At 39.8% G+C, this 284,738-nt stretch overlaps 3 protein-coding genes, 2 long non-coding RNA genes and 1 other non-coding gene across 12 annotated transcripts; 1 reads left to right on the top strand and 5 right to left on the bottom strand.

Annotated features, from left to right (window-relative positions):
- Window positions 1-10,482: 10,482 nt before the first annotated feature.
- DCBLD1 (discoidin, CUB and LCCL domain containing 1) lies at window positions 10,483-73,910 on the bottom strand. The gene is made up of 15 exons (XM_023650974.2): window positions 73,643-73,910; window positions 53,474-53,686; window positions 38,469-38,603; window positions 36,826-36,877; window positions 33,119-33,191; window positions 26,580-26,713; window positions 21,136-21,176; window positions 19,914-20,129; window positions 19,294-19,418; window positions 18,536-18,683; window positions 18,328-18,435; window positions 16,184-16,268; window positions 15,901-15,950; window positions 14,917-15,036; window positions 10,483-12,509 (listed from the first exon to the last, which is right to left on the bottom strand). The coding sequence occupies exons 1-15, from the start codon at window positions 73,893-73,895 to the stop codon at window positions 11,977-11,979; spliced, it is 2,286 nt and encodes a 761-aa protein (XP_023506742.2). The 5' UTR covers window positions 73,896-73,910; the 3' UTR covers window positions 10,483-11,976.
- A 1,201-nt stretch (window positions 73,911-75,111) lies between these two features.
- Window positions 75,112-93,386, bottom strand: LOC138916054 (uncharacterized). Its single transcript, XR_011422692.1, has 3 exons — window positions 93,190-93,386; window positions 76,277-76,338; window positions 75,112-75,895 (listed from the first exon to the last, which is right to left on the bottom strand). It is a non-coding gene; the product is annotated as an uncharacterized lncRNA (long non-coding RNA).
- Window positions 93,387-114,269: 20,883 nt separating this feature from the next.
- On the top strand, window positions 114,270-219,817 carry ROS1 (ROS proto-oncogene 1, receptor tyrosine kinase). 4 transcript variants are annotated; one of them, XM_070223686.1, is made up of 45 exons: window positions 114,475-115,041; window positions 117,782-117,844; window positions 121,528-121,572; window positions 123,671-123,730; window positions 125,409-125,435; window positions 129,844-129,904; window positions 135,833-135,981; window positions 136,868-137,006; window positions 139,480-139,681; window positions 140,326-140,402; window positions 141,852-141,974; window positions 142,138-142,322; window positions 143,073-143,170; window positions 145,363-145,859; window positions 147,246-147,458; window positions 148,201-148,311; window positions 149,347-149,525; window positions 151,414-151,605; window positions 155,255-155,355; window positions 159,387-159,601; window positions 159,925-160,085; window positions 160,458-160,602; window positions 162,807-163,069; window positions 165,542-165,605; window positions 165,923-166,125; window positions 167,724-167,929; window positions 169,034-169,320; window positions 172,474-172,650; window positions 173,995-174,197; window positions 175,697-175,841; window positions 176,617-176,849; window positions 176,937-177,113; window positions 180,633-180,801; window positions 181,504-181,621; window positions 184,812-185,002; window positions 186,718-186,801; window positions 189,764-189,899; window positions 191,114-191,276; window positions 192,924-192,988; window positions 194,039-194,168; window positions 199,477-199,574; window positions 199,796-199,999; window positions 201,298-201,432; window positions 208,323-208,486; window positions 216,649-219,817. In XM_070223686.1, the coding sequence occupies exons 8-45, from the start codon at window positions 136,889-136,891 to the stop codon at window positions 216,957-216,959; spliced, it is 6,543 nt and encodes a 2,180-aa protein (XP_070079787.1). In that variant the 5' UTR covers window positions 114,475-115,041; window positions 117,782-117,844; window positions 121,528-121,572; window positions 123,671-123,730; window positions 125,409-125,435; window positions 129,844-129,904; window positions 135,833-135,981; window positions 136,868-136,888; the 3' UTR covers window positions 216,960-219,817. The 4 variants fall into 4 exon arrangements, with proteins under 4 accessions (XP_014590201.2, XP_070079786.1, XP_070079787.1 ...); XM_014734715.3 differs by lacking the exon at window positions 117,782-117,844 and having other exon boundaries at window positions 114,270-115,041; XM_023650973.2 differs by lacking the exon at window positions 117,782-117,844 and having other exon boundaries at window positions 114,492-115,041; window positions 129,844-129,880.
- On the bottom strand, window positions 214,060-232,789 carry LOC138915824 (uncharacterized). Its single transcript, XR_011422147.1, has 3 exons — window positions 232,675-232,789; window positions 230,087-230,168; window positions 214,060-214,669 (listed from the first exon to the last, which is right to left on the bottom strand). It is a non-coding gene; the product is annotated as an uncharacterized lncRNA (long non-coding RNA).
- A 2,384-nt stretch (window positions 232,790-235,173) lies between these two features.
- Window positions 235,174-244,142, bottom strand: VGLL2 (vestigial like family member 2). 4 transcript variants are annotated; one of them, XM_070223687.1, is made up of 6 exons: window positions 243,783-244,142; window positions 243,500-243,682; window positions 242,755-243,388; window positions 240,175-240,460; window positions 237,655-238,176; window positions 235,174-236,374 (listed from the first exon to the last, which is right to left on the bottom strand). In XM_070223687.1, exons 3-6 carry the CDS (start codon window positions 242,833-242,835, stop codon window positions 236,334-236,336), a joined length of 930 nt encoding a protein of 309 aa, XP_070079788.1. In that variant the 5' UTR covers window positions 242,836-243,388; window positions 243,500-243,682; window positions 243,783-244,142; the 3' UTR covers window positions 235,174-236,333. The 4 variants fall into 4 exon arrangements, with proteins under 4 accessions (XP_070079788.1, XP_023506739.1, XP_023506738.1 ...); XM_023650971.2 differs by having other exon boundaries at window positions 240,175-240,487; window positions 243,783-244,051; XM_023650970.2 differs by lacking the exons at window positions 243,500-243,682; window positions 243,783-244,142 and having other exon boundaries at window positions 235,174-236,519; window positions 240,175-240,487; window positions 242,755-243,048.
- A 16,972-nt stretch (window positions 244,143-261,114) lies between these two features.
- On the bottom strand, window positions 261,115-261,221 carry LOC111775510 (U6 spliceosomal RNA). The gene has a single exon (XR_002811217.1). It is a non-coding gene; the product is annotated as a U6 spliceosomal RNA (small nuclear RNA).
- Window positions 261,222-284,738: the final 23,517 nt, after the last annotated feature.

Genomic DNA, 284,738 nt, shown 5'->3' with positions numbered 1-284,738 from the left:
ATGGTGTGCAGAAAAGAGGTAACACAGCAGGCTTGAAACTGTTTCCCTCAGAAAGACCTGCTTAAAAGGTTCGCCTTTGACCAGTGTCCAGCAGTTTGGATTTGGGGAGTGTTCCCCCGATTTCCTAGCTGTAAGGGTGATTTACTGTGCCTGAAATGTGTGTAGAAACAAGAGGGTTTATGTTGATCATCTGCTTTCCTTCTGGGAATCTGGATTTTGGTACCTGCCAGGCAGAGTGTGCCTATGTGGCTGAGCCTGATGAACAGCATGGTGACTCCCCTGCCCAGGCTCAGGCAAGCCTCCCTGGGGGGCAGTACTTTGTTCGTGATACACATCAGTGCTGGAGCAAAGAAGCTCATCCTACGTGACTCCATTGGGGATGAATCCTGGAGTTTGTGTGTGGTTTCTCTGGACTTTGTTCGTGGGCCTTTTCCTGTTACTGATCTTGCTTGGTGTTCTTTCTCTGTAGTAAATCATAATTGTGAGTACAGCTCTGCTTAGTCCTGTGGGTCTTAGCAAATCATGCAAACTGGGGGTGGTCTTGGAGACCCCAGATACAGGTGGTAACTTGGGCAAATGTCCCCAGGGAGAGGAATTCTCTAGAAGTTCAGTGATTCAGGCATTTGATAAATATGGGGAGAACAATGTCTACAAGAACAGCAGAGTTGGCTGGTCACTACCAGGTTGAATTGATGACCTTTAGAAGGGTAATGAGAGACAGGGCTGTTATCAACTGGTAATGCCAAAATATGAGAGCCAGAGGACCTCCGGGGAGCTTAAAGGAGGCCTTTTCTCCTGCAATGGAAGGGTTGAAACAGCCGAGCTTCAGGCTGAACGTCTAATTGTTATGTCGCAGAGGTTCAGAGACGAATGTTCAGCCAAGTTTGGTCTGTTTTGTGAAAGTCAGGCCCCTGGTGGAGAAACCTAGAAGCCTGAAACATGCCATGGGGACTTTTGGATGGACGCCCCTGAGGATGTTGACTCCACAGTCCCTACGGCACCCTCTGGTCTTGCAGAAGTAGTCCACCCTTCCCTAATAAGTCACCTGTGCTATGCTAGAGATGCTGCAGAGGCTGCTACCCCACCCCCTCCCCCACCCCCTCAGACAATAACTGCCTCTATCTACCTGGGAAGGGAGGAGAGAGACTAGACACCAAAAATGTAAGAATTGCTAGCATGTACTGACAGGATCCAAGGGCGTGTTACTGGGATTGGACTTCCAGAGTGCTGATCAAGGACTAAACTCTCCAGTTAAAAGAAGGAATTTCAAAGTGGAAAAAATAATCCAGCAACAAGTTGTCTCTAAGGAACACACCTAAAACATAAGGACACAGGAAATATGAAAGTGAAAGGATAGAGATACAGTGGCCATACATTTTCCAAAGGCAAGCTGAGTTAGTTAAATTCATATCAGAAAACGGGCTTGAGGGAAAAAAAGCATTATCAGGGAGAGGGAAAGCTACTTAAATTCTTAAAGAATCAACTCACTGCAAAGTTAAAATAATTCTTATCTTGTATATACCAATTTAAAATAGCCTCAAAATATAGAAAGCAAAAATTAATAGAACCACAAGAAAATTATAAAAAGCAATCACAATAGTGGGAGGTGACAACAAAACTTTCAAAGAGGAAAGAAGAAAGATTTGAACAGACAAGATTGTTTTAAAGTACAAGTTAATAGGGTATTTGATTGTAAAAGACCTCTGGCTCATAAATAGGAAGACAGATGAATGGACTGCAAGAAGAGAAATTACATAGACAAAATGTAAAACAGACGCTAAAACTTGGATTCTATGCTTTGGGAAGGTAACATTTGCAATTTGCTAAAATGCCAGCAGGGGGCAGCAGGTTCCAAATGTGATATTCTACTTCCGCCTATTGTTAGAGCCGGAAGGCTTTATGAAGATTATCAAATAAAATACTCTTTATTATGAGGAAGAATAAACTGAGGACTAGAAAGTTATATCACTTGTCCAGGGTCATGCAGCTAGCCTCAGAGCCGGGACTCAATCCGTCTCTTGAGTCTACTTTAACAGGCCGCATTCAAAAAGGGAAAGGGGAAATAGAGATGAAATCGTCAGCTTTTCAGGCCCTCCCAATAATTATCTGTATTTCTCTTAAGTGGTGCAAGGTTTGCTGGACCCTAGGATGGATTCAGTTTTGATTTTTTAAAATGATGGTTGAGCTGGATCTGAATATCACTAGAAATAGTTTTCTTTGGTTGAGTGGCTGGCTGGTAGAATTCAGGAACTCCTGAAGTTACACAGTAGATTCCCGGATCCTTGAAACTACTGCATTCCCCCTCCCCCATGCACAAATGCCCAACTCCTGTGTGCGTAAGTCCCGTATTCTTTAGGAAGCAAGCTTGCAACAAGGATATTTGTGACATTTGGGGAGGTGTCATTCTCACTCGGTGCCTTTAATGTCATCCTCCCCACTGTTAAGGGTATTGTGAGCTCTACCAGGGGTTGTAACAAATGGCTTGTCGGCTTCTGAAAGCAAAAAAACAGTAGAACTAAGAAAAAAAAAATCAAAAACTGAATTTTTCAGGGGAAAAAGGCAATAAAATAGATAAACTGCAGGCTAAACTAATCATGAAAAAAGAGTAAAGGCAAACGTAAAAAATAAGAAATAAGGGAGAAATAGCCACAAAAGCAGAGGAATCTAAAAGAATAATAAAACACTATTTTGTTCAATTCTATATGAATAAATTTGAAAACTTTTCTAAGCGAATGTAACTTATCACAACAAGTTTTCAAATCTAAGCAGATTGCCATAGAAAAAATTGTCGGAGTGCTGCCCCCCTCAAATCACCACAATGTATGATTTGACAGGGCACTGCTACCAAACCCTTACAGAGCAGGTAGTTCCAACGCCCAGCAAGAGAAGAACCTAAAAAGTGAAGAACACTTCTAAATTGTTTTTGTCAAGCCACTGAAACCTGACAAAGACTGACATAAAGAAAGAAAACGAAAGGCCTGTCTCACAAAGGAATGTTAATGCAAAAATCCCAAATAAAATGTTATCAGTGCGAATTCTGCACCACTTTTAATGCACTCATACACCATAACCAAATATTTAATATTAGGACACCTAATGATGTAATTAATACATGGCTGGGTCTACAGAGGGGTCCTAGGGAAGAAAATAATTTGCTTCTAAGTCTGTAGATGCTGAAAACATTGGTCAAAAATTCAACATCCATTCTTGGCAAGGGAAAAGGAATAAACGTATGCTTTCTTTACATAATAACATATTCCTCAACATAATCTATCTCTGCCCCAAACTCAGCATCATGCTTAGCAGGGAGATACTAGAAGCATTTAATATGGCAGTGGAGATACTGCCAATGGAATTAAGTGTACATATAAATACTGTAAAAGAGGTTGCACCAGCACTATTTGCAGACATTATGATCACACTTCCAAAAACCCAAGAGAATCAACTAAAAACTACTAGGAAGAATAAGAAAATTTAGGAGCTGGCCCAGTGGCACAGTGGTTAAGTGCACACGTTCCGCTTCGGTGGCCCGGGGTTCGCTGGTTCGGATCCCGGGTGCAGACATGGCACTGCTTGGCAAGCCATGCTGTGGTAGACGTTCCACATATAAAGTTGAGGAAGATGGGCACGGATGTTAGCTCAGGGCCAGTCTTCCTCAGCAAAAAGAGGAGGATTGGCAGTGGATGTTAGCTCAGGGCTAATCTTCCTCAAAAAAAAAAAAAAAGAAAGAAAATTTAGTAAAGGAGCAGCATATAAACAGAAATTAAACAGGAAGAAAAAATATATATAATAGCTAATACCAACATGGTACTTACCATGGGTCACACACTGTTCTAAGGGTTTTACATGTATTAACCCTTGTAATCTTCACCACAACCCCATAAGGTATATACTATTATTATCTCCATTTAGAAATGAGGAAATGGAGTCAGAGAGAGGTAAAATAACACTTTCTTGGTCACACAATTGGAGCAGAATTTGAACCCAGGCAGTCTAGTCCCAGAATTCACATTTTTTCCACTAGGGCTATATTGGCTCTTGATATGTAAAAGGAGGGGGGGGAGGGTGGGACCATTTTCAATGACAACAACAATGAAAAACACTTAAGCACAAATTAAACAAAAAATGTGCAGTATTTATATAAAAACCATTTAAAATGCCCCGAAAGGATGCAAAAGAAGTCTTGAACAAATGGAACGGTTTACTATGTTTTGCGTACACGTATAACTGATAAAAATACAAATTACATGAGGAAAAGAATGAATGAGAGGTAAGGCATATGAAAATGTGAAGCATAGGAAGATCACGCTTGGAGGAAAGAGGATAGGTAATTAGAGGGGCTTGGGATATTAAGGGAGAATTCTTTACACGTGAGAACACGTTTATAGGCTGCGAGGAAGATAGCAGTTGAGAGGGAGAAGTTGAAGATGAGGAAAAAGGGGGTGATCAGAGCAAAATCTGAGATGATGGAGGAGGCAATGAGAATTGGGTCCCAGGAGAAGGTTCCCGACACCTGTCCCATGGACACAGGAGGGAAGGAGGAAAGGACTGGAGTGGACACAGCTTTTTATGGGAAGACGGATGAACAGGCAGTTGTAGGATCTGATTTTAATGACTTTTCTAGGTGAAGGAGGTGGCAAGATCTCAGGGTAAAGGGAGAGTGTGGAGAGTAGTGTTGCTTTGGAATAGTTGCTGAGGGGGATGGGAAACGAAGCCCATCAAGGATAAGGGAAAGGGTTGAGGAGAAATGGGCCCCAGGTAAATTGGAAGCTAAGAGTTTGTAAGAGCCCTGGTGTGAACAGTTATGCAATATCCTTCTGCTGCTGTGAAGGAGATACGGAGATGATATCCTGAAGGGGGCTTAAGCTGCTGGGGCCTCAAGGTTTGGGGTTCCTGGAAAGACAGTGCAGTGAACATGCTGAGACAAGACAGTTCAAGTGATGGATGGGGAAGGAAATGCAACTTAAAAAGTTTAACAACCAAAGGAAAATGATGGGATCTAGGCATTATTTTTTTTCTTTTTCTTTTTCTTGCTGAGGAAGATTCACCCAGAACTAACATCCTCTATTTTGTATTTGGGTCACCAGCACAGCATGGCTGATGAGTAGTGTAGGTCGGTGCCCAGGATCTGCACCCACGAAACTGGGCTGCTGAAGCAGAGCAGGCGAACTCAACCCCTAGGCCACTGGGCCAGCCCCCCCATTAAATATCTTAATGAAATCAGTGAATAAGTAGGATGAAAGGTGATGAATCAGAAGATTAGGAGGTTTTGAGCAGAGGCAGAACTATTAAGATTTCAGAGCTGGAGTTTTTGCTGATAAGAAGAGTGTGGACATGTGTGAAGGTGGTTTAAAATGGAGTGGAAGACAAAAAAACCATGCCAGTGACCATGTTGGACACTGAATTCTCCAACATGACTGTAGGGGAAGAACCGAGAAGACCTTGACCTAGTTGGACATCCTCAATGAATGGAGAAAGTGCCTTGGAAGATATTAGGTGCAACAGAGAAGACAAGATGGGAGAGTAAGGCGGCATGCGTATCATGAAGGGAGAGAGTTTTGAATGGAAGTGAAAGAGTGAGGATGGAAGGGGAAGTGGCATCAGGAGGAAGGTGTGCATTCCCTCCGCGCCACAGCCAGCACATTGGTGGAAGAGAAAAGGTAACCTCCACTTGAAAATGACTCTAAGGAAAATGGTGTTGGAGGACAGTTTAGACTTCAGGTTGGGCAGAAAGAAAAGCAGTTAATAGGGATTAATCACCTACTGTGTGCAAAACACTATGATAGAAATCAGACTTCACAACAGCCCTTTTATAATCATTTCCACGTTAGGGATTAAGAAGTGGGTTTAGAAACCACCAGTGTTAGAAGATAAGCTGAGGTATATTAAAAATTTTAAGTCTATTTGAGCATTCATGGATTCTAAGAGGGTAGCTCCAACCCGGAACGGTTAGGAGCGCCCCTCCAGAGGCACCAGGGGAAAGACGTAGACAAAGTGCGGAAGCAAATCATTTGATTGGCTGTAGCTCAAAGCCTAGTTGGCTGTTTGTGATTGGTTGTCCTTACCGTTTAGATTTCCTAACCTTGAGGCATTTACAAGTTTCGACTTTGGTTTGCTTCCGTAGGCCACCACCGCTTTAGAGCCACCTCAGTCTAGGGGCCTCCTTGTTTAATTAAACAGCAGTAATGTGCTTGAGATGGGTAGTTAAAAAGATGAAATCCCAGGTGAAACGAGTTCTATATGGTTCTAAAGCCTGTGCTATTTGCAATAGATACACCATCTCCTGCCTGTTGAGGAGACATCATCCCAGCAAGATGGCAGAACAGGTAAGATGAAAACCTGTCTCTAAATTCCTAGGAATGCTATGTAAAATAGAATCAGAATCCTTAAAAGGCCCAGCTCATCTCAAGAAACAAGGAGAAATACCATGGTGTCAGAATCAAAGAAGAAATTGAAAAACAGAAACACTGGAGCGTCCTGGGGTGGGGAGGGTTTCAGCCACTCAGATGCTGGGGATTCAACCTCCATGACGGGATAGGAGACAAGATTTGGGGTTAGGCATGGCAGGGAGTTGGAACAGAGAAAAGGTGAACCCCCCCCCCCCCCAAATCTTCCCAATAAGACAGTGAGACAACAAAGGAGGAATGGCCCCGGATGACAAGGAAGTCTCTTCTGAGAAATTAAGAGCCTGGGCCTGTGCCTCACTCAGGTTTGGGTTGAAATTTTCAGTACAGTCTAGGAACCACCATCCAAAAGTTAAAATGAAAACTGATGCCGGGCTGGCAAGATACCTGGTTTAGGGTTGCCAGATTTAGCAAATAAAAATACAGGACATAAATAATTTCTTAGTATAAATATGTCCCCAGTACTGCACAGAACATAAACTAAAAAATTATTTGCTGTTTATCTAAAATTCAAATTTAACTGAGTATCCTATATTTCATCTGGTAACCCTACCTGGTGTACCTGACAGATACAAATGCAAAACCACCGGGAACAGACATTATTATGAGACTTTCACAAGGAGGCAAAAGCCCCGCTAAGGAAGGTTTCAAAAATTTGAAACCAAACAGAGAAACATGCATCATGAACGAGGGTCAGTAGAAACAACAAACAGGACGGAGCCTCAAGAACTTGTGACCATTCATTCATGGAACAAATATTTATTGAATACTGATCTAAGTGCTGGGGCTATGCAAGGAACAAAACAGACAAAAATCCATTCCCTCAAGTGGGAGAGAGATAATTAGCAAGAAAATAACTAAAAAATGCACTCTGTATTAATGATAAATGTTAAGGAGGAAAGTAAAGCAGAAAAGGAGATAGAAAATGTGTTCAGGGAGAAATCTACAGGTTTTAGAACCGGAGAGGAAGGAAGACTTCATGGAGTTTACATCTGAGTGCAGACTTGGAGGTCAAAGAACAAACTGAGCAGATATCTGGCGAAGAGCTTTCCAGGAAGAGGGAACAGCAAGCGCAAAGTTTTCAGGATGGGTGTCCCTGGCATGTTATAGCCAGGAGGTCCACATGGCTGCAGTGGGGTGAACAAGGTGGGAAGAAGTAGAAGATGGGGTCAAAGAGGCAACAGCATGATGGGGGTGCAGATCACAGATCTGTCCTGTCCGATTCAGTAGCTATCAGCCACATGTGGCTATTTACATTTACTAAATTAAATTAAAATTCAATGAAATTAAAAATTTACGCCTCAGACACTCTAGCCACATTTCCAGTGCTCAGTAGCCACCTGTGGCTAGTGGCTACCACATCGAGAAGCTTGGAGAACATTTCCATCATTGCAAAAGTTCTACTGGACAGCATTGACAAATATAAATCATTGTCCAGACTTTGACTCTTACCCTAAATGAGATGAACATAACAGAACGATCAGAAAGAGAACATGAAATTAGTGTGTTGCAAATGATTAAAAGAAGGAACAAAGCCCAAGAAAATACCAAGACAGTGTAGAAAAGGGCAGATTTGAAAAAGAATCAACAGACCTTCGAGAAACTAAAAAAAAATTGAAATCAAAACCTCAGTGGCTAAATTAAACAGCAGATTAGATAGCAGAAGAGAGAATTAGTAAACTCGAACATAATATGTAATCTTAGACAGTGCTTCCTGTGGGCCAGACAGTGCTCTAAAACCTTCATTTAATCTTCACAACAGCCACAGGCAGGTGGACAGTATTGTTTTTCCCCAAGTAACAAGCAAGGGAACAGGCGCCGAGAGATTACAGCTTCGTGTCCAGACAATCTGAAGTCTGTGCACTCACCCACCACGCCATATGGTCTCCCAGGAGTTTACCCAGATGCAGCCCAGAAAGATAAAATGATGGGCAATAAGAGGGATCAAGAGATTGGGAGGGGTAGAATGAGAAGGTGCAGTAAGTGTCCAGTGAGTTCCAGAAGGGGTGAGTAAAGAGAACAGCAAAGAGGCAAGTAGTATTGGGAAAAATCATGGCTGAGAATTTTTCATAGTTGATAAAGATGAATCCTGAGATTCAAGAAGCGCAAGTCCCAAGTTATACGAATACAAATGAATTCACAACTGAACACATGGTAGTAAAATCGCAGAATACCAAAGGCAGCGTGAAAATCTTTAAAGCCTGTAGAATTTATTCCCAGAACAGGGAGAGGCTGGGAGAGAGACCATAGCGGAAGACCAGAGATCTGTAGCGGGGAGTGAACATAGGGGTTTGGGTGCAAGGAAAGCGCTGAGTGACTGGCTGGGCTGTGTTTGCAGCAGGGACCACCAGCAGGACTGGATTCAACCCTAGCTTCCCATTAGTGGGACTCAACTGCTCCCAGGTCCTGGTGGAGCCTAGGCATGCTCTCTTGAAACTCAGCTAAGTACAGGGGGAACATTGCTCTCAGAACCTTCATAACTATTTCGTGCCTGAATGAACACAAGAGAAGCATTTTGAGAATAGTGAGGCCAACCAGCGGCGACACTTGGACTGCTGAACTGATGTATCTATGAAAGGCTATTGTGAGTCTATAGTTGTGCCCCTAATAAATGTGATTTCATTTTCCACTAAGAATCCAAATCAAGTATAATAAACACAGAACAATCTCTTACCATACTTTCTAGATGTTTTCTAGGCTGATCATAAATATTGAATAAAAGTTTAAATAAGAGTAATAAAGTTCAGATCAAAGTTTCAGCTGCCTCTATGGACAGTGTAGTCTTGTCTGTCAGGGTAGATGTGTTCCAGCCACAATTATAAGTGACAGAACGCAATCTTTGCCTCCCAATAGGATTTGATAACATAGAAGAAACCAGACAATTAGAATTATCTCATTCTCGCCTTATCATATGCAAAACAGTGAAAAAGAAAGACCTAGTCTTTTCATGCTCTTATCCTCTAGTTGAGGCTTGGCAGTGGGCAGCATGTGTCAGACCTGTCCACTCACCCACTCTGGTCCACAGTGAGGCCATCTTAAGGAAGTGCTGTTCCAGAATAAAGTACTGTTTTCCCCTTTCTGTCATGATTAGGTCATGAGTTCAGAGAAGAGATGTGATGGATGAACACAGCTCCATTGTAAAGAAGGCTACCCTTAGGAGCTATACAGGTCTGTTCTTACGGACTCAGATTTTAATACTAAAATGCTACACACAGCCCACTAAGGGCCTGGATCAGAAAAAAGGCCTATTATAGAACAAACACTTTGATACATATTGTCCCAATTAATCCTTATCTGTAAACCTTGGAAGAAGGCACATTAACATCATTTTTACACATGAGGAAACTGAGGCTCAGGGTTATATAATGACAGACTGAGTATACAAATGGATCATAGCCAGACCATGAATAAAAAAAGATCTGTGACCCACAACCTACAGCAGTAAGCGCAGGAAACCAACCCCTTATCCACAGTCACCAGCCCGGAAAGCCGACCCGCTATAAGTCAGACTGGTAGAGAGTCAGACCACTATCTCTGGTAACAATCAAGGAAGCCAAACAATAATGCCTGCAACAATCGACCCCAAATTGCTACATTTGATTAATAACTGACAGCTTCCCTCATTTTTGTCCCTGCTCCCAACTTCGGACCAACCAGAGAAAGCCAAAAATAGACCCCCAACCAATTAAATAGGACACCCCACTTCTGGTTAATCCATCCAGCTCCTCCAAACAGCGCACACCGGAAGTCTTCCCTTTTTACACTGTAAAGCTCTCCCACTCCTCTGCTGCCTTTGGGTCTCTGCCAAAATGCAAGTGATGGTGGCTAACTCCCCTGCGGCAGGAAGTTCGGAATAGCCTTTGTTTGTTCTCATTTGGTTTGTCTTCATCTGTTTCCACAATAGCTGGCCGAAGATCCCTCCGCTATCGTGTGGCAGATCAGGATCTGGAACCAAGACCTATCCCACTCGGAGCCCCTGTTCTTTCCACTGTCCCACTTGCCCTTTGATGAAGACTGAGCCTCAAGCGCCTTCAATAGCCAGCCCAGCAAGCAGGGCACCAATGGGAGGCAGGGGCCCTTTGATTTGGCATAGTTTATTGTAATTAGTATGCATATAAAACCATGTAAACGCCACAAAGTAAACAGTTTACCCTCCCCAATAACCAACAGATAGTCTCCAGGACATTCCAGCACCCTTACTATTTTAACATTTATACGTTTCACAGAAAGCCATAATCATACAAACAGGATTACAATACATTTTTTAGGGAAAGGATTTTTTGGTCCACATTTTCTGTTAAAACACACACACACTTTCCTCTTTGGCAAAAGAGGTTAAACCCCCCACAGTGAACAGACAAAGCAAACTCAGATAAAAACCACTTCACATGAGGTACAGCTGAGGTCTGGGCTCATCGGGAAGGACAGACACAGACTCACGGGGAAAACTGTTTCTTACAAAATCAGTTCAGTTCCCAACCATCTCCGTAGAAAAGCTCCACGCAGATCTGGCCTGGGTCACTTTTGTAAGAACCCACTTCAAATCACTTTTCTGTTTCAGAGTATAATGTGCTATTTCTGAAGAAAGTCATGAAAAGCGTGGGCCTCTGACCTCAGCAATACGTTTAACCTGAGGTACAAAAGCCTCCGACACAGTAATTCAGGCTGTCATTGCCGGGCCACCTTCATTCAGTTTGTTGGGAGAGCAGTTTTGGTTGCTCTGAAGTCTCAGCCTTTGGCTTGGCAGACAGTTTGAAAAGGTGGACTTGCATGTGAAAGCCACACGGTGTCTACCAGGCCCCAGGTGAGAAAGAGGCAAAGTGTGAAGAGGCCAGCCCCTCAGGCCAGGGCAGTGAGGGCCGCCGGCAGGCCACAGCGACCTCCGGCTCTGTGCCAGCCCTGACAGCCCCCGCACACCCCCACCCAAAGTGGAGTCTAAGGAACAGGAAGCTGCCGAGGTGGTTGTGCTTGTTTGTTTTTTTAAAAACTATAATCATAATTGCTAACAACCACTCTGGTGTGCTTTTCATGCTTCAAGTAATTTCATTCCTTCCAGGAGAACGTTAACAACACTTTTAGTTCTAGTTATCAAAGGAAAGGAAATGAGCCACACAAACAAGATTAAGTTTAAACAGACCTGCTGCTAATACAGTATCAGATAAATTATATTTAAAAAGTGAGCATACTATTCTATATGTATTTGCAACAGCTGCATTCTCTCACTTAACCTCTGTGCAGAAGGAAAATCTGATAAAGCTAACTTAAGTTACTTTAATTCTTGTTAAATACAACTCTGTACAGATTGCACATTTTACACCAAAGCAGCTCAATATCACAGTTAGGGAAATGAAAATGCCATCTGAAAAACCAACAGACTCTTGCCCTAAGGGTCAGAACAAAACCAGCTGCACAACGTTGTAAACAGTAGGAGAGGTGGTCCCAAGGATTCCACCGCAGGATCCTAGTAAATTGCACGCACGCACGCACACACGCACACTTGAACCCATCTCCCTTCTTCCAGTGCCGCACAGCCCGACGCTCAGTACCACAGCAGGTTTCTTTCACATTGTGTTCACAAAAGAGCGGTCATGGCCGTCTGGTTGAGGGGTCGGAGGCAGTCTCTGGGGGTCGAGTAAGCATCACCGGTGGTGGGATGCAGCTGTGGCTTCTGATAGTTGGCATCAGCGCGGTCCGCGGTTACGCAGCTGCTGGCCTTGGGCTTATCGTAGCCCGGGTCCGCGGGCGCGGGGCTCTGTGGCATCTGGTAGCCCGCGCTCATGGCGCCGGCCCCGGCTGCCGGGGAGAAGCTGCCAGAAGACAGGGAATGTTTGTGCGCGGGCCTGAGCCCCGGGACGCGGTAGCCGCTCTGCGCCGAGAAGGTGTGCGCGCGGGCCAGGTGCCGCTCCACGATGGGCGTGGCGTACTCGGGCTCGGGGTTGGTCAAGGGCAGGGCGTACTCGTGGCGGCCGGCCGGGAGAGGGCGGTCATAGTGGCTGCCAGCCTCGGCGCTCGGCCCTGCCTCGCCCGCCTCAGTGTCCATCGGCCGGAAGGTGGAGCCCTTCCTCGTGACTGTCCCGGTGCCAATCATGAGAGGCTGCTGGTAATCTGCAATGGGAAGAGCAGACCAGACACATTTGTGCAGCGCACTGATACACCGACGAGCCAGGTGTTTGCAGAGGACGTGCTCTGCTGAACCAGCTCTCTACTAGGCACGATGAGAAAGACGGAGATGTCAAAGGCATAGATGCCACACGCAGGGGCTTAGACAACCATACTCCTGCTTTAGGAAGCCTCAGAGGGTCACAGGAACCCCGAGAGGCAGAGATGACGGTTAACCATCTCTAGGGGTATGAGGAAAAACACTTCATGGAGCTTTTAAACTGGCTCTTGAAATGCCAGATTTTGGAGGTGGAGGTAGTACTGTGAGAAAAGGGAAAAATGATTAAACAACCTATTAACCATGAAAATAATCAAAGTTTGATGTGGCCAGGGTATGAGGGACATGGAGTAGTTTAACAGGATATAAAGACCAAAATTGTAGGTTGAGACCAATGATAAGGATAACATTCACATTTATTGAGCCCTTATTCTGTGCCAGGCATTATTCTAAGATATTAAGATATCAACAAATTAAATCCTCAATAACAAAAAAAGTACTATGAGGTGGGGACTATTACTCTATTTTTACAAATGGAAAACGACTTGAGACAGATTAAGTAAATTTTCCAAGACCACAGAGCCAGCAGCCAATGGAGTCAGAATTCGAACATATGTCCCAGGTGTGTGCTGTTAACCATATTCTAGAGCATGGAGAGCACTGAGTGTTTTGCTAGGAAGTCTGGGTAATTCTGTAGAAACCTACTGAGGATTCTAAATAAGAGAGTGGCACAGTTAGAGGTAACTCTGGAGGCACACTGAAGAGGAAAGATCAAAAAATGAGAAGGAAAAAGCAAAGAGAAATGAAACACAAAACTCACAAACTAGGGGACTCATGGTAGCCTTGGAAAGGCCACACTTTGGAGACAGGAACCAGAGGAATTTATTACCAGTGATGTAGGCTATGAGGAAAGAGGGGAGCCAAGGACACTTCCCACATTTTAAGCCCAGAAGACTGGGATGCACATTTGCGAAGCTGCTTAGAAAATGAACGCAGGGCGCATATGTGGGGAGGGTTATGAACGATGAGTTAAGATTGTAGACCCCCTGAGGAACTGTGACACTTGCAGGTAGAGCCGTCCAGCAGGCGGAAATTACTGACTTATTGGGGACTGGGAGGGAAATCTGGGCGTGAACAGCAAAGCGGACAAATACTCAAGGAAGGGCTCCGCTGGAAGTTCTGGAGTGGAGTGGGGGAGACTGCCTGGGGGAGACTGCAAATGAGTGGGTGCAAGAGGGGAACCTGGGGCCTTGTCCATTTAAGAAGCCCAAGAATGACCATGCACTGAGGAGGGGGAACGAAAGGAAGAGGACAGAAAAGGGGTTCTTCCCTCTCCTCGCTTCACCCCCAAGGTAGAACTTGAACTGTCAGGGACAAGGAACAAGGGGATGATTTTGGTTGTAGGGATTCTCTCTTTGCCCCTGAAACGACTCAAGCAACTTCCACACTGGTACCTTTCAGATTTGGCATATGCACGCCTCGCCTGGGAACTTCTGGTTCGGCAGGCCTGGTGCATGGCCTGAAAGCCTGCATCTAGCAAGCTCTCCTATGATGCTGATGCTGCTGGTCCTCAGACCCCACTTTGAGTAGCGAGAAACTAGGGCAGTGCTACTCAAAGTGTGGTCCGCAGACATCTACATTTCGGAGAACTGTTTGTGACAGGTCTGCCAAGAGATAAGTACCCACCTTGAGAGCAAGTGTTCAGAAACTAACAGCAATTTGAGAGAGTAATTTTATGTCCATTGAATATATTTTAAAAAATCAGAGCTTTGTATTTTGTATGTCTTTTTAAAAATTTCATTATTATTACTACTTTATATTGTATTTTACAAAAGTATTTGTCCTCGGAATAGAAATTTAAAAAAACAAAAGCAAAAAACAGATCCTTCCCCATAGACAGCTTGGGAAACTCGACTTGCGACACTGGCTTGTCAGGGACACTGAGGCCATTGTAACACCAGACAGGTTCCTTCATCTCCTATCTCCTCTTCCTCAAGGGCGGGTGCTGTGCTTAATTCATCTTTCTAGTCCCTCTTGCCTAGTGCCTTAATCAAAACCTTGGTAACAAAAGTAGATAAATTAAGGTCTTCCAGATTTTAGTGGTACTTCAGTGCCATTGCTCTGGATGTCACATAGCCACTGCTGGTATAAGAGCCTTGGCTGACTGGGGCTTTTAAGAAATATCTGTGTGAGTTTGTAACTCTGTGCAGGGTGCAGAAAGAAAACTTCACCATTACTGATTTATTGGACCCCATCTAAACAAAAAGATTTTACTCTTATGTCTCTCCTGGTCTCCCTTCCCCCCTAAGCAAGTACCTCCCATCTAATAGCGCTGTCACGGAGTGTCACACTTACCTGCCATGTCACTTGTGATGAGATCTAACTTTTGAGTCATCTCCTTTTCATTATCATAGCTGATAGTAAACTCAGCTGACTGATGTCTGGCGAAGGGATATTTAATCTGCTTCCAGCAGTCTGGAATAAAGATAACATGAAGCAAACTAGTGTCTCAGAAGTGCAATGCACATACTCCATTATGTGTTCCTCCGTGAGCCATAGGGCAGGCTGCCCCTTTGCCGGCTGCCCGTGATAAATGCACAGCCACCACTCTTCAGGTGTGTGAGAGCACGCTGAGGTCATTATGACAACAGCAAACACTATCCCAGACAGGCTGTCCAGTGTGCCTTTAAATGTATTTGTGTACACATCAGGTCCCAGCTTGTCCCTATGTTAGCACGTCTGAGCATGGTTTTCCAGAATCTGCACTGACGTGGCATTCATGACCCAGAGGAGTCAACACAGCTGGCTGTTTAGACCCTGTGGAGGCGGAGTTCCAAGTGGTCCTTGAGGTTCTCAGGGCTCCCGCCCTGCTGCCCTCCCTCTGGACCACAGCTGACTTGTTGCTTGGGCATCCTGCATCCTAGGGATTCTCTGGAACCTGAACATGAGTCCTGCCTCGTCTTTCCCCCACTTTCCCAGAGTGGAAAACACAGCGGAGCCTGGAGATGCTGAGAGCTGGATGATGCTCACTTCACAGACGGGTTTTTATAACTTCTCCCTGGTGACAGGCAGTGTGGTGGCCTAAACCCCAGTGGCCAAAAAAATGAATGTTGATAAATGATGGAATGATGTTGAACAAAAGTAAACTGGCCATGAAGACTCTGAATTAAAATAGAGATAGGATTCAATATATTCCTTCCTTGTAGATTTGCTGACTTAAAGGCTAGAGATCTTATTCTTTTAATCATATAAGTGTGGGCCACAGACCTGTTTTTAATCAGCGGAACCTGTCCCTTCCTCAAAGACAGAATAAAACTGTAGATGGAGTTTTCAACCCACCTGTTTTCTGAGCCTTAGCTGATCCATAAGGACTTCCTTTCTTCTTCCTCCTATTGAGACAAAAAATCCTACTGAAAAGGTTTCTAAATGATAAGTACTGTTTATAAAATAATACTTGATACATTCTACCGCTACCCAACTTGTTTTTAAGACAGAAGGAAACATTTTATCTTGGAAGAAGTGATGCTGCTTTTGTATACATGAACATCTAAAGAGTCAACATTTTGGTCTTGTGATTGTTTACACCGTTAGAGAAGAAATTCAAAAACGTAAAGTCACATACTTTCTAAGGGCAGCAAAGAGTCCCATTCCAGCAACCAGCAGGGCAAGGAGCGCCAGCGGAAGAGCAACGGTTGTGACGTTTATTCCTAAGAAGGGGGAAACCAGTACATTACAGCAGAAGTGAACGGCAACCAGATTTCATGATCTGAAACCGAACATTGATTTGAAAGGTCATTGGCGGCTTAATATACGGGGAAAATAAATACATGCTAGGCCTGTACTGATATTGGAAAGCAAAAGGAGAGGACTCAAAATCCTGGCTAAATTTTAGGAAAATAAAGTTTACCTTTTTTTTTCCCCCCAAAAGCAGTTTCCAATTTTCCCTGGGGATTGACATTTACTCTGAGCTTTCTGCTTGGATCCCATTTACACACCAAAAGTTAGAATTGAGGGGGAAGGGGTAACGCTGGCCTCCCCACCAGGAGCTGTTCAGGCAGGGAAATGATTTAAGCTCAGCGTGAAGCTCTCGGCAGGGATGGTGGGCGGGCTGGGACCTGTACAATAACAGAGGCAGGAACCCCGGGCTCCGCATCACCAGAGCTTTAGAACTGTGGGCTGAAAGGCAGGGCAGCCTGCTGACCTCAGACAGCAGTTCCACTTTGCTGCATGAAACACCAGACTGTGTCTTCCTACAACGTTTTCCGCTTTTTTAAAAAAGGAGGGCACTTTATTTAACAGCCACTAGAGCAGGCCCCAAGCTTGTGGAAACTATGCAAACTAAAGGAGAAATGTTTATTCTTCACCCTTCTTTATCTGTGATCCCAGGGAAGAAAACAAAGGGATAACCAGGAGTAGAAATGTGTGGTTCATGAAAGGGCGAGTAAGGAACTTAGAAAGGAACAAAATTTACGTAAATAACAGCAGTGTTATTTATTAAGAGTGGAAATTTGGGAAAAATTTAACAACTTAAATATCCAACCATTAGGGAGTGGTTAACTAGATGATGGGATAGCCATACGAAAATATACTCTAAAGGGGCCGGCCCGTGGACAAGTGGTTAAGTTTGCACGCTCCCCTTTGGCGGCCCAGGGTTTCGCCAGTTTGGATCCTGGGCGCGGCACAGACATGGCACCACTTGTCAGGCCATGTGGAGGCGGCATCCCACATGCCACAACTAGAAGGACCCACAACTAAAAAACATACAACTATGTACTGGGGTGATTTGGGGAGAAAAAGCAAAAAAAGACAAAAAAAAAAGATTGGCAACAGTTGTTAGCTCAGGTGCAAATCTTGGAAAAAAAATCACATTAAAAAAAAGAAAAAAGAAAATATACTATACAGATAATAATTGTGCTTTTCAACTATTAATAACATTGAAAAATGCTCATAATACAATGTTAAGTGAAAAATACATGCTACAGAACAGAACATATAGTATGCTACCATTTTGTCTCAAAGCTGTAAATATAGTTGACTGGATATAGCGGAATATGGTGATCTCTAGATCTGTGGATGCTGATTTATGGCTGCTTTTTATTTTCTTATTTATATTTCTCTTATCTTTATAAAATTACAAATTTTATAAAATTAATATTCAAATTATTTTATATTCTGAAAAAATAAATGTACTTTTAATGTTCATTGCTTGAACAGATTGTACATTTATATGTTCAAAATTCAGAAAGTATAAGGTACAGAATGTAATATCTACATTCTTACTTCTGTTCCTTCTGCACAGGAAGCAAAATTATGTTTCTTGACATTCTTCCAGAGATACTGGAATGGACATATATATTCATTCTTTATTTCCCCCTTTTGACACATGTGGTAGAGTGCTACATAGATCCCATGCTTATTTTTTTAAGTTGTCAATATATCTCAGAGAGCTTTCTATATTACTAACACATTCTTTTTTATGGCCGCAGAGAGTGTTCCATGGTATGGATGTGCTATTATTTTATTTTTCCATAAAATATTTACCTAGTGTTTCAAGGGCACATAAGTTTGCTCCCAATCTTTTTCTGCTTACAATATTGCAGTGACTAGTGTGGACATACATCATTTTACACATGGACAGATACCTCTGGACCATCTGCTTCTGGATATGTATATGACAGAGAAAAAAAATTTTCTTGAAGCTACTGTGATATCAGATGGAAGACTAGTTACACTCCTTAGGAAACCACAAAAGAATAACTGCTCTACCTTTTGGTATTTCTTCAGAGGGGATGCCTTCTGTGATTGTCTCATCTTCTCCTTTAGTTGAACCAACAGTATCTGAACTTGTTTTGCGCCACACCATTGAATCATTACCTGAGAGAGACAAGATGTTGGAAGGGTCACAATAGTAACAGCAATTCGTGAAAGGAGAAGACCAGAATCCAATAACTCACTGACTCACTCTGAGTCCTACCTTGTGTAATCTGGCAACCAATGAGCTCCACTTTCAGGGCTATCCTCTGGTGCCACGTCTGGGGGACAACTCGCACATATCTGGCCACAATGGGAGGGATGAAATTGTTCCGCACTGGATCCCGAAAATTAGAGTTGCCCTGAAACACCTGTAGAAACAGGTAACTTTTACCTAAAGATTCTATTAGTTGGTTTTTAGGTCTATCAACCTACTCATACCTGGTTATATGAAACCAAAGCCAGGATTCAATGACTGTTGCATTTTTATAGACACTCTTTTTTTTGTTTTTAATTTTTTATTTTTTGAGGAAGATTAGCCCTGAGGTAACATCTGCTGCCAATCCTCCTCTTTTTGCTGAGGAAGACTGGCCCTGAGCTCACATCCGTGCCCATCTTCCTCTACTTTATATGTGGGACGCCTACCACAGCATGGCTTGCCAAGCGGTGCTTGGGTCCACACCCGGGATCTGAACTGGCGAACCCCAGGCTGCCAAAGCAGAACGTGCAGACTTAACCTCTGTGCCACCGGACCGGCCCCCAGATACTCTTGATATTGAAGATACAAGGCTTTGCAAACAAAGGCCAAGTTATCTAACTAGGGTGGTGCTGTGAATCTGTTTTCTGGAAACACAATATTTGAATATAATGTTTCAATATAATTGTTGAATATAAATGTTGAATATAATGAATACTGAATATAATGAAAATATCTGGAGGCCTGCTGTCCTACCCAGTTTGTTCCTGCAGAGTCTTTCTTACCTTCTCTCCGTTATTCACAATTCCCTTATAGGTCCTCCACTTGGAGTTGTTGTTTTTGAAGCTCATCACAAAACTCTTAACATAAAAGTTGAAATTTGACTGTGTGGATCCTGCGGTCCTAATCCCTTGTAAGAAAATATTATTTATAGGTCAGTTTAAAAGTATGTTTTATATATACCATGTATTTATAATTTCAAGTTTCTTTTCTTTTGATTTTCTTGTTTGAAATCTCAAATCACTTTACAGGCCAATTTTTCTTATTTCCATCAGAAAACCGATCACAGCTGAGTGTTTTCACCTCGACAATATGCCATAAGAAGCTTTCACCATTAAGGTATCGGCTGTGTAATCTATACATCCATATTTACAACTGCACACAGGTTTGTCCCACAGAGACAACATGACGATCTGTTACTTTTTGTTTTTTAAAGATTGGCACCTGAGCTAACAACTGTTGCCAATCTTCCTTTTTTTTTTCCCCTGCTTTTTTTCCCCAAATCCTGCCCCCCAAGTATATAGTTGTATATATTTTTTTTATTTGTGGGTCCTTCTAGTTGTGGCATGTGGGACGCTGCCTCAGCACGGCTTGATGAGTGGTGCCATGTCGGCCATGTCTGTACCTGTTATTTTCTTTTTCTCTCCCAAATCGATCTCCAGCCACTCTCGTTGTTTGTGGTTCTTGCTGCTGTCCGCCGAAGCCCATGACGGGCCTTGGTCCTGGAGTCGGGCTTGGCCAGGAGACCAATGAACTTGGCCTCCAGTCTCGTTAACCCACTGCCAAGAGGAAGAAGCTCTGATTTGCCTGTCAGGTTCCAAACTCAGGGATCTGGTGCAACCTGGAAAAAAAGGGCAGAAAAATATTTCAGATATGCACACAAAATGAAAGCCCCCCCGAAAAGTGTACCCCCTTCACCTAGAATTATTCAGTTGATTTACTTCCACTGCGATCTTGAATTAACTGTTTAATTACTAGTTTTTTAATGACCCAGACTTGCATTTGACTCGTTTCTACTACAGTGTCTCAAATTTGTTGCTTTCCTTTTTAATAGATCTCATCAAAGTCACATCCCCTATAAGTGACATCTCTTTGTCCCCACTATAGATTTTCCTTTCTAATCTTCTAAACTCACCCTGATTTGAACAAAGTGCAAGGTGTCTTAAAGGGTTAAAATGCTCAGGTTCTTCTCACTTGGTCAGAGTGGGGCTCTGTACCCTTGAAGAGCGGGTACGTCAGCTGACCTGAAAATCAGTAAATTGTACCCAACATCACCCTTAGGAGCTTAACTGTACCACGTCCAAGGCAATGTGGAGGTAGCAAATAAAGGCCACACTCCTCTTCCTGGGCAAAGAAGACACACCCATATTATTCTCCTTGAAATATTTGACTTTATGTGAGGGAGAATATTTACACAGAATATATTCCATGACAGAGGGGCTAAAAAGCCTTTATTTTATATACTAATTTTCAATTATTTAATTCAAGATAACCATCAAATCAAACTGCACTATTTAAAAGCTTTTTCTGTTAAAATCTAACATAAAGGAATTTGTCTTAAAATGAATGTCATTTCAAGTTTTCGTTCTTTTTGGCAAAAGTTTGAGAGCTTAGATTATAAAGAAAAATATTATGCTATTAAATTATAAACAAAAATATTTTCTGCTTAATGCTAATTGGGCTTATTGTCCTGTGTGTTTTTAAGTCACAGCATACTTGGTACTATGTGACCTGTGGAAAAAAGAGAAAAAAAATCCTTTAAACTATAACATCTGAGGGGTATGGAGGAATAAACTACTACCGAGGATTTTAAAAGATGAAACTCTTAAGGAAAGCGTGATCCTTACCATTGGAGGTAAACAGAAATCGCTTGTCTGACAGGGAACCACTGGAACAATAAACACAAACATGAGGAGGTGAGTGGGTTAACTGGACCTTAATGACTGATACAGCGGGATAGCACAGGGCTCAGGGCCTTTCCACGCCTCATGGGACCCTCCCAGCACCCTGGCAAGGCCGCTGCTACTACCTTCATCACTGGTATTTTATAGATCAAGAAACCCAGGTCCATAGAGGGTAAGCAACTTTCCTAAATTCAAGTGACAAATGGCCAGGAGTCTGAGACGTTGCTTTTGAATCAAAATCCTGTGCTGTTCCATCATGCCACACTGTACTGGGAAGGAATGTGCACATATACAGTCTCGAGAACAACCTTAAATCCCAGTTAATTAATACACGGTGATGGGGGCAGAAAGGATCACTGCCCTGAATACTCTGCTTCAGTGGTTACTATAAAGCGTCACAGTCGTTGTCAACAGTCAAGCACCATCGAGAGAAATGAAGAGGCCTGGCACTTGTAGAAGAAAGAGCATGTCATTTGCTAGCTGCCTTCTCTCCAGACTTCCCTATTCCTTCCCTGGGGGTCCTGCCCCTGGAGGCTGGCTCTAGGGACAGTCTTTCTCTCTCCAGTCACACTCCTACCTGCTCCAGCAACCGGCACCAAGCCATGAACCAGCTCCTGCTTCTGGATGACACAGGACAGCTGGAAAAAACTCATAGCTTCTCACTGACCTGGCCAGAACTGACCCTCAGTGCTGCAAGACTGTCTTCCTTCTCATTCGGCCTTGACCCTCAGATCTCTGGACCCTTGCTGTCCCACAGCTTATACTACTCTCAAGGGCAAACTTATCAAATTAGCCTTGTTCTGCAGTGGAGAAGAGTCCTATGGCCCGAGACCATATTTACCTTTTTGTAAGTCCCTCACCAACTCACTGGTGTAAAAATACTCAGAACAAATAGAAAATTTGGAATTCTCAAGATTTTTGGGCATAGTATTTACTATATTAGATACTAGAGGTAAACACACAAAATGGTAGATGTCACTGTTGGGTTCAATTTTTTTTACAGTCTGGGAGCACTGCTCGTTATTTTAAATGTTTGGCTCTGCATTACATATGGCAATAAGGCCAGGGTACCGAACTGTGAAATCCACAGAGAACCCAAAAATAGTCTTGACCAAAGGACGAGCCCCTTCCCATCAAAAAAATTTCTTTTAGAAGTAACAAGTAATCAACCTCTCTCCAGAATAGATTTTCTCTTTCATATTCTTTGTCTACCAGCAGACTGAGATGCCACAAGCCCCAGGACTCCACATAAAGGTTCTATTATAATCTCTGTGTTGAATACAATGCAGGCATCAACTATTTCTCACATGAGAAAACGCAGACCCACTTGGGTCATGGGGCTTGCCTCAGCGGAGCCAGGGTGAGGACCCAGCTCTCCTAAACTTTAAAGAAAGGTGCATATTGTTGCAACTCATACTTAAATTTTTATTAAGATTTATTTAGAGCCTCTCTTTTGGTTTTTCCATTTTCTCCAATGTTCCAGCACTAACTATTATACTTGAAATTTGGCTCAAATAAGCCCAAATAATACCACTGCCACCCTAAGGCCCTATATTGGCTCTCACAGCCATAAAACATTAAAATACTTATTTTGTTGTTGTTGCTGAAAAAGAGAAGTTATGAAGAAGAGGAGAACTTTGGAGCCTGAGAAGAAGACGCCAGGGAGGGCTCTGCTTCTAACAGCTCTCTGGCCTGGCTTTCCTCTGGCATCAGTTGGAATGTTTTTCCATTTCACTCTATTAAACTAATTGAATAGAACCACTTAGAGAATTCTATAGGTAAATGAGCCTCCTCTTTTAAAAATGAAAATGCCCTAGGGAGGTTGGAGTTCTGAGGCATTCACACATTAGGGAGATTGAACTCCATCAGCTTTACAGGAATCGCCTGGCTTCCCAGAGGGCTGTAGAAGTAGTCAAGAACAGTCTGATGTAAACAGAAAGGAAAGGCTTCCCTGCGGATGGTTGGAGCCATCGTCCTCGGTATGAGGTCAGCCCTCTTCCTGATTCCATTCTGGTCGCCTCAAATCAAGGAAGTGACCTGACCCGGGATGAATCCCAGAAGAACCCTCGGTATTTACTTTAGGGACTCGTCCTTCCTCAGCTGCAGTGCTTCCTTCTGTGTTTTTTCCTGAACGCCAAACAATCGTGCGTGGGAACAGAAGTTCAATGACCGCACGCACAGTGGTTCCCCAAGAGCAAAACAGCCCAGATAAAAACAACTGCTCCCTGAAGAGTTGGGAATCGAAATGAGTGGAAGAGACTGTGTTTGCACACAGTTTACTCTTCTCTGCTCGGTACAAATGTCAGGGCAAAACACAGCTAGAAGCAAGAAGGGACCTTTCTATCTCCTCCCACCAAAACAAAAATCAGACAAACTGTTCACAGAACTATAGGGAATGCGGAGCCAAGCTTTCCCTAATCCATGAATGGTTTAGATTTCTGTACTCTTATTTTTGCATCAAAGCTTAATTTCAAATTATATAAAGTGACTTCATGTGTATTAAGCCCAGTTGATGTGGCAGAAGTAATTGAGAGCATAATGTCTACTTTTACTCAATAGTTTTAATAATTTTTCTTCAAAAGTAAAATAAATTCAAGTAGTACAAGTTAAACTTTTTACTATCCTATTTTTCTACAAAGAAGCATTCAAACATATACAAACATAGGCAAGAGATTCCAAAAAACAGATTTAAAGCTAAAGGCCAATTCTTTGTTCCTATCTAGAGATAGCAGTCCCCAACAAATCTAGGCCACAGCCTAATATCTTCCTGAAATAGTGCCTAGTATCAATGGAACAAACCAGAAAAAACATAAAAAGAAATAGATCCTCAAAAATCAAGGTCAAGCTGACATTTAAAGCTTACTGTGTATAAGCAATATGATTTTAATGTTCCAAAGAGTTTGAGGCAAATATATAAGAGAAAAAATATATGTATATACATACGTGTGTGCATATATGTATCTATAATATATGTGTGCATATGTATATAAAATTTTATTTATATATAGCACATATGTGTGTACATACATGTGTGAGTATAGTATGTGTATAGTATATATACACACACACACATACTATACACACACAACATATATACACATATACATAAATTTTATTTATTTGAGTAAGGATTTAAGTTTCTAAAGGCATCCTGTTACTAAGCTTTTGGATGTTACACTTTGGCACAAATTTGGGACTAATCTGTCTTTGAATGTTGAGATAATACCAAAAGAACACTTTGGGATCTCTCATAGCTAAAAATCCTATCCGGAAGGGAAAGTAAATGGGAAGGTCATGGCAGGCAGAGAACACCAAAACGAGAAGTGAGCCTGCATGTCCGAGTGTGCAGCACGCGCCCTGTCCTTGGTGGATGACCGCTTTTTATAGGTTGCATACAGTATCGTGTGTGTTGCTTGTGAAAAGGTTGGACCGGAACTCCTCTTCAGTTACCCCAGCCTCACACCCCTCACACGCGGAATTGCCAGTGGGAGCTCTGCCTTGACTCTACTGGTGTCCCCCTAAGCCTTGTTCCTGCCTTCCATCAAAACCAAGGCTCGCCTCCTTCATGAAGGAGACCCCACCAACTTCTCCCCCGACTTCAGCCACCGTTCCCAAATCCTCTCTCCTATGAGCCTAGACCAACACCCCCAAGCCAGAGATCCCAAAGTTCACTTGTGAGTTCATAAACTGGTTCTTTGGAACTTAAAATTCATTTTCTTATAAAAACAACATTATAACTTGGGGTCAGAATCCTTATTTGACCCACAATATTGCTAAACTGAACTACAATACATTTAAATAAAAAGTAGAAGGGGAAGGAAAAAAATGATCATGGGGCTGGCCCCGTGGCATAGTGGTTAAGTTTGGCGTGTTCCGCTTTGGTGGCAGGGTTTGTGGGTTCGGATCCCCAGCATGAATCTATAGCACTTGTCAGCCACGCTGTGTCACCAACCCACATATAAAGTAGAAGAAGACTGGCACACATATTAGCTCAGGGCTAATCTTCCTCAAGAAAAAAAAATTATCTGGGCCAGTCCTGTGGCCGAGTGGTTAAGTTCATGCACCCCACTTCAGCAGCCCAGGGTTTCACGGGTTCAGATCCTGAGCACGGACATAGCACTGCTCATCAAGCCATGCTGAGGTGGCATTCCACATGCCACAACTAGAAGGACCCACAACTAAAAATATACCACTATGTACTAGGGGGCTTTGTGGAGAAAAAGGAAAAAATAAAATCTTTAAAAAAAAAGAAAAGAAAAAAAATTATTATATAACTTTCTCAAAATGACATTAGAATCGCTATATTTATATATTATTTATATTTATATATTGACTTGGGAACCTCTCCACCCCACATAACACAATTTTTTTTTACCAGATAAGATGGTCCACAGCCCACTGTGAGAATGGAACAGTAACATATGATCACATTCTGTCTGCTTGCAAGAGGGAACTAGGGTAAAATGGCAGGGGTAGGGGCATCTACACACAGACTAGTGAGAGGTAGAAGAAATGAAACGGCTACAGCCTCTGTCTTGTGCCGTATCCTTGGAACTAAGACTATGTGGCAATTTGTCCAAAAGAACAGAGTTGCAATAGCAGGAAGACATTTCGGGGCAGATAGAGAGGGAAAGAGCAAGAGATAAACAGAGTGGTTTGAGGAGCCCTTTTCCCTTACTAGGTGTCCACCCAAGGGGAGCATCCTTCTGAACCATTCTAAGCTGCCTGTTTATATGGTGGACATCTGGGCCACAAAGCGGGCCTACATTTAGTTCTAACAGTTCTAGTTTTCCACTCCAAAAGCTGAGGAAACATGAAAGCATTAAAAGCTGAGGTTGAAATGTTTAAAGCAATTGGCATGGTTTTTTCTTATGAAGCTGAAGGAGCAGAGGACACATACCAGAGAAATTAACAACAACCTTAACAAAAGCCAGGTTTTATTCACTTCCCAAACCATTATTCATCATTAAGAGATTTGTCTCTGGGGATCTTCTGGGGAGCTCCGTGGTCTGTCTGGGTTTATTTCAGTCCCCTAGCTCCTTCAGTATCTTCGGTAATATTGGAGACAACCAGTAATTTACTAAAACTGGAAAAACTAAATAAGTTTTATTCTCTCCCACTAAAGCACCTGAGAGTAGGAATACTCCTCTGCCCTGGGACTCCACATTTGCGCCATTTTAATTTACTCGTCAGCATAACCAGTGAGCTTTTTTATTGCTACATTTTTCTTCACATAGACACCATAAATGCTGCTCTAGGCACTCACGCATATTCTTCTCCACTGACAAACCCTTGGTATCACATCCTGCTGTCCTTTCAAAATTGTAAGCTGATTAATTATGCCTTCGGGGTTACCTTCCACTCAGAACAAAAGGAAAAGTACTTACTCCCTTGAGAGCACGCCATTGGCCAGGATTCCTTCATATCGACTCAGCCCTTTGCGCTGATGCACGCTGATCTGACCACCCAGTTCATCTGCAATTATTCCGGCATGGATGGCAGCTTTGCACAATAAAGAGGTCTGAAACACAGCAACATCATCAATCATAGCTTACTCAAGAACACATTTAAAATACAGTGGGAGTTTTCCATTTTGTTATAACTTGTGGTCAGGATCCCTATTTGACCCATGACATTGCTAAACTATGATTCATTTAAATAAGAAGCAGAAGGGGAGAGAAAAAAATTATTGTATAACTATCTCAAAATGACATCAGTGTCCATATTTATGCTGCCTAACTTGGGAACCTATCCACTAGGAAGGTAAGTAGGTAATTTACAGTAGTGGTGGCCCCCCAGTGAATAACACCTCCCATGGCCATGCCTGGTATAGTCACCTCCCACACTGACTCTGCACTGGGCCATGGAGCTTGCTTTGTTCTGCTGCAGATAACGTGCCTAGCCAACTGCCATACACATCAGTGAGCCCACCTCAGACCCTCCAGCCCCAGATGACCCACCACATGACTGCAGCCACAGGCGTGATTCCAGGCAAGGGGAGCTTAAGAACCGACCAACTGCTGACTACAAATTCATCAGCAAATAAAATGGCTGTTACTTTCGGTCACTCAGTTTTGGGGTGACTTGTTAAGCAGAAATAGATAACTGATCAGTTTCTTACATTTGGTTTCCCAGATACAAATCCTAAGGATCATTTGAGAAAGTGAATCTTTCATACCACAGCTTCAACATACAATTAATTTAGACATTTAACAAGACATCAAAAACAAAATGGTAATGTTTGCCACAGAACATGACATGGAACAGCAAACTTCATGAAGTTCTTAGAGCGATGATGAGCAACCCAGGGCCCACAGCCTACATCTCATTTCCTGAATCTCCTCTGAGACAGTCAAACAGCTGGCACCTTTCAGCCCTCCAAGGCTGCAGGTTGGTGTGACAAACCAAGCAGGAGCACCTGACTAGGTCTAATTAGCAAGTATCTCTGTGATTGGAATTGGCCCATTGGAGAGTGGGGCTGGAAAAAGGACTAGAACTTTCCCACGGGGTGCCCAGGCTCGGAGGTCTCCGTGAGCACAGTACACAGGTGGGAGGGTAATTAGGCAGCCAGCCCAGGACTGAGGGGCTGAGAAGCATCATTTTCTAAACAATGCCCCACTTCTCCATGACGGTTAATGCCAAAAAGAGAAAAGCAGCTCATGAAATTGTGTCTCAATAACTGGACTTGGGAGTTTGTCTTTGTGTTACTGACAATGTTATTTACCTTATTTTCAAAGGAAAATTCTCATAGATTTAAGCTACAATATTGGGACGACCAATGAAACAATCCATATTTTGTAATTAACGTTGCTGTAATAAAATTGAGAAGTTTCGTGATCTTCAATTTAGATTCACATTTCCCAAACTAGATTAGATTTGGCAAAGTGAGTGAGTTTTGCAATGACTACTATCATAGCCAAAAGAAGGGGGCGATTTCCTGACAGAGAAGAAATATGAGACTGCTGAAATACAGATGCAGATACTACCCGTCTTTATTTTGGGGGAAAAAGGAAGAAGAAAATTAGGGGCCAGCCTGGTGGCACAGTGGTTAAGTTTGAGCGTTCTGCTTCAGCGGCCTGGGGTTCCCTGGTTCGGATCCCAGGCACAGACCTACGCACCGCTTATCAAGCCATGCTGTGGGAGGGGTCCCACATGTAAAATAGAGGAAAATTGGCACGGAAGTTAGCTCAGGGCCAATCTTCCTCAGCAAAAAGGGGAGGAATGGTGGTGGATGTTAGCTCAAGGCTAATCTTCCTCAAAAAAAAAAAAAAAAAGGAAAAGAAAATTAGAACAGAAAAAGAATGTGCTCTTTAAACCAAACAGGCAGCTTGCATTTTTATTTTTTTTTTCCTGAACTTTCTTTTCTTAAAAAGCTTTCTCATCCCTGTTTTAGACTCTTGGGGTGCAAAATGGAGCAGCCAATTGTAATGGTAGAGTCCAGAATGTAAACTCAGCAATTTAGCTCATCATCCTGTCTCTGCCTCTACCTCCACTGGGTGTGCTTAAGTCATTTCATTGCTCTGGACCCGGCTTCCCAATTCATCTGTACAATGAAAAGTCTGAGCTGGATGATGTCTAGTCTCTTTTCTAACGAGTCTGTCACCCTGTGATTGTAAAGGGCAGTCTGTGTACCTATTACAGGGTCCATGCAGGCCTGCCTCTCTCTCTTAGCCCCAGGATGAAAAGCAAATTGGTCCAGTGGTCTGCTGGGCAGCTATTCCTATGGTCCTGGGATCATCTGTCTTCCTTGGAATTGGTCTGGGAATGGGATGGCCTTCATCCCGGGAGCCCTGCCCTGTGGAGAGCTCTCACTAGACTCGGCATGTTCCAGGGCTCCTTGTTACCAGAAGACAAGTTCACAGGTCAACAAGCAATGGGACCTACCAGCCAGCAAATATTCTCCTATCCCACAGAACACAGTATTGAGGAACTCAGTGGTATATACACTTTTTATGGAATTTATTTCATTGCAGCTCACATTTTTCCATAATATTAAGTGCAGGCCATAGGATACAACTCCAAGAGAATAACCACCAGATCTGGCTCCCATATTATTATGGTAAAATTGTCAGCCCTTCTAGGATTATTTCCTTAAAAAAAAAAATCACTTCGCCACCCACCAACTTAAGTACAATTGATGTTTACTTAAGTTGGGACTTTTTTGGTATCGGTTTACAAAATTTGCATTCATTGAACCCAATTAAAAAAAAAATCCCCTTTTGAACAGTGAATTTATACTTTGATTTTCTGGCTATTTTTGAAGTCTAAACTTCACTGAATGTAAATATAGGAAGGCCACATCACTGGCCTATGTTAATTAGTGAATTGCTTTAAACAAACTCAAACAAAATAATTTAAATGTAATTCTTCAGGAAAGGGAATGCAACAGACAGCTGAGGAGAATACCTGGATGGCTCACAAAATTACAGGTTGACGGCACTAAACATTTCTAAAGTTCACTAAGCCACAAAATGCAGCCACACAGATCAGCCTGAGGTAAGACCAAAACAACTTTCAAAGCAACTAGCAAATCATGCCAGAATTGGAGCATTTTTCTTAAATCTTTTTTAGGAAAAATCAACTTGCACTAAAAAGTATTGACATAGTGTTAAAAGGAAATTTTAATAAAAAAGAACAGCCGGGCATCGCTTAACGACAAGGATACATTCTGAGAAATGCATTGTTGGGGGTTTCGTCGTGGTGCGAAGATCACAGAGTGTACTTACACAAACCTAGATGGTAGTACCCACTGTACACCTAGACTATATGGTACTAATCTTATGGGACCCCTGTTGTATATGCCATCTGTCATTGACCAACAAGTCGTTATGCAACACATGACTGTAAATGTTTTAGAGTGCATTTAATAAGACCTGAATAAAGCACATGTTTAAAATGTTAGTGGAATGATGGTAAAATGTTGAATTATAAAACTATATTCTTCATTCTACCTAGGAATTGTTTCTATGTTGCTACAGTCTTTATAATTACCATATTGATAACATTTTCTTTACAAAAGTAATACATATCCATTACAGAAATGTTGGAAAATATGAAAAAAATAAAATCACTCATATCGCCATTACCCAGAATCCTTCACTGTTATAAGGTAATTCCCTCTGCCTTTTTGGGGTTGTGTACAATAGGCCTGGTTTCTCCCCTTGTCCTCCTAAGCTGGAGGCACACTATATGTACTGTCTTTTTTTTATCTTACAATACCTCTTCAACATTTTTTGGGAATGGAGAGTTACTGAAATGAGTTAATTAAGCGATATCTTTCACTTAAAAGCAGATGGTACAGGCAGCAGGCTTGGGAGAAGATGCCGAGAGAAAAACGGTGCCGGAGGTTTTTTATTTCTGGTTCCCAGGTGAGGCAGATCTTGAAGAGAGGCCCATCCCACTTACCTGGCATGGTAAGCATGCACAAATATGGATGCCTTAATACATCAGTCAAGCAGACGGAACCATGGACCCTTAGGAATTCAAAAAGATCTTTAAAGTTCTCCACTTCCTGACAAACCCTCCCTTTCTCCACCCCACAGCACCTTCCCACACATGCACAGGCCATCTCTGACAAATGGTTGTGACATCTGCACTGAACACTTCCAGTAACCAGGGGCTCACTGTTTGCAGAGACATCCTATCCCACTGTGCACTCTTCAGTAGTCCTTCAATGCAGCTAAAACTGGCCTCCCTACACCTTTCATCTGCTGATCCTACTTCTGCCTTTTGGAACAACAGAGAATGAACCCATTCCTTTTCTATTATTGCTCTCTAAGACAACATTATTTCTTCCCTGACAGAGAGCACCGTTCCTTCAACAGCTTCTCTAGTAACGTGTTTTACAGATCCTGTCATCCTGAGGTACAGGATATGCTTTGGTTTTGCAAAGACGCTTCCAGAAAAGACTTGCTAGACCTGAACATACTTCCAACCACGAAGGCACCATGGAGGACAGACTTTAAGATAAGCCTCCTGATATCTGCCTCCGGGTACTCCCCGCTGTGTAATCCCTTTGGGTGTGGGGAGGAGCTGTGGCTTTCTTCTAACCAACAGAATACACAGACGTGATGGGATGCCACTCCCATGATAACGTTATGCAAGACTGTAACGTTTCTTGCTAGGAGACTCCCTTGTTAGGCAACTCTTTCTTGCTAGCTTAGAAGAAGCAAGCAGTGACATGGAGAAGACCCACATGGAAAGGAGCTGAGGGCAGCCTCCCGCCAAAATCCAGGAAAAACTGAGGCCCTCAGTCCAGCAATCCATGACTAACTGACTGCTGCCAACATCATGTGAGCTTAGAAACAAATTCTTCCCCAATTGAGCCTCAGACGAGACAACACCCCAGCTGACACTTTGGACGCACCCTCGTGAGACCTTGAAGCAGAGAACTTAGCTAAGCCATGCCAAAACTCCCGAGGCTCAGAACATGAGACATAACACATGGTTGTTCTAAGCCTCTAAGTTTGTGGTAACATTGTCATGTAACAATACATATGTAACACACCCGCAATATCGACATGCACAAAAAAGGCACTAATCAGACTTCTTTGAAGAGATTGGTTTTCAAAATACAAAATTTCCCTCCAGATAAAAATCATTCTAAAAGCAAACGGTGTAAAACCAGTCCGTGAGTCAAAGAGGAAACCTGTTGGCCAGCACTTGCAGATGGTGTACTCAGATCTACGGCGCAGGAAACCATTTACCTGATACATTGAAACAGACAGCTCTGTCAAGAGGAGCCAAGATAAACAACTAAAGTAAGAAGAGACGATGCTATTTCTCTTCTTGTACATAATTCTTAAGTTTCTTGCATGGGACAGGAAAATAATAAAAAGTTTTTATTGCTGGGGGAGAAACTATACTTCAACTTTTTATTTCTCTTAGTTCATTTCCTAAAGTCATTTAGGGATAGCCTGTGCCAAGTATATTTTCAAACTGAGGGAGTATAAATCATTTTAAATTCAAACAATTTATAGGCCAAATGAATATCCTGTGTCAATCTTCTAAATAAAGACAATGCATGAAAAAGGAAACAGAGCAAAATAACAAAATCTGCTGCTTTCAGAATCAAGTTGCACTAAAAGCAAAAATTAAAGCCAAGTTTTTTTCTCCATGCTAAAGATGAATTATCAATCTCCTAGAACATGTAGGTTTTCCCCGTTAAGGAAGACACATGTCAATAACTCTTAGAAACTAAGTCCCATCACTACACAGATTTTCACTTTGCTAATAACTTAAGCCAATTCCCATAAACTGTAAACCCAACTATTTTAAGTAACAATGTAAACTTTAGAAAATCAGATATCAGATTTCCAGAATAGAAATCCGTAAATAGTAAGAAATGAAGGACTGTGTATCTGCAGACAGGGCATACACTTCAGAAAAATGACTTCTTGTGAATTTGTTTTTCTCCGCAAACAAGGTATATAACCCAGAGCGTCTTGTTAGGCTTAAGAAATTGAGGTGCAAGGAGGGAGGGGAATAACATATAAGAGTAGGGCAGATGGCTTCACTGGCCCCAGACACAATGTCACTATTCTGTGACGTGAATGCTCATGTCCTTGGCTATATTACATGAACCAATTAGAGCATTAAAATAAAAATATAAATTATAACAAAAAGGACGACCTCTTAAAAAAAAGGGATGGAATTATACTTAGGTGTTGAAAAGGATTTTGTTTACTGTTTCATTTACAGTCAGCTTAACTGGAAATGCTAAAAATAGGAATGAATGCATGAGTAATTTTGATTTTTATACTTATTATTTCATTTATTTATTCCCAGATAAGAGAGAATCGTGCATCTAGCTACAGAGTTTTTTATACCTTATTTGACTATACTTTGTAATGCATTTAGGCAGAGCCATAAGCACTTACTCTTTTTAATTTCCTTCCTGCCATAAAATTTACCTTCAATTACTTACATCTCTATATCCATCCACCACATTCCCAGAAATGTCTCCTGCTATGTCTCTACAACCAGCTGGGCAGAATTTGCTGGAAAAAGAAAATAAAGAATTTACATTTTATTAAATTACACTTCAATTAAAAAGTATTAAATTATACTTAAAATTATTTTCCCTCCTCCATAGAACATGAGGGAGGGAATAGCTTGCTTAACGACAAATCAGAAACTTCATTTGTGAAAATATAGATTAATCTAAAATGTAGTAATCTGAAGGCAAGTTTCACATAGTAATTATTTCTTTTATATAAGGATTCATTATAAACTCTATCAAACAATGAGCTAACGCACCTTAATTGATTCTAAGATGTCCAAGAAATATTTTTAAGAAAAAACGAAAGTTTCTAAACACTATATATAGCATTATCTTGTTTTATTAAAAGATATGTTTAAAATATATAAAATAACAACTTATGTTTTCTATGGATAAAAAGAAGGAAGAACAGCTCTGGATTTTCTCCAAGAATAGAATTTTGAGGAACTTTCACTTTCTGTCTTAACTGTAATATCTCGATTCACTCTATTAGTACTACCCAATAGGAATGTAATGGAAGCCACAAATGTAAATTTAAATGTTCTAGTAGCTATATTAAAACAGTAAAAAGAAACAGGAAAAACTAATATTAATAATATATTCTATTTAATCCAAAATATTCAAATTGTATTATTTCCATAAGTAATAAACAGAAAAAATTATCAATGAGATGTTTCCAGTCTTTTCCCTTTTGTACTCAGTCTTCAAAATCTGCAGTATATTTTATACTTACAGCACATCTCAATTTGGACTAGCCATATTTTAAGTACTTAATAGCCACACATGGCTAATAACAAACAGTGATGGTCTACCTTCATTATAAATTACTTTTGTAATCAGAAAAAAAGGTGTATATATATTTTCCAGTTTTACTGAGGTATAATCGACAAGTAAAATTGTAAGATATTGAAAGTGTTCATTGTGATGATTTGATATATGTTGCCCATCTAGTTAATTGACACATCCATTATCCTAAATATTTTTACATATCAAAATATGTATTTATATACACTTATACACTTATATAAATACATACACATATTTATATAAATTTATACATATTTTTTGGTGAGAAAATTTAACTTCTACTCTCTTAGCAAATTTCATTATAGTGCTATCAGCTATAGTCATTACGTTACACACTAGATCCTCAGACCTCATTCATCTTATAGCTGAAAGTTTGTACCCTTTTACCAACCTCTCCCTATTTCCCCTACCCCTCACCCTCTGGCAACTACTTTTCTACTTTCTGTTTCTGTGAGTTTGACTTTAAAAGGTGTATTTTAAAATTAGGATTCCATGTACTTAACAGTTATTCTTCAAGCAAACTTCCAGAATCATGTCATGGCAATATGGTATGGTTGAAGGAGCTTAGAGCAGAGTGACCCAGGCACTGGAACTATCTAGTTAGCTGTACGACCCTGAATATTGCATATAATCCCCCTTAAATTCAGTTTCCTCATCTGTAGTGCCTTAAAGCGTCAACATATCAATAGATTTTCAGGGACAGCTCTATGTCTATGAAAAACATGCAAAAGGAAAGTCAAACTATTCTAAGAACATTGACAACTTTGAAGAGGAATGCCACATGCCCTTCTCTCTATATATACCACATTGCAGTAATATTTACTTGGTTTGTTTAAAAAGAATTCACCAGCCCAAACTGAATCCGAAACAGCTGTTGCTTTTATTTCATTTCCTCTGTTTCCTCCTGCTAACTTAGCAAATTAGATGTGTAACACCATCTAATTATCAAAACTACCCAAATAAATGCTTCATAATTCTTTCCCATTGACATTCTGGAGGCCAGCATTGCAGCAACAATCAAGGAAACAAGAAATAAAAATAACCAGGAATCTACTACATATTTATAATTCCTTATCCTAACCCTTAGAGCCAGAAGTATGTCAGAATCTAGAATTTTTTGGATTTTAGAAAAGTAAAACAGTGCCAACAACATATATGATATAAGATCCCAATGAAGTCTGCACATATTAATCAAAAACATTAATATCTCTGAATCACATGAATAATCACATTAAGGCAAATACATGAAGACTAAATAGACTGGTTAATTTAGTCCAATTTTGCTGTCAAACGAATCTAAGGTCACATTAATCAGGTATTGCCACCAAATGAGTTACAAAAACCTTTTGACTTTTAAAGCTTTCTACATTTTGCAATCACAGATGAAGGACTGCAGACTGTGCTGGTCATCATACCTCATCTTTAACTAAACACTACAGACCGGCGGGGCTACAGCTTAGATGATCCGGCACCATAACATCGCCCTGTAGGCCTGAGTATGTTCCTTTCTTTAGGAGGATAGGAGTGACCATTGATGCCCAGAGGCCCTATGACCACTGGGAATATATATATGGCTAGAGAGATCTCGGAGAATGTCGGTACATGTCTACATTGGATGAATGGCAACTTTACAGAACAACATTTAATTATTGATCATTTTCGTTTTTTCTCTACTGAACTTAATAGTAGTTAACACTAGAGTTGATTCCACACATACAATAATCTCATTTATTAGAATGTCTGAGATGGTTAGGATCATGGACACTTGAACCTGATTCTGTGGGTATACTTGTTAAGTGTGTAGCCCTGGGCAAGTTACTTAATTGCTCTGTGCCTTTGTTTCAGGGTATAACAGAACCTACCTTGCAGGCACATTGGAACATTCACATGAGTCACTTCCATGCGAAGTCCAGAGAGCTGTACCTGGCCCTGAGAAAGCATTCTAGGGAGTGAGAGTTGTTAGTGTTGCTGCTGACAATGATCTCTAGACCAGTGGTTCCCAACTGGGGGTGAATTTTGCCCACCAGGAGGCATTTGGCAAAGTCTGGAGACATTTTTGGTTATCACAACTGGCACACAGTGGGCAGAGGCCAAGGATACTGCTGGACATCCAACAAAGCACAGAACAGCTCTTCGCAACAAAGAACAGCCAACCCCAAATCTCAGTAGTGCCAGGGTTGAGAAATCCTGCGGTAGACTCTTTGCCTTCACAGACGAGGAAACGTATATCAAAGAGATTAAGTAATTTTTCCAGTTAAAGTAAAGCCGGGATGAGAAATTTCATCTCTTACTCTCAGGAGGTTTCTCTTTTGTGGGAAAGACAAAATGAACCTCCTCCGAAAGTGAAAGAATTAGAAAAGTTGCTCCTAAATGCCGGCCCAGTGAAAAATGCACCCTAGACTCCTTTATGGCTCATTGGTACTGGAGTAGGCCACAGGGCTCAGCAAACTGTGGCTCATGGGCCAAATTCAGCCGGCTTGCTTATTGTTGTAAATAAAGTTTTATCAGAACACAGCCACGTTCATTTGTTTACATACAGTCTGGCTGCTTTTGCATTACAGCAGCAACAGAAACTGTATGAGTCAATGTCAAAGAGACTGCATGGCCGACAAAACCTAAAATATTTACTATCTGGCCCTTGACAGAAAAAGTTTGTTGACCTCTGCTGTATAAGAAACCATTTCAAATATTCCTCGTTAGTTACAACACAGACGATTTTTTAAAAAAATTGAGTACAAATAAGGTATTTTATCTGATTTAATGTCAAGGAAAACAAAATTTTCAGCAATATATGACTGCAGCATGGCTAGGACACCTATATTTACCTGTATTCTGTCTTCATGTAATGGTTAGCTCGTTCCAAACATGTTATTAAATCTGTCATAAATAAAGATAATTGCAATTAGCAAACTGAATGGAAGTCAGGACATTCATGCTTGAAAGACTTCTTTTTTTTTTAAAAAAAGACAATTTTTAAAAAGCATTTATTCATTATCTAGTATCTGAATTCTCCTGTTTAAACATAAATCAAAACTGAGAACATTGTCCCCAGGATTTAATCAGTTCCCTTCATTTCTCTTTTCTACCACCAATGATAATTTTCAGTGGTTATCCAGTGAATAATAACAGAATCTATTTCCAAGAGAAAAAGCAACACTGGTTAGTTACTATCCACTACATACCTACAAGGATCATGTGTATAACCTCCCTTGGCAGGAGGAAAACAATTTCAAAAGCCCAATGTGGTTCATAGAGAAGGCTGAAGAACATTTTAACTTAACAGTTTAACTAGTGGCATCTGGGTGACCACAGAACCAAGTGTTTACTGAGAACAAAAATAGCCTGTCAACTCTGATCAATGAGGACCAGGGAGTACACTCTTCTTTTTGGTGAGGAAGATTGGCCCTGAGCTAACATCTGTTGCCAATCTTCCTCTTTTTGCTTAAGGAAGACTGTCGCTGAGCCAACATCTGTGAAATTTCCCTCTGTTTTCTATGTGGGATGCTGCCACAGTATGGCTTGTTGAGTGGTGCATAGGTCCGTGCCTGGGATCCAAACTGGCAAACCCCAGGCCACCAAAGTGGAGCATGCAAACTTAACTACTATGCCACCAGGCCAGCCCCAAGGAGTACACTCTTTGAACTAAAACTCACCAATGGAGACACTAAGATACTATGGATTTTGATGCATTTAGGCCAACCTAGTACAGTTTCCAAAATATACCACACTTGCTGAAAAAATTCTTTCCTTCCTTAATCATTCAATAGTTCTCAGGGAGCAATATATGGTGAACACTGGCCATGCTGGGGCCTGGTGAGACCGGTCAGATCCAATTGGCTGAGAGGGAGATGAATGGTGCATCCCCTTCCCAGAGTATCTCTGCCAGACGGGACTAAGAGCAGAAACTTTGGGCACCTCTGTGCCCCTGGGCAGACATGGAGTGGGCTGCATGGTAATTACTCTGGAGCACAAGAGGCCTGGAGGCCATGCTTTCCTCTCTCATCAGTGTTCCTATTCCCCTTCTCTCCCACTCATGTGTCAGCTAGATGGTTAGGGCACTCTGATACTCACATGCTTCCTGTGCTGGTGCACTGGTGTGTATATATGGGGGTGGGGGTGGGGGGGGGTCACTCGTTAAAAGACTTGTCCTTTGAGTTAAGAAAAGGGAAGGGGGAGGGCTCCAGAGAATAGCCAGACCTTAGAAGGGTCAGGAGGGTAGCCCCAAAGATGTGCCATTCCAGGATTCTAGGAAAATGAGACTGACCCTCTCCCACATGAGTCAGCTGATCAATCTCATGTGTACTATAAAAGAATTCAGTTCAGACCTAACTACTAACAAAGACATTGCTCTCTTCCCTCACATCTTAATTCTGTATGTGAGGTCACGATTCTATCCAGAGATGGTGAGTAGCGAGAAATTCTACGACAGACAAAGGTTTACAGATTTATGTTGATCCGTCTCCTATACCTGGATGGTCGCTGCTGGCATAGGTCAGCAAAAAACCCCGCCCAGAAATGTGGGATCCACTCTCAAAGCGAACAGTTACTTCACTTGTGTTCAGCAACAGTTCCTTGGGAACAGTCATACTTCCACAATACGGACCTAGAAACAAAGCACACTTGTGGCACATGTTAAAATTTAGACCAGCGCAAAGAATCAGTATATGGCATTTTCTTCCTTAAAGGTCAAATTTACCAGACAACACTTAATGTAAGATTCTAATCTTTACTCAACTGAAATTTAGCTTAATACCAAGACTGATGCTTAGTGACTGAATGTGAATTCAATTCAATAGATAAGCCAAGGGGGGAAGTAGCTAACTCTAGATAAGCAATGGGTTGGAACTAGTTCATTGTGAACAACCCAAGAGATAGGTTTTGGTTTTTGTAAAAAGAAGACTAACAAACAGAGGTAAAAACCATTAGGCAGTAAAGAAAACATTATCACAAAGGTGATATTCTAGGGGCCTCCTAAATTTGCTTAAAGTACAGTCTAAATGTTTATGTCCCTCCAAAATTCACATGTTGGAATCCTAATGCCCGATGTGATGGTGGGGCCTTTGGGAGGTTATTAGGACATGAGAGAGGAGCCCTCCTGAATGAGATTAGTGCCTTTATAAAGGAGGTCCCAGAGAGCTTGCTTGCTCCTTCCTCCAGGCGAAGACACAGCGAGAAGGCTACGAAAGTGGGCTCTCACCAATGGCTACACCGAATCTGTCAGCGCCACGATCTTGGACTTCCTAGCCTCCAGACTGTGAGAAATAAATGTCTGTAGTTTATAAGCTATCCAGCCTGTGGTATTTTGTTATAACAGCCTGAACAGACTAAGACAGGTAGTCAGGAAAGTGTTATGAGTAATATTCTAGGGGCCTCCTACATTTGCTCAAAGAAACTCACAAATTCCATTTTTTCTGAGGTTCCAAACTTAAAAGACTGTCTAACGCACGGTAAAAATCTTATTCCCATGCAGCTTATTTATTTCTCTCTCTTACAGTAACTTCTGGTTAACCCATATAATTTATTTTGATTTGTACAATGAGGTTTATAAAAAAGCAGAATAATTTCTAAAGGCTTTTAGAATAGCATAGCATAAATTATGCAGTTAAGGGTATAGCATATTGTTTCTAGAATAAGTTGCTTGAAAAGCAATAGGAAGATCACTGAACTTTCAATAGACAAAATTAGATTTGGAGCTAAAAAAAAAAAGGCCTTCCGAAGACTACTCAAATCAAAATTTAGTTTGTAAATGGTCATGTACTCGAGACATAATAATTTCTATGAAAAAAAGGGTTAGCAAGCAAATTTTGAAGAGAGGTATTCTTCATCAACTTCTCCCCAAATAAAACAGTATGGAAAGAGTCAACAGCATCAACAATGACAACATCAGGTTAAGAGAGGAAGAAGGGAAGAAAAAGGCCACTCTAATTCAATGCCCATAAAACTGGGTTACATTAGCCAAAACCAACAGAGACCAAACTGCTGAATGACTCAGAGGATCATGAACCCAACTAATAAGCATTCCTCTCCCCACATAACGGACCGGATTTCCCTTTGGTCCTGTCTAGGTCTCACATTCTGAATATGTAATAGAATAAAAGAGAAATGCTGTGTGCCTACCCTCATGCCCCAAATCTCTGTTGTTCCCTATTACTAAGTTATGGCGAAACTCAAATAAACAAGATCACTTTCCTCTTTAGAAATACTCACCATATATAATTACTTACATGAGTTAATTCTTGCAAATTACATAGAATAGTATCTAGCATATAATGTGCTATATAAGTACTTATTAAATAAATAAATGAATCTATTAAAAAACAAACAAATAATGTATGCTTTCCTTTTAGACTGTGTTCCATGGGGTCAGGAACTTTTCTATCCATCACTTTATCTCCAGCAGCTTGTACAATATCTGGCATGTGGCAGCCTTCCAAATATTGTTTGAACTGAAATGAAGTTATATGTTCTTGTATTTGAAAAAGTCAGTTTTTAAAAGCTATCCCTGATTATAAAGATACATAAAAATATTCAACCCTGTCATTTAAAAATATCATGAAGTCAGGAAGAGAAGAATGGACAAGCAAGAAAGGAAAGAAAATAATTGGTGTAATGGATATACGGATTTTTATGATCTTTAATAGTGCTCACAAGCATGGTAGATAGGAAATTTATACTAAATCCATTTTTGTATACTAAAGTACAATAAGAACCACTTTTGCAAAATTAAAGTGAGTCAGATTACTATGCTTGACTTTTGCAACTTATTCTGTTTCTTTTACATGTTTGAAAGTGCTTTGTTCTTTGCACAGATAAGAAGTGAAGATACTTGCTTTGCAAACCCGAGAATAAACATGAAATAACTAGTTCCATGTTGCTATTAATAAATTAGAATGTTTTTCTACCCACATTTACCTCTATCAAGAGGAAATAACATAGATACTCCTCTCCAAATGGTCATGACAATACTAATCTCTCTTTAAATTTCTATAGCATTCCAGCTAGTTCTAACAAAAATGGTTGAGCTAAGCAAGTCTAAATCGACTATCAGTGAGAACTTGTTTGCAAGGTATTTTTTAAAAGATTTTATGGAACAGTTGAAAGGAAAAGTTGCAAAATTGTATATTTTTTATACAAATAGATAAGAGTGCACACCATCACACTGTTTTTCTGCAATACATATGATTTCCTAGACCCAAAACATGTAAATATAGTAAAACACTAATTTGGTTGCATCCTCCCAAAGTCATGATAGGCATGTAAATATTTCTGGGAAAAGTTCAAAGAAAGAAAACGTAAACACACACTCCTCTAATCCTCCTTACCCCACAGGTACCAAGCTCTCTTATATTCTTATTGATGTGCCGCAAAAATGTAACTAAACCCTGAAGGGGATAGAATATACCATCTCTATATAAATGCCAGCATTAAAAGTTATTTTGTTCATCATCGCACAACCATCACAATAACAAGAGGGAGCTTCAGTCGAGGGTGGGGGATGGAAGTTGAGGATTGGCTGCTGTACTGCCTGGGGCAAAACATCCAAAAAAAAAACGGCCTGTCTGAAGGTCTGACAGATAAAGATTCCTTTTCACAGACTGGAAGTTAATAACTGCATTCCTAGAGTTAAAAGGGAAAAGAGATGAAACAGAAAAAATGTGACTGGCAGTGAGAGGGAAAAATAATTAATGGGAAACCACTGAAGGATCCTACAAGTCTGTCTGTCCTAAGCAATGTTCTATTTACAGCCAGACTCCCTTGAGGATGATATCTTTTCCTAAGAAAGCATTTCTCCACCCACATCTACCCCAACAATAAATTTCACCGTTAGTACTCTCCATCCTGACTTTTCAAAAGGGTCCACACCTGTATTTAAACATTCACAGAGACAGTTTTGTTGGAAACCCAAATGGAAGCTTGCCGACTTCTAACTTGACCACGGTTATATTCTCCATCCTGGCCAGTGTCCCTGGATTGCTAAACCGGCCTCGATTTTCAGTCACCCTGGACCCTCAACCCTACTTAAGAGGGTCTGAAGAACTTGAGCAGACCTAAAAATAGGACTCACAGCTCTGCGTGGACGCAAACCTGTGGGTTGCTGTAGATACTCAGTAAGTTTTCTTGTTTAACCTGAGGAGGACTCAGAGGTCCAGAGGATTTGTGAGCTTGTTTTTTTTTTTTTTTTTTTTTAAGATTTTATTTTTTCCTTTTTCTCCCCAAAGCCCCCCGGTACATAGTTGTATATTCTTCGTTGTGGGTTCCTCTAGTTGTGGCATGTGGGACGCTGCCTCAGCGTGGTCTGATGAGTAGTGCCATGTCCGCGCCCAGGATTCGAACCGAGGAAACACTGGGCCGCCTGCAGCGGAGCGCGCGAACTTAACCACTCGGCCACGGGGCCAGCCCCTTGTGAGCTTGTTTTACAGAAGAAAGAGAATGCCTTCGGGGAGGTTGCAATCACGGGATGGCCAGCCCCCAGCCGCCCTCCCACTTCCCTTAGCTCCATAAACGCCCCTGCTTTCTTCTCTTGTTAAGGCAAATTTGAGAGAACCCATCCTCCTGCCTTCTCCTTTTGGCCAATTTGAATAAAACCTTTCTCCACGTCCAAGCACCTAGGGCTCAGTGATTGGTCTACTTTGCATTGGGCACACGAACTTGAGATTAAGAGGTTCAGTATCAGATGTGTGCTTCACAACCGGCAGTGCTGCGTGTTTCATAGCACTTGGACTTCCCATCCAACTCCTATCTTCCCTCACCTCTATCTTTGTCTGTGAGGCAGGTTCCATCTTACTTTGCAGTCGCAAATTCCCATCAGACTGAGGCACGGCAGAAAGGCTGTTCATCAAGTAGGCAGAAAAATCAGGAAAAATAAATATTTCTATCTTTTGTGTACATAATTGGTAGCCCTAGATTGTGGGAAAGGTTATCAGTGATACCAAATGGAATGGCATTGTGGCATTTGGCACCAGACACGAGGCCAAGCCCGAGTAGATAATGGACTGATTCCTTGGACCATCAGGAACTGCAGGAGCTGCCTTTTTTGAGTGACTCTCAACATATCCCCTGTTTGGGGCTACTGTCCCATGAGCAGCTGAGAGGGGAAACCGTTTATCTTTCTATGTTTGAATAAAAGAAAACTGTCCTACAAAGAAGAATGAATGGTCTGCCCAGAGCCAAGCCCGGAATCCTCTTAATTCTGTGGTAATCTGACAATTTGTGCAGCAATTTATAGTACTGCTCCATTCTCCATGGACTGTCTGCCTCAGTCTCTGGACTTACTATTATAAGGCAATGATAGTTTGGTTAATAACTGTTACAAGTCATTTCAGGCGGTTCTGTGCTTTTGATCTTGAAACTGACGAAACTAAATTATTGCTTCATCTGTGAAAGGGATGTATTTAGAAAATGATATGCATGCTGTTAAAAAAACAAAGAAACCCCTCCCCCTCCATAACCACACTCTCAGTGGTGAAAAACACTGCGATCAAATAAAAACCTAACTCCTGAGAGATTTGTCCTAAATCAAATTGAACAACAACAAAAGTCTCCTAAAAACCTTCATTAACCTTATGAACACCTTCATACACATTTAATTTTGCATGACAGATAAGAAGATGCTGGTGAGCCTCCGTGACCTTCCCTGGGAGTGCCACTGGCAGAGCCAGCTGCACAGCACACTACCAGCTGCCAGGAAAGTGGTACCCAGCGCGGCCAGCATCTGTGTTCAGAGACGTGCTGATGAAACAATCTCCAGAAATGCTGAAGCGGCAAACGCCATTCGACTTGTGTCCATTTCCATTTGTTTTTCCAGTGCAGTCAAATGGCAGGGTTTGTCCTTGCTTGCTAATTGCAATAGGGTCATTGTACAAAATTACAGAATTTTTCAGGGCCATTTTCTTTGAAAAGGAAGGAAATTAGCATAAAAAAGGGATATTCCTGGACTGGGCCATTAAAACCATAGTCACGTAAGAATGTAAGTGGTATCCCTGGAGAGTTTCGGTCTCTGGTTCCCAGACAAAAATCAGTGACAGATGATAAATGAACCAGGCGGATTCCTAGACAAAGGTGCGCCTTTCCTTGGGGCTATGGGACCAAGTCAAGAAGAAACCCACCTAGGCCATTACTTTTCACCCAACAAAAGATGGCAATTACTGACAGTAAATCAAAGTGTGTCTCCAGGGAAGTATTTAGGGAAAAGGAGGAGGCCAATAGCTTTTTCTCCTTGAAGCTTATGGTTATGTTAATGAGACACCTAGTGTGGAACATTCTGGCGGGTACAAATTTACAAGTCTAAGGTTCTTTCTAAATTCTATCTTGGCATAAAAGGCAAAACAAAACAAAAAGCAGTCCTCCTCAAGAATTTCCACAAAAGTAGCCCCAATCATAGAGGAGAATGTGCTTCTAGGTCTTTGAGGCCCAAAACAACCCTCCACAAACTGGAAATTTCTTTGAATGCTTTTGTTTTATTTTTAAAAGTCATAAGAATTTTGCATTCTCCATAATATTTTTGTGAGATATAAACCATTTGCAAAATAGATGCTGCCAATCTTACGTTTTTCCCTATGTGGGCTTTTTAAAAAAAATCAACAAACAAGGCTAATGATTAGATCTTACTGCAGTATTCCAGATGTGTATCATTCTAAAAAATTATCACAGAAATCTTGTTGCAATTATGAGCCAAAACACTTAGTATTATTTCCTATTTTTCCCATTCCTCTTGTTCCAAGTGTAGGGGAGGAAGACATTTCCTCTTCCCAAATGTGGGTCCATCTGGCCAGAGAACGAATTAAATTCACATGAGACAGAATAGCAAGAGAAAATTAAACAAAGCTTTATGAGGAACTATGGCCCAGGGCCTTTATTCCAGAAGGAAGAAAGGGCACCGAAGAAGTGGGGTGCACAGAGTGGTTATATACCCCCAAACAGTGTGTTTCACATGTGATTGAAATGTCCCTCCCACAATAGTCACAAGATTGCCCTGTCGGCACAGTGCTTGATGGACACAGCAGGTAGTGGTCTGCTGTCTCGATGGGCGTAGCAGGAGCCAAGTCGATTGTCTGGAGCTGGGCCGTCACAGGTGAGTGCAGCAATCAGTTCCTATCCTAAGGAAAGATGCTTAATCCTTAAGAAATGCCAACGTTGGGAGGGGGAGGGAAGTCAGTTACAGGAGGTTACCAGACTAGCACAATAAAATGCAGATTTAAGTCCTTGCCTTTGGTATTGATTAAGAGTTTCTAGAGAGAAGGTCATCTCCTTTCTTATTCCTGGTACAGAGAGGGAGGCACCTTTTACAGCTAGAGATTTACCTTACAAATGGAAATGTGTCCCAACAAGGGCAAGTTCCATTCCTCAGAGCCTTCTTCCCTGTCCCAGTTTATCGAAAGCAATCAGCCCCAAATAATCCCGATGCCAAAGAGACATATCCTGGGGTGGCCAATTCCAGGTCCCCACACAAGCGTAATACAAATATCAACAGTTGACTTCACATCGTTGTACTTCTACATCACTGACAATGGTTAAAAAAATATCGAGGGTGGAGGTGGAGGTACAGGAAATGGAAGCGAACAATTCTTGAACTTCCTGGTTTTCCTATTGTGCAAATCACTTAGCAGAACACCACTAATTTAACTGACTAGAATTAGATTCCTGTAGTAAACCAGGTTCTTTCTATCACTGACCACAATGCCTCCTTAAGCAGTTTGACTAATAAGCATTTTTTAAATTTCAAATTAGTACTAGTCCTCTGTACGTGAGTGATTTCTCAGAACTCCATTTTATTCTCAGGATACCCCTATGGGGAGGCCTGGAGAAGTTTCCATTTCTTCCAGCAAATGCAAACAAAAACTATAGCTCAGGTCTTCTTTATGCACAAGCCATGGGATCAGATGGCTTTTGTCACACAGAAATTGGGATGGCACGGTGCTTAAGAGCGGGGTCTCTGGAATGAAATGCCCAGACTTGGATCCCAGATCTAGTTAAGTGATCGTAAGCAAGTTACTTGAGCTCTTTGAGCTTTAGTTTCCTTATGTGTGAATGTTAATAATAGACCCTCTCTCCCAGGACCGTTGGGAGGGTTACATGAGTTAGTACCTCTCAAGTACTAAGCCCAGTATACAGCACATAGTTAAATGCTCAATCGCAGGCACCTTCTTTACTATTTCATGCTCTTTTCTATATAATAAGCAGAGTCCTAAAATTATACATGAATCAAGACTTTAAATGTTTAAATGAAGAGGGGATGTTCATAGGTAAAGGAATCTTACTGTGACTCTTCCTATGCTGTGAATAAAGACACTCTAGGGGCTGGCCTGGTGGCACAGGGGTTAAGTTCGCATGTTCCACTTGGGCAGCCCTGGGTTCGCCGGTTCGGATCCCGGGTGAGGACACGGCACCGCTTGGCAAGCCATGCTATGGTAGGCATCCCACATATAAAGTAGAGGAAGATGGGCACAGATGTTAGCTCAGGGTCAGTCTTCCTCAGCAAAAAGAGGAGGATCGGCGGCAGATGTTAGCTCAGGGCTAATCTTCCTCAAAAAAAAAAAAAAAAGGCACTCATTTTCTTTTGTAAAAACCCAGATTTTTTAATATATATTGTTCGCCAAAATCAAGCTATATGCAATCAGATTCATTAAACATTGATTGAGCATCTGCAGTTGTAAGACTATGCTAAGCAATGGGGGATACTAGAGGGGTGAATAAAATGCAGTTCCTTGCTCAAGCAACCTCATATCTGGTAGAGAAGCTAAAATAATTATCTCAGCATGAGATTGGTGTTCTACTGAAGGCTTAGAAAAACAACATGAACCCAAAAGAGGCAGTGACCAGGACTGCGGATATCAGAGAAGTTTCTAGGGTAGGTAGCATTGGATGCGGTTTGCCTTTACTCTGTGTATGTGTGTGTGTGTGTGTATGTGGGCAGAAAAGCAGGCGAAGGAAGAGAGAAACAGACACATGGAGATAAAACATCAACAAATGTACCAGGGCGATGCATTTAGGAAAAGGCATGGAGATGGTGAGACTCAGAGATGAAGTAGAAATGTGTGTGGGTAGAAACGAGTGAGCCCTGAATGCCGTGTTAACAAGGTTCTGGGGACAGTGGGGCATAGTTAACAATTTTGAAAATAAAGGAAAGAAAGAAATTATGAAAACGATATTTAACAAGATAACCTCAAGCGGCCTCGAGGAAATGGGAACTGGCAAAAGAAGAGGGGAAAAATCAGGAGGCTCTTTTAATACGAAATCGATGCAAAGAGGTGGACTGGCAATGGCAGTGAAAACAAATTAAAAAGACAAACTCAATATACTACGAGCTTGGAGAATATGTGTTCTCTGCTTGTCTCACAAGGATGGGTGGAAAACATCTGTACGTAGAGTCAGTTCTGGCTCATGGAACCCCTACCACGTGTGTGGAATGAGTCGGGCAAATGTAGGTCACGAGGAAAGCCTCAGGAGGGGTAGAGCAAGATGTGCTGCTGCAGCTCAGCCTCTGCGTGGTGGAAGAAGAGTGCTCAAAGCATTGAGACGGGACCAGTGTGTTCTCTGCTCTTAGACATCTTAGAGAAAGAATAAACTGTGTGCAAGACAACTGAAGAGGAGGGGAAGAAAGGGGAGGGGGAGGAGAGGAGAGAGAGGAGTGATGATGGCTAACATACAGTGAGTGCTTATTATGTACCTGACATCATTCTTTTAAGATATATATATATATATATATATGCCTCAATCATCCATATATGGTAGATACTCTTATTTTGCCCCTTTTAAAGATGAGGAAATGGAGATACAGAAAGATTAAGTAATTTGCTCAAGGTCAAGAAATTAAAAAAATAAGCACTAAGGCAGGAATTTGGAGCCAGGCAGTCTAATCACAGAGTCTACACTCTTAATCACACATGAAAAATCAAGGCAGAAACAAAAATGTTAATCTCAATCCATTTTGAAGACCAGCCTGGTTCTGCTAGTCCACAGTGACCCAAGTGGGTCAGTCTAGGCGATTCCATCAGAACAAGGTCCTCTGAGATCCTGAGGAGCCAGTACCTGGTTCCCACCAAGATTCCTCTAGCAGGTCTTGGGGGGAGTCCAGGGACAAGGCTAAACTCCACCCACTGGGGGAAGATCAACTTTCAGGGGAAAACTGGGACCCAGTCAATCTTCTTAAAATATCAGAAAAAGAGAAATGATAGTTCCTTTGGGGTCCCAGTGAGCAGTGGTGACTCTGAGTGCATTCAAATCTCTGGGTCCTTTGTGGTCAGCAAGACTGGAAATGGAACTTAACCAGGGGGCAAGTAAAGGTTACAAGTCACCAAAGAGTTTTCAAGTTGAGAATAATCATCTTCAGTATGAATTCACAGCCTTCCCTCTTCAGTGTCACAAATAAAACAATGTTAGATATTTCACATTTTAAATGTAAATATATTGGTGTGACACAATGCTTGAATCAGCACCTACTTTTCCCCCAAGTTTAAGATATTTTAATGTTTTATATAACTAATCTCTTATTATTTTACATCGGTACTAAAGCAGCAAACTGAATTGCACTCTAAAGCAATTTTAAATTTAAAGAAATGTTATTTAAATAGACTCCCTGTTGGAATCTTCAAATTCCAGGTTTAAAAGTGAATTTGTTCAACCCTAGAATAGCTTTGGCTTCCTTAGTCAAGTTTCCATGGTCTTACGTGCTCAAATACAAGATGAGCACATCTTATATTTTGCAAAATTGTCCAAAATTGTCCTCTGAAAAGAAGGCATCACCTTATATTTGCATCCTTTCAAAGTTTCATATAACATTGACCTCTTTGAATGACAAAGAACTATTTAGGGAACACACTCAAAATAAATGAATGTAGTTTTGAATGCAAAAAAGAGTCTACCTGACAAAGGCAGTGGAAAGCGGAGCCAAGAAACTTAATGTAGATTCAGTTCTTATTCCTGGAGGATATATGACTCACAATTTCTGATGCTGGAAAATGTGGTAAACAAGCCTTTTAAAGATCACTTGAAAAAGTAATAATCTATGTTTGCCAAAAATGCATAATCTGAATTTAATCATGAGGAAACATCAAATCAACCCAAATCAACAGATGTTCTACAAAATAACTGGTCAGTACTCTTCAAAACTATACAAGAGATGAAGAAAGACTAAGCCAGGATCCCAGATTAAATGTGTCTGAGGAGTCATGGCAACTCAGTATTTCCTGATCCTGGGTTGGATCCTAGACCAGAAAAGGGACATTAGCGTTTCTTTTGAAGGGAGTCTCAGCAACTTTGGTCTCGTAAACAAAACCCCAGAATTCCCTTAATTAGAGTGAAAATAATCTCTACTAAGCAAAGTATGACACTTCTTAAAGATTTTTTTGGCCAGGATATTGGCACACGTGATCTTGAAAGTCAGTACATATATTTTACATCCAAGAATTTTTATAAGTTTAAAGTGAAATTTGTGTTTAAAAATATCTTTAAAAACTTATTTTGTAATTAAAAGAAAACATATTTTCCAGAGTGACGATGATATACTTTACTTGATCAATTTGCTGCTTCCTGGAGATTTCAATGGTATTTTGAAAGGGAGAATCCACGTTCTAGCTCAGTCAGAGATATCTAAGTACCTTCTTCTAATTGATGCTTGAATCTGAAATATCAGCCATAATTAAATACACAACAAACAGAAGAATAATAACCCCATCTTGTCTGTATCAAGCCTTTTAACATCAATGAGATCAAATGCATGTTTTGCCTGATAACTGGGAAAGCAGGCATGGGTCACACTTGTTTACACGGCACATTTTGCTACCATGAATATGGATTAGAAAAGCCTCCAAAGCATGTGAACCAAACATTTACAACAAAATTGGCATGGGAGTGAACCATTAAAAATGACTGCATAATGATTAAAACTGGACAACTTCAGCATATTCACAATAGTTAATGCAACCACATTCTAAGTACATCCACTCTTGGCAGAGCTTACAAACACTAACGCCAGAAAACATTATTCTTTTTCAAAACATTAACTTCACATTCAAAAGTCTGATAGTGTGGGAGTCTTAAAATCTCTTAGCAATGGGTTTTATAGGAATTAATTGGTTAATGAAAAAATCAAGCTGGATAAACTAAAACTATTCAGCTGTTTCAGCCAGACATATACTCATTAGAGCCGTCACATACTAGAATTTCAGCAAGTATTCCAGAACATACATTCCCCTCTGCTGCACTTCAGCTGGGACTGCCTTGCACCATTGGCCCTGGCAATAGTGCTGTGGATCCCTGGGACCCTGTGCTGACACTAGGGCCCTCCCTCTGCACTCATGCCAGGTCCTGTGGCCACAATGGCTGCAGAGGAGCCCCCTACCCTTCCAGGGTGCTGGGCAACAGCCCCATAAGAATGCTGGCTCCCTGAGCTTGGAGGCAGGCAGACAAAGTACTTCCGCCTCCTCCTCCTCCCTCTTTGTGGATGCCTGCCCACCTCAGGGAGGTTCCAACTGACTGGGGACTATTTTAACGAAGTTGAAATATAATCTAGTTAGTGGTTTTGGTTTAAAGAAATCTACTTGTTTTTCATTAAGAAACATACGTTTATTAAAGAAAAAACAGAAAGTAGTGAGAAGACATAACAATCCCCACAGTTGAACTTTCTAAAGTTCTACTTCAACATTTTACTCTTCTTTTATCAACGGTTTTATTCTACTGTTACAACATAACTATATATTCATATTTTACCTAACTCTGTATCATAAGCAGCTTTCCATGTAAACAGTCTTTTAAACAAGTAGCTGTTTAATAGTCCAAGTAACTATAACATGTTTTACCTAACTGGTTCCTTGTCATTGAACTTGTCGATTGACTTCTAAAATCATTTATCCACTGAGCATCTGCAACATTCAAGTCACTGGATTAAATATTGTAAGTACACATGTCTGAATAAGTGGCTCCTCCCAGAACACTCTGAAACTTCAAAAGACACAAATGGACACATGCAACATATATGGTAGATGCATGTGTACGCTTGTCTATGTGGCCCTAAGCCATTTAATTCCTTTTGAATATGCTTATAGGGTCGAAATAGTCTAACTTCCTTTCCACGTATCCCTTTCATTGCTAGTTTCTGTTATCCTTGTCTGCTGGATTTGCCTTAACATGCCTGATTAGAAAATTTTTGAAGTAGCCACAAAAGGAAGAAATTCTGAGCATCATTAACTATTTTATCTTAAGAATATCCCCAACCAAAAATATTCACGACACCTGCCTTTTAGACAAAACTGCCGGATGATGCACTGTTGGGCTGGTTGACCTGGGAAGGGTGCTAATACACTGGTTTTCTTTGAGTGGTAGGACTGGGAGAGAGGAGCAGACATCTAGAAACACATGTCTCGAGGCACAAAGACATAGATATAAATTTTCCTTTCAGCCCTTAACTAGCTGCGTGATGGCCGGCACGTTACTTAAATCTCACTTTCCCTACTTGTAGACAGGAGTTGGTAATATTTACCTCGTAGGGTAGATGTAAGGATTCCAGAAAATCTGTATAAAGGCCAAGCATGTGCCTGGCATACAATAGCCACTGAATATGTTTATTTCCATAATAAGCATACTGTTTTTACAATATAAACATAACTGTGTATAAATAAAACTGAAGAGAAAAGTTAATTTACTAGGCTTTATTGCTACAAGGGAATTGTAATTCATTACTCATTTCCTAGTGAAGAGTCTAAATCTTGAAAATTTAAGAAGCTAGAAATGTGAAATACAGCATCCTGAGGCCAACCATGATCATCTTGTAGCCTAGCTCCTAACATGTAGTTAATCCCAAGATTTTCCTCCTTTTTGTATATTTGTGTACATATATCAAAGACGATGGAGTAAACCCCTGGGTGTGGGAAACCCACATCCCTTCTCTAATCCTGCTTCAGGACCACTTGCTTCTCCTTTCTAGCTCTCCCTCAGCCTCTGAGGTGAGAGAGCCCCAAAGCAACAGAAGCGATTACGCTGCTGCTCTGTCGGAAGGTGGAATTAACTGCTCATCTTCTAGGAAAGTAGATGTTTCCCCAGACAGACAGGTATGGAAAAGTCGTTTCTGGCCCTGCAGCACATTGCCTCACATTTTACACTAGAGCTCTGACACCCAATGTCCTCCTCCGAATCCAAATGGAATTTCCTGGCTAATGAGGGAGTCCCTGAAGTGTGCCTCCATAAGTTAATACACATTTGATTACAGAGCTAACTGAACAGCAAGTGTTCCCAGGGGCCTTAAGCATCCCTGGAATTCTCATTTTCCCATCTGAGTCAAACTAGAATTAAAAAGTTGCAACCAATTATATGAAATCAACCATCTTTACTCTGGAAGAGTAATTCAACCATCACTAATACAGAGATAATATTCCCAAGGATAAAAAATCTTCTATTTTTTTTTCCCCCAGGGGGGCCAGGTAAATTTAGATCTCTGAACAGTCTCAGGGCTAGTCTGGGCTTCCACACTGGGAGGAGGCACAGGAGTGAGGAGATAGCTCTGGGCGCAGAGATGAAGACAGCCTCGAAAGCTGGGTGTGTTTGAGAAATTGCCTATACAACTAACAGGTGGACAGGGTTTAGCCTAAAACCTCTACCATTTTTGGAGGTGTACGAACAGAGAATTTCAGAAAATCTCTAATCTCAAAAGAACCTGTATATAAGATTTTGTCTCTCTTTTCAAATTATCTAAATCCAAGCTGTTTCTTCAGGCTAAGGATCGTGGAGTCGTCACAATGATTTCAGACTCCAGAGAGCTGACAGCAGACCCCACTGCACAAAAAGCTTCATTTCAAAATGTTCTTCTGGAAACTATCCTTTGCACTTGCTGTTCCCTCCTCCAGAAAACTCTGACCCCAGACACATGTGCAAGGTCCATTCCTCACTTCATCCGGGTCTCTGCTCAAATGTCCCCTAATTAGAGAAGTCTTCCTGACCATCCCATTTGAAGTAGCACAAACACACTGAAAAGTGGGCTCTATGTCACCTTAGGGTGACTTATTTTTCTTCCTCACTACTTCTCATATTAGAGATGCGTTTGTTTGTTTATTTTCCACTCCCCCAGCCACGCTCTGCCAGCGTAAGCTCCATGAAAGCGGGAACCTTGCTTTTTCACTGCTATAATCCACCCCAGTTCTTCACAGAGTAGTGACCCCATGATCACTGTTCAAGAAATATTTGTCACACAAGTAAATGAACTGTAGATGTTTCAGTCAAATATCAAATGTTTCCAGTTCTCTTCCCAGCAAGATATAAACTCAAAGCCTCTGAGACACACACACAAGGCTAACTCTATCTCTTCAGGAGGCTTTGTTGCAGCTTAGGAAGCGAATGTGTCCATGTGAGCTACTCTGAGAGTTTACAGAAAGCAAGGTTCTCTTCTAACCTTCCCAGGCTATGATATCATTTAACACACCACTTGCCCTCTCTCCAGATCTCAAATTTTTTCATGCTCACAGAAACCTCGATCTCTTTCCTTACCGTACTGATGAGAAGAGCTGGTGAAGAGAAGGTAGTCAGAAGCACAGGTCTGGGATTCAATATCCAAATCCCCCAACCTCAGAATCAGTCTCTTCCCCTTTGGGACGCTGATAGTCTTCTCACAAACAGTGTGATTGGGGTAAGTCCCTGGATAATTCTTAGATGTCATTGTGCCACTGTCCTGATAGGTCACAAAGTGCCCACAGCCATCACCTGTTAAAGAAAAAAAGGATAAAAGAGGTAAGTGAAATGAATTCTGACTGAGGATTTAGAAGGCCCAGTATAATCTCCATCTTACGTATTTTATTCTTTCCTTGGAGGGAAACGCTTAAAAAAAAAATGAAGATGGAATTATTGAACAGTGTCTACTGTTTCACTTTATTTCATGTCTTGTTTCCCAGTTTAACCTTCTGAACATTGCTGATCAAAATGTTTCATAAAGTAGAATGGAAAGCCCTTAGCAAACATACCATTTAATTATATTATTTTTTCTAACCATTGATCCATCTACCCATCCACACTTGCAAAATAGGCCCTTTCCATTCACAGATTTGCCATTTGTGGTTTTGTTTATTAGCAAGCCAATGTCATGAAATAACATGCAATGGAGAAAATAATATTACTTCTAAGAGTTATTGTCCTGATTAAGTGAGATAATGTATGCAAAATGTTCCTGGTAGAATCTGAGGCTCATGCTGAGAGGACTTTGTTTAAGAGCATGTCATTCAGCTGGGGACTAACAATCATTCAACATTCACATCTCAGTTAGTGACAGTCACAGATTTGAAGGTTCATCATAGACTCAGGATACAGCATTAAAGAGTGTCAAGAATCTACTGTATTAAGCGCTTGCCACATACCAGACATGGTACTGTTGGAGACACATAAAAGCAGCAATGCTTGCTTCATAGAACTCAGAGTAAAACGGAAGATAGACACATGTTTGAATAACTATAATACTAGTGCTATGTGCCATATCAGGAGCTTAAACAAAGTGCTGAAGAAGCCAAGAAAGAATCTATTTCAGTGAATTATCAATACTTCACCAAAACAAGACATTTTCTTAAGACTTCTGAATAGGAAAATTCATCAATTGACCAACACGTTGCTCCAGTAGATTAGAGTCCAAGTTAACCACAGAAACATCTAAGGACATGCACAACTGGGTGGGCTGCAGGGTAAATGAGCATCCACCCCGTTCAGATCATCAAATGCCTGTGGTCAGTCTGACTTCACATAAACAAAGCAAGAATTTCTGGTCTTAGCTAGAGGGAGAGAAAGCAGAAATCAGTTGGAGAAGGAACTCTCTGAGGTAGTAAAAGAAGGCCTTCCCATCCCAAAGTCTTCCAAGCAGAAGCCCCAACTTGGGCACCCTGGGAACTGAAGCCCAGGGCAGCCAGCCTTCTTCCTCTCCCACCTATTCCAGAGCTAGAGGTGGATTCACCTGGGGCTTCCTTTATTCTTCTTCCTTCTTGCCCTGGGCTTGCAGCCCAAATGATAACAGAGACCTAGACAAAAAAAAAGAACTCCAGAATCTACCCGTCTCAGCAGACAAGGTCTAGGGAAAGGATCCACCCATTATCCAGAAACTTCCACAAGATTTCAGCAGCCCCGGCCCGGAGGTTGGATTGGAGGAGAGTTGACTTTAAGAAGCAATGAATGAGAGCAAACCAGGGGGAAATGCAGTTAGTTCAGATAAAACTACTATGAAACCTTGAGATCCAGGCAGAAGAAGTTGTGGAATTTATATGGCAGGCAACAGGGACCCATAGAAGTTTCTGAGAAGGGAGATAATGAAACAGGTAAAAGATGATTGAAAAAGATGATCAGCCTGGTTGGGTAATACTACAGGAGCCAGACTGCAGGGAGAATCTGGAACACAAGAGCAGTAGGAGGGCTAGGAATGGGGGAGCTGGAAAGGGAAGGACGGGAAAGAAAACCAGAGCGAAATTCACAAGAAAAAAATCAACAGACTCAGGGTTTGGCTAATTATAGTGGGTAAGGCAAGAGGAGGAAAAAAACTGAGATTCTGAGTCTGGAAATGATTGGAACACTGAGGCTAATATAGATAGAAAGAGAAGTCCAGACAGGGAGCAGGTTTGGGAGCCAAGGTTGGACGTTTGGTTGTAAGTTTTAGGTGACAGCTATATCCTTGGGCTCTCTGGCAGTACGGACACAATTGTTGAGAAGCAAATGAAAATTATACTAGAGTGAAGCATGTGGTGCAGAAACACATAGTGCACAGGGTTCTGATGTAAAATTTGAATTATTTGCCTGCTTTTAAAGGCTTTAATTTAAAAAATCCAGTTTTACAGTTTCTCTTGAAAACTGGCAGACATGGCAACCATACCTGCAGACATTCTCACAGGGCTAGTGATATGGTGGCTGCCCCTTTAAAGGAGACAAATGCCCTAGCTCCCCACCAGGTCCTTGCCACTCATTTCTAGGACCTGCCCCACCTTTGGAGGCATTGATTTTGAGGACTCTGATAGAGCAATCCTAGGGTACCTTGTGTACAAACAGTTACACATACAAATATACACATAACTAAGCCACCAAGATATTGCCTGTCAAATGTTTAAATGCTCCTTTTCTTAGTACTAAAAAAATTCTCCTTCAATAAGAAAAGAGAGAGTGAAAACTTTTTCCAGAAAACACAGCTAAATATAAAAGGAAGAGCAATTATACTTGAATCAACCTACACATGATTGTACTGTAAATTTTATTTCAGTGACATGTCACGGCAAAGGAAAATCCCAGGGTGTCACTTTTATTCAACCCTGTAATTATGCTTCTTTCCAATCACTTCTCCTCTGGAGCCCAAGAGGAAGCTCATTTCACCCAGCAATACTGGCAGAAGCGGAGCAGGTTTAAGTCTTCAACACTCCCATCACTACTTTGCGTGGGGGATCTGTGCCTCCTTAGAAAAACCCCCCTCTTCCATTAACTATCAGAATGAAACTCCATGAGTCTTTGTTCTGCCAAAGAACCTGAATGGAACTGCTGAGTCCTAATTTATGAAAAAGTGAACTGTCATCAGATGTCAGAATTCAACTCTTGCCTATGGAAGTCGACTATGTATGGAGTTTTCCGTAGCAAGCACTAACAGTTTATTCCATGGGTATTAACTACATTGGAATTTTCACCCTGTTGTTCTTCCGAAGTTTTGATGACTTCAAAGGACTAGATATAGTTAACAATTATGTATTATATACTTAAAAGTTGCTAAGAGAGTAGATCTTAAATGTTCTTATCACAAAAAAGGAATGGTAATTATGTGAGGTGATGGAGGTATGAGCTAACACTGTGGGGTTGGGGTGGGAATAATTTCACAATCTGTAAGCGTATCAAATTAACACATTGTTGACTTAAACTTGCATAATGTCATATATCAATTTTATCTCAACAAAGCTGGGGGGAAAAAAGGACTAGAAATATGCCAAAGGGGAAAGTGGAAAACTGCTAGGGAGACAAAATGCCTACGGTATCAAGTATTGAATAAGGCAGATGCATGCAACTGACAAGCAGAAGCATTATTCCCATGACCTAATCCTAACACTTGTGTAGTTTAACTCTCATAGCCTAACTCTAATTAAGAAGTCTATACAGAAAGTGCAATATGATGTACCCTTGAAATTACACAATGTTATAAGCCAATTAAAAAAAAAAAGAATCATTGACAAGGAAGAAGACAAAAGGTATTTAAAAATCTGTCAGTTCATGTTGCATATCTTGTGCATCAATGTCCATATCCTGGTTTCGATATTATACTACAGTTTTGCAAGATGTTATCATTGAGGGAAACTAGGTAAAGTGTACACAACACCTCTCTGTATTATTTCTTACAACTGCATGTGATCTACAGTTCTCTCAGAATAAAAAGCTTAATTAAAAAATTGAAAAAGAAAAGTCTGTCAATCTAGGTAAGTTTGGCTGGCAGGGGGTAAAAATGAGAGGGCTTTTATTTTCTATTTTGTACTTTTCTATACTATTTGGATTATTCCGTATGTTTCTTCTATTTTTAATTCAAGTATTTATACAAATTTGCAGTGAAAAGACCTATATAAAATGACAATGAATAAAGCAGGCCATTTTTATTCTAAAATCTCTTGGTACCAAGCCCATTATCCAAGTTTTTCACATTTGTCTAACGAGCGTGGGGTGTTGAGTCTGAGGGAGGCTCATGATATATGCCCAAGTTTACAGAGGAGAAAACAAAATGTATATGACTTGCCATAAGGCTACTGAACTGAGGGTAGATCCTAGACTACAATTCCCAGATGATCTAGCTATGATTTTGTCTCGCCTCTTTATTCTGATTTTGTAACACATGTGTATTTGTGTTTAATCCTGGAAAATCACCGGAACTGCTGCCCTATCAGACCTCCCTTTAGATACTTTCACAACATTCTTCTGTTAAAATGAACAGCTCCCATAAGATGTGACTGACTCCAGCAATGATTATAAATAGATGGAAAGCCATTGGGTAGAAGGCTGATGAAGAACTTTAAAATTGAAGTATGAGGTGTGTCACCATCTAAACTTGAAGATGGATCTCAGTGTGACTCCAAATGAGACAACCAGACATTACGTGTCTCCTGAGAGGATAAAATGTGCTCTATGCACCAACAACCATAAAGTACTCCTGCCCAAAAGCGAAATCCATGAGTCAATAATGACTCTGAATCTCATCAAGGCTTCAGCCTACAGCAAATGCAAGCGTAGAGCACAAGTTAACTGACATCACAGGGAGGCCATTAGCCGAATCCAGGGTGTGACATTCTAGGTGCAATTGACCCAGTTTCTTCGACAATGAATTGGATAAATAGGCATAAAAAAAGTATTCATTTTAGATTAAGGAAGCTGAAGAGCCACAACAACCAAGTGAATCTTGTTTGGATCCTGATTTTAAAAACCAACCTTACAAAACCACTTAAAAAAGATAATTGGGAATTAAGTAATACCAGGAAATTATTATTGATTTTATTAGGTATGATAATGGTATCGAGGTTGTGTAAGAAAACACCTTTCTCTTAGGAATGCCTACCGACATACCCAGAGCTGAAATGGCATACTGACACGAGGTCTGGGATTTGCCTTAAAATACTTCAGCAAAAAAGGGAGGGAGCAGGATAAATGAAAAAAGATGGGGAAAGTTGATGATTGCTGTAGCTGCAGGAGGAGGGGTCCCAGGATTTTTAAAAAATTAAAATGAAAAGAAATAAAGGTCAATCTTTAAGGGAGAAAAATACAATCTTCGTTTTACGATTAAGCTCCATGTGGTGTTGGGAGGACTGGTGAGCAGCAAGCCCCAGTGATGCAGCAGTGTGAGGTAGCCGCGACATGAAACTGCGGCCTGCCTAACATCAAAGTGTGTGTGTGTTGCGGGGGATCATGTGGAAAGAAGGAAGAAAGAGGAAGCTTCGCCATAGGGAATTTGTCTGCTCTTCAAAAATGGCTACCACACAATGTTTATCTTTTTCTTCCTTCGAACTGTAATTTAATTGCCAAAGCACACGATGACTAAACTATGTATCATTTCCTCCTCTCCAGAGACTGCAAGCTCCTTACTCTGTAGAATATTTGAAGGGCAGTTCCTCTGTGATGGGCCTAAATCCTGGGGTTTGCTCGGAGCCATCGCTGGTTTGTGAGACTAACCACCAACCTCTTCTAAACAATTTACAAAAGCAGTCCTGGATGGATGCAGTTTAGATTTGGGAAAAAGCTGCAAGCACTCATTAATATTTTATAACTCCCCAAGTGATCTCTACACAAAATTTAAGTATTTCAATTCTGAACATTTGGAAATAATCTAAATTAGAAAAGAATATTCAAACTATGGTATCTCCGAGCAATGCGATACTAAGGAAAAGTTAAGGCCATGTTTTAGAAGACTATTTAATTTTAAAACAAGATAGAGCACACACATAGATATGAAGGAAAAACTGTTTAAAGTGTTTATTTTTATGGTGTGGGATTACAAGTGATTTTCATTTTATTTATACATTTTCTAAATTTTCTACAATATGAATACATTATATATAAATCAGAAAAATAGTATAATTAAAAATATCAAATTCACCTAATGTTCTTTGCAACATTAAAGGCTACTTTCAGCATTAGCCTTAAGATATAGCCCGGAAGAACTCTCTGTAAACCAAAACACCCAAACTGTCATTAACAACTCACTCAGTGAACAACTAGGAACTTAGTATAATGCAGTTCCCATTGAAGGAGCTCACAGTCAAGGGGAGAGAGAGGTATGTTAAGGAGTAAGTGCTCAGAGTACAGTGTCAGAGATATGGGCTCTGTCAAAAACAGAGATATGGGCTCAGTGTCTGTTCTCCAAATGCGTGAAATGAATCAATATGCCTCTGTCTTTCACTCTTTAACGTCAGCTATTCCAGAAGTGGAGATATACAATGTATTTTCTAAATAAGCTTAAAACAAATCCTTAGATGCTTGTCTACACGAGTCAATCATTTATTTAGTGTACTCTAATTCCACCCACTAAGAAAGAAAAACAATAACTTCCTTAAAAGACTATTTCCCTTTGATAAGAAATCCTGTTCCACTAACAGAAAAGTGAAATTAAGATATACCTGATATGGATTAAGTTTTGCAATACTACAAAGCACGATTTAGACTTTAACAGAAAACTTTTAAATGAATTGCACTTGGAAAATCGTTTGGATGAAGTAAAATGAATACGGCAAAAATACCTTTAAGATAAATTCTTAACTAGTCCCTAAAATAAGACAGCAATCTTCAAACTTTTTTATTATGACCCATAGTTAGAATATAGATTTTTCATCACAACCTAAGAAAGCACACACGCATACACGTGCATAAATAACACAAAAGTCTAATGTTATAGTTCTTTTTATTATACATAACGCACTGTGAATTTCCTAGTCTACTTCATTCCATTTTTTAAATTAAAAGTATGCTGGTTGTGCCAAGTGAATTTATTTTATTGCCTACTAATGGGTCACAATCTGCAATTTGGGAAACAGTGCTCTAAAATATCACAAGAGTGGAACCATTTCTAGAAACACAGTTGTATTCTCGCTCTTCCTAACATTCAAGTTACAACAGGACTCACCCATGCACAATCATCCGTGTGTGGGTGTGAGAAAACTTCTTCCCATGTCTAAGATCAAGCGAGCCCTTGATGACTACAATCTCTTCAACCACAAAGGGGAGCTGGCAATTATTACAGAGCTCTTTGTCTGATGGTGAGGTGAACAGATTTCCCAAGGTATTACTAATTTCATTGTCAGCCATCCTCTCTCATGAACTGCCCTTCTCCAATGGTGCTTCACTTTTTTTGTGTGTGTAGAAAGGAATGAAAAAACAAGGGTAAGATGACCTTTTTACTCTATGTGAGAATAAAAAGAGGAAAACAGAAATTTTGATGATAAAACTTTAATTACTCAAAATCCCTAGATTTCCTGAAAGGAAAAGGGATAACCTCATGCTGAAAGAAGTCACAGCTATAGACTAGAAACACGTGACCAAGTTCTGCAAACCTGTCTAGAATCTCTTTAAACCTTGTTCTCACCACATATAAAATAGATGCTAATGATATGACTAATGATCTAATGAAGATGATATTTTTGCCTCAGCAGATGAAACACATTTGAAAGTAAAATAAAAGGAAACACAAGGGACTTTTTGTCAAACGTCTCTCTGTGTAAAGTCTCAACACAATGTTTCCTCTCAGCTAAAAGAATCACTTAAAATAAGCCAACTTATATGCATGAAAATGAAACATATCATTTCAAGAGGTCCTCTCCGAGACTCCCTACATAATGTGAGACTATTTCCATCAGTGTGCAAAGACATCAATAATTTTAATGTTAACATATTAAAAAGCATCACTTATGCCCAATGGAAAAAAAAATCCCAAAACCTAGTTTAATGCTATTCTTTAATGTGCTATAAGTAAAACCAGTGAAAAATCCACAGTTCTTGGTCACTCTCCAGGCTTGTGATTCCTAAGAAAAGATAAAAGATCACTGAAAGTGTTGTGGGTGTGGGAAAAGAGGGTTTGAACACCTATCGTTTTTCTAATTTAAAATTATTTCCATATACTTGGGAAGTGACAGAGCACAAAGGTTACAACACTGGGTTCCTGCCCAGTATTGGCTGTGTGGCCTTGGGTGAGTCCCTTTACCACTCCAGGCTTCAATTCATCATCTATATACAGAGACACAAGGATATTATTATATAGAGACCAGGATAGTGCCCTACTCATAGGGTTATCATGAGCATTAAATGAGATAATGCTACAAAAGTATAAGAGCATAGAGGCTAGCGTAGAATAAGAATTCAATATATTTTAATTACTACATTTTTATTTAAAAATATTACATATATAAAGTATCAAGAATAGTGCTTTGGACTGGCCCTGTGGCCGAGTGGTTAAGTTCACACACTCTGCTGCAGGCGGCCCAGTGTTTCATTGGTTCGAATCCTGGGCGTGGACATGGCACCGCTCATCAAACCATGCTGAGGCGGCGTCCCACGTGCCACGACTAGAGGGACCCACAACGAAGACTATGCGGCTATGTACTGGGGGCTTTGGGGAGAAAAAGGAAAAAAATAAAATCTTTAAAAAAAAAAAAGAATAGTGCTTTGAATTAGCTGACTTTGTCCAAATTCCATCACTCATTGGCTCTACGATTTAAGTTACCCATTTTGTGTGTATCAATTTTCCTCACCTTTCAAATGGTGAGGAAAATTTTGCGTGTATCAATTTTCCTCACCTTTAAAATGACCAACCATAACTGAGTGTGGTCAAGATGAATGAGGCTGTGTGTGGTAAGTGCTCTAAACTGCCAGAAAGCCTAAGTGGAATGCCTCCCTCAATATTTATTCAGGGCCTGCTAACTGCTAGGTCAGCATCTCCCAATGAGGGCACTGTGGATTCTTAAGTCCTTAGGAGGTTTACAAGGAATCAAGCCTTCATCTCCAAAAAAGACTTGCATGGTAAATGAGCTTACAGATTTCCAGCTTTTCTTCACCACAGGACATGGCAAAGCTCTTGCAGTGCACAGTGAACTCTAACAGGAGAGCAGTCTGTAACATTCCCAGGCAACTCTTCCTTCAATGAGGATTTCCTGGGAATAGCGTTCTGGGGGGCGCATTGACCACCTCCTGGGGTAGGCTCTCAGAAGTGGGACACAGAGAGGTCCCTTAACAGGGCTTCAGGGATCAAAGATCAGATGTGGAGAAGTGGATTTTGGCCTTTAGAGTTCTAAAAATGATACTGAAATTGTAATATGTGACTCTGATATTCAAAAGACTTTTCCCATGGTCATTGTTAAGTTACAAGTGCTTTGGGGGAATTTGCAACAAATTGGACACATTGTTTAAGTTTCTTAATTTTACAGATGAAAATGTAAACAAAAAAACTTGTTTGTACAGCAAAACAAGTCTAAGACAACCGTTTTATCTCTGTTAAATAGATGCTCAGGATAAGGAAGTTGGAGAAAAGTGGCTGCTGACCTTTACTAATAATATCAGGATGTTGATGTACTGTCCGAGCTCCACTGAAGTGGAGAAGAAGTGTGAGAAATCTTTCCTGTCTCTAGAACATGCTAAATTTCCTACCACGGTTCCATGTTAAATATGCATGTTGCCAATATCCAGATAAAGTGTAACTGGATACTGGTTTTTCTCTCTGGAGTCCAGAAATTCCAATATTACCAAGTACAGACAAAGTTCATTTGAGTTTTAGAAGGTAAAACTGTAAACACACACGTGTTTTCACTCATACACACACGTGTATTTTTACTTGCACAAATAAATTTTTCAAAAAATCACTAAGAACCAAAAAGCTATTGGAATAGGAAAAAAACATAAAACTCACTGTGAAAGGGCTCTTACTAATAACTAGTATTTACCAAGCATTTATTGTGAAAAGTAACAGATACAGAGTGTTCTAAGGAACTCTATATTATCTTATTTAATCTTCATGACAATCATATTTGATAGATATTATTAGATCCCTTTTTAAAAACTATGAAACATTTCACACACACACATACATACAGAGAGATGTATACAAAGAGGAATATCCTAAACATCCAAGAATATAGCCCATAGCTTATAAATGGGACATTTCCAATACAGCACAATCAAAGCCCACAATCCTCCTTCTTCATGTCCCTATTACTCCTGTTCTGTGTGAAGAAGTTGAGGCTCTGAGAAGCTGGGTACCTCAGCCCAGGTGGCTGAGCTGGCATTTGACCTTCACCTGTCTGACTTCAGAGACCGTGGAAGTCAATCACCGTGCTCTAAGGCTGCAATTGCTGATGTGACCCATCTTAGAGGTAAGGAAACTGAGGCAGAGCAATTTAAGATTTTGCCCAAGCTCATACTACTGCTGAGCAGCAAAACTGATATTAAAACCACATTACATTTATTTATTTATAGTCCTACTCCCTTTGTCGCAAAATTAACATGAGGAAAATAGCCATGTTTAATTCACGGTTTCTTATAAAACCTACGATTTGAGAAATTCCATCATTCTCTCTTTTTAATTATTCAAGTAAGTACTTTTCACTAGACTATTGAGGGACTAGTCTAAGGAGAGGTGACTCTTTTACCTCCAACAAAGGTTGTTCATTTGGCTCAGCACCAATGTGGCTCCTAAAAGATGCTCTGTAAACGGAAGTTTCAGTGAATTAAAAAGGCTGCTTCTCAAACTTCAGTGGGCACAGTAATCTTCTGGGGATCTTGTTAATATGCAGGGCCTGGCAATCCTGCATGTCCAAAACGCTCTTGGTAATGACTGCTGGCTGGTCCCTGTGAGATATACTCTGAGTCGCAAGAGACTTAAAGAGCCCTCATTATTAATAGGGATCTGCAGTGAATCTTTTTAAAACCGAAAAATTCTTGAGATATCAGTTTTGTATGGTTTTATTTTCATATCCACTCCTAAAATTGAAACATATCTATATTTTCAATTCTCTGGCACTTATATTCTCTCAAGATTTCATTTATAAGCCGACAACAGGCAATAAAAAATGTCAGGATCTATATTTAAGGCAGGGTGGTATTTCTGACAAGTGGACAAGAGTATCAATTTAGGAATTATTTGAGCATACAGTGGAAAATACACAAAGAAATAGGATGAGGTTTGTGAGAACATACGCGTATGCACCATAAATAAAGAAAAGGCAATCAATGTTTACTGACCAGAAAATAGCAAATCTCAGTTGGCAGAGAGATGGCATCTTCCCATACATCTACTGAGGTATAAAACATAAGAGCTGAGAGAGAAAAAAGAAACCTAATAAAACTCAAATCATGTTGCACAGTCCTGAAAATTGTCCTGCCTTTGCACATCCTGCATTCTGCACTGCTGAATTTACCATGATGCGATAAAAGCACATGGTCAGCTACTAACTGGGATTTGGAAAAGGCTTACTATTTCTGTAGCAACTGTGATCATCTCTAAGAGAAACCAAAGACTATTAATTTAAAACTTTATTGCATAAATAACCCCCTGCAATTGTGTTCCTCCAAGACTTCTTTTCTTTAACTTACTCTCTCCTGGACATGAGCTTCCCTTGAAGATGAAGAGCAGGAGAGCATCCTAAGGCATCTAGAATCGTAGGACACGTGCCTGCATCCCACTTTGGACACACAAAGTGAATGTGCCCGGGGCAAATGATTCAATCTCTCTGAATCTCAGTTCCTTCAACAGTGCTCAGAATTGTTGGGATTAAATTAGATGCAGAAAACACTTGATAAATCAAAATATATATGAGGATAGGGTTTTAAATTTTACTCACATAGAAAAATCTGACTGGACAAGCAACAATGATCAATGGATGCTTAAACACTGAGTGAAATGTTGATGGGGAAGAGTAGTTTGACTGAGTAAGAGACTATCACCCCACAGAGTATTTGTAGGTCATAAGGAGAAAGGCAACTTTAAAATGGAGGGATCAAATTGTCACTTCCTGAAGTCAGTGATCATTCTTAGCATCATTAAAAGTGGGGCAATAACAACAACAATAATAATATATGCATCTTGTGATACAATTGGCAGTACATGGCACCTTGGAGGTACCTTTAGCAAAAACACTTAGCCTGACTCTGATCAAGTTTTTAGGTCTAACTTCAGGTTTATACAGAAATACAGGGGACAGTGCCCCAAATAAAAGACACATCAGGCAGAAGCAGTCAATTCAGTTTAGGATGTGAGCTGTGTCACAGGACAACTGAACTGATTTCCTTGTAGGAAAATAAAACTTATACGGGCAGGGGTTGGGGTAGCTTAAAAGTGACTTAAGAGACATAACTAACCGTAAAGTGTGGACCCTATTCAAACAAAGCAATGGTAAAAAGACATGTTTAGGTTAACTGGGGCAATTTGAATATGACTTGATTATTAGATGATACTAATATATTACTTTTGATAATTTCAGGTGTGCTCATGGCATTTTGGTTATGAAGGAAAATGTTTAGAGATACAAGTGAAATATATAGGAGAGAAATGCCATGAAGTCTTTAATAGATTTTAAATACCTCAGGGGAAAAACAGTGTCTGTGAAGATCTTAATAATATAGCACAGCAACTGCAGCAAAGAGGATGAAAAGGAATAAGAAGAAAGAAGATGAAAAAAAAAGAATTTCCTACCCAAAAGGCAAGAGGGTCTCAAAGATTTTTAGACCCTTTTGAGCTGGCAGAGACAACAGGTACACAGCCATTTCTCTTTCTGTAGAGTTCAATTTTGGTCTCTTGGCAAAGTGAGGGCTTTCTAGAGGCGAAAAAGGGGCAAATCTTGGTCCATGTAATTCTCCAAATAAGCATCCTCCATTCTAAACTCCTCAGAGTGGGAGCAATTCAACAAACACATCTCATGTCCAGTGGTCCCCGCCATGTGGTCATACATGAGGCTATTAAGCCTCAAAAGTTTCCTCCTTTGGGCTGAAATCAACCACATTTCAATCTGAGGTGAACTCGCTTTATGAAAAGCAATAAAAAGGCTGAATTAAATCCACTCAGCCATTTAAAAATTGTGAGACCCATGGAGATGTTTATCTATTTTCCCTATAGAAAACTGTATGCACTGGTAATTCAAATTTAACTACACTTCATAACTTTTAATATCTGTTGGCCTTGTTCTTTGTCAGAAATAATAGTTTGTTTTCTCTACCTTTTTTCAAGAATAGAGTGCTCCATAAAAATCATTTACACACAACCTTTAGGCACATCCACTAAACACACTGCACCATGAAATGGAGCTATATAATACTGGTTTCCAAGGATTTTAATTTTGCAATGAAAGAAAAGAAAGTATCATTTTCTCTTCCAGTAAAATATAAATATGTTGGACATTGAATAAAAAAGTTACAACAGTGGTTGTAACTTGAGTTGGAAAATGCTGCATATAAAAACAAATACGGTTCTCAGTAAAGATAAACTCTAAATGGTCTAATCATGGACAAGGTTGACCCCTTTAAATACAAATTAAGACGCTCATCCAAGAAGGACCAAGAAATACTACAGCTTACCTCTCTGATGCTTAGTACATTTAAAGTTAAACGCAGATACTTTTCTCAAATAAAGTATGTATGGACAAGCAAATTACTTCTGATTTCATAAGCAAGGAAGAGTTACTGGAATCACATAGAAGACAAGAATCTTAACAAGACTCACAGCTGATCGGCCAAGAGAAAATCTCCACTTTCCTGTCGGATATTCCTCAGTAGCAAGAAATGACTTGAAAATGAGTTCTTGGTTTCCCTGAAGGCTAATTCTAAAAATAAGTAGAACTGTGGATTTTTTTTCCAAACAGTATGGTGAAAAGCTTTTAATAAAATATTAAGTTGGAAAAAAGCAAGATATAAAAGCATGTAGAGACTAGGCAGCAGAGTGAGTTTCCAGGTATTAGTTTTCTTGTACTTTATACCTTAGGCATATTTTATAGATATAATTTTGTCTACTTAATACTTACGAAAAACAAATGGTAGACAGTAGACCGTATATAAGTGTGTGTGCGTACATGTGTATTTGTTGTGGGGACATATATTTGTGTGTGTATGTGTGTGTGTGTGCACACCAAAAATGTGGTCCTTAGCGGTTCTCCGTGTAACATCTTCCTTGCAGGATTATGATATATTGGTACAATATTAGTTATCAATACCCTGCTTCATTCCTCAACTATTCTGCCTTGTAAGCATTAGGGAAGATCTTTGGGAAAGTAGTGGAGAAAGTAGTCAGGAAAGAAAGCCCCATCCTGAGAGAAATTTATTCCAGGTTAGCTTTATAAAAAGGGAGGGATTGGGTCACGTGGAACCACTTAGCTGTTGCCTAGTTTCAAGGTTATTCTTTGCAGCTTTTCCTACCAAAAAAATCCAGCTAACCTAAAATTACTATATGCAAGCATATACAAGACAAAGACATTTCTGCAGATATCAAGTATACTGTCTCACAGCATACAGCTCCCAAGGAGACAGTACATAAAAACTAGATTAATAGATTGATAGAAATGGCAATAAACAGTCAAGGCATGCATGACAATATGGCTTAACACAGTGCCAATGTCACAAATGCCTAAACGCTATTCCCAAATGACCTTTGAAGTGACATAGGCCCCTGATGTCCTCAATGTGTAAGCATCTAAGATCTTAGGGGACCCGTGACTCACTTGGTCCAAACTGCTACCCAACTCTCTCCTCTATTTTCAAGACTGCCAGCACTTAACTCATCGCGGCTTTCCTGGGGTTGCCTGTAAGGGAGTCTCCGAGATCCCCAACTCCTTTTCAGAGCTGAATTTAGTTGTTTCCTTGAATACACACACAGTGTTTCTCAAGACATCACAATAGTCATGTACGTAATTTCTGTCTAAAACAATTTAGTGAATATTACTCTTCACCTCATTCTCTCCAACTCAGCCACAGCATTCACACACTGACTCAGGAAACAGTTATCTGGAGCCTTATCAGCGGGCCCTATACCAGGTGCTGGTGGTGAATAAAAAGATTCTATTTCATCCTTGCTTTCATGGATCTTAGACTCACCCCTCATTTTTCTCCCTCCTTCCCCCCAGAGAAAACCTCTCCCCTTCAATTCCCACTGAAAGGCAAGTTTGGCAGTTGGTGCTGGATTCAGCATACTGAGGCTCATAGTTAGTTAGAATGAGTTCGTTAGAGTTTATTTCCACATGGGTTAGCAATCGCCATGTGGTTTTTTTCTCATCCATTCAGTCTCTCCCACTCCGCCACCCCGAAGGCAAACAACTATTTTTCATATACAGAGAATGAACATCTGGAAGATGACATCAACATGACTCTTCAGTTGCAAAAAGGCAAAATTACTCCATAGTCTAATGAAAAAAAGTCTGAAAGTCTGGCAATATTTTTCCTTTCACCCTCAAGGCCAGACTTTGAATATAACAGAATGTGTTCTTCTATTTTAAATTCGTGTTTTCAGACTTTTTATTTACAGACAACAGCTGGATTAGACATACAGCTTCATTACTTTGTCTCGTTCAGGTTTTGATTCTCAACTAGAGTCGGCGCTTAGTCTTTATAGGCGGGCAGGAACTATTGTCACTGCTTCTCACTCCATCCTCACTGAGCACCCATCCCCTACTGAGCAGCATCATGTGCTGGCCACTGTTCAAGGCACAAAGCTCCTCACAGACCTCACATTCTCATAGGGGAAGACAGATAAATTAAAGTGCAAATTATGTACTCAGTGAGAAGATGGTAAATGCTCTAGAGAAAACTGAAAGCAAGGAAGGGGAATGTGGATTTTTGGGGATGGTGAGAGGGTTACAAGTGGTTAGGGCAATTCTCCCGGAGGAAGCAACATCTGAACGAAGACTGAAGGAGGAGGAAGTCATGTGGTTATTTGGGGCATGATTGTTCCAGGCAGAGGAAACAGCACATGCAAAGGCTCTGAAGTAGAAGAGTGCCTGATAGCTTTGAGAAATAGCAAGAAAGCCAGCATGGCAGGGAGTATGGGCAAGCGTGGTAGAGAATGAGGTCCGAGACACAGTGGGGGAGGTGGAACAAAGGGGCCCCCATATTTGTCAAATTAATAGTAATAAACAGTAATGAATACTAAGATAGCTGGCATTTATTGGCTCTCACTATGTGCAAAGTGCAATTCCAGATAGCTTATGTGTATTATTTCCTTAAAAATGCAAAACAACCAGTTGCTCTAATATATAGAAGAGTTGACTTCATGCTTTAGGGGACACAGAGCAGTAAGTTCAAAACTAGAGGAAATAGTTCCCTCAACAAAGTTTTTTTCTTTTTTTCCTGTCTTAACATAACTAAACCCTTTCCTAAACACTGCAATTAATTTAATTTCCCAATGCATCTTAAAAATAAAAACAGGGGCCGGCCCAGTGGTGCAGCAGTTAAGTTCGCACGTTCTGCTTCTCAGCGGCCCAGAGTGCACCAGTTCGGATCCGGGGTGTGGACTTGGTACTGCATGGCAAAAGCCATGCTGTGGTAGGCATCCCATGTATAAAGTAGAGGAAGATGGGCATGGATGTTAACTCAGGGCCAGTCTTCCTCAGCAAAAAGAGGAGGATTGGCAGCAGTTAGCTCAGGGCTAATCTTCCTCAAAATAAATAAATAAATAAATAAATTAATTAATTAATTAAAAACATAATTCCTTATAAATGTCAGATGTCTTGCTTATTTCCAAGTTGTGGTTTTTAAATATGATTTTCAAGTCTGTTTCAGTACCACAAGGTTAAAGGGTTCAATTTTTGAAAAGTTAATAAATATGGTTTGGTACACTAATCAGAGTTCAAATCTTGCTTTAATAACATCCTTTGATTTGTTTAATGAATCCTTTAACATAACTTCCTCCTTTTCTGAACTATATAGTGTTTCAGATGTTACAAGCTCCATCTACTAGAGCCAAAAGATACGGTACACCTTGTTCTGCTGGCATGTTCCCTTCTTCCTACTGTACTTTCATTTCAAAGGCATCCTTTTATATAGAAATAAGCATGCCAAGGGAGCTGGGCTTGCTACACAAAATGAGTTAGTGGAAGCACCAGTAAAGGACTTCTGGAGACTCTTTATTACTCAGTTTCCACTAACTAGGAACTAATTTGAAAACATCTCCTAAACACAAAGAGTTTGTTCAGTTCAGTCCCCAAAAACACTTATTGAGCACCTTGCTCAGGTGCTGTGATGATAAAGACAAGCCCAGTTGCTGCCCTCGGGAACTTGTGGTCTACAGGGCTAACCGAATCCCAGACCTTTGAGATGATGGAAAGTCTGGGCAAATGCACATGCTGACGCAGAAGGTGCCAGAATAGACTTGTGTTTACTTTTTAAAAAGCCACTCACCCAAAACAGCAGGTAGCTGCTGTCCCATGTCTAACCAAATATAAAGGAGTGATAACTTAAAAATAGACCTTAGTAACAAATTAGAGTTGGGCAGAGTTTTAAAAGCAATTTTTGGGTATCCAATTCTCTGCTTAGAAGTTTCCTCAGGGATTAACTGCTTATTTTTATTCTTCACTAATATTTAAATCACAAGGAGGAAATCTTTAATATCCATTTCTGAGTATTTTCGTGAAGAGAGAATCAGGGCTATTTAGTTAGCAGAAATTCATCACATGAATTAAGGATATTTTATTTGACAAAACATAATCAAGGTAATGAGACCTGACTATGTCCAAGCCTATGGATACATACAAATTGAATCAATACTAATGATGAACTTACATGTGATATTATGTAAGCTCAAAAATCATGCGAAACCATCTGTGTAAATATCTAACTTTAGTTAAGTGGGTCCAGAGGAGGAGAGCATAAGAAGGAACAGAAAACAGCCCAAACTCTGCTCATTTAGGCCTAATGTCTGGTACCTGGCAGGCTATGAACACTAGGAGGGGTGGACTTTTTTTTAATAAATTGAGTAGAAACACCAGATAGGCAAGCAGTAGCCCTACAAAGGAACCAGCATAGCTTCATGGGGTCACCAGACTCAGACATAAAACGTTTGAATAATTTAATTGACTTGGCTTATAAATATTCAGATTTAATTATCATATTTATTTCCTGAAACATAATGCAACAAATGAAAAAGACTAATATTAAATTGCCTATGACACAGATGGTAGTGCTTTATCATAACCCTCACATTATAAAATGTTTCCACCATTTCAAAACTGATTTGAATCAGCATTACCTGGGGAAACCTTTTAAAAGTGCATATTCCCAGGCCCCACCCACTGGAAATTCTGATTCACTATATGAGACTGGGGCCTCATAAAACTTTCAGAGAGAGTGGTTCTGATCAGGCAGGTTGGGGAGCCAAGAAGCACCAGATGAAGCTGACTCCAAGAACAATGAAGGTAAAATGTAATAAATGGTGTCTTCTCAGCCAAAACAGACTGTTGTGACAAGGCTGCCCTCTTAGCATCTAAACATTGAGAGCACAAATATCACTTAGGACCACCATCCAACTACAGAGCCAGTAGAATATCTCAAGACCTAAAATAAGTGTGCACGCTTACATTTATGGAAATTTGAAGAATAAGGGACCAATGGCTAATTGGGAAAATCACAGATGTGAGAAACACTCAGAATTCATTGATTATGCCTCTTCGTTCAACAGGTGTCAGAACTGGAGTTCCTAGTATATTTTTTTTCCAGGAAACGTCCCAAATCGAAGTTTTACTTTTTTGTGTGACTGAATATCTACACTTTTATTGGTTCTTTTAACATCCTAAACATATAGGATGTTTCGTGGAAACTCAAATGATATCTTCTTCCAACAGTCAATTGCAATAAAGTTGCGAATGTGAAGCTCAGTCAGAATCTGAGCAACCACGCTGGTTCCCAGAGAACTGCTCTAGAGAGCACCCCGCTGACAGCCTGGCTGACCACACAACATGTCAAACCGCATTTGGAAAGATGCCAGACAGCTTTGGCCAGACTCGCACAGGACCACATTGCTGGCAACACTAAAGGTGCATCTTCAAACAGGGACTTGAGAAACATTTTTTAAATGCTTAAGACAAAAACAATATCCTACATATCTAATAAAAGCATACGTATTTATTAAAATTTTACAATATGCCTAGCATTCTGCTACAGTTGCCAAGACATACTTTGTCTAAACTTTGGTGTGTTTTTTTTTAAACAAATTGGTACATAAGCAAACTTAAGAACCACTACCAACATCTTGAGTATCAATGTTTCAGACTAGGAATGGATACACAGCTCAGTGAAAAAATGCCAGCATTTGGTTAGTTTTGATTCTTGTTTCATTAGAAAACACGGAGCGAGGGTGGATGTGGGGGAGCTGTCAAAATATTCTGGATAGATCTGCGGCCGCTGAATAATCTCAGTTGCATAGGGGCAGAAGCAGGGAAGGAGAGAAACAAGAACCGAAGAAACTCCGCAGAAAGCTGCCCCTTGCTTTCAATAAAGACCTAATTAACCAGGATTTCTAGGCTGGTAAAACAGTTTACTGCTTTAATCTAGTAGATATGCAGAGGTAAATTCGGTTGTGGCTTCATTAGGTCCAACTTGGAGCCAAGGGCCAGGTCCAGAGAAAGACCAGCCTGGTCAGGAGTCAACTCGCTAACACCCAAGAAGGAGCCGAGCCACATGATTCGAGCTTGGGGCTCAGGCAGCACGCTGGTCAGGTCGGCCCGCCGGCTCGCAAGGCCAAGCGGGGAAAGCTCTCCCAGCCATTCCGCGCAAGCCGCAAACGCACACGCTGGGATTCCAGCCGCGCGCAGGGAGAGGCGGCAGGGGGGCCGCCCGCGCAACCCTGGAGCAGCTTCCAAAGGGGGATCGGGAGACGCGCCCCCGCACACGCCCCTCCCCTAAGGCGCCCGGGGTCGTCAGCTCGCGACCCCTGGGCCATGTCACTGTTCTGGAGCCGGCGGAGTCAGGAAGTCTGGAAACTAAGTGAGTGTGGCTGCGGGGGCTGCGAAGAGAGAAAGTGGGGAAGCGCCAAGTTGATCCTCTCGTTTGCGGGGGAAGGAAGGAGTTTGGTCGGGGAGCGATCCGAAGGCAGTAACGGATTTTGTGCTCCAGCCGCCGCCGGCCAGACAGAGCAGGACTCCGCGGGGTGCAGGCGGCGACCCCGGCTTCCTCCCGCGCCCCGTCCCTCCAGGCCCGGCCCGCCCCGCCGCCCGCCCGCGCTCCACTCACCCGGCTCCGCCGCCTGCAGCCCGAGCGGGGCGGAGACCACCAGCAGCAGGGCCAGGAGGCCGTAGCTGGCAGCCCCCGCCAGCGGGCGTCCGCCGCAGGCGCCGGCCCCCATGGCCCCGCCGGGCGCCAGCCTGGCAGGCTCGGCCTCCCCTTGGCGGGCGCCGCGCCGCCGCTGCCCGAGCCCGGCCGCCTCCTCCGCGGCCGAGCGCGGCGCGGGGACTGGGCGCAGCCGCGGACCGGCCCCGAATCCCATTGGGGCGGCCCGGGGCCCAGCCCGGCGGGGGCGTCTCCCGCCCCGCCCCGCCTGTCCCGCGCGCCGGCCCCCAAAGGAGGAAGTCGCGCTCCCGGACGCCGCCGGCGGTCCGTTCTAGGTACCCGGCGCTAGCTGATTCACTCTCTCCTTTTCCTCCGCCCCCTCCTCCCGCGGTGCACGTGAACCTGGGACCCAGGACGACACCTGGCCGTGAGACCTGCCCCTAGCTGCGCTGTTCCCGGATCCTCCCCGGAGTGCCTGAGCGCGCGCTGGGCGCGCCAGAAAGGCTGCTCTCCTGTAGGGCTTGGCCGGCCCTGCAGAGGTGAGCATGCCCGTGCTAGCAGCACTGGGGGACTCGAAATATTGTGATGATCGGACGATGATGGTGACAATCCAGATCCAGTTCAAGTCCCTCCATTCATTCACAAGTTATGAAGTTCCAGCAGTGTGCCTGCCTGGCACAGTGTTAAACCCTGTGGCACTTGCAGACATTAAACATAATCAAGCAATATATAATACAAATTGCAATCGGTGACGTGAACAGTGCGCGTGGAGCACATTCGGGGAGATCTGGCAGGCGAGGAGACCGCGGGGGAGGAATCAGCCAGGAAAGGCCTCAATTTAAAAGTGGTGTCTAAGCTCAGCCTCGGGGAGTGAGTGGGACTTGGGAGAGCGGAAGGCGAGGGACAGGAGAACAGACACAATGTGTAAAGGAGCTGAGGGAGGAGAGGGCGGGGGTGGCTGGAGCACAGTGAACAGGTGGGTGCGTGGCCAGAGGTGGAAGCCCGAGCACGGTGCAGGGGCCGGAACGTGGAGGGCCGGGAAGGGCACGTAAAGTACGTTTGACTGGATCATCGGAGCGAGGAGCAGTCACGAAAGGTTCAGACGGTGGAGTGTCACGATCTGATTCTCTGGGGGTGTGGAGAAAGGCTTGGGGGAGGTCAGGTTGAAAGACAGAAAATTACAAGGCTATTACCGAGTAGCTGAATGGGGAAGTGGTAGTGGAAATGAACGAGGACACATTAAATATGTATTTTAAAGACTGTGGCATCTCCCGGCCGTGTGCCGTCCTCCGACGCCTTCTCCGCGCGCGGCTATACCCTTCACGCGCGCACCCGGCGCCCTGCAGGTCCTGGGTAGCGCGCAGCCACAGTTCACCTGCAGGTGCCTAGAGCGGGAGGTACTGCAGGCGGGGAGGGAACAACGCCCCCGTCCGGAGGTCCAATATTGGCCCGTCACGTGCTCTTTGGATACCCAGACTCTCCGTGCATACATGCATTCCTTTTTTTCCTCTGTATTTTTTTAACTAAAAAGAACACTGTTGAAATTTCAGATGAAATTGTCTTTGGGAACTTTGCTTTCTCAAAGGCAGCAGAGCTTAGAGGAAAGGACTAGAGCTTTAGAAATGAGGCTGATCCACGTCTGCATCTCGGAGCAGCCACTGACTGGGATTGATTCTCTCTGGGCCTCAGTTTCGCTGGGGAGTATAATATCTTACTTTCCCAGCTATCACAGAGACGAAGTCAAACATGTCTATGAAGTTCTAGCATGTAAGAGGTATTCGATAAACAGTAGGTTTATCATATTTGTATTGAAAGTAAATTCACACCCATGAAAATATTGAATATTCTCACACACAAAACATAAAAAGATACTTTGATATGTTGAATCACTGCCTAACTCCAGCTTTCCCTGTTTGTTCTTTCTCTTCGTTGTAAGAAGGCGAGTTTGTGCAGCTGGCCTCGGGCAGGTGTCATTCTGTGAGCCATGAATGAAGAAAGACAATGGGAACACTGTTGACCAGTGAGGAATCCACAGGGAGAGGCAGGTGGGCTCCTAGGGGTGACCTTTCCCGTCTCAGATAATACCTTGATGGGAATGGAGTCATCTGTTTCACACCAGATTCCCGAGCCAGATCAGAGGAGAGATTTAGGATCTGGTAACAAGGAGAAAACAAAAAGGCCAGCTGGATCCTCGTGCTTTCCTTATGCCATTCCTTTCTTCAAAAATAAAAGAAAATCTCTAGTTAAGAAAAGCATAGTGAAAGAAAAATATGAAAATACAACAGATTATCAATTATATTTTTGTATATAAGAAAATAAATAGACCTCACTGAATTTTTATACTTGAACCACATAGACTTTCATGTTAAGAATGTGTACCTGTTCTATTCTTCATAAGATTCCATTTTGATTTTTTTTAATAAGGCATATGGAATGTCAGAACTTAAAGTTCTGAGATTTTTATTTAAAAAATTATCATTGTTCGGATCCATCTGCAGATCTCATATACTAAGATTAAAGAACTGCTTATCATGTGAGTCATCTCTCTGGAAGGGTCTCTCTGAAGGCCACTTCACATGTAACCCCTCCCCCACTTACCATCCGGTCTTTCCGTATGTTGCATATTTTACTGCAGTTTATGCTTCTGTTTGCTAGCGCTTCTGTAAAAATAGAGAACAGCTGGTCAGGGCTGCCTTGGTTATATATAAGATATGTATTCTGCATTGCTTAGGTAAGATGGAATTTAAACAGAACTGCAAGCCTAGTGTTATTCTAAAGTAGTTAGAAGGCTTTAGCTTGTGGTTCAGTGTAACAACCTCATCAATTTTATCCTTAACATTGAGTAACCTTGATTGTGACTCTATGAAGAAGATCAAATAAGATATAAATTTGAAACCCTTCCAGGCCTCTACTTCCTCAGTGCTCTCCCTTTTCCAGTTCAATTTAATAAATACATTTTAAACATTTGCAATATGTGAAGCAATGTGATGGAGATACAATGAAAACATACAAGTACCCCTCTCTCCCCCACATTCATGATCTAATGATAGAAGTTTGAGAAAAGTCATTCTATAGGTTGATAAGTACAGTGATAGGAGAGGTTCAGGGTGTTATAGAAACACAGAAGAAGGGTGTATAACTGGATTTCAAAAGCCTGGAAGGGTGTGGGAGGGGAAAGGGAGAGGAAGATGGGAATTAGAAGGAAAATGATGTTTGTCAGATGAAGAAAAGAACTTGTGAGAAAGTTCAGAAATAGAGAGCACACGGTGTTTATAGGAATTGAGCCTAATTCATCAGGGCTGGACCAGTGAGCTTGAGATGGACAGGAGTCTGAGGTGGAATAAGAGGCCAGAGCAGGATCTCAGGGCTGTATGGGCAATCAAAGATAGGGAATGGGGAGGAACTTGCTCAGATTTGCATTTTAGGAAGACCCTCCTGGCTGCAGGGTGGGAAATAGATTGGAAAGAGAGGCAGGGAGACCAATTAGGAATTTGTGACAATACTCCAATCTAGAGATGATGGCACCTTGCCTCTTGTGCTCAAAGGACGGGTCCTTGGACCAGCAGCATCTGCAACACCTGGGAGATTAGTTGAAATGTAGACTCTGGTGCCCATGCCTGCCAGGACCTCTGGACCAGGATCAACATTTTAGTAAGATCCCCAGGTCAGGATAAAGCCATGGGTAGATCTGAGAGATGGTTAGAAGGTGGAAACACAAGACATAATTGAGTTTTAGGATGTAGGCAATGAGAGAGAAGAAAGATTAAATTTTCAACACAACAGCCAAAGTAATTTATATCACCCTGATTATTTCCTCATCTGTAACTCCCTATTGACTTTTCAAAAACTTTGGTTGCTGATGTTCATTAGGTAGCTGTGTCATCTAAGCTGCAGCAGGGATTCTTAGGTGCTGTAGCTCCCTGTGGCTAGATCTTACCTTCTGGTTCTCTCTTTTTTAAAAAAAAAAAAAAAAAAAAAAAGGTTGTTTTGGGGTTTTTAAAAAAGATTTTATTTTTCCTTTTTCTCCCCAAAGCCCTGCCCCCCATACACAGTTGTATATTTTAGTTGTATATTTTAGTTATGGGTCCTTCTAGTTGTGGCATGTGGGATGTCGCCTCAGCACGGCTTCATGAACAGTGCCATGTCCGCACTCAGGATGCGAACTGGCAAAACCCTGGGCCGCCAAAGCAGAGCGTGTGAACTTAACCACTCAGCCACAGGGCCGGCCCCCTGGTTCTCTCTTTTGTGGCCCCAAAAACTTGATTTTTGTCAATGTGTTTTAACACATTGACAAAATCTTTGGGATATGCTCCATGAATAACTTAATCACAGAAGTATATAAATCAGGATCAGTGCCAATGTACTAATTAACACAACTATAAAATGGTGAGGGGCATTCTCTTCAGCCTGAGAACACCCTTGGAAGCTAGAATCCATCCAAGGTTGTTAGATGGACATGAAAGAAAACAAAGGCTGATTATTTGAGTGGTTCTAATGTTTAAAGGCAACCAAGAAAGAGTGCGGGATCCTTCCTGCCCCTCACTCCTGTAGGTAAAAAAATGATTCTGACACTTATTCTAACAGTAAGGAAGACTAACTTGGGACTATTGCAATAAGGTCAAGACTATGGCAATAGGGGGCAGAGATCAGGCTTAATAATGAACTATAGCAAAGGCAGCTGGGGCTTTGCAGCCAAAGAGCAGAGTGAGGGGGAAAGAGATGGACAATTACCAAGAGGCAACATTAAGGATAAGGGGATTCTTGCTAAACCCACTTAACAGGATTCTTTCTGAAGACAGGTCAAGGCCTTATACATCAAAGGTGGAGGATGAGGAACTTGATCAGATATCAAGGGTGGGAAATTCTCTCCAAACTGACTTAGCAGGATTCTTGCCAGAGCCGGACTAAGCAGGCTGACGAGAGGGCCCCAGGATGAGGCCTAGTTGAAAAGGGAGTTCAAAAAAGCCTGACTTTAGTTTGGTCAAGGGAAGAGTCTTTGTCACTTCCATGTGGGTGTTTCTGCCACCAGCACTGAGCAGCTGGAGTGAGCACGCCAACCCCAGTAGCAGAGCTTAGCAGAGCGCTGTCAGTATTTGCCTCTGAAACTGGCCTTTCTCTAGTTTCCATTTCTTCTTCAGATGTGTTAATGTGATAATTAGGCTTCCCTCTGTCTAGGTTTCCTCTCATGTTCCCTCATCCTGTTTCCAATTCATTAGTTATTGATTTATGATGTAACTTTCAAGGGACAGCCCTATTTTCAAGTTCTTGTTGCCTGCAATACATTTCTGTAGTTTTAAAAAATAGTTTTTGAAGCACATTCATATACTTGACCTGAACTGGTTCTTAAGACTGTTCTAGGACAGCTGTTTCTTGATTGTGTCCCCAGGAAACATGTTTATTCCCACTGGGAGATTTATAGAGCACACAAAGCTATAAAGAAAAGAAACTTATTTATTGAACCTATTGTTTCCCAAATGTATTTAAATTTCATTTTTGTTTTCTATGTTGTAGGAGGGGAGAAGGTGGGTAACCGCATAGTTTTTATTTTTTTGTTTGTTTGTTTTTTCCAAATACCTTCAGTGGAGAGAGAAGAGATACAGTGGGGTGGCTTTACCCCCCCAGGCTTAAAAGAGCCCATGGCTGGCCAGTGGTTCATTTCCGTGCTCTCTAACTTCCCATGAGGTTGAGATGGAAGTGACGTGGACTGCTGTAGGAGAGGTCCACACTTTGCTGACATCACAGTTCCCACCTTCAGCCCAGAGACCTGGACCATTTGCCTGGGTGAGGAGGGGAGCTTGGAAGCTCCTTTCCACCCACCTGGCTGAGCCAGAGTCTGTGTACTCTGGGCAAATCCTCCTGGAATTACCATGTCTATAATAGCTGTCATTCAGAACCCCCAAGGTAAAGGAGAGCCCTCAGCCTCACTCATAACAGCCACAAACTATTGACCTGAGGGTTGGCATCAGACCAGGGAGCTGAGTCTCAGGCTCAGCTAATGGGCTCCAGTGCCTCCCCCTTTCTCCTCTGGCCTCTCCATCTGAGCCTAGAACCTAGGGAGGAAGAGCTGGAGAGGGAGCTTAGGGAGCAAGGGATTAACAGGGAGAGGACAGTAGGAAGCAGAGGGTACCTAGTGCAGAGAGAGAGCCCTAGGGTGCTGGGTTGCAGGGTCTCCCAATATTGAGAACAAAACTGACCTTTAGACCTTCAGAGTATAACTACTGCGATTAAAACTGATGTAGTGAGAGCTGGGGAAGCTGAGAGGAAGGGCTAGAAGTGAGCAGCCCCCAGCACAGCCCCACCCCTGCCCCCAACTCTTCTGATGTATGGGACATAGGGAGGCTCTGGATGAGGAGTCAAGGAGAATTGAGTCTAGTCCTGGCTCCACAAACTCTGTGACCTGGTCTGAGTCTCTCCCCCTCTTTGGGCCTTAGCCTACTCAGCTCCACAAGGAGGAGGCTGGACTGGACCACCTGCAATACTTCCTGCTTGGACATCCAGGATGCTGTCCTGATGCTAATGTGAGCCACTGGGGAAGTGGAGGTGATCCTTGGGAGCTCTGGAAAGCATTATTGGAAGCTTACAACATCAAATAAACAAACAAAAACTTTCAAGGAGAAGTGGCTTGCATCCTCTGGCCTCCCCATGTGACTCTCAGATATTCACCCCTGAGGGCTGGGGGTTTCAAAGAACAGGAATCTGGTGTAGATGAGGTGAGAGTAGAACATCCATGAAAACACGCATGAACCCCTCACGGCGCCTACAGTGAGGGAAATCATGAAGCTTGGGACACATGAGGGCTCTCCATTCAAAAGCCTGGGCCATTTCTCTCAGCTTTTGCTAAGAGATTAGGTCCTGATTTTTATCTTCTTCCCTTCTCCTTACATCCCTACATGTGATTTGACTTTACACTTTGAAGAAAACAGAGACCATCCTAGCCACCAGTCCATTTAAACAGCAGATACATTTCTTTTAAGCAAAAGGATAAACGTTACAGCAGGAAGACCTCAGCAGAAGTGTCTGGCTTTTCCTAAGATCCCTTCAGCCCTCTCTCTATACAGCGTTTGTAAATTCCATGCAAACTTACCAATTCTTATTCTGATAAACATCTTGAATATGGAAACTCAATTAAGTTTAAAATAAAAAAATCCTAAAGATGAGAGAGAAATGGGACTACTCCTATTAAAAACTATCATCCTGGGGCAGGCCGGTGGTGCAGTGGTTAAGTGTGCATGTCCCGCTTCGGCAGCCAGGTGTTCAGCAGTGCGGACATGGCACCTCTTGGCAAGCCATGCTGTGGCAGGCGTCCCATGTATAAAGTAGAGGAAGATGAGCACGGATGTTAGCTCAGGGCCAGTCTTCCTCAACAAAAAGAGGAGGATTGGCAGCAGATGTTAGCTCACAGCTAATCTTTCTCAAAAAAACAAAAAAGTATCATCCACTTTTCTTTTCTGAAGCCTTTTATCTCCTACCTTCACAAGTTTTATCTCAAGGAAATGTCCTCATTTAGTTAAATATGTGAAGGATTGAATTTCTGCTTGTTTGAGAGACAGGCTTTGCCTTTTCAAAGACGATGCTTTCCATTTTCTCTAAAAATCTTAATGTTTGTGTCATATTACTTAAAAGATCATGATTCCAGACCTCAAGGAGATGATCACAGGTTGGAAAAAGGAGATAAAAATCTTGAAATCGAGAAGTTGGCTAATCTTTCTGCGCAGAGGTTTCTGAGTAAACAGAAAAGCCTTTATGGGTTTGATTCAGACAGCTTTATTTAGACAACAGTTCCCTTAGTCGATGGAATTTGTATTTGAATAGAAAGCATAGAATTAGGAGACTGAGAGGCAGGTTATAATGAATCAGAAGACTTGATACTTTGTTAGCAGAGCTCCTGTTGGAAGCCAGGCTCTCTCCTCTTCCACCACCTCCCCGCTCCCCGCTCTGAGCAGCTCTTTGCTGCCTTCTCAAGCTTACCAAATGAGATCTTTAAGGATATGGGCTTGGCAGACTGTGGTTAAAATATGAGCTAAACAGTTTCTCTTCCACCCCCTTTCTACTCTCTCCCTCTTTGCAACTTTAAAGGGTGCTCCATGCTTCTATAAATCACGTTTTGCAAAGCTTTGCTCTCTTCTTGTAGCCTAGAGATGCCTTTGGGATGATAAATGGTCATATTTTAACAGAGATTTATTTTTATAAGACAGTGTCTTAGTTAGTGTGGGCTGCTGTAACAAGTACAGTAGACTGGGTGGTTTAAACAATAGAAATTTATTTCTCACAGTTCTGGAAGTTGGGAAGTCCAAGATCAAGGTGCTGACAGATTCAGTTCTTGGCGAGAATCCTCTTCCTCATTTGTAGATGGGTGGCTCCTTGCTATATCCTCATGTGACAGAGAGAGCGAGAGACTGTCTCTCTCATGTCTCTTCTTATAAGGACACTAATCTCATTCATTAGGGCTTCATCCTCATGATTTAATTACCTCCCAAAGACTCCACCTCCAAATTCCATCACGTTGGAGATTAGGGCTTCAACATACGAATTTTGGGGGTGGGACACAAACATTCAGGGCATAGCAGAGGGGCTACTGAAAAACAACAACATCAGTTCAGCTTTCCTGGGCCAATGTTTTCTGTCCCTCCTTGAAGGTGGGTCCAGTTGGCTTTATTCCCTAAGAAGTGGAAGACACTCAACTCTATTCTTCACTTAAAATGGGACTTGCAATTACGTACCATTCATCAGATTTAGATCTTGGTGACTCATCACATCTTTATACCCATATTCTTAAGTCTTCTCCCCTATTGACTATAACTGGGATTCAGAGCACCAGTTTAGGGTGTCTGGAGTCACTAAACCCTCCCTGGGAGGGCAAGCTGGTCCTGCTTTTCACTGGAAGGAGGCAAGTCCACCTGATTTCCAGCTGGAGACATAGAGGGCACCATCAAAGACAAAAAGGAACAATGTTGGGAATCACTGAGACCAAGCAAAAGGTCCAGACTAGGCCCGAAGTAGGATCAGGATAGGGGTCTCAGAGCCAAGTGAGCCAAACAGCTTTGTCCAAGGACAAAGTCTACTTGTGAGAGATGGCAAAGTTTCCATCATGCCTCTCATGTCTGTCTGACTGAGGTATGAAAAACAGCTTCACTGCTCAAAGAATACGAGTACGACAGTGGAAATGACAGGCTGAGGAACTGAAGGTTTTCTTGGGATCTCAGCAAATTACCCCTGCACAGTATGTTAGGTCAGTGGCTCACTTCTGCTAATACACAAGATTGAGCAGATTATTACCTTAGAGAAATTTGTTTCCTTACTACCTGCCTGGCTCTCATGACAGTGACATTTATTTTTCCCTTTTGCTTCTGCATGTTTGAATATCACAGAAATTCCATAAGCCTCTTAATTCACTCTGCAGAAAATCTGCTCTAGAAATGCACTATGTGCTGTGTTATCAAAATCTGTTATTTAGAAAGAAGCAATCGACCTTGTGATCTAGGAAGATAGATTGGACATATTTTTCTTTATTCCTCTCACTAAGTACAACAAAAACCCTGGAAATCATATATAATGCAAACATAAGAAGACTCTGGAAGAGGGAGAGAAGGCACACCACCTAGACACATTGGGACCCAAGGAACAACATGGTGGTGAGTTCCTTGGGTTTTCTTTTTGTCTAATATATCACAGATTGGAGCTGAAGAAGGCTGCAACCAAGAAACATCAATGGGAACAGACCAAAAAAAAAATAAGAAAAACAATGAAAGACTGTTCCCTGTAGTCAAAGGACCAGAAAAGTGGAAGCATAACAAGACAGAAGCTATTAGACAATCACCTTTCTACCCCTGCCTGGACCACAGATAAAACTGTGGCCTCATCCACACCCACACCGGCAAAGGCAGAATGGGGAGCCTAGTCTTTCACCTTCATGAAGCTGTAATGATGCATCCCAACACCCACTCTGGGGCGGTGTTAGAAGACAAAGTACAGAGCTTGGAATTTTGTCCCCACTGGCCATTAACAAGCTTTACTTTCTGCCCCTGCAGTGTCAGTGGAGACCACATGGGAAGTCAGAATTCCTATCCCTTCCCAGGAGTGATGAGGACGTGCCCCCCGCCACACATACCTTGGTTGTCATTGGAAGTTGAGTGGGGAACCTGGACTTCTGCCTCCACCTGGAAGTAATGAGGCAGCACACCACTCTTCCCCTGCTTGAGACGTGTCAGAGAAAGCCAGCCAACACAGAAAGTTTAAGTCAGATCCAGAGTCTCATAATATAACATGAAAACACCCAGGTTGCAACCAAAAATCACTCATGATACCAAGAACCAAGAAGATCTCAAATGGAATGAAAAAAACAATAAGTAGATGCCAATACCAAGATGATAGGGATTTTGGAATTACCAAAGAAAGATTTTTAAAGCAGCCATAATAAAAATGCTTCTAGGAGCAAATATGAACATGTTTGAAACAACAACTACTAAATAAAAAGCCTAAGCAATAAAATAAAACACAGTAAGGAGAAACAAATGCAAACTGTGGAACTGAAAATACAATAACAGAATTAAAAGTTCAGTGGATGGGCTGAATTTTAGCAGAAAGGAGGGGAAAGACAAAAGAATCAGGAACTGGAAGATAAAACAATAGAATTACCTTATATGAATAATAGAGAGAAAATAGACTGAAAAAACACAAATAGGGCCTCAGGGACCTGTGGGGCTATAAAAAAAGATCTAATAATATTGTCATTGGAGTCCCAGAAGGAGAGGAGAGAGAGACCAAGACTGAAAAAGTACTTGAAGAAATAATATCTTAAAACTTTCCAAATTTGTCAAAAGATAGAAACCTACAGATTCAGGAAAGTGAATGAATCCCCAACAGTATAAATCCAAAGGAATTCATGGAAAGACACATCATAATTAAACTTCTAAAAACTAAAGACAAAAAAACAAACCACAAACAGAAAAACAACAACTTGAAAACAGTCAGAGAAAATGATACCTGACCTATGAGGGAGAAAAAAAAAATAATAATTAGAATGACAGCAGATTTCTCATCAGAAATTATAGAGATCAGAAGGAAGTTGCACAATATTTTCAAGTCCTGAAAGAGGTCAGCTGGAATCCTATACCCAGAGAAAATGTCTTTCAAGAATGAAAAAGAGATTGCCACATTCTCAGAAGGAGGAAAAATAAGAGATTATGTCTCCAGCAGATGCACCTGAAAGAGTGGCTAAAGAAGTTCTCTAAACAGAAAGGAAACAATAAAAGAAGAAACCTTGGAACATCAGGAGGGAAGAAAGAATGCAGTAACCAAAAGTATGGGTAAATGCAATAGACTTTCCTTCTTATCTTGAGTGTTCTAAGTTATGTTTGGTGGTTGAAGCAAAAATTATAACACTGTGCGATGTGGTTAAAAAAGTGACTTGAGAGCTAAGAAAATTACCAGAGACAGAGAGGGACATTATATAATGATAAAAAGGTCAGTCCATCAAGAATATGTAGCAAGCCAGCCCTGATGGCCTAGTGGTTAAAGTTCGGTGCTCTCACCACTTTGGTGGCCTGGGTTCGTTTCCAGTTGCAGAACCAAAACCATGCGTCCATCAGTTTCCATGCTGTGGCAGCTCACATAGAAGAACTAGAAGGACTTACAACTAGGATATACAACCCTGCACTGGGGCTTTGGGGAGGAAAAAAAAAAAGAGGAATCTTGGCAACAGATGTTAGCTCAGGGTGAATCTTTCCCTGCAACAGAAAAAAAAAGCAAAAAAGAATACCTAGCAATTTTAATTGTGTACGTACCAACAACACATGTAAAATGTTTTAAGCAAAAACTAATAGAAGTGAAAGAAGAAATAGACAAATCCATAATTATAGTTGGAGACTTCAACACACCACTTTCAACAATTGATAGAACAACTATATAGAATATCAGAAATTATGTAGAAAAAGTCAACAACATCATCAATCAACAGGATCTGTGTGACATTGAATAACTCCACCCAACAACAGCAAAACACACATTCTTTTTTTTTTTTTTTGGTGAGGAAGATTCCCCCTGAGCTAACATCTGTTGCCAATCTTCCTCCTTTTTCACTTGAGGAAGATTATCCCTGAGCCAATGTCTGTGACAGTCTTCCTCTATTTTATGTGTGGGTCACTGCCTCAGCATGGCTGACAAGTGGGGTAGGTCCACACCTGGGATCTGAACCTGCTAACCCAGGCCATCAAAGTGGTGGGTGCCAAATAAACCACTATGCCATGGGGCTGGCCCCCACACATTCTTTTCAAGTGCCCACAAAACACATACCAGGTCAGACTATATCTTGGCTATAAAACAAACCTCAATCAATTTAAAATAATTGAAATCATACAGAGTGTGATCTCTGACAAACTAGAAATCAATAACAGAAACACTTTAAGAATTTAGAAAAGGAAATACAAACTAAGCCCAAAGCAAGAAGAAAGAAGAAAATAATAATGAGAACAGAAAATCAATGAAGTTAAAAATAGAAAAACCACAGATAAAACCAATGAAATAAAGTGCTGAATCTTTGAAAAGATCAACAGAATTGAGAGACTTCTAGCAAAACTGACAAAACAGAGAGAAGATACAAATTACCAATATTAGAAAGGAAAATAAGGATATCTCTGCAGACATCAAAAAGATCAGAAGGGAACACTGATACTACAAACAACTTTATGCATATAAATTTGACAACTTAGATGAGATAGACCACTTCTTTGAAAAACATGAACTACTACAATTCATTTAATATGAAAGAAGTAATTCGAATAGCCCTACAACTATTGAGAAAATTGAGTTCACAATTTAAAAATTTTCAAAAGAAGATCTGCAGGCCCAGATGCTTTCACTGGAGAATTCTACCAAACATTAAAAAAATGGATATCAATTATATACAACATTTTCAGAAAATATAAAAAGAGGGAACACTTTCTAATTCATTTATGAAACTAATTTTACCATGACATCAAAATAGACAGTAAACAAACAAAAAACAAAAAAAATACAGACCAGGGGCTGGCCCTGTGGCCAAGTGGTTGAGCTCCCACACTCCACTTTGGTGGCCCAGGGTCTCACTGGTTTGGATCCTGGGTGCGGACCTAGCACCACTCATCAGGCCATGCTGAGGCAGCATCCCACACAGCAGAACTAGAAGGACCTACAGCTAGAATGTATAACTACATACTGGGGGGATTTGGAGAGAATAAAGAAAAAGAGAGGAAGTTTGGCAACAGATGTTAGCTCAGGGCCAATCTTTTTAAAAAATACAGACCAATATTGCTTATGACTACATATTCAAAAATTCCTAACAAAATATTAGAAAATAGAATTCGGCAATATATAAAAAGAATTATATACCATTACCAAGTGGGGTTTGTGCCAGAGATGTGAGGTAGTTCAATATTTGAAAATCTATTGGTGTACTCCACCATATTAGCAGGCTGAAGAGAAAAACTTTCATACTCATTTCAACTGATGCAGGGGAAAGAATTTGACAAAATTCAGCAGTCACTCATGAAAAAAACTCAGAAAAATAGAAATAGAAAGGAAATTTATCAACTTCACAAAGAGCATCTACCAAAAAAACCTACAGCTAATGTCATACTTAATGTGAATGCCTGATGCTTTCCCACTAAGATCAGGAACCAGGTAAGGATGTCTGTTCTTACTGATCTTATTCAACATAGTACTGGAAGCTATAGTCAGTTCAATAAGGCCAAAAAAAGGAAATCAAGGGCATACAGATCAGAAAGGAAGAAATAAAACTATCCTTGTTTACAAATCACACGATTTTCTATGTAGAAAATCTCAAGGAATCTACCAAAAGTTTCCTAGAACATGTAGTAAGTGGGCTTAGCAATGTTGCAGGATATAATGCAAACATACCAAAATCAATCGTATTTCTATATACTAGTAGTAAATGTGGATGTTAAAATTAAAAATACAATACCATTTACAATCGCTCGAAAACTAAAATAGTTGGTGTAAATCTATCAAAACATGTACAAGACATGTATGCTGAAAACTACAAAATGCTGATGAACAAAATCAAAGATCTAAATAAGTGGAAAGTCATACTGTGTTCATGGATTAGAAGTCTCAACATAATAAAAATGTCAATTCTCCCCAAATTGATAAAGTTTAATGCAATTCATATCAAAATCCCAGCAAGATTTTTTATAGACATAGACAAGATTTTCTTAAAATTTATATGGAAAGACAAAAGAACTAGCATATCAATTTTGAAACAGATCAATCAAGTGGGAAGAATAGGTCTACCCATTATCAAGACTTAATGTATAGACACAGTAATCAAGATTTTATGGTACTGGAAGAGGGATAGACAGACACACAGATCAATGAACAGAACAGAGAACTCAGAAATAGACACAAACAAGCATGCCCAACTGATTTGTGAAAAAAGTGCAATTCAACAGAAGAAAGATAGCCTTTCCAAGAAATAGTGTGCTGGGGCAACTGAATAGCCACAGGCAAAAAAAACCCCCCACAAAAACCAAAAAAACCAAAGAAAGAACTGAACCCAAGTTTTATATCTCATACAAAAATTAACTGAAATGGATCGTGGTCTTAAATGTCAAACATAAAACTAAATTTTAGGAAAAAACTTAGAAAACCTTTGGAAACTAGGGCTAGGTAGAAAGTTTTTATACTTGGCACCAAAAGCACAATCAATAAAGGGAAAAATTGATAAGTTGAACTACATTAAAATTAAAAACTTTTGTTCTGCAAAAATAGCCAGTTAAGAGGATGAAGAAATGTTGAGGAGTGAGAGAAAATATTTTCAAACCACGTATCTGACAAAGGGCTAGGATCTAGGATGTATAAACAACTCTCAATATTCAACAACATAAAAACCAAACATTCCAATTAGAAAATGGGCAAAAGACATGAAAAGACGTACACCAAAGAGGATATTTGAATGGTAAATAATCATATGAGAAGATATTCAACATCATTAGCTATTAGGGAAATGCAAGTTAAAACTATGAATTATCAGTACACACCTATCAGAATAGCAAAAATAAAGATAGTAAGAACACCAAATATTGGTGAGGATGTGGAGAAACTGAATCACTCACACATTCCTGGTGACATTACAAAATGCTACAGCCACTCGGGAAAATCATGTGGAAGTTGCTTAAAATACTATACATGCAACCACTATATGACTTAACCATCACACTCCTGGGCATTTACCCTAGAGAAATTAAGACTTACGTTCACACAAAAATCCATACACAAATGTTTATATTAGCTTTATTCATAATAGCCAAAGACTGGAAACAACCCAGATGTCCTTCAGCGAGTGAACGGTTAAAGAAACAGGGCTGCGTCCATACCATGGAATACTGCCCAGCAAGAAAAGGGAACAGACTATTGATACATACAACAACTTGGATGAATTTCCAGATTCATTGCAGATTATTCTAAGTAAAAAAGCCAAGCCTAAGAGGTCACGTGTTATATGATTTCATTTATATAATATTCTTGAAATGACAAAATTATAGAAATGGAGAAATTGGTATACATACATACAGTCAACGTCAATATCCTGGTTGTGAAATTATACTATAGTTTTGCAAGACGTTCCCATTAGGGAAAACTGGGTAAAGAGTATACCAGATCTCTCTGTGTTATTCCTTAAACTGTGTGTGAATCTATAATTACCTCAAAATAAAAAGTTAAATTAGGGGCCAGCCCCATGGCCGAGTGGTTAAGTTCGCATGCTCCGTTTCAGCGACCCAGGGTTTTGCTGGTTCAGATCCTGGGCGCAGACCTAGTACTGCTCATCAAGCCATGCATAGTCGGTGTCCCACATAGCAGAGCCAGAAGGGCCTACAACTAAAATAGATGACTATGTACTGGGGGTCTTTGGGGAGAAGAAGAAGCAGAAAAAAAATGGGGATTGGCAACAGATGTCAGCTCAGGTGCCAATCTTTAAAAAAAAAAAAAGGAAAAACTTTAAATTAAAAAAAAAGCTATTGAGGATGCACACTGTGCTGAAAGTCCCACAATAAGTCAGGGCCACAGTGAAACATCTTGTGACTTCCATGTCAATCTACAGACTAAATCAGTTCAGGTGCTTGCCATCGAGATTTGAGTTTAGGCTTGTTTTAGGGTGAGCTTGAATTGTGAGTTTCTGAACAGGTCTAAACAGACCACTTTCTCTCTTCCCATTAATTAATCTACTGCCCAGAGTCATTTGGTTTATATTCACCATAGGATTGGGGGAAATTTTTCTTCAACTTATACTCTGTTAACAAGTCTATCTACCCACACCACCCAATACTAAAAGAAAACAACTTTTCTGTTGAAAGCAAAAAGGTACTATTTCTATGCAGATAAAATAGGTCATATGAATCTTTCCAACTTGATTGTGGGGGAAACAATACACGTGAGTAGCTGACCCTAAACTGTCATAAGAAGAAATATGGGCTCATTTTGGTGTCAGAGACAACAAAAGTACAACCACAAAGCAAAAACAATTTAGAAATTTGATTAAAAAAAATTAAGGATTTCTATTTTGCAAAGGACATACTGAACACAATTTGTAGATAGATGAAAGGCGGGGGGAAGATATTTATAACTCCTAAACAGACAAGGAACCAACATTTGGAATACATTTGTATCCACAAATGACTCAGAAAAATCCAGAAAATGTTACAGAAATGGGCAAAGGCTATGACATATTATTTATAGAAATCTAAATGCCTAATATGTATATAAAAAGCTGTCCAAAGTTGTTGGTAATCAGAGAAATGTGAAATTTAAATTCAATGAGATACCAGCTTACACTCAAAAGAATGGCAAAAATTGAAAGTTAGATGATATAAAATTTGGTGGGGATGTTGGGTAACAGGAACCCACCTGCACTGCAGGAGAGAATGTAGACTGGCACAGCCATTACGGACAGTGATTTGGCAGTGCTCAGTCAAATAAGGTACCCACAGCTCTGTGACCTGCCCAACACTATTATTGGACGTGTACAAGGATGGAGACAAATCAAGATGCCTATCATTTGGGAGAATGAGCAAATGAAATGTGGTGGTTGCACACCTCGGAGCACTATGCAACATTTAGAAGCAATGAACTTCTTTGAAGCAATGTGCATATAACAGCACAGACAGATCTTAAAAATATGGTTAGAGTAAGAAAAGTAAGACAGAATGAGACCTTGTGTATATAAGTTTATATGAAGTTCTAAAATACACACTCAAACAATAAGACTTTTTATAGAGTTGCATACAAACTCAAGAAAACATATCAGCCACATTAGTGTTGTTGCCTGTCGTGGGGAAGAGAACAGGGACAGTGTATAAATAAATAAGCAGAAAGGGGCTTTGTATAGTCTCTTGACATTGATGGTACTGTGCCTTGGGATGAGGAGGATTAGCTCAATCCTCTGCACCTGAGCTAATTAAACAAGGAAGCAGTGAAGTAATGGAAGGCCAGTTGTATACAAAATTGAAAGGTGAGATGATTTAATGTAAATATCAGCTAAGTGGAATTGGTAAATTAGGAAAGACGCGTTAGGCGTGCACAGCTCAGCTCTTTCCTTTTTTGTTGGGAAGCAGCCTTCCTCCTATAGGCCTGCTTAGGTCCAGAGCTATCTAGGATTATGTGGGCAAATCTTTCTAATTCTGAAGTTTAATCAGTAGTTCCAATTGGGTCTTACCTTTCCAACCAAGGTCTGTTGGTAATGGCTTCCATTTTTACTTAAATCATTTATAACTGGATCGGGGAGAGGAGTGCTATTTACTGGGAGCACTCTCAGACTGCAGCTGTCATAGACACCCACACAACCTGAACTTTGCTGTTTTTATTATTTGGCAACCAATTTTCCTACCCGGGATAATTCTCACCATTTGATCTTAACCACCTGGATCAAGGTTCAGCCTGGACTTGGCAAAAGGCAGTGTACTGGGTTGAGCAGTAAAGGTAAATGTTCTCACCACCTGAGAGGAGTGAAGCTGATATCAGAGCTTCATATCAGAGCCTGTTGACTCAGGTTTGTGTGTAAAATTAACTTTAAGGATTAAACAAGCCTGCTTATCTGGCTTCACTGACTAATTTCAATTTTTACAATTTTACCCAGGGTGTGGTATATTAGAAGGAAGAATGAAAAGGGTGCTGCAGGCATGCTGGGAACAAGGGACAGTGAAGGAGGGAGCAAGGGGGCCAAACAATATACAGAAACCTTAGTGATCAAGGAGGGCCTCGGGGAGCACGATAACTGATGGCCCCAAACCTCAGGACAAAGGTGATTTCTGCTCAATGTATTCTGTTCAATTAGGTGGGAAAATATCTGTAATAATTTTAATAGATTTCCGTTAAAAATAAAAAGACATTTGAGGGACTGTCCCAGTGGCATAGTGGTTAATTTCGTGCGCTTTGCTTTGGAGGCCTGGAGTTCATGGGTTCCGATCCTGGGCACAGAGCTACACACTGCTCATCAAGCCATGCTGTGGTGACATCCCATATACAAAATAGAGGAAGATTGGCACAGATGTTAGCTCAGGGACAATCTTCCTCACACACACACACACACACACACACACACAATAAATAAATAAATAAATAAATAAATAAATAAATAAAGTAGAAATAAATTTGACATGGTTAACTTCAGCTATTTGAAAAATTGACAGTGTGTCACACCTAATTCCCCAAGCTTGTGTGATAAATAAGTTAGGATTTGATATTACTATTTTAAGATAATTAGTACATGTACAAAATTGGCTTTTGTACTCTTAAAAATGTACACCTTCTTCTTCTCTGCAGTTACCTAAGTAAAAAACCCAAGTTCATTATTACGAGTTCCACGGTCTCTTCTAAAACCAGTTAAACATGTAAGTGCTTTAAACAAAGAAGAGTCTTCAATTTAAGCCATTATTTGGAATGCTCTGTTGCTTGCAGAATGTTGCGAATTTGCAATATGTGTAGTTGTATTATGCAACTGTAGACTTTGATCAGAAACACATAGTTAAACAGTAATCTGCAATAAATTTATATTACACATATACTTGGGTTTGCAAAATTTCTTTCTAACTTAGAATGGTAATCATGACTTTTAACCTTTAATTTCTTCAGATCCAGTTTGAGGAAACTGTTACTATGTTTGAAAACTTTGCTGACAATAATGTTTCTAATATGGTTAGACTCCCCTGTTCCAGTGTCTACCTTGACCTCTGTAGTCATATTTACTCAGATGCTTGAATCTATGTGCACTGAATTAGAAGTAATCGATATAAATATGAGTAGACATCTTTATAACACAGAGTAGAAATTTGCTGGGAATTATTTATCTATCACATACACTCTAGAAGCCAAACATAAACAAAATTTTCGATTACTTTTCTACTTAAAATGCAATGTGATTATTGTAAAAGGTAAAATCTGTCAGAAGTATAGGACAGAATTAAGGTTTTCTGTTTTCTTAACTCCTTTTCCTCACCACCCCCACCCCAGAAAACCATTGGTACCTTTTCATGTGAATTCCTCAAGAACTTCCAAAACTGAGCCTTGATTTTGCCACAGGAACACAGCTATATAATTATTATTTTATGACTATTTCAACCACCATATGGATAAAATTTTTAAACGCAGATAAAATTCAGTTTACGATATGTAAAGTTATGATGCAGACTTTGAGGAATCATTTTACAGTGTTGGACCTGACTCATTTGAAATTCCAGTCTTTAATACAAGAAGAGCTGGTTAGGCTTGTTTTTCTTGGTTCCCACAATCTTCTCCTGGCTCAATCAGCTTTGCCTCAAATTATTATACACTCAGTAAAAACTTGCATTTGCACTATCTATGTATTTTTACTTTCAATAATTCTGATAAATTACTTTTCTACTTCTTTGTTGGCAAAAAGTCAGCTAGTATAAGCACCTGTTGCTTGAACTTTGATGAAAGCAATAGCCGCCTCTGTCAAAGGAAGAAAAGCTTTTGGGATGGTTAGTATCAAGTTCTTTGGGTCCTGGATAGATACAAAAGCTTAACGATTTGTCATTTTACACTTTCTAGTATATTAAAGAGGTGGATAACTGATCTCTGTTGATTTGCAACCAAAATTCTTGGCATATCTAATGTGGTTGGGTCAGTATAACTAGGAGAGTAATCTCAAGTTTATATTTCCAATTATCAAGGCTTAATTAAAGTGAGAAAACATTTACTAAATAAATGAGTAAAGGTTCTTATTAAATAAATGGGTAAATAAGTGGCTCTAACAAAGATTTTGTAAGATTTTTCTCATCAATAGCTGAAAAGCCAGATGGTTCTAAGTCCATTCATTAATTTATTCACTCATTTGTTGTTTGGTTAGTGTATCCATCCATCTATCCATCTATCCATCTTTCTTCTCAAAAAGTACTTCTTTGAACACCTTCTCTGGAGGTGGCACTGTGAAATAAACAAAGAGAGAAAAAAAACCCCATAAAACATCAATGGCATCCCCAAGAAGCTAAACATCAACATACTAGTTGTCATTCTCAGAGAGAATTTTTTGAGTAGTGTTTCTTAAAAAACAAAAAAAAAGCCGTAAAACTGATTTATATAGGCCTGAAGAGAATTGCCTTAGAAATTAAAATTAGAGTTAAAAAGTTCTACTTCAAAGCCTCACCCTGGAAGATCTTGATTTAGAGGGTGAACTGTGAGTTCTTGATCAACTTGCTTTACTTTTCAATGCTGGATTCCTCATCTATAACAGAGAGATAATGAAACCTACCTCTCAAGCTTATCAGGACTGTTAAGTGAGATACTATACACGAGAGCCTTTGCAATTCCAAAGTGTTGTACACTTCTAAGGAATTAGTCGCTTTTAAGGTAGCTCGATGAAGTAAAAGCACATTCTCCAAGGCATAGAGCCTTTTTCTTAGTTTTTGCAAACACTGTTAATGGTTAGTGGCTTTCTGCTCCACGATAACCAGTTAATTTTTGCAAGTCAAGTTAAATCTGTATCTAAATATTCTTTCTAGTTGATTCAAGCGTGGGATAGGGAGAGGGCTGGAAGTGGGGAAGATGGGCGGAGGACAGAGGGAGCGCTGGAATGTGGGTGAGAAAACAGGAGTGGGCAGTAAGAGATGGTATGCGGAGTGGTAGCGCTACAGAGTTGGCCTTACCATGGATCATCGTGCGCTGGTGGTCCTTCTAGAACTCATCATCTCTGTCATCCTGAGAGCCCGTGGAAATTTTGAAAGCACACTTTAAAATCCTAGAATGTTAGTTCTAGACGAGAATGCACAGTTATCCATTTCAATCTTCCCACTGGGGAAGAGAACATAGTATCAGAGAGGTTAAGTGACTTGGTCAAAGTCACACAGCTGCTTAGCAGCAGGGACATATGATAATTTGACATAAGCTGACTTCACGTGGGGCCATTTAGAATTCTAAAATACAAATTGTTGAACTTTTATCTGTTCTTCTTCTTAAGTAACGTGTGCAACAGACGTGAGATTCATCCTTTGCCTGAATCACCCTGGTGTCAGGATCAGTGAGGGGCTGGGATAAGTGGGGCTCAAGCACATGCTACCAGGACACGTGTGACCTGCACTAATACATTGACCACAATTTCCGCTCCCAGAAAGACCCTCCTGCTATGAGAACTCTCTTATCTCTCTGTTGAATTACATCTCACATGCTATGATTTCACTTTTGATGTTACAATGTTTACTTTCATTTGCTTTAAATTAATGAATGTATTTGTTTACTTAACAGAGGAATACTCTGTAATTTTCACTTGACATTCTAATGTGTGCCTTGGTTGACCCTAGGTTTCCTAACAATGAGGACCTTCTTTGATTGGGTATAGATAAGACAGGTGATGGTGAGAGGGATATTTGGACCACAATGTGATCCCCTAGTCTCAACTCCAGACTGCTCAGAAAATCCCCAATTCAGTGCCATCATTTCTCTCAGTGCCCCGTAACGTATGTTCTACTCAAAGCCATCAAATGCCTCTATCATATTGCTTTTGGCCAACATTTTTTGCAACAGATTTTTAAAAAACGTATCTTCACTGCCTTAAAAATTATAAAAGTAATAGATTTACAAAAAATTCAAGCAACAGAAATGAATAGAGTAGAAAGAACCTTGAAATAGGGCAGGGTTAGGGAAGGAGAAGAGTCAGGGATATCTATAATAAAAAATAATGTGGGGGGCTGGCCCAGTGGCGCAGTGGTTAAGTGTGGACATTCTGCTTTGGTGGCCTGGGGTTGGCCGGTTCGGATCCTGGGTGTGGACATGGCACCGCTTGTCAAGCCATGCTGTGGTAGGCGTCCCACATATAAATTGGAGGAAGATGAGCACGGATGTTAGCTCAGGGCCAGTCTTCCTCAGCAAAAAGAGGAGGATTGGCAGCAGATGTTAGCTCAGGGCTAATCTTCCTCAAAAAAATAGAAAATAAAAATAACGTGGCCACTATCAAAAAAGCAAAAAATAACAAGTCTTGGTGAGAATGTGGAGAAACTGGGACCCTTGTGTACTGTTAACAGGAATGCAAAATGGTGCAGCCACTATGGAAAGCAGTATGGAGGGTCTTCAAAAAGTCACAAACAGAATTACCATATGATCCAGTAATCCCACTTCTGGTTTCAAAAGAATTGAAAACAGGATCCTGAAGAGAGATTTATGCACCCGTGTTCACTGCAGCATTATTCCCGACAGCTAAGAGGCGGAAGCAACCTAAATGTCCATTGACAGATGAAGAGATAAAGACAATGTGACATCATAGAGATGTTAGCTAACCCTACGGTGGAAGTCATATTGCAATATATAAATGTATCAAATCAGCATGTTGCAAACTTACACAATGTTCTATGTCAGTTATATCTCAATTTTAAAAATGTGGTATAGACACATAAAATGGAATATTATTCAGCCTTTGAAAAAAAAGAAAATTCTGTGATATGCTGTAAAATGGATGACCCTTGAGTACATTATGCTAAGTGAAATAAGCCAGTCACGAAAAGACAGATACTGCATTATTCCACTTAAATGAGGTGTCTAAACTGGTCAAGCACTTAGAATCAGAAAGTAGAATGGTGGTTGCCGGGGGTCGAGGGGAAGAGAAAATGGGAAGTTGTTTTATGGCATTTTGGTTTTCCAAGATCAAAAAATTCTAGAGATCTGTTATACAACAATGTGCGTATAGTTAACACTTAAAAATTGTTAAGATGGCAAATTTTATGTTATGTACTTTTTTATCACAATAAAAAATAAATAAAACCAAGAGACCTTAAAACAAACAAACCCCAGTGATTATATTCTGATGGAGGGCAAGTATTCTGTCTTAGTCGTTCTAGGGCTGGGGCCAGCGCTCTCCAGCTTTCTCCCTTGTGAGCTAGGGCCCGTGACCCTTGTCACTCTGCTGTGCTGCATCTTGGGGTAGGGATACGGCTGTTTCCCAGACAAGCCCCTGTCGTCTCTGGGTGAGGAGCCCCAGCAGCAGGAGACTGTGCTGCAGCAGAATTAGCCCGGGTCCAAACCACGCTCCGCACTGGGTAGGTCACTGAGTCTTCCAGCCTTGGTTTCCTCCTCTGCCCCTGTGGATAACATCCACTTTGCAGTGTTGTGAGGATTAGAAGCTAGCCTTGTTCATAAAGCACTCAATAAGTCATATAACTATTCTGATTGTCACCTTCGGGCAGCTCTGGTTTGACTTTCAAGGCCTCTGTTAGCGGTTCAGACTCTCAGTGGTCCCAACAGGCAACTCAAGGGGAAGTTTCTGGGGACAAAATTTAATGAACTCAGAAGGCTGACATTGCATTCCAGGGCAACCAAAAACAGGCTGTTTTTCTGAATGGGCCTTTGAAATCTGTTATAAAGGTGAGCAATCATCCCTAAGAGAAACATCAAAGACGGAGCTCTCAAAAGCATCATTCACATCAGAAGGGCGCTTGTGCAGCGCATTCTCTCCAACAGGAAGTTATTACATACACTTCAGGATCTATTGAGAAACTCTGTGAGTGGGAAGTCCCTGGCCTCTTGTAGAAGAGAGAGAAATTGTATTAACTACTCAGCGACCGATCACTTCACACATATCAGGCAATATGATTTAAAGAGCATGTTATTTAACCCAGACAATACATTAATTTTTTTGAGGAAAGCAGCTTTCACAGTCTGAAACACATATTTTATGCCTCAAAGATCCTCTGCAGTAAGTGGATTGCAGTCCTGGTGGGCATTGTTAATATTAAAAACAATGTTAAAAAACAAACAAAAATGACTCCACTCAATCTAATTGTGATTATTCGGTGGTTGTGTTGAGAAGAGTTGGAGAAACGGGCATTTAGTCTCAAAACAAAAGTTCATAGGCAGAGCAGGATAAGGATTTAAATGTATGCTATCTTATTCTCTCTTAGATTAGCTATTCACTGTCTCCACATCTGAATTTCAGCAATTCCATGATAATGCCTGAGTCAGCATGGGCAAACAAAAGACAAAGTAAGACTAGGACGGAAGACTCCTAGAAGAAAACAGATTTCAGCATGAGGAGCCCTTAGAGATCAGATTGCTCTTCATTCCGTGGACGTTGTGACATGACATAAAAAAGGAAGAGCCTGTGGATATGTCACTCGATTCATACTTAGTCTGTGTTTTTTCCTTCCCCCTTTGCTAATTTAGCCTTACGCAGCTGAATCTGTGGCGCTTCATTATTAGCTGGCCTGGTGAAATCTGAAATTGTAACACGGAAGCTGCTTTTCTTAGCAATTTCAGTGTTGTCTTTTTGTCATGTGCAAGAAAGTAGCCCATACGTCCCTTTACCCCTACCTTTAATGACGGGAACAAATAATAAAACAGTTTCCAAATCCCAAGTCTGTTGTTGTTTGCAGGAAAAAGTATATATTTTCTTCTCGATTCCTTTCTTAATGTGAATAGGACATATATGTAGTTTGTGAATATAGTCCATAAACACTGGGTTAATGCTAATGGAGCCAATGCAAATTAAAGGTAATTGTTTTCCTAGATAGATAACTGTTAAGAATATTCTAGAAGGAGATTTAGCACCCAAAGAGAGGTTGTACTAGAATTATGTTTTCTCACTTTAAGAATTTTAACACATTCATGTGTCCAGATTGGTATAAATCGTGTAAAAATAATTGTCGATGAAAATAATCCATAACAAATCTATAAATGAAAATTTGAGAGAGTTTATTTTGAGCTAAAATCTGAAGACCATGGCCCGGGGCCTTTCTTCCTGAAGGAAGAAAGGGCACCAAAGAAGTGGGGTGCACAGAGTGGTTATATACCCCCAAACAGGATGTTTCACATATGGTTGAAATGTCCCTTTTACAATAGTCTCCAGACTGCTCTGTCGGCACAGTGATTGATGGAAACAGCAGGTAGGTCTGCTGTCTCCGTGAACACAGCAGGGTGGCAGTTCTGTTGTCTCGAGCTGGGTGGTCACAGGTGAGCTGGGTGGTCAAAGGTGAGCACAGTAATCAGTTCCTAGCCTGAGGAAAGATTCTTATCCCTAAGGAAATGCCAATGTGGGGGGAAGTTGCACCTTTATCTCAACGGCCTTTGTTCTTGCCATAGGAAATGTTTTAAAGCAGATATACAATGCGTGCTCAACAGCCACAGTCAGGCCCTTTTGGAAAAACAAAGTCAGGCCGAATTAGGTTTACACCAAATGGCTTCCTCATATACTCCAATATATCCTATTGCTTGCCATTTTTATTTGTCATAATTTATTTCTAAAAATCAAGTATTGAAGCTATGAATGATTAACTTAAAAATAGAGAAGATTCGAGATTATCCTCGTAATATCCCTGTCACTCATCTGAATTTCTATATCCTTTGTTAAGTGGAGGGAAAGGGGTAAAGTTACATTCCATGAAATGTCATGGGCATGTATACCATCTGAAAACGTGCCCCGTTCTGTGTCTTTTGGTGGAAAAAAGGTGGAAAACATTGAATTTGTGATTTCTAAGGCTCCTAAGAGTCTATAATTCCATCAGAAGCAATAAAAAAAGGCTTGAACCAACAGCCTTTAATCAACTCTTTGATTACATTTGTATTTCTTGTCTTAAGCCTGTGGTTTGGAGACATCAATAGTTAACCAGATTTGGCTGTTTCCTACTGTAAAACAAAGCCATCGATCTCACAGGTGGTTTATTGGCCTTATCCATTTCCCTGTAAAACTACATAGTTCAAATGAAAGATAAGGTTTCATCAATAGAGCTTTTACTTTAATTCTGTTCGGGTTTGTGGGGTGTCACACTGCCACCCTGTGGACATGAGGCTTTTCAGCTTTTAGGGAGGTCATTTAATTATTAACTAGGATCCTGCCTAAAAAATATGCAGGACCATCAATTGTAGCAAATGTGCCAATCGAGCGGGGGTTTTTGATAATAGGGGAGGCTGTGCATGTGTGGGGGCAGAGGGTATATGGGAAATCTCTGTACCTTCCTCTTAATTTTGCTGTGAACCTAAAACTCTTCCAAAAAATAAATTTTTAAAAATTGTCACACACACACACAAAACGTAATAACTTTGAAATGAGTATATGTGAAATTTCTAGGCCTTGTTCATCATTGGTTCCTGCTAAAATGAAAGTATATAAAATGATAGTTACTGCTTAAGCCACTGTTTAAAAATATAACTATACCTTCACCAGAAACCACAAAACTTATCCCAGGAAGTGGGCTTTTCTAGAATTGCCTTCTGGGCCGAGTCCCAGTCTAGATGACCAACTGTTCTGGTTTGCCTGGAACTGAACATTTTCCCAGGACAAAGGCCTTTCAGTGCTAAAAATGAGGAAGTTCTGGGCAAGCCAGGAAAAGTTGACCGCCCTAAGGATGACACACGTAGTGCTGTCTCGCCCAGGGATTTTAGTGTTCTTCGTTTCTAGGAATTTGTTGCAGACTTACGGGAGATCACAGTAAGCTCTTTAGGGGAAAAGGAGAGTCTGATGAATTGCAAGTAAGTGAAGCCAATGTTATCAGCAGCATTATTCATAATAGTCCCACAATGGAAGCAGTCCAAAAGTCTGTCAGCTGTGGAGTGGATAAATCAAATGTGCTATATTCATAGGATGGAATATTATTCAGCAATAAAAAGGAATGAAGCACTGACACGTGCTACAATGTGGATAAACTTGAAGACATCATGCTAAGTGAAGGAAGCTAGGCACAAAAGGCCACATGTATGATTCCATTCATATGAAATGTCTAGAATAGGCAAATCCGTAAGACAGAAAGTATCTTATTGGTTGCCAGGGCTGGAGGGTGGGGGAATAGGGAATGGCTGCTAATGGGCAGGGGCTTCTATTTTGGCTGATGAAAATGTTCTCAGATTAGGTAGTGGTGATGACTGCACAACTTTGTGAATACACTAAAAGCCATTGAACAGCACATTTAACTGGGTGAGTTGTGTCATATGTGAACCATATTTCAATAAAGCTGTCTAAAAAAAAAATAAATAGATCCTGGGTGTCATGCTTCCACTGCAGCAGAGTGTCAGCAAAAACGACAATAAGTAGTATGGAAATAAACGAAAAAGAATTCATGTGTAAAAGTTGCCATGACTAACTCCTTTCGAATCTGTAAAGTGTGGAATCAATTAACTTGAAGAGGATTTAAGAGGGTTAGGAAGGCCCCAATTTCAGATGCAACCTTTGCTTGTTTAGATATTTGGAGATTTAGTGTCAGATACATCTGGGTCCGACTCCTGGCTCCATCACTTAACTGCTCAAGCCTCGATTTCTTCTGCTGAGAAATGGGTTTGATAACAGTGCTGGCTGAGTTGAGTTGTAAGGAGTACAGGAGTGCAGGTCTTGAGGGGTCTCGTTGGCCTCCTGAGACTGGATTCTCGTGGCTATGTTCACACTTCTTTTTCTATTGTTGTCACCCCAGGTACCGACCAAGTGCTGAGTCTGGGTGAAGGAGGGCCTCCCCTGCCAGGGCCCCTGGGGCTTTTGTCTTTTGGCTGTGGTCTCAGTATGTCAATGAGCTCCTTAGAGCTGCCATTCATTAGAAATTCAAATCAGCAGATTGTTGCTGGGAAAGCTTTCTGCCCCAGGACCTTGGGCAGCTCCTGAGGTTGGATGATGGACAGGCTGTGATATTCTCGAGAATCTTCTTCCTGAAGAACCTGCTCCTTTCTTCTTACGCTATTTGTTCCTCCTTCATCTTTGTTTTCTTCTGGCCAGCCACTAGGCATTATTTCATTTTATGATTCATACTGCTACCTTTTGCCTTATATTTAAGATGCACTCATTTCTCTAGTACTCCAAAACTTGGGCAATTAACAATGGTTTTAAGTTTTAGTAACAAGAAGTTTCGGTTGACTTCTTTCAGCTTGTCCCTCTTTTTCTAGTATCATCCAATCCCCTCTTCTTCACCTTGCTTCACTAGATGTGGGCTTCGTGAGGGAGGAAGCCAGTCCTCACAGGCACCAACTGCCACAGGCCTGGTACACAGGACGTGCTTGTTGAATGCTTGCTTGAGGTGAGCAAACCAGTTAATTAGTAGCAATGAGCCGTTGGGATAGGGGACAGAATTCGATGCAGTGTTTGTCATCTTCCCCTGTTACTGCCTCTCCCCATTCTCCTGAATGTCTTCTTCCCTCAATATTCCTCTCACTCAAAGTCTCTGAGGTGGTGAATCTGTGGGAGGAATACAACGGATTGTTTTTAAAGTGCCTTGGAAAGGCCTTAACTCAGATGCCTCAGACCTGGCATCACCGTACCACTAATTTTTTGTTGTGCTTGAATCACAAGAGTTCTGTGGAGTTGTAAATGTTTGGGGGGTGTGGACAAGGCGTTTCTGGAGAGGGTCTCCCGGGTGACAGAACCAGTTACAGTCTTAAGCAGTCAATCAATTTCAGGAGGGAAACTGAGGAAGGGTTCCTGGCCATCACTGTCCATCCTGATGCTCAGGGTGGGAGTGGGGGCGGCAGTGCCAAATCTAGATCTGGCCCTGGTTCCTCCTTCCGCAGGTCAGAAGGAAATCACGGAGAACTCGCCTGCAGGGGTCAGCCCCGTGGCCGAGTGGTTAAGTTGGCATGTTTTGCTTCAGTGGCCTGGGGTTCGCCAGTTCAGATCCTGGGCGCGGATGTACACACTGCTCATCAAGCCATGCTGAAGCAGCATCCCACATAGAGAAACTAGAATGACCTGCAACTAGGATATACAGCTATGTACTGGGGCTTTGGGGAGAAAAGGAAAAAAGAGGAAGATAGGGAACAGATGTTAGCTCAGGATCAATCATCCTCACCAAAAAGCCAGCCTCTTTCTGCAGGAAATGAAACTGTAAAAAAAAACAAACAAAAAAACTCACCTGCAAGGGCTCCAGGGAGCTCAAGAGATAACTGAGCTAAATCTCACAGGAGAATGAGGAAAATCCATCTGAATAGATAATCCACCTAAGATCGAAGCAGCCCAGGGAATCTGCTGAGCTTGTGCTTTAAATAGGACCCATTTTGGGAATTTGTTAATGTATTTAACTTTGAAAAATCCCAGTGAAACTCAATAAGGTAAAAAAAATCAGCATACCTTAAGGATAGTCTTTTAATAACAGTCAACACTAATAGCTGATGAAACACTTTAAGAAAGTCTAAAACCACAGTGAATGGTTTTTAAATGCATTTATTTAATAAATATTTGTTGAGCAGTTATTAGGTTGAATCATATGAAAACTGACATTTTTTAAGGTCAAGATGTTCAAATATCAGTCTTTTCACGTGGTTCAACGTATTAGCTAAAATAACTGTTTAGGGAATCAGCAGTGAAAACTTCTATTCTCAAGGGATTTATAATCTAGCGTGGATTGCAGCCTTTAGACAAATAATTAAAGAGTAATCAATCAATAAATAATTACAAGTGTGCCAACTATGAGCAAAAAGAGCCTGCAAGGAGCCAGGGGACCATGTAATGAAGAAACCAAACCTAGTCTGAGGGGTCAGTGAAGGCGCCCCTGGGGAAGTGATGTGAGAGATGAGTAGGATGAGTGAGATGGAGAAAGGCATGGGTCTTCCAGGCAGTGGGGATTGATGGGGGAAGGCCCACTGGGGAGGGGAGGAACCGGAACGTGTTCTGGTTGGTTGGAGGGTGATACAGGAGGAGAGCAGAGGGAGAGAAGCTGAACTGGTGGGCTGAGGACAGCTTTGTAAACCACATCAATTTTAGGGATTTTAGATCGCACTATTAAAATATAAACTGAGGCAAATTAAAAATTTTAAGAGTTTCTTTGAGCAAAAATCAATTTGAATGAGACAGCACCAAACCGGAAGAGGTTAGGAACACTCCCCCTAGACCAAAGCTAGGGGAAAGCCTTTCGTAGAGAAGAGGTGGAAGTAAAGAAAGAAAATTGCTTGATTGTTTATAACTTAAAGCCTAGTTGGCTGTTGTGATTGGTTATACTTAGATTTTGAATTCTTGACCTTGAGGCATTTACAGGCTCAGGTTTTGGTTTGCTTATGTAGGGCACCAAAGAATTAGAGCCACTTCAGTCTAATGGACTCCTTGTTAAATTAATTTAACAGTTCTAAGAGAAATGGGAAGGCACCAAAGTGTTTTAAGCAGGGGAGCAATGAATGTTTACACTGTGTATTGGTATAGAATTATTTTCACTAGACTCTCTTGTTTGTTGACATTTCCAAGTGCTGCAGTAAAGTCTGAACAGAATGAAGTGTCCAAAGTCTGAATTGGTGTCCAGCAACCCAAGTCTTGGGAGTTCAGAAGACTGTGCACCTGGCCCTCTAGACAGAACGTCCACTCCTGACAGGGGCAGCACTTGTCCTGGTGAACAGAGTGGCAGCTCTCTTGCCACAGCCCTCACAGCTGGGTTGCTTGAGATTCACTTACAGGCTCTCTTCTTCCTCTGGGAAACTGACTATTCAGTTTCCTCTAGGATGGAAGCAGAGATTCAGAATGGAGGTGGCATAGGGAAGACATCCTGGTTCTCTTATAACCCTTGAAATAAAGGACCTGAGTGGATCAGCTGTTGAGAAGTCCCCTCAAAACAGTTGGGGCAGGGTTTTGGAGTGAATGTTTCAGTGAAAATTCAGGGCAGATATAAAAGCAACTGAAAAGGCACCATAATGACTACAGTAGCTGATCTGCTTTGTGCTATCACACTACGCATCACACTGGAACACACAGCCATCTTGGCTACACACAGTGCACGTGGTTGGGTAAGACTAATATCTGGGGCAAATTTTACTGCTAATTAACATCCCTGTGCTCCTAAGGGTTAATGAGGACCCCATGCTTCCCATGTGGGTTGCATAAGCTACCAAAAAATCTATAAAGTTATTTTTCTGATTTTTTGACATTAACATTTTTCCAATATGATACCCATATTCATCACCCACAAACATTTTTGTGTCACCTGCAAGGTACTGAGCTTCATTTTTATCTGTTATCATTTTATATTCTTCTTGTTTTTATTATAATGTATCAATTTAGAAGCTCTTGACTAAGAATCAGAATATCAAATTGAAAACGTCTTGAACAACTCAAGTATAATCTCACTTGAAGTCTGGAAGTAGGTGGGCCTAGTGTTAATTCAACTTTTCACTGATTTTTTTTTATATTAAAATTTGTTATGGAGTAAAATCCTAAATCAGTATGAATTTTAAAGCCAAAATTGGAGACACAAAGAAAATTTGAGCTCATGAGCAGCTCAAAGCTTAAAACTCAAAGCCCAAGTCCAGAGATGGGCTGCATCCCCTCTTAACTCATTAATTCTTGTTTGCTGTCAGGATGCTCCCAGGGAGAAGAGCGAAAATCACAGGGCACAGTTATCTTGTGGACAAGGTGGTCTTCATGATTAGAATAGTGCAGTGAAGTCTAGTTATTTCACACATGTTAAAGGGACTTGGTTGGATCAACTTTTCACAATTCCAGAGATCAGGGAAGAACAGTCTGATTAGTCAAACATATTGACCAAATGACGTGTCTTTAGGTAAACAAGAAAACCCAAGTTCAATTTCATAAAGATAATTTTAGTTCCCAAGAAAAGCAAGCTTAGCAGACTGCCCAAACCCAATCAGTCTTTGATCTCTTCCTGGTAACTCCTTTAACTTGTAGACAGTATATTTCATATATTCTGAGAAATAGCTGGTGCAATGTAAATTTACTTAAGGAATGGTACTATTGCAACTCATACTAATACACTTAAAATATTGCCATTATCCTCAAGAGCTTTATTCAAATCCCCAAACTGAGAAATGATTAGTTATAACAGCAATTGGAATGCGATCTCCTGTAGTTCAGGGATTGTTTCTCTCCTGTGTTAGATTATTGTTTTTGTGGGGTGGGGTGGCATGGGTGGGGACTCCAAACTTGAAATTGATAGAGCTAAATAAAGTACATTTCTTCCCTGAAAGGAGCAGAACCATTCTAATTAGATATTCCAGTCCAAAAAAAAAAAAGAAAGAATGCTGATGACCCTCTGGAAACGTTACCTGACTAAAGGCAGGATAATGTCAATGTCAATGTTAAGGTTATGGACTTTAGAGTTGGGTAAATTTGGATTTCAGGCCCAATTCTGCTACCTCCTATATGTGCAAATCCAAGAAACTTCTTAAACCTCCTCAGGCCTCAATTTTCTCAACTGTAAAATGGATATGCTAACAATTATTTTACTAAATCTTAAGAGAATGAAACCAGATAACACACATAAACCATTTCTCAGTGGGTAGTACACAGACGGAGCCTGTTAAGTGTGGATTAAGGGAACGGACCTTATGTCTGTTTCACAACAGCTATGGTTCCATGTCAATCCCAAACTCATGGGAGAAGAAAACGACTAGAACCATTCTGAATTATATGTATATTTTGAAACAGGGAAATTAAATTTTAATATATAAATATAAAAATTCATATAGCATATCTTCAAAAATCCAATTGCAGAATCTCTTTTCCTTAATGACTGTCTTTTTAATGAGAGCCCTGCTTGAGGCCCCCAAAGCAGTTTTCCTCCCTCTTACCAGGCAGATAATGGGCACACAAGCTTCCTTGACGACGTCGCAGCTCTGCACCAAGCTCCACTCACCAGGCTGTCTGCCATGCATGACCCGATGCCTGTGGTTTGAACCTATCTGTCCAGTCTTCCAAGCTCAGTCTTTGAAGTGGCAAAGTAAATATTATATTGTCCTCTTGTAGAGGGGTTTTGCAATCATTTTGCATTCTAAAATTTCTCTTTTTGTATGGAAATATGCCGTTGGAAACTTTGTCTGAAATACGTGTTGCAATATTTGCAAATGCACATCAGGCGATTTAATAAAGAAGTACAGATCCTTGCTAAATCTGAAGTCATGGTTTCCTAATTCTCCATCCTCTCTGAACGTAAACAGTGCTTCTGTTATCACAAGAGCAATAAGAACTTCTCAAAGAAAGCACTTTGCTCCCAGCCATGGTCTTTACCGTCAGTGGTCCAAGTGCTCTCCTTGAAAGTATGTGAGAGAGGTTGAGAAACCTTTTTATTGAATAGAAATAGCTAAAGAAAACAATGTTTGTGCAAATGTTTTTAATCTGTGAGCAGACAACCCTGTTATATTAGCAAACACTAGTTGACGGTTCCAATTAAAATGACAATTTTATTTCTCTTTTAATAATAAACAAAATTACATAGAGTTTACATAACGTTATAATATCTAAATTAGCGACCTGCAGACTTACTCTTCTACTCCCGCAAAGCTGTCCTTTTCTCCCTTTAGAACTCATTACCGTTATATCAACTTAGTCCACATTTGGCTTGTGTCTGTTTTGTCTTCCTCCAACCCTTACCCACATGAAGACAGGGATTTTTATCTGCTTGGTTTGCTGTTGTGTTGTCAGTGCCTTGCATGATCTTTGACAAATGATAGACACTCAATAACCGTTGAATATTCATTCAACAAATCATGATGACTAATTTAACCTTTGACCTGAACAACCTGAACATCTAAAATGACAAAATTCTTAAACATGTGAAGACATTTATTAAGAACTTACCGTGGGGCAGATACTCAAACGTTGAGGTTGAATCTGTTATTATCTCCATTTCCAGATGAGGATATCGAGGCAGACAGAACTTGAGGCACTCCCAACCTCACTTGGCTCGTAAGTGGAACCAGGATCGGACATAGGCTAATATGGGATTCCGTGTTCTAACTACTGCACTATTTCCAGGAGACAGAAAAGCTGAGGGCTTTCGCGATAGGGACCTGTTGTGGAGGGTAAGAGAAATAAAATGTGTTGAAACCTCATACAACGTCTATAGCCTAATAAACTCACCAAACATGTTGAAAATCAAGAACCATTTCCTGATGTACCAAGAACCTCTCTTTACCACTGCAATAATTTTTGAAGCAAAGAAATCTGAAAGATTACCATTCTTCTCTTTCCTAGGTGAACTTTGATGTATTCTTGAGAAGAAATGTTGAAGTCTGAAGTCAGTATTCAAAGCTAATTGGTTTTGTGCTCAGATCAATTGGTCATAAATGGTAAACAGTCATAAATGATGTAATTAGTGAGTAGTAGGGTTTCCGTTTTTTATTCCTTTTTTGTTGGTTTCTTAGTTTCTGTAATAAGGCCAATGTTCAAATTTTTTCCCATGTCAATCACCACTTAATAATTACAACTATGATCACACATTTCTTAAAGTAGATGACTTCACCAAAAGGTGAAAGTCCTGGGGCTTGGTTCTGATGAGTCAAAGTCTCTGCCACCCTCAGCTGCTCCCTTCTCTCATCCAGGATCCCTGACTCAAGGAGCTCCATCAGCGCTTTCGCTGCCCTCCGCCCACCATCTGTACCGGAAAGTTGTTTCCTTTTCTCTGCCTGTATATTGCTGCCTGGAGTAAGGGTTTGAAACAGCAGCAGTTCTGGCCCAAGAGAACGGTGGTGGTGGTAGCGTGCAGGGGGTGATCTGCAAAATCATTGGTGACGCTGTGAGATACTGTGCCATTCCTGGACCTCAGTGCCTCAGGGGGTGGAGAAACTGTGTTAAGAACAAAGGTTGGGGGCACTCTTGAGGGAGGAGAACAGTGAAAACCCTGTTGTAGGCTCTGGCTCCTCTCTATCTGGAGGCTGCGAGAGGAGGAATAGGTTCAGGAGCCTGACTTTGCTTTGGAAAACCTCTTAACCTTATTACTAAGGGCCAGCTTTAGGTAAAACGTTTAGATGGTCATCCAATATCCTGTCTCAGTCCCTGGAAATAGGTTCCATAAAGACACAATGTCTTTTAGTCTACAATTAGACTTAAAAGGCTCAAAAATGCAAATATTTGGGAGAATTAACAAATAAAAAGCAATGCTTTTGTTATGAAGAGGAGTTAAGAAGGCACTGGGTGCCTGGAAGGAGTGGTGGTAGGCCATCTTAAATCTATAGACAGCAGGGTCAGGACAAACCGTGAGGGTGCCAGCATGTGGCACACAAGGGTCAGCCATGGCGGCTAGTGGATCTGCCTGGAGAAAGTGCAGCCAGCAGCCAGAGCGTGGGAACCAGGTGTCAAGGAGCAGATTATTCGTGAAGATACAAACTTGGAGATGTCTAGCAGAAGTTTATGGAACTCCAGACTCTATGCCAAAACTCAATACATGGAAGTGAGTCACAAGATTAAAGTGATTAACCCAGGAAAGTTGACGTGGCGGAGTCTTCATCTATGCAATGAGGGCACCTTAAATTCTGCCCAGTTGTAGGACTGACGGCCCAGCCTGGGGGCACGGGTGAGTCAGCTGTAGACGGGTTCACCCGAGAGAAGCTGCAGGCCACGGGCGCAGAGGGTCAGGGCAGCAGACAGGGAAGGTGCTGTGACGTGCATACGAAGAAACTTCTAAGGACCAATGGATGTAATACACTCTTATTGCAGTGTATGTCTCATAATATGTGAAACAGAAAAAAGTAGCAAGAAACAGATTTTCTTTTAAGAAAAAACACACCACTCACAGAAAAATACTTTGGTATGTTTCTATCCATTTTTCCTGTTTTATTTTACATAGTGAAGACCAGTCTCAGAATATATTTACAGTTTCATATACTTTCTATTCTTCATTGGGCTGATTTTTAATAACTATTAAATAACTTATACAAAGAAAGAGCAACCACTTAAAAACCAGCCTTAGAACTTTATGCTTCTGAAAAGGCTTCAGACGTGGAAGTAGCAGGGAAAAAGTTTCTGAACAAGAACAACAACAATAATAAAATAACAACAATAATAAAATCCCCTGAACATTCAACAGTAAATAAGTACTTGTGAAGAGCCAAAAAAGACCCCAAATTATGTCTTTCCTTTGTGACTTCATCTTTCTTTACACCAAGCAAAAGGCAAGCAGTGATTGATCCCGTTTCCATTGTCAAGCCCTGAGGAAGGAATGCAGAGAACAAGGATGTCAAATAACTCGCTTCTGCATTTCAACCACCAAGATCCTAGCCTAAAATAAAATCTTGATTTGATAATAAGGTAGCACAAATAAATTGCAGACCAGAAACTGAAATTTATTTGTGTTTTTTAGCTTCCATTCCTCTAGGCTGGGACCTTGACTTTCAAAACTCAAAAGCTGATTAGTTAACACCTTCTTTCTTTGCCCTCTGTGGCATCATCCCTTCTCTGAGGCTCGAAGATGAGATGCACTGGGTCCAAGGAAGTTGAATGGGGGACAATAGCACCCCAATTGATATCACCAAATATTCCACCAAAGAAATAATTATTGCCCTGGTGATGACCAGCGTCTCTGTGTTTTGGCCAATTTCAAGGCTCAGCTTATATGCTGTGGGAGACCATGATCAGGTTTTGTAGTGGGCCAGATAAAGTGGCAAGAGATGATGGCAGAGGTATGTGCTAGAGTAAGAATTTGCTTGCGCGGCAAATTCTTAGGCCTTGAATGTTGACATGGTCCCTCTCCAGCCTAATAATATAACGAGTCCTTGTTTGGGACTCCTTTTGATGACTGTAAAATTTCATTTCCCTGGAGTTACATGATGTTGATAGAGTGCAACTGAGTTCGAGGATGTACATTTTATTTTTTCAACAAATAGAATTTCAGGACTAAGATATATTTGATCATGTCAAATCTATTCTGTTGCTAACCAATTGTAAAGCTCATTCTAATGAGGCAAGATTAGAAAATGGGAACATTTTAACAATTTCTCCTTTCACCAGGCCGCCTCACTGATTCAATCTATGAACCAGGCCATTGTTCCAGAATGTGATCTCTTAATTGCAGAATTGATCCCATGGGGAAGTTGACTTATTGTAAAGGATTTTATAGGAGGTCAATCTTATTTGTTAGAATAAAAATTTAATATGTGTACCTAAAATTTTGTTAAAAGAATTTTGGAGGAACTTGTTTGGTCTGAATTCTTGTGATATATTTAGAGTATCCTATTATAACTTGAGATGAATTTGGAGACTTGTAAATCCTATACTTTCAAATCCTAACAATTCTTTTTTAATTTATTTTTTGACTCTGTAATATGTACACATAGTACAAAATTCAGACAGTACAGACAGGTAGTCAGTGAAGAATAAATCCTTCTTCTCCCTCGAGGAAACAACTGCAGTTGCCTGTAAACTTGACCCCCTCATCCATGGTGGCTTGCTATACAGGCAACCCTTGTTTGCAAGGTAGTGAGGGATGGTAAAAACGACTGTGCAAGCTGAAACCATGCGAAGTGACCTTAATAAGGAGCGGGAAAAATTGTGATTGTTCCTTGAGATCTTCTCCTCGTCCTACGATTTAATTCAGAGAGGCTGTCTTTTCTATGCCTTGGCAAATTGCTTACTCCTTTCTAAACTTGGATGAGGGTCCAATATTTTAGCTTTTGCACTTTCAATGTCATGAAATATCTCCAAGAGGTCCTTTATTATGAAGTTTTTTTGCCAGTGTCGCTTCCTCTGGGACATCTTCCTTTTCACCACAACCACTTTCCTCATTTATGTCAATAAATTTACCTTCACTAAGTTACCCTTGCTGCCTATCTAGAATCTGTTTAACAGTAGCAGTATCAACATTCTCCTAATCAGCTGTTTCTTCTATAACTCCATTCACATTTTTTTCCTATTGAGATGTAATTGACATATAACATTGTATCAGTTTTAGGCATACAGCACAATGATGTGATATATGTATATATTATGGAATGATTAACAATAAATTTAGTTAACATCCATCACCACACATAGTTACAAATTTTTTTCTCATGATGAGAAATGTTAAGATCTACTCTCTTTGCAACTTTCAAATATACAATGGAGTATGTTTACTATAGTCACCGTGCTGTACGTTACATCCCCAGGACTTATTTATCTTATAACTGTAAGTTTGTATCTTTTGACTACCTTCAGCCATATTCCCCACCCCCGACCCTCTGCCACTGGCAATCACCAATCTTCTCTGTATCTGTGAGTTTCGGTTGTTTTGTTTTAGATTCCGTGTATAAGTGAGATCATACACTATTTGTCTTTCTTTGTGTGACTTGTTTCACTCAGCATAATGTTCTCAAGGTCCATCCATGTTATGGCAAATAGCAAAATTTCCTTATTTTTTTATGCCTGAATAATATTCCATTGTCATGCTCCTCATTATGATGTTTTGGTCAATGATGGACGGCGTATATGACTACAGTCCCTCAGGATTAGTACCACATAGCCTACATGTGCAGTACCTAGGTTTACGTAGGCCATTTGTATATCTTAGTTGGAAAAATGTCTGTTTAGTTTCTCTGCCCATTTTTTAACTGGATTGTTTGTCTTTTTGCTACTGAGTTGTATGAGTTCTTTATATATTATGGATATTAACCATAGATAACTTTTTAGTTTGATGTAGTCCAACTAGTTATACTTTTGTTGCCTTTGCTTTTGGTGTCAAATCTACCACTTACATTTGATTCAAATTTCACTTCTAGTTTTATCACTTTTCATTTATTTCTGCATTTTTATCATTGTTGGCCAGTTCCCTCCCTCAATTATCCATTTTTCTAATGTGATTTTGTAAATGTCATGTGGATTTACCCCTGGGAGACAGCAAGGCAACACAACTACACACTTTGCTGTCTGTGTGAGACACAAATCACAGATGTGTGGAGAGTGACCAGTCACTGACAGCCTTTGAAAGGAGTGACGTGATTGGCTCTGATCTTAATATTCACATGTTACTTAGACCTAATTGGTGGATGGCAGAGATAGCAGAGAGGTGTGTACTTAGTGCAGTTACTCAAAGTCAATATATTGTGGTAAGTGAAATCTGAACTAGGTGGTTCGGGGCCTGGTATTATTTAACCAAACTGTGGTAATTGAAATTTCTGCATTTCAGAACCATGCAAGGAATGACTACTTATACAATGGCAGATTGTTCTTCAAAAGTGGTGCAAAACCTCTCCCATCCTCCATGTTCTTCTAGAATCTTGCCATTCCCACATCAAGAGGTGGGGTCTAATTCCCCTCTCCTTGAATCCGAACAGTTTTGTGACTATTTGGTAACCAATAAAATGCAACAAAAGTAACTGCATGATTTCTAAAGCTGAAGCATAAAAGACAACACAACTTAATGCCTGAGACTATCGTTCTATGAAGAAGGCCAAACAAGCCTGTGTGGAGAAATCATATGCAGAGGATATGTAAACTGATTGATCCAGTATTATATCATTGGACTTTTAGGCTGTTTCCAATCTTTTGCTGATATAAGTAATTCTGCAACAAATATCTTTGAACACTCCATTTTTCATGAGTGGGTAAATTCCAAAAACCAGAATAAACACAAAATCTTGAAATTGGAAGAATGATTCTTTTCTATATCCCATCAATAAAGTTAGATCAAGTGAGATAAAGGAATGTACTTAAGTTTTCAAGGAAATGCTAAGTGGTCCGTTTTGTTAGTGAAGTAAAAACTACAATATTATTTATGCTAATGAGGCAAAAGGCACTGGTAGCACAGTGAAGATAAATTTTGCTGGGATGAGAAAATTCTTTAGGCAAGGTAATTTATGCTATGACTTAAAAATGCATTTTGTGGAAAGATGGCCATATTTCTCTGAGCAAGAAATCAGATAGTTGTATATTCTTTAAGCTACATTCTTTAAAATGCAGAAAATGAACAAAGAGTGAGAGGATGGTGGGGAATTTTTTTTTTTGGAGGTCAATTCTGGAGTCAGTACCATTCATCTTTATGTTGTACACCAGTTTTGTCAACGTTTTCTAAAAGATGTTCAGCTCAAAACAAAACCTCATGCATGAGATTTCTCATTTCTCACAATGAGACCTTTATGCCATTAAGTAAAGGTTAAGTTACATTAGCATAATTTATTTAAGAAGACAAGGAAGTTTATTTGATACTTTAGATTGTCAAGAAAGAACACTAACACAGAAATATCTGGCCTTAAAGAGTTAACCCTCAGCAATTTACAAAGTAGCTATTCAGAATGATTTACTTCTGCACTTTGCAGATTTCAAACCCTTTGTTTTAGACTTCAGCTTAATTTAACTTTATCTTGATGCTAGGCTATTTGAAATTTGTACAGTATTTCCTTTTCCAGACAGCTACACTTGTACATATCTTAGGTCTATGATGGTTAGTTTCAGCCGTCACAATAGATCTGATAAGGCAGTATTTTAGTTAATATGTAGCAAAGTTCTGAAAGCACTCTAACAAACTTCCTTGTCTTTAACTCACCCTTAGAGTATTACTTTCAGCTTTGTTTGCTTTTTAATTTTAAAATATGTATTTGGTTTCAAGAGGTTCTGTTTGTACTCTCTGCTGCATCGTTTGGTTTAGGCGCTTCTATTTTTCCGATAATTCTTTTTTATAATAGTGCTCCTGTTTGCTAAGGTGTGGATGGTCAAAACCCAATTTCCTGCATTGCTGAACCAGGCTCAAAGGAGTGAACTGGTGGATGATCCACCGAAGTGTTCCGGTTTCAGACTGTGCACATGTCACACGCTTGCGGACATGCAATTTGCGTTTTCTACTTTGCTTAATTTCTATGTGAAGCACTCTTCTAAGACCTAACCTTTAGTCAGTGTGTGCCTCTCCTTATGGGAGTAAAAGGAAGCTAAGTTATGAAATAGCTGTCATGTGAATGTTACAAGCTATCCAGGATTCAAAGGTCTAAACCAAAAGATCTAAATATCATTTTAAAAGGCAAAGATGTTCTAACACGTCAAAGCAAAAACAAAAATCCACCAGCCATTCTTTCAACTGAAGAGATGAAACCCAAAGAATTCGTACAGCAAAATGGAGGAAATTAGAAGAATGATCATCTAAAAATCCGCCATTGGTGAAGTGATGAAGAACATTTACTGGCTTATTCTGAAACTCGTCAATTTTGCGACTCTTGGCTGCATATGGATTTCTGCGGTACAGTGTACGGTTTTAAACAGCTGCCTAAAGTCATGTGTAATGAACCTGGTAAGTTTTACTGGTCTAATATTTGTCTTTGCAAGAACTAGAACATGTAGAACTCCGCTTGTTCTAAATGATTGAATTGTCTTCTCTTTATGAGAAGTTTTCTCATGAGAAATAGCAGCAAGTTAAAAAAAGAGTCTTTTTCCAAAATGAGTTAGGAACATTTATAATTATGGAAGCAGAGCAGAGCTATTTTATTTTTTTAAGTTATCTGCTTATAGATAGTTTTGGGGGGGGCATGGGGTTTGGGTAAAGGAGGCTTAAGTGAAATCAATTTTGCACGCTTTAAGAAATATCAATTCAAACTCATTTATTATGAAATCATTCATATTTGTCTTGAACCATGAAATAGGTTTGGCCACAGGGCAAAGCCTGCTAGTTGCAGACAGCAGTGCTATTTATATTGTGGATAGATGATTGTATTGGGAGTTGCATGACCCAAGGAAGCAGAGGCAGGTGCCACATGAACAACATTTTATTTTAAATGCAAGAACTGTTTGTAAATTCCTTTATTTCTATGTGTGCATTTGTAATTTTTTCAGTAATGAGTTTTTTTCATATGGAAATTTATGTTTTCCTTCTCATTTCTGGATGTCATCTTTCCTATGCGTATTGTTTCATATCTTTTCAGTTATCGTGACTTAGTTGTGCTTAAAACAGTCTCTGAATCAACTTTGAAAACCAAATACATTCTAGCTAGGGAAAGACATACTCTTCTAAAGGCAAAGTAATAGTATGATAGCTTACGTGTGATACTACTTATAGTCATACTTTTTAAGATAATGAAAGTACCAAGTACAGTACTCAGTATTATGCTGACATATGGGAGACAGAAGTCTGTGGCAGATTAAAAAAGAAATTTACTTGTGATAAATTCTTTTAGTTCAATTTAAATTATGGTTTAAAACACTACTTAGGCTTACTGGGAATAGTAGCACTTTTTTTTTAACTTTTTATTGAGATTATGATCGTTTACAACCTTGTGAAATTTCAGTTGTGCACTATTGTTTGTCAGTCGTGTTGTAGGTGCACCACTTCACCCTTTGTGCCCACCCTCCACCCCGCCTTTCCCCTGTAAAAAGTTCGGTATTTTATATAAATCTTTGCTGGAGTCTTCATTGCCGTTAATGTAGAATTGTATGCTTTAGGTTTTTATAGTCATAATCCAAACTTAAAAATGGAAGAATGGGACTATTAAATGTTTTCTTTATTAAAAAATTTAAAAATGTTCTCTGATACAACAAGAACACATATTCATTGTAAAATATTTATAAGATAGAGAAGAATAAAGGGAAAAGTCCTTAATTCCACCACTGTTAAACTTTGATTGTATTTTTTCAGTGTTTTTCCCTCAAATATGTATATAATTTTACACACAGTTGTGCACCCAGCTTTTTCATTTAACATTATATTGTGAGTTTTCCCTATACCCTTAGGTATTTATGGAAACAGGATCTTTAATATATTCAGAATATAGCACCGTGATGTGTTTGCTGACTTCCCTACTATCAAAACTGATGCTATTTGTTTCCATTCTTGTAGTCTCCATTTTATTTTATTTTATTTTATTTTATTTTTAAGTTCAGTTCAGTTTCATCTTATCTTTCTGTGTGGGCTCCTTGAGTTCAGGGGTTGGCAGTAGGAGTAGACAGTTTCTTTGTTGAGTTGCCTTCCGTTCACCACCCACAGAGAAAGGCACAGCTGATGTGGAGATGACTGCAAGGGACACGGTCTACCAATCCGACTGGTGGCTGTAATAAATGTTCTCCATCTGGGCCTCCCACACGGGGCTGGAGGGACAAAAGCCAGGTGAATGAACAATGGACGTAGCCGTGGATCAAGGAAAAGGATATGTAAAGTCCTTGAGTTTATTATGAATTTTGTTTCTGTGCCATCCTTTTCAGCCTTGACATTGACTGTGAAGGTCATCTTTGATTGACTGGGTAGTTTTTGATATTGAGGCATCTTTGCTTTTTAAAAAGAAACACCAAAGAGTCTTGTACAAAGGAATGCTAGAATTGTTGTCCAAAAATGCACAAATCATAGGTCTACATGTGAGCATGGGTACTGTACATTAATTGATGGATCTGTACATATGCGTTGAGTGTAATAACTGACAATGTTTTTGAATTATATATGCCGTGTGCTACAGAGAACAAAAAATAATTAATGTTCTTCAGAACACTAGTGTTGTGAGATCTTTTATGAAAAAGAAATCAAAGAGATTCATGGTCAATAATTTATGGAAATGCTTTTTACCATACGCTCTTTTGGTAGCTCCACAGGGCACAATAGCATATTAATGGCTTTGTATAAGCACAATTTTCTGATATCTTTGACAACAAAACTCTTTTTTTGAGTAACAAATCCAAAGAACTGAGGAACTAGCATTGAGAAGTGCCCTGTGAGAAGGATCAGTTCAATTCAATAAAGGACTGTTAGAAACAACAGAGTTCAGAAAGTTGTCCTGTTAGAAAATATATACAAACATCAGTACCTTTCTTGTATATCAATATATAACTTTATAACAAGATAATGAAATAAAACCATGATCCAAAATTTCATAAAATATTCAGAAATTGCACAGTTTGTATTGGTGTAGGAATAGACAGACCAGTGATACAGAACACAGTCCAAAAATAAAACCATGTACATAAGGGAGTGTAGAACATGATAAAGATGACAATTCAAATCAAAGTGAGGCTATCCATTTACAATAAAAAATAACTCCTTCCTTTGGTAGGTGAATGGATAAATAAACTGCGGCACATCCAGACAATGGAATATTATTCAGAGCTAAAAAGAGGTGAGCAATCAAGCCATGAAAAGACATGGAGGAAACTTAAATGCATATTGCTAAGTGGAAGAAGCCAATCTGAAAAGGCTACAAATTGTATGATTCCAACTATATGACATTCTGGAAAAGGCAAAACTATGGAGACAATGGAAAAATCAGTGGTTGATGGGATGGGGTTTGGGGGGAAGATGAATAGGTAGAGCATAGAGGATTGTTAGACCAGTGGAAATACTCTATACCATCTTATAATGATGGATAGATGTCATTATACATTTATCCAAATCCATAGAATGTACACCACCAAGAGTAAGCTCTAAGGTAAACTATGGACTTTGGGTGATTATGATGTGTTGATGTACACTCATCCTTAGTAAAAAATGTACTATTCTGGTGTGTGATATTGATAATGGGGGAGGCTATGCATGTGTGGAGGCAGGGGGCATATAGGAAATCTCTTAATCTCAATTCTGTTGTAAACCTAAAACTGCTCTAAAAAAATTGTCTTTAAAAAAAGGATTAAAAAGGCCCAACTCCCTACGTCACCAACAGATTAAAATAAATTCTAGGAGGTGTTAAATAAAAAGGTGTGATTTAAATACAAACAAGCAAATAACAAAAAACAAAACAAGACTTCACCCCATAAAAATATTAGAATAAATTAGGAAAGAATATTTCTATAATGTTGGAGTGAGAATGCCGTAAGAAGCCTGATTTGAAAATCCTTGGTCCCTAAAAGAAATTATCAATGAATTTGACTGCTTAGAAACTTAATCTATATGACAAGAAACAGAATACAATAAAAAGCAAGCCAAAAAATGGAAAAAAGTATGACATATTATATACAAAATTTTACCAAACTTTATACATGAAAAGTATTCAAAATAAGTAAAAAGAAGAAATATAAATGGCTAAAAGCGTGTGATAGGTATTCAACCTCGCAGCAACCATAGAATGCACAGTAGAAATGAAGATCAATTTTTCTTCTATCAGACGGGCAAACATAGAGACATTTATAGTTGGCCAAGTTTGGGTAAGCCAGTGCTTTCACATACTGCTGGTTAGGATGTAAACTGACAGATTTCTAGAAAAAAAATGAGTTAATAAAAAACAAAATTAAAAGGAAAAGTATACCTTTAACCCCGCGCATCAAGAAATTTATCTGAAGAGATTATTGCATAACTCACTAAAGGTATGTCTGCAAAAGGCTGTTTATAGCAAGTTTGCACATAGTATTAATAATAGATTTTTAAGTGCCTGGCACTGTGCTCTAGTAATTAATACATTATTTAATTGAATCCTCGCAGACCCTTATAAACTAAATATTATCCTACTTATGTCTCAGATGAGAATACTAAGTTTAGACGGCATAGGTAACTTTTAAAATATCGCATAGGAGCAATTGTCCTATGTGGGATGTAAATGCAGATCATTCTGCTCTGTTTCATCTATTAGGGTAGGAAGTGAAGAATGAAATTAGTTCCTGCTGAGGTGGGCAGGATAGAGAAGCTTGCGCCAAGAAGTAGGTGTTGGGCTAAGAGAATTTAAGATCCGGGACTGGGATTGCGTGTTTTAAGCAGAGACTTTGAGCGGAAGGAGCTGTAGTAAATCAGTGAGGATCTGAAGTCCCAAGTGAACAACGTGGATTTGGTGCCGGTTACAGGAGGCAGCTGTGCTTTGGTTAAGACTTCAGGGTGTGGAGGCAAACCACCCCCTCCCACTCCCGTCAAATCCTGACTCTTGGGTAATTTACTAAACCTCCCTGTGACTCAGCTGTACAATGGAATTAACAAGCATACCTCCCTAAAAGGGCAGTTGAGATGTTGAATGAGATTTAGTGTAAAACACCTTGCAGAGTGCCTGGAACCTAGGCGTCACTCACCAAGGAGGAAGAGGTTGGAGAACCAGTGGAGATTAGGGGAGAGTGTTGACAAAATCTGCTTCATCAGAACCCTGGGAGATCCGACTCCTGAGGCTACCCTGCCTCAGACCACTTGATGGGCACTTCATTCAGCCTATTAAATGTAACCTTGAGAGCTGCCAACAGGATTCGATACTGTTAGAATATGACTTTATGGTCATCAAGAGACATCTCTGTTGACTTATTGCTTAAAATAGAACACAAAAGCTACTCAGCACTCACCCTTTTGCTTTTATGAGCCAACATAGATTTCCGAAGGGATAGGAAAAAATTCAATTTAAATTCACTATGCTACACTTGATTGTATATGATTGTGGTTCAATCATATAAAGGAAAATCAAAAGCTTCATTTTGGACAAAATCATGAAAACAAAGTGCTATGAAACACGTGGTTGCACAATTAATCTAAAAGATGTAGTTCTTACTCTCTAAGTAATGATCTAAAAACAAAAACATATCAAGTATCCTTCTCCTTTCTCTACAAATATAACTGATTAGGGAATGGAGTTTAGAAGAATCTTCATTCACACATCGAATGAGAGGAAAAAAGGTAACATATGTTCTCTGGTTCCTGTGTCTGATTATTTCTCAAGTAAAGCCCACAACGCTAAGTCACTGGATGAGGCTTCCAAGGGACAGGACTTCGAGAGCATTCCTAGGTAGTAGGCTATCTTGAATTCATGGATTTATTCCTTCAGTACAATTTATTGAACACCTATTATCCGTCAGACACTGTGCTGGGTGCTGGGGATAGAGTGAAGAGCAAAATGGACTGTGCTTACATGGAAGGGAGAGAGAATGCTCAATGAACTTAGCGATGAACGTCTTTTCTCTTCCCTCTGAAAACCATGGACTGTTCAGAAGCTCACAACAGATGGTTAAAACCCTTTGGATATTCTCCTGGTCCATATCTTGCTTGTAGTGCTGGGTCAGCCAAGGACAGATGGCATGTCCCTTGCTAGATTAATCAGCTCTGTAATTCAGTGGTTCCAATTCAGCAACTTTTAAGGGGAGGTTCTAAGCAGTACCAATTAGATTACTAGAAATATTCACTTAGTTTTCCTTTGCTCATAATTCTAAGTCAATCAGTGAGGCAGGTTGATGATTAGATCATATCCACGTGATGCTATTCGGGTACACATCTGATTATCATAAGCCCAGTATTGCCGTCCTTTGTAAGCCCTTCTGTATGTGAAGGACTCTATTCAAATAATGACCAGGGAAAGGATGAGCAACTTAGAGAGCTTTTTCCCTTAGTTTCCGTTTCTTTTCTTTCCCCCAGCACAAAAAAATTCTTAAAATTTGTGAAAATTGAGAAATAAACAGTAATCTGATATTTTACTATATGTAAAATTCTGAGTTTGTATTTTTTCTCTATTCCTCATAAGAATGCTTTAAAAAAAGAAAAATCTGAACACAATTCATCTCTAATCCAGGAGTCCTTTGACTTGATTAATTGACTAATGTCACAGGTTTATTTAATACTGTGTGAGGCTCTCTCCACTGTCCTTAAACACTTTTTATGGCCACACCCCCACTCCCACCTTTATCATTTCTGTAGAATTCTTAGGCATTCTATCTTATAATTGGCACTGGCATTATGTCTGATTTCAAAACTGACCTAATGACTTTAAAACATTTGGCTCCTTACTTTACAGTTAGAAAACACTGAGGAGGCGACAGTATTCCAGGAAGCTTTAAAATAAAAAGATGTGGCAGGTACACTGAACACAGGATCGATAGTTGGTGCTTATTACCTCCTTCTTTATTTCAGGGCAGGCAGCTTGACAGTGGCACACCACATAATCTGAGTGAACCGGTGAGTAATCGCTCCTGTTGTTAAGAACTTCACCAGTGTTTGCATTGATAAAAAAAGGGACAATGGTCAGGTTTTATTACAGTAAGGGTAATTCCTAAATATAATCTCATTTACTTGTCCCTGCTGAGGAAGGTCAATGGGAATTAGTGAGAAGTCTGAATCATAGATTATTCAAAAAGGAAGTCAGGCACAGTGTGTTGAAAGAGCGACAAGTCCATGATTTTGATTCTACAGAGCTGTGTGGCTTTGGGCACATTACTTAATCTTTCTGAGACTTAGTTTCATTATGTGTTATCTGAAAGGGTTGGATTAAGTTGTCTCCAATGTTTCTTCTAACAATTACATTAAGGTTTTATTACTTTTCTGCACCTGTATCCATTTATTCAACAAATGTTTAGTGACTCAAAGTATAAGTATGAAGCAGGCACTGTGCCAGGTAATAGAGACTTAAGAATGAATAAAGAAGGGTCTCTGTTTTAAAGGACTCTGAACTTTGTAGGAGAGACAGACACATACTTAAAACCACTGCCAGACAGTGAGGTGAGAGCCAGAATAGCCATGTGTGTGAGGGGCAAAGAGAATGCACAAGGGGAAAAGTACCTCACTTGCCTTCATGGCCTTTGAACTAAAACTAGAAAGAGAAAGAATTTTCTAGAAGGACTAAGAGAGGAAAGGGTCCACCAGTCAGTGGGAGCCCTTTGTGCCAAGACACAAGGTTTGGGGTAGCCCGACTTGTTCAGGAAAGGAAGAGTATTTCAGCTTGCATGGAAAACAGGATATGTGTGTGGAGGATGGGAAGGTGGGAAGGTGGAAGACGGGTTCGGCAAGTGAGGTGGGACCAGATCGTGGAGAGCTCTGTATATCATGTTGGTAATTTGGTTTAAATTACACACAGAGTTTTAGGTAAGAGAAGGGTGTAATTAGGTTTTGTTTTAAAAAGATCACTCCAACTGTAGAAACAAGAGAGGTCCCTCATGAGGCTGTTGGCAAGTAGTAGTGGGCACAGAAGAAAAGTAGAGGCAGTGAGTGAGTGAGGAACCCAGATGGATTACAGGTAACGAAGAAGTGAGTCAATAGGACCGGGTGATGGATTGTCCCCGGGAGGGGAGTGGGATGAGAGAAGGAGAAGATGCTGGCTCTTGGCTCGGGCAGTTCAGAAGGTTGAAGCATATTAATGGAAACACAAGAGAAAAAGCAAATTGAAGGGTAGAAATGGGGAATTTAATGTTTCTCATGCTGAATTTGAGGCACTTGTAGGGACTTACATGGAGATGTCTAACGAGCAATTGGAAATCTGAGTCTGGAGCTCAGGAAGGAGCATCAACTGAAGTTCAGATTTTGGGGTTCTTGACACCTAGAATGACTGAAGCTGAGGTAGTGGCTGAGCTCCCTCTTGGAGAACTTGAAGAGCCAGAAGGGAAAAAGCTGAGAATAGGAAACAAACACAAAAGGGGTGGGGAGAAGAAAAAAGAGACGGCAAAGGAGAAGGAACTGAGAGGAAGGAGGAGGGTGTACAGGTGTCGCCGCGCTCTGTGGAATCACGGGCACAGACAAATCAAGTGAGGGAAGGAGAAACGGTGGGATCTGCCTAAGAGCAGGCCACAGAGGCAGCTTTGGGAGAAGTTTCAGAGCAGCTGTGGAGTGAAAGCTGGCTAGTGGGCAGCAGATTTCTCAAACTGTCCACTTATTTAGGTTTTGATATGCTGCCTTCTGGTGGAGTCCCTGGCTTTGAGTTTTGCTTGTCTCATGAGGACACCCCACGGACCCATGATATGCTTGATGCCAGGCTGTCCGAGACTTTACCTGCTGTCAACCACCCAGCAGACAGTGTGCTCCTTGAAGGTCTGGCTGGGCCTCCCACCCCGGGCTGAGCTCCACTCAGCAACCCTGCCGCCCTGCAGGGAACCACGCCAGGCCCTGCTCTGTCTGTAGACACGACAGCTCTGCTGAGAAGCCCAAAGGTCCTGATCCTTTAGAGGCCACAAATTCCTTTGTAGATTTCTATTTCTAAAACATTTTTTGTTACTATATTGCACTTTCAAGTGACAAGAAAAGTCACCCTTCTTCAGTCACCATTGCCTCTTCTGGTCTCTTGCAGTGCATCCAAGGATGTCATTTTTGGAACTCTGTAGATCAGGAAAGCTGTGCTTTAAAATGTGTAAGTATTAGTTATATTTCTGTTTTGATACTGGTTCCCTCAAGAGAAGAGTTGTCTAAGAGGATTCCTTTTTGAATTTCCATTGGCTTTCAATTAGTTTGCTTGATTCGAAAGGAAAAGTATGATAGCCTGAGTAATATGGAGTAATGGAAAAAAAGTTGAGATCAACATTATTAATGCAACTGGAGACCGAGGGAGGTTAATGCAAACCACGGAACCCGGGGCTGCCCAGTTGCTCCAAACTGCAAAAGCCTTTCAGGAGAATGTTAGGTATTTGTTAAATTTCCTAGTCCTGTGCTTCTCAAATTTTAATATGCAATTATCTGGGGATCTTGTTAAAATGCAGATTGATTCAGTGGGTCTTGGGCAGGACCTGGGGTTCTGCACTTGTCCCAAGCTTCCAAGAGACATGAGGCCACACTCTGGACAGCAGGGCCCTACCTAGGTCATGTCCAAAGTTTCTCTAATCCAGAGGTCACAAACACCTAGGTTTACCCCACTTTATGTAGGAAATGCATCCCCCAATACTTTATTTTTCATTTTTGATTTATCCTGGCTTTGCCAGTTAATGTATGACTTAATTAAAGTACTTAACCCCTTGGCACTTTACTTTCCTCATCAATGAGTTAGGATAATAATCGAACCTCCCTCCTAAGGATAGTGCCTGATATATGGTAATTACTCTGATCTCATGGATAAGAATTTTGTAAATTAAACGTTGGTTGCTTGTTCAGGTTGTTCAAGTCAGAGGTGAAATCAGTAAGGATCGCGGTAACTTTGGGTCATATCATTTTCTATTAATGACAAATTATAGCACTGAGATTTAAATAAGGACATTAACCTATCCTTATAGATATAGTCCTCATAGCTTTTCTTGTATAGTATGTCCTCACAGATCTCTATTACAGGAGTTCCTTATGCCCACTCTCTTGTTTGTAGCTGTGCGCTTCATAGAATGGAAGTTACCAAAAGATGGATCAGGTGCTATCTGGGCTTTAGAACTATCATACACTCTAAAAACACTTTTACCTCTCCTTGGTAGCACATTTTACAAATTGCAGTTTAAATCATCATTTGTCTAGTTACGTGCTTGATATCTTCTGCTCTGACATGTCAGCTCATCTGGGCAGGATGCTCTCTGTCTTGTTCACACTGTGTCCCTTGCACTGAACACAATGAGGGGCACACAGCGGATGCTCAGACAAGACTTGCTGAGTGAATGAATGGGAAGGGACTTTTGTTGCCGGAAACAGTCCAGGAAGCAGAGTGGATGCTGGATTGCCCAGTCTGGACAGAGGAAGTGGCTGGCCTTTCCTAGCAAGAGCTACTGGTGGTTTTCATTTCAAGTTCTGTCTCCCCTGGGCGCCTGCCAACACTCCTTTATTGTCTCACCTGGTCCATCATGGGTTACCTCTTAGTTGACTGAGATTTTCTAGTAGACGTCGCGCTTCACCATTTTTCCAGTGAGGCAAACATAATTTTCACAGCTGTTCGTACAGCGGCTTTCCTGGGCAGGAGGCCCAGTGCTGGGCTCGCTTGCTTTTGTTGGTTTTACTGGTTGTTTGTCAATTGGTGGGACAGAAATTAACTTCGAAAAAATGTATAGGTAAGTGTCATTAAAATCATTTACAACTTTAAAGATTTTAAGTAATTTTCCTTTTCTTTTTTTTCTATGCAGAATGATACCTACGCTGCTGTTTGTGAGGTGAGTGTGCAGTCACTTACAAAACAGATGTCACCAAACCCCATGCCCTTATCTCTTGCGTTAAAAAAAGAGTGAAGGGACCTGAGTCATTTTCAGTGCACGGACACATTCTTCCTGGGAGTGCTATGACTCTGGGCATAAAAAGGACTGTATAATTACATTTTGACACAAATATTTGCTTTGTTTCATATATCTATGTGCACATAAATAATGTATATATAAGTGTATATAAGTGTGTGTATGTATACCCATGCACATGCACCTTCACATGTATACATATATGTGACTCTGATCTGGTTTGAAAGGTTCTTATTCCTGAAGCCTGGGCAGGAGAGGGTGAGGGGAGAAGGAAAGTGGCACATGTCAGGATACCATTCTCTCTGCTGATTTCATTTTCTTCCCCACAAAGCATGTGCTCTCTCATTAAATACAACGCATTAAAAGAAAACACTTTAGTTGCAATCTTCCTCCTTATTCAACAAACTCCTTTGACAACATTTGAAACACAGCTTTGTTTTTGTTTCCAGCCATGATAAAAGGGACTTTCATGCCCAGGTCTCTTTTCACTTCCCAGGGCCCCCACCGGAGTCTCCTCCTCCGGCATCTGATCTCCTCTCCTTCAGAAAGACCTTAGGATTTCCATCTTTTCCTATTCAATCTTCTTCAGCTAAACATACCTGTCCTGGATTCCACAGCCCTCAGAATTCATTTTAGGTTATTTGACAGTAAGTATTTATGATGAGGCTACATTATTTCTCAGTTTTAAATGTCCTTGAAACCGGAGAACAGAACTATCTTATCTTACCTGGGGAAGGAGTACAAATTATCATCCATTAGTAAAATGGAAAAATTTCCTTTTAATAGAGGATAAAAATAAAAACAAAAACAGTTAAATTGAAACATTTTCTCAATAGTCTGGGCTTACTTTATACCCTAGTGATTTTTCCTTGGGAGTGGATGGTGGTGGGGGTTGGCTAAGAAGAAATACAACCGAGGGGAGAAGCTGCCCCATATGTAAATAGACAAAGATCTTTCCTGATTGAGATTAAAAAGAAAAAACGACTGCCTGAGAATGCTTTTATGTGATTAAAGCAAAATTAGCCAAAAAATAGTCCCTAGGAGGATTGTGTCTAGAAAGCCAGAGTTTAAGTCTTTTAAGCACTGAAGCAACGCAGGATTGGCTTTCCAATGGGGTAGTTCCCTGTCATCATTATACTGCCCAGTTGTCTTATATAATGTAAGTCTTCTCTCTCAGTGTTGTAACGTACAATTATTCTCTTCCTTTCTATTTATACTTTACTATTTCACACTTTAAAATATTACACTTTAAATAACGTAGAACTGAACAGCAATACATGCTCTGTAGAGGCAGAGATAGATACATAGATATTTTTAACTCAGCTGCCCACACCTTTAGGAAATCAAACTCTTCAACTATTAAGGCTTCAACCCAGGAAGCTTGGAACTTTTGCACACGTTCCTTGGAAGAAATAGTCTTAGAAGTGATGGCTAAGCAAAATATAACTTAGAAAATGACGTTAGCAAGTGACAGAGGTTATCCCTGATAATTGATAACACAAATTAGATTATACCGTTCCTAAAAACCTTTTTATGGCTTCTTGCTGCCGTTTGAGAAAAACAACAAACTACCAATGTCTGATGGCTCCTTTGCCTCATCCTGCCCCCTCTCCCTTGTTCTCTGTGTGGTCATACCAGCCTTTCCCTCTTTGACTATACGAGGGACATTCCTGCCTCAAGGCTTTTGTCCTTGCCACATCTTTGCAAGCCCAGCTCTCTCTCACCGCTCAGGTCTCGTCTAAGTCCTGACAAGGACTTGTCTCAGTCCTGACTTAACTGAAGTCAGTCTTCTTCCTGCCTACGTATGTCTTATGCCTTTGGCTTGTTTTACTTTCTTCATAGCACTTTTCGTTATCTGAATGTATTTTATTTTTAAAATTTGTTACTCTGTGATTGTCTGTTGCCTTCTAAGGAATTGTAAATTCCATGCAGGCAGCAAACTTACCTGTGTTGCTCATGGCCAAGTCTTTAGAGCCTAAAACAGTGCTTGGCACATAAAAGGTATCCATAAATATTTTTTGAATGAATGAATGATTGTTTTAGGAGATGAAGCCACAATTCACATGGCGAGGCTGTACTAGGGACATCCCAGCGGGGTGCTGGGGTATGTCCTCCTTCTGTTAAGGAATAAGCAAAGGCACTGGCAATACATGTGCCAGTCCGGGAAACATGAGAGTGGAGCCAGAGGAACGATGATAAAGATGATCTTACTACTATGGGGAAAATGAGAATATAGATGGGAACAGAGATAGCAGGCTGGTGCAGCCCCTAGGAAGACTGAACTTGGCTTCCGCAGTGGGAATGGCAGCTCAGTAGCCTGGAATATGCTGCATAAATGCCCCATCCAGGGGCTTTGGGCCCAGATTCTGTGAATTCCTTAAATCCAACTACCTTTAGATTCTCTCCAGGCAGCTTGACCTTGAGAAACACTGGATAACTTCATTTGAAGTCCAATGTTAGGTTGAAAAGAGAGACAGACAGACAGACGGAGAGAAAGGGAAAACCTAATCAATGGCTTTGCCTCCACTTGAGATAACATTTAAACTCCTTAGAGTACAAATTTCCAGTTATAAGATTAACAAATTCTGGGGATCTAATGCACAGCATGGTGACTATAGCTGATAATACTGCATCATGTACTTGAGTGTTGCTAAAGGAGTTGATCTTAAATCTTCTCACCACAAAAAAGAAATGGTAATTGCGTGATGGGACGAAGCTGTGAGTGAGCTAATGCTGTAGGGGAAATCATTGTGCAGCATATAAATGTATCAAATCAATGTGTTGTACACCTTAAACTTACATGATATGTCAGCTATATCTCAATAAAGCTGAAAAAAAATACAACTTTCACAAAAGTAAACACAAAAAATATTTAAACTCCTGAATAGATCAGAATTTTATGATCAATTTTCCCATGAAAAAATTCAGGAAAAATAGCCCACGATTTCCCCGATAGTCAGGACTAACTATATTTCCAAATAAACATTATTCCATTTCTTTTCTTCTTCCTCAGTTTTCTTTCTTGAAAAAAAATCCCACGTTACATGATAATTTTGCTGCCCCTTGGTATATTTATTCTCTCCAGTTAATGAACGTGGTGAATGTCTTTTACTGAAACCTGCATAGAAGATGTGAAAAGTATACTAAGCCCTTAAGTTAAGTAATCCTAAGCGCAAACTGAGGTATTTAAATTAATCCTTAACTAAGCAAACCTGGGCTTATCAGGCGCCACTTCCTTCGAGCGCACAGATCAAACATTGGACGCTAGTGTCTGCCAGCCACAGCCCTTCCCCACCTGGGATGTTGAGGGCAGATGCATTGTGTCATGGTTTCCACTATTCTCGTGAGAAACAATAGCATGTTGTCTTAGATATTATACTTACAAACTGAATGAGAGCAGGAAGGTTGATCATGATTGTGTTGTAGTTTTACAATGTGTATCTTTTCTCCAAGTTTTTTTTTTGTAACTAATGTTAATGCATCTATTAAGAGTTACAGGAGATTTGTGTTAATCATCAAAATAGTGAGAGAAACTGTTAATCATCATTAAGTTTTTGTAGACATTAAAATTTAATGTTGGTATTAAGACATCCATTAAAATGATGTTACTATAAAGTTTATAGTCAGTTTTAAATTTTCCAAAGAAGGCATGGATATATGAAATAAACAGGCATCATTTTAGGCTGGAGTTTTAGGTTATTAGGTCACTAAACCTTTGCATAAGATGGTAAATGTAGGACTATGCTGTTGAGCTCAATGTTTTTTCAGACTAGGGGGTGTCACCCATTAGCGGGTCATGAAATCAGTTTAGTGAATAAAGAGTCACAATAAACAAAATGAAAGAGAATAGAATAGAATAGAATACATCAGAACATATCAGATTGCATCACAGATATAGGATTTCTTTTTGGGGTGAAAATGTTCTAAAGTTAGATTGTAGTGATGGTTGCACCATTCTGTGAGAATACTTAAAATCACTCAACTGTGTATTTTAAATGGGTGAATTTTATGGTATGTGAAATATCTCTCAATAAAACTGTAAAAAAAGGAAAAAAGTAAGCACCGTTTCAATAATCTTTTTTTTCAACATGTATGTGTATGCTAAGTTGTTTTTGTTAAACGTATTTTGGAAATTGGGAAGTGGTCAAGAAGTTTGACAGGTACTCTTCTAATCGTACTAGCAAATGGGAACGTTAAGTACTACAGATGAAATAATTGATATACAGGTATAGCTATATATCAGGCAGGCAGATTTCAAAATTTGGTTGAAGCTTATCAGCAAAAGCAGTAGAGAGGCTGCACTGACTGACGTGCTACCTGTCTTCCACAGCGAGAATCGTGTGAGGTCGGCTGCAGCAGCGCTGAAGGTGCGTACGAAGAGGAAGTGCTAGGTAAGCAGACACACGCAACTATTATTGAAACTAATCTGCACCACTCTAGGGACCTGTGCACATGTAAGGACAATGAGCCACCTCTTAAAATATCTAGACGTCTATATCTCTCTATGATTGATCTATCTGCCTGTCTATCTATCTATCTATCCGTCTATCATCTATTCATCTATCTCAGTAATTTCAAATGTGGAAGACGTTTTGATAGAGATTCAGCAAGACTCTTCTTTCAGAGCAAAATGGAAGAAATACAGCACATGACTGATGTTTAGAACTTGAAATTTTGCCTTCAATTCAGTAGATGCCTTCACTTTTGTGTTAATGAGAGACAAATGTGAATCCTGAGCCCACTCGATGTTAGGAAATGCCCCTGTGTTAAGGAACTGAAAGTATAAGAATATTTTATTCAATGCACCTTTCATTATTGAGCTAACAGTTATCCAATAGATTATTTACTATAGGTATGGCTCCCTAAAAGACTCTGGGAAATTTGCAGAATGTACAGAAGCTATACTTCTCAGCGTTAGAGTTTGAGTAAGCGAGGAACTTGGCTACCGATGTCTCCAGCTCCATCTGCCTGATTTCAGAGCAAGTTGGGTGTGTCTAAGTGGCTTAACCTAGTGTGTTCATTCTCTTGTGGTTTCTGAAGGACTAATGCTTTGATTAGTCATAGCCTGGATGTTAGCAATTATCTTCCAGAATTCCCCAGAGTCTCCTTCCACTGAGAGAGAGACAGTTCCATCCAGAGTGGGAAACGATTGGCTCTTCCGTAAGTTGCAGTCCTTGTTTCAATGGCTTGATCCTTACTCTCAGAGGCTGATGGAAATTGGCAGGAGGATCTTGCCTTGCCGTCTTGATTTGCCTCTGCCCTTTAGTGTCCCACAAAACACCCTCCTTGACATTTCTATGGAGAGGTAGTGATATTACATTTTTTTTCCTTTCGTGTAGTGGGAGTCAGCTGTGGATAAAATGTACATTCTTTGGTTTCAAAACTGCCTGAGGTGCCCAGAGTATCACATCTACCTTGAGGGTAGGCATGGGGGATTTTAAATATTCAAGGAAAACACAGGGGTGGTTGACATCTGCTTGATACCACTGGAACCAATAGCTGGAGGTAGTTTATGGATGGATTGCACCTCAATGGTTGCACTACGTTCCTTTCTATGATATCTTATCTTTGCAATGCTGGGTTTTTTGGTGATTGCTGTGGCAAAAAACAAGTACCATGAGAAACTCAGCGCGGAACAGGAAATGAGGATGGGGGTGCCATCCCCGTTCCCCAGCCAATATTGGAGAAGTTGTGCAGTGCCCACTAGACACACAAATCCCAATAGTGTGCAGTTATTTTTATTTAAGGATAAAATAAACATATTATCATTATTATTTTTATTAGGAAGCGTAGCCCAGAGCTAACATCCACCACCAATCCTCTTTTTACTGAGGACGATTGGCCCTAAGCTAACACCTGTGCCCATCTTCCTCAATTTTATATGTGGGACACCTGCCACAGCATGGCCTGATAAGTGGTGCATATGTCCGTGCCCGGAATCTGAACCCGCGAACCCTGGGCCACCGAAGTGGAGTGTGTGAACTTAACCACTACAGTGTTGGGCTGGTCCCAATAAATATATTATTTTATCTTTTATGTGTTTTTTCCCAAACTTCTACTAAGTTGTTAGGGCATGGCTACTTATTGTTATAATACATAATAAATGGAACTGTTAGGTAATTCTTTTGGTAAGGGAGTCATGAAAAAATTACTGAGACACTAAAGATGCCAGAGCTGAGAAAATTTGGGAAACTTCGATTTACATCCTTTTCTTATATTCTAAGATTATACTACCAACTTTATACAATTCTGTTACAATACATGTATAGTCAGTGCTTTATTTAAAATTTCCCATTGGTTCTGGATGGATGTCTATACACCACTAACAAGTGAGATGTACCAAGTCATTTGTGATTACATAAATAAAGACATTTGTGCTTACAGACCGTATCCTTAGTTTGGATAATGAATCTTTTTGTCTATACACCTGAGACCCTGTTTATCTCTAACACACCTCATACCTGGTCCATTTATCTGTGAGTCTGCTATATTATTCTATTTTGGATACTCTCCATGTCCCTTTTCCACAGGGTGGGGAATGATAATAGCTAATAATATATTGAAATAAAAATAGCTCTTATGTATTGGCCATTTATGAGTCAGTAATTTATAGGTAAGTAATTTAAGGTAACTAAATAATTTTAGGTAACTTATAGGTATTAGCTTTTTTGTGCACTCAGGTATAAATAATATTATTATCCCCATTTTATACATGAGAAAAATGAGGTACAAAGTGTAAATATTTGCTTGGGGCTACATAGCTAATGAGGGTTGTAACTTGAATTTTAACCCAGCTATCTGATTCCAGAGCCTTTTCTTACCCACTCTGCTAGGCACTGAACGTAGTATGTATCTCAGTTCAGCTTCTCTTCCTCATTTGGTTCACTCTTGTCTTGATATTTTAGAATAAACCTATTTTACCTCTGTTTTTCCATGTGCATCACCATGGCTTTGAAACGTATATCTACATTTAGCTATGAAATTTACATTTACTTGTACTTACATAACTCTGATCTCTTCTGCTCAGCTCTCAACTTACATCTTTTCTGATGCCTCCTGCTTCTTCTTCTTTACTCTGCTGACAACTCCATCATTGGACTCCTCTTCAAGGTATCCAACAGCATATTTCCAATGCCTGCCATTAAGCATCTCACATAATAAAAGAGGGGAAAAGTGGAACTGTGTTTTGCTTGTATAGTTATAATTAGCCAAAAATGAACCATAAATAGAAGAATTAGTAGAGAAGGGTTGTGCTAAGCCTCTCTGTGGTCTAGACCCTCAAATGACAATGGCTTAGTTTTTTTCTTGGTCACAGAGTGTTTTAGTAGTATGGACTTTAATTAGTCCAGATTCAGTATCTATAATGATCCAAATTGTGTCAATTTTTCTTTTAACCGAAAGAGTAAGGTTATGGGAATTTGTGTTTAACTATTTTAAGCTCCTTACAAAATTAACCATGTTTTCTCAATCACAGTAGTGGTTCTCTTTCTATAACAGAAAGCTTATCCACTAAGATCAGGAACAAGGCAAGGATGCCTGCTTTTGCCACTTCTATTCAGCTTAGTACTGGAAGTCCTAGCCAGAGCAATTAAGCAAGAAAAAGGCATCAGATTTGATGGCATCTATAAAAGGCATCCAAATTTGAAAGGAGTAAGAAAATTATCTTTGCAGATGATATGATCCTATATGTAGAAAACCCTAATGATATCACAAAAAACCTTGTTAGAACTAATAAACAAATTCAACCTAGTCGTGGGAAATGAAGTCAACACTCAAAAATCAGTTGCATTTTTATACACTAATGATGAACAATCTGAAAAGGAGATTTAAAAAATTCCATTTACAATAGCATTAAACAGAATAAAATACTTAGCATTTAACTTATCCAAGGAGGTGAAAGACTTTTAAAATGAAAACTCACAAAACATTTCTGAAACAAATTAAAGAAGACACAAATAAATGGAAAGATATCCCATATTCATGGATCGAAAGACTTAATATTGTTAAGATGTCAGTACTACCCAAAGTGATCTACAGATTTAAAGCAATCTCTATCAAAATTCCCAAGATGTTTTTTGCAGACATAGAAAGATCCATCTGAAAATTCATATGGAATCTTAAGGGACCCCCAAATCCTGAAAAGAAAAACAAACCCAGAGGACCCACACTTTCTGATTTCAAACTTAGTACAAAGCTCCAGTACTCAAAACAGTGTGGTATGGCATAAAGACAGATATATGGACCAATGGACTAGAATAGGGAGCCCAGAAATAAATCCCTACACATGTGGTCAAATGATTTTCAACAAGGGTGCTAAGACCATTCAATGGGGGAAAAAAACAGTATTTTCAACAAATGGTGCTGGGAAAATTGAATATCTACATGCAAAAGAATGAAGTTAGACCCTTACATACATCATATACAAAAATTAACTCAAAGTGAATCCATGGTCTGTATGTAAGATCTAAAACTATAAAACTCTTAGAAGAAAACATAGGGCCGAAGCTTCACAGCATTGAATTTGGCAGTAATTTCTTGCATATGACACCAAAGGCACAGGCAACAAAAGAAAAATAGACACATTGAACTTTATGAGACTAAAACAATTTTATGCATCTAAAGATACTATCAACAGAAGAAAAAGGCAATCAATAGAAAGGGAGAAAATATTTGCAAGTCACACATCTGATAAGGGATTAATATCCAGAATATATAGAGAACTCTGAAAACTCAACAATGAAGAAAACCAAACAATCCAAATCAAAAATGGGTTAAGGATTTGAATATACATTTCTCCAAAGAAGATATACAAATGGCCAATAAGCACATGCAAAGATGTTCAACATCACTAATCATTAGGGAAATGCAAATCAAAACTACAATGAAATTCCACCTCACACCAATTAAGATAGCAACCCTAAAAAAAAATAGAAAAGTAAAGTGTTGATGAGGATGTGTAGAAATTGGAACCCTGTGGATTGATGGTGGGAATGTGAAATGGTATAGCCACTGTGGAAAACAGTATGATGGTTCCTCAAAAAATTAAAGATAGATTACCATACGGTGCAGCAATTTCACTTTTGGGTACATACTAAAGAGAACTGAAAGCAAGGTCTTGAAGAGATATTTGTACACTCATGTTATGCACCCATATTGAATTCAGAATAGCTAAAACACGGAAGCAAACCAAGTGTACATTTATGGATGAATGGATAAGCAAAATGAGATATATACGTTCAATGGAATGTTATTCAGCCTTAAAAAGGAGGGAAATTCTGACATGTGCTACAACATTGATGAACATTAAGGACGTTTGCTAACTGAAATGAGCCAGTCACAAAAAGACAAAAGCTATTTGATTCCACTTATGTGAGGTATTTAGTGTAGTCAAAATTATAGGGATGGAAAATGGAATGGTGATTGCCAGGGGCTTCGGGGTGGGGGAGAGATGAGGAATTATTGTTTAATTAGTAGACTTTCAGTTTTGCAAGATGAAAAGAGTTCTGGAGATAGATGGTGGTGATGGTTGCACATTCTAAATGTACTCAATAGTACTGAGCTGTATGCTTAAAAATGGTTAAGCTAGTAAATTTTATATTGTGTATATCTTACCACAATAAAAAATTGAGGAAAAAAAGAAAGCTGAAGCATTAAATTAGTCACAATTTTGGAAAATAAAAAAAGTAAGGTAAAATAATTTATCCCAGTAGTACATACCATTCAGAATTCTAGCCCGTCATACAGAACCTGGGAAGTAGCATCAATGGGCATGTGCCGCTAATTGTAATGTTGCTAGTGTTTAGAACTCATGAAATATTTTGCAATACAAAACAGCTGACTTTAGAATTCTTTGGAGTACAATTACTCAAACAAAAAAAAATAATTGACAAGATGGGCAATAACAGCAGAATTATGGTGCAAAATTTCAAAAATGTCTCGAAATACTTGTCCTCAGGCAATGGAGGTTCTGCTGTGCCTCAGACATGCCCTTGGCACCCGTGTCCTCGCCGGTACAGAGGTGGTATTGCAGGAGAAAACTAGACTGTCTCAGAACACTCCATCTTGCTAGCCTATAAAAAAAGGACTATCTTAGCGATAACAGTGAGTTCTTTGGGGAGAAAACACTGCCAGACTGACTGACTGATTTAAAAACATAAACCAGTTGAATATGTGCATCAGTCATTGTTCAAGTATTGTTGGTATTGTGGCAAGATGGAGTGGTAGCAAGAGAATGCTAAGTGCACTAGATAAAACAGGCGCCTTCTCTCCTGCCTGGACAGACGGGGTGCATGGTGAATGAAATCTTGTTTTCTTCCCAGAAAACGCAGACTTCCCCACTGCACCCTTTGCTTCTTCCATTGGAAGCCATGGTGTGACATTACGATGGAAATCTGCCAACATCTCTGGGGTAAAATACATCATTCAGTGGAAATATGCACAACTTCCTGGAAGCTGGACTTACACAGAGGTATGAAAAGCTGCCCATGTACCTAAACACAGGCTTTTTTTCAAGTTCTTAAAAGTGCCAAGTTTCTACATATGATTATAGGTATAAAGACGTTCTAGAGAAGATTCAAGCGTAAAATGAATGGCTGGATTAGATGAACTTTAATCTCCGCTACTCTGTAACATGTTAATGCTCAACCTTTTATTTCTGATGGGAATATATTATTGGACATATGTATTATTCCTTCAGCACAGCATCACATAGCCAACTACTCATATTATTGGTCATTGTCTGCTCATCCCATTTATGTATGTATGTATGTATTTATTTATTTCTTTTAAAGATTGGCACCTCAGCTAACATCTTTTGCCAATCTTCTTTTTTTCTCTTTCTTCTTCTCCCGACTCCCCAGGACACAGCTGTGTATTCTAGTTGCAGGTCCTTCTGGCTCTGCTATGTGGGACGCTGCCTCGCCATGGCTTGATGAGTCACAGGGCCAGCCCAGCCCAGCCCAGCCCAGCCCATTTAAAATGATTCTAACTAGGCCAGGGAGGGCATCCAGGGCTGCCCTTTTAGGAAAGCATGAGCAAGTTCAGAGAAAAATAGTCCCAGGATACCAAGTATATTTTATAGACAAATTAAAGTGAAGCCTGAGGTAAATGCCAAATAATTGAATCCATAATTTTGCAATTTTGAAGCAGGAAAGCATTTCTGTGTGAGTTATGCAGACTGATGTTCTGGATGGCTCGGTTCTAAGCTCCAGCCTCCACTCCATCTGGTCTGGCAGGCCTTGGGTCACCCCATATCCGAAAGGCCATCCATCTTCTGCAAACTACTCCGTGCTCTTGAGTCACACTGTATGGTGGTGAGTCGACAAATGCTGACGCTTGATCTCTCGTTGATCCAGGCTGTGTCTGAACTCTCATACATGGTAGAGCCCCTCCATCCCTTCACTGAATATGTTTTTCGAGTGGTTTGGATCTTCACAGCCCAGCTGCAACTGTATTCACCCCCAAGCCCCACTTACAGGACTCATCCTTCCGGAGGTACGGCGTGCACACATTCCTTCGTTAGTTGATGCATTAAAGAAAAGTGCTGTGTGTTATGATAAAAGGAACATTTTGAGGGAGGTCTGGCCTTTAGGGTCTTGGAAATGGCGAGTGGAGGAGGGGAGAGTCAGGTCACAGTATTAAATAAGGTGGTCAGAATAAGCCTCAAGAAGCAGCTAAGTGTTATGGAAGGTTTTAAACCAGAGGAGTAATTGCTTCACATGCTCCTTAAAAAGATAATTTTGGCAACTATGCGTAGAATGGATTGAGGGAATGAGAGATTGGGAAGTAAAAGGGTAGAGAGACCAGCTGGAAGGTTATTATAACATTTTAACATCTTATCAGAGATGAGTACAAAGTACAGTACATGTATTGGAGCATTTTCTGATTTCTTCCTTTGGAGATGTGACATCCATACCAGGAAAAGGATTCAGGCCTAGAGCCTTTTAGGGAGGCAGACACTCAGGAAGAGTTTCTGGTGCTCCCAAACTTGGAGTTAGTTGAGGGGACCTGGGAGGACTTATTCCAAGCCAGATGTTAGCTGTCCCCACCTCTCAGTTCTGGAGATTCAGCTGTGTGCAGAGACCCTCAGATTGACATAGGCCTTGGACCTAGGTTGGTTGGGGCGTTTCCCCATTCTCTGAATAGTGCCCTCTTCTTGATTATCAGATTTAGGGTATGTGAGGTCACCTCTGCAGATTATTCCCTGGCCATCCTTACAACCTCGGGTCAGACACTGGCCTAGGGCCATGTTTGAAATGTTCCAGATCAGAGTAGAATACATGGATCCTTCTTTGTTCAAAGCAATGCCTCCTGTACTCCAACAGTGCTGGAACATTTTCCGTGCTGGAGAGATATCACGGTCTAAGGCCCATGGCTAGTCAAATCAAAGTAATGAGGAAGGTAGCTTTTGCTTTGCATTTCTGGGCGTTTCTCTTGGATGTACAAGCCCACATACCCTCCGGGTGTTCTAGACTCTGTACTGGGTGTCCATTCCATGGATGGTATCTCATGCTTCAATTCTTTCTCACTTTTCTAGTCACCTCAAACTTATAAAGTACGTTTTGTGTTCCATTGCCTCGTTGCTGTTCTCTTTTAGCTATGGGAAATACATATGATTTTAGATGGTATTATTGCCTTTTAATTGGGACCCTTACAAAGATAATTTCTTTACCATGTGGAATGGTTATTAGGCAAATACCTTGCCTAACCTGACCAGCCTTTCATGGAGGATTTTTGAGGGAGAGATTTGGACAATAACCACAGCTCGCCATGTAGGTGGCATCTAACTTGCTTGAAGTGGAGCAGATCCTGTCTGGGCATTGACCCTAATGAGTTAGGGTTTTTGAGATCCTGATTCGAATTCAGTAGAAGACGACTCCTACTTCCCTGTTCACCAAGGTGACTGAGTGCATGGAGCAGAGGAGTGATGCAATAATGTTTGTATTTGCCAAAGACTAGTCTGAGAGTTGGGAGGAATTGTATCAGACAAAGGCTGAGAGATCAATTAAGAGGCCTTTAAAAAACTCATCCGGTGTAAGAGTTGAACTGTAATTTCTTCCAAGTCTAACGAATCAGGGGTGATGCAGAGCATTTGCCAAAGTGTTCCCAGGGAGAGAAGTCTACTCAAGAGCAAAGTGACATCAAAGTATGTCTTTCTATGGAAATAGGACGTGAAAGAGTGAAGTTTCAGGGAATGGGAGGTATGAAAAGTAGGTGGAGACATGAGTGGTAGACAGGCTGTTCGATCATTTGTTTTCCTTTCTGTTCTTTGCCACTTAGGTAGCTCCTAAAGTCTATGAGTGAACGCTTAATTAATTGATACATGCTCCTGTAATGCTTTGCAAGAGAAGAGCTGCTAACACACAGGCACAGTTAACCTGGCTTCCAGGGGACCTTGGGAGCTGGGGGAAGGAAGGTATAGTCTGGGTCTGCAGAACTGATGCCAACACAGGTGAAGCAGATTGTTCTGATTCAGGCTTATCTGAACCCATATCTTTAGCTGGAACTGCTCAGGCCACAGCACTCTAGGGAGTGAAATGCCCCAGGACGTCCTCCTTTCAGCTCCTGTGAATCATTGACTCCAGCCTTGTTACCAATTCTCTTCTCCTTTCTAAGCTGGTTCCATCCCACGTTTCAACTCATTTAGGTCCCTAGAGATTTTTAACAACTTTTTTCTAGAACGTTTATCCTATTTGTATTCTTCCACGTTGAATTTTATTTCACAAATTAGAAGTGAGGAAAATAACATTCAAAAGAGTCCCTTAGAGAAGTAGCTAACTGGTGTTATTTAGGGATTAAGAATTGCAGCTGGTAGATATCTCACTGCCTTCTCCCTATCACTTACTTTGAATATTAATAAAAATATTTCAATTATGCTAAGTTTTCAAAGAACGAGACTTTTCTCCTATCCTATTTATATTTTCCCTTGTCACTTTTCCACTCATTATGTCTCCATTATCTCTTCCAGTTCCTGAAACTGCTCCTCTCATTAGAAATATTGAGAGCTCCAGTCCCGACACTGTGGAAGTCAGTTGGGCTCCACCTCAGTTCCCAGGTGGACCTATTTTGGGTTATAATTTAAGACTGATTAGCAAAAATAAAAAATTAGATTCAGGGACACAGAGAACCAGTTTCCAGTTTTACTCCACTCTGCCAAATACCACCTACAGGTAAGAGTTAAGTGGGGCAAAGATAACATAACCTGCATGGCCGCAGGCATGATAACTAAGAAATATGGCTAAAGAATAGTTTAAATGTATTTTGAGAAGTCCCATTGACTTTGTGCTGTGGGTTTGAAGTGATTGAGGTTTTCCTCAAGTTTTATGTTTATTAGATTACACCATCCTAAGTAAAAACATTCTCAAGTATTTCTTTTCCATTCAGAGGATCCTTATAAATATGGGCTAACAAAGACATCATAAACACCATGAATACCATTTCTTCATTTAAACATGAAAAAAGTAAGGAGGTGAAATTCTGTTAATGGTATTTTTTTTTAACCGTTAGGGGGATTATTTTATTATTGTTAGCTTTTCTAGCATTTACTAAGACCTCTTTAAATTAGGGTGGGAATAGGGGTCATGCAGATAGCAGAGTTCAGCTTTTGACCTCCATGACCCTGAACTCTTCTATGGGGAATACAAACAAGGATGTGATTGATGGTCGTTTTAGTGCTGAGCAGCGGCACCAAGTAACTAGATACGTGCAATGCCATATTGTCCTTTAAATAGAAACATTATTACTCCTTCTATTTTTATCTCATGTTCACACCATGCCATGTGAAACACATCTCTCCAAATTGTTTTTGGAATAGGTTTTTTATTACAGCAGTAAATGAAGTTGGTGAGGGGCCGGAAGCAGAAGCTAATATTACCACTTCATCCCCAGCAGGTACAGCCCAAGGATGCTCCTTCTGTTTCACGGGAGCTGAGGGGGTGGCAAGGGTGGGTTCGGATCATAGAGGTCCTGGGTCATCTGGTATTCCTCAAGAATCTACCTCTTCTGCCCAAATGAACATTGTCCTTTGGATACTTCGTAAGATTTCAATTATAAGTGAGTCCTAGTATTTGACAAATAGAAGTTAAGTTGTTACATTGAAAGTTTTCACGTTAGGATTTAGGAATTTAAAAATTAGAACAAAACAATTTAGTGACTTAAAAAATATAGCCTCAAGCAAATGCTTGGTTTCAGTTGAAATCACTAGTGATTATGACTCACATTTACACACTCAGGGGACCATATAACCTTTCTACCCTAACTCCCATTTTATATTATGCATCATCTTTTAATACATATCAGATATCTTTTTCTTCCAGTATCCTTAAGGTATTTAAATATATCTGGACTTAATAATTTACATTTTACCATTTTGAATATTCAATCTACCAAATTAACTTTTGTTATTATTCTGTAAGTACCATATTTTTGGCTTTGGCATTTTAATGACTGCCTTGAGAGACTGAGTACTTACTGCGTGATGCCTATGTGGGCAAAATAATAAATGAAAATGCTTTCTAAGAAGCACCAAAATATTTTGGGGAGACTAGTAAAAGAGTTTGAATAGTATCCAAAGATTCCGAATTTTCAGACTCTCCTTTCTATTTTCACTAGAACCCCATTTGCTGATTTCACTGCCCCTTACCCTCACAAGCCAGTGGGTATGGAATGTTATCTATCACGAGCCTTTAGTTTTTTTTGGCTGTTACTAGACTCTAGGAAAGGAGAGGTATTTTTGTTATGCAAGAAGCATCCAAAGGGCGAGTTAAATATAGATGAGGCTTAAGGTTTTTGTTACTGTGATTATTGCATAACATTTATTAATTGCCCTAAAAGTGTTCATGAGCACACACGGCCTCAATCCCCGATGGAACAGAACATTAGGCAGAGTTCTGCAGTCCTCAAATTTCCTCTAGGGGACTTTTCTCCTGCCTCAAAGGAAGAGATAATTGAAGATGAAACAGAGACTACCAATGTCTATCTGTATGTGTGTTTGTAACAACCCACTCTGGCCTGGGCTGGACCACCTCCACCAAGCAGTCAATTTCTCATAGCTGAGGATAATGAGCTGAGCTCCTATTGGGGCAAGGCTGTTGAGAACCGTGATACCCCATGCGATATTTTGAGGGCATTCAGGGGCACATATACATAAATCTTACTTGATTGACACTCTACTTCCTACCCCAATCATAGAATAGTGTGACGAAATGCCCCAGTGCCTTCAGAGAAAAGCTTGCCAGCCTCTTTCATGTGCTAGTCCCCTTGCTTTGAAGGGTGGTATGGATCTTTCTCGTGTCAATGTGCATATGGTGGGTCTATCTGTAAATTGTGCTGCTGTTTTAGTTCAAGAAGAGGAACAGTGGCTCTTTTTATCCAGAAAAACTTCTCTACGAAAGAGATCTTTGAAACACTTGGTAGATGAAGCACATTGCCTTCACTCAGGTGCTACGCACCATAACATTACAGGTCAGTATAATAGAAAAGAATGTTTCCTTAGTAAAAAGAAAGATCCAGATTGACTTCCATTTTAATCTCTTTGTTAAAAATTAAAGAAGTAAATTCTCTTTCCTGTAAGTTTTTTGTCTGGTTGTTATATGATAACACACATGTATTTGCATGGCTCTTCTAGGAATATCAGTTCATGTCCACGAGCAAGTTGTTTATTTCTCTGAAGGAACTCGCATATGGGTGAAGAAGGCCGCCAACATGTCTGATGTCTCCGACCTGAGAATTTTTTATGGAGGTTCAGGGTTAATTTCTTCCATCTCCATAGATTGGCTTTATCAGAGAATGTATTTCATCATGGGCGAACAGGTTAGTCTGAGAATTTAAAGTGAATAACTAGATACTGATACTCATATGCATATCTTGGCATATTTACAAGTAAACACAATTCTTTCTTTCATTCCATAAATACTTGCTGCATATTTACTATATTTTAGACACTAACAAGGAATCATAGACCTGGTCTATAGGTGATTCTAGACTATACGTAGTACTAGTCCTGACCTACCATTAAATCATCTTTATTTGAGGTTTTTCAGACCCATGAGTTTATACTAAGCTTAATTCACCTTGCGTAAGATATCGGTGGTGCCTGTATTATCACAAGATAAGACTGCCGGTCATGATCAAAGTCAGCTGCAGGCATTTGAAATTACATAATGACCAGGGGTCATTGGTAGGTCTCCGAGAATAAAATATTACTGAAATCTTTGAGAAGACAGTCTTAATCTGTTTCAAATTTCCTTCTCTGAAAGGGACAGGCTTATGGCAATCACTACGGCTGGAAACCCATAAGCGTGGATACAGCTTAAATATTTAAAATAGTCGAGTGCCTCCATATCCAGGAAAATAGTTACTTGTATTTCATTGATGATAATAAGATGTAAACTCATTAGGATATAAGAAATCAAACTGACTTCTAAGAGCTTTTTTATGTTTTTGCAAAGTGCTCAGTGAGTAGCACAATTAGAAGCCCAGAACAGATGCTCAAGAGACACTTGTTGGCCAAATTTAATATAGACAGACACTAATCCTACTGATGTATTTTTGATTCTCTAGGTATGTGTCTGTGATTTAGAGAACTGCTCAAACATTGAGGAAATTACTCCTCCCTCAATTATTGCACCTCAAAAAATTGTGGCTGATTCCTACAATGGGTAAGTGTTAGCTTTGTAAATATGAATTCTCTTCCATTGGCAAGAATCTTTGGGAAGCTTGCTTGCTAATGAAGCATTATAGCACCAGATGAGCCCGTCTATGTATCTTATTTCAAATTTAATTAAATCCAGGAAAAGTTTTCATTCTATGGAGCCAAGAGGAAATTCTTTCAAACCCGATCCAACTTTCTTTCAAAGTTGGTTTCAAACAGCTTCTCTAGTTAAGTAGTTTAGTATTTCACTGTGAAATATGGGTAGATGGGAAAGACCCCTTGTCTGGGACCTGGAGACCTGGGTTCTAGTCCTGGATTTGTCACTATGACAAATGACTCAGGGTCTCCTTGCCCCCTCAATGCTCCCTGTAAGAACCCCTCTAGCCTGCTTTCTCCTTTCATTGCACGCTTTCTTTTCCTGAACAATTCAGCAGCAGTTCATATCTCTGGTCTGATTCTCACAACTTTCAAGAGGCTGGTTTAGTGAGAACGCTGCCAGCAACCACCTAGGAATTGATGGTTGACAATAAGTAAAAATTTTCCATTACGAATCAGTATTTTTTCCCTTGCCACAAATGAAATGGACACATTTTAGCTCAGTTGTGCTGCTAATTGCACTAGGACCTGGAGCAAATAACTTCGTGTCCGTGACCTTTGTTTCGTCCATCTGTATTGGGAAGACAATAATACCCAATTGGGTTATTTTGAGGATGAAATGAGGTATTCTCTGTGAATATATTTTGTGATCTCCAAATGCACACAAAAGCAAAGGATGAAAACTAGAAAGTTATTTTGGAGTTATTATTTCTTATATATGACCAGATAATAACAGGTTAGTAAATAATAAGCAAGGCCAATGTTTGTGAGATTAAACTTTTTTCTTTTCTGTAGGAATAAAGTTGTTTTCGTTTTGAATGAAAAAAATACAGCCCATAACCTTTTATTTTTCACTAACTGATCTTCTTGAAAAAAGATTTCTCATTATTGATTTAAAATGAAGCTTTTCTATTCATATTCATTTATACTAGGTTTTTATTTTAATGTCTTAGGTTTGAATGAACAACTGAATTATAAAATACTTTTTAAAAAACCCTGTGATGTAGGGCAAGCCCTTTGGACTCTCTGGATCTTGTTTTCCCCATTTATAAAAGTCTAAGATCCTGTGAAATATAACTTTGTTGCTGGCAATGACATAAAATGACTCATTCTGAAGATAATGAACTCCACCCACTAAGTCGGTCACTCAAAGTGCATCTCAGTGAGGTCTTGGGTGGCTCTTTTTTCTGTGAGGATAAAATTGATTTGTGCTTAGATTTTGAAACGGGACTAGAAATGATAATAATAATTAATAGTTATCGAACACTTAACATATGCTTCTAAGTGCATTAATTCCAGTAATTCATTTAATCCTTGTTCAACCCTATAAAGTAGATACTTTCAGTATCCCGATTTTGTAGATAAGGAAATTGAAGCAAACACTGGGCTCCAAATTAGGTGCTTTTTCAAAATTCGTCCATTGGCTCCTTTCTCCTGATTGCTGGGTGGCCCTTCCCTGCTGTTTTGGTCACTTGTCAGGTATTTCTTCATGATTTGTAAAATGGCAGCCTTGTTGCCTCGCTCACTTGTAAATTCTACTTAAAAAAGCTTAGTCTACTACAAATGCAAAGTAGTTTTGCTAGGTAGTTATAGCAAAATAGTGACTATGAGGTTTAAAAACAGTAAATGTTTTAATGTTTTTGCTTTCTTCCGTTTTATCATTCACAATACAAGGGAAAATTTATTGACAGACTTAGAGTTAAGAATTTGCGTATTTTGGAGAAAAGTGTTTTATAATAAATAACGTGTTCAGCCATGTAATTTTTATGTGATATGCTCTCTTTTAAGAGTAGACTCCATTAGAAAGTCTTTAAAGAATCTTTCTGTTCTTAAACTTTGTGATTCCTTAAAAAGCCATGTATAATAATTAGGAGACTAAGCATTATAAATGAGGCTGAAATTTACCAATGTTCCAACGTCTAACTTAAATGAGTAGAGCATATCCTTAGGAAATATCTTTACCCTTTTGTACCTTGGGAAACCCCGTACTTACTGACTCTAGAGGTATGTGGTTCTTATTGCCCAACAGGATAAAGCAGTGGCTGAGGAGGTTACTCATCCACCCTTGCACTGAGTCACACAGGCTTCTTTTTTTCCTGTCAGGTATGTCTTTTATCTCCTGAGAGATGGCATTTATAGAGTAGATCTCCCTGTGCCATCTGGTCGCCACTCAGAAGCCATGCATATTGTGGAGAGTTGCACATTAAAGGACTTTGTAGTAAAGCCACACTCCAAGCGAATCATTTACTTCAATGACACCGCCAAAGGCTTCATGTCAACATTTCTGGATGGCTCTGCTTCCCATCTTGTCCTACCTCATGTCCCCTTTGCTGATGTGAAGAGCTTTGCTTGTGAAAACAATGACTTCCTTGTCACAGATGGCAAGGCCGTTTTCCAACAGGACCTTCTGTCTTTTAATGAGTTCATCGTGGGATGTGACCTGAGTCACATAGAAGAGTTTGGGTTCGGTAACTTGGTCATCTTTGGCTCCTACACTCAGCCGCACCCCCTGCCCGGCCGCCCGCAGCAGCTCTCAGTGCTCTTTGGCTCCCACCAGGCCCTGGTTCAGTGGAAACCTCCTGCCCTCGCCATAGGAGCCAGTGAGTGCCCTCTCCTCCCTGGTTACTGACTTCGCTGGAAGGAGGGGAAAGCTTGAACTACTTGATATTGCAACTTAATTTTGAAAGCCCATGTACGATTATTCAGTGATCACCCAGAAATGCTACTTAGCTCCAAAAAAACCCCACAAAACCCCAGAACCAACTGTTTATATCTTTGTTCTGCATTTATTGCTTTTACATTGGGAGGATCTCTATATTTCCCATGTCTATCCCAACAGAACGGTTTGAACATTTCTTGGGTGTCTACTAGGAGCCAGGCACTGTTATTCTAGTCTGAGTGAATATATTAGCCAGGGACATAGAGTGCTGGGGTTGAGATTTTGTGTCCATGGAGATATTGCATGAATTTGAGCAACTCCCTGAAACTCTGTGAACTTGTATGTCCATCTCTGGAGAGGCATTGTGTGTGGTGGGCAAGCAGGTGGGCTCTGGGGCCAGCCTGCCTGGATTCAAAGGCTAGTCTTGCCATTTATTAGCAGAGTGGCCCTAGGCAAGTTACTTAACCACTCTGTGCATCCATTCCCACCACTGGGCAATGGAAATATTAATTATATTTTTCTATGGGGTTGTCATACAGATTAAGTTAAGATGCATAAGTAGAGCACTGAGAACAGTATCCAGCACAGAGATAGGCAAACTTTTTCTCTAAAGGAAGGAGCAGATAGTAAACGTTTTCAGCTTTGTGGGCCGCGTGGTCTCTGTCACAGCTACTCAGCTCTGCTGTTGTAGTGTGTAAACAGTCATGGATAATACGTAAATGAGTAACTGGCTGTGTCCCAGTACAACTTCTTTTACAAAACAGGCGGTGGGCCAGATCTGGACTGTGGGCTGTAGTTTGCCAATCCCTGGTACCCTAGAGTGTTTAGCAAACATTGGCCATTTTATCCTTTAAGACTAAGTTAATTTACGCCTGTTTGCTCTATATCTCAAAGATGGCTGAAAATGAACAAGCAGGGTTTTTTTGGTATTGTTTGGGCTTCTAGGAGGAAGGTGCTATACAAACCCTGGGAATTATATTAGATTCATCACTAAGCATTTGTTTATTAGAAGTGTGGTTACACCTGGTGTTGTTATAGAGCATCCCTGACTGTTCCATGCAGCCGATTGTACAGCTTTGACTGAGGAACAGTGTCCTCTGATTTGTTGGGAAGGATGTCTCCTTCGATGGGGCAAAATGAGCGGCCTGGGAGGAATGTACACTGTCCTAGTCATATTGTCAGATTAACCCTGATTAGTGGGGTAACAGGTATTACTGCGCAATAACCCTCCCATTCAAGGTGAGGCTGTAGACAAATTTACTGATGATCCTGTGTGCCCTTGCTGACGTCATCCCCGTGAGTGATGTTCTTTAACTCTTCCGATTAGGCCCATCTGCCTGGCAGAACTGGACATATGAGGTGAAAGTATCAACCCAAGACTTTCCTGAAATCACTCATGTTTTCTCTAACGTAAGTGGGACCATGCTTAATGTACCCGAGCTGCAGAGTGCTACGAAATACAAGGTTTCTGTGAGAGCAAGTTCTCCCACGGGGCCAGGCCCTTGGTCAGAGCCCTCGGTGGGTACCACCCTGGTGCCAGGTGAGAAAACGTTCTTGATTTAGGGAGTGATTCTGACTAAAAGGTCTTACTTTCTATGTCCTTTGAAATTCCTCACCTCCAATGTAGTAGAGAAATTAGAATGAGGGTTCGTTGATCTCTTAAGTGTGTGTTTATTATCTGAGATTCGGAAAGCAAATAGAGCACTGTGTGATATTTAATTTATGTTTCTAACCTGCTATTTTAAACTTTCCAAGATATTTTTGAGGAAACAATTTAATTTTCTTCTTCTTCCTGGCTTGCTTCTTTCTCATGGTTTATTAAGACATAATAATAAGGAACTCTGAAGGTTGTGGTGAGAGAAGTTGAGGTGCCGTGAATTCCATCCCCTTGGCTGAAAGAAAACGGAAAGATAACTGTACAATTCATACTGCTGTTGTTTCACAGTTGCTTCTGGGTTATCTGAATGTGATCAGGGCAACCAATAGTCAAAGCAAAAAAAAAAAAAAAAATTCTGCCATGACCATGACATTGCTATAGAGGCAACATCACCACACATTTCTCTTCGCATTCGGTTTCAAATATTCGCATAAAAAATCAGAAAGTATATTTAACATGATAGATGATTCTATTAAGCAGATACAGTTACTCATATCCTTCCACAGTGTTTTTCAAAATGTTGATATTCTTTTACTTTACAAAGGAAATCTTAGGATATAAGGCATGTACCTAAAAAAGTGTGCTTTCTGTGATTTCTTTTTTCCATTTCTTCTTTCCAAAACAGCTTCAGAACCACCATTTATCATGGCTGTGAAAGAAGATGGGCTTTGGAGTAAACCATTAAATAGCTTTGGCCCAGGAGAATTCTTGTCCTCTGATATAGGAAATGTGTCAGGTAAACAGCAAGTCCTTTGTACACTTGGATAACAGGTTTCTACTCATAAGACTTCCTAAGCTGGTCAATAAATCAAAAAAAATTGAGCGTTTTAGTATTTGGTCAATAACGAAAGGAAAAAATATTGATTGAACTATACCATCAGCGATACAATTAAGAAAATGTCTGTTCTCAAGTAGGAAAGCTATTTATTATTTCACAAAATATGAGGTTATTTACTGATTTATGTCCATTTCAGGAAGGCTTTGATATACTTCTCATGTGTCTCAATCTATCAGTGTCTTCTCATAGTAACAGCTTATCTGTTCCACTAAGACAGCTATACGTAAGTAATTTATTATGAGTTTTCTATGAGACTGGAGAACAGAACAGCTGCATGAAGTTCTAAATAAAATGTAAGAAAGAATTTCATGACAGCAAGGATTATTAACTAACAAATGGGTAATTTTCCTAGAAGACGTTAGAATAGAGATAAGTCTTCTTTGTAGGATAGTATAATGGTGATCTTGTCTGAACATGGCATCTTCTGTAAGTATTTAATTATTTGATCTATTTACTTGGTCGTTGAAAATACAGCAGCGCTTCTGACCAACATAGGAGTTGGACTTAGGAAGTAGTGTGGTACTAGTGGAAGGAATGATGCGGTGGAGGTACCTTGCATCTGGGTTCTCCCTCTTTTCATCTGTCAGACCTTGGGCAGAATAATCTCACTGAGTCTCTTGTTCACGATGTCAGAAACGGGGATAATTCCTACTTTGAAGCTTTGTTTTAAGAGTTAAGTGAGATATGTAAAAGTGCCTGGAACGTTTGGCAAAGAAGAGATGCTCAATGAATAGTGGTTCCCCTCTCTAGTTCCAGGGGTTAAGATTTTGGGATAGCATTACTGAAATATTCCTGACAGGTTCCTGAAGTTCTAGCGAATATTATATTTGTATATGCCTTAAAATTATATTGAGGTGCGTGTGTGATTTGTTGACTCGCCGTGACTATGGCATCCATGAGAAAATAACTGCTACCAATTCACTTTGCTTTGAGACATGGATTGGTATAACAACAGCCTCTACTACAGCGACACGAAGGGTGACGTTTACGTGTGGCTACTGAATGGGACGGATATCTCAGAGAATTATCACATACCCAACATTGCAGGAGCAGGGGCCTTAGCTTTTGAGTGGCTGGGTCACTTTCTCTACTGGGCTGGAAAGACATATGTGGTAAGTTATAGCTTGGCATTCCGGATGTTCTAGAAAAATACCCACCCACTTCGGTGACTTGACTGTCATTTCCATGATTTTTTCATACTTGTGTACCACCTATGTTACTTTTTATTTACTATTTGTCTCTAAACCTACTCACTTTTTTATTGAAATACATTTATGTGTAAAGGAAATTTTATATCACTATTTGATATGCTCATTATATATTTTCAATAATATCTTAAAATAAATATATTAAATTCTTCACCAATGATGAGTCATTATCCTGGAGGAAAATGACACACTCCAAAGGCATGATTAAAAGAAACTAAGTGAAGGGATTACTTTCAAAGTTGTGGACAGGGCTAAGGAAAATGAGCAAAGGATGGTGAAGCACGCCCTGGGTCAGCAAGGGTGGGAAGATATTCCTACCTCCAGGCATAAAGGAGAAGGAGGAGAAGGACCTGGTCAGGGTTGTAGCTTTAGGGGAGCTGCTGACATGAAACTCTGCCACTGTCAAAATGTATAGTCTGGCCTAGAGTGATCTAGGGGAATAAGTACCCCACTCCCTCTTTCCTCCTGGCCTCCAATCTTCCACCAGGGCTTCCATTGGCCGAACCTCACTGGAAGCCAGAGAACAAGGGAGTCCATTTGATGCAATCCATAGAAGTCAGCCCTCCGGGGGCACAAAGTAGGGTGGAAAGTGGACCTGGAGGCAAAATGAAGACATCCTACGCATCTGTGTAGTGGTACACTTTGAAGAGAAAGATGGTTAATGATGAGAACCCTGGTCTGACAGGTCAAGAAATATGGTACTGAAATCATCTTCTAATCAGGAGGGCACTTGTTGTCCATTCATTTATTCATTCAATGATCATTTCTGTGTTACCAATGTGTTTAGAACGCTGAGAACAGACATAGTAGGGAACATAAAGTAAATAGTAGATGCGTCCCAGCTCTTTTAAAAAAAATCAGCTTTATTGAGATATAGTTCACATTCCATAAAATTCACCTTTTTGCTGTGTAAAATGCAGTGGTTTTTAGTATGTTCAGTGTTGTGTAACCATCACCACTTGCCCCTGCTCTTTTGATGTGATAAAAATGCGTCCATGAAATAATAGAAGCAGCACACGAAGCAATGCATTTAGAGGTAAAACAATATGGTATAGTCTGAATTCATAAGTGCCAATGACATGTAGGCAGAATGGCGTCGATGGGATTAATGAGAGAATGCTCCCTAAGATGGGTTAGTTTGAAAATAGTTTTGAAGGAGGAAGTGGAAAAGTGGATATAAAACTGGTTTCAAGTATTTGCTTTGTCTCTTAAAAAACCGTTTAACTCTAGGAAAAAATTACTTAACTTCTTTGAACCCAGTTCACTTGTGAAAAAATAGGGAATAGAAATCCTTTATAGGCTTAATGTGAGGGTTACAAGAGCTATTATTTTAAGGATTAAAAAAAGAGTACAGTGCCTGGCACATAACAGGTACTCAATAATGGCAGTAACTAATATTAGGGAAATATACTGATGGGGGCAAGGACAGGTGTCCTCAATGACCAGGATGTATACATCTTCTTTGGGAACCCAATCAAATTCACTATTACTCAGCAGTGTTTCTACTGTCTGGATGTGTGATTAGGAAGAGCAAGTATTTTAGCTGAAGATAAGTTTATCTCTCTTCTCTTTAGAGACATGAAAAGAGATAAGTTCCCTGAGGGCAGGTATCATGACTGTGTGCTGTGTTTCCAAGGCTTACTGCACTGCCCGGCAGATAGTGCCAATAAATATTTGCGGTTAAATGAATGAATGGGCGAATGCAGCAATTTACTAATTATTGCAATAAACTATTCAGGAATAATGATGTCATTAGAAAATCATTAACTGACTGTATGCTTATGTTTCACAGATACAAAGACAGTCTGTGTTGACAGGACACACAGACATCGTGACTCATGTGAAGCTGTTGGTGAATGACATGGTGGTGGATTCAGTTGGTGGATATCTCTATTGGACCACTCTATACTCAGTTGAGAGCACCAGGCTAAATGGGGAAAATCCCCTTGTACTACAGGCAAAGCCTTGGTTTTCTGGGAAAAAGGTAATAAAATAAAAGTAATATCTGGGGGCCGGCCCGGTGGCACAGCTGTTAAGTGCGCACGTTCTGCTTCGGTGGCAGAGGGTTTGCTGGTTCGGATCCCGGGTGTATTCATGGCACTGCTTGGCACCCCATGCTGTGGTAGTTGTCCCACATATAAAGTAGAGGAAGACGGGCACGGATCTTAGCTCAGGGCCGGCCTTCCTCAGCAAAAAGAGGGGGATGGGCAGCAGTTAGCTCAGGGCTAATCTTCCTAAAAAAAGTAATAATAAAATAAAAGTAATATCTGATCATTTAATAATACTAGATAGTGCTATTGTATAGTTATGATAATACTCTTCTGCTTATTATGAGTAGTTATGGCAGAATCTGAAAGGAAATACTGTTACAGCAAGATCTTAGTATAAACAGAATTTCTCTAAGTCTTATTTGACTGTCATAATTGATTAAGTTAAAGTAGAATATGAAGATTTTAATAATTTGCTTGAATGGGCCTACACTTAAAAGTATTTTAATTTCTGACTGATTTTATATTCTTCAGGAATTTTATTGGATGTTTTAGGGCTTCTTTTTGGGTGGGGATTAGGTATTTCATTATTTTCAATCAATTTTGGGTACTGACCACTCTAAAAACTGTGTGACCCCTAAGCAAATTATTTGGCTTCTCTGTGTCTGTTTCCTTATCTGAAAAACGGGATTATGAACAATTGTTCCACTTCTTAGGGCTGTTGTGAATATTAAATGAAGTAATTTGTGGGAAGTTCTGGGCACATGGTAACTACTCATTTGTTAAGCGCTTATTATTGTAATTCAATCCGAAAAACATACCTGATACAGGAACATTTATGAAACAAATGTTACTTCTTCAACTTCTAGAAATAATACCGATTTTTCTTGATCCTGTTCAGCTACCCTCTAACTATCCACCTAGATTTCTGAATTTTGTTTTTTCTGATCATAATGGTAATATATGTCTATTGTAGGAAATTTAGAAATTACAGAAAAGGATGAAGAAGAAAGAAATCATTCATACTATTTCTACCTAGGATATGCCTTAAGCTTTTCATCCTTTTTTTTCTGTCTTTAGAGATAAGATATACATAATGCAGATATACCAGATCATTTGTAAACAAACAAATTATTGAGTCACTTGATGGTGAATTCCATAGAATATATGGGTAATAATAATTTTTGCACATAGTGATTATGATGCAGATATTTAAAACAAATAGAAATTTACATACCGTATTCAGAAATTAATCATTCTTGTCAAGTAATGAAAATCCCTTAATTCTGTTTTGGAACCACTTGAGTCTGAATATAAAGAAAGTATATTTTTTATGTCTCAAATACAGATGCTAAGGGAAAGCATTTTCATTTTGATAAAAGCATATTAAAGATAATATTATCTCAAGAGTAACTTCCTCTCCATCCCTGGGGTCTTTTTCAGTAATCTCCCTACTGCCCTGATCTGGTAGTTTGAGATGTTTCCACTCAGGAAGGTTCTGGAGTGGCCCTTGGGACTTTTCTGTACATGACTGAAGTTATTGGATTTCTCAGCATATTTGGGGAAATAAACCTTTCCTTAAATTCCCACTCCAAATCCTCTTACAGACTGGCAAGTGCTGTTGCTGCTTGTGCAAATCTGTGTTCTGGTGCCAGGGTTTGATGTCTTATCCATCTGCCTGCATTAATGCTAGTGGGTGTTTTGGAGGTAACACATTTTGCACTGAGCAAAGCTCTCCATCTTGCTATCATTCCTGTATATGTCGCTCACAGATTTATCATGAAGTCATAAGATACTTTGCAATCATAAGGCATGATAAACTACAGGCAGCCAATACTTTATAGAAAGACATGGTATTTGTGTGATGAAAAGAGAGAATGAAGTGAGAGATTCATCTAAAATGAAAAGACATTTTTTGTAACATCTGATGGGTCGGGCGTATAGTATATAGTACATTTTATCACAGGATTAAACTTCAAGGTTTTAGTTTAGATCAAAGAGATTATTTCCAAAGTATGGGTGTTACTGGACGTAGCAATGGTTACCAAAGATTTATGGAACACCCTCTGACTCTCTTTAAATATGGGCCCAAATAACTGATGCAAAGGAATGGAATAATGACCTTACACCTGTAATTAACTTGTAGTTTGAATAGTTGTATTCCCACAAAGGGAGGTGCAGAATCTCCTTTTTTAGGAGATAAAATAGAGTTACTCTGGAATTTAGAAAACTCTAGTGCATCTCATTATAAATAACCAAACATCTCATTATAAATTAACCTCATTTCACTTTCACTGAAAAAATAATCAACACATTTCTTTTAACCTGAAGCAAGGACATATTCAACTCCCAAAAGGCTCGGAATTGCTAGAATAGTTTTTTCACCTTTTGGGAAAGGAGTAGCTTGAGTTTTCTTGAAGACAGAAGGCTGTGTGTATATGGCAATTGAAGGTTCTCGTAGTCATGTGGCCCAAGATTCTTTCTTTGTAGCAGGTCTTGGGTAACGTGTCAACAGGCACTTTTAGTTCTTGGATACCTTATGGTATTCTCTTGACACGTTTCACTGGCTCATCGCTTTTATACGCTGCTGTATCTTGTAAAGATGTAGTAATCAACTTTAATGCTATATGACAGCTCTCAGCCTTTAGGTCTGCTATAGATAGACTCCACTACCCTGTGGGCAGACTCCTGGCAATCTTAGCTTATTTGAAAAATACCTATAAAGCCAAAGAAAGCAAAAAAGACCTCTTGGACTGTAACTTCTATCTCATGCACTCTATTGCATAAGAGGAGCAGTCTTTCCTCAGTCCTCACCTAGACAACTAGACACCAAATTAAGATATGGATTGTAACAAGAAGACAAAAAAAGAGTTGTCATAGGTGGTTTTCAGATGTCAGCTGGAAATAGGACCTCATATGCAAATGGCTCTATCCAATTACAACACAGGGTTTTTATCCATATGGGTCCTATGTTTTTTTAAATGTATCAGGATGTTTTTGGTTGTAATTAACAGAAAATACAATTCAAAATGGTTTAGACCATTGGTTTTCAAACTTGGTGGCATACTGGAATTATCTGGGGAATTTAAAAACATACTGGGCACTGGGTTCCATCCCTGGAGATCATAATTTAATAGGATGCAACCTGTAAATCAAGATTTTTTTTAAAAAAACTCCACAGCAATGTGGAGCAATGTTTGAGGAAAAGTGATTTAAACAACAATTAAATTCATTGGCTTATGTGGCTGAAGAGTGCAAAGTTATGGCTAGCTTTAAGCAAGGCTTGGCACAGTGCCTCAAAGTTTCTGATTCCGGAGAACCTGGAATGTGGTTGATAATTTATATTTGTAACAAATTCCCAGGTGATGCTGATGCTCCTGGTCTGAGAATCATACTTTGAAAACCACTGGAGCCAAGTGTATAAAAGTGAATAACAGATAGTTCCTGTCTTATGGGCATTTTTGGGAAACCAGTGCTTATATTCAAATTATATAGGCATATTCACATAATTTTTATATTCAGTGAAAGGCAAAAATCACTGAGTTTATTATTCCAAAGAGAATGTTAAAAAGAAATCTATAGGTTATTCACTAAGGTATCCTTCAAACATGTATGATTCATTTTCTTACCTTATTTTCTATTTAGGTAATTGCTCTAACTTTAGACCTCAGTGATGGGCTCTTGTATTGGTTGGTTCAAGACAGTCAGTGTATTCACCTGTACACAGCTGTTCTTCGGGGGCAGAGGTAAGTAACGTCCCTCAAAGGCAATTGATTGAGAATAAGAGAATGACTTGCCCCTTGGTTATAAATGATAATGCATGAGAAGTCATTCTTTCAATGAACATTTACTAATTATCCACCGTGTTGCAGGCATTGTGCTTGTGGGGAAAGATAGATTTGTAAAAAACAAGTTACAGAAGACTATGGTAAATACTGTGATGGGTATAGAGAGCGCAGTGGACATGCTGAGGAGGATGCTCCTCAAGAGCCCAGGAAATGGATGGTTTTTCTGCTTCTTAACAAAGTCGAGTGTACATTATGGAGTTAAGACAGAAACCATCCTATATGTCACACCTGAAAACTGAAGAGGAAGGGACCATATGATTTTTCTTCTTGATCTATGTCCTCAAACTAAGCCCCCTGACCTTCTCTTGTTGGCATCTCCACATGTTCCATATTAGCATTGTCAGAGATTTTTTTCTAGTATTTTTTCCTATACTTCTTTTTACACTTTTGCTTTTTAAAATTAGGCATAATATATGTAATATGAAATGCTCAGATCTTCAGTGTTCCATTATAACAGTTTTGATAAATGCTTTTAAGACAGATATATCCATCATCACAGAAATTTCCCTGTACCCCTTCCCAATCAATTCCCTCTGCCCCCGAAATATGTGCTTTTCGTGTCTGGCTTCTTTTTCTTGGCATAATATCTTTTGAGATTCAGTCATGTTGTTATGTGTATTAGTTTTACCCTTTTATTGCTGAGTAGTATTCCATTGCATGAATATGCCATAGTTTACTTATCCATTCTCCTCTTGATGGATTGCTTCCCAAATTTAGTTGCTATGAATAAATTGTATAAATATTTGTATACAAGGCTTTTTGTAAACATATTCTTGGATAAATACCTAGGCATGGAATTACTGGGTGGCGGGGGAGATATATGTTTAACTTAAGTAATTTCATTTTTTCATATATTTTACTTTTACCTGTGCTAAAAATCCATTTTTGTTATTATTTTTAGTGTAAATAGGCAATAGTTTTTAACTTTACAGCAGTAATTACATATCTCAAATTAAAATATAGGACATAAAATTGTTCGAGAATAATATTTAGAGGGAGAATTTAGAAATCATTTTATCTCATTGATAAGGAAACTGAGACCAGAGATGTGCATAAATTTGCCTGATGTCACATAGTTAATTAGAGAGATGGTCAGGAAAAGGTTAAAATAAAACAGAAGGTCATGCTCTAGGGCAGAGATTTCTAATATTGGGTTCTTGGACGCCCAGGGAGTTCATAGAGGGCTTCAGGATGTGTTTGAGTGCTCTGAAATAGAAGATCCATGCTCTTCATCAGGCGTTCAAGAGTCTAATCTTACAAAGGCCAGGAACCCCTGCTCTGTGAAGACAATGCCAAGATTACTTTTAGACTTAAAAATGCTTTTTTGTTGGTTCATGGAAAAACTCTTAATCAGAGAAACTATGAAACAGTATACACATTTGTATATAAACATATAATGCATATAAATACATACACAACAAATTTGATTAATCAATTATTTTATATCAACTACGGCAAGCAGCTCTGGCTCGTTTCCCACCTATGAACCGTAGAAAATGAATCGTTCCTTTGCCTGGAAATACGTGTATTGGCAATCTGATTGCCAAAAGAATCTGTCTATGAGATAAAGACAATGTTCAAAATGAGTGTCCTGAAGGATCATGGTCCGTTCTCAGTGTCTGTACATCCCAGAGGGCTGGCTTGCTGGAGTTCTTTGAGAGCCCAGATCCTTAAGTGTCCAGAGGATCAATATCATTGGATTGAGTAGGTGGAGGAAGGGCATTTCTCCTTTAAAAGTACATTTCCTCATCTCAAGGTTAATAATGTTTCCTTGTATGCAGTGCAGCAGCTCTTGGCAAGGTTACACAAAGGACAGGCACTTTTTGGCTCCTAGTAAGTCTTGCCTGTTTATCACATCAGCAAAAAAAAAAAAAAAAAAAAAAAGAAAATCTGTGCATAGAGTCAGGGATTCCAGAGCCATCTTGCAAGCAGAAAATTTTTCCTAATATGTAATCAAAATTCATTCTCCTACGTTTTAAATTTCTTGCCTTTGGTCTAGATCAGCACTGTTCAATACAAATACAATGTGAGCCACGTATGTAGAGGCTTTCTCTGACCAGACTGCATTAGGTCTCCTTGTTAAGGGACCCACGATACCTTTCCTTTTTTTATTTTTTGCTGAGGAAGATTTGCCCTGAGCTAACATCCATGCCAATCTTCCTTTATTTTTTAGTACGTGGGCTTCCAGTACAGGGTGGCTGCTAACAGAGTAGGGTAGGTCTGAGCCCAGGAACTGAACCCCGGCCGCCGAAGTGGAGCATGCCGAACTTAACCACCAGGTCACTGGGGCTGGTCCTCAACCTGTCTTTTTATGTGCCATTCACAGTGTAGTTATTTGCTCATTACCTGCCTTTTCTGTTAGGCTGTGTATTGTATGAGGGCAGAGATTGTATTTGTCTTATTTACCACTATATTCCTAGTGGCTAACACAGAACTAGGCACATAACATTATTTGAGTGAATGAATGAATAAATGAATGAATCCTCAGTAGAGTAACCTCAGCTGACCTCCATACATATCTCATGTTTCATGGAAGGGTTTACGTTTTTATGATTTTTTTGCTGAGCTTTGTTTTAAATCCAGCTGTACCTGTTGCTGAGGACTGAAGGGTCTGAAGTACTCACTTCCTGAAAATGAGGAGGTTGTGCTGAACCCCAGAAGTCAAGATTTTCGGGGCAGCCCAGGAGATTTTCACAGGAGAGGAGTCTTCAGCTGGAAATGAGAGGCAATCTAGGCTAGTGGTAACTAAGAGATATCCAGTCTCACCCTGCAGGGAAATCTTCTGTCCTCGGAATTCTGAAACCAACAATCAGCCCTGTGAGCAAGACTGCCGTGAGCACACTCACAGGACGTAGGATGCGGCAGGTCTGTGGTTGGCCCAGAGGGCCAGCCTTCTCAGGCCAAGTGCCTCCTGCGTGCTTCTTTCCACCTGGAATTTGGTTTTATATCTCTCACAAGGTTACTGGAAACTTCTAATGAGAAGTGGGAACAACAAAGTGTATAATTAGACAAGTGGGTGAAAGTCCAAAAGACAAACCAGATGCTGTTTACACAATTGAATAGGTATGAATAAATAGCGTTTTACTAGAAAAAGGGCTATGGGAATAGTACTAGCGAACATGCTTCTTTATCACGTTGACAACTCCCAGCTATGGTCCTCTGAGACAGTTTCAGTTTTTGCAAGGAGGTATTGTAAAATTCTGAAGACCTGTATTTATTTTGACTTTAAATGTCATTCTTTATACTCTTCTAAAGAGGGGAATGTCAACGCTTTAAAAAGATTTAGAGACATCATTAAAAATCAAGTCAAACCACCACTCCAAAATTCTGAGAATCACTGAGATAGTTTTTATTGAGTACTAGGCAACTGGAGTAATTTTAGAAACAACCAAAAAGATTTTTAAAGTAAAAATCATTGTAAAATTCCCCATCATTGAGGAAAAACTCTAAAAGCAATTTAAACAATAGTCTGTTTACTTGAATTCCCTGGTTTGAAAAGGACCGTTTTGACTAAGCTGTAGAAGTTGCTAAGTACCATTGAAGCAGCAGATGGTTGCGAATAGTGTAAAATGAAGGACCAAACAGACTGAAATAATGGATGGTAAGTAAATAAGAAGACTAGCCAAGAATAGGAGGGAGGCAAAAATCACAGGTGTTTATTAAAATCTGTGTAACACTCTTGCCATTGCAATATCACATTAATAAGAAAAGCCCTAGAAAATTTTCTTTAGGTGTACTTTAGGAAAAATGTAAAAAATCCACTTGAAATGGAACTAAGAATAATGACAATTATTGTTGCAAAGTGTTTCTTCTTTGTTTTCATGTCCGCAAACACATCCACTCACAAACACACGTTCTATTCCGTGCCTCAATGTACCAGTCTTCCTCCACTCCAGACACAAGCACTAATTGGTGTCGTGTTTTAACAGTGTTGGGAATCCCATCATCACAGAATTTGCAGCCTGGAGTACTTCCGAAATTTCCCAGAATGCACTGATGTACTACAGTGGCCGACTCTTCTGGATCAATGGCTTTAGGATCATCACAGCTCAGGAAATAGGTCAGAGAACTAGTGTCTCTGTTTTGGAACCAGCCAAATTTAATCAGTTCACAATTATTCAGACATCCCTCAAGCCTCTGCCAGGTACAAGATTTTATTCCTGCTTATCCTCTCTCCTCTGTACTTTCTATTAAATAAATGTTCAGGTTGGGATTTTTTCTTAAGAATTATGTTTTAAGAGGAATAAGGCTTTAGCAGTTTCTGTTGGTTTGCTTGCAGTCAGTTTACTCTTAACCCAAATTTATAGCCTGAAACACTCAGAACAAGATGATTTTCAGGATCTATTAGAGGAAAGGAAAATTTTATTTTCATACTAATTATTAGAATTTCTATTGATTTTCCATGTTTCCTATCATGATTGATAATCCTAAATTCTTTCTCTCTCTTTTCTTTCTTTTATTCCATAGGGAACTTTTCCTTTACCCCTAGGGTTATCCCAGATTCTGTTCAAGAGTCTTCCTTTAGGATTGAAGGAAATGCTTCAAGTTTCCAAATCCTGTGGAACGCTCCCCCCGCAGTGGATTGGGGAGTAATTTTCTACAGTGTGGAATTTAGTGCTCCTTCTAAGGTATGGCGTTGGTTCTAGTAACTTCTTCTCAAACAGACTGTACCACCCGCATCATTCCTGCCCACACTGATTTCTACTTTCTTCACTTAGCCAAGCCCATCTCCCTTGTTATTCTTGTAGTGTTTGGTTATTAAGATTATTCCTGAGAATCTTTGTTTACAGCCAGAATCTGTGGTTAATGTTAACAACTGAAATGTTAGATCCACTTTAGCTGGTCTAAGTGGAATAACATGGAACTTACCAATATTAGCACTTTTAAAATGGCAAGGTTTGACTTTACATGAACCCAAGTTTGGAGATTTTAGTTAATTAGGAATAAAAGATTGTATGATTCTCTCCCTAAGAAAATAATGTTTTGTGCTTATATTTTAGTTCCTGGCTAGTGAACAGCAGCCTTTGCCTGTATTCACTGTGGAAGGGCTGGAGCCCTATGCCTTATTTAATCTTTCTGTCACTCCTTATACCTACTGGGGAAAGGGCCCCAAAACATCTCTATCACTTCAAGCACCTGAAACAGGTACAGGGGTTGAAATCTCTAAAAAAATTACAAGACAGAATCTTGCTTTCCGTGATCTAAATGGATAATTAATAATTTTAAAAAATAAGTTTCAGTTTTATAGATGTTTTTAGATTCAATACCCTTTCAATGACTTTTTGGAAATTAGAATGACACAATTAAAATAAATCTGCGTAATTTATTCCAAAAGGATATTTCAAAGATTTCTTAAAGACTGTTTCACTTGATTGTAATGGCAGATAAGAGGCAGAATCCCTGTTTCAGGGAATTTGTGAAATGCTCCATCAGGGAAAATGGGCATTTAAAAGCAGAGAGAGTTTTGTGAAAGGCAGGCTTCTCTAGAAATGTTCTCACATATGGTAACTTAGAATCTTCTGTAGGTGAATAACTGATGTCTAAATTCAATGTATTTCTTTGGAATATATTTTTTAAAGGATACTAACCATATCTTTACATGTGTATGTTACTTTAAAGTGTATAAAGCACATTTATATGTATCACTTCTTTATTAAACATTTATTACACACCTAGCATTGTGTCAGAAACATCATTTCATTTGATCCTCACACAGCTCTGAGATAGGCAGGACAGGTGTCATTATCTGAATTATGCAAATGAGAAATCAGAAGCCCAGTGGTTGCCCAACATAAAATAACTGGTAAGTGGCAGGGCTGGGGCTTCATCTGGACTTTTCACTATAGTTTTACCAAATCTCCATTCAGTCATTTTTGCAACGGTTGGCAAATGAGAGTATCATACTGCTTTAATTTATATAAACTTCCTAGCACAGGACCTGGCAGGCGGTAAGAGCTCAATAAACATAGACATCCATTCACCATTGCATTTTTTTTTACTGTTAAGATTCTTTCATCAATATTTATCCATAAGTCTCATAACAGGAACATAGTGGAGCCTGGGAAGGTTCTGGAGCAGTTAGCATTTGGATCCAGGTATGCTCTCTTTGAGATTGTCTTGGGATGTCAGCTTTGGTTGGATTCTTCTGTGGAAATGGACTTGACTGCATCCATCAGGGGATGAGCTGGGAATTAGGCTCACCAGCACTCTGCTGGATGTTGAGGGCAATAAGGAAGAATGATAAGATTTGCCCCTTGCCTTAAGGAAATTTACAACATAGTCAGGAAATTATTCAAACTGACAAATATTTATTAAGCACTTACTGTGTGCCAGTCCTATACTAGATCTGGGGGGATTTAACAAGGAATAAGAAAAAGTGCTTTCTCTGATGGAGCTCATAAAACAGTAGAGAGATAAATGCATATGCTGCTAATGATAATAGAAATAAGACAGTGAGAACTGAGTAGCAATGACATATAGTGAATAGACAAGACTATGAAATCTTCACCTGTATCAAGCTTCTCAGCATTCTTAGGAGAAGGTGATGCAAGAGACTAGTATGGCCAGGGAAGGCCTTTGGGGAGTGGAAACTTTAACTGGGCTTTGAGAGATAAGGCAAGAAGAGGCACCCTATGTGAGTACGTGTAAGAAGGCCTGGAGATTGGATAACTTCGATAATGATGTGAGTGTTGAACATTAAGAAGCAATGTGATTGGAGTGTGGGAGTGGGAACAGACCATGTGGAGGAATCCTAAGAAAGATGAGGGACATCTTGGATGGAATGACTTGGAAATCAGGCAGAGGAATTTCTTTTGATTAAGAAAGAGAGAAATTAATTAAAGAACTAAGAGGGACTAAATTGCTTGATTTGGCTCTAGAATAAATGGCAACTCCCAAACTGTACTCTTGGGGGTGCTTCTTCCCTCCTTGGGGGAGTTCAAAGTGAGAGGAGCTTCATCCCTGATATACTCTATTTTACACGCTGAACTGGCTAGAGGCTGGGCAGAGTTATTGCCTTCCTTCCTGGTGACTCAGTCAGGAGGAGAGTAAATACTGTATTTTACAAGGAGAACCAGCCACCTTCCACCTATACAGGGCACAGACAAGAAAGACGTGCCTAGGTGAGGGTAAGAGGGATTTGGGCTGGAGAAAAGGAAGATGTGCTCAAATGTCAGGATAGGTTCCTGAAGAAATCTATGGAATATTCTCTCCTGAAGATCTTTAAGAATATGATAGACATACCTCAACTGCCTGGAATCTTTATGACTAAGTTGCTCCAGACCCCCATCATGAGTGGTAAAAGTCAACCTTTTGTTCTTTTCTGCCCTATCTGTGTCTCTGCTTTTCAGTTCCATCAGCACCAGAGAATCCCAGAATATTTATATTGCCAAGTGGAAAATACCATGACAAGAATGAAGTTGTGGTAGAATTTAGGTGGAATAAGCCTAAGCATGAAAATGGTGCGTTAACAGGATTTGAAATTTTCTATCAAATATCCAACCAAAGTGATGAAAACAAAACATTTGAAGACTGGATTTCTGTCAATGTCACTCCTTCAGTGATGTCTTTTCAACTTGAGGCCATGAGTCCTGGGTACACTGTTGCCTTCCAGGTACGAGAGTGAAAACGAGGATACGGGTGTCTTTTTTTTTTTTTTTTTTGAGGAAGATTAGCCCTGAGCTAACTGCTGCCAATCCACCTCTTTTTGCTGAGGAAGACTGGCCCTGAGCTAACATTCATGCCCATCTTCCTCTACTTTCTATGTGGGACGCCTACCACAGCATGGCTTGCCAAGCGGTGCCATGTCTGCACCTGGGATCCGAACTGGCGAACCCCAGACCGCCAAAGAGGAATGCCCGCACTTAACCACTGTGCCACCGGGCCGACCCATAGAAGGGTCTTAATAGTGCAAATAGAAGGTTGATTAAAGAAGTTGGTTAAGAATTCTGCCACTCTGTCAATAGTTTGAGGTACAGTGTGATCTTAGAGGTCAAGTGGGCAGCAAAGGTATAGAGCGGAGAGGGGACAACTCGGGTAAAGGACACCTTGACAACTTTCTTACTTTCAGATTCAGAACAAATTATTATTTTTTGACTCGATCACTATAGGCCATGTACCATGGTAGGTTCTTTTATAGTCTTTATTTGATCTCATTTGATCCTCACACTGTCTATGAAGGAAAAGCCATGTCCCTGGGTGTATCAGTGAATAACTCAAGCTGCATGGCTAGGAAGCAGTGTGTTGTAGTCCAGCTTCTGGAGTCCTTTCTATCGTATCACATCACTGCTGTGAATCATCTAAATGCCCCGACTCAGAGCTACCAATGGAAGTAAAAACTGAGGGTCTGGGTAGCTGACATCGAACAGTTATCACCTAGCTTCTGATAGAGGAGAAAGTCAGAGAGAATAGGAATCAAGAAAAAAAAACTACTCCCACCTCATTTTGGCATTTTAAATTTAATATGAAATAGCTTTCCTTTTACGATAGACGGCTCAATAATTTTCATATCCTCATTAAATACCAGGTTGGTGACAATGTTGTACATATTTAGAGTTATTTTCCATTTCTTTTGAGGGAACACAATATTTTGGAGAGTGGTTTTAGAGGTCTGAGTTTCCTAGGATCTGTTTTCTTTTTGTTAAATTCTAATTTAATAATTATTTTAATAATATATTAGGTCTACATATACTAATCAAAATAGTTGTACATCAAAGTTAAAGATGATACACATTCCTATTTGTTAAGAATTATGTGAGTTCCAGTTAAATCCACGTTCTGGTTAAGTGTATCTGTCTATATGTATATATAGTTTCAAATCCCAGCTGCCACAGAACTGTGCAAAATGATATGCATGGATGTGCATGAGTTTTACTTAACATGGTCCTGTGCAAAAGAGAAGACTGCTTGATATATATATATGTAATATATATATACACACACACACACCATACACAGATAGTAATATATAGAATATAGTCAAATGTATTTACTACTAGAAGTACAATAGAAGTAATCCAATATTTTGTTGATTGAAAGAGCACTTAAGAATCTATCTTTCAAGACCATCATTATGGGTGTCAATTTTCTTTATAGATCATTGTACGTATACAAGGGTTGGAAATGGAAATGATTTATTACATAATAAAAGACATAATAAAAATTGTTTTTTAAAAAAACTTTGTCGGGGCGGGCTCCATGGCCGAGTGGTTAAGTTTGCGCGCTCCGCTGCGGTGGCCCAGGGTTGGGATCCTGGGCACGGACATGGCACTGCTCATCAGGCCACGTTGAGGCAGCGTCCCACATCCTACAACTGGAAGGAGTGCAACTAAGATATACAGCTATGTACGGGGGGGTTTGGGGAGATAAAGCAGAAAAAAAAAAAAGATTGGCAACAGTTGCTAGCCCAGGTGCCAATCTTTAAAAAAAAAAAAACAAAACTTTGTTGTTAGGATGCAGCATGGCACAGTGAGAAGAAAAGTATACAGACCTCAGAAGACTTGGTTCATATGTCAGTTTCTACATGTGTCTTGTAGATAAATTACTTACCTTAATTATCATCCTTGTCCAGTTTCTACTTTTAGTAGTTGTGAGCATCAAAAGAGCCAGTGCATGTAAAAGTGGTTTGAAACGTACAATTCATTTTCAAATATAAGGTTTAATCATTATTTTCTTTTCAGAAATCTTTTAAAAAAGCATGTAAATTTATGCGAAGCGTCTAGTTGTTGAACTCATGATTAAGTGAAAGTTTACCATAATTTGTATAGTTTTATTTCTGTTAATTATTGTATATAACTTAATTTTGGAAATAGCTGAAGAATTTTTTTAGAAATTAAAATTTTTTGCCATAGAGAAGTGTGCCATTTCTTTGTCTTTTCTAGACAGGAAGACTCACCAACATGAGTATGGGGCAATATTTTTCCTCTTAGTGAATTATTGCTATATACTTAGATGTAAATAACTATTTGAAACTATTAGTGGTATGTCTCAAGAGTGTGAAATGAAATAATAGTTTGTCTCAGAACTTAATTATTGCCACTGAGGACATTGTTGAATGCAACTTTTTGGTATTCTCTTCTTTCTTTAGGTTCGGGTCTTCACATCTAAAGGACCAGGACCATTTTCTGACATAGTAAAGTCCAAAACATCAGGTATCTGTTATCTAAAATCTGTACAAAGAACAATTAGTGTTTTAAAGTCATTTTTGATCCTTCATATTCTCAGGCATATGAATGCTGTCTCTGAGCTGAAGTTAAAGTCAAATAAAACAATCAATTTTTATCATCACCAAACATGCTTAAACAAAGCTAGGCTTAGAAAGCCTCAGCAGTTTTGATTGAGGCTGGTGTATCAGATGAACCCAAAGGAGACTCGTGGATTTCAAAAAGGCCTGATATTGAATCAAACGATTTTGGTAAGCTAAAGTTATTTTTCTCATACATATTATCTACTTATTTTTTGTTTTCAGAAATCAACCCATTTCCATACCTTATAATTCTTTTTGGAAACAAGATAGTTTTGTCAGATATGGATCAAAATCAAGATGTGTGGAAGTTTTCGGCAGAAAGAGACATCAGTGCCATGGGCTACACAGCTGATGATGCGATGGGGTATTATGCTCAAGGAGACTCGCTCTTCCTTCTAAACATGCACAATCTGTCCACCTCTGAGGTATTTCACTATGTAATTCTTTTGGAAGAGAGGAAGTAAAGTATTTGCATGTTATACCACCCTGTAATTAAAATGACTGGCCAGTGGTTGAGCCATTAAGATTAGAATGGTTGAAAAGGGTAGATGTGTGATTATTTAGTCACAAATGAATACAAATTAGATTTTGGGCAAATGTCATTCAGGATTAATTTAACAGTTCTTAGGTTTAGGGCATTGTGTTAGTTCCTGGAATATAGATTAAAAAAATCGCAGTCCTTGAACAAACTCAGCCCAGTATGAGTCTAACACTAGGGGGACAGTATTGCATAGTGATTAAGAGGGTGAGCTTTGGAATCTGTCAATCTAGAATTTAATTCTGGCTCCACTGCTTACTGTATTTGTGCCCATTGGCAAGTTATTTAACCTCTATGGTTACATAGTACTTTATCGTAGGATTCTTGTGAAGATTCAATGAGATAATCCACGTAGGGCACTTAGCACAATGCCTGGCATGTGGTAGGCATTCACTGAATGTTAGCTAGTAGAGAAGACAGACAGAAGAGAGGATAAATGCTATCTATGCTGAGGGCAGGATGTGGTGCGACACAGAGAATGGATGCTCAATCGGGTTGAGCGGTGGCGGTGGGGGTAGGGAAAAACATCTTGGGTACAAAGAAGATGAGCCAGGTGAAGGTGGGGGAAAGTTGAGGGAGTAGGAGGTGCAGAGGCAGACAAACAAGAGAGCCAAAGCGTGTTCAGGGAGCTATAAATAGAGGGAGCTTGGAAGGGAGATGGGAGCGAGGGTGGAGGAAAGGCAGGTGGCAAAACTGGAGAGGTAGGCAGGAGCCTGAATATAATGGGCCTCCTTCACTGTGTGAAGCAGTCGAAGGAGTTGAATGTCAGTCTTGAAGCCAACATCAAGCCATTAAAGAAATTTAATGGGTCATTAACACTATCAAGTTGTGTTTTAGAAAGACCTGTCTATTAGCAGTGTGAATGATGATTGAGAGAAGGTTAAGTCTGAAACAATTAAAAGACTATCACAGAAATCCAGACAGGAAATGTTGGGGCAGGGTGGGGGGTGGGGAATGAGAGGCAGTGAGGTGAAAAAAAGAGAGGATAAATTGGGAGATACTGAAAATGGGACTAATTTACTAAGGGTAGTAATGGGAGGAAGAAGTCAAGGATGAACCACATTTGTCAGGATTCCTCCTTGGGTGAGTGTTGGAAATTCATAAAAATAGAAAATGCAAGAGAGAAAGGGGTTTGGGGGGTAGGTTGATGAGTTCTGTTTTCTGGGATCACTCATATGGAGACGTCCAGTAGGCAGTTTGATATTTCAGTTAGTAACTCAATGAGGGATCCTCCTTGAAGATGCGGATTTGTAGCACTGATCTATGGGTTATAGTTGAAGCCATGGTAGTTGAAATTAACCAGGGAAAATACTCAATGTGAGAAGAGGACCAAAGTTACAGTGGCACACAATCCAGAGTTGTTAAGGTTTTGGATTACAAAAGACAACTGCAGTAAATAAGTAATATGAGTGATTACAGAAAATTCCTCAAACTTGAAAAAAATGACCACTATCTTCTTGGCTGTGTTTTCTACCTATTGTTAAGATTTTCCGAGATGCACTGGTTTTTGATATCACAATTATCACAATTGACTGGATTTCAAGGCATCTCTACTTTGTGCTGAAAGAATCACAAAATGGAATGCAAATATTTGATGTTGATCTTGAACACAAGGTGAAATATCCCAGGAAGCTGAAAATTTGCAAAGGAAATTCAACAATAATCTCTTTTTCTGTATATCCTTTTTTAAGGTATGTTAAGAGTGAGTATCTGTTTCTATTGTGATGAAATAGACATAGATATATTTAATGTGATATCTTTGCCTTATTAAAAGTCAATGATGGGAAAATAAGTGCTTAGAGTTCTTGACTCATTATATTAACTTATAGTAAGTAATTCTACATATAAATTATGAGCCCACAACCACAAATATGTAAACTTAATCCATACTGACAATTTCACTAACCTAAAATTAGATTAATTACCAGCAGGAAGCCAAAGCAGGTTTTTATATTAGTGAATTCAATAATATTCTCAGTTGGTAAGGACAAGAAGGGAATTGAGATAGTGGCAGATAATGAGAAGGATAGATGGCAGCATGTCTTGTATAGAAAAAGCTATTCTGGGCTCATTCATCTTTAACTAATGTCCTTATAAGATGAGTTTTAAGGCCTCCATTCAGCAACTGAATAGCAGTTTCTCAGGCTGGAAAGATATATTTTGTTTGTGCCATAAGCATATTTATAGTTTATTTTGAAACTAGATTGTTAACTAGTATTAAGAAGCAGAGGGCCAGGCCTGATGGCCTAGTGGTTAAAGATCAGTGTGCTCCACTTTGGCAGCCCAGGTTTGGTTCCCAGGCACAGAACCATACCATTTGTCTGTCAGTAGCCATGCTGTGCAGTGGCTCACATACAAGAACTAGAAGGACTTACAACCAGAATATATACTGGGACTTTGAGGATGGGAAAAAAAGAGGAAATTTGCAACAGATATTAGCTCACAGTGAATCTTTCCTAGAGAGGAGGGGAATGGAGATGGGTGTTGATGGAAATTATGCAAATATATTTCATATTTACAGCCATTAATAAGCCATTTGATACAGCACCTAAGGTGATTATAGTCCAAGGCTTTAGTTGTAAACACATTTATTGAGAAATCATTGGAAAATGCTACAAACACGACTTTGTGTGACATCCTGCATCTCAAAACAGGGTTATTGGACACTAGGACATGTTCTCTCCAAATGCTGCATTTGCCTCTCCAATCATTAGGAATGATTGATCTTCATTAGAAACTAATATTTGCAATGATATGTTTTACTCAAGTTGGAGAGTCTCTTCTTCCCCCTATAGTCGCCTGTATTGGACAGAAGTTTCTGATTTTGGCTCTCAGATGTTCTACTACAGTATTATCAACCAGACCTTCCACCGCATTCTGCAACCCGTAGCCACAAACCATCCAGATGAGAGGGGCCAATGTTCTTGCAATGTGACTGAATTTGAATTAAGTGGAGCAATGACTATTGATACCTCTGACCTAAAGAATCCACAGATATATTTTGTCAAAGGGCAAGAGATCTGGGCCATGGATCTGGAAGGATGTCAGTGTTGGCAAGTTATCGTGATGCCTGCTCTGCTGGGTAAGACACCCATGTGTGTATGTACATCTTCATTAGTAATGGCAGCTCTTCCTGTCCCATTAAAAAGGGCTTACATTCCACATTTGCTCAGAAGAATACATGCTTGGTATTTGCTTTGGACCACACCAAATGTTCTTATAGAATTCAAGTCAAGTTGTTTCCAGGCAAATTGTATCTAGGCATGCATGTAATTTTCTGGATCTGTGGGGTTTTTTTTGGTGGTTCTTGTTATTTTAAAATTAACAGTAGAGCTACAATTGATTGAGCTTAACTATATATTCTAAGCGTGCTACTAAATGCCGTATCTCATTTAATTGTCAAAACACCTTGATGAAGTAGAAAATAGTAACCTCATTTTACAGATGAAGAAACTGAGGCTGAGAGAGGTAAGGTAACTTGTTCAAAAAGCCACAATTAGTTAGTAGAGGAACTGGGGTTTGAAACTGGGCCTAATTAGAGCATCCACAATCTTTCTATGATCCCATTGACTCCACATTCAGTGTGAGCAGGTCAGTACTTGACAGGTCTAGCTGTTGAAATTCACATGCTTGTAGAAGAGGAAATATTCGAAAGTCTAAAGTGATTTGGAAGTCTTCTAATTAGGAGTAATTGTAGCAGAAAAAAATACTCTCTAAATACCCCCATAGATTCTCAAGAGTCTACTTCTCACTGTCCACTATAGTAATCGCTAGTCACACGTGGTGATTTAAGTCTAAATTAATTAAAATTAAGTAAAATTAAAAATTTAATTCCACAGTCACAATAGTCACATGCCAAGTGCTCAAAAACCCTAAGTGGCTAATGATTACTGTACTGGGCAGCATTGATATAAAACATTTCCATCATCAAAAGTGCTATTGGGCATTGCTGGTTTATATAGTGAAGTTTTGAAATTGCAAATATGTGTGTGTGTGTTATAACTCCATACATGGTTTTGTTGAAATGTCACCCAGAGCCTTTTAGAAACAAAGCCAATATACTTTCAATGGGCTTAAGAGTAGAGATAACGTTTTGAACTTCTCTTATCATGAAAATTACGTGTTTCTGTTGAATCCATGACAAAGACTCTTTCCTTAATAAATTTTAGTTAGGCTCCTCTGAGCCGTTTTCTCAACCAGGCCTCGACCTTGGCCTTCTGTGTCCATCCTTGCTGAGTCCAGTTTTAGCAAGAATCCTGCTAACTCAGTTTAGAGAGAATCCCCCACCCTTGGTATCTGATCAAGCTCCTTGTCTCCCACCCTTGATGTTGTCTGCCTTTAGCAAAAATCCTATTAGGCCAGTTTCACAAGAATCTCCCTACTGCTGAGATCTCCTCTTAGTAGTTTTCTATTCACTAACCTCCTCACACTGCTTGTTGGCTGTAAATACCCAGCTGTGTTTGTTGTGTTTGGAGTTGAGCACATCTCTCTCTTCCATTGTAACAGTCTTGAGCAAAGTCTTCCCTACCATTTAAACAAGCGTCAGAAAATTTTTCTTGAACATTTAGAAGAATTTTCTTGAACATTTATTAACAATGAAGAATTTAAAGAATTTCTTTAATTCTTCTTGCGTCTGATACACAAGAATTATCTAATGGGTCATTATCTTATGGGTCCATATAGAACTGGTCAGTCTTTCATGAATCCATGATTGAAATCCATAATCCTAAAATTAGAATGACTTTATAGATCATTTAGCTGACATGATACTGGAAGAAATTCCCTCTATGAAAACAGCCTTGCTTGAACATCTGTTTATAAAAAATTTACCACTTTATAAGGAAGTCTGTTTAATTTTTTTGGACAATCCTATTTTTTAAAAATATTTGCTTTTTTTTTTTTTGAGATTGGCACCTGAGCTAACATCTGTTGCCAATCTTTTCTTCTTCTTCTTCTTCTTCTTCTTCCCAAAGACCCCCAGTACATAGTTGTGTATTCCAGCTCTAGGTCCCTCTAGCTGTGGCATGTGAGACGCCATCTCAGCATGGCCTGATGAGTGGTGCCATGTCTACGCCCAGGATCCGAACTGGTGAAACCCTGGGCCACCAAAGCGGAGCCCACGAACTTGGCCACGGGGCAGGCCCCTGGACAATCCTAAATGTTAGATTTTTTTCTTATATTTAGCCAAAGTTTTTCCCCCATTCCTCCCACTTATTGGTCTGATTTCTGACCTCTAAATTTACAAAGAATAAATCAATCACTTTCCACATGATACCACACAACTATGTCGAGACAGCTGTCATAGTCCGTTCTAAGCAGTCCCTTTAAAGGAAAAATTCAAGTATCTGTAACTACTCCTCAGGTGATGTGGCTTCTAGATCTTTCTTTGCCAGAGTCACCCTCCTGTCGTTTCACTCCATCTGCTTAATAGCCTCTTAAATGTCGCCCCCATAATGACTCACCGTATTCTCAGGTGTTCTGGTCAGTGCAGTGGGCCTCTGACTTCCTCGGTCTTCTTTTCCTGCAGCTAAAAGAGGCATCAAGTCTTTGTCTGCCTGCCTTGAGAAATTTATACTCTTTTTCATGTTAACTATTATTAAGCCAGATTTCTTTCGTTTGTTCATTTCTAGAGTTGATCTTAAACTTGAATTTAGGATGTTACATTTGTGCCTAGTAAATTTCAATCCATTCCCTGACTGTTGTGATATTTTTGAATTTTAAGTCTGTAATTGAACCTACTAGTGACAGAAAGAATCATGGTATTATCTTCAATTTTGATAAATATGTTTACTGTGCATTCACTACAAATCACCGATAAAAATATTGAGCAAGGCTCTGAGCCCTGTGCCCACCATCTGCTCCCTCCCTTCAGGTAGAATCCTTTGACATGGGGTCACACAGGTAAGTCGTAAATCCTAGCTCTGCCCTTTACAAACTGTGTGACCTTGAGGAGATTATTTAACTCTCCAAGCCTTAGTTTCTACTTCTACAAAATGAGGCTAATAGCCATGATATTTGCCTCATTGGCTTGATATGGAGCTAAAATGAGAACATATCTGTCAAATCCTTAGCCTAATGACATAAAATACAAGTGTTACTTTTTCATATTGAAATAATGGGAAGATTCAAAATTTAGCAGAAATGATACAGAAAAAGGATTTCATATGTTGTTTAGAACAGAAAACATAAGATACATATTTTGTTATGCTCTTTATTTTATGTTTTTAATCAATAGGACAAATGTTTGTTAGCTTAACTGTGGATGGAGAGTTTATATACTGGATTGCCACAGCGAAGGACAGTACGCAGATTTATCAAGCAAAGAAAAGCAATGGGGCCATCCTCTCCCGGGGGCAGGCCCTAAGGAGTAAGCATATCCTGGCTTACAGTTCAGTTCTGCAGCCTTTTCCAGGTAATAAAGTCACGTTGTTAATCAGTTTGTTCTCCCAGTTTAGGGTCAGAAAAGTCTCATAGTGTATGCTTCTCTGGCGCTGTCCTTCCGACTCCTTTGTTGTGCTCTCTGCATTGTTCCAAACTGTCAAGATTTGGTGCATAGTGCCGTTGCCGATTGCCCTCCATCAGAAGTTCTCTCTGTGTGTATCCACGGCTCAAGCTGTGGTAGGCAGCATTAGACATGGAAACTTTTGTCCTGTCAGTCTCTCTGCCTGTCCTCTTTCTCTTCCCAGTCTCATAAGTTCTCTTCTTTCTGTCTTTTTTCTCCTGTGACCATATTTTAAACCTCCCAGTGGTATCAAAAAGCATTGCATAAAACTTCAGGCCTTTTTCAAGGTAAGCTGGCCTATTTCTTGTATGTCAGCCATTTAATGTGAACGTTTGTGCTACCATTTTTATTAAGTTCCTGTCTTTTTAAAAAATGTGTCACTCATAAAGTTTTTTAGTGTTGTGCCCCTAACTCTGTTTTCCCCATAAGCTCTGTGGATTTTATTGAGCTTAAGGCAATGACTTTTAGGAATGCCTGTATCACTTCATGGCAGAACTGACAAGATATTTTCTACTGAGAGTCACAATAAAAAGAGTTTGGAATCTAAAACCCAATCAACCAAAACCAAAAACAGCATTACACAGCCTCATGGGTGACATTCAAACCTCAAGTTGTTTCCGAGTTTTTTCTCAAGCTCTCTCTGACACTAAGATGACAATGTCATTCTAAATTAAGTGTAATTCCCTCTTAGAGATAGAAATGAATGAAACAAACCCTCTTTGCTTAGATATATTCAATTACAAAAATATGTAAATCATACAATATGAAAAAATTGCAGAATTTTTAACTAAACTGAGTGCATATTTTGATAAAATAATTTATTTCCTACTTTGAGAAATTTAAGAGATTTAAAAAGTCCATATCTGTTTGAAAGTAAACACACACACACATCCTAAAAGTAGCATGAGTTTCCATAATTGAAATTCATTTAAAAATGTAATTGATATAATGCTCTCATTACTTTCTTCAAATTAAAAAAAGGGCCAACTTATTTTGCTTCTGTCTAGGTACATTAAGGGTGCTTTAGCTCCATCTGCTGGAAGTTCTAAGCAATTACCAGTTACCTTGCTCCCTTTTTCTGAGGCTGAAGAGTGTTTGCAACAGTTCAATGTATCTTATCTTCAATATATCTTCAATATATACTTATAAGTTAAATGAAAATAAAGATGATATTACCCTCGATGTCAAATAAATATGCTGTTCCTCTCATACATATATGTGTATATATTTAATCTTTTTTTCTTATTATTTTAGATAGAGCATTTCTGTCTCTAGCTTCTGATATTGCAGAGCCAACTATACTTAACGCCACTAATACCAGCCTCACAATCAGATTACCGCCCGCCAGGACAAACCTCACAGAGTATGCCATCACCAGCCCTACTCCAACATACCTGGTTTATTACAAAGAGGTGAATGGCAGGGAAAACAGCTCGGAACTGAAATATAGAATGCTGGTAAGATTGGAGCTGGTGATCTTTGTCTTTTCATAAGATGCTCTCTTTTGATATAAAATTCTCAGTCACAGTAAAATATTATCGATATTATGTTCTGAAATGTGCTATTATGCAACTTTTTACAGCTGACTCATCAAAACGTATTGTGTTCTAGTCTTTTTTGTCTAGGAGTAAGTTAAGCCTCAAGGAAGTATATTAACTCCAACCAGTTGGCAGATGGCCATGGTGACAGTTTCCTGAAAGAACTGAGTTTGTTACCCTCCCTAATTATCTATTTATCCCTAGAAAGTGATAGAGACTTGTTTTTGTGAACTTTCTAGCAGGTTACAGATTGAAATGTGAGAAATGAATTGGACAAAAAGAGCATTACTTTACACATCTTCTCCAAAGCATATATCTAATGTAAAAGGTGTATATTATATTTTTGTCTTTTATTTTATGTATGTTGTGAGATGTGCTGTTATACGGGAACTATGTCTGTTTTTATTCATCATTGTATTCCCAGCACCTAGCGTAGCTCTGGGCATTGTAGAGACATTCACTAGATATTTCTTGAATGAATGAATGAATTGGCACAATTCATTCCATCATTGGTGCTGGTGTTTCGGTTGCCATCCTTGTGATGGAATCATATGTATCCAATATTTTGCTTTGTGCCTATTATTTAATCAATTCGAAAGGTGAAATTGACCATCATCTATTGGACATTAAACACTTTATACAGAAAGTAGACCTGATTTTTGTTACTTCTCTTATTTTGTCTGTTTTTACCTTCCTTTACACATTTCTAAGAGGAATTGTTTGAGAGACTGATTTGATCATTTGGATGACCAAGATTCGGCTTGTGGCATTGAACATTTCTGTTATTAGAGCTACTCTATCTTATTGTTTTCACACTAATTAATATGGGTCAAAGGCAGTGGTTCTCAACCTTGACTGCTCATGGAGCTTTTAAAATCTCTGGGCCCCTGCTTCACCCCAGACCAATGCAGTCAAAATCTCTGGGAGTGGAACCCAGGCATCAGTATTTTCCTAAAACTTCCCAGATGGTTGCAAAGTCCAACCAAAGTTGAGATCCATTGGTCCAAGGAAAGTCTTTTTACTTTCTTAAACTTTATTTCTAAGAATGATTAGATAATGTAACTTAATCTTTTATTGTATTCACTTGTGTGTCACATCCTTACAATCCCATCTTGCTGAATTTCTAACGCAATGCTAATGAAACAGTGTCCTGCTCGGGGAATTTAGCTTCCTACCTGAAATGAGGATGGCACAGAATTGACTGAAAACTGCCAATCATTTGGCATTTATTCTTGGAGATATTAAACAACTCAGGTCTGGGCAGGTTAGGACAGTGAACATTGTCACTCATGATCCATGATTAAAAAATATATTAACTTTTTTTAATTTCCTAATTATTTCTCCCTTTGATTGAATATTTTCTCCCTTTTTGTACAAAAACAAAGAATCAGATATTGATTTTTAAAAATTAATTACAGGAATTTCAGGAGAGTATAGCCCTTATTGAAGGTTTACAACCATTTTCAACGTATGTGATACAGATAGCTGTAAAGAATTATTATTCAGATCCCTTGGAACAATTACCTCGGGGAAAAGAGATTTTGGGAAAAACTAAAAGTGGAGGTGAGTTATGGACATGCTGTCCGTTTCTAGAGTGCCATTTTGTGATATATGTGATGTAAATGTCTATATATGTTTTTTTATCTGAATGCTAAGTAATCTTTATTATGTGAGCTTTTCTAAGCTTAATAAGAAAAACGTATTTGTTGAAAAGTACTTTGAAGACTTGATTTTTGCTCTAACACCAGAATAGGATGAGTAGTATTCCATCAAAATGAAAAGCAACAAGAAGGTGAAACATTAGAATCAATAGTTTGAACAAGAAACACATTCTTTGGTCTCACCACACAGTGTCACCCTCTTCCCATATATTCGTAGGTCTCTGTACATGTGGTGAGACAGGAAGATCAAGCCTTTTCTCTGCGTATTTTACTGAGGGCACGAGATTTAAAGTAATATAACATCATTGCCTTAAAGAAAATGCATCTAGAATCTAAAATTGTCTTCTAAGAGGTGGTGATTATTATGAGGTGATGCCATTTCTTTCAGATGCCTCTGATGACATTCAAAAAACTCACCCGAATTGGGTTATTCATCATCATAGGCCATATCCTTGAGCTGGAGTCAGAGAATGATTTAGTCATTGGGCAAAAATAAGCGAGAGCCTTTCAGGCAGCCTGCTAACTTCCCATTATATAAGAGGCTGGCTTTCCTTTGGAACATCTGTCATTCATTCTGCTCACATGATACGATTTTTCCTCAACCAAGACCCCACTACTTCTTTCCATCTTTCAGTGCTGTTGCAACATCCCTTATCATGCGTTGCTATTTATTTCAGTACCGGAGGCCGTTTGGCCCGTTAACACAACCGTGCGGTCAGACACCAGCCTCCTCGTATCCTGGGGAGAATCTCGCAAGCCGAATGGACCTAAAGAGTCAGTCCGCTATCAGCTGGCCATCTCACACCTGGGCCTAATTCCCAAGACTCCTCTAAGGCAAAGTGAATATGCAAACGGAAGGCTTGCTGTCCTTGTTACTAGCTTGTCTGGTGGAAAACTATATATGTTAAAGGTACAGTCAGTGTACTAGGCACTTTTATTGTCATTCTCAAGCACAAGGTTCTGAAAAGATTAAGCAATTGTTCTTTTTCACAAAAAGGTTCTGGCCTGCCATGCCGAGGAAATGTGGTGTGCCGAGAGTCATCTTGTCACTGTCGAAACGTTTGACACACCAGAGAAACCTTACGCTTTGGTTCCAGGGAACACTAGTTTGCAATTAGATTGGAAGGCTCCGTCTAACGTTAACCTCACCAGATTTTGGTTTGAACTCCAGAAGGTAGATCTCATCATATACTTTGATGCAAATCTTTGTTTTCTGGTATAAAATAAATCGGAAGGCCTTTTTCATATCTCTAGAGTATGTCTCTTGTATAAAGTGACAATACATTTGACAAGATTCTTTGATTTGGGTTTGGCACATAGAAGCTGTAAGCTCTCTAGACTAATTTCTGATGGAAAGAATTCCCAAAGAGGTTAATTTGCTCTTAAAAGGCTCAGTGTAAACGGGTATAAGTTATGGTTTACTGATTTCATAATATTTTACTTAGTTTAGACGTTATCAACATGGTTCTCTGGTTTAAAGTCCATAGCAATTTTGTGTTTTCTATGAAAAAAAATGAAAGAAATGAACAAATAAGAAAGCCAAAACCTTGTCTAGAAATGTTTTTTCAATCATTTAAGGGCTGTGTAGCAACAGGAGAGAAGTAAAATATAAAACTAATTTATTCAAAACTAATTTGATCTTGGCTTGTAAACTTTAAGTAGTTCCTCATCTAAAATCTTCTTGCTTTAACCAATATAAAAATATCCACTGAATTTTAAAGCATCAATTAATCTGCTTAAATCACTATTAGGGAAAGTCTACATTGATTTTTATATTGACACACTTAGAATGGATTGTTTTATAATTGCTACATTTCATTTTCACTATTACATATTTGTGTCTCCACATTTGTAAAGATTGCTTAATAAGGTTTTGTTCAGTGGTAACTGAAAAACAAATTAATATAGTTGTGGCCTCACTTTTCTTTAAAAATGGAATTGCTTCCCGGGATGGTTTAAAATTTTACTATATAAGGTATTTTTTATGATCCTGTACTTTTTAGATAAAAATTATGAAAAATATGAAACAGTGATAAAACCAAAGGCCACAGTTTCATCGGACTTTTTCCCTTGAGCATATTTATGATGATTTGTTGCCTTTTAAAAAAAATGGTCATCTCATAAAAATGCAGCTGAGTTGGAGAAATTGAAAGATCGTCTCTTTTTGGACATCTATTTAAGTAAGCTTAATGCAGTTCAGTTTAAATTCAAGGGGAGGGATGTAGAGTCCATTTCCTAGATCAAATAAATGAAATGGGGAAGGACCTTAGAAATGATGACTCTCTAACCTCTCATGTTACTGATGAGATGTCAGAGACCCAGACGGGCGCCATGATGAGTCAGATATCACCAGCTAGGCAGAGGAGGACCCTGGGGCTGATTCATCCCTACGGCAGTCCTACTTGGGTGCTATCCATGGAAGGAATATGAGTCATTAGTCACCCACCCCACTCCTCAAAGTCTGGGAGAAGAACAGCCGACAAGGACCACGTGGTTCAGTCCTTATGACTTTCATACAGTACTTTTTGTTTCAAAACTTCGTCCACACAGGTTTCAGATAGACCCCTTAGAAAATCATGAAGCTAAAAATGTAAGCTGCTGTAATTGCTGCATGTGTGACCATTGCTAAGTACTAATTGATGAGCACCGTAGAAGGCTGTGTTCGGAGGGGGTTCCTGAGTGACATCTAGTCAGAAAGTTCTACCTCCTTTGAGCAACTTGAACCTACCTCATGATGGTAGGACAGCTAGGAATAATCCTATTGATTCTCTGAGGGGAATCAATATTGAATTGAAACTCTGAAGGGTGAGTGGTGAGGGTGAATACGTGTCTAATTAATGTTTTTTTTTAGAAAGAAAAGATGGAGAAAAGGGTAAACTTCCAGTCTTCATCTTTTCTGTCAAAATTTCCTTAGATGAAAAATGAGGGAATTAGAGCACAAAGCTAAATTTCTATCGAGGTCTTAAATTCCACAGATTCTTTATCATAGCAGTGTATAGAAGAATATATTCAGTTTAAGATTGAGGAGAAACAAGTAATTTCACTTTGGTAAATTTTTTTTTTCATGGAAGTCCATTAAAATTGTATTTTTCTCAGCTGTCTGGGGAAATCCCTACAAGAACCAAACAAACATTTCTGAAGTTCCGGTCTCTGAGACATCATAGTCTGCACCGTTTCCCCCACACCCTCGCCCAAATAATTTGAAAATCCCTCTGTGGTAGCCTTCACCCCTGCGCTTGTTGGCCTCTGACAAATGGAAGGTCGACTCCCTTGTGATTGCCTAGGGTGGCCTGTGGCACCTCTCCAAGCTGGTGGTCTGCCCAGAATAGTTGTTGCTGTGGTAAGGCCAATGCAGTTTTCCAGCAGAACCCTTGGTCAAACATCTCCCTGACATTCCAAGGAGCTCTGATAATTTCTGGATGGTGTGGAATATTAGGTCATCCAGACTATCCACTTAAGGTAGTTACTATAGTAGATCATTCAGGACGCAGGACCAAAAAAGGCTAAAATTTTTGAGCCAACAGTCAATTTTTTTTTCTCTCTCTCTGTCTCTCTCGGAGGGTTCAGAGCAGATCTTATGGATCCAGTGCATCTGTTTCATTAGGCTTTATGTCTCAGTGGAATTGATACATTTATGAGTTTAGCAGGCAAGGTCTCTGGCACCAGCATTTGTTTTCTTTCACTCCCCTTTCTTTTTTATAACAAGGCGGTCCGCTTCCTGAAGGTGCTATAAAGAATCATTCCTAACTGAATAGAAAACTAATATAAAGTGTTCATGCAATGAAATGACATGACCTTGTGAGTGCTAAATGAAAAAGGAGATGTAAAGTAAGGTTTATTTATGGAAACTGACCTTCTTAGGAAACTCTACTGGGGAAAATACACTAAGAGCCCTTGACAAAATGCCACATCTTCTGTCTTTTCCTATTTATACATTGAAAAAAAATCACCATTTTCAAATACAGGTATTAAAGGTCCAAATATACAGATTTTTAAAAAATAAATCTCACAGAGAAAGAAGTTTAAGATGGCTGTAATTAGAGACCCAGTGTCTAAAGTGAAATGAAAGTGACATTTCCCGTATTTAACTTCTAACTTTGCTACTTAGTGGCTGAGAGAGGGTGGGCAAAAATTTCCTTCTTTTAGGGAACTAGGCTTTCTATATATAAAAGTAAGAAATGCTGGTTGGATGTCTGGAGAGAGTTTTGGGAGGAAAAACTGAATGTTTAAACTTTTAAGTCATTGTGGACTTCTTTAAAGAATCAAAATATGTAAAAATATTATTTTGAAATTAGCAAATCCATGGAATTGAAAGTATCATTGTTTCGATCAATCATTGTCCCTCAGCTGTGAATTTGCATTCTTAGCCATCCTGATTTAATGGCAGGGTCTATGATTAGAAATAACAAGTCACGCTCTGAGCCCTCCCCAAGGATATGTAGTGAGAGATGTATGTCCCACCTTGGACTTACCTTAAGAACTGTCATTCAAGTCAGTTACAGCTTATCAGAAAAAACAAAAAAGGTTGTTGGTAGTGAAGATACTGTTTGGGTTCAAATACTCGTAAAGAAACTCATTTTTTAACAGAAAGTAAACTTTATGTTTTCATTGCTTGCCATATGCTTGTGAATTTCTATGTATAAGAAAGTTTTCTTAAGGAAACAAAAATGTTAATTGAGGCTTCTTTTTCTAGTGGAAGTACAATGAATTTTACAATGTCAAAGCTTCATGTAGCCAAGGTCCTGCTTATGTCTGTAACATCACAGATCTACAACCTTATACTTCCTACAATGTCCGCGTAGTGGTGGTTTATAAGACAGGAGAAAACAGCATCTCACTTCCAGAAAGCTTTAAGACTAAAGGTCAGTACTAAGATACTCAACACTCAGAAAACACTACAAGTTTCTCAATTCCTTTATCATCACATTTCACCAACCCTAGAGGTGGAAATTTTGCTTAAAAGAATAAATTACTATTTCTAGAGCTTCAGTGAAGAAATTGAAAAGAGATAGGAGTCCTTACAGGCAGTAAGGAGAGAACACTGACCTGGTGTGGCAGGATCGTGAACTGAGCCAAATTATGTTGGCTTTTGATATTCTGATTTCCTGTCTAGCTGGGATATTTTGTAGTGAGAACTAAATGAAAAGTGTTACTGAGTGTTCCGCAAATATTTACTTACTGACTACTATATTCCGGTTGCTAAAAATAAAAAATCTAGAAAGTATATTAAATTAGTGTTCTAAAAGGTATACATAACTCCTTATAAGAATTCCTGTAACAATCAAGCGAAAATGCTCCAAAGCTTATAATAGTTTTCTTTATTTGCATCATTTATTTTGTGTCAAGCAAAGATATATTATTACTCCTCTCATTAATCCATCTAATCCATAGCTAATAAAAACCTCAGATGCTCATTTAAAAGTATGCACTCATATGAGAATATTTCTGAATATTTCTTTAATGTATTGGACTTTCTCCTTAGTAAATATATTCTATAGAAAGATGTTATGCAGAATATTTTATACTTCTAATATGTCAATCAGCATTTTCTTTTGTTTCCAAAGCTGGAGTCCCAAGTAAACCAGGCATTCCAAAATTATTAGATGGAAGTAAAAATTCAATACAGTGGGAAAAAGCTGATGATAATGGAAGTCGACTTATGTACTACATCCTTGAGGTCAGGTAGGTCTGTTCGTACAGGTGCTTTGTAAACTACAAAGGGCTAAACATTTAAGTTTAAGGTATTATTAGATCACAATTAAGAATATTTATGAATATGCATCTGTAAATAAACATGAAAGATCCTTAGTTTAAGGACCTTGCGTGCATGCTTACATTCCTTGCTCAAATTACTAGCGGTCAGCCTTGACACTCCAATTATAGGGCAGATCACATCATTCTTCTCAGAAATCTGCAACTACCTGTCAAAATTTTATGGAAATAATTCAATCATTAGAGCATGCAAGTAATATTTACTTAATATCTATTCTGTTCAAGAAACTGAGCTGATGTTTGATGTTAGATGATGATATACAAGTGAATTTCTGAGGATAATTTGTTTTAGTCAGATGAATAATGTCTGGTGAGAATTGAAAATGAGGTAGGTGTTTTTCAGAATGTAAAATCGGGTCAAAGTCTGAAACGGTCTGACGCGTAGAGGTCACACAGCATTCTCCAGCTCTTGAAGATTACCCTTTGTAGTGTGTTCCCAGGGCCTGAAAGTGTGCCTTCCATGGAAACCATGCAGCTGATGAAAATATGCAACCTCAGATGCGGCCAGCATGGGGAGCTCTGTGAATCATAACTGGCTGAGATGAACTGATTTCATGCCAACTTGAAGGGAGAATTCCAAATTCCACAGACACTCCCCTCACGGGACTATGAAGCCATCTTTTAAGACACTCCAAGGACAAAAGTCACTTCCATAATTATAGTCCTGGCAACTTGAGCTTTACGTCTATTTTTGCTTCGTCTTGCTCTGGCATTCCCATAACCTTAAAAAATTTTCTTGCTCATGCTAGAGAATTACGTTGGCCACATTTCTAACTGAAACTTTGAAATGTCTGTTCCTGTTTTTCATGCAGAGTGAAATACATTCTGATCTAGAGAATGGCCTTGGTAGTCTGTGACTGTCATGTTCACCAGCCAGGCCACACCACAGTTTTGCTAGGACCCTATTACGGAGTGCATAGCTCCATAAATACTTTGCATTTTCTTGCCTCAAGTCTGTAGCTTCAGGACAGGTACCACGCCATAATAGAATGAATTTCTGTGCCTTCAGTATCTCAAAGTAACCTCTTCAGTCAGGACACTCTAGTTAGTCCTGGTGTACTCGCTGATGGTGCAGAGGCAGTGGTTGTGCAAAGTGCATGAACTTGGAAGCTAAACAGACTGTCTAAGTTTCCTAGGGCTGCTATGACAAAGTACCATCAAATGGGTGGCTTAAACCAATAGACATTTATTCTTTCAGAGTTCTGGAGACTAAGAGTCTGAAATCAAGGTGTTGGCAGGACCATACTCCCTCTGAAGCTTCTAGGGAAGAATTCTTCTTTGCCTCTTCTTCGCTTCTGGTGATTGCTGGCCATCCTTGGCTTGTCGATGCATCACTCCACTCTCTGGTTCTGTTGTCACATGGTGTTCTCCCTTTGTGTGTCTGTGTTCCCCCGTGTGTGTCTGAGCCCAAATTTCTGTTTTCTTGAGAGGGCACCCTTCCTTGGATTTGAACCTACCCTACCTCAGTATTGACCTCATTTTAACTTGATTACATCTGAAAAGACCCTATTTCCAAACAAGGTTACATTCACTGGGGCTGGGTGGGTATGAATTTTGGGAGGACACTATTCAACCCAGCACACAGACCCTGTTTAAATCTTTGTTTTCTTCCTTTTGTTTTTTGAGGGAGATTAGCCCTAAGCTAACATCTGCCACCAATCCTCCTCTTTTTGCTGAGGAAGACTGGCCCTCGGCTAACATCCCTGCCCATAATCCTCTACTTTATATGTGGGACACCTGCCACAGCATGGCTTGACAAGTGGTGCATAGGTCCGCACCCAGGATCCGAACCAGCAAACCCTGGGCCACTGAAGCGGAACATGCAAACTTAACCGCTGTGCCACTGGGCTGGCCTCTGTTTTCTTCCTTTTCTGAACTTAAGTTTCCTCATCTGTAAAATGGGGTTATAATCTCTACCTGTATAGGTTGTTGCGAAGACTCTGTGAAATGAAATAACATATGAAAAGTACCAGTGTGTTGTGTTGTAAATAGAAGATGCTCAACCAATGTCAGAATTCTTCCTTCTCTTCCTCAAAGGCCAATAATTGTGAAGAACCATTTTATAAACTTTTAAGAGTTCCTTTTTTTTGGGATCACAGTTGTTTGGGTTGAACAATGAAATTCCCAATACCTAACATGAGACTTCACAAAATGTACAAAAACACTGTGTCATAAAGCTTTATTCAGGATGGTTCCTAGGATGGTCATTAGCTCCTGGTAACAGTTGTGACCAACTCTGCTGCCCTGATCCTCTTCACGTTCTTGCCCATTTCCTGTCCCCCAGAGGCTCAGCCTTCACTGTCCTTGTTGCTCTTTCAGGACGACCACTCATTAGTAGGAGCAGAACTTCCTTTACATATCCCTGAGCTTGCTGTGGGTGGGCACCAAGTCCTAAAACTGTTGCAGTCTGAAAAGGTTCAGACTTGAAAAGTTCATTGTCAGAACTGGAAGGCCTTGAGCTTACCTTCAGCAGGTGATTCTGGTAAAAACCATTCCAGTCACGTCTTTTGAACCCATCTCCTGTGCTCTTTCCACATTTCATATGAAGAATAACATGGACTGACTTTGAGGTAGAGTATAGGCCAATACAAAAGGAAGGAATGAACCTGGGAATTTCAGATATAACAATAACCTTGGTAGCCAAACTATTACACTGTCCTTACCAATTTTATGACCTGCGTTTTATTTTATCCAGATATGTATATGTAAGCTACAGATGGCATAGAGACTGAGAATTAAGAAAAATAGAAAATTTCCAGTTAAAAATTATGGAATGATTGTGTTCTGTATTTGGAACTGTGAAGCAATTTTACACATTCTGATAGTAGGAAAAGGCTCTTCAGCTTTCTCTTGGCCACTGATTATTCATTATTTTCCTCATGGGCTGAGTAGGTTGGCTCCATGCATTGCTGGGATGACTTTATAAGACGATGCTGTGTTCTGTAGCCAAACCATGTGAAAGGAATGAGATCAAGGGTAGAGTGTGCAATAGGAGACGCTCTGGAGTGCTGTCATTAAAATGATACATGAGCTTCTAGAAATAACACATATGTTGTCTCATATATTTTCTGTATTTAAAATTTTGCTCTTTCTTTTGCAGAAAGGGTACTTCAAATGATTCACAGAAGCAGAATTTAATGTGGACGATGGCATTTAATGGATCTTGCAGTAGCATTTGCACATGGAAGTCCAAAAACCTGAAAGGAACATTTCAGTTCCGAGTAGTAGCTGCAAATACTCTGGGATTTGGTGAATATAGTGGAATCAGTGAGAATATTCCATTAGCTGGAGGTATGGTACCATGTCTGTCTACGTACTAACTTATTATGCAGAGATTCAGGGGAAAAGATAAGTACATTGTTAACTTTAGGAGTAAATTGGGTGACTGTATAACTTATCATCTGAACTATCGAACTATTCATTTCATCTGCAGTGGTCTTCCTAAAACGTCAACATCATCATGTCATTTTTCTCCTCAGCAATAATCAGCTACTCCTTAATGCCTGCCACATCAAGGTCCGTGCTCCTAGATAGGCTTCCAAGGCTGTCCACAGTCTGGTCTTTATCCAACCTTATTATCCTGGCCTGGTACTCTCATCTTACACAAAACAGGCCTAAAACTATACTTTGTCTGTTCTCCAGTATCTCTATTTTCCACTGTGTATCCTGTTTTAGTTTATGATCCATCATATTTCTAATCACACGGGCTAGAAATCTCAGTACCATATTTGGTTTTTCCCTCTTCTTAGTCACCAAATTCTGTTGATTTACCATTTTGATTTCTGTCTGATGAGTTTCTGCTTTCCTATTTCCACTTTGGCTTTCCTAATTTAAGCTATCATTTCTTGCCTGTGCTCTTGGCTTAATCACACAGCTGACAGTTAATCTAGCTGAAGCACAAGCCGGATCACTTAACCTTGCTTTGAAATGCCCCAAATGGCTCTCCATTCACTACCTTCAGAATCAAGACCAACTTTTGTGTGGCATTTAGGATGTTCTGTGATTTGTCCTCCAATTGTGATTCATCTTTCCCGATATTTATTCCTATGCTGTAGCCATATCAGACTGACACAAAGCTTTTATGACATAAGTTTCAGCCTTAGTTTCCTTCACCCTAGAATGCAGGTTCCCACCACCTATCATTTGGCCCCTTAGCTGGGATTTCCTTTCCCTCACTTTCTGTCAATTGCAATTCTTCTCATCTTTCAAGGCCTATCTTAAATGAACCCGTCATGATGCTTAACTGATGCTTCTTAGGCAAATGAATTATTGCATTCTACACACACAGAGCCAATTATTCTATATAAAACTTACATCACTATTATTTGTATTGTAGTTAGTTATTTGGATGAAAGCTTGGCAAACTTCTTCTGAAAAGATCCAAATACTAAATATTTTAGACTTTGCAGGCTACATTTGATCTCTGTAGCATATTCTTCTTCTTTTAAAACTAATACTTTAAAAATGTAAAAATCATTCTTAGCTCATGGGCAGTACAAAGTCAGGCTGTACCAGTTTTAGCCCAAAGGCCCCAGTCTGCCAAGTTCTGGTCTGCATACTTGTCTTCTCTACTCAACTGAAACTACATGAGAGAAGGTACCATGCTTCCATGTTAATATTTCTCAGTTTAACGCCCATGGAATTAAATATGTATGAAAATGTTACAGAAGAAATAGTAATCCCAGTGATATAACATATGAAGACTGAGACTTCTTCGTCCCACATTCATTAAAAGATTATACATGTTTTCTCTGTCCCTCTAAACGGGAAGACTGGGTGGGTATATCCCAATGGTGTGTTGATAAACCAGCTCTTTGAAAAAAAACAACCTTGACTTTGATTTCCCATGATATAAATACTCTCACCATAGATTATTTCAAGGTACATAGTTTAACAACTGGCTTGCAAAAATCTGGTAGGAGCTAGCTCTGATGTATCAGGCATATCACTGGGACTATATAGCCGTATGCTGTGGGTTAATTTCTTTTTCTCATTTGTTTCATTAGATGGTTTTTGGATACCAGAAACAAGCTTTATACTTACGATTATAATTGGAATATTTCTGGTTTTTATAATCCCACTGACCTTTGGTAAGTAAAATAAGTTTTTAAAAATAGGTAATAAACTGTTTACTTGATCATACTAATTGATTTATCTTAGTTTACTTAATCTCCTGTATAAAACAAATTCATGAAATTCACATTGTTACCGTTCACTATACTTTCATAACCACTAACTTCTATAAATTGTTTTCTGGATCTAGGGAGAACAATTTTATGAAAAATACATCTGTATTTACACGTCATGGTGTACTTTAGATAAAGCTACTTGCCCAGCTTTAATATTCTTTAAAACAGTGTTTGTTTCTGATTGGCTATATAACATGTGTTTTGTGGCTACTAGTTTGAAATAAGTAAAAGAAAAATAACTCTGGGTGTAAAAACAGCATAGGATTAATGAGAGACCAGTGACAATCCTTGGACGGGATAGTTTGGGTCTCCAGGCAGACAGCCTGGTTTGGAATAAGCAGAGCCTCTTTTGCAGAAGATCCATTTCTGGCTTGTAAGACCCACTCCTGCTTTCAGACATCTGACCTGCTTATTTCAAATCCCTGCTCATTTATAAATGACCAAGAAAGCAGAAGAATTAGATTAGGTAGATAGAAAACTGGCTGTTTCCCACTATTCATTTTATACTAACGCGTTAATCCTATAAGTCTTTGGTTTTTTTTTTAGATTTACTTTAATGATCAGAAAATACAGTGACATCCCCAAAAGGGTTGGTCAAGTATTGGGCCTATAGGGTTATCATAGTGGTCATACATTCTGGTTCTTTCCTATCGTTTCAGCATAAACATTAATAGCACTCTTTTTTGGTCCCTAAGGCACCCTGGTTTGGATTATAAGATGTATGGTCACCCTATCATTATTAATGAGTCCCTGACATGCTGAAGCATTACAGGAAAGGCATGATACTTACCAGAAAAGAAGACTCAAGCACATATTCAGGAAATTGTGGCTTCTTTTTTTCATAAATAAGCGAAAGTTAGAAGGAAAATTTTAAGGAAAAGTTACAAACATGAGATTGAACTCTCTCAGGATAAAAAAAAGCCAGTATTTCACTGTGTTCTAAATCTTGTTCTTTCCCTACGCTGATCGGAGTCATAAGCTATTAGAGAGCACACTGAAAGTTGAATTGAGTTTTCTTTTCACAGATTCCACCCAGATACTATCTGGAACTCCTTCAGCTAACTTGGAAAGCTAAAAATTTCAGCTGACCCTGATGGGATTTTAACCTGTGGTTCCAGCGAGTCTAAGTATTGCACAGCTGATGTTTTGCCACTAAGCCAGCCCCTCCAGAATTACCCATAGGACTGCAGTATATTTGGCAGTTGGCATATAGGCTTGACTGCTTGTCTGCTTTCCTACTGGGAAGGAGTATTACTTGAAGAATACTTCATCTGACCTTTGCTAGCCTACTTGTATATCACCATTGTTTAAACCCGTAACTCTAGTGGATGAACATGAGATAATTTCAGACAACCTATTGTGCTTTCAAGACATCCTATGGATAGCTGACTTTCTCAGGACTTAAAGGTCTTTATTCCCTTTGGAACTCATGGATTTTTGAGTATAGCTAAGCTAATTCGGTTCTTTGCTTTTAGCAGCGGTGCATGTGGTTTTATTAGTAGGAGTGTGCGAATGCATGAGGAAAGATTGAGTTATTAAAATCGTGAAAAGTTGCAATTGTTTTAAAATTTGTATTGTGCTGAGGGCTCTCATCTATCATACTTAGTTGAAACAAGGCTTTAAAAATAAGCATTGACAGCCTTTGCTTTGGTGAGTGGTCATGTCTAATTTGTAACATTAGCCTTATGCTGGGAGCAGAGGAAAATATAAAACAGCAAAATACAATTGCTGACCTCGGGATCTTGCCATTAAAGGAGGGAGGTAAGACATACCTGTGTGTAAAGATAAGTCGTGAGGTATGTGTTAAACAACGGAAAAAGGTAATAGTATATGAAATGTACAAGACAGTAAATAGAAGTGCTAATGGACAACCACAATTGGTCTTATAAATTCAGAGATGAGAGATCAGCCGAGGTTGCAGAGGTCTCAGACAGTGTCACTTAGGATGTGGGCCCTTAAGCTGGACCTTTAAAAATGAAGAGGGTAGTGAGAGCTTTTCAGGTTTGAAAAATTACGCCAGCAAAGGTACTTAAGATCTTTCCTCGTGGGGTCCCACAGATGGAATTTGACTTGAGTAAACTAACCTGTTGGATACAGAAACTCCTGTGGAATAAAGTTGAAATTTTAATGATAATCTCACAAAGCATCCTTGCTGTTTTCAACTTCTGAGCCAATATTCTAGTATAGATGAGTGATCTTATTGACATAATTGTGTTTTAATCTTCAAAAAAATCACATCTTTATGATCATAAAAATAATTTTTGTTCCTTGTATGAAGAAGACAAATCTCTCATGATTCTCTAACTAGGGAGGACCACTGTAACATTTGGTGGGTTTCATTCTAATGATTTTTTGTGTGTGTTTGAGTATGTGTATACGAACAACAATGGATATACACTCTTACACTCTGCACTTTTTAATGAAAGTGTGCCCTTATACCGAAAGCATTCCTTAGGTCTACTGGGGAGTGTAACCTGGACATACATGGACTCACAAATGAATTTGTTTCACTAGTAATTATTACACACATTTGTTTTGGTTTACTTTGAATCTAGTTTATGGGGGATTTTGAGAAATAAGTTCTGATATAAGGGACTTCAACTTGTTTATAATAGTGATTAGAAATATGTTAAGTGACTGAGACGTGAGATGAAAAGTGAGGTGGTATAAGTTATATGTTTTTATATGGCTTTGTACCTGGATTAATTAGTTTTTTTATTACAGACATAGGTTTCAGTCAAGTTCTGTTATTCCACCAATAGTGTTCTTATATATATAAACTTTTTACGTGCATTGTTAACGTTTCCTAAAGGGAAAAGGAAGGAATGTTTTACTTTGTAAATTATGTCCTTTTTCTTTATAGTCTGGCATAGAAGATTGAAGAAGCTAAAAACTCCCAAGGAAGGGCTAACAGTTCTCATAAACGAAGACAAAGAATTGGCAGAGCTGCGAGGTCTGGCAGCTGGAGTGGGACTGGCTAATGCCTGCTATGCGATACAGTGCGTAACTGGGGCCATGATTATGGGGCACCTAGATGAAGAGTGGGCAACTACAAAGAGTGTGCCCGTGGATCCTGTGTGGCCCAGGATTGTTCTGGTTTATGCCCATTATTCTGGCATAATTATTAATAACACCCCCTCTACTCCCAAATGTGACCTGGGATGGAAGGCAATTATATGGTTATCCTATCCTGAGGAAAATAAGCAAAAATTAGTTGTTTTCCAGTATTTTATCATGTTATTCAAAAATAAATGAAACAGGGAGATAAATACTATGTTGAAGAGAGTAGATGGTAACATGATTGGGTCAACTGGAGGCAAATGGAAGAGAGGAATTCCAAGGGTCTTGCGCGTGTGCTGTTAAGTCAATCTTATTCTGTTTTCACAAGTTGTATGGTGATTGCCTACAAAAACTCTTTAAGACAGATGAGTTTTGAACTTCTGTAGTCATAATAATTAAAGAAAATATTTAAATATCTTTTTATACAAGACCCTATAATATGTAAAAAGGAATCACATTGTCATAGGCCTTGAAATTTATAATTCAAAATGTAAAAAGGAAGGATTTGAAGAAGAGAAGTGATCAAAATTAGCTGTTCAGAGGTGGCTTTTCCTTGAGAAATTACTTAGCACATCTGATTTCAAGATTCTCTTTTAAAAACTCAAAGCATTTTCAATGCAAATGCATTTTTTTACCTGTTAATGTTCCAAGTGAGAAGCTTGGCTTTCTAAAAGTTAACCTGATGGAGATGGAGTTGATTTTTGAGGTCATGGTAAATTTTGTTTTACATAAGAGATCAGGTGTGTGAACGCTTTTTAGCTCATAAACCCAGATGTATTTACTACTAGTTTGCAATAGCTTTTTACACAAATTGGTAACCTGAAGACACTGATAACTTTAACAAAACAAGTTACAGCAAAAAAATCTTGAGGCAATGCACACACAGGTATGTTTCTGTCAAAATGAAGCTGTCTAAAGCAAAGTGACATGGTCTGTCTGGGTTTTGGAATAGGGAAGGAATATTCTGGGTGATGGAATAGAGAAGAAATAGGAACGCAAAATTCCACATCACTGTATCACATAGAACGCATTACAGTGTTGCAAAGCCATGAGACTTGTCTTTCTCATATTCTTTCTGTCTCAAACACTAACACCAACACCAGCTTGTAAACCATACGCATTTTGGGAGACCAAAAGCATTGTTATTTTCCAGTACTCTTCCGACCCAAGAGGAGATTGAAAGTCTTCCCGCCTTCCCTCGGGAAAAACTGACTCTACGCCTCTTGTTGGGAAGTGGGGCCTTTGGAGAGGTGTATGAGGGGACCGCCGTGGACATCCTAGGAGCTGGAAGTGGAGAGACGAAAGTAGCAGTGAAGGTAATGTGGCTCTTTCCACTCCTCAACATGTTGTGTCAGCATATTTACATGGATTTACGTGGATCCAACTATAACAAAAGATGAGGGATCTTCATTTTAGAAGTAGTATAAGGTAGAAACCTACCCATGGCTATAGAAATCAGGTTTTCTTTTTCCATTTCCTACATAAATTCTGTAATTACTCATTACCGCTAAGGGTACTAATTAGCTAAGGCCTGGCCGACAGTTTTTCCCTTCAAACATACTATAAGAGAACTAGGGTTGTAAGGCACATCCTCAGGGAGCTAGGTGCTAGGGCAGATAGTAACTATTGTAGGCTTGCTGGCCATACGGTGTCAGCTGTAATTACACAGCTCCGCCATTGCAGTGAGAAACCAGGCATAGTCCATATGTAAACAAATGAGTGTCGTCGTCTTCCAGTAAAACTATACTTATGAAGACTGAAATTTGAATTTCATGTCATTTTCATGTGTTATGAATTATTCTTCTTTTCATTTTACTTTTTCCAACCATTTCAAAATGTAACATCAATTATACCTCAATAAAGCTGGAAAAAATAAAATAAAAATGTAACAACTATTTTCAGATTACAAGCTATACAGAGATAGGTGACAGGCTGGAATTAGTCTTCAGCTGTAGTTCGCTGACTCCTGTACTACACAATTGTTCATCAGGATGTATTTAATGTAGTTTTAGGGAAGCTAAAACTCTCCTATTTTTGTAAAGCTTTCTTTTGATAAAACGGTGATAAGTCTTTTATGTAATTGAGCAATATCCCAAGCACTCCTTGTTAGAAATTTATTACTCTGAGGGTGGGCTGTACAACCAGAAAAGTTGGCAAGTTTCTCTCCATTTCCAAATGATATCATTTAATAGTCCTTTAACTTACTCCTCAACTGGTTTAAACAAGTGTTTATTTTTCTCATATAGCAAGGTGACTGCTGGCTTTGGTGCAGTACTGTGTCAGGTCAGAACCCAGTATATCTGAAATTCTTTTGACTTTGTACTGTGTGTGCCTCATGGTCCCAAGATGGTTGCCAAAGAATCAGGCATCACATCTCCATTCAGGCCAGGAAGAGGGCGGTGGATGGTGTTAGATGTATATGTTCAGGAAAGTAAAAGTATTCCACAAGCTTCTCTCCCCCTCAGCAGTTTTTCCCTTACATCTCACTGACCAGAACTGAGTCACATGACCACCCCTATTTGCAAGGGAGGCTGAAGAACTGCAGAGCACGATTTTCATGATTAGCTTGGACCAATTGTCTGGGACCGGGCACCTTGCCTCTAAGAAAGAAATTAGGGTATTGTGAGCAAGGAAGCAGGGGGCAACAGATATCGAGTAGAAAACTGAAAATTAAGAAATTGGCCCAAATGCCAAATTTGGTCTCTTTTTAAAATTTCTCTATTTTGGAGGGGCTTTGTGTTAATATTACTACATCTTTTATCTATCAGGTTTTCCTACTCAAAGACTAGCAATAACACGGGCTAACTTTTACGTTTACAGAGCACACGCACGTGCACCACCCTTATCCATTTCCAGCTTTCAGAGCGGGTGTGACAAAACAAAACAAAGATTGTTTCCATTAACCCCTGGGCTCACAGAAAGGCCTGTGATACTGACTCCTGGCTTGTTTTTATGTTGCACAGACTTTGAAGAAGGGCTCCACAGACCAGGAAAAGATTGAATTCCTGAAGGAGGCACATCTGATGAGGTATCAGGGCAGCGCTGAAGTAATTTTCCCTTGATTTGAGTAGGAAGCTTTTACATCTGATTGGTGGGATTAAATCTTTTTTTTTTTAATTGAAGTATAATTGGCATACAATATCATATTAGTTTCAGGTGTGCATCATAGATTCGATATTTATGTACATTGTGAAATGATGACCTTGATGTAATGGATTTTTAACATTCAAAATGACTTGATGTAATAGGTCATGCCCAAAATAAACATGGCTGAAGTTTAAATGGAAATGGGTCTGTAGTGACAAGTATTGACTGGAAGCTAGTCTCCTGAGCCGGGGTGCAGGCAGTCCTCAGGCGAAAGGTCTTTCTTCCTTTTACCTTCAATAAGAAGCATGTTTTGCAAGTGAAGCTGTTCTGAAGCTGTTTAGCTGTAAACATGCTTACGTTTTTCTAAATGCGTGATAATGAGTCAAGTAGACCAAGTAAGGGAGTGTTCTCTGAAGTACAACGATGTCAGCGAAAATATCCCTTGTCTTGGTAAATTGTCTTCAAGGTTAGGGTCAGTTAACGGTCGTGAAAACTGCTCAAAGACAGCTTAAAGGGAGGATGTGAGGCAGTGGTCGATGGAGTCCCGAGCTGTGGGTTCTAATCATTAGATCAGGGCTTACTTGCTTTGACATCTTGGGAAAAGAGTTGTAGCCCAACCTGCGTGTCTGAATTGTTTCTCTAAAATGGAGAGAATAATATTTCATACTTGTGATGACCCAAAACATAATGTTTTCAAATATCTTTTGAAGGAGGCTGTTAGTTAAAATTGCTTTCTTTTCCAAAACATAAAATATTTGAAAACTCACCCTATTCTATCCATATGCGTTGGCCACTAGGGGTTGCCATGTTACCTCCGTAAGGCAAGTCCACAACCCAGCACTTAGAAAAAGAGGGTTTCATTTATTAGAGAAAAAAAAATCAGAGGTTTCAAAGGAAACTATAAATGAAGAATTGCTCTATTCCATAAAGATCATCAGCCAGGACTTCATTCGCTGTCATGTCATCTTGCCCATCTCTTTCCACCTTTTAGCAAGTTCAATCATCCCAACATTCTGAGACAGCTTGGAGTTTGTCTGCTGAACGAACCCCAGTACATTATCTTGGAACTGATGGAAGGAGGAGACCTTCTCACCTATTTGCGTAAAGCCCGGATGACGGCGGTAGGAAATGGGGTCCTTAGCATTGATTTTGTAACGCAAATACCCTATAATTTCCCATTAATTTTCTTTAAATTGAATAGTTGGCAGTTGTGGCTGATGGTAGAATCTCAGAAGACTTCTGTGGAAAGAATTGTTCTATTTCCTTCGTGTTGGATTAGGACAATTAGAACCCTGGGCTAATTTCTGGCATTTCCATGTTATTTGAGCCTGTTTTTAGTATTTAATGGGAAAATAGGTCCCTCACTGCCGGAATCATGTTTTCTAGGGAACAGAGGTTGTGTGGAGTTGGAAAAGGCACAGCTTTCTCTGTGTTTAATCTATATGCCTGTCTGTCCCAAACTGATATTTCCAGCCCTTATGTCTTTACTAAGTACTAGACTTACATGTCCCTATCCAGTTGGCTTATCTGTTTGGATTTTAATAGGCATCTCAAACTTATTTTGGCCAAAATAGAACTCTTGATTGATTTCATACATCCTCCTCTATTCCATTCATCTGATTCCTTGCTTTCTCTTTTCCTATACCCACACTAACAAGTCCTGTCAACTCTACAGTTCTGCCCACAAAATGCCGCCCCAGTCCGTCCTGCCTCCTCTCCCCAGTGCCTAGAGCGGTGCCTGGCACAGTGTGGACACCGGAAATACTCTGGGATGAGTGTGAAACGAGGGCCAGAGGTGACAGCACCTGCGAGAACTTACTTTCTATCTCAGATGAGAAACACATGAGACAAAACAAGGAACTAAAATCTAAATCTGTAGATTTAAAAAATTTGTTTTTTATTTCTATCGACGTACACTATTATATAACTAAAAAAATCGAAATTCCTAAATACTCTGCTTATACTGCTGCACATTGATTTTTTGATCTTAGGGGAAATCTGATGACCGCTTACTATGAAAGGCAAGAATTAACTCTCAGACTTATTCATGTACCAGCCCCAACCCCACCAGCTCTCCGCACAAAGAAACTTTCCTTCCCCCATCCTCTGACAGTTATCACAATTTTAGATAAATCAGTATTGCAGGTTTATATTACTATGGCTATTTAATTATTATTTGTAGCTAAGTTACTCAAATGCTATGATTGTGTATTCTTTGCGTGGGAAGGCTAGTCCAATAAATGCCTCTTTTTTGCCTCCTTTGCTTAGTTTTCTATATTCCTAAACTCTGATGGAATTGTAACACTTTTTCAATATGGTGAAATATATCAGATACTCCAGCACCTAATGATTTTTTTCTTGGATACTTCCCTCTTGGAGCCAATGCGGTGCGTCTCCTCCAGGCTGTCTACAGAGCTGTCGTCCTAGGGCTTTCCTTCACGTTCCCCTGGTAATTTCCACCTTGGACGTTTGTTTCCTTTACTCCATGACTTCTTTGCTCTATTTTAGAAAAGAGAAAGAATGCCTGTGAGGCAAAAATCTCCTTTTTTAAAAATTTCTCTTTTTGGGAAGATGTCCTTTATTCTTCCCTCACACTTCGTTGGTAACTTGGCTGGATTCTAGGTTGAAAATCACTTTTTCTCAAAAATAAATCGACTACGTCTTTGTTTCTAGCTTTTACAACTGCCTTTAGGAAGTCTCGCGCCATTCTGATTCCAGAACTCATGATCAGTGACCTACCTTTTGCCCCCCCCCTTTGGAAAACTTTAGGAACTTTTCCTTATCTGTGATACTTTTTACCCATCTGGATACTCAGCCTGGAATATCATCCCCTTCAATTCTGGGATTTTTTTTTCATATTTTTTATTTATAGTAAATAAAACTCTTTGTTCCTCTATTTCCTTGTTCTAGAAACCCTATTTGGATAATGTACCACTTTGTTTTATGTTTTTGTTCTATTAGCTATTTTCTCCTATTTTCCAATTCAGTGTATTTTTTTCTCTTCTTTTTTTTTTTTTTTGAGGAAGATTAGCCCTGAGATAACATCTGCCACCAATCCTCCTTTTTTTTTGCTGAGGAAGATTGGCCCTGAGCTAACATCCATTCCCATCTTCCTCTACTTTATATGTGGGATGCCTACCACAGCATAGCTTGACAAACAGTGCCACGTCCGCACCCAGGATCTGAACCAGTGAACTCTAGGCCACCAAAGTGGAATGTGAGAACTTAACCACTGTGCCACTGGGCCGGCCCCAACAACTCTGTGTATTTTTGCTCTCAATTCGAGAAGATTTCCTCAATTTTTTAATAGAATTTAAAATTTTAATTTTCCACAACTCGTTCTTATATTTTGACTGCCTCTTAAAATAGTATTCTGGTTTTTCCATACCTGCAAAATCTTATCTTTCCTAGGATACTAATTATAGTTTTTTTAAAGAGTTAATTTGCTTTCTTCACAATCCTGCTTTCCTTTTTCCTCTTTGTTCTGCGATTTATTTTTAATGTGAGAAAGTTTTCTCAAATGTCTGGTCACTTGTGGCTGGTTTTCATATTTAGTAGTGAGGACTGAGAAGCTGACTAGAGCCTATGTATCTGTGGCAGCTGCTTTTTGGCTGTCAGGTGGGACCCTGATGTTCCATCGAGGGACCCGTAATGACAACATCTGGATGTCTTCCCTGGAATATACCAGTTTCACCAGAGAGGAATCTGTGGGTCTCCCGCCTGAGCAATAAATGCCTGAGCCTCAGTTCAGGGAGTCAAGAAGGGGGAGGAGGGTGCAGCTCTCCAGGCTCAGGATGTGGATGTGCATTTAATTCCCTTCTCCGTTTTCAGCACCATGCTTTAGTATGACTAGTATCTTTGAACTTGGAGTTGCTCTGGTTCAGTTTGTGTGTGTATGTGTGTGCACAAGTGTGTGTTTTCCATAGAGGAAAACCTCCTGCTGTGGTGGCGGGATCCGGGATCTAGTTAGCCCTTAAAATAAACTTTTTAAAATTTTTATTTATTATTTATTTATTTTCTGAGGAAGATTGGCCTTGAACTAACATCTGTTGCCAATCTTCCTCTATTTTATGTGGGATGCCACCACAGCGTGGCTTGATGAGCAGTGCTAAGTCGGTGCCCAGGATTGGAACCTGTGAACCCTTGGCCACTGAAGTAGAGCACAAACTTAACCACCATGCCACCAGGCCAGCCCCTCACTGAGATTGTATTGTTGGGTTGAATGCATGAGGGTTGACTGCAACGAGGTCCATAAGCCTTAGTCTAGTCCTTCAGCTTTAGGAGCTCAATTTATGCATCCATAAAGTGGGATATTGAATCAAAAACTTTTTCAGGGTCCTTTTAGTTTTGATATTCTAAGATTGAATTAACATAGAAAAAGCAAAAAAAAAACAAAAAAAAACAAAACAACTCACCCAACCTATCAAAATAATACAAATACATAGCCAGATACAATTTAATTCATCAAATTTTTGCTGCATGTTCATTATTCAACAGTGAAGGATGTGGCTCTTGCTTTCAAAGGCCTTGCCACATGGGAGGGAGGTAAGTCACATATAAATAACTCATTTAAGGTAGAGACTAGGAAGGCCCATCAGAGTGGACTGGAGGATATGCTGCCGAAGCACGGAGGAGAGAGAGATGACGTCCAAGTGGGGAGACCTGGGAAGGCTTTGTGGAGGATGTCTTCTGTTTGGGACACAACCAAAGTGGGAGCTAGAACAGTCTCTGAAACTACACCCATGTGAGTTGTGAAAGGCTTTGACTGGGGACAGACCCAGATGGGAGGAGGTCTGTCTGGAGGGTTTGGCAAAAGATGACAGGTGGTAGCCCAGGGCAGCATCTGGAGTCAAAGAGGCCCAACATGGGGTGGTGAGGTGTCCCAATAGTTTGTCACAGGGGCTATCTGGAGCAAGTGATAGTTAGAGATCCAGGCAGGCAGGCAGGCAGCATTCTGGAAACCTGTCAGCAGGAAACCGGGCACTAGCCACCAGACTGAAGTTCAGCAGCAGGATTCTCTGCAAAGAGCGTCTTCACTAGTAGAGTAGGATTTTCCAAGAGCAAAGCAGGGTTCCAGTCACAGAGGAACTGGTGAGCCAGTCAGGAAACCCAGCTGAGATTCAGACACAGGCCAGGAGACAGGCGTCTAGTGGACCTGAATGGGGCTGTAGGGGATTGATTCTTGGGAGTAAGGTTGAGCCCAGTTATCAGATCTAGGTGTGATTGAGTGGGACCATGACAATGTTAAGTTCCAGAACATCAGGATTCTTCCAACTTTTGGGACATGAACTTGTCAAGGGAGGTGGAGGGAACAGCTCTTAAGAATACTCATCTATGAGGAATCGAGGAGTGTCAAGGTTGGCAATCATTTGAGATACTCAGTAAAGGACATGGATGGAAATCAAGAATAAGGAGGGCATTCCAGGAAACAATGATGGCAGGAATAAAGAAGAGAGGTTGAGAAACTCAGAGCAGGTGTAAGGAACTGCAGGTGGCCCAGTGTGGCTGAAGCACAAATTGCGAGAGAAGAAACCATGGGAAATAAATGGATGTAAAGAGAGGCTGGTGAAGCCTGGGACTGCCGTGGAGCCTGTGCTCAGGAATCTGGAATAGACTCTCCAGGCAGTGCGTCACAACGAAGTGAGCTAAGCTGGAGACATGGAAAGTTTGAGATGCGTCACATAGGGATGAGAAAGGTCTGGATCAGGGTAAATGCAGAAAAATGGCAAAAGGCAGATAGAATATGGTGATAGCCTCTGGGCAGCAACTTCAGATTTTCTCCATATGGTCCTGATAAAAACTTCAACTGGCTTTTTTCATGTAGAAATTATTGCAGCTGGTACAGGCTCAACTGTGTGTCTGTGCCGGCTTTCTCAGATGAGAGGAGTAATCTGTGACCTTGAAATAGAGTATTGCTAATGCTCTATTGATGTTATAGTGTGACATTGGGCCAATAATTAAACTAGTTAGCACTGATTAAATCATTATTACTACTTAGGAGAGCAAGCACTGCTTATTAAGTGCCTGTTATGTACCAGCCAGATTACATGTCTTATCTCAAATCTATGCAGTCAGTATTATTAATCCTACTTTATATATAAGAAAGTTGCTTAATGAATTAAACAACATGAGCAAGTTCATGAAATTAGTAAGTAGTAGAACTAGGTTTCAAATCTTGGTCTGTCTGCCCTGATGTACTGGGATCTTCCCAACAAAGATCCTATATTGCCTCTGCTTACTAAATGCAGTCTTATTTACCTATATTTGGGTAGAAAGCACATAAATTTTGATCTTTTCTTTTTTGTTTGAATTCTTTCATTTTATATATATATATATATATATATATATATATATATATAAATACACACACACACACACACACACACAGTGCAAAATTAGTGCCTGTAATTTTTCTTTCATTTCTTGCAGTTTCATGGTCCTTTACTCACCTTGGTTGACCTTGTAGACCTGTGTGTAGATATTTCAAAAGGCTGTGTCTACTTGGAGCAGATGCACTTCATTCACAGGTACAGTGATATTCAAGATACAAAGTTCTTATGGCTATGGGCACAGTAATCACCTGTAGTTTGGGTAAAACATATAAGATAATTAAACATTTTCATTCCTTCAAAATAGCAATAATTTCTGCAAAAAGTCTCTCTTGTCCACAGACCCACTAGTGTTATTAGTTGTCTGATCTCTGGAACTTTATTATTATTCTTCTTATTAAATATGACTTCTGCCATAGGGATCTGGCGGCCCGGAATTGTCTTGTCTCTGTGAAGGACTATAGCAATCCATCACGGATAGTGAAGATTGGGGACTTTGGACTCGCAAGGGACATCTATAAAAACGATTACTACCGGAAGAGAGGAGAAGGCCTGCTCCCTGTTCGGTGGATGGCTCCAGAAAGTTTAGTGGATGGAATCTTCACTACTCAGTCTGACGTATGGTGAGCTTAATAGGACGCGGAGAAACGTGGGCAGAACCATACAATGTCTGAGCCAGAAGGGATCTTGAAAGATCATCTTATCTGTTTTTTACCTGAGAAAACAGAAGACCAAAGAGGTTAAGTGATTTGCCTCAAGCTGAAGTGAAAGCTGGTGGCCAAAGTGGGACTGTTCCTGGGTCTCAGCAGTTTACACCCCTCCCTCCGATCAGTTTTCGTCCTTTATCTTACGAGTATATTGAAATAGATATTTACTTCAAGTAATTTTATTACTCTCCCAAAGTGTAAAGACCAGGATTAATAGGAATGGGTACCTATGAATTGATGTTCAAGTATGTGTCCAAATGCCTACTATTTGGGGATGTTTGATCGTCAATTTATAAGTAGACTTTAAATCATGGATCTCAAAAAGATTAGGACATTGGGGGCCAGCCTGGTGGTGCAGCAGCTAAGTTCATACATTCTGCTTTGGCGGCTTGGGATTCGCCAATTTGGATCCCGGGTGTGGACCTACGCACCACTTGTCAAGCCATGCTGTGGCAGGTGTCCCACATATAAACTAGAGGAAGATGGGCACAGGCACGGATGTGAGCTCAGGGCCAGTCTTCCTCAGCAAAAAGAGGAGGATTGGCAGCAGATGTTAGCTCAGGGCTAATCTTCCTCAAAAACAAAAAAAAAAGGATTAGGACATGGAGGAGGTTTAGATTTCTCTTTATTATTTGAATAGGATGTCTCATTTTTGCTTGTTGATCCCAAAGTTCTAATTAGAGCTGCTCAAAATGTAAAGATTTGTCCAATAACTTTTAAGCTGCACTGGCCCTAGGAAAAATTGGGGATGAGATAAAACTGGTCCTAAGTGCTGCCAGTTTTTATTCATGCCTTCCCTCTCCATGTTTACTAGCAGTTAAACTCGGGGGAAAAAAAGGTGAAATACTTTCTTTCTCACCCCTAGGTATGCCTGCATATTGAGGCTATAAAAGTCTAGGTCATGGAGCTCTGCAGTGCAGGATCAACCAGGGAGGAGGAGCAAAGTGTGTGTGTGTGTGTGTGTGTGTGTGTGTGTGTGTGTGTGTGTTCATGCCCCCACTAAGCTTTCCTATCACCTTTGAAGTGTTGCTAGTAGGCAGTTTCTTGTTCTATTTTTCTTGTGGTCAACTTGCTTTTGTGTCTCCCATTTCTTGCCAATAATGCCAATCACAAAGCAGACCCCTTTAGCCCCAGGAATGATTATGTTGGAGAAACTACTATATATCTTATGTTTGTAATAACTATAACTAAAGCAAACTCTTTAATATCCTTAGGTCTTTCGGGATTCTGATTTGGGAGATTTTAACTCTTGGTCATCAGCCTTATCCAGCTCACTCTAACCTTGATGTCTTACACTACGTGCAAACAGGAGGGAGACTGGAGCCGCCGAGAAACTGTCCTGATGATCTGTAAGTTAACATGTTAACCTAAGTACCCCCAAAACAAAAAACATGTGCACATGCAATCTTATGCCACATTGGTCCAGTATTTTAAAGTAAAAACTGGGATTTATATATTTGTATATATTCTACATAAATTGTAAATCAATTGTGGCACTTAATTTACTGAGTACATGATAGTTTCTTTTTATTTAGATGTACACATACTATTTCACCTTGGATACAAAATTTAGAAGAGTAAAATATATTTATACTCCTGGTTAAGTGAATTTTAATAAATAAGTAAAAGCTCCTTGTGTGTGTGTGTGTGTGTGTGTGTATACACACATATTCATTTTATTTTGGAAGATCTGATTTGGCTGATATCTTACTTTGCATATTAAAAGATTCTATTAAATAGGAATATGTTGCTTAAAAGTTGGACTGCCTTTGTTGATATAGCTGATATTGGGATATATTACATGTACTACCGAAGATTATACAGATTATCTATTTATGAACTTAACGCAAAGTGACTAAGTATTAGTGGCTCTATCTAATTGATCCTGGCCACTATTGAATTCTAATAAATTTGTGATGCTCAGAAGAGTAGGTGATTTTGATCTAATTGTGAAAGAAAAACAAGCCAAGTTATTTTGCTGAGTACTAACTTACCTTCTTGTTTTAACAACCTCAGCAGAAATATCAAGTCTTGAAACTTTTTCCAAGAGGTGTTTTACCCAAGAAGTTTCTAAAACAACATGTAATCAACAAGTATCCACTCCTCGGCTATGTGCATGATAACATGCTAAGGATTGTATGGAATACAGAGGTGTTTAACCCAGGGCCATGCTCTTCAGCATTTCAGAATATATTTTGGAAGAAAAGACACACACATGGAGCAGTTGGATAACAAGCCAACATGTAATAAAGTGCTAAACTATGTGGTACAGACAAGTGCAAAAGGAATTAGCAGTATGCGGATACACACCATGGTTGCACTGCCTTGACTATGCTGTGTTATTCAGACTGGAGCCAAAAGATGATTAAGCACTGGGCACCTTGGTTGGATGCTCTACTGGTGAATGTTTCTGTATTATTTAAATCTTCCAGCTAGAAGAAGATTTGAATCACTGCTTGTTTCTGATTTAGCTTTTACAGGCTCTAGGATATTTACACAGAGATCAGATATACACATACCTGAACAAGTTTGGTGACAGTGCCTTAAAATATGATTCATGATCCTTTTGAGGGAGTTGGAAAAAATTCTGTAAGTTAGGGGTAAGCAATTACAGAAAATTTGAAAATCTGTGATCTAGGGCTTCAGGAAAAAACTCCAGCATACCTAAGTATGAAATTCATTTTATTAAATAGTTAGCAAACTAATAACTGTTTTGCATCTCTTACACGTCTATCAAACACTCAGAAATTTTCCCCAGAATTTCGATTGCACAACATTGTTATTATTCTGTTTGAATTTTATCTGGTATATTTTCCCCGTAGGGGGTAATGTACCTCATCACAATTATGCAATTTTTTTGGATAGGCACTTTCATAATCAATCCCTGAATTATGCATTTTGATCAATGTGTTCATTTATTTTGTTTAGGGAGGGGGGTGGTGGGGAGTTAATTGCCCCATTGTGGAGCAGAAAAATGTAGGTGTGTTGAACTTTGCACTATCCAAGGTATCCAAAAATGCAACTAGAAGGATGAGAGGAAGGAGTGTTAGGAAAGTGCTAGAAATATATTCCTGACCATAAGTGGAGAAAGATAATATTCTGTTTAACTTTGTCTTGAATAATTATTCAGTTGGATACGTTTTTGCTCTAACTTTATAAAAATACAGTTTCTTTGAAACCAAAATTTTCCAATGGTGGTTTTGAAATTCGTTTGAACCTTAGTAATTCAAAACCAAACAATGCTCCAAGCCCTCCAAGTGCCGAGTGCTTTCAGAGCCCAGGAAGGGTTAACCATCCATTGCCAACCAGGAAAACAAGCTGTGCTAGGAAATGGAGCTCTCAGCGATGCCATTCAATCTGGCCATGGCCTTAAGTTGTCATGATAAAGATTAACTACTCTCCTTAAAGTACAGAGGGAACTGATTTTTATTTGAAGCAGTTCTCGGAGATCACAGGCCCAGCTTAGAGAGTTGAAAGTCTGCATTGAGCCGTGCTGCACCTTCTATTCACTGCTTAAATACTCAGCACCTGGATGCACCCTGGGTCAGGTGAGCCCACAGATGGCTACGCTGTGCTCAGCTATTAATGGAATGCAGGGGTTCAGAGCATTCCTGCCCTTCTTTCCATAGCCTGGGATGCATGGTGGAAAGCCCAGTTCTCAGTAGTCTCTTCAGCTTTTAGTTTGCACAACAGCCACCCCACTCTGGAGAAGAGGGGTCAAAAGGCAATCTCCTTCAAGTGAGAACTCTTCGGGATCCTCTGACACATGTATCACAGTGGCAACTGGAACTACTGGAGAGTCTCTCAAATGTAGGAGGCGGCAATGGGAGACGTGGAGATTCACCATCTTATTTTTACCTCTTAAAAAATATGTACACCTAGATGCTAATTGGATCTCTCAGGATTGGGTATACTGAGTAAGGAAGTTCTTAAAATCTGTATTTTACGTGCTTTGTTGAAAAACTATAGAAACTCTTCCCCTTCATACTGAAAGATGCCATGGAATTTTCATCTGTTTTAGTTGCTTAGTGAATTCAAGGACTTTACTCATAGAGACTAAAAATAAACATGGCTAATGAGTCTCATGCTATTTTGAAAAAAAAAATTGAGGCAAAGAGGAGTAAAGTGTTGGCACGGTGAATGGAATAACTCGAACCCAAACACTTAGCTAAATGAGATATTTCAAGTATAGTAAGTGTGTATCTGTTTAGAGCTAGAACAACCGGCTCAAGTAAATTTTTAAAAAAACGAAGGACTTATACGTTTATTTAGAGTAATATACTTGAATATTGGTGACTATAACTTAGTACAAGTATCTAATGAATGACACTGAATTGTGAGAAGTGCATATTTGTAAGTAAAGACTCCTATGCCAAACGTATAGTTGTTATTAGTTTATCTGGAAGATGTAAGAAATGCATTTTTAGGATTATTAAATTCTTAAAAGCCTCTTTATTTTATTCCATTGCCAGCTTAGTGCTGTTTAAGAGCACAAGTTGAACTCTTTACTTTTAAATGACTGTTGCTTTATAGAGCTCCTCTTTTCTTAATCTAGGGCAACTCAGTACTCATTTGTCCCTTGGTTGTTGGGAGAGAAAGGTTTTGTATGCTGCCAGGTCATGTGTTTTTGCTGTTAAAAAAAATGACTGGATTCAAAGTAAATTAAAGCCTCTATAGAGGACAAAACTAGGAATATTTGCTCAAATAAATTATGTGGATTAAACAAGAGGCCAAACTTTTGGAAGGTAGTATGAGTGGGTGAGGTACAGAGTGGCTGAGTGACAACTCTAAGGATGGCTTCTCTCCCCTCCCTCCCTCCTCCTCTCCTTCCTTCTTCCTTCTTTTTCTTTCCTTCTCTTCTTCTAAGTAATCTCTATTAAGTGTCTTGAAGTCCTTCATAGAATGAGGCTATAAACAGAGTAAATAAAAAATATAAATAGAGTAAATACAGTAAAATAAAATAAGTAAAAACTTCATAATTGAAATATGGCAACTCTTGAGAGATTCTCTCTCCTCTTTGGCAATGTCTTTGAACCACAACTTTATTTTCAGAAGGATATGCTTCTTGTGGAGAATTATACTTTCCTTTCTCCTCTTGTCTCTTAGAACAACCATTAGGTTACTCATCAAGATTCTACTTTAATTATTGGTTTAAATTCCATGATTGAGTATCAGTTATAAGATTTTATTTCAACTTCTAATTATCAGTCATTGAGATCTTTGTATAATCTCTATATCTAAATGCCACAGGTTATAAAGAAATACGTAAAAGATTAGGTTCTCTAATTTTTAAGAAATAGAGCCAAGTTTGGCACTCTATATCCAGAATACAAATTCCTTATAGTACATATGAAAAGTCATCAGATCAATATTAGTTTTCACCATAGTCCTCTGATATGGAATACTATGACTTGAGGGAATTGTTAGGAAATGAAAGAGACGGAAGTAGAGTTTGGATACCACATTATAATGGAACGCAGATTCCATTGTAATTCCTAAAATAGGTAGTAACTGTTTTAAATATAACACCTGTAATGATTTCTGGGTTATTGTCACCTAGCGATCGAATATATCCTGCTCTAGCTCCATGGCCATTACCTTAGTCCAAACCATCATTATCTCTCACCTAGTCTTCTTTAATAACTTCCTTGCTTCTGCAGCCCCTCTATAATCCATTCTCCACTTGTAGCAGCTAGAGTAATCCTTTGAAAATGTAGAGATCATGCCTGCTTAAAAACCTTCAACAGCTTTCCATTGCACTGTCATAAGATCCAACTCCTAGCCTGCTCTGTGCGACCTGCCTGATTTCGCTTCCTCCTCTGACCTCATCTCTCATGCTCTCCCACTCAGTGACTGTTCTTCAGCCACACTGCTTTCTTTCAGATTCTAAAATGTGCCAACCTCTTTCCAAATTTAGGAATTTACACATGCCTTTCCCCTCTTCTAGTTGCTCCCTGACTCCTGTCCCCACCCTATTCCCATGACTAACATCTTATTTTCTTACAAAGTTCTGTGGCTTAAATGTCACCTCTGCAGAGGCGCTTTCTGTGAGCAACTTACCAAAAATGTTTCTCCTCTATTAGATGTCACATTTTTTTTAGTACTTTTAAAAAAACTTAATTTGTAACTGTACGTTTATTGGTTGATATAGTAGAACTAAAATTTAAAATACTTCCCAATTTATCCTTATCAGTTTCTCTCTCCCTGTCCTCAATCTGCCTTATAGCTTCATAAAGTCAAAAAACAGAGCAGATACTTGACTTTTTTAGAAAATCAGTAGACTTGAAAACCGAGCCTGGAGGAGAAAGAGTTATCTAGAACCCTTTAGCTTCTTGTTAGTATATTAAATGCCAGGTTTGAGTAACTAGAACATACAATTCTATGTACAGATAATCTAATAAAAATTAGGAAGTGAGTAGAACCCTCACTCCTTCTAAACCCTGGAGAAGTGTTGAAAGAAGAGATCTTGACAGATAGAGGTAGGAGGGTGAAGATATTGGATATGTAGGTTCTGAAACCTCCTCTGTAGGCTGCGGTTAGATTCGATGTGGGCAACAGCAAGGGCATGGCGCAACTGCCTCCAGTTTCAGAGGATGGCAAGGAGATCATTGAGCAGGGACCCCCACATTGACTTGGAGACCCAGAATCACGAGGAAGGTCCAGACAGAGACTGCCTAGCTTGTGCTTCCAAGCCTCCTTCGTTTCCCAAAGGTATGAACATCTTATTGAAACTAGAGATTTGGCCAAGGAGCACCCTGTGGGCCTGCAACAGAAGCAGGAATGGATTCCCTGGGCCTTGTCAGCAGATATAGGACATGATGCCGTCTCAGAGAAGCCTGCAACTAGAGAGAGAAAAGGGAGGGTCATCAGCCCAGTGGGGAAGGGCCAAAAGAAAAGGTGAAGTGATTATAGACTAAAGATAGCAGCTGAAGCCTGCAGGATGGACCCGACCAGCCACTCTGGGACACTCTGAGACTAGCAAAGATCTGGATGGCACAGTGGGCTCCAAAGGATCCTTTGCTGTGCCACTATAAGTCACATAAGACTTCCACCCAACACGTATCCTGAAACCATCTTGCGAAAGAGGACAGAAGGAGTAGGACTCGCTGAAAAATAAGAGACTGAGTTGTAAGCCAGAAAAGACTGAGAAATACCTAAAAGGGATTGTTTAAAATATTGGCTTGGACTAGGTTTTAAACTGCATTGTACTAAATGAAGTTAATGCTAGGCGCGGACTCTGAGAAAGACCTAATTAGTTACAGATAATATAAAAGAGCTACATTTTTTTCCTACTCATGTGGGTTGTAATGTGATAAATTTTGTCACCCTCCTACATTTACTATATGTATCCTCTACAAGGACGGGGGCCACACTGTCACATCCTTAGCTCTTGATATACTGCTTGGTGTATAATAAGCACCCAACAAATCTTTGTTGAATGGATGAGTGGACACTAGTTAAGAATGCTGCACAGACAATTCTTAGACAACTGTTACAGAAAAAGATAATTTTTAATCAGCCAGCTATTAATGTATAGGGATCTGACATTAAATAACATGACAATGAAATAAAGAATAAAAGCGTTGGACTCAAATCTGGTTTCCACCTCTGGTTCTGCCACAAAATGTCTGTGTGGCTTGGAGTAAATCTTAGATTTTGTTTTAGATATCAACATATGAATATAAAGTCTTTTTAATCTCAGCTTCTTCAATAATTTTTTTTTCTGAGGAAGATTAGCCCTGAGCTAATGTCTGTGCCAACCTTCCTCCACTTTATATGTGGGTCACTGCCACAGCACGGCTGATGAGTGGTGTAGGTCTGTGCCTGAAGTCCAAACCCATGAACTTGAGCTGCTGAAGCAGAGCATGCCAAACTTAACCACTAAGCCAGGGGCTGGCCCCTCTTCAATAATTTTTATAATTGTTCATTCCCTTATTTGCTGAGTAAACATTTTCCAACCATCTATTTTATCCATCTACTTATTTGGATCAAAAACTATTATTAAAATGTCAGCTTTTCAAAAGAAACGTGTTGTCTAATAAAGGTAGTAATATTGCAAGCCGCTGTTAAATAAGAAACCAAAACTTTTGTTGCAATTTAGTTATATTAATTGTGGAAAACCAACAATAACTCAAATTCTTTTCCTGTTAAAATGGCCTTACCTGGGTTATCAGTAATGATTGCCTAATGTTTGATATCCAATCACCATTTACTTTCATGTCTTTACCCACATATCCAGGTGGAATTTAATGACCCAGTGCTGGGCGCAAGAACCTGATCAAAGACCTACTTTCCATAAGATTCAAGAACAGCTTCAGTTATTCAGAAATTTGTCCTTAAATAATATTTCTCACTGCAGAGAAGAAGCAAACCCTACTGGAGTCATAAATGAAGGCTTTGAAGGTGAGTTTGATTCTTCTTCAGAGTTTTCTGGTTTTCTCTCGAGTGTGAACTGAACAGGGTTATAATGGGATGTACACGGAAGATATTTTGTGGTGGGTAAGAAGAATAATATACAGACACCATCTTCGTAATAGTTGTTTATTGTGCTCCTCTTTGAAAATAATTTTGTATTGTGCACTAAATTAAAAGAGAATAGTGATATGGCCCCTGGATTTCTAATCTAAGATAGTAAGGAGGGGAATTAGCATTTAGGTTATATTTTGCTGAGGTCTGCTCTCCTCCTCCTTGACCCCTCACACCAGTTTGGACCTCAAGTGCAGAGTTGAGTTTACGATTACAGACTCTTAGGCTTATGGTACTTTATCATCATTGGACTGTGCAGGGCTTCTCTTTTATTTTGTTTGTTTATTCCCTCTATCTCCATATTCCTCTCCTTTTCTACTTCCTCCCTCCTCATGCCAGGCAACCATTCTAATGTCTTTAATGTGTATCTTTTTATTTGTGTATTTTCCTTCAAAATGTGTATTGTATGCATGAATGTGATTATGTTATGCAATGCTTCTTTTCTTTCTTTCTTTTTTTTTTATAACTTTATTTATTCTTTTCAAAGATTGGCACCTAGGCTAACAACTGTTGCCAATCTTCCTTTTTTTTTTTTTTAAAGATTGGCACCTGGGCTAACAACGGTTGCCAATCTTCCTTTTTTTTTTTTTTTCTACTTTATTTCCCAAACCTCCCCGGTACATAGTTGTATATCTTAGTTGCAGGTCCTTCTAGCCGTGGGATGTGGGACTCCGCCTCAACATGGCCTGACGATCGGTGCCATGTCCGGCCCAGGATCCAAACCCTGGGCCGCCGCAGCGGAGCGCGCAAACTTAACCACTCGGCCACGGAGCCGGCCCCTCTTTCTTTTTTTTATTAAGCATTATGTTTTTAAGAGCCATCCATGTGGCTATGTATATATCTAATCCGTTACTTCTAACTTCTGGGTAATTTTACTATGATTATTATAGTGGGTCATGCCTTGCTAAGGTCTAGAGTGATTGCACAACTCCAGTATTTAGTAAGACAATGATCGTCTGGAACAATTCTACTGTGACGGACAGACTAAGACTTTTAGTTCAATGAAGAGCATGAAACGGAATTAAAACATTGTATCCACTTAATTCCTTTCCAAAATCAGATTTGCAATACATTTGCCTAATTGGCTGCAGAAAAATGAATTTTAAAATGGTTCTCTCCAGCTGCTCTAGAACCTCCCATTATTAAAAGTTCACAGGGCCCTTTGTTTTTTTTCAAACGCAGACATTCTTGCTTAGAAATAAACCTGGTAAGATGGACCATGACTCAGAATCTCTCAGAAATTAGGCCTCTTGGTCTTTGCAGTGACTGATTATAAAATCCTGATGGCTGTCCTGGAGTCATCTCTCTACTGTAGCCCACGGAGAGACCATCATCTTGAGTGATGTAGCAACTCATAACAGGGAAAAATAAGCCCAAGGACAAATATCTGCTTGTCTTTTTGCTGTGTTTCTGACTATGTATTTTGAGTAACTTCAGATCCATGACATGAATGGAGATAAGACTCTGATCACGTGACTTCTTTACTATAAACAGCTAAGTGACAGATTGGAAAGGGCTGTGCTTGCCTTGAGCCTACATCATAATGCTCATCAGAATAAGCCTTGTCAAGAGTCTCATAGTGGCTCCAGCTGCCTTCTCATAACGGAACTGAGCTGATTCTAAGAGTGGCAATGGCCGAACGCTCAGGAATGATAGCTGCTACTACAACCCCATCCTTTTGGAGGTTCTATACATATATTTGCTTGTGGGAAGTTCTCACAGGCTAAAGAAAAACATACCTGTAAGCCATTCTAGATACTATAAAGTCCTCATTTTCTTAACATTTGCTTAATGTATTCCTCTCAATGAAATTTCGATAAAAATTTTAAAAAATTATTTCAACAGAGGCTTGTTGACTTTTGCGCAAAGCATAGTGTGAAGCACCTGAATGTAACATGTTCCACTGTGCTACTTTAAAGAAGAAGTAGTGACAAGGATATTTCTTTCCCTTTAGAAACTAGAGTCAGTTTCTTTAATTTTGCTTCTACTGGTGGTTTTGACAGTTGTCCTTGTCATAGGACTGTGTCTCTATCCATAGGAAAGATGGATGTCACCAGCTCACTACTGAATAATAGTATTTTGCTCAAGCCATTGGAATCTGCTCCTGCTTGGCTTGGTTCTTGTTTGCTGTAGCTTCACGTATGGAAACTTTAGAGCAACCAATGTGGGGTGGTTTGTCCATATGTAAAATGAAATCCTTTGTCCCTAAGGTAGATAAATGGCAGTAACTGGGTGGAGTTGAATGTGTAGATGCCTGAAAGGTAAGCGGAGCATGGCTTTTGCTTCCCTGGCATTCAAAGCATGTTTTTCTTACTAAATCACTGCTCTTATCTCTAGAAAGCAACACTTAACTGATAAGACTCTGATTTATTAAGATTTGTTTGTGAATATCATTTTGTAGAACTTATAAAATTAAATGCAGTCATTATCTTTTTAAAGGTTTAAAAAAGAATTTTTTTGTTATTTACATCAATCATAAAAGTTACTCCTGATTCCTTTCCTATTTTCCTCCTAAATTTTTCAGTAATTAATCTCAGTAATGATTCTTGCTATATCATTTTATAACTGTAAATAAAGATCTTTATTGTAAAAGTAATTTATGTTTATTGTTTAAAAGCATATAAAATTCTTTAGGCAGAGTGAAAGTCTCCGGCTTCCTCCTATCCTCACTCCCCAATGCTAGCCGTAGTTTGCAATTTGGTTATATACTTCCAGGTATTTTATATGTATATACAACCAATCACAGAAATATTCATTTGTGTATGTTTATATATGTACAGTCTGGATTCAGAATTAAAAGTTAGATAATCTAAAGGAATGAGTTGGATGTAGAGTCTCTGATCAGTTCTTCACCATTTTTTTTCCTTCTGTGGGAGTCCAGAGGAAAGATGCTGAATCCACACTGTGTGGCAGATGGGGAGTCAATAAAAGCCACTGGGAGGAGGTTAATCTTAAGCTGAGCTCTGCAGAGGTGAGGAAAAAAAGTATTTCAGGATAGAGGGAGCAGTATATAGAAAGGCAGAGAATAATAGAGAATGGGTTGTTCATAGAATTGAATGCAGTTTATCACACATGAGGGTAGAAAATGGTGAGTGATGAAATTGGAGGGAGAGTGGTCACACTAGTCAGGTAAGAAATGAAAATTAATGAAAGCTGGGTTAATGAATGGTAACATGTGTAGAGAGAAGGAAATGGAGTCCAGAGTTACCACAGAGGTAGGTGTTATAGGACTTGGCATCTAACTGGGTGGAGAAGAAAGAGGAGACAATGGTGAATCCCAGTGATCTGCGAAACTAGGTGAAAAGTGTTCTTCCCAAAGATGAGGAACATAGGAGGAGGAACAGCTTTGCATATGTTTTGTTTTGAGTTGGCTACGGAATAAGCGGAAAAGCCCAGTATTCAGTTGGAAGGTCTGTCCGGTAAATCTAGGTAGTTGAAGCGAAGGGAGTAGATAAGGTCATTCAATCAGAGTGTATAGAATAAGAAGAGAAGTGAAGAGTGGATGGGACCCAGAAAATGGCCAGTATATGAGAGACTGACAAAGAAAGATGGTGGGCACACAGGTGAAAAGCCAGAAAGAGGAGAGAAGGGTCATAAGAGAGTATCATCATGGAGATCCAAAGGAGAGAGGATCAGAAGGAGGGAGTGGTCAAATGCTGCAGAGGTAGAGTTCTATAGGGTTGCAAGGATTTTACAGGTGACTTGTAGTGTATTGTAAAATTCAACTCTTTGCTCATGGCACCTTTTCCTTCTGATGTGTACAGACATTTTATAAAAATCACAGAGGCTGCTATAATGGGTATTCGAGGGTCTGAGAGCTTAGCTTTACTTTAGTCTTTACCAGAAGTCTCCATGAACTCTTGAGGAAAATCTTTTTACCATGCTGCATTACCTAGTCCATCTATGAGGCTGAGATGAGTAACAAACAATGGTCACACTAAATATACAGAACGAAATCCTTTTTGCAAATGGCTTTTAATTGCAATATTAGCTAATTTTATTTTAACTCTTTTTTATGTGCCATTCATGAGGTTATGTGGGTTAACTCATTAAATTCTCACAACAGCTTTATGAAGTGAGTATTATTATATCACCATTTGACAGATGAAAAGACTGAGGCTTAGCAACTTGCCCACGGTCATACTGCTGAGATGGGCCTAGAGTATAACTCTATTCTAGAGCCTTTGCTCTCAGCCTTCGCAGAGACATGGTTGCAGTAAGGAAACTGTCCACACCCTCTCCCCACTTGTTACCAATAGTGTGCGGCACAGCTGGGTATAGTGAAAGAACTCATTACCTATGGCTTGCTAGAAAAGATACACCACTTTGTCCTGGTTGTTTCAAATTTATTTAGGGGTCATATTGTTGGCAGACTGAATTAAAATTCCAAATAATATTTAAAAAAATAGAGAAGCAGACATAAATATGCAGAAGACTGATGCAGGAAAAGTTTAACAGGGAATATACTCAAACCGATAATTTAGGCAGAAAGAAGCAATTCTGTGCCATGGCAGAAACAGAATTTTAGTTAAGGAGAAATTCGCATTCTGTTATTTACAATGAATGTAAATCCTGAAGATAAAGACTGGAAAAGCGATCCGGGAGTCACTAATCAAACTGGGTAATTGCCATGTGACCGAACAAAAGCAGCCGAGCAGAGAAAAGAAAGAATGAAGGCAGAGTTTGCATATTTGCCAAGGGTGGAAATGATGGAACGGTGCTTCAAGGCAAGCCTAAACTTAATTACCTTTTTAATCAAAGAGAATGTGTTTAATAATAGTTTGCTGCTTTGCAGACTGGTGGGCATATTTAGCAAAGCAGTAAGATGTCTGTCTTCATTGTTATTGTCGGAGACATATAAGAAAATAAGAAAGCCATTGGGAGGACTTTTGAGGGGGAAAAAAATAAAGGGCATTAGGATTACAGGGAGCAATAATACCATGCCTCTCCTATGGTCCTACTGACCTAATGGGGTGGAGAGAGGATAGAGAGAGAAGATTAGTAACATATCTGGGCATCTAGTAAAAATATCCCAGTGACTTCATCCAAACATTTGTGTAAACATCACCTCATCAGTCCCGGAGAGTTCTACAGGAAACAAATCTAAATGCTCCTCTGCTGTTCTAAACATAGCCAGTCAGCCGGCATATGTCTCGTCTGTAAATACCCTGTCTTACTTGGAAGTCTTTATTTTAATATTTTCCTCTTAAATCACTGGTTGCTGAGTGCATGCTGTCCTTACTCAGAATCTCTGCTTTAGTGACCTAAAGGTTTTCTATAAACATCCCCCCCCCGCCCCCCCGCCGTCTCTCACAAGTTTTTAATGCAATAAGAAGATGTACTAATTGCTAAATGCTTGCCAGGGTCAAGTTACTAAGTATTGCTCTAAGTACTGTGAACCAATGAAGTAGTAAGCTAATGATTTTTTTTGACATATGGCGCCAGAATTTGTAAAAAGAATTTATTTGCCTTATATAAAAGATCTTTTTAAAAAATAATTCAACAGCAAGCAAAAAATTAAAATCATGTTTCAGCAGAAAGTTTCCCAATATGGGTTGAAGGTATGGCAGTGAAGCAGCTGATAATATGAGTAGTTAGACCTATGTTGTAGATTTAAGTTTTTGTCAAAATTCTAAACTCCTTTAGTCTAACTTCTTTAAGCCTTTTAGGAATATCATCCTAATTTCCTCAGTAATCTGGGCCACTGGACTATTTAAAGTTAAATATCCTATTTCTTCCTATTACTTTTGACATCTTCTATTGCTATTATCATACATAGCAAATTGTTCTTATGGGTTTCTCAGTGGCTATGAGTACATATTGACAATAATCCTAACTGTTGGATCCTTCCATAAATATTCAGTGCTCAGGTACTAACCAAACTTAACATCTGATAAAGTTATTTCTGTGGGGGAGATATTTTAAAACACAGTCTGACTATTCTTGTGGTTTGAAATATGCTATAATGATGTTTGAACAATGAAGACAAACATGAGATGATGCCCAAGAGCCTGTGAGCCTGTAGCTTGGCCATCTTGTTCTTCAGCAGTGGGGGAGGGTCTGCAAAAGAAAGAAGCACACAGTAAGACAGAGAAGGGTCAGTAGTTCACGTGCTCTTATAATAAAATGAGCTTTGTTATTCAGGTTTGCAGCTTGGTAAATAGGTAGATGTGTTAAATTCCATAAGGAAAAAATAGGTACAATGGCGCTTCCCCTAGCCCTTTGAAATTATTTAATTTTCCCTGTATTTCAATTTAAATACATTCCAAATTCCAGCCTTGTTGTTCATCGGGGTAAGTATGGAAGGCTGGCAGCCACCCACACGTTTGGATGCTCTTATGCTTATGAAAAGAAAAGGAAGGACCCCTATCTATCGACTGAAATCTTTCTGATTTGCAAATGTGATACTTTATGAAAGAACAGTCATATTTCTGATCATAAACTTTTCATCCAGGTAGTAACAGCCAGGAATTGGAAAGCATGGATAAGAAATAAACCATTCCCTGAGCCAGCCGTGAAGGTCTAGTGGTTAAAGTTCGGCACTCTCACTGCTTCCGTAGCCTGGGTTTGCTTTCTGGTTGCGGAAACACACCAGCCGTCTGTCAGTAGCCATGCTGTGGCAGTGGCTTACATATAAGGACTAGGAGGACTTACAACTAGGATATACAACCATGCACATGTGTGTCCAGAGTCTGTGCTTCTCAAGGACTCCTGTAGGGCACAGTCCTCACCCATGTGGCTGCACCTCACGCAGCATGGCAGACTCGAGCCAGATAGTTTGGGTTCAAATTCTAGCTGTGTGACCTTGGGCAAATTATTTAACTCTCCTGTGCCTCAATTTCCTCCTCTGTTAAATGGAGGTAATACTAGCATCTACTTAATAGAAGAGGAATGAGTTTATATATATATATATATATAGCTTAGAACAATGCCTGGTACACAGTAAATATCCTATAAGTGTTAACAATAACAACTATTATTATTATTATTGTACTTCATGTCATTTTCCTTCTCCTTCAATGCTGCCATCTAAACTTGCCAGGCCTGTGTCCATTCCCTGTCAGCCTTTTGAGGTGATAAGCATGCTCATTTTAATTTATTTGCCAATTGGTGTTAATGATTTCATCTGCTACTTATCCCAGGGAGACAGCTGAGGAGGCCTGCCACGCTGGCTGCCTAGCTGTTCCTTAATCCACATGCAGCATACCCCTGCCTTGGACCCTTGGTCTCTCTCTTCTCTCTTCCTTGAATCTTTTTCCTAAGACATCCTCGCGGCCTACGATATCCAATTCTCTCCTTTAACTCAGGTCTCTACTCGAATTTTACCTCATTAGAGAGGCCTTTGCTGACATCGCATCTAAAATAGCAGCCCCCTTCCATCACCACCATTATTCTCTTCCCCTTTTGCTGCCAAATTTTCCTTGCTCGTGCTTGTCACCACCTGATATAGATTCAGTTGTCCACTAACTTATTATCTGTCTTTCCCCATTAGAACGTAAACCCCAAAGAGCAATAAATATGTTATATTCAGTGCTGTATCATCAGCACCTAGAACACAGCCTGACACATAGTAGGCATCCAATAAATATTATCTTACTAAATGGTCAAATTACTTAATCTAAAGGAATACATCTTTAAAGGTAGATATTTTAGCTGGCGTGGCAGGATAAAACAGTAAGCACTTTAGACGCAAAGGGCCATCCTAGGGCCACTTAATTCCTGTCACAAAGACCATGACCTGTTCCACCTGTTATGGCAGAATAAACCGCCTCTGTGCTCTCACCGTATTTCACATATTCCTTTATTACATATAGCACACATCACCTTCTATAGTGACATTTCTGCTCCCCCGCTAGACTGCAGTAGCCTCAAAGACAGGGAGCATGTCTTATTTATCTTTGTATTTCCTTAGTGGTCATCATAAATGTTTGCCAAACCAATGTATGTGGTTGGTGTTATTATAATTCTCATACAGCCTGTATGTTACAAATAAAGGAAATCAAATACATGCTGGAATAACTTTTATACTTTTTTCACAGATGAAGATGGAAATGTGATTTCCTTGACTTCAGATGACAATAGGTCAATTGCTTTAATGGAAACCAAGAACCAAGAAGGGTTAAACTATATGGTACTTGCTACAGAATGCAGCCAAGGTGAAGAAAATTCTGAGGGTCCTCTAGGCTCCAAGGAATCTGAATCTTGTGGTCTGAGGAAAGAAGAGAAGGAACCACATGCAGACAAAGATATCTGCCAAGAAAAACAAGTGGCTTACTGCCCTCCTGGCAAGCCTGAAGGCCTGAACTATGCCTGTCTCACTCACAGTGGATATGGAGATGGGTCTGATTAATAGCTCTGTTTGGGAAATGCAGAGTTGAGATAAACACTCCCATTAAGTAGTTACTGAAAGAAAACCCTAGTAGAATGATAGATGTGTGGTGGTCTGTGACTCCGAATTAACACTGGGACGTTCCTGAATTCTAATCTTGGTTCTGAGAGCCATTTGGTTTCAGTTGTGACAATCCTTTTACCAACTGTCTAACCTTCAGCAGAATTCTGAGGTGAACGTTTAAGCATTTGGAAAGCTTAGAAAGACTCATGAGTCTGGAAGGGAAGCTGTTCTCTTTCGCCCTTGAGGTCCCTTAAACCATTGCCCACACTTCAGTCTGGGCTGTAACAGAAACATCTTGGTCAGATGGCTAGAGACAAAGTAGGTATGTTCAGAGACCTGAAGGAGGAGGATGAGAAGTGTGCTCGGACTGAACTATAGATTGTCTCAAAAGGGACAGAGGAAATGAGAAAACTCTCTATTTATGGAAGGACTCAGCATCTATGACATGAGAGATCGTTTGGAGAGCTATTACTTCAATAAAATGTTATCTAAATGATAACTAAAATATTTTGTATTTTGGAGGCTCAGAACAGCGGCTTCAGCCATATTGAAAATAGGACCGTGAAGATCTCTATGTCCTAAAGTTTAGCAATTCCACTATGTCTGATTTTGTATAAAAATTGCTCTGTGACATGTGTGCTATTATGGAAATGAGCTAATATAAAGATCGTTTTTATTTGCCATATCTATTTTATATATAAAATACTTAGGATTACACTTAGCATCAAATTGTCCTTAAAATTAATTATAATAATTATACAGTGTCAATTCAAGCTATGTGAATTTCAGCAACTATATGAAATAATAAATACTTGAATGAGAACTGTTAAAAAAATTCTTCAGAGAAACGCTGACTTAAAGCCAGTCATTTTTGGTGCAGTTACCCATTTAAATCTGAAAGCCTCAACCACTCGAACAGCAACACTAGCGGAAGCATTCAGTGTGTTATCCAGTTGCAATATACAGAATGTTCACTACATATAAAGAATACTTTGATTACAACATTTGCTAAGAACTACTATGGAATAAGATCACGAATCTGTTTTCCCCTTGGATAATTTAATTCATTTTTAAACTTACCCACTACCTGAGAACCTGCACTGATGATTGGCTGAATGGTGAGGGACACAGAGAAATCAATGTGTTAGTTCTGTGATGAACAGGCCCCAAGGAAAGGTCCAGGGTTTGTGGCCACTCTGCTACATCTGTTATTTCCCTGAACAGGGCAGGATATTTTCTCTTTGATCTTTGACCTTCTAATGGGCATTTATCCCTCTTTTTGATAGCCCAGCATATGATGGGCCTTCCCGTGTCGGGGAATTCCTCTATCTTTATCTTCTGGGTGGGAGCTATGTTCTGTTTGCCTCCCCAAGATCTCTTGCAGATAAAGCCACCACCACTTAGACACACCCACCACAGGCTACTAACTGAGAGCTGAGGAAGCAAAGAAACAGGGACTACCTTAAGTCTTCTCTGGTGATGGTGGCAGCTGCAGTTGGTCTGGCTCCTGGCATCCAGTGTCCAGGGCCAGGAGAGTTGGCAGAGCAAGCTTGGAGCCTGGTGCCCCTGGCTGCAGGGGTAGCCAGATTGGACTGGTTCTGCTGTCTGCTTCTAGCCGGTGCTGCCAGCTCCATAGCCTCTGTGTCTCGTTCTCAAGCCCTCTCGGAGATTCTGTGAGTTACCTCTATATCCTTTTAATAAATGATTTTCTTTTAAATTAGTCAGAGTCAGTTTCTGTTGCTTGCAACCAGGACTTTTGCTCTGCCAGTGCCCAGGATCTTTGTTTTGGAATACCCGAAAGGATCAGAAGTGTATAGAAGAATTGGATTTTCAGTACAATGCATTTGCATTACAGTTTGGACAATAGAGAAATTTATAGAATGTCTGAGGGGAATAGTCCATAAAATATCACGTTTCAGCCAGAATATACGTACAAATCAGTAGTTTTAAAAACAATTAGTAGTGAATAATATTGGTAGAGATATTTAATGCAAAATAAAATAGTGGCTAAAATCTCATAGGTAAAATTTATTGTCAATAAAAGTAATTTGATGAAATACAAATGACTAGTAACATTGAGACCTGTGTAAGTTAATGCTGGAAAAAATAGATTTTATAATCAAGAGGGAAAAATTGACAGTGGCTAAAAATGACCCTTGTTAAAATGGTTTTCACTAAAAATTAACAGGATAATAAAATCTTATTCGTAAATTTTTTATCTGCAAAATATGACCTGCGAATATTAGACTTGGGAGAAATAATGGCTCCCAAAGGCAGAAGTTTTGGTAAAAACAAAGTGAAACAATGCAAAAGCCGATCAATAAATCTAACCTTCATTTTAAATTGTTCAAGAAAAAGAAATAATCCAGTAATACTATTAAATAGTATTAAGAAAAGCATTTAAGTTGAAAATGAAGAATATTGTTTATGATTTAGCATTGCCAATTGAACAAAGATTTACCTAGATAAAATTAATATGTTGATATAATTCTGATGAAAATGCTTTACTCAAAACATCCTTGAGAAAAGAGCCTGTCCTGGGCTCAGATGCTCTCTGTGTTCCTCGCCCATACGGGTTTTCCCTGGCCTGTTGCAATCTCCTCACCTATTCTCTGCTTATCCAAATCCCACTCATCCTTTAGGGTCAGCTCATAATATAACTTTTTGGAAAGGTTTGCCCTCAACTCCCTCCCTTCTCCCTTTTCCGAATTACTGTTGCCTTTCCTATCTTTACATCTCATTAGGTGGTAACCACATATGTTTCCATCCTATTTCTGTGTATTTTACCTACTTGAATAAATTGCAAGCTTTCTGAAGACATAGTGACGTCTTTTAACCTTTGTATCTTCTCTAAGCCAAAATAGGTATTCAAGTTTAATGGATTAATTGGCTGATTTTCTCATCATTCTTTTCCAACACATTTCACAAGTCTTCACTTGGAGCTCATAGAAAGGATGCCAGAAAATTGGTCTAATGCCAAGGGGGACTCAAGAGGATTCTTTGGATCCTGAGTTATCTCCCAAGACCTAGATAATTTATAGAAATTGGGGGACAGCTTTGAGGTTCATATCAGACTTAGATGAGGCCTGAAATTCTAGAAGCCCTTGAAATGATGGTGAACATATGTAAAGGAGGCAAAACTTTATTTTGTCATTATTAGTTTCTCCCCTGTCTCAAATCCACCTTTTATCCTCAGAATGGCCTTTATGGATGTGGAATCAATGTTAAGGTGCCCTTGGCTTTTCTTTGACCTTTTCTCCTTGGTAAAAAGAAGCCCATCCAATTTTGCTTTTTGCACTTGGTCAGGGCTATGGGTTGCCCAAATCAGATGATCTATCCTGATCCTTCTAAGCTTCTTCAAAGGCAGAAGAATCAAGGGACCAAAATATACCACCCAAACTCTATTGTAAATATTTTAGGATATTTCCTTCCAGCTTTTTTTTTGCTTTCTTTCCCGATGTGAGCTTATTTTCATGGCTGAAATAGTTCTTGTATCTCTCCTGTTTTTTTTTCACATAACGTTATTGCATGTGTTTTCTCTCTTATCATTAAAAATTCTTTGAAAATGTTTCTAATGGCTGTATAAAATCCCTTAGGATGGATATGCTGTAGTTTACTTCTCTCTTGTAGATCTATCCATTCATTCATCCACTCATTCTATAAATATTTATTGAGTGCTTACTAGGGGAGAAGGCAAAATAAATAAACAAACAAAAATATATATGACAATACATTAAAAGTATCATACACCGTGAACACGTGGGATTTATTCCAAGGATGTGAGAAAGGCTCAATATCTGCAAATCAGTGTGATACACCATATTAACAAAATGAAGAATAAAAATCATATGATCATCTCTGTAGATGCAGGAAAAGTATTTGATAAAATTCAACATCAATTTATGATAAAAACTCTCAACCAAGTGAGTATAGAGGGAATGTAACTCAACATAATAAAGTCCATATATGACAAGCCCTCAGCAAACATCATTCTCAATAATGAAAAGCTTGAAGCTTTTCCTCTAAGGTCAAGAACAAGACAAGAATGCCCACTCACACTATTTTTATTCAACATAGTATTAGAAGTCTCAGGCAGAGCAACTAGGCAAGAAAAAGAAATAAAAGTCATCCACATTGGAAAGAAAGAAATAAAACTGTCACTATTTGCAGATGAGATAACATTAGATATAGAAAAACCCTACATACTCCATCAAAAAATTGTTAGAACTAATAAATTCAGTAAAGTTGCAGGATACAAACTCAATAGACAAAAGTTGGTGGCATTTCTTTACACTAATAACGTACTATCAGAAAGAGAAATTAAGAAAACAGTCCCATGTGCAATTGCACCAAAAAGAATGAAATACCTTGGAGTAAATTTAACCAAGGAGGTAAAAGGCCTATATATTGAAAACTACAGACATTGATGAAAGAAATTGAAGAAGACACAAATAAATGGAAAGATATTCTGCACTCATGGATTGGAAGAATTAATATTGTTAAAACATCCATATTACCCAAAGGAATATGCAGATCAATGCAATCCCTTCAAAATCCCAATGATATTTTTCACAGAAATAGAACAAACAATCCTAAAGTTTGTATGGAACCGCAAAAGACCTTGAATAGCCAAAGCAATCTTGAGAAAGAAGAACAAAGCTAGAAGCATTAGGCTCCTGGATTTCAAACTACATTACAAAACTATAATAATTAAAACAGTATGGTATTGGCATAAAAACAGACACACAGATCAATGGAACAGAATAGAGAGCCCAGAAATAAACTCATACAGATATGGTCAATTAATTTCTGACAAAGAAGCCAAGAACATACAATGGGGAAAGGACAGACTCTTCAAATAAAAGGTGTTGGGGAAATTGGCCAGCCACATGTGAAAGAATGAAACTGGACCCCTATCTTAAACCACACACAAAAATTAACTCGAAGTGGATTAAAAACTTGAATGTAAGACCAGAAACCATAAAACTCTAGAAGAAAACATAGATGGTAATCTCCTTGACGTTGGTCTTAACGATGATTTTTTTGAATCTGACACCAGAAGCAAAAGCAAAAAAAGCAAAATAAATAAGTGGGACTACATCAAACTAAAGAACTCTGAAGAGCAAAAGAAACCATGAACAAAATAAAATAACCTACTGAATGGGGAGAAAGTATTTGCAAATCATATACCTGATAAGGGGCTAATATCCAAAATATATAAAGAACTCATTCAACTCAATAGCAAGAAAACATACAATCCAGTTGAAAAATAGGCAGAAGATATATAGACAGTTTTTGAAAAATGATATATGGATGGCCAACAGTACATGAAAAGATGCTCAACATCTCTAATCATTAGGAAAATGCAAATCAAAACCACAATGAGATATCGCCTCCTATCTGTTAGAATGGCTATTATCAAAAAGACCAGAACTAACAAGTGTTGGTCAGGATGTGAAGAAAGGAAGTCCTTGTGCACAGTTGGTGGGAATGTAAATTGGTGCATCCACTATGAAAAACAATATGGAGGTTCCTCAAAAAATTAAAAATAGAACTACTCTATGATCCAGCAATTCTATTTCTGAATATTTATCCAAAGAAAATGAAAACACTAATTTGAAAAGATAAATGCACCCCTATGTTCATTGCAGCATTATGTACAATAGCCAAGATATGGAAAAAACCTAAGTGTCCACTGATGGATGAATGGATAAAGAAATGATGGTGTATATACATATGTACAATGGAATATTATTCAGCCATAGAAAAGAACGAAGTCTTGCCATTTGTGACAACCGGATGGACCTCAAGGGCATTACACAAAATGAAATAAGTCAGACAGAGAGAGAAAAATACCATATGATCTCTCTATAAGAGAGATATATGTGGAATCTAAAAAAAACCCAAACAAGCCAAAAAACAAGCTGATTCATACAGAGAACAGATGGGTGGTTTGGTGGTTGCAAGAGATGGGGAGTGTGGGATGGGAGAAATGGGTAAAGTGGTTTTTTTGTTAGTTTAAATAAATTGAATAAAAGATTTTGAAAAAGTGTAATTTTTCAAAAGAAAAAAGAGAATGAGAGCAAAAAGGAAGAAAGTTTAGCAGTAAGGATTTTTTTTTTAAAGTAAGAGAAAAAAGAGAGTGTACACTTGAGGATAAAATAGAAAATGAATTTGATTTGAATTAATAGCATTGCACCATATTGAGGAGGACTCAAACAATGTAAATTAGAAATATGACACTGAATTTCAAAAGGACATTTCCTTGCAGATGTTATCGGCGGATATACAGTCTACTCTTACCTTTCCTCTGGAAGGCAAGGCAACAGATGAGGAATAGAGAGAAGGAAGCAGAAAATAACTGAGAGTGAAAAAGAAATCACAATGGGAGACCTATTATCATTGTCAATTATTATTCAACTCAATTACTTGATTTACTTTAAAAACTATCCTCTTATGTATTCTGTATATTCTCTTTGGAGTTTCTTATTGGTCAATATTCTGATGCACAGAACACATTCCACTCCAGACAATTTGAATAAAAGGATTTATTACAGCATGTCAGATGGCTTACAGAATTATTAAGATGATTGAATAAAAATCTGTAGCATGAGATTCCAGAATTTGTTCTCAAATCAGGCTGCCAAAGGAACTGCTTCTCCTGCCGTGATCAGGAAGCTTCAAATCAGGAGGCACCCCTTATCACATATGTAAATACACAAAAGCCTCAGTCTGAGCTGCTAAATTACCTACAGTTACTGGTTCTGGAACAACATCACTGTGCTCCCATCAGGAAACCTCGTGCAAAATCAGGAAGCTGCCACTATAGCTTCAGGTCCCAAATCATGCCGCCTTTTCTACTATCAAGAAGCCATTTGCTCTAAATCATCTTCGGAGATGGAGTTTGGCTCCAGAACTATGCCACATTGGCTATAATCCACATGGATTAAGTATATGCCAATATCCCATTTATTTCAGTTCTAATTTCAAGTCTCATGGGATTGCATCTGATGTAGAACCTGAATCAAACTTGGATCACCAACTGAAAGTGAATTGGAGAAATTTTTGTTTTAGCTTTCTGCTCTCCATAGGAAAGGGAAGTCACACTAGAAGAAAATTGGAATAGATATTCTGAGCCAAACTTCCATAACTGCATTAGACTTCACTCTTACTTCTCCATGTTTATCTTTGAAAATTTCAAACTTTTTTTTGTTATACGGAAAATGACATATTTGTCCATCTTTGAGCATAGTCCCAAAGTCTAGAACATTCCTACTGTAAATAGTGCTTAATAAATATCTATTCAATAAAAAATACGCATATGACAAACATTATATATGACATGTAAGAGGATGCTGAGTGCTAATAGAAGTATGAATCAGGGGATGAGGCATAGACAGAGGGATAGAGAGTGAGGGTAATTGTTATTTTATGTAGGGTAACCAGGGAAGGTCACTCTGATAAAGAGATACTTAGCAAAGACTTGAAATAAATAAAAGAGTGGGTCATACGAATATGTCGTAGAGGAAAAAGCAACTTCAAAAAGCTTCCCTGAGACGGAAGCATGCTTGGCCTGCATAAGGAACAGCATGAAGGTTGGGAGTGAATTGAAGGAGAGGGGAGCGGTAGTGGAAGTTAGATCATACAGGCCATTGGAGGCCACTGGAAAGACTTTGGCTTTTTCCTTGAGTGTGGTACTGGAGAGTTTTGAACATATGAGAGACATGATTTGACTTAGGTTTTAAAAGGATAATTCCAGATGCCACGCGAAGAAGAGACTGAGATTAGGGTGAGGCCGAGAGGTAGAAGCAGGAAAATCAATTAGCCGGCTATTATAAGCAACCAGACAAGAGATGATGATGGCTTGGCAATGAAGGTGATGAGACAGCAGTGAAAGTGATGGAAGAGGTTGATTCTGTGTTTCTTTTGAAGGTTTTGCTGATGGATTAGACATGGGGTATGAGAGAAGGAAAGATGAAGATTTTTAACTTGAGCAGTAGGAAGAACTGAAGTTACTACTTACTCAGATGCGGAAGACTGCAGGGGAGATGATTCATTCTGAGAGGCAAGATGGCAATCAGAAGTGCAGTTTGGGATGTGTGAGTTTTGAGGTAATTGTTAGAGATCTAAGGGGAGAGGCTGAGTGTGCAGTTGGAGAGGGGATTAAGGAGAGGGGTTCAGGCTGGAGAGTTGTCACTATGCAGATGAGGCTGAGACTCGTCATGAGACTGGCTCAGCTCAACCAGGATGCGCATAAGTAAGAGAGAAAGCCCAAGGACTGAGGCCAAGTCACTCCATGTTTAGATACTAGGGAGCTGAGGAGAGACCAGCAAAGAAGACTGAGAAGGAGGGATCAGAAAAATAGGACGAAAATCAAGAGAGGATGGAATCTTGGAAGCGAAGTGAACAAAGTTTTTGAAGAAGAATGGAATTGTGAACTATGTCGAATGTTATTGACAGGTAAGGTAACCACATGTCCCAGTTTATGTTTTTGTTCTAGATTAACTATTGCCAGTGTCCCTTTCACACTTAAAAGTGACCTGGTTCAGACCAAAAATTGTATGGTCTCCTGTGGCAGACATGGAGGTGTGCTGTTTAGACCATCTTTCAAGAGAACCTGCTTTGGGGAGTGTGGCTCATTGACACTTCCAGCTGCTGTACCTTCAGATCTACTGTGACATTCATGCCAGGTTATGCTTCCCTTGAGCCATTTCCCGCCAATGACTGAACACTGAGGGGTAGTAGAAATGGGTCATTCCTCCCCGATGTGGATATTATTGGCTACTAACAGGCCATCTTGACTTGTGGACTCCCTATCAGTCTGGCTGAGACTTACCCAGAACTGCACTATAATCTGAGGATCCTCTTATCCAATCCTTCCTTCTCTCTCTTTTTAACAGATATCAGATCTGCATCGCAATCTGAAGGCCTTCCCCACCTTTTCTTTATCCCTCTCCCTTTTTTCTCCCTAGGAATTTCCCCCAACGAATCATTTGTACATCTATTCCTCTTGGCATCTCTTTCTTCAAGCCCTTTAATTAATACAGATAGCACCAGGAATGGCAAGAAGACAGGTAACAAGATGGAGGTCTGGCTCAATCACCACCCAAGTGGCTAAGAGGACCTCATCATAAGTGATACGGGGGGGGGGGGGCACAGATAGTCCTGGGCACAGGTGGCAGCCCAAATGGTAAAAAGTTCACCAGTGATGAACAAGGAAAATGTCCTAGTGGAGGGGAACACCTTTGCCCATTTGATGATTCAGGCGTTTGAAAGATATAGAGAGAATAACGCCTAGGAGAACAGTGGAGTTAGCTGACTAAGTTGGACTGATTCCCTGCAGTGGGATAATGAGGAATGAAGGATATGTAACAAATAAAGGCTAAGTGTGAGAGCTAGAGGGTGTCTTGTAGGTTAAAGAGAGGCACTTATAAACTGTAGTGTAAGAGTAGACACAGCTGAGGAGCAAACCTAGCATTTGATAGTGTTACAGAGCTCCAGGGATATTTAAATGGTCCGTCAATGTAGGTCTGTTGAGAAAACCTGGAGCCCTGAAACATTGGATGGAGGCATTTGGATGGATGCCTCAAGGATTTGGGCTCAGCAGACCACTCTGATTCCTGATTGCTTGTAGAGATGGCTCACCCCTCTAAAGTAAGAGCAGCACTTTCTCTGTACAGGAAGATATTACTGCAGCCTCTCCCCAGCAAGGCAACAGGTGCCCCCTCAGGAGCCGCATCTACCTCCTCTCCTGACTTCCACGTTGATAATAGGGTTAAATTTCAGCGTTACCTGACCAGGGATATGCTGGGTCTGATAAAAAAGGAAAGCAATTACATCCCAAAGGAACTCCAAGAATTAGCTAAAGCCTTGTGGTGGGAGCCACAGGAGCAACGCTGAGATTACATTCTGAAGGTGCTTGAGCAAGTGGTGGAAGGTAAGACTGAATAAGCAAGAATCCATTCACTCAATGGACTTTCCTGGAACATGAGATTTAACATCCTGGAAAAGACCAAAGGAAATGGGGCAAACTTGCAGCTAGGTCAGCCTCTGAAGCCTGGTGAAAACAAAGGCCCATGCTGAGATTTCTTGTCAGGTGGTAGAGAAAGGAATAAAAAGGCGAGGGAAGTGGGAATGCTGGCACAGACATATTGTGTGAGGCCAGAAGACCCGCTGAAGGACTCACCATTCATGAAGGTCATCAGGAATATGCTGATGAGAAGGGTGCCTCACTAAACATCACTAAGAAGCTCAGTGATGGCCTCCTCTGCAGGCCAGAGCTGATGGTAGGAGAGATGATCCTAGATCTGGGCTTATTAACATCTGTGAGCATGATGCAGCCCTGAAATAATAGATGCCAGATGGCTGCACTTGACCACTAGAAGCCAGATGACCCCACCTCCATGGTGGTGGAGAGGCAGCCAAAGGGGCTTGACCATAGGGAATTGCAGAGAAGGCTAATAAAGCATGTTGTCCCCAGGGCAAAACGGATGGGCAACCAGTGCTTAACATCTACAATCAGAAAAAGGCAAAAATGGAGCAGTAGGAGGCTGTTGTGGTCATTCCAATAAAAATCACGATCCTTGCCCAGATCCTGGATCTGAGCCAATTTTCAGATCTGTAACCCATTGACTGAAGAAGTGGATGGGTCCAAGGTGGAAGGATCCTATAACATCATCACAATATATACTGCAAAGATTCCCCCACAGGGAGCTATGGCCACCTACTGCAGAGGCTGTGCACTGGGGAAAGGGGGAATTCCCAGACATTTCAGACTATTGGACACAGGATCTGAGTTGTCCCAGGTATCCAGCATCATCATAGGCCCTCTGTTAGAGTGGAGTCTAATCTACAGTGTGTCCACTGGGTCCATAGCCCCAGTGGCGGTCATTTCTCCACTCTTTAAATGTGTAATTGAGACTGACATACTTGGTGATTGGATCATTGGATCCTTGGTCTATGGGGTAAAATGTATCATGGTGTGGAAGACCAAGTGGAAACCTCTTTAACTGCTGCCCTCCTCTTTTCTGTCCCCTAGCCAAGATGGTAAGTCAAAAATAAAACTGAATCCCAGGGGATGACAATGATTAGTGCCACCATTAAAGATCTACAGGGTGCAAAGTTCATGGTTTCTATCATATCTCCATTTAATTCACCAGAGCTCCTGCATAAACTGCGTGGCTCCTGCAGAAGGACTGTAGAGTACCACGAGTAAATCAAATAGTAGCCCCAACTGCAGCTGCTATGCCAGATGTAGTATCTTTGCTAGAACATATTAAGAAGGCCTCAAGTACGTGGTATGTTCTTGGCATTGGTTTATCAGAGGATCTTAACTGATGTATCACCCTATTGACGAGAGAAGTAAAGGGATTACTGAGAGTTGATCTTCAGGTTTAGACACAGGGAGCTAACTGATCGCCTTGATGAGTGTGTGTGTAGTGGTAGCTAAATTAGAGCAGGGACAAGAGAAAATGGAAAGTAAGTGAAGAGAGCAAGAAGGTGACTCATTTAAGGCATTTTGCCATGTAAAGGGAATAGAGAAATGAGTTAGAAGTTGGAAGGAGATGGGGTCAAGAGAGGATTTCTTTTTCTTTAAAGATAGGAGATATTGCAGCCTACTTTATATTAACAGGAACAATCCAGTAGAGACAGAAAAGTGATGATGCAGGAAGAAGAGGATCTGGATACAAATGCAGGAAGAGGATATTGGATACTAATTGGCTTCTACTAAAAATGTCAGAACCTCTACCCACTCCTTTTAATATGAGGATTTTTTTTACTGAAGCAGGCTTCCAGACAGTTTTCCTTTTTTAACTTGTACTCCAAACCTCAGCTCAATCTATATTTTTAAATTGGTTTGCACATAATAAAATTAAAGAAATTAATGCAGTAATTTGTGGCTTTTCCCACAATAGTTGGTGGTACTTGGTCAATGTACTTAATATCTAGTTAAGAGGGTAAAGAATATTATAAGTCAAGAGTGATCTTTAGGGTTACTCCAATCTTCTGAACCCTGAACTTCTGTCACAAGATGTTACAAAATAAATGCCAAATAAGTGGCATAGACATTACGTGGTAAGAGTTCCGGTAAGGGTGAGACCACTCACCGTGTCTGGTGTGAAGACAAGGCTTTGTGGAAGAGGCAGAACTTAAGCTAGACTTTGAAGAGTGGATAGCATTTGAGTAAGAGGTTAGTTAGGGTGAAGGTTTTCTGACACCACGGGAGGTAGGAATTTACAAGCAACCCTCTGTAGTATATGAGAGTAACATTGCAGACTGCTCTAACCCAGAGGAACAGTCAACCAGAATTGTGCTTAAATACTCTGGCAATTTCTAGATCGTGTGCTGTTGAGCTGAAATCGCATGATGGTGAGCTTGATGTCCTTCTGAAAACTCAGACAAGATAGTTCCAATTTCATTCGGAGCATTGATATGGGCATACAGGACAAGAAACCCAAGAACTAGATCAGAAAGTGAAAAGACCACATGCAAAGCATTTTGTATAATGTTTTAGAACTTTTCTGTTTTGCGTAACGAGGAGAATGAACGGTGTGTAACTGAGTTCAAATTAGAAATTCCCCTATTATAGGAAGTGACAAAAATCAAATAAATACTCTAAAATAGCAGTAAAAAAATGTAGTCAGAAGCTTGTATGATATGAAAAAAATATACGATTAAACTGTATAATCTTGTTTTATTTTAACATCGAATGTCTTGCCCTTGCTGCTGTTCTGTGACACAGGGAGATTCAATGGTACCTAGACCTCCCATCTCATTCTCCAAAGACCCAAAGCCTCTGTTAACCTGCTGCCTGGCACATTTTATGGCTGTGAAGTGCTGTTTATTTTTCTTTTTAGTTTCAATATATTTTACATCTCAAGCAAAAGAGGGAGTTGGCAGCATCCCAACGGTGGATTTAAAAAACTTTCGATAGTATTTATAATGACACCATTCCTTAAACATCAAATAACCAGACATCCCAAACTTCAATGCAAGATGATGGTGCCATTATTATCACTTTTTGTTTATTAACTAAGTAGTTGGGAACTGTTAAGTATAAAATTGTGAATAATTTTCCTTCTTACCAATTCCAGCCGAATACAACTTCACTGTGATTTTCCCTCAGGGTACCAGTCTGGGTTTTCCCTAGACTCTTTTCTTACTCTTCTGAAAAAGTATGAGTGAAGAATGTGTTTTTAGAAGAAGTCTTTGAACAAAGAAGAACAAATATCATAAGCTCTGTTCTTTATGTTTCTTACCGAAATCTGTCTGTTAATGCCCTTCTGTCAGTTTCTGAGTGTGGAGGAGAAATTGCCTGAGGTAAAAACAGGATTTCACACTCCACAAAGCAAGGTGGGATAATCCTAATAATACAGAATCTGTAGACCGTGCTTCCAGAGATATCAGAAATTCCCTAAAAAAGCAGGTACAATAAAAAAAAGGCATATGATACCAGAGGAAAAAAATGTCCAATTGTTTTCTGGGATGGATTACATATTGGGTAAAATGTGCTAGAAGAAAATAGAACTAGTATTGTACCTAGTAAAAATAAACAGCAATAACAAAAAATAATTTGCTTTGTTTTCCATCCCATTTCTTGGTAATACCTTTGGCCCTGTGCCAATAATGTAGTTGCTAAAAATAAGGGCAAGGCTATAGTCATGAGAATTAGCAGGAAAAGAAATAAGCTCATGATATCTCATCAATTTTAACTGTTGTTTTGAGCAATTGTGTGTTTAGAATTTTAAGATACTCGATTTTCCTTTCCTGAGTGAAAACTGTTTTTGTTTGAAATATTCTAAAGAGGCTTCCAAATTATAAGGTAATTGGAACATTTTATTAGTTGTAAATACACAAAGAGACTAACGTACGTACTCCAAAAATAAATGTTGATAAAAATGTCTAATTGGTAACCAGATCATTAGAGTCATGCAAATATTGATCAGGAATCAAAAAATGTTAATTCTTCAGTTTTGTTTTCCAAAGTTTAGTTTACCTTTAACCTAAATGTCTTATATGTAATGATAATTATACATTTGTTAATTTATGCAGTTTTGATAGGAAATGGAAATAATGATGACAGAAGATAGTTTGAGCAAAATCAGTTTTGTCATTTTGAAGCGTTGGGAGGTAAGTCGAACTAGAGCTCACTAGGAGAGCCTAAGAGCAAAATAAGGCAACAGGAAGTGTGCCGCTGCTTTTCTAGGTGAAACGAATGAATTCCAGTAAGGCAGAGGAAACTCGGACGTCTTATTTTTGTTTTAGAGGAGCTTAGTTCCTCTCTGGAGAACTCATAAAACACCATAATTGGAGGTAGACATGATACTATATTGTGGAGAACTTTAGATTTTTCTCTTATTGAGTTAAATCGGTTTTTTAAAGTGAAAAATTCCAAATAAAGGGTATTTTACCAAAGTAATAATTACTCTAGTAAATTCAATGTATATTTCTCTAAAGGTTAAGCATCAATTCTTCAGCAAATATCTTCCTCTTTCCCCCTAAAGAGAATTTGTCTATCTTCCTAAAGGGAGTTGGATTAGAGAGTCGCCTCTGCCGACTCTGCCAGTGGCCACCCTGCCCGGACACAATGTTTCTGCTGAAGTGGAGGTCAAGGCTGGAAACAACTGGGAGCTGTTCCTGAAGGCTGCCTTGCCTTTTTAGGTTATGAGGGTCTCTGTGTTTAGGATAACATGATTGACAGCTCCACTCCAGCTCCAATTAGCACCCCATAATTTATTAGCTTCTGCTTTCAGATTATGCGTTAACTTCACAAATATTTCAACCACGGAAACAGCAGCTATCAAGTGTCTCTTTCCTGATCCAGCCCTCTGGGGCTGGAGTGAAATACAAGGAAAGAGCAGTACAGTTGGTCTGTCAAGTGAGAATAATCATTTGTGTCTGTGCCTGTCTGAGGGCACGGTGTCTCTGATTTCCCTTTAGGCCTGCATCAGTGTGTGTTTGTGAGACATTTGTAGATAGATTCTATTGTGTGGATACCGTATTTGTGTTATTAGAGTTTCAGTTATTCATGGGAAATGATGGAGAACTGGTGTGGAGGAAATGTGAAATTTACATTTGCTTAACCCTGTTCCTTGCGTAAATGTCAAACTTGAGTTATGTACAAACAGCAACTATAATAATGATACTGACTTTAGGACATTTATTCCTTTACTTTAGATTTTAGGGATATGTAATAAATAAAGAATAACAACAAATCCTAAAAGTCTTGCAAGGAAGAATGGAAGCATAGAGCAAAGACTTTGACAAGTACAATCAAAATGTGAATTATTTGCATGCAAACTATCAACAAAGTAATTTTATAAAGGAATCTTAGGTTTTTTGGTTTCGTTTATTTTTAAAGTCTTTTCAAACCTCTTTCCATTTTTCTTCCATGCTTTGACACTTAATGAATTCCATTTAAAAATGTAATTTATGGAAATAAGACTTATATGGAAAGCAGTTTGTCTAAGCTTTATTTTTTGTATCTCCCCCAACTCAAAAGTAATCAATTACGAAAGTGCTTAAGAAAACAGCTTCTTGGTTATTTTGATAGAAGATGTACGGGCGCCTGCACGTAAACACAGAGTTTGTGATTCTCAGCAAACTGGAGGTTAAAATCACCTTAAGGGTTGTTTCCCCCAATGCAAAAGGGTACAGAAAACGCAGTACTTACCCAGCAAGAGTGGCAAGAGAAGCTTCCAGTCAGGGAGTCTAAGTCCCAACACCCACCACCTCTGCCCTCTCTACCATCCAGGCCTGAATCAATCTTAAGTCATTGCTAGAATTTGCCATGCATTGAAATAGAACTTCAAAGGGGAAACGAGACAGGATGGCAACTCCTTTTAAACTAAAGGAGGAGAACAGATAGAGTTCCCTGTAGTTGGGTGACTGAGTTCTCAGCCAGAGGGCAATCGGCAAAAGGATTACTTGGTGGCGGAGAGCTGTCTCTCCCCTTTTCATCACCTCTCCCTCAGCCGAGGCTAAGTGCAAAGGGAAAACTGGGGGTAAGGAGGATGCTGATGCCAATGGGGATGATTAAAGAATCTAATCTTTCTCTCAGACCCCCAACCAGGTCTAAGATATATAAGAACATCATGTTTGTCTTCTCTCACATCATCCCTCATTCCCTTGAAGGTCCTTTTTTCAACTACTAGGTCCTTCTCTAATCTGCATGGTTTCATGAATATTAGCGAGACCGCTAGGGGAAATCACATTTTTCACAAATTGGTGGGCCTAAAGAATGTCAGTTAGGGCTCTTAATTCACCAAAGTTCTGTTTGATGCTCTTATTACATAGAACCAAGTCACTATAGTGCTTGTTGATCTTGCATTTCTACTTCGGGAATGTGTAACATGGAGGGAAACACTCTGCTCCATGTGTCCTCTGTGCCAGGCCGCTGCAGCCCTACTCAGCAGTCTGAACTATCTGTTTAGGACTGCCCCAAAGGCCAGTTCCAGTGAATGAGTCTCCTCACCAGCAACGTGATATTCAGGTCAGATGTGGCTAAGGAGAGAGGTTTCAGTAATCAGAACCTTGTGGCTGGGAAACTGCTCCCTGTGGGTTCAGCTCAGAGCTCTTGTGAGTGCTAAAGCACGTGGAGTGCAGGTAAAGAGCTTCTTCCGGTGGGGACTAGTTGGAAAAGATGTCTAGCAGAGAACGCATGCCTGTGCTTTCTTCTTCAACTACACACTCAGCGGCAAATTCTAAAAAGGGTGCTGGAACTTAGTGTATTTTATTTATGCTTGCATATACCAGTGATCCATGCCAATGGAACATGGATTAAAAAAATCCACAGAGAAGTCCAAAGTTAATTTTAGGTATTGCTTCAATGTCCAAACCTCAGGCCAAGTCTTACAAGACTTGGTTAGCTTGGGTGTGAAGAACTTCAGAGCAGTGAAGTATGTTAAATGCTGAAATGAGTTAAAAAGAGACGCAATAATTCCCTCCAGAAGAAGAGTGGAAATCTGCATCTGACCGGTCTACAGGTAGTGCCATTTGAGAGAGTCCGGACAATGTCCTAGGACAGCTCCTTTGAGACCTGGGATTCTGTAAAGTCTACAGTGTGTTGGTCTTTCCCCCTCTGTATTCATCTGTTGTGGAGGAGAAAGTAAGCCCAAAGGTGAACAGCCAAAGACAATCAGGAGTGCACAAGCAATTACTTGCAGTGGAGAACAGTGCAATCTCGGCGCCCGGGTGCCTGGGTTGGCATTCTAGCTCTGCTACTTACTCGCTACGTGACTGGGTGAATTATTTCTCCTCTGTAAGCCTCAGTTTTCTTGTAGATAAAAACGGGATCATCATAATAAATACCACCCAGAAATGTTGTGAGGCTTAAATGAATTAACCTATATATAAAGCCCTCAGACCAGTGTCTGGTGCATGATAAGCAATTACAATTAGTTATTACTACTGGTATTACATCTGGTGCAGTATGATAATATAGGACCTTCCACCTTAGCAAAACCAGTAATAGGTGCCTGTAATGATCACAATCTGCTTCATAGCTGCCAACATGATAGAAAGACGAGAGGGAACTCTGCTAAGCCATGCTCTGAGAATGGTTCCTTAATTCCTCCCAACTCTTGAGACTATTATCCAAGATAAATTATATTCGCCTCTCATGTTATAATGAAGGTCAAGATTTGAACTAATATTTTTATGCTGTAAATAGTCTACAAGGGCAATTTAAGCATACCACAAAATCTTTCGTGGGCACTTCAGGGAAAGAACACAAATAACTTTGGCAACAAAAGAAAATAAAAAGAGCATTAATTTTTTTCTTCCTAGTGGTAGGCTTGGTTTCTTAGCCTAACTTGTTAAAATAGAAAATAACCAATATTTCGATAATACTTTTTAACTGATGACTCTACTGTCAAGAGTCTAGAATTTACGAAGTAACAATAACTCTCTTCTGGAGAATAATAAATGTGTATTTGACCGACTGGTGTACAGGCAGTGCTTTCTGAACCATCTCTGCTTCTACTCGATAAACGCTAGCAAGTAAGCCCTGGGCTCCCATTGGCCATGACTTTCTCATCTGCAAAACAGAGAGGGGTACCTAACCTCTCATCTCCAGGGTTGATGAAAGGGGTTGACAGGTTTCAAAGCATGGCAAACATTTTGGAAAAATGCAAACATACATATAAAGTAATATTACTTAACTAACATCAGATCATACTACTATAAGTTATTTTATTTTGCTAGAGAAAACCTAAGACATTTATTTTCTTTTTATGAAATAACACAGTGATCTTGTAGTAAATAGACATCTTTAATGTTCGTTTCTTCTTCCTCATCACCTTGAGCTTTGCCCACACATAGACCCCTTCCCCTGTCCCAACACTAAAGTGACCCAATCATGACCATAGAGACTGAGAAAAATATTCGAGGTATTGGAGGCTCCATGGACATTTCTTCCCCTTGTGGTGATTCCTAGTTCTACTTCATGGAGACAGTTGGGGTCTCTTGTTGCTTTTTTCATTCATAGGAGGATAGAAGGAGGGACAGAATTTGTGGGAGAGAAGGCAGAGAAGGGTTTCTTCTTTCATCATAAAATGTTCCTTGTAAAAAATATGATATATACACACACACATATATATAAAATATATCCAGTGCAATTGCAATTGTTGTGCCAAACACTGGGAAGTGCCACCTTGGTCGATGTATTTCTGGAGTTTTAAACAGTTGTCCCACAACAGCTGCATTTCAGTAAGACTTGGGCAGGTGGCTCCAGATAAGCCACTTGCCACTCACATTCAGGCTGAGGCTTCCATGTTCACAGTCCAAAGGGAAAAGTGTGTCTTTGTGTCTGGAGTGGGTGTTGTAGGGAGGGAGTGGGCAGGAAGGGAGCTGGAGGCTACGAGGTGAGGAAGAAGGAATTAGCTTCTTTTGACTTCTCTACCACAGTCTTCGATGCAAAGACAAATACATTTTAAGTCTGAGGATATTGACAACAGTAGTGCTATGATCACACTACTTCATGAAGTAATTCACATCAGCATAAAAAATATTCACACTAAAAAGTCTTTTTCTTTCCCTCTTTCCAAGAAAACTTATGACATCATATCACCGAAGTGATCTCACCACAGATATTTCCAGTGGTTCGCCCAAAAGTCGTTAAACATAATTCAGTCTTTGGATCTGCTCTTTCGCCAGAAGGAATTACTCTTAGATGAAATTTCTGTCGATGTGTGTTTTGGTTTTCCCAGTACATGGAGAAGTTTGAAGTCTCTGCCTTCCCCCATGTCCTCATCCATGGAGTGAGAGGCAGAGATGCTGAGCCTCCTTGGCTGGTCAGAAGGGAAAGGGGAGGGGAAACCCTGGGTCAGCGGATCAGCTCAGGAGAGATGTTCCACAGAGGGAGTAGCGACGAGCTGCAAACCAAGATCAGAAGCTGTTACAAACCCACTCGATTTCAGCTTTGAGTGTCACCAATTGCGCTACGCAGAGACCTACAGGGAAGAAGGTGGGCTGTCTAAAACCAGTACAAATCCTTGCTTTTGTCCTGGGGTTGCAAACCTGAAAACAGAGAGAAAATAAAAGAGAGAGAGAGAGGGAGAGAAGAGAAAGAGAGAAGGAGAGAGAAGGGGTTGGGGGAGGGAAGGCACAAGATAGTTAAGGAAAGAGAAAGACAAACACCACTGTTTTATTGTGAAAGTCACAGAATTCATCTAAAGGGCATGAATGAAATAAAAAACAAAGCAAACAGAAATGTCAAATCTTCACTTGAGCCAAGGGAGAATGGGCAAACCTACCAGCCAATGAGTGCATTTATAATAGAACTATTTTTTTTCATTTGCCCTAAAAATAAAGCAAGCAAGAATAAACCCTTATTTGAATGTACCTTTCAAATTCAACTCGTTAAGTCAGAGACTTATCTTCAAAATAATATTCTTCCTAAGTTTTACGTTTTTAAGAAACCTATTTAATTTGACAATTAAGTCGATAATAGAGTCATATTTTTCTTTCCTTATACTTGTCATTAGGTGACAAGGCCCCCTCCTCCTCAAGCTGTAGAGGATTTTAAACCACACTCTTTGCAGGTACTCCAGATCAGCGCTGTCCAATAAAAACACAATGGGAAACACAGGAGTAATTCTAAATTTTCTAGCAGCCTCGTTGAAAAAAAGTAAAAAGAAACAAGTGAGAATCTTAGTACGTAATGTATTTTATTTAACCCAATATATTCGATATGCAACATGCTGAAAATATTTCAGCATGCAATCAAAATAAAAATATTAGTGAGATGAATTTTACATTCTTGTTTTGTACAAAGTTTTGAAATCCAGTGTGTATTATACACTGTATTCCAGAACATCCCAATTCGGCCGCCACATTTCAAGTGCTCAACCGATACATGTGGCTAGTGGCTACGTGATTGAACAGCGCAGAGCTAGAACCTTTGCAACAAACGTTATTTTAAAAAATCCTCTGTAAAATTCACCAGCCAGCTTAGGGCAGGGTCCTGCTTTCTCATTCTGCCCACACTCATGGCACAGGGTCATGTGTCTGCTGCAACACAACCCTGGCACGTAGATCTTCGGGTCACAGGGGTTTCCAAGGAGAACTAGGGGCGTCCGGGACTCAGCCCAAGGTCGTCGGGCACAGGGCAGAAGGGATCCGGGGAGGCCAAGCTCCTCCCTCTCCCGCTTACCTGAATCCACGCTGAGGCCCAGACCCTGGGCCACGTCCCCCGCGGGGCTCGCGAAAGGTCCCCCGGGCGCGGCCCACGCGCCGCCGGAGGGCTCACTCTTGGCTGAGAGCTCGCAGGGTGGGCTGCCGGGCGCGGGCGCCGGGGCTGGCGCGAGGCGGGCCGGGCGCCCCGAGGCGGCGGGCATCAGCAGCGGCCCGTAGCGCGGGTCGAAGTGCGGCGCGTAGACCTCGTGCACGGCTGCGGGCCGCGGGTAGGCGGCGGCCTGGGCGCCAAGGGCGCCGCCCAGCGCGTAGGGGTGGTGTGGATGCGCGTGGTGCGGGTGCGCGTGGGGCCAGGGCTCGGCCGCGCCCTGGTGCAGGTGGCCGTGCAGCGCGGCCGGCGAGTAGGGGTCAGCGGCGGCGAAGGGCAGCTCTGAGTGCGCGGCGGCCAGCGGGCTGCCCAGCGGCGCGGGCACCGGCGCCTGGTACGCGCTGTTCCAGAAGGAGGCGGGGAAGCTGCGCTGGCTCATCGGGAAGGAGCCGTCTGGAGGCCGGCGAGGCGGAGGGCAGGAAAGGAAGAGAGGAGCATGTCACCGCAGGGAGACGGGGTGCTGACCCCACACGGCAGGAGAGCTGAGCGCGCCGGGCGCGCAGGCCGCGGCGGGGAGCGCACGGGCAGCCTGGCCCCTGGGGTGGCGCCTTTCTAAGCGGGCTGCAGCCTGTGGATGCGAGGTCGAGGCACAGCAAAATCGGGGCAGCCCCTTGGGGAGGAAGGCCGCTGCCTCGGATTTTGCAGACGCGTCTCCAGTGCGGGAGACAGGCTGGGAGAGGAAGAGCGGAGAGACACCCCACCCCAGCCCTAGTTTTGGGGGCGCAGGGAGCTCCCGGGCGAATGCGGGCCGAGATGCCGCGGCAGCCGCAGGGCAGACACGGCCTCCCTTTTCCCAGACCGCAGCCTTCTCCTCAAGCTAAAGATGCCTCTTCCCACTCTTGGTCGGCCGCCTAGCGATCTCACTACCGCCTCTCGCGTTTCAGTCTCCCTTGCTCCAGAAAATGTGCCCCTCCAAGGCCTCTGATAGACTGGAAGTCCATCGACATATTTCAAAGTCTTGCTATTATTAGCCTCCTTTCTAGAAACCTTCTTTCAAATATATCTTTTTCCAAGATCTCAAGCAAAAGAGTAAACTAGACATATTCAAAGGGCAGCTGTATTATTTACATAGAGGGACACGAAGGGACAAGTCTTTAAGTTGTAATTAATAAACTTCCTGTACTAAAGCAGACGCCAGGAATAATAATTATTACTGTATCGCTGTTGACCCCTAGTGCCTGGAAGCATTTTAAGCGAACAGCATTTAGATCAAATTTGTTGCCTTTAGTGGGGAGGGAAAGAAAGACATTTAATTCAGGGGATTTACAGAGCACATCCTCCACGGAAGGCATCTGCACCACACACTAGAAAATAAAAAATGCTTCAACAATGCATTCGAAAGCAGTGAACTGTCTTCCTGTCAAAATAGGCAACTGGAGAATAAAAAGAATGTTGTGTATTCAAAACTAATGTTTTTTGGATCTTGTCTAGGCAAGGCTTGCACAAACGGTCAGACTCTTAAGAAAAAATGGGTAGGTGAGGGTTGTCATTTCCCTCCCAATGTAATATTTGTTTCCCGTTATACAACAAAGTTCTCATTTCTCAGCTTGGTGAGAAACTTTACCAAGTAGTTACCCTCACCTCGTCTCGGAAATAAAAGGAGGTTGAGATTTCAGAACAGAAGGGAGATTTAGTTGACTCGTCCAAGAAATCATTGTCCCAGGCAAGGTAAAGCGATGTGTTGTGAGAAACACAGAACAGTAAAGAGGGGGTGTGTTTAAGGAAAACCCTTAGAGATGGCTCAGCTGTGCCTAAGCTCTTATTTCTTCATTACTTTAGTTGCTTATTGAGAGACATTTTCTGCTTCAAGATTTCCCAAGCAACCGAAATCTGGCAAAAGGCATAGGTAGGTTATAGGAGACGTTCTTGAGCACATTTTACTTGCAGCAGGATCTAGGACTTTTTCCTCTGGGCAAATGTTCAGAAACTGGTGAAAGAGGGCGCTTTAAGTTTTGGTTGAAATCCTGTTCCCCCCCTCTGGCTGGGAGAGTGCTGGAAACCTCACATTTCCACAGCTCATTGACAGACATTTTTCTGTTTTGTCTCGTAGTCATCTCCAGCAATAGTTAAGAAGGCAAGTATTATTCTAATTTTAGAGGCCAGTAAATAGAGTGACCTCAAAGAGGTTAAGAGACTTGCCCAAGGTCATACTGCTATGAAGTGGTAGAGCCAATGCACAAACCCAGGCCCCTCAGTTCCATGGGTAGGTCACTGCTCTGCTCTGCTTCTTCAAGGAGACGTCTTATGCCTGGACCTATTTCTTTACCGTCCCCTCGTCACCTTTTCTCTGACACCTAGTATTCTTTTAGCGGCATCTCCTCAAGTCCCTGTGGGAGGGCCCCAGGCTAAAGGGCTCTCTATCCACCCTTGCCAGTAGGACCCCAAACTCACCCCTCCAGGGCCCGGAGGTCCTCGGTGCTTTGCTGCTTGTACAGCTTGGGGAATAGCTGCTAGGCTGGCTCAGGGCCCTGCTGAAGTGCTCGTCCACCACGGAGCTGATGTCCCCCTGGAAATAGGTGAAGAGGACGCACCGGGAGTTGATGTACTCTGCCTCTGGTGGGCGCTCTTTCTCCGGGCTGCCTTCTTCTTCTTTTATACTGGCCGGAGTTTGGCTGGAAAAGGAGGAGCTGCCGCTGCCGCTGCTGTTGCTGGGGCTGGCGTTGCACTCCTGGGCTTCCTGCATTTTGGAGTAATAGGCTAGTTTCTGCTCAAACAGAGAAACAATAGTCAATTTCAAAAGAGACGGCAATTTGGATTCAGACTGCACTTCCTTATCCGGATCCCTAAGGTATCCAGGGGGCAACTGGCCTCAGTGCCTAAGCCCTGTGCTCAATAACGTGGGCTGCACAGTCAGCGGCCTCCTTAACCTGCAGCCAAACAAGGATGGGCTTCCTGGGAGGCAGATTGCCCTTCTTGGTGCCTGTGTCTTCCCAGAATTGCTGCCAGGCCACAGGGAAAGTTCTCTGAAGGTGTCAGGGTGAAGGTCCTGGAAGATGCCTAAGCAGCCAGGTTATGAGCTGAGTTTGACCACAGAGCCAGGCCTGGGGTAGATATATTTTTAAAATCAGGCTCCAAGGCAAAGGGCACCCAAGTCCAGTTAGGGCCTGACTGTTCTGTGCCTGAGAATCTGGGGCAGACTCACAAGATGCAGTATTAAGCATCTTCATGATGGAACTGGAAAATGCCAAAATCCACTCCCCACCACCAGGATGGAAAGAAAGAACTGTGGCAGAAGGTTTGAAATAGTTTCACTTAGGAAAGAATCATACGGGGAAAAAATGTTGAATAACATCACGACATGGATCATTTTAATAAATGCAAACTATTTGATCACCCATAAAGTGTCCGTTTAAAAGTCTATCTCAGTTTTTAAAGAGATCTTCCTCTGAGTAAAGAAAAACCAGTGGGCTGTGAGCATTTCTATGGTCACCATCTCTATGCACATTGAGGAAACAAGTGATAAAAAGGAGAAGAAGATCTTGGCTGTGAGGTTGGCTAAATTGACTGATAGTGATTTAAAAAACCAATTGGAGTGCTGAAAACATTTTCTTAGAAATGAGCAATGCACGGAAATGCAATGTTAAAGCATTATGCAGGCAGAGACGGCCTCAAAGGGGGGCCCTGAACAGAGATCTTAATGCAATAAATTGGTCCAGGGTAAGGGAGGAGAAAGGACCAAACAGACAAAAACCAAATCCTCTTTCATCTTCGCAATAGTCCCAGCCTGGGAAGGAGCTCATCTCAGACACTGAATATTTATTTAGCAATATCACCACTTCCACCACATTCCCACTTGGCTTACAATGAGGGACTCTGGTGATTCCTAAAATTAACCTTGAGATGAAACAAACTTCTGGTTGGAAAGTTTAAAAATGGAGAGGAGGAGGGGGAAAAAAGCAAAACTCAAAACCTACCCATTCCATCACTAATTCATCAAGGCATTTTCCAATAGACATTCTGAATTTGCAAGCAAAATTGGCACAAGCAAGGACTCAGCTTTGGGATATATTTCAATTTCCCCGAAGCAGGAGTCCAAGCCCTCACTTTGCGACCTGCTGGGGACTCCTAAGGCCCCAGGTGTATGTTCTTGTTCTCTTCCTGGACTACCATCCTCAGTTTCTAGTACATCAGCTGAAGAAACAGAAAGAAAAATTGGTCGACCAGATGCAGCCCGCAGAAAAGAGAGAATAGAATAACTACAGAAAACTTGAAGCGTTTGCAGAACCGGGGTTAAGTGGTCTTCTTAAAAGTGGGTTTGTTGAAGGAAGGACAGCGCGATTCAGTTACGCTCAAGAAAGCGAAATATTATCTATGAAGCTCGCCTCTGCTGGGTTGGGTCAATCGAATCACAATAATACTCCCCAGAACTTTAAAAAGCAAAGATTACAAAACCAATGCGTTCGTGCGGTTCTCTTTGAAACGAATTCTCTGGGTCTGGAATTAAATTGGCCTGATCGCCTGAGAATTGAAGCGGAAGAAAAATTATGCCTTAGATAATAAGCTTGCAGGGATGACAACGCGGGTCTTTGCATCTCAGACAGAAAGAGAGACAGGCCTTCGCTTTTGTATTGTTGTCACTCTCACCTTTGGGACCTAAGTTTTATTTTCCCTGCGTGAGCTTTGCTCGCATCTCCCCGCACCCGCACCGGGCTCGGAAGAATCTGGAGTCCGACTGACTCTAAGGAAACAATCCAGCCCGCGCGATCCTCGTCTGATTAGTCCCAGCAAGACCTGAGCACGCATTAGCAGGGCTTAGCTGCCTTCCCGAGAGAGCAAACGGGCAAGCTAAAGGGGTTAGCTCAACCCACTGGGTGGCAGCGGCGGCAATCCCCGCATCCGGGCGGCGCCCGCCGCTGGTCGGACGCCCGGGACCCGCGCGGAGGCGCCGCGGACCTCGGGGTACAGGCTGTGCTTCCGGAAGCTGGGGCGCGCCACGCGTCTCCGAGGCCCCGGCCGGGAAGAGACACGTACCTGGTGGTACGGGGTGTAGGCGGCTGCGAAGTAAGGCTGGGGAGGACCGTAGACTTGGTACATAACATCCAGACAGCTCATGGCTCCCCGCAGCGGAGACGGTTAAGGGTTTTATTATCAACTCTCGATCGGCGGAGCGCCGGGATGCTACATGGGCGGCGCTTGGACCCCAGCTCCCGAGTTAACGGCGGTGGAGCGAAGGGCAGCGCGCTCCGCGGCTCGGGATCCCGCTTGCACGCTCCCCTCCCGCCCCTGCAATTCCAGTCCCCACCGCGCTCCGGGATAGAAGCGCCCGGGCTCCCGCTAGTGGGCATTTAAACCCCACGCCAGGCGGGCGTGCTGACGCCACTCCCGGGCCGCGGTTGGGGAGGGTGAAGGGGGAGGGGGAACGGGGAAGGTTGGGGGACGGTGGGGGACAGTGGGGGACGGTGGCGGACAGTGGGGGACGGGAGGGGACGGTGGGGGGCGGGGACCAGGGGGAGGCAATGGATGAGCAAGGGACAAGCGCCCGAGGGGCTGGCGCTGTTTCACCGGGCTCCTCTGCGGCGAGCTTGTGACCGAGGCTGCGGCGAACTGCGCGGCCCCGAGCTTGAGCCCTTGGGCTTCGCACGGTGAATTGTAGGGATTTCCCAGGCTAAAGCAGGAGAGAAGGGGGAGGAAGAGAATGGGGGCTCGTACACTTGGAGAGATAGAGAAAGTTCATGCGTGGTGGGGAAAGGTGTTTGCGGGAGAGCCCCGGCCTCACACTGGCGAGTTGAGCGCGTGCGTCTGGGGGGTGGCGTGGCGGGAGAGATTCTGTGCTCTCGACTCCTGGCGACGTGCCGGGAGAGACTGCGCTGGCCCCAGGAATCCCCTAGAAGATCCGGGTCGTCACAGACAGGATGTCAGAGGAGTCCGGGGACTGCTCCCGGGCGCGGAGGAGCTCCCTCTGCGGGAAAAGTAGACGTGGCTGAAGCCTGTGCCCGCTGCCCTGCTCCACCTCCTTTGCGCCTCCTCCGACCGGGTCCACCTGCGGCCAGCTCCCTCACCTCAATTCCACTCTCTGGGGCCGGTCCCTTCTGGCCCTCTAGAATCCATTCCCGCTCCTTTCTGTGTGATGTCCTCCTCCCGAACCCGCTGGGTCCGCGTTGTTCACGCCCCGCCTCTGGCTCCTCCCGGTGCGAGCTGCTTTCGAGGAGTCCAGGAGGCCTTACCCTGCCTCGGGCCGCCCCGGGTCTCCTTGGCCGGCGTCCTTTAAAGTTTCGGTAACTTTCGGGGACAGGACTCCTTGGCTGCGAGAGCAATCATCCTAGGAACTGCGGGGAGGTCGGAGAGGGCCTTCGCTGCCTCTTCAGCCCTTGATACAGCAGCTGCGATTTTCTGTTTCGTTTTAGAGCTAGGTGAAAGAGGATGCGCTTCAATGTGAAACATGCATCTCGGTTCTCTTTCCCGCCCTGAGAACTCTCGTGGCTCGGACCTGCTTCCTGCGACGCTCTCCATCCTTCCGGCGGTGTGGGGGTACAGCGGAGTCCTCTGTCGTACGACTTTAGGATGGGTCAGGCGGCGGAAGGGGCGTTAGGGGAATAGTGGTGGGCCAGACTTGGCGGGCTGGCCTGGGGGTGGGAGGCGGGGGCCGAGGCTGGGAACATTGAGAGCCCAGACCCAAGGAAGAGGCAGTGTAGATTGCTGACGCAAGCGAACTCTAGTTATTCCCCAGTTTAAACGCAACAAAAAGTCTAACATCGATTCTCAGGCTATCAAAGTGGGAACAAATGCACCCTTAAAGATATATTTGTTTTCAAAATTTGAATATTTTAAGCCAAAGTGTTTCCGGGTTGAATTTTTGGTTTTGCCCGAATTGTAAATGAGTAATGGCTTCACGTCTCCAATTCGGTTTATAAATAGCCCTCCTGAGCGATTAGAGAGTTTCTTTAATTAACTATGATGTAATTTATTTTAAAGAAAATTAAAAAAAATAAAGACACTTAGTCCAGTGTTAGGCGAGCCTCTTTTTAGGGGCCGGGCTGCCGTGTGGCTGAGCTCGGCAGGCTGCTGGAGCCTCCGAGGATTTAGGCGCACAGGTGAAGCAGAACGTCCTTCCCACCCCTACTCCAACCCTGCCTCCCCCCCCACCCCCCGCCCGGGAGTTTTGGAGAAGGGCCACAACCGCTTATCTGTATATCCTCTGGGGCAAAAGAGTGAACCGTCACCCAGAGAGCCACAATACGCCCTCTTGGGCGTGGGGAGTGGGTGTTCAAGTCTCAGCCTCGCTCGCCCCCGCGGGGCACTCCAGCTGGTGGGGGCCACTCCGCCCTGCCAGGCGCCAGGACCTGGATCGGCCTTGCCCGGCCTGTGCGCCCGGGGTCAGGACTAAGGACACCGCAGGAGCCGGAGTGCCCAAGCAGCCACCGCGCCCCGGAGAGATCGCTGCCAGTAGACGCGGCCACCGCGGGTCACACTCCTTCCTTTCGCGCAGGTCCCGCTGTCCATCCTTGGACGCAGAAGTTCTTCTTTGGCTTCCTCCAGTTAGGGTATCTCTGGGCCGGAGCACCTGTCGCTGGAGCATCTGTCGCGGCGCGCGCTCCATCCCGCTCAGCCCAGCCTCGGCAGCGTGACAGGTGGCCCGCAAAACAGCGTGGGGAGAGCGACGGAGGCGAGCAGCGGATCGCACGTCTAGCCAGCACTCGGAAGCTTGAGTTTAGTCCTCGCTCACTTCCCCGTAGCCAGCTCCTATGCCCTGTACCCGCTCATTTTGACATTTTTATTTGACTTTGGCCATAGGACTAGAAGAATTTGGATTTCCCCACAAATTTAGGAGAAAATAACGACAATTTCTCCGAATCCAGCAAGGCTCAGCAAAATGTTAATTATTTTTGAAAAGGATTTATAGGAGCAGCGATTTCCTACCTTTTGAACTAAGAAAATGAAAAGAATGTGATGCCAGTGCCTAAGGCTGGTTTCTGTCCACATTTCTCAATCTCCTCTTACTTGAAACAGTTTGTAAAAACCTCGATGAAGCTAAGAAAGGTACTGGCTGCACAGGAATTTAAAGGAAGTGAATATCAATCTCTAATTTAGGCAGGAAAACAGTCCCCTCTCCCCGCAAATCCAAGGTCAAGGAAGAAAAATAAACAGTCTGTGGTTTTAAAATATGCCCATAGATTGGAGCAAGTTGTCTTCTGTATATCTGAAAAGCTGTCATTTACACGAAGGTGGTATTTCTCCATCTGATGAGACAGCTTCTTGTTTCTATGCTGAAGTGGAAAGTAAAACACAGCTAAATTTAAACTCTTTGACTCTCCCAGCTATTCAAACCACCGGGACGTTAATACGTGAAAGAACACAAGTTTTAATTCAGAACCTTGGGAATGGGCTATAGAGGTGGGAGGAGAAAACTGGGGGAAAATTCTCTCACCTTTCTGCTTTCTCTCCCTCTCCCCCAGTTAATTTAGAAAAGTTAGACCAAACAGTTAAATGTCCCCGATCTTGGGTTCTGCGGACAAAAGTATCAACACCCCCAGAAAGATCAACTCTTACCGATTGCATCTAATCTTTTAACTTTCCAATTGGGTAAAGGGAATATCAAAACTCCTTTAGAAATGGATTCCACTTTATGAGAGCTTCCTGGCAGTATACTGAGCTGCCAGGAGCGAGTTTGCCATACGAAAATAAATTCCACCAAGTTTCCTTTTAGTATCTTGGTTCTAGTGTACAATTTTGGCAATATCTAGAACCGTGAAAATAAAAGCTGCCTTTATTCTCTTTTGAATGAATACATGTTTCAAGATAGCATCACAATGATATACTTTTTTCTTCAGAAGGACTGCCTCTCATTTTTTCTCAGCTAACTGACTTCATTACCTTCTGAATTCTTCTGTCCACCTCTGTCATCTTATTCTGAAAACTGCAAAGCAGTGGCTTTAAAGAAAGGATGTATGAATAAAACGAATTTGGAAAACTGATCTGCAGCCACCCTAGGTACTGCCTAGCCTGCAATTTATTTGGATCACTGATTGTTGGCATTTTATGTTTCCTTGTGTGGCCAGCCAAAGAGGATGAACATGATGGTAACCTCATAGAGTTTCTTTTTCTCCTAACCCCCCCCACCCCACCCCCCGCACTTCCCTATTTTACAGAGCGGAGATGTGTTTGGAATTTGGAGAGTAGTGAACTTTATTGTGTGGATTCCAGCTATTAGTAGTATTAGTTGAAAATATGTCTGCAAAAGCCAGATTTTTGAGCATAATGTGTTATTTAGCAATGATACTCTAGTAACTAATGGAGAGTCTGAATGGTGATTTTATTTTAAGTAAACAAAGAAAAAGAGAAATTCCTGTACTCTGAAACCTTACTAAAAAGCTAAGTGTAGGAATTCCAGTTTGGATTAGTGAAAAACCAGGAAAAAGAGAGTTCAATTATTTCATACAAACTTTTATGAAAAGTTTAAAATTAGCTTTTAATGTTTTCAAGTAAAAATCCTCCATGGTCTGTCCTAATGAATAGATGAGACTACTTTGTAATTATTGACATGTATTTAATTATTATAAGAATGTTAAACTTTTCCTCCTTCATATTTAAAAGACTATTTTCGTGTTATGTACAAGTCAACTTTAGCTTAGGTGAAATAATCACAACTTTCTGAGTTTAGTTTTCTCTTGAATTCGTGTCAATGTCTAGTTCTAAGATTGAGAAATATATTTAATACCGTATTCATCTTTCAGAAATGAGTTTTTTCATGAGTCTCTGTGAAATATTTAGTATAAAGATATTATTACACCAATTCAATTCGTATGACTCAAACCTTTAAAAATGATAACATACAGATGACAAGAAGAAAAATTTGGAATAGATGTGTGTAGAATATTTTGGCTTGTTATATTTTTACAAGAGAGGAAAAGCTAAAATGAAATTTACATTCTCTGCTATTTACTTGGACACAAAGAGTTAAGTCAGAGAGCATGTATCAATTATTTCTTTATAGGAAGTAGTTGTTTTTCATCTTTACTTGGCTGGAAAAGTCACTCTAATTGCCTTTGATTTCTGATCATAGTGAAAAAATTGTTTTGTCTTTAACAATACACAGTTTCGAGGTAGCCTAGATACTAGCATATCTGTGACCTTCCTTTTGTAAAATAAGAGGGCATAGAGGAATTTGCAGATTCAGAAGGTGGAAGTAGACTGAAGGATTTAGAGTGTTGACAGAGATATTTGACAGTATTGGTGTTGATCCATTCCCAAACTTCTGTTTATAAACTTCATTTCAGCAGGATGCTAAAGGGATTAAACAGAGACCACAGCAATAACAGACAGAAGGTGAAGATATCCATCTGAGTGTGATGTCCTGTCGCATGCTTCAAGAGGTCTCGAAAGAGCTTCTTACAAACTCATTCATAGGAAATTTCTCTTGGCATGTGTGGAGGAACTTGTAGCACTGACTGATAGACTGGCATTGTCTGTCTTTAATTTCTTTGGTTATTGTGACTGATATTTAAGCAAATTTTGTCATGACAAAAATTAGGTTTAACTGTGATTTAAGTACAACGTGTAGTATGAGGTTTGATGATACATCAAGGCACTTAGCCTAGCCGACCCCAAAGCAGACTGCACTTTTAATTTTTGTTCTTAACTTTATGCTATAAATACGGGGCATCATATTTTAAGGTGAAAGTCCAGTTGTTGACCATAAAATTTAAATTTCACCGATCGGTATTATTTTTTTCATTTTTCTTTATGAGAGGTGTGAATCACTCAAGTTGTAAAATAATCCAACTCATGACATTATCTGAAAAAATTATTGAAGTCCCAAAAACTTGAAATGTAAAATTTAAAGAATAGTATATTATTTTATATGCCACATGCAGAATATTGCCACACAGTGAATCAAAGTGGAAATTTGGCAGTTGTTCATATAATTTGGAATGAAAACCAGCTAAATATGACCAGGTAAGAAATCAAACTGAAAAATTCAGGTCTCAGAGTGAGCTTTCACCAAAGAAACTTCTTCCTATATTAGAAAAAATGAGTACTCATACCCATACTCCTATGAATACCTGATTCTTTCTCCAAACATATGTGTGCTCAGAATACGGCCATGACCTTAGTAATATCTGTTGGGGTTTGTAAATATTTTAAGAAGACAGTGATTTTGAAATAGTTCAAAATGAACATATATTTTTACCCCTTAGCTTTCTTTTTCTTTGTGGGTATTCAGTGGCAAAGTAAATTTGAAACCCTAATCTGCATCAATGTTTATAGCTTTGCCCCTGGGTATATGAGGGAGTGGCTATTGCAAGGCAGTGCTTCTTATTATTTTTAGCAATGAATGTGTTACGACAGCCTTTCAGTAATGCAGCATAACTCCATTACTAAACAACTATTGTTTTTAGAAAAATAGACTGTATCTGTGCATTTCAAATGAAGCACTAAATTAAAGCAACAGCACCGATAAGTTTAAGAGAAACAAAGGTCTTTTTTCCATCGGGTAGTAGACCTGAAGGCTTGGAAGAATTGTTTCAACAGAAAGGAAATTCTGATTGTAGCTGTCAAAAAGAAGATATTTCAAAGCACTTGTCAAGTAGTTATATAGGCAAGTAGCTGGAGAACTGGAAAGAACCATCGGCTCTTAAAGGGGAGAGGAAAGGTGGAAGGGCATGAGGCTGATTGCCACCTTTGAAACACACGAGGGAGCAGACTTAATCCCTGGGTGCCTGTAGCTCTAAAGGTCAAATACTTTGGGAACTCAGTCCACTGACCACATTTCCTGGGACATTACCCTGCCTTCTCTGTGAAAGCAATACAGCCTCATCCCAACTATCTTAGTTACTTTCTTAAGAACGGAGGAGGCAGAAGAGTAGCATGAAAGGAGTGATGGACTGGATATCAAGACACTGGGTTCTGGGCCATGGTGTGAAATGTTGTGACCCTTTAAGCCCTTGGTTTGTTCATCTATACAATGAAGAAACTGGACTAGATGATCCCATCTAAGACATTTATGTCTCCAAACTCTGAAATTGGAACAAACTCATGTTTGATTTGAAAACAGTGTATAATATTTACAAATATTTCCAATGTGAGTGTTATTTCCAGCCTAAGATCCTTCTTGAAAATAGCACATTATAAAGTTCACTTGCAAATGAATAGTTCTGTGTTCCCATATTCTCACCAAGCAGGGGCCTATTCTTAAAGTTTGAACAGAATTAGTTAGCCAGAGACCCTTTAGAATTCCAGGGAAATGTAATATGAAAGGGAGTTGTGTCTTCCAAGCATCGGGTGAGTGAAGTTATCTCTGGTATGTAATATTGGAAGCAAAATTGCCCATTATGTCTCCTTTCTGTAGGCCCAAGTACACGTATGTACATCCAGCACCTGCTCCTTGGGAAATAAAAGTTCAATCTTTCTGAACTTTCATGAGACTGAGTACAGAAGATAACCATTCCTTTATTTGGTAAAGTTGGGGCTTTGAAACTAGAACTTTTTCATTTTTATCATATTATATAATTACTGTATAATTCAATGTGCAGTAATATATAGCTTATTTAATAGAGGAAATAAATGTACTAGAATTGTTAGTTATAACATCCTGTTTGGTGACGAGTATCCACAAATTCCCCCACCCAGGACAGGTGAATGATTAAATACTAGATTTCTGGAAGAAAATGAGGGACAACACAGTATGTTAGGAGTCTTAGCTTAGATAGGAATTTTGTTATTTTGTTTATCCTAAAGAACATTTGAAAATTGCTTTCTGTAGAGATGACAGTGAGCGTACCATTAAATTCAACACTTTTGCTTCAAACCCATAGAAATAATAAAGAAAGTGTAGAAAGAGATAACCAGAAAACACGACTGGATCCCCAAACAAACATTCTAAGGCAAAAAATAAAGAAACTCAAAGCCACAAGCAGGGCTGATGCCCAGGGCTTGCTGGTCTCTGGGCTGGAGGCTGGCAACCAGGCTTTTGACTCCTGCAGGGGAATGGGACCACAAGTTCTGAGCTGGGCTCACCACCTGAAACCAAGGCTTGTTCTGGGGCTCTCACACCCACAAAGAGGCTGAAAAAATGGCTGCTGATCTGTTGCCATGCCTATATCTATATTAAAGCTCTCATCTGGGCTAGGCAGGAGGAAAAAAACAGCCTCATGACCAAGAACTGGACTAGACGGCCTTTGACTCCGTGCCTGGATTTTCATTGTCTTTGTTATCACAGTGAAGCTCTTAAAAACACACGTAAGACCAGGCTGTGGTCTAAGATGTGTGCATGTGGTGGTGGGAGGGGTGGGTGGAGGTGACTGGAAAAGTCTTAGCAGGGAGGGCAAAGGTGTAAATACTTATATACTAAAATACGTTACTGTTATTTAGTCAGAGCTTATCATGTGAGGAAAAAGTACCTCTCAAACACAGACATACGTATTTTTGTGTGTATATATGTTTACATATCTATTTGTGTGTATATGTGTGTGTGTGTATAAATATGCATATATATATCTCCAAAAAAATCAGGGTTCTCTTAGCAAGAGAAAAAGGGAGGATGATATTGGGTAGACAACTAAGAGTATCTTGTATGAATTAAAGAGACGTTTAAAATTCTATTGTTTCATTGAAAAGACAACATATAACATTGTTCTACAGAATCTACAGACAAGCTTTACCAAATCCTCTGTTTTACACAGTGTTTGAGAGAATAGAAAAGGTCTTGATGTCAAAATTGGACAAAGAAACAAGAAAAGTTATTGACCAATATCACTGAGAAACACCGATGCAAAAATTCTAAATAGAATACTCTATCAATTTGGTTTCAGCAGCATTTAGATGAAGAAACATTGTGACCACATAGAAGGGTTTTATCTAGGAATTCAAGGGCAGAAAATCTATTAATTGGAACATTTCACATTAGCAGATAAAAGAAGAAAAAACCCCAATTATCTCAATGGATGCGAAAAAGCATTCAGTGAAACTTAACCCTCATTCGTTATAAAAACCAAAACAGACAGGAACTTTCTTAATTTGATTACGGGTAGTCATCAGAAATATACTGTAAAAATCATACATAATGGATAAATTTTAGAAACTTTTCCATTAAAGATTAGAACAAGATAAGGATGCTTACTATCATTACTTCTGGTCAACATTATACAGGTCATCCTCAAGCCAATCTCATAAGACAGGGGCATAAAATAGGCACGAGAATTTGAAAGGAAGAGACCAAACGTCCTTATTTGTAAACAATGTGATTGTATACTTAGAAACTTTAAGATATTAGTCTTACTAATAGTGATAACCAGAGTAATGAAAGTTAAACCAATAACTTTTACAACGACTTGGATTGGAAAAAAATTAAAAAGTCTAACAATCCCAAATCTTGGCAAAGATGTGGAACAAAGGAAATTTTCAAACATTTTTGACAAGAACATAAATTGACACGGTCAATTTTGAAAGAACTTTGGCAATATATAGCATTATCTTGAAGATTCATATGACATTCAATCCAGCAATTTCATTTATAGATATGTTTTCCAGAGAATTTCATGCACATGAGCACAAAGGATTATGTATAAGAAGTGTCTTTGAAGCATTAATTGTAATAGCAAAAACGAAACAAAACATAACAACCCCCCCTCAAAACCCCAAAGCAAAACAAAACCCAAACAGCTTACAAAAGTGGAAGGAATAAATTATAATATATTTATACAATATACAATACTCTACAGCAGATAGAACTGATGACTTATAATTACATGTATCAACATGGTTAAATCTCAACAGTACTGTCAAAAAATACAAAGTGGATGATAGAAAAAATACAAAACAGGATGATACTGTTTGTTTGAAAACCTGTGAAACAATGCCATATGGTTCTAAGGGGATATATATAGGCACTAATAATATGAAAATTGCAAGAGAAATATGAGTGTTAATTTCAGGATAATGGTACCACTGGGAAGAGATGGAGATGGGAATAAGAAAGCTGCACAGGAGACTTCTATGATGCAAAACAATCTAAGTCAAACATAGCAAAGTTTAATAGGTCTGGGGAATGGGTACAGGAGTGTTTTTATGTTGTTTTCTGTATATTTCCTTTGAAATATTTTACAAGATGTATAAGCAAGAATTATTATATATCTCTAGAGGAAAGTTTTGGGTGCTTCCTTAAGATGAGGTAATTTTTTTCTCTTAACTGTTGAATGAAGTTTGAAATGCATTTATCTGAGAGAGAGATAAAAAATATCTGTCTCTTGGAGTTTCTGAAAACCTACACCCCACTACTTCAAGGTATACTTATGCATATAAATTATTTAGGAAGCCAAAGAAATAGTTGAATTTTCCAGTTAATCAATAGATTGATTTATACCTCTAGTTTCTTTGCGTAAAGGCTCTTTAGGCCATTAGTTCACTTAAGAAAAACTTCTATAGTTCAAATAACAACAAAAAGGTCTTTTGGGCATTCTAAATCGTCAGGGCTCCTAACAATTAATTTACATGTCACTGACACTATATTTTAGCAATAGCTTTAATAATAGATAACATTTTTGAATACTTAGTAGGCACTTTACACATATTTTATTCAATCTTTCTAATAGCCCTATTATCTTCATTTTATATTATAGGGAGCTGATGTTTAGGAGTGTAATAATCTTTTTGAGGCCACAGAGACAAAAAATGGGAAAGACAGTACTCAAATTTGGGTTTTACTGATTTCACAACCTCTTCTCTAAAAGCTGGCTAGCACAGGTTCTCACTGAGAGTCACAAAAAGGATTTACTTAGATTTATGTTTTGTCTAGGGAATTGCTCCATAAACACTCAATTAAGATCTTAATGGTTGTATAATGTTCCAGTATTTACTTAACAGGGGCTGGGGTTTAAACATCTGTTAATATCTTAGACCTTGATAAACACTGAACTGTACAAGTAACTTGAAGGTACTAACGAGATTTCAACAAGTTTATCAGAGCAACATTCTTTGTATTTATTTTCTTCTTGTGTATAACAGATATGCCCTCATTATAGTCCGACTATAAGAAACTAAATTTGTAAATTACCTCTGTTACATGAAATTAGAGGCTACTGGCTATTTTTCTTAGGTTTATTTTGAACTAGATATTCTTATATTTTGTAAACAATAATAAAGGTCAGAGTCCCATGGGATAAGTGTAAAAATCATAACCTGAGTTCTGACCACCGCAAAATGAAGACCTGATCTATAAAATTCAGAGATTTAACAGAGTGAGAAAAGTATCTGAATTTTTTTTTTTTTGAGGAAGATTAGCCCTGAGCTAACATCTGCTGCCAATCCTCCTCTTTTTCCCGAGGAAGACTGGCCCTGAGCTAACATCCGTGCCCATCTTCCTCTACTTTACATGAGGGACGCCTGCCACAGCATGGCTTGCCAAGTGGTGCCATGTCTGCACCTGGGATCTGAACCGGTGAACCCTGGGCCACCGAAGCGGAACGTGTGAACTTAACCACTGCGCCACCAGGCCAGCCCCTGAATTTTTTTTTTTTTATTAATGTTATGATAGATTACAACCTTGTGAGATTTCAGTTGTACATTATTGTTAGTCATGTTGTGGGTACACCTCTTCCCCCTTTGTGCCCTCCCCCCTCCCCCCCTTTTCCCTGGTAACCACCGATCAGATCTCCTTGTCAATATGTTAACTTCCACCTATGAGTGGAGTCATACAGAGTTCGTCTTTCTCTGACTGGCTTATTTTGCTTAACATAATACCCTCGAGGTCCATCCACGTTGCTGCGAATGGGCCAATTTTGTCTTTTTTAATGGCTGAGTAGTATTCCATTGTGTATATATACCATATCTTCTTTATCCAATCATCAGTTTCTGGGCATGTAGGTTGGTTCCATGTCTTGGCTATTGTAAATAATGCTGCGATGAATATAAGGGTGCAAGGGACTCTTGGGATTTCTGATTTCAGGTTCTTAGGATAGATACCCAGTAATGGGATGGCTGGGTCATATGGTATTTCTATTTTTAACTTTTTGAGAAATCTCCATACTGTTTTCCATAGTGGCTGTACCAGTTTGCATTCCCACCAACAGTGTATGAGGGTTCCTTTTTCTCCACAACCTCTCCAACATTTGTCGCTCTTGGTTTTGTATGTTTTTGCCAATCTAACGGGTGTAAGGTGATATCTTAGTGTAGTTTTGATTTGCATTTCCCTGATGATTAGCGATGATGAACATCTTTTCATGTGTCTGTTGGCCATATTTATATCTTCTTTTGAGAAATGTCTGTTCATGTCCTCTGCCCATTTTCTGATCGGGTTGTTTGCTTTTTTGTTGTTAAGCAGTGTGAATTCTTTGTATATTATGGAGATTAACCCTTTGTTGGATAAGTGGCTTGTAAATATTTTTTCCCAATTAGTGAGCTTTTTTTTTGTTTCAATCCTGTTTTCCCTTGCCTTGAAGAAGCTCTTTAGTCTGATGAAGTCCCGTGTGTTTATTCTTTCTATTGTTTCCCTCAACTGAGGAGTTATAGTGTCCGAAAAGATTCTTTTGAAACTGATGTCAAAGAGTGTACTGCCTATATTCTCTTCTAGAAGACTTATTGTTTCCGGCCTAATCTTTAGGTCTTTGATCCATTTTGAGTTTATTTTGGTGTGTGGTGAAAAAGAATGGTCAATTTTCAATCTTTTGCATGTGGCTGTCCAGTTTTCTCAGCACCATTTGTTGAAGAGACTTTCTTTTCTCCATTGTAGGCCCTCTGCTCCTTTGTCAAAGATTAGCTGTCCATAGATGTGTGGTTTTATCTCTGGGCTTTCAATTCTGTTCCATTGATCTGTGGACCTGTTTTTGTACCAGTACCATGCTGTTTTGATCACTGTAGCTTTGTAGTATGTTTTGAAATCGGGGATTATGATTCTGCTGGCTTTGTTTTTCTTGCTCAGGATTGCTTTAGCAATTCGCGGTCTTTTGTTGCCCCATATGAATTTTAGGATTCCTTGTTCAATTTCTGTGAAGAATGTTCTTGGGATTCTGATTGGGATAGCATCGAATCTGTAGATTGCTTTAGGTAGTATGGACATTTTAACTATGTTTATTCTTCCAATCCATGTGCATGGAATGTCTTTCCATCTCTTTATGTCGTCGTCAATTTCTTTCAAGAAAGTCTTGTAGTTTTCATTGTATAGATCCTTCACTTCCTTGGTTAAGTTTATCCCAAGGTATTTTATTCTTTTCGTTGCGATTGTGAATGGGATTGAGTTCTTGAGTTCTTTTTCTGTTAGTTCATTGTTAGTGTATAGAAATGCTACTGATTTATGTATGTTGATTTTATACCCTGCTACTTTGCTGTATGATTATTTCTAATAGTTTTTCTAGGGATTCTTTGGGGTTTTCTATACATAAGATCATGTCATCTGCAAACAGTGAGAGTTTTACTTCTTCATTACCTATTTGGATTCCTTTTATTTCTTTTTCCTGCCGAATTGCTCTGGCCAACACCTCCAGTATTATGTTGAATAGGAGTGGTGAAAGTGGACACCCTTGTCTTGTTCCTGTCCTCAGAGGGATGGCTTTCAGTTTTTGTCCATTGAGTATGATGTTGCCAGCCCCTGAATTTTTAAATAAAGTATTTCCTTGCCTATTTCCCTTAGTTTTATCATTTGTGATGGACATCCTTAAACAATATATTGCTTAGTTTTATCTGTTTATGAACTTCATGTAAATCGATTCATGTGGCATGTAGTCTTCTGTGACCTGCTTCTTTGACTCAAATTTATGCTTTTGCTATTCATCCATGTTGACATGTAAAACTGTAGTCCATTTATTTGCTGCTGGGTACACTGCTATATAATAGTCTATTGTAGAGAATAAAACTACACTTTGTTCTATTGTTAAGAGGCATTTGAGTTGTTTACAATTTTTTTGATATTGATAAAACATCCAGCTTTGACTATATCTCCTGGTACATATCTCTTGTACATAAATATACAAGAATTTCTCTAAAGTATATATCTGGGAGTAAAATTACTAGTTATAGGTTTTATACATGTTTGACTTTTTAAAGTAAAGCCAAAATGTTTTTCTAATTGATTGTATCCCTTTATACTCCCACCAGTGGGGGATGAGAGTTCCCGTTTCTAAACATTCTTGCCAGCACACGATCTTGTCGATTTCTAAATTGGCTGATATGCTATGTGTATGTTGGAATCTTAAATACATTGTCATTTTCCTGATTACCGATGGCAATGAGCCATTAATGTTTCCTCTTCTGTGAAATGTCAGTTATGTATTTTGCACATTTTTTTATACTTGGTTACTTATCTTTTTCTTTTAAATTCATAGGAGTTTTACGTATATATTGGATACTAATCCTTTGTTATATGTAATGTAAGTATCTTCTCTCATTTGTGACTTGTCTTTCTGCTCCTTTATGGTTTCTTTTGACAGAATCTTTTCATTTTAAGGCTGAAAAATTATCATTTTTTTCTTTTTTTGTTGCATTTTGCTTATTAAATTCTTCTCTGAGATGACAATATTGCTCTATTTTCTAAACATTTTGGATTTTTCCTTTCACACTTATTCCTCTAATTCACCAGAAATTATTTTCAGTAGTTTTTAGCACAGTGTGAGATAGATATTTCAATTCATATTTTTCTATATGGGCAATCTATTGCCCCAGGAATATTGAACAGTATACTTTTCCCCCACAACTTACTGTCCGATGAAAATCAAGTTTTTATATATTCATGAGTTTATTTCTGGCATTACTTTTTTGTTAAATTGATTCTTTCTTCCTTTGCATATACCATACTATCTTAACTAGTGTAGCTTTACAATAAGTCTTTATACACAGTAGGGCATGTTCCTACACCTCGCTCGTTATCTTTAGAGTATCTTGACTATTGTGGGAGTTTCACATTACCATATAAAGTTTTTAATTAGCTTGCTAAGTTCCATGAAAAATCTTCTAGATCAATTTGGGGATAACTGACATCTTTTTACCATTGAGTGTTTTTTATGCAAGAACGTAAAATAATTGTCTATTCATTTGAGTCTTTCTAAATGTCTGTCAGGATGTATTCCTAGGCACTCTGCATTTTTTGTTGCTCTTGCTAATGGTATCTTTTTAAAATTAAATTTTCTAATTTATTGTTGAGAGATATTGTTTATTGATGAGAGATATCATTGTGCATTGACTTTTTTTTATGTCCAACCAGTTTGCTAAATTTGCTTATAAATATCAATGATTTACTTATAGACTTTTTGGGTATATTTCATGTGGACAATAATATCATCTGTAAGTGATGGCAATTTTCCATCTCACCGTGAGTTAATTGAGATGAGCAGAAAAATTTTCTCCTTAATCTGTTAATGTGGTGAATTTCATCAATTGATTTCCTAATATTACCAATCATGGTCGTGATGTCTCATCTTTTTCATACTTTTTTGGATTTGATTGCTAATATCCTGTTTAGGATTTTTTTAATCTATGTTCATGAATGAAATTGTATTGCTATTTTTCTGTCTTATAGTACGTTTAGCTGGTTTTGTTATCAAGACTATGCTAGCCTCATATAAAGAGTTAGGGATGTTTCCTCCTTTTTATTTTGTAAAAGAATTTGCTGACTGGAATATTCTAGCAAATATTGTTCGCAGAAGTCAACACCAAAGCATCCTCAGCTATTACTGAAGTTGTTTTAAAAGACATTGTATGTGCCTGTCTAAAGGACAATGAGATCTTTTCATCTTTAAAAGATTAGAGTTTGGGGCAACTACAGCAGCAGAGAAAGTATATCTATGGGTTGGATCTAGTAATGTTTATCTTTTCTTTTATTCTGTTATCTAGATTCTTCTGTATGATGAACGCAATTCATTTCTGTTCTGTGAGGTAGTTCACATTTGTATATGAAACCTAATAAAGGTTAGATACAAGAAAAATGGAGATATGATTCAACGTCTTCCAACTGGTCAGTAGTTTTGGAAAGTATCCAGCAATTTTAAAAAAAAGTTCTGCTTGTTAAAATTTGGGGATTTCCCTGCTGGGGAGGGTGGGTAGACTTGCAAGCTCTTTGGAAAATTGGCTTGAAGAATAACAATTGCACCTCAAGTTTCGTGATCCTCAGCTGCTGGAAAAGGAAGGAAATCTACTTTAGCTGAGGTAATCAAATACATTTTACTCTGACAGTCAGGGAGCACAGAGTACAACTATCTTCTTCAGGAACAAGTGTTCTTTGTTTATTGCCTGGTTGAAGCCCGCAGTTGTTAAATTGGGTCACCATATCAACTTATTCCAATGGATTATCATGGCAACCAATTCCGGACACATTCCCCATAAAACCTTTATTGTAAAGGATCAGCTCCTTCACAACTGCCAGAAGATTAGGTTACTTCTTGTAGTAACTGCTCATTTATGTTCTTCAGTCTCATAACAAGGACTTTTGAAACATTTTGCTGAACACATTCCATTGTTGCATCAACAAGCTAGTCTCCAAGGGAGAGCCCTTTCTAGTTTGCGTTAAATTTGAGACATAAGTGCGCTTCAGAATTTAAATGGAGTGGAATAAATAAGGGACCTGCAAAACTTGCATTTGCATTCCAGTCTAACTGCTGAGGTTTGTCAAGAGAGTCTGAAGTTATAGGAATTACTTACAGTTACTCTAGGCTTCCAATTCACAGTTATGATCTAACTAAATTTCATAGGTCATGTGTGGGGTGTCAAAAATTGAAGACCCAAGGAGTTGGAGAAAAATCACCAACCAAATTGCAGTATTGCAACATTTCTTTATATTTTCTTTCTTTCCCTTTTTCCTTGAGTACATTAAAAGAATTTTTAAGTTAAGGTACACTTTGCATACAGAAAATTTCACTCTTTGTAGTGTATAGTGAATATGAGTTTTGACAAATGCGTGCAAGACTATAATCCCCATTGCAATTAAGCTATTGAACCACTACATCACTTAAAAAACTCCCCTCAAATTCCTTGGTAGTCGACCCCTGACCCATTTCATTCCCAGATGCTGGTTGCCACTGGCATCTACTCTGCCCCTGTAGTTTTATTCTTTCCAGAATGCCATATAAATGGAACACGCACTATGTGACCTTTCTTGGTGTGGCTTCTTTCACTCAGCAATATGCATTTGAGATTCACCTAGTTGATATGTGAATTAACAGCTTTTCCCTTTTCACTGCTGAGTAGTATTCCAATGTACTGATGTATCACAATGTGCTTAGCCATTCACCTGTTGAAGAGCATTTGTTTTTTTTCTAGTTTTTGAATATTTCCTTTTTACTTTCCTTTTTTCTTTTTACTTTGTGTTAAGATTATGATAGCTTACAACCTTGTGAAATTTCAGTTGTACACTGTTGTCAGTCATGTTGTAGGTGCACCACTTCACCCTTTGTGCCCATCCCCCATGTCCCCTTTCCCCTGGTAACCACCAATCAGTTCTCTTTGTCTACATGTTTAACTTCCATCTATGAGTGGAGTCATGCAGAGTTCGTCTTTCTCTATCTGGCTTATTTCACTTAACGTAATATCCTCAAGGTCCATCCATGTTGTTGTGAATGGGACGATTTTCTCCTTTTATATGGCTGAGTAGTATTCCATTGTATATATATATACCATATCTTCTTTATCCAATCATCAGTTGATGGGCACTTAGGTTGCTTCCATGTCTTGGCTATTGTAAATAATGCTGCAATGAACATAGGGGTGCATGGGACTTTTGGAATTGCTGATTTCAAGTTCTTTGGATAGATACCCAGTAGTGGGATGGCTGGGTCATATGGTATTTCTATTTTTAATTTTTTGAGAAATCTCCATACTGTTTCCCATAGTGGCTGCACCAGTTTGCATTTCCACCAACAGTGTATGAGGATTCCTTTTCTCCACAACCTCTCCAACATTTGTCACTTTTTGTTTTGGTTATTTTTGCCGTTCTAACAGGTGTAAGGTGATATCTTAGTGTAGTTTTGATTTGCATTTCCCTGATGATTAGTGACGATGAGCATCTTTTCATGTGCCTATTGGCCATCCGTATATCTTCTTTGGAGAAATGTCTGTTCATGTCCCCTGCCCATTTTTTGATCGGGTTGTTTGATTTTTTGTTGTTGAGCTGTGTGAGTTCTTTATATAGTATGGAGATTAACCCTTTGTCAGATATATGACTTGCAAATATTTTTTCCTCAATTGGTGGGTTGTTTTTTTGTTTCAATCCTGTTTTCCCTTGCCTTGAGGAAGCTCTTTAGTCTGATGAAGTCCCATTTGTTTATTCTTTCTATTGTTTCCCTTGTCTGAGAAGACATGATGTCCAAAAAGATCCTTTCAATACTGATGTCAAAGAGTGTACTGCCTATATTCTCCTCTGGAAGCTGTATGATTTCAGGTCTAATCTTTAGGTCTTTGATCCATTTTGAGTTTATTAAAAATATGGAATGCTTCACGAATTTGCATGTCGTCCTTGTGCAGGGGCCATGCTAATCTTCTCTGTATCATTCCAATTTCAGTATATGTGCTGCCGAAGCGAGCACTCCTTTTTTTTTTTTTTTTAAAGATTGGTCCTGAGCTAACATCTATTGCCAATCTTTTTTTGCTGCTTCTTCTCCCCAAAGCCCCCCAGTACATAGTTGTATATTCTAGTTGTAGGTCCTTCTAGTTCTGCTATGTTGGATGCTGCCTCAGCACGACCTGATGAGCGGTGCTAGGTCTGCGCCCAGGATCCCAACTGGTGAAACCCTGGGCCACCGAAGTGGAGTGCATGAACTTAACCACTTGGCCTTGTGGGCTGGGCGCCTCCCTTTTTTTTTTTTTAAAGATCAAGCAGTAAGCCGCAATTTATGCAGGAATAAAACTTTTGGACAGCTTATTTCCCGGTCACATGGTGGGTCTCTCTTAGGCCTGAGATGTGAGCTGCCTTAGGTCTGGCTCTGAGTCTTGCTCTTAGCTGTGCTTCCTTTTGATTTGCCTACTAAGTTTGAGAACTACTGTATTATGCTGCGCTTGGGACTGCCTTTTCAAACCTTTCCACAGAGTTCCAAAATCACTAATATTCTTTTCATGGAAGCATGACTTTATCTCAGAACTTAGGTTGAAATAATATATTCAGTGGTGTGGCTATTTGATCAATTTCTATGCTTCTCGTTTGCTTTTATGAGAGGGGGGACTATGTCTATGAGAGGGGGACCATGTCTCCTTTTGCCTGTCATTGTTATTCCAGGACCCAGCACAACAGGGACCCCACAGGAGGCTCTCAATGCATATTTGTGGAATATATTAATACTTGCACTATTACTCTACGGGATGATTTCCCTGTACGAATTTTGGAGAAAACTGAGTTAGTCTCTTTTCTACATCTCAAAATTATTCATTCATTAACTTATCTTTATTCTATCTGTCCAGCTATCTATCTATCTCTCTATTTATCATCTATCTATGTATCTTCATATCTTTCTACCTTTTTTCAGAGGAAGAAATTCTCTCCATGACTAACCCCCTTCTCATTTCCTCATTACCATTCTCATCATCTCACCACTCTCCCTAACTCCTTTGGTACCTTGTTTTATAAATCATCACAGTTTTCTTTTTCTTTTTTTTCCTCCCTCCAATTACTGCTTCCCTTCACCCTGGAAGCGTGAGGTCCCCCATGATCTGGGAGTCATCACTCCACTCGCAGGTAGCCGGGATTGTTTGGGGCTCCAAATCCCCAGAGCCTGGGAGATGTGAGTGTGTGGGTGGGAATGGAGGTGAGGAGGCACAGGAGGGGCACTAAATTAGGTGACCTGAGAAGCAGCACCTGAAGGGGAAAATTCCCTGGGGAGATTATTGATGTGATTGCTCAGTCTGAAGCAGAGGCAAGGAGAGAAGTATCCAACTTAGACCTCAGCACTCCTTTGAGTAAAACTCTGCCTTTTCTCAACATTCGTGGGGGCAGGGTGAGAGTACAAATGGAAGCTCATTTACCTTTTGTCTAAATATTTGAGTTAACAATCAAGCTAACAAACTGTTAAATGGAATAGAATCTATCTTCTTACCTTGAAAATATACTTTAATTAAAAAAAGTGTGAAGTCCTGTGTTTATCTGACTTAAATTAGACAAAAATAAATGACAATTGGATTTAATTATTATTGCACATGTTTAGGTATTCTTTTGATGGGTTGGTGATGTTTGGATGAGTAACAACTTAGCAAAATATGACAAAACATTCTTCTTACCTTCATTTCAGCAAACTCACTAGTTATGTTATCGTGAAGATTTTAACAAAATTTGTTTTCTGTTAACAATGATGTCAAACTAAACAACTTTCTTTGAAGCATTGTAGTTCTTTGATAGTTTTATCAATTTTCATGTGGAGAAACATTGCTCTACTAAGGCGGTAGCAACTGGAATTGTCAATAAATTTGTGAAGGAATAATTAGATTTGGAAATGAACCATGAATTTTACAAACCAGGTTTAAACATTGTTATGATTTAGCGTATGAGAAATTACCATTATTACAGAAAATATTGCAAGATATTTTAATTTCATCATAAAAATTATCTTTTATATCACGAGATTCATCATCTCTAAAAGAAATATCTAGATCAAATACCGTATTTCTTGTTATTTTCTTAAAAAAATTTTAATATCAATATATTCCAAAGAAAAAAAATGGCAGTATATTTATCAGCTATAACGTAATCTATAATGACCAGAAAATAGTATAAATGAAAATTCATTTCAGAATTATTTGTATGTGAATCAACTTCACAGTCACGTGAACTTTTTTCCCTATATTTTAATTTCCTGATAATTTATTGAGATGTTACTTTTATAGCATATTTTATATATTTTTAAATTTAAATATTGTTTTCAAATTTTTAAAAAGTTAAAAAAATCCTTTACAAAGTGAAACTACTAAAGTTATATTTGTTTGTTTGTTTGTAAATTTTTCTAACTACTAATAGCAAGCAACAGTTCATATCCACAACTGTGTGTACTACAAGTTCAAAATTAATTTCATTTCCTGCCAATGTCTATGATTCATTCTTTGAGGATCTTCTGCGGTTTGGCTTAACTACCATTGTGCATCCCATATCTTGACTAAATTAAATTTAATTGCTTTAATAATGGTTAGTCAAGATTCCCGTCATGTGTCCAAGAGTGGTTTTAAAGTTACATTTGATGTTTCATGAAGATGTTCTGTCTTAGAGTGGATCCAGAAAATATTGTATATAATTTCTTAAATTGTTCCCCCAAAATGATTACTATCTGCACAGTTGAGGCCATGACTCTTAGTAACAAATTCAAATTATGCATTGTACTTGGCAGAAAGAATACTTTCTGGATTTCAGTCAAAAATGCGGCTCATGCACTTTTTTCTTCACCAACAACATTAGTATCATTATCTTAGACTTCCTCTCTAAAACTTTTAAAGTTAATATCTAAAACTTAAAGTTATTATTTATTCTTCACATAAGTCAACACCTTTACTTTTTACTTTAGGTTGTGAAAACAAGGAAATATTCACTTGTGGTATTTTTGTTTTCTTCTCCAACAGTTCAACAATATATAAAATCAATTGTTAATTTTTTGACATGACTTTTACGTCTGGTACAATTTAGTTGAACTGAATAACACTAGCTTTTTCGTATTTATCTATGATAATTTCCTTTCATTTTATTATTCATTAAATTGATAATCCCACTTTGAATTCTCCACACTGGACAGTGATCTTTTGCCATATTACTATTAGTTTTCTTCTATTTTAAGTGTTTGGCCATTCTAGCATCCAATTTTGAAATGCTTTCTCTTAAACCTAGAAAATTTCCACTGTTTTCTGTGGATATCATACTGACATTCGGCTAAATAATGTTCACATTATATTATTTCAGTAACATTACACTAATATTCTGTATTGACATTTAATTTCTTTGTTGAATCAATTGTTTGACTGTTTATTCAGGCCTAGAAATGGCATACGTGCTCTCTAGTGTATGCAGGTGATGTTTTATATTCTTTCAATTGAGAGTATAGGTGTTTCCTGTCAAATACCTTCATTGGTCAAAGCTGATCTTGAAGATTGGTTGTGAAACTTGTAACAGATGTTGAACGTCAATACACAAGTCAATGTATTTTGTCATTGTCTTTGAACTTTGTCATTCCTCTGTCTCGAATGCTCCTGTAGTCTTCCTCGTCAAAGCTTCCTCCCTCACTTAATTCAAGCCTGTACACAAATGGCCCCTCAAAGAGGCTCTTCTCGAATACCTGGTCTAATAGAACCCTACCTCCATCATTTTCTACCATCTTATTCCAGTTCATTTTTCTTTGTAGTGCTTATGTGTATTTGCTTATCATGCATCTCCCCAATGAGAACTTCAGGCTCATGAGGACAGGGACCCTGCCTGCTTTGTTCTCCACTGTATCTCCAGTATCTAGAACAGTTATTGACCTATAGTGGGCACTTACATAGTTGTGAATGAATGCAGTTTCTATTCTGAAACTTCTTTCTTTAGCTCATCAATGAATTTCCTTCCCAAAGCCCAAAGCCAAAGGGCCTTTATTATTTCCTATTATCTTAATTCCTCTATAGCAGTGATTCTCAAAGAGTGGTCCCCAGACTGGCAGAATCAGCATCATCTGGAAACTTATCGGAAATGCAAATTCTCAGGCCCCACTCCAGACCTACCGAGTTAGAAGCTCTAGGGGTGGGGCTGGGGCAATCTGTTTTCATAACGCCTCAAGGTGATTTTGACACATGATAAAGTTTGAGACTCACTGTTCTATATACTATAGGAGTTGGTGCTGTGAATTATTTTTTAAATTTTACAGTCTTGCCGTGATTTGTAATAAAGGCATATTGAATGCTAGAATTCTTATTTTTATTTTTTTAGAATGGGCAATTTGGATGATATTGATCATATATTATTCTAGAACTCCCACTTAATCTTATTCAGCAATCAAACATAGAGATAATCTTCGATTATACTTCAAAGAATACCTTAGAATTGTAACCTCCTGCTTTTTCCTTAGTAAGAGAGTAAATAATGCAACTGGTTGAATACTTTTATAGTTTATTTGTGTTCTCGGCAGGTGATTGTCTACTTCAGGGCTGGTTTTCCTTTTTTTTTTTTTTTTTCTATTCCTTCCTCTTTTTTGTTTCAGTTCCTACAACTTGAGAGGAAAATGAACTTGAGGGTAGAAGACAAGTTCGTCCTGGGATCAGATCAGGAAAAGATTGAAGCTTTCATTGCTCTTCTAGTAGAGAGAATAATTAGAATCTTAGTGGAATTTCCATTTTTATACTTTCATAATGGTCTCATCCCATATCCATAATCTTTCTGACAGTTATCTAAAAAAAATCAGGAATTGTTATTCTTCTTTCTTAACTGATGTGCTTTGTGGATTGTTTTTGTGGGTGCCATGCCCTCTAAGGCTTATGAATTAGAGTTTGCTAAGAGTTACTCTGAGGGCCTGTGAAAGTCTGCCCAAGCTTCAGTGTCCAATCCAAGTCTCTTAATTGGTGTGGAAAAGTCAAAACAGCAAAAAGATTGTCTTCAAAATAATGAGATACTTGTTGGTCACACAGTTTCCCTTATTTGGTTTAAGCAAGCAACAGAGTCATTTTTTTCTCACATATTTTTTGAGGGGGTGGGGAAAAGGATTTTGTTGTCATATATTCCATTTTTATGAAAAGAGAAAGAGAACAAAGAAAGTGACATTTAAAAGCATGAATCTTGAGGGAAGGAACATGTTACTTTGTTGGAAGTTGACAATAGTTTGAGGTCAGCTAACTTTCTACTCTGTGTATGCTCTGCCATATCTAAATTTTTTCTCGATGAATTCTACTTTAAATGTTAAGAATTATTTTCTATGGGCTATAAATCTACCTCTCAGATCTCAGCATAAATCAGCTGACTTACTGTGTCATTTACTTCACCCCTTTTTCAGTTCTCAAGGACTTGAGAAAATGACACCAAATCTCAAATGAGAGGGGATGTCCTTCATAAAAGGACTGAGATTATTCAACACCTCCACTTCAGTGGTCATTGATCTGGTGAGTGGAAAGATTACAATTTTATTACACACACACATACACGGTGGTGGCATAGATATCACTTCCTTCAGGGGAATGACATCATGGCAGAAACATATGCCAGACAAACTCCCCAGGTGTTACGTATTTCACCTTGCCCCTAGTTCTGGATCACAGCTGACTGGTGTTACTTGAGTGTGGACAGGGCTGATGTAATATTAGCCATGAGTGTGGAGAGAGCCCTGGGCTTGGAAACATGACATCTGAGGTCAAGTTCCACCTTGGCCTCTTATTGGCTCTTCTACTTGGAGCTGCTTACAAAATTTCTGCCCTTTCATGTTTCGTCTCTAAAATGGGCATGATACCACATGTTTTTCTTATTTCCTAGGGTTTCAGATGAAGTCATGAATGTGAAAAATCTTTGTAAATGCTGTGCATGGTTCAGATAAAAGATAGTATTATTATCACTATTAATAACCATGAGGCTTTTGAGAAACAGGACATGAGAAAAGGGATAAAGGGCAACCGTGAAAGACACCCATATATCCTGAGCACGGAGAAAATTGGGGTCATGTTGAGAGTGTTTGAAGAAGCTTTGAATGACTGCATGTCTTATCATTTTTTTCCCACTTTCTCTAAATGATGTTCATGGCTCACAGGGACCCATGGCTCCTTACTGAGCTTCCTGAGTTAATCTCAAGGCAATGAGGAAATCTGGATCTCTTCTTGGGCTGCCACATTGCTTTCCTTTTTTCAAGACATCACTATCACTTTCCCAAAGGCTGTATTAGGCAAGGATGTTGAAACCTTGAACTCCCTCAGTGAAAGGATGGGGAAAGTGGCTGCTCACTGAAAAATGCAAGGCATCTGGAAAGAGTGCCCAGAGGCTGTAATGTGCCCCGGTGACCAACTGGCTGACTGTATCCTGTTCTCTCATTCTTTTATTCCCACCAGACATCCTTGGTTTCTTTTCCAGCCCTGAGTAGTAATGACTTCTTCATCTGGCACAGCCACTGGAGAGGGAGAGTGAGGGCCTTCCCAGGCCACACAGACCATACCCAGTTTCTATTGGCCAGAAGAGATGATGGACGAGGAGCAGATGCTGCTGTCAGCCCAGCTCCATTGCTCAGCCTCTGGAGATTATTGATACTCACTGGAGACCTGTCAGCTGTTCAGTGGAGGAGCTTCAGGGTCAATATGGGTCTCAAATCCAGGAATATTGGAGCTCTCAGAAGGCAATTGCTCCTCAGCCCTATGCACAGAATACTAGTATCTAGATAGTCATCACCTCAAAATTTGAGGCTAGTTGTACTCCTCCAAATCTGCAATATCAGAAAAGCAACTGAATAAAATTCACTAATCTTTCCATTTCAGGGTCCCTGAGAGGTCCTAGCACCAATAGGATGTTGCCATTTCTTGTCCCACTTCCTCCTTTCAACCTCACTCTATTTCTAGATTTAGTGACTACGGAGTACCTGAGACACACCTGGCAAGTGTTGCAAACACCAGATTGTGAAACGCTGTCCACAGATTGGTGCTGACCCAGCTCCAGAATGCCTGGGCAAACCTTTTCCATTTTGCCTTACCTCTCAGGAACTAAGGCTGGCCTACTAAATGGCCATTAGCACACAAATCCCTGATATGCCTGCAGCACTAGGCCCTAGTTTGTCTCTCTGTGTTTGCAGGTTGGGGGGAAAAGGGGATGGGGCTAGACACTGCTTTTTCTATGAGCCAGACACTCCTAGATTCCGTTCACGTGTAAGTGCACATGATGCTGGCCTTCTATGTGCGCTCTTTAATGAACAGCTGAGTGGTCTCTGATGCATTTCAGTCAATGATCTCTGTAGGCTGAAGGTGGAGCCTGGGACTGACTGAGGCAGCAGCTGCTGCCATCCATCACTCTTTCGCTGGCCAATAGGAAGAGTACAGGACCTGCCTGTGGGCAGGATAGGCTGACTGCTGACTGACAAACGAAGAAATCATTACTCAGGCTTGTAAGAGAAACCCCACAACACAGTGATAGAATGTATGAATATGACAATGCTCCTTTGCTCAGTGCTCCTTTGATAAGTCAAATACTTTTCAGATTCAGAAATATTATGTCTGTTTACAGGGTGTCATTGCATAGTAATTCTTTATTTTCTGATTGCATGGTTTAGGGTCAGTGTGTTATTTCGGGAAAAATGACATAGCTCATAGGACTGCCTAAATATATCCTTAATGTCGAGAATTTGAGATATGAAACATAAATTATTATAAATTAAACCTGACTGGTAAAAATAGTACAGAACTCAGTTACCCTTGAATGGATTATAAACAGGCTAAGAAGCAATTTTTTTTTAAATGGCATAGCAATAAAATATTTAAATTTTTTCTGGAAGTGACTTCTCTGGAATGTAAAAGTGAATAGAAAAAAATCAGTGCTGTGGATTTCAGAGCTCATCTTCTCCTAGTCTTCCTATCTGTTTGAAAACTATGAGCTCATAAATATATGAAAAAAGTTTGATGCAAATTAAATGATAATGTAATATTTTGCTTATATACCTGGCAAAAATTTAGAACACAAAGGTACTTAGTGCTGTCAAGAGTGTGGTGAGATGGTGGAATAAATTGACAAAACTTTTATGTAGAATAGTTTAGTGACAAGTATCAAAATCTTTAAAAATATTCTGGACTCCCCTACACACATATGGTGACTAGTAGCAACACGATTCACGCCCAAGCTAAAAACAGAGGGATGTGTTTTAAAGAGTTTAAACTCTACATGGGGAAGTGTAGGGTTTTAAGTGGGAATTAGTGCTCCAGAGTAAATCCTCCCTTGTTCTGACCTTTGGGATAAAGGGACCCAGACTAGTTGTGCGGACTCCTCCAGAGCACCTCAAAGAGAAGTCTCCAGTTGATGTCACCACTGGTTTATGGTCAGCACTCCCAATTAGGAGAAAGGCATGCTGGGAAACAGACCCATAGAGGAGAAGTGGACTCCCACGCCAATCAACATGATCTTTCATCCTTAAACAACCAAGAAACACTACATTTTGAGGAAAACCAGCAATACAAAAAAAGCAAAGACAAAACCAAAATGGACCATTAGAACCACCAACCTTAAAGGAAATAGTTAATTTCAGGAATAGCTTTTAAGAATACTTTAAAAATTTTAATTAGTATTCTATGAGAAAGTCAAGAATATCTTGCAATGTGAAACAAGAGTGGCTACTATGAAAAAGGAGTAATTAGAGAACATAAATGTAGTAGATATTGTTGATGTACTGCCAAGATTCCTTCTTCTAAGGCTGAAGCACTCATTCTCTGAGCTTCTAGGGTTGTTGATAGCCAATAGCTCTCAGCTGAGTCCTTCTCTGAACCTTGCCTCAGCTGAAGAGAGCCAGCTGGCCCAGGATCACAATGGTGTCCTCTTTGCTAGTCAATCAGCTGGTGAGTCTGCTCCAAACTCTCCTTTCAGAGTTTGTTTTCTCAGTTGCTGGGAAGGAGATTCTGAGGCAGAGATGTGCCCTAAGGAAATTACTGGGGAGTGCTCATAGTGTCAATGCATGTAGGGGAGTGAAGGAAGCAGGACTGCACAGAGAAGGTAAAGAGTGATGTAGTTGTTAACAAAGACCTCAGCAAATCCTACAGGGAGCTATGGAGCCAGGATAGCCCTCCAAAATTGTCCAAAATTTTGGAGAAGGAGCTGGGTCTTGCTTCTTCATTGACTCATCTCTGGATGCATTTAATGGCACAGTGAGAAGGTAGCTGTCTAAAAGCCAGGAAGAGAGGTCTCACCAGAAACCGACCCTGATGGCACCTTAATCTTGGACTTCTAGCTTCCAGACCTGTGAGAAGCTTCTGTCATTTAAGCCACCTAATCTGTGGTATTTTGTTATGGCAGCCATAGCAGACTAATACAGTTATGATATAAATACATGTTATGACATACATATTGTACTTATGTGGCAGTTAAATTTTAAGTAAACTAACAAAATATAAGTGTGAGATATATTTTGTGTGGGCTTTGAAAATGCTTTGGTGAATGCTTTGTTAAAGGCAAGCCACTAAAAATATTGCTGTTGAATTAGGTATGGGAAGTCAATATTAAAAGATTGGAAGAAAATGAAAGCAATCTAGATTGATTCTGCACAGTTGCTTTGTAAGTGGCATTAACTCTTTGCTTCACTTTAAAGAAATGAAGGCTAGAAATCCTAGACTAGGCATTCCAGTTGTGGTTGATATGTGGTAGGCCATATGACCTTCAAATTGGCATCTTCATCTCTAATAGAAGAAAAGAATTGGGCATCCGTGATCTCATTTACAATAATTCACCATGTTAATTGATTTTTTCAACAATCAACTACTGGTCCAAATGCTTCTATTCTATTGAAAATTATTGTGGTAATCATTAAAATAACAAGAAGAAGAAGAAGAAAGAGGAGGAAGGAGGAAGCTTTAACTACCACTTTGAGGGAGTAGGTTTGGGCAGGAGGTGGAGGAGGAGGTGGAAGTCTTTTATTTTTCATTCAATACCACTCTGTGCAGGAATCACTTTTATAACAAACGCACAAATTAATAAATAAAATCTCCACGGTCTTCGATTCCATGTAATTCCACTGTCTAGGAAGTTACAGCAGACTTTGTGATCAGATTCTGGAGAAAAGCTGTCTGCATTCGAATCCTGATTCCACCATTTCCTTCTTGTGTGAGCTTGGACCATTTACTTAACTTCTCTATGTCATCCATCATCTGCAAAATGGGGATAATAGCAGAACCTACCTCAAGACTTTTGTAAAGATTAAGCGAGATAATATATGTGCAAAGCATTTTGCTCAGGGTCAGGCACACAGTAAGAAACCAATGAATGTTAGCTGTTATTATCTCACGAATATAAACATAAATGCATAGATAAATTTATATACAAGATATTTTTTACGGTATTATTTTGATAATAAAAAACCTGAAACAACTCAACTGTCTAGCAATAGGAAAACATTTAAATGTTATATTTATAAGATGACACGTCAGTCAGCTGTTAAAAAAATCTTGTTTCCTAAGAATATTCACTGACATGAGAAAATGCTGATTATATCATCTTAAGTGAAAAAGACAGGCATACAGCGATCTATATCTATAACTCTATCTGCATATAATACACATGTATGTTATATACGGGACTACGTGTATTTACAGTCCCAAGCTTGTAAAAGAAAAATTCTAGGTATATGAAAAACCTGGAAGAAAATAATTAAATGCTAGTGATGGTTGTCTCTTTAGGTGATGAGAGTACAGGTAACGTTTACCATCTTTCTCATGGAGCTCACGCCTCAGTGGGAGGAGGTCATTTTTGCAGGCTCTCATTTGAAGCGAGTCCCTCCTGAAATGGAGGCTCACCCACTGCAGCCTGTGGTCACCTCTCAGACCGTGCCAGTGTTCTGCTACTGTCAACCATGTCTGTGTAACTGAGGGAAACACCCAAAAGATAAGGAGAGGTGAAGGGAGGAGAGAGATGAGCAGAGTGTGAAGGATGATGACTGATGCTCTTCAGGGCCATAAGAGATCAGCAGGAATAATTGTGATGCAATAAGCTGTGGGATCCAATATAAAGGAAGTGATCTCTATAGAGATTCCACAAGATTTGGTGAGACATGAGGAGTTTGGAGAAGTGAGTAGAGGGTATGTAGCTAGATGTGTGGTTTAGGGGGTTTAATATCTCCCACAACCTCCAGTCCTCCTTTCAAAAGATCAACTAGGTATCCTTTGGCTCTGCTTCATCCTTCAGATCCTTCTGCGTGGCTGAACTCTCCTCCCTGCACAGGACACGTACATGTCTTTCAGTGCTGTCTCTCCTTCCAACCCACGCTTGCCAGTCCTTCTTTAATCTCCTGCCTTCCAGCACCCTGCACACCCAGCGCTCCACACATTCCACCAGGTCAGTACACAGCTCCCAGAGCTCCTTCATCATTGGAAGACCAGACTGTTGTTGCTAAGCAGAGTATACAGGGCACAACTGTAGCCAACTGTTTAACTCAAGCTAATTCATGGTATTTCTCAGTTTGCCTGGATTATCAGTGGGGGAAGCAATCATTTCCCAGTTTACTACAAAAGCTGATGTACCTTGAGGACCTGTTATGAAAATGACAGTTATGTTCTATGACTTTAACTTTACTCAAACACCAAGGAGCAAACATTTATTCAGTTTATATTGTTGTCAGCGTAGTGATTAGCTCTGTAGGAGAACAAGAAGTCAAAAAAGAAATAGATGGCTAAGTTTGGGGGGTTTGGATAGAAATGGGGGGAATGACTGCTAACGGTTATGAGGTTTCTTTTTGGGGTAATGAAAATGTTCTAAAATTGATTGTGGTGATGGATGCAAAACTCTGTGAATGTACTAAAAACTGTTGAATTGTACAGTTTAAATTGGTGAATTGTATGGTATGTGAATTACGTCACAATAAAGCTTTTATAAAGAAAAAGAAATAGATGACATTGACCCTTTCTTAGACAGTAAGACCACATTTTTGGGTTGGGACAGATTTGTGCTTATGTGCTAGCTTTTTGTTCTACTTCGTCAAGTGACTTGGAGTAAACTGCATGCCTACACAACTTCTGACCTCTGACACATGGAGGTCCCTTGAAATTAAACAGAACTAAAATCAAATTCTGGCTTCACATTGTACTAGTGCTGTGATATGTGGTCAATTACTTCACTTCTCTGAGTCTCAATTTCCTCTTCTATAAAATGGTCGTAATAACAGTCATTGTGAAAGTACATGAGGATGTGTATATAAAGGAACTCCTCAGTGTGCGCTTGTTACAAGGTCATTGCTCAGCAGAAGTAAGTACCCCTCCCCCACCAATACATGTCTGTTATATGAACTTGAATGTATAGTTGAATTTTGTTTTAGTCTTAGAAAATGGCTAAACTGGTCAATATTCATTTCTTAAGGAATATTACCACGAGAATTGGTGCAGTGGGAAACGAAATGGTCATTTGAAACTTTCTATTCTAAAATAATTTCTGACTCACTTAAACTGATAGTAATTGAATGTCACTAGTTGTGGAGAGCAAGCCCAAGACCTGATGAGTTAATTGAATGGGTCTCATTCTCTTAGTTTTTACATATAGGACCAAATATAATATATTCCAACATTATCAGTTTCCAAGACCTTAATGGTTAAATGCATAGCAAATGTCAAGCGTGGTGTCTTTGTTGTAGTAGACATTTAATACATTTTTGTTGACCGATGAATGGATAGCAATTTTCAGAATGGAGGCTATGACTCTATGTCCTGGTGTGCAGCCTGAGGATGCTCATTGTGGAAGGGCTCCAACTGCTCTGGGATAGGTAATAGAAGAGCTCTTTAAAAATCCTTCTCTTGTGGCTGACTGGTTGTTGACATTTACTGGATGCTGCCTGGGTGCTAATCACCTTGCTCATTTATATCCTGATCTCTTTCATTTCTCCCAACCGTGCCTCCTCACGGGCTATTCCTGAACTAAATGAAGGCAATGTCTCCACAGTGTGGAAAATACATACATTTCCCATGGCCTTTTGGGCAAATTTACAATCATCGGAGCATGGCGTGATTAGGTGGGGTACCAGCTTGGTGGGAAAAAAAAGAAAAAACCAAACCAACCAAACCAAACTTGAGCACCATGAGACCATGATTACAGAAGTAGTAAGGAAAGGAAAGGAATATTTATAGAATGCCAGCTATGTAGTAGGCACTGTTCACATATGACCTCGAACGAGTCCATGAAATGTCTCCCCTTTTGGACCTGTATTTCATAGGATTTTTTTTTTTTTGAAATACACATGAAATAAACATGGACAAGCTGGAGGACTTTGGAGGTTGTAGGATAGAGAGGGGAAAATGTTCACGGAATCTTTGAACTCTTTCCTCTCCCTGAAGCTTTGCTTATAGTTGTCACCACATTCTGGGGCATCTTCCTTGAGCTTAGATGAAGTGCTGCCTGGTGAAGAGAGGGTGAGCTGAGGGTTTAATGCTGGCTCTGTTTTATTTACTGTGTGCCCTCGGGCAACTATATCCTAAGGATTTCAGCTGCCGCAGGTGCAAAATGGGGATAATCCGCACTTTAGAGGGCTATTTGAGGATTAGAAGTGTTTGTAAACTGCCTAGCACATTTTGGGTACTCATGATACTATGGTTATTCCTCGAATCTGTTTACTACCCCTAAATCCAGTCCCTCAAAATTGCTTCCCTAGATTAAATAAATTTTTCAGTTGATCTGCTAGTCTTGTTACCTGATTCGACACCACAGGGATCTTTCTAAAATATAAATTTAATGTTCCTTTCCCACTTCAAAATCTTTAGTGCCTAAATCTTTAGCGTTCTTTCTTAAGGCATTTGAAGAGCTTTAAAACTTGTTCCTATACTATTTAAAAGTAGGACTCTCTTTCCTAGTTTGCATTCCCCATCCCCAAGGCAGGCTTCCTAGGCAAGATGTCTTGTGCAGTCACACAGGACCCTGCTTTCAAATTGGACCCCACCCTTGTTTCAATGACCTGCCATGGACTTCTTGAAATTCTTAACGATTTTATCTTTGAACTTGTGTTTTGTAAGTGACATCACGTGTAACAGTAGAGCATGGGCATGAGCAGCGCAGACACATCAAGCTGCAGCTTGCACATGGGTAAGCTCAGCTCCCCCACAGCGAATAACTAATCAGTTGGCCTGGCCTCATGGCATGCATGTACCTGGGATAGTCTGGAGTGCTGTGGGTCCCCAAGGGGGCATCTAGGGTTAGAACCTGGACCGAGATTGGTACTGGCAATGGTGGCAGTAGAAGTTGAAACAGCACCAGTAGCAGCAATTGAAGCCCTGGAAGAGAAGAGGGTCTTTGCATGGGGTCAGTGCCTGTACTGTGGTAGGAGGTGGGCTTCCTGTCCGTCCATCCCTGTAGCCCATCCCTGTGCATTTGCATAATTATAAGCTCTTCAGCCTGAGTACAGGGTCTGGAACCCTGGAGATCAGGCAGTAAAATTTGTCAGTAAATTATTGCAAAGTCAAAAAACACACGTGAATATTGGAATAAAACATATCAAGGAGTTATTAGAATTCTTCAAAGAGTTTTGAATTTCTGGTTTTTAAAACTACTGAAACTTTGCAAAGCAAACATCCTCAGTCTTAGAAATAGAAATTAAATTGAAAGATTATCAATTTAATGGAAAAGAAGGCTCTCTTCATATGACACTTCATGTGAACTGTTAATAAGGAGAAAATTTTAAAATCAATTTTTCCTTGTAATTTTTCTATAATGACATAGAAATGGGATGCATAAACAGGGATTTTGAATTATATGCAGGCCATGAAGCTACTTTTAATTTCTTGTACAACTTCTAAAAGTTTCAGGAAATATCAGAGAAAACATTAAAATGTCATTGTATAAATTTACATTTAAAATTAAATTCAAATTTACATGAAATTGATTTGTATGAAAGTCAAATCTCTAAAAAAAATTGTTCTGCAGGAGTCGTCAGCTCTAAATGTATTAAAATTTGTATTATGAAATAATTTATCAGAAATGAATCCCAATGTTGTAATAGCCTGTATAATACCCTTAACAATTCCATCAATTGGCAATAGCAGTAAGGTCATTCTGAAAATTAAAAATTGTCAAAAATTATTTGTCATCTTGCATTTGCTGGGAGTAATTGGCATTGCTTTTAATTATATTGTTTGAAAATTAAGTTCCAAAAAGTACAAATTCTTTTTTTCCTTGTAAATGAATTTGTGGAAAAATGAGCCAGAAACCAAGGTATCACATTAATAAAGTATTATTATTCATTATATTATATAAAATTATGACACCAAAAATATAATTTTCTTTGCAACTGACAAGTATATGTTAGTCATATATCAGTATTACTCTATTACTTTATTTTTTAAAGGAAGAAGTTTTGTATTTTAGTATCGTTAATTGCACTTTTCGTCCTGCTTTTTGAACTAAGGGCCTCACATTATCATTCTGTGCAGGGTTCCACAAAATATATAGCTGACCCTACCCATCCACTCTACCATCTCCTACCTCCTATTAGGCACCTATTGCACTTCTTTTCAGTAGTTGAACCTACGATGTCCTTCCATCTTGGCATTCCTTCGGTTATGTTGTTTCTCCTGCTTAGAATGACCTTTCCTGACCTCTCACCTATAAAAGTCCTACTCACCCTTTCATACTCAGCTCCTATAAAATACCTATAAAAATACTATATTCTGGTAGCACTTTGCACATGCATTTGTGCTATCGTTAGCTGTTTATATGTTTCTTGCTTTTGCTAGACTCTGGTCTCCTTGAGGGCAAAGACTCTACTTCTTTAACTTCTTTAACATATCATTTCTTAGTATCTAGTCCTGTGCTTTTCATATTTTAGGAGTTTAATGAATGTGATTAACCAAATTGAGGAGAACACCAGTCAACAAAATTAATAATAAGGAGATGCCATTAATTTGACTGAAGCATTGATCAGGGTTTCTCCAGCTCATTAGCAAGTGTCCTTGCCCTCTCATTGCTTTATTTCTGGAGAAGTGGCACAGAATTTGAGATCTGAGGGATTAGTAGAAGTAAACCAGACAAAAAGGAACAGGGGAGAAGAGTGCAGCATCAAAAGCAGAAGGGATGTCAGGTGCAAAGGCCCAGAGACAAGAGAGAACATGGTGAATCCCAGTAACTGAAGAGGTTTTCCTCCTGAAGATGCATCCTTGCTCTGAGAGGATGGCCTTAATGGAGACAGAAGGAATGTTATCTGGACCAAGAATTACAGGAGTGTTGTCATCCCCTCCCAGGACCTCAAATAAGCTTTCAGGATTCATCTCTAGGTCAGTAATAACGACAGTCAAAATATTTCACAAAATATTTACTGTAGTGCATGGAATGTTCCTTATCACTAAAGTTGGGATCATTAGATATTAGATCCTCTCCATCTACCATCTCATTAGCTAATCAGTGATGTTATTGGTCCAATTGGATGGTTCACTGAATTAATTAGCCTGTATCACACAGGTTCATTTCTGGTTATGGGGTAGATGGGGATGATTTAGGCTGTAGTCAGATATGGTGTCCCTACCTTTGGTGTCTAGGTCACAATGGGAAACAGGTGAGAAGGAAGAATCATGGAAAATCCATTTCTACGAGCACAGGAAAAAAACTTCTTAAAGCCTGCATCCTTTGCATACAAAGGGGGTCCCAAGTCTGCTTTTCTAAATCCAGTGTGAAAGTCATATTTGCCCCTGAGTAGGACACAGCCTTAGAGTTTTCCTAGGGTAGAATCTTTTATTAGAGTTCAGAACTTTAATAATATCTTAAAATATTGTAGTTGGTTGTATTATTATATATTCATTCTTTGATTTTAGCAACTATAGGTAACTGACAATTAAAAAAAATCTAAAAGTGACCTAAGGATTTTATGTTGAATGAGATCACAGGCCTTCTCTGTCTTTTCTAATTCTTGAGCCTGTTTTGTCCTTATATGTTCTTTCTTAAGTGTTCTAGGGAATTGTCCTAGAAAAAACCCCCAAATTTATAAGTACGCTATTTTTACTTTTGCTCTATAGGTGACTTAACATATGGCAAAGTTTCTATGAAAGGGGGTATGTATGTAAGCCCCAGAAAGTCAGGGAGACATGAACGTACAGAAATTGAGATATATATATGTAAAGTATAAGTTATGTTTATAAACTTGTAAATAATTTTCTTGGTAAATATGCTTCAATTACTACCAATAATCAGGAGAAGGAAAGAGAAGAGTCACTATGAGAGTTCAAACTTCATATACAAAAAAAAGTTCAAATAAGAGAGAGTGAATGAAAGAGAAAGTGTAAGGAATTCATTTCCCACAGTAAAAAATGTATGTTATAAGCCGAGGATGTCTAAGGACTTTAAAGATGTACCCTGTGAAATTTTAGAAGTTACTGAGGAAATAGTATACCAAGGCGAACTATATTAAAATACTTTTTTCAACCATTCCAGAAATTCTGGTCCAAGTTGGCATGTCAAGGCTGGTAGGTCACACACTTTTGAGTGTAGCTCACATTGCTGGGAGACACATCTTCCTCATTAGTTTCGGGTGACAGATCAGCTCACTGCACAGGAGAGATCCACTTGTAGAGAAAGAGAGAAGAAGGAGAGGAAGATTTAGCACTGCATTTTCACAGGGCAAGAAATTCCACCCTCGCTCCAATGTGTGTTGGCCCGTTGCCTGGGATGTTGTTAAACACGTGGCCTTCACTCTTCTGCCTATTTCTGGCCTGGATTTGGAGCTTGGTAGCTAAGCAAACCTTAGTTGGAGCTAAAATTAGGCAGCCAAATTGTGACAAGACACACTTGTCTTCAACAAAGAAGAGATGTCTATTCAAGAAAAATTGGATCTATCCATGGGTCAATGTCAGTCACATGCATCTTAATGGTCTGTTTCTATTATGCAAAATCTGAACTAAAATAACCAACTAACTAGACTGCATTCTGGCTTCCAATCCTCCAGTATTGCTACAGCAGCCCAGATCTGGTCTAGTTGGAGGAGAGTTTAAGGAGTAGTATCAATATAACAAACTATTGGAATGAATGGCAGAAAGCAGGGTGAATAGATATGATGATATCTTTTGGATTAATGTAGTTTTATGATTTGAAAGATGTCAAAGTTTAGAAGTCTTTTGCATCACGGGAGGAAAGCTTTTGGAGTCTGAGAGTTACAGCATTCTCTTTCTCTTGACAAGAATCTGATAGAAGAGGGATTGTCATCAAAACTAAAGCAAAGGAAAATAACAATAAGGGCTTACATTTTAAAATATTTTTACGTATACTTTTCCAAACATCTCAGTCAATATCTTTTGACCATCCACTTTATGAGTGTAGTATTGAGGGGGATTCAGAGATGAAACAGAGATTTTCTCTCCCATTAATGAGCATAGGATCTATTTAGAGGCAAGAAATAAATGTAGGGAAAGTGAGACAACAGAAAATAATTCAATAGAAGTTTGAGATAACAGTAGAAGAGCTATTTATAAGATAGTGCATGATTAACTGTCACGCCCTCCACTGAGGGATTCAGAGGGAAATAATAACTTCTGCTTTCAGTGATGATGGAGGTGAGATTTTCAAGAAGGTGTGGATGGAGATTGTTGGAGAGAGTGTTGTGAAGAAACAATGGAGAATGTAAGTGCAAGAAAGGTTGGAGGGGATGGTGAACACATTTTTTGATGGAAGCTTGAGGATTATATAGGGAAGAAGTTGTTTTTACATAGGAGGTACATAGCTGTACACTTAGTTGAGAGATGAAGCAATTATCAGTCCAGAGGAAGCCTGAAGACAGAGAGCTCTTTAACTCAGGGACTCAAGGCCGGGCAACTAGACAATTAGGTTGTTACTCTTTTTGTCACACAATACTTAAAATCAGGGCCCAAACACAAAAAAATGAAAAACAAACCAAACCAAATCAACCAATTAACATTTCTCCTTCCTTCCAAATATAAACACTTCAGCGATAAGGAACCTATTCTCCCTGGTAGGCTAGGCTGATTCTCCCTTCTCAGTCATAGCTGTGATCCATCCCATTTCTCAGAGACGTTATTAGACATTTTTCTGAGAGCTCAAACAGTTTCTATGGCTAGGTTTCTAGAATGGGCACCTTCCCATAGGCGCCCAATACTTCTGTTCTGCTGGAACTTGTAGACTGAAGATACCTTATACTTGCAAGAAAGTATTTCAATATTTTACCATTTAGAAGATTTAATTCATACTCAGTAGTGAACAACAAGGAGAGAAGACATTTAAATATGTTGGGCTCAAAACACATGTTTTAAAAACTGATTTATATTTCTAGTTGCCTCCATGAGGAAATAATAGGATAGGAAATTGAAAAATGTTTTGCCAGGCATCTTTCATTAATCAAAATTTCACAGCATTATTAAATAGCCAGACTGAAAGAAAAAGACTTTTATTCCACTAACCTGCTTTACCAAGGCTTGGGGACTTTATTGCTAAAACCAATGGACGCATTTCCATCCTTATTTTATTTGGTCTCTCAGCAGCATTCAACTAATGTCGCTGCCTCCTTTTTGAAATGTTCTTTTCCATTGGCTCCTATAACACTACACTCTCTTAGTTTTCCGAGTTTCAGAAACTCTCAACATTTTCCTTTTTTAGCCTAGAAGACAATTGCCTCTGTCTTTACTTCACTAACTACAACTGTCTGTTAGGCATACTCCTATAACTGCCTTCGAGACTCTTTCCTAATGCCTCCTACTCCCTGCTCCATGTTACATTAGATGTTTTTGTTTCTATAGCAGCTTGTGCTTGACCACCTCCCCAAACATAGCATCCATACTTGGTTTTAAATTAATTTTTAAAGAAGTCTTCTCCACTAGCCTATAAGCTCTTGAAGTCAGGGACCATGATATCTTGATCAATACATTATATCAGTGCTAAACACAGTTCCTGACTCATAGTCAATCAACGAACACTTTTTCTACTAAATCCAAGGGAGACTCCACTAATTACATTGTCAACAAGATGTTAACCACTTTAGATGAGCTTTGAGATAACCTTATAGTGACTCCTATAAGGTATTTTAAGTACCTACACAGTAATTAAAATAATCTAATCAATGCACCCAAGTAAGATGTAAACTCCTCCTACTGAACTTGCATGTCTGATGCCACATTGAACAATTGTACTCACTCATTCAGACTCTCTAATGAGCACCCACATATGTGATGCTTTGTTCTAGATACCGGGGAACAGAAGTGAACTCAACAAGATTTTTCAGATAGCTATTATCTGTGCTTTCATGGGGTGTGTCCATTCTAGTGGGGATAGACAGATAATAAGCTCATAAATATAAATGAGATAATTTTATTAAAGAACTGCTATGAATAAAACACAATAGGGCACTGTAGTGGAGAGTAGGGATTGGAGGGCTGTTACCTGAGGAATTGAGAACTGAAAGACAAGAGGAAGTTGGGGAAGATCAGGCAGAAGCTGGAGCAAGGCCCCTTCCCAAAGAAGTAGCTACTATTTTTTAATCTCCTTTTTTAGATGAGGAAAGAGAGACTCAGAGAATGTTAAGTAATTTATTCAAGATCACATCGTTAGCAAATGTCACAACCAGGCTAGAGAGTCTTTCTTTGATTTCATCACCAACCTCCACTGCTGCCGCTGGCTTTTGGCATCTTCCACACCCTTGGGATCAGGGTCCTTGAATGGCCTTTGGCTGTTCTGTCACACTGAAGTGTCCTGTGACCTAAGATTGCCTCTAATTTCCTGTCATGTCATCCTCTGTCTTTGAAGCTCCCATTCCTTTACTATGCTGGAGCTCAGCTAGGAATCTTAGAGAAAAAGAGTCTACTTAATTGAATTCTCACAAAGTTGTGAGTGATAGCTCTTACCTAAAAAACGTGTTTTCATTTTAAAACAGGAATTTTATACAGTATGTGTCCAGTGTTTTAAAGTTTTTCCAAAGTGCTTCTGGTATCAATAGTCTCATTTAAACCTCACTCTGCAGTAAAATTTTAAATATCCATTATATAGCTTAGGAAAGTGATGCTCGAAGAAGCTAGCATTGGTACTCCAAACAAGCCTCTTACTGGTGGAAATTCAAGTAGGCAGAATGAAGAGATATCATACCCAGTTAGGGAAGTGGATTTTAGGACGTTGGCCTGTTCTGCTTGTGTATAGAGCAACTCTGCTGGTCCAATCTTGTTTTCTACTCTCCCTGGCCAGTATGTGCTTTCCCTCTGATCAGGCTCATTTCCTTACTAACCTCCACATTTTCTGTGTTGACACTTCCCTGATGCCATTGCTCATGTTGCTTCTCTGTCGCAGGAACTTATCGCCCATCTTCACCACATTCTCAAAACTAGGTTTTCCCTCAAGACCCTACTCAAACACAATGTACCTTATGAGCCTTCCCAACGTGCCAATATACCAACTAGAGTCCATCAGAGCAGTCAGTGCCTATGACACACTGGTTAGTAAATTATTTTCAATGTTACCTTTCCTCCCAACTATTTTTGCCATCTCTTCCCCATCCTCCTTTTCTATTAAACTCTTTACTTTGAGTCTATACCACAATGACTAGCACTTGGACCAATAGCTCTTGGTCCTATACCATATCAACTAGCACATGTAAATTTCATGACAGTTAGTTGTTTTTTTGTTTCATCTATTTTTGGCTCATTCTCCCAGTTCAGCTGTAAGTTATAATACTCTGCCCTATGTTAGTGGTCCTCAAGCTTTTTGATTTCAGGACAGCTTTACACTCCTAAATGCTATTGAGAACGCCTAAAAGCTTTCGTTTATGTAGTTATATCTATTGCTATTTATCATATGAGAAATTGAAACTGAGAAATTTAAAAATATTCATTTATTAATTTATTAAAAACAAATCCATTATTTTAACATAAATAACATTTTAATAAAATATAGCTATATTTTCCAAAACAAAATGATTTTAGTGAGAAAAGTGGCATTGTTCTATATTTTCTCAAGTCTCCTTAATATCAGGTTTAACAAAAGACAGCTGGATTCTAGTTTTTGCTTCTGTATTCAATCTGTTGCAAAATCATGTGTCGTATACCCTCTGATAAACTCCACTGTTTACTCATACAAGAGTAAGAGTGAAAAGGGCAAACAGTATCCTAGGAGTATTATAAAAATAGTTTTACCTTCATGGGCTCCCCCGAAATGGTTTGAGAGTCCTAGGGTTCCCTGAAGCCCATTTTGAGAACTGTTTCCTTATACTTGTGTTTCTCCCAGAGTGCTGAGCCCAAAGTAGATGCTCCGTATGTACTTATTTACTCCTGGAAATTACTCAAAGAAATTGAAGTGTGCTTTAACTTTTTTCTGTTTGCAATTTTATTCAGTTTCTCTTGAACATAAAAAGAAATCCACCAATTTTCAGCCAATTCAGAATTACAATGGTTTATTTTGTGAAGCAAGGCAATGTAAGCATGTGGATGGGTGGGGAGATTACGGAAAAGAGACACTGCACTCTGTCACGTGAGGATGGCAGTGCACACTTGAGCAGGAGAAAGTTGGGATTGCAGGAATTCAAGGAACCTGAGAGACTGCAGAGAAGAGTGGATGTGGAGCCAATGCTTGACGTGTTAATACAAGAGGTACTTAGTCAATGTGATTTTAATGCTCAAGAGCATGGAGTGGGAGTTGGTGAGATCCCATGGGTCATAAAAGAACCAGTTGCCAGGCTGGGATGAAACTTTGTAGTTAGTAATTTCCTCTATAATCACTCATAAATCTCAAATGACTTGACTTGTTATTAAAGTACTTTCACACTTTGGATGGCACAGACTGTAGTATCTAATAAGGTTTATTAAAGACAAATGGGGATGCCAAGAAAGTGGGCACCTCTTAACCCCCTTCCAAGTGACCTTTGCAGAAGAGCTTACCAATCAGATTTGGCAATGAGACAGAATCATGTAACCAGAGGGTAATGACAGTTTTGACATTGCTGTGCCATGGAGGAAGGCTCTCAGCGTGGACTTCTTCTAACAAGCCAGATGAGAGACTCGCTAAATGGATAAATTGCTTTGAAGGCACTTCCTCTAAATTCATATAAATAGGAATGAAAAGCTCCATAATATTTTATGGAGTATGTGACAGCTGTAAGTCACAGAGGATTTTAGTTACACTGTTTATAGGGAGGACATGTGAAAGTAAAGACACTCCTTAAGCTTTCAAAAAGTGTAGAAAAGTACCAATTGACTCCCTAGAGCTCCAAGACTATTACTTTAGAAAAACATCAGAAAAGACAGTGGAGGAAAGCTGAGGCGCCAGCAACATTTGCAGTGCAACTGGTGGCTAGCTCTTGTGCACGGTCGAAGGAGTGACGATAATTCTTCTGTTAAAATTCAGATGTCAGTAATGGGAAGGAAAAGAGTGTTAGACGTTGATGGAAACTCTTAAGGATTTATGTGTCAAACAATTTTCCTGGTAAGGATGCATGCTTGTGCTTCTATAAAGGAACTAGAATGCAGGTGAGCTTCTCTCCTGAGGCATACTCTTGTGTTGCTCA

Source organism: Equus caballus, chromosome 10 (genome assembly GCF_041296265.1).
Source record: "Equus caballus isolate H_3958 breed thoroughbred chromosome 10, TB-T2T, whole genome shotgun sequence".
NCBI classification, from domain to species: Eukaryota; Metazoa; Chordata; class Mammalia; order Perissodactyla; family Equidae; genus Equus; species Equus caballus.
This window is presented reverse-complemented; position numbering and strand designations above follow the sequence as displayed.

Excerpts from the sequence above, each read along its gene's own strand:
- DCBLD1 (XM_023650974.2), bottom strand. The coding sequence starts at position 73,895 with ATGGGATTCGGGGCCGGTCCGCGGCTGCGCCCAGTCCCCGCGCCGCGC. Across the intron at positions 18,436-18,535 it reads TGGTTGCCAGATTACACAAG|GTAATGATTCAATGGTGTGG; the intron begins GTAGGACTCAGA and ends TGTCTCTCTCAG. Across the intron at positions 16,269-18,327 it reads CTCTGAAGAAATACCAAAAG|GAATAAACGTCACAACCGTT; the intron begins GTAGAGCAGTTA and ends CCCCCTTCTTAG.
- ROS1 (XM_014734715.3), top strand. The coding sequence starts at position 114,919 with ATGAAGAACATTTACTGGCTTATTCTGAAACTCGTCAATTTTGCGACT. Across the intron at positions 199,575-199,795 it reads CAGATGCACTTCATTCACAG|GGATCTGGCGGCCCGGAATT; the intron begins GTACAGTGATAT and ends CTTCTGCCATAG. Across the intron at positions 201,433-208,322 it reads AGAAACTGTCCTGATGATCT|GTGGAATTTAATGACCCAGT; the intron begins GTAAGTTAACAT and ends CCACATATCCAG.
- VGLL2 (XM_023650970.2), bottom strand. The coding sequence starts at position 242,835 with ATGAGCTGTCTGGATGTTATGTACCAAGTCTACGGTCCTCCCCAGCCT. Across the intron at positions 240,488-242,754 it reads CCTACACCCCGTACCACCAG|AAACTAGCCTATTACTCCAA; the intron begins GTACGTGTCTCT and ends CTGTTTGAGCAG. Across the intron at positions 236,520-237,654 it reads GGGCCTCAGCGTGGATTCAG|GTTTGCAACCCCAGGACAAA; the intron begins GTAAGCGGGAGA and ends CTCTGTTTTCAG.